This window comes from Linepithema humile, chromosome 8, assembly GCF_040581485.1.
Source record: "Linepithema humile isolate Giens D197 chromosome 8, Lhum_UNIL_v1.0, whole genome shotgun sequence".
Lineage (NCBI taxonomy): Eukaryota > Metazoa > Arthropoda > Insecta > Hymenoptera > Formicidae > Linepithema > Linepithema humile.
In genome coordinates, this window is record NC_090135.1 from 11087795 (window position 1) to 11343121 (window position 255327).

Below are 255327 nucleotides of genomic sequence, written 5' to 3' on the forward strand. Positions count from 1 at the left end.
CGCATTTTTCACACGAATAAATTTACGGTATGGCGTCTTACATATGTAAAAGTACGAAATAACAATTTGTGTCTCGTGGAAGGAAATTGTCACCATTGTGTCGACGAGTTTGTCGGATTCTATCTGCCGGTGCAAAGTTTTGTAAAATAGAAACACGTGAAAATTGAAAAAAATGTTTCGTAAGCAGCATATTTCATAAGCATCAACGTGAGCGATGTGTATCATAAGCTCTACATCTTTCTTATAAAATTCACGGCAGTGTCCCTGATATTTGTTGCTTGTGATTGTGAAATTGGCATTTATTATATGATTTTTATTTATTTTATTATTTATCAGTAAAAACATTTTAATTAAGAGAACTTTTTGAAACACGCATGAGGACGATTTTAATTTATCAAAAATCCGAAGAGAGTTTTGATTAAAAATGTAATATAAAAAAATTGAGCATTCAAACGTAATCGTAAACATGCATTATCATCGTATGAACGTGACGTCATGCGATCTATTTAGAAGATCATAGAACAATGACAAAGATATTTAACGTGAGCAAGTATCGTTCTGCGTTTCGCGCGTTTTTCTTCGCTCGAAGTGAATTCCGCACGCAACAAATCTCGGAATTATCGAATCAAGAGGAGGACAATTGGCGTGGAATATTATTTTAGTTTATATAATCGCAACTACGTCTTCCGACATTCGCGTCGATTCTTTACATCGCAGCCGTGATTCTTTATTCGAAACCGCGCGCGTCGGCTCTTTTCTCAAATTTCTTTAATCATATTTCTTATATCATATTTCGCTAGTGATCAAAGTGTTGGGAGGTATTTCGGACGATCGTCGCGCGTTATTTATTTGTTAGATATTTCATTTCATGTTTCTCACGATTTCTTCACGTAAATCGTCGGTTTCTAGGAAATTCGCCTTCCAGGAAACATCACGGTCATTGAAGCGTAAAGTAAACAAAATTCCACCGGTCTAGCGCGTTTATAAATAAGATAAACATAACAGCTAGGCCCATAATAACACAATTTGATTGGTGGATCTAAACTCTAACGTTAGGGAGTTATAGGAAATTTTTGTCCAAGAGGATATAATAATTGTATTTTGTGAACGCGGCCGTCGATCGTGACGTCACGAGAGATCTATTTCGCAGTCGCGCTTAGTTCAGTTGATAGTTCGTAGGGCGACGGTGAGAGTGTCGGACGTTAGCGAGTATCGTCCTGCGTTTCGCGCTTTTTTTTGTTCAAAGTGAGTTCCGCGTGCAATAAATACCTGTATTATCGAAATTAGACCGCGAGTGATCGTCGTGGAGTATTATTTGGTGCGCACGATCGCGATTATGTGAGTTTTTCGGCGTTTGAAAAGCCAATCGTTTTTGCTCCGTCATGTCGGACATTGTATGTTTCGTTAGCATCGGTATGAAATTGTCTACGTCTTTCAAACTTTTTAATCGCGCGAAGTTAATAGTGGCGACGAGCAATTGTCGCGGAAAGTAAGTGAGTTACTTTATATAGTCGCGGTCTGCGAATTTAACCTTACTTTTCGGTATTCGTAAAGTGAATGTGTGTTAATCGCGATTCGTGTCGTTCGAAATCGCGTTATCATTGACTCCGTCTGTCAAAGTATCGAATTGTCGGTTGACGCAATAAAGCAAAAGACGATAAATTAACTCTTTGAATAATATTTATGTTCAGTATTTTTTAATCCGGAATGCTATTCTGTCGAATATATATTGAAAGTGCGCGTTCGGGAGTGTCTAATTTTATCGCATCGTAAATAATAATAAATACAATGTAAATTTAGTGTTTGGAATAATAACAAGTGATGGATTATATCGCTGAAAAGTTGATAGGTGAGTAAGTTTTAGAGTTATATTACGGATTACATCAGTGGATATTTTTTCATATAAGCTAGGTTAGGTTAATTTGATCATAGAGAATGATCAATTTCAGAAAGTAGCCAATAGCATTTATAATTATCTATTTATTTCTATCTTTTAATATCAATTATAACATTCGCATTAATTGTGAGCACCGCTAAACAAGTTATTTTCTTTTTTATCACAATTTCGTTCAATATTCAATAACACTCAAGTGTACAAACGGCGTATCGTTAAATCAGATTTTTATAAAAATTGTTTCTTTCTAATTATACGTATAACTAAATAGATTTGGTATATAATTTTTATTCACAATTGCCGCTGTGAAATTTTTAATTGCTTTGCAAATTACTTAATTTTTTATGCACATTTAATTACAGCAATTTTTTTTTTTTTTACAGATTTCTACCAAATGGTTTCACCAGATTTCTCAGCTGCAGTGTTGACCAGATTCTTCAGCTGCGATGCTGTCCAGACTCTTCGGCTGTGCTCTACAACGGTGAGTCTTTATATGCAATACAATGATTTGTTTCGAAGAAGTGGAGAGGCAAAATTGTTGTTTAGAGGAGATTATCCCGCGGCAGACGAGTTAATCCGTTTGCAGAAGGACGAGCGAAGCACGCGATAAAGCGAATATTTGCGGCTGATTCCATCTTTCGAGGTCCGAGAAATTCCGTCGGGAAATCTTCCGTTACGCCACGGCATCGTGGGTCTCGTCGGAGGTATTATTTATGGCGTACTTCGTAATCGCATTCGGCGTGTGCACGCGGGTTTATGTAGTGGCCTCGCATGCGCTCGTAATTACTCAGTCGTATATTAATTTTGCGGAATTACATCGGCGTCGGTGAAACGAAAGTGCGCGCTCATTACAAAAACGCTGATAAAATGTAATTATTTCGAAACGATTGCGGTAATTTTGCGATATCAAATTATCTTGAGCTTTTAAAGCGTTTACGCAGAAATTACTTTAGTCAACTGTGAATAAGTAATTAACAATTCAGCATAATGCAGCATTGGCGGACAACGATGATGCTGTTAATTCCTACGGAATCGAGAAAAATATATTGCGTTCTATTTTTGAGAAATTGATTATTGGAAATGAGATCTGGAATTGTGAGGCGCGTACACACCGGAATCGATTTCCTCTTTTCCGACCGTGTACTACGCCCTGGCTATTTGTTGAAATCGATATGGCAATAATGCTTCCGATCGATCCGCACGAGGAACGTAGGGAATAATATTGTTGCAGACTCCGGTGCTTAAATTAAGGATGGCAATCGTTAGATTAATCATGAGGCAAAGTGACTACGGAGGCGGCTCGGAACGAGGATCGATATTCTCGTGTGCGATATTCTTGTTGCGTCTATTTTTTCTCACCAATAAGCTCACGCGGTGAAATCCGCGTTAATCAGGTTGATCAATCACTAGATCGGAACGCATTTCTTTCGGCGACTTTAATAACAATTGAAACCTTAATTTGCGCTGAAAGTTTTATTTTTTTTCACAAAGGACTTCTCGATGAATAATACGGTGCGATGTTTTTTAATAATAGTTTTCTTGCTTTTATTTTCCTGCGATATTTTTATAGCTTCACTTAATAACTTGTTAAACTTTGAACGGTTAGAATTATGGCTTCTTGAAAACTCGGAAAAGTGCGGTGTTTTCGATTCCGAGAGTGATGCGGAGACAGTATCGTAAATTCCAAGATACAATTATTCCGATTCATATATTCTTATCAGGCATCTATTTTTATTTCGCCTCCGCCTTGGAGCGAACCCATAGTTCGCGTAAAAATCGAATAGTGTGCACGCTAGAGAGTCAATAATCGATACATCGTGGAGCGGTGCTCCGAAAAGCCGGTGACCGCGGCGCGCGGATTGGAAATTGCAGCGCGCGCGGTGCATCAACCCCCCGCGTAAACCCCCGCGCGCCCACGCCACACGTGACCCCAATGGCGCCACAGGCGGGTGCGACGGCCCTGATACCGCACATCGCGGCGCGGAGCGTCGCGACGCGGCTCGACGGAGCGTGCCGAGGCCGGCCGACGGCGCACGAGGGCGTAGCGACGGGCAACCACGTTTCTACCCTCGTTTCCAGTCCGTCGTGGTGTGTCTCGTCGGTCGCCGGCTCGTCCGACAACCCACGCGCGCTGCTCTGTTTTCTCTCCCTCTCTCTCTATCTCTCTCTGTCTCTCCTTCTTTCTTCTCCCGCCCCGTTTTCCCCCCGACCCCCGCTCACGTACATTTCTCATTTTTTTTAACGCGAGTTACCGGCGAGTTTTGCGGCGGGTCGGTCTTGGCGCTGACCACGTCGCGCGCGTCGTGTGCATTCGCGGCCGTGGGAGTGGAGGAGTGTTTTCAACCCCCGCGTGAGAATTATGTTGCCGCGTGACTCGCCGCCTCGTGCATCGTTGTGTGCGCTTTGAAAAAAATTTGGGGCCGGGGGGGAGGGTGAGGACGGTGATACGACCGGCGGAAGAAGGGTAGGGCGGCGATGCAACGCGGCGCAGGGATGAACGTGCTGGCTGCGTGCTGCCGTTGCTTCGGCGCGAGGGGACGTTAAGGTAAGAAGGGTTCAACGAACCACGGATCCGCGCTGCCACGCGCGACTTTCATTCCTCCCCCCCCCCCCCTCCCGCCATCTCACACCCATCCTCTTGCTCTCTTCGAGTGCACTTTGAAAGAAGGAAGAACGTGCTGTTTACGAAGTTCCAGAGAACTTGCGAATTGTCTTGAACTTCAATCCTTACAGCAGCCGCTTCTGTGCGGTGATATTTCAGAACGTGTCGGAGAACTCGATGCACAATTCGTGCTTCGGTTTAAATAATCCTCTGACTTTTTCCTTGTTGTGCATGTAAAAAATTTTGTTCGTAAAGACATGAAAAAGCAATATAATGTCGATGCATTGAACTTCTCAATCTTACAGAATAGTTATTCACGCAACTTATCTTTTCAGTTCCTTTGTGATTCTCTATGTGATCAGTTTTTTTATTTATCATATTCGATCGTATATTTCGATCGTTTGTCACGATCGAAAACAATATAATTGATCTTTCTGATAAATGTTGATGCTTTTCAAAATTTCTCATTAACGTTATTTTGTCGTATCAGGAATAATAGCATTTGTTACTAAAATGAAAACTAAAGCTATTGAATAATAAATTAAATTAATTAATAACTAACGAATAATTATAACAATTAAGAGTTAAATATATAGTGCTTGAAAATTTTATTGTTCTTAGATTTATAGTTCAAAAATTTTCCAGCGATTACAATTGAAAATCATTCTGTTTTACGAATACACGTCTATTCGCTGAAAAGTTTTATTATCGGGATTTTCAACGGACACGTGACTTCCGCGAGGATGAACTCCTGCGTTGGATTCTATCTGTCCTGTCTCGTTAGCTCTCTCCCTCTCTCTTTTTTTCTGCCTTTATAGCTACCTTCAGTTAATCGCGTTTGAAAAGTTTATCCCACGTAACGATTTTTTCTGTCATTTAACGTTAGATTTACTGCTAAATGCGGCATGACTTTGAGATTTATTCGGTAATACATAACCATGTTCAACACGTGCGGTGAAAATGAGCTATATTTAGCATGAAAGGCGCGATAAGAATAAGAACTTTTCTTTTATGTGTTGATATAACTACCATCCGATGGAGCTATGAATAATTTTTAATCTATTTGGAGCATCGTAAAGAGTCATTTCCAAATGTGTGCAGATAACACAACATATCTATTTTTCTCAGTGCGATGATACGATAAGATTATCTTTATTAGGATAATGCTATGATATATTAACGTTATGTAATTTAATTTATGCGTTTCGACTAAGCACGACACACATTAGAAATTTCACACATCATGTACGATATAAATTATTTTGGAGTCAGAACTTTTATATTTCACGAAACCGCTTTTTCATAAATTTCCGCGAATTTCACCGCAATGTTGTCGGGAAACATATAAACTTTTAAATACGCAGCTATGCTGAGAAGAAACGCGGAAACCGAGCGTCCTGTTTCTTTTTTTTTTTTCGTAAACTTAGAGTTAAGTGTTTTCAACGCGTTAAACTACGACGACTCGGCCATGTGCACGTTTTATTGATATCATAGCTATATTTAGCCACTCTCTAGTTATTATTTGCTGGGGCAATTCGGCGGCGGACCAGGGTTGATTAATGGCATCGATGACTGTCGGGAATCGATTACGTGATCAACGAAAGTCCAAGTCACGTAATACGCTGGCGAGGAAAAATAAACGCATGCGGATTGTAGGTTAGTGTCTAACCAGGGAATGCTCTGGCAATGATTTCGAGGTCGATTACCCTAGAGACTTGCTTCGGCGGCGCGCTATCGCGGGTAGCTTGTTCGGCTCCGCGCTAAATGCAGTTTATCGATCTCTCCTGAAATGTATTTTATTTCACCTCGAATGAAGACACGTACATCAGACACCTCGAAATCATTTTACCTCTCGTCGGCTAGTATTTTTTTTTCGTTAGAGGGATGTTTGACTTTTATTTAAGATCCAAAATTGTTGTTTAAATTGCCATTTCTTTTTTTAACTATAAATTTAACTAAAAATATCTAAAGCTACGATGAGAATTTGAAGATTTCAGAAATTTGAAAGTGGAAAATTCCGTATTATCGATTCGTATTTGCGGCTAGATGCACAGAACGTAGTCTCGTCCGGGGTTTTTCGGGAGCAGCTTCGCGGGTCGATACCCTCTCGCGGAGCAACCGCGTAAAATTGGCGTTGCATAATTCTCGCGGCTGCCGAATATACGGAGCGGATTATTGAATCGGAGAAAGAATTACGGGACGCGTTTGTCCGTCGTGCCGGCGACCCTTCAAAGTCAAATATAGCGACGTAAAGCGGCTGGAGTTATCCGACGATGCATTATGTCTGGGGTCATTGCACTTATGACACTATTGCAGAAGCTATATCGACAAGACAGCTCCAGATTATTGGCATTTGCTTCAATTAGCCATCTCTTCGATCAATTTCTTTTTTAAATTCTTTTTACGTTTAATTTTTAAACAATTTAGATATTTTACGTGATTAATTTTATTCGTCAAGCTTTCAAGCTGTTGGAAACTTAATTCGCGTCAAACATATAATATATATAACACTTTTCTCAAATGTGCCTCTTTGATACATTCGCCTTCTGTTTTTATTACAAGTCACGTTCTGCTGAAAAAAATAGATGCTATTTGTTTTAGCGGTATCGAGCAACATTCTTTCTCTAGAAAAGAATCGAAATTTTTTAGAAGGAAGAACAGAAGCGGGCCGGCAAAAACTCCATTCATTCCATTTATCGATATATCTTTCTCTCTGCTCCCTCTCGAGCGCGAATTATCACGATATACGGATATATCTTACCTAAAATCTTACCCTTAACAATTCTACTCTTCTTTTATTCATTCGTTCCTTTTTCGATTAAGATTTCTTGCACTGAAATTATATCTTAAAAGTGAAATAAATTATTTCACTTTTATTTCACAAATAAACAATCGTTAGATATAATAGAAATCTCTATAATAAAAATATAGTGAAAGTATCAAAATTGATAAAATTAATAAAAAAAATTGATCTTGATTTTTTACAGTAATTAATATATAAAATATTTTAGAACTATCGTTATTTGTTCCATTAAATTATTTTTTGTCTAAATAAATACAAATATTTAAGAAATGATGATTTCTTTTGTAGTTTAAAGTGAGATGCAAATGTTTCAGCTACTTTACTATAAATAAACTGTTGACAGAAAATAATCTGAAATAAAAATAATAACAGAAGATAATAATTTTAGATATTTTTAAATATAAGAGATAATTTTATTAATAAATGTATTTTATTTTTAAAGTCTTGTTTCGAAAAAACAAATCATCTAAATAATGGACAAAAATTGTTTAAATTATGAACAAAGATTCATTAATAAGAACAGAAATAATAACTTGCGTAACTCTATTTAGTAGAGTAGTTCATACATCCTGACGATTATTTCATTCTCATTTGTATATCTTCCATCTATTTTCCGCTTTTCTCGGTCTCAGTTCTGCATATCATTTCTAACTACGCTCGCAATTGCAAGAAAGCATCACGCCGGCGCTTTTCCGCCATTCATTGTGAATTCTATTATATCGCGGCGGTTGTTAGACTTTTATCAAGCTTTGTTATAACACGAGCACCTTAAGAAAACATAGACGCACTTTTTATGATCTTACTTTATTTTAATTTAATTTTTCTTTTTTTTCCAAAGAGTATTCTTATAATACACCAATTCTGAAATTATTTACGCAGATAATATAAGCGACAAATTAAATTTTTTATTATATTTTTATATTTTGATTTAAACTTTCTCTTTGCTATTGATTAATTTCTTTTATCTCAACCAAGTCAATCAAGTTGCGTGTAAAGTTTTCATAAACAAAAATCGTGGGTGAATTTCGCAGTCTTTTCACGAGACATCTTCGATAATTTATGAACAATGAAAACTTGGTTTCGCGTTATTTCAGCGTGTCGATTTATTTTCACCGCGGTTCTCGCATCCGGAAAGTAGATTTTTTTTTCAGCTCGACGTGAAAAGCCCGCCGGATGCTCGAGTGTACGCGAGAGGGATAAAAGGGAGCATGAGGAAGTGCATTGAAAGACTGAGATGCGAGAAAATCTGGCGCAGAGTTGTTGTTTCTTCCTGCTTGGCAGCATTATCTAATTTACAGTTGCATGATGCACATCATAGTGCTCCGCTGAAAGCTTCATAATGATTTCTCATGCGTCAACGTATTTTAACTAGTGCATCGTAGTTTGTTATTATTTATTGCGATATGCATTAATTATTATGATAACCATAATAATACTAATTGTGACAATTATATATTATGTAATTTATATTAAATTACACATTTACGAATTATACTAGCGATTAAAAAATTCCAAGAAATCCGAATGTTTAAAATTCGATTGGTTAGTTAAAAAGTTGATTAATAAAACCGAATCAAAATGCAAAATCATAGAAATCATGGTTAAAAAAATCATAAACAGAAATGACAGAAAATGATCGATATCTTATACGTATATGCCTGTACTTATGTATATGTATAGATCTGATAATTGAGTTCGCTTATTTTTTTCTTCTTCGTGCATTATTGATGATTGACAGCGCATCGACCACTTTTATCTTCGAAGGATCCCCTTTTATGATGCAATACACAAACCCTAGTTTTTTTTTACGTCTGATAGTATTCCTAGAACTCATCTTTTGGGATTGCTTTTATGACCACCATCTTCGACGTCATCAAAACATTTCCCCCGTAGCTTTATCTTTGTGGACTCTACATATTGTTTCATGGATTTCGGATCCAGTTTTCCTTTCGCTAAGAAGCTTCTCTGAAAATTTCACATTTGCCCTTTGTTCTAACAATGTGTCGGCCACATCCGCCGTCGCTTTCCGTCAAAACAAGGACACGTTATTACAGTAATTAGTTCTCTGAATTGGCCAAAGTCAACTGTGCTACTGGTGATTATTCTATGAGGTTATTGTTATAACATACGTATTTTCTCTGTAAAGTTATCACATATTCATAGAAAAAAAATTAGTTTGCGAACTTTATCATATCTCGTACACATATATTGTATATGTAATTTTCCTCTCTTGTAAAAAGAAATTCTTTAACTGATGTTGAAGTTTGTTGAATAGTTTGAACAATTTAGATCACAAGTCATCTTAGTATTTTATATAATGTATCCGGGAACCCCTTTTCAAATATCGCATATGTACCTTGACATTTATTTTCTTTTTGCAAATGAAATATTACGGCAAATTGATAATTTACGAGTTGCGAGGTAGTCGCGTATATCAAACTTCGAGTTCGCGGGAAACGGAACTACAGCGTTTTACTACTTGGAAACTTTGGGTATCTAGCGCCGCGATGTTTGATCTTTCTGAATTTGTGATATCTAGAAGCGCTTGTAAAAACCGAACGAAAGCCAATTTCTCGTATCTTCAGCTACGAGCTACGCTCGCGTAACGACGATCGTGACAAACATGCAATCGCGTTTTCATCGTTAACGATGTGTACCGAAGATCTGTCCGCGATGGCACGTCTCGAGTCACGTATCGATCTCAGGTTGTCCGTGCATTTGCGCTTCAAGCTACATATTCCGCGTTTTTCTATTACGCTACGTTTTATAGTAGGAGCAGCAAGCTAGCTCCGTGACTTTGATAAAGAAAAAAGAACATCAAAATATCCGGATAGCTAATGCGATTATAATGAAACAATACACGCGGAAAAATATTCCAAAGAAAACAACTTGGAAAAATCTAAAACATGAAAAAAATATCAAGAAGAATTTAAGAGACTTTATTATCAGTTGTGCCGATTTTTTCCAATTTAAAATTAAACATAGCAATCACGGCGGTTTACCTTTTAATAAATTTACAACACACAAATATCACTTGTTATCTTCCCGGGAAAAGTGTACGACGCGCAAGTAAATTAAAGTATAAAATATTCATTTGGAAGGAAATTATAAATTTATAGTATCTTTCAGAAGCAGTGCGAAGTTTTTTTTTTTTATAATTACCGGATTACACGCCAATCACAATACGAAGAGTTACTGTCTTCCGCGGTGAAAGCTACGCGATAGTAAAAACTGAGTCTGTTGGATTTGTTTTATCGTCCGTTCGGATTCGGGTTTCGCATCGATTTCGCTGTCTCGTACGTTATAATTCAAGAGGAATACCCCTTCCCTCTAGTTCATCTCTCTAGCTCAAAATCCTGTCTCGTGCCATTATACGACAACGGCGGAGATCATTGGATACGTCGGCGGGACCCTCTCTTTAAGCTCTTTAAGTCGTTAAGCTCGCGTCACAAATGGAAGTTTCGCGTGTACATGTTGCAAATAGAGACCGCGGTATACGTGTTGCGCTGTCTCCGCTTCGGAAACCAGTAATATTCTTATCATTAACAGTGTAATCCGGTAATTATAAAAGAAAAATCTCCACCATCTCTGAGGGTGTGGATTTATAATTTTTCTCTAGATAAATTGTTCACATTTCAATTTTGCGACTTATTATCGATACTTTTAATTAAATATTGTGATACAAACATACAATGACGCAAAAAGTTTACTTCTATAAAGAAATTGCTTCATTAAAAAAAAAAAAAAAAATACAATTGGCATATCGCATCTGCGAAAAGAAGCAAGTTATTAAGTCATTTATGTAACTTTTTTTTCTTTCGTGATAAAATATCATTAATATAACTGTTCAAACAATTTTATTTATTATATCTATCAATATATTTGTTCGTAATTTTATTTTATTACGATGTTTATGTGCGTTAAGCAATTTGTCATATCCATTTCACGAGAATTTGAATTATTTAAATTATCAGAAGGTTACGCTGCGCCGTGCGCGTGATGTTATCTCTTCGTTCGATACTAACGCGACATACGAATCCTTCGGTGACAGATATCTGTTACTTTACCCCACAGCGGAATAAAGTGGCATCCCGCAGGACGGGACCAATTCTCCCGTGGCGTGTCCCAGACACGCATGTGAACGTATTATCAGCGAAAGGTCGCGTGGCAGCGGCTAGTTAAATTATTACGACAGGTCGGGACAATCCGGGCGTGCCGCTCGGGTTCGGGCTCCGATTACGGGTTCCATTCGCGATTAATCTTTAAGCGTCACCTGGTTTTTTAAACAGATTATAGCTGCGTATCGACCGTCCCGGCGAGTGACGTTGCTCGTTTGAAGACCGGCCGGCATTTATGTCAAGTCGCCGTCGTCCGCGGTGGCTTTCGTTGCCGTGTGACGTCATAATAAATCGTTTATCAGTCGTCGTCCCGATATATATATATACACGCACGACCGAAGTACGCGCATACAGTCGCCGAACTGCATCATTTGCTCGCCGACTGCCAAGAGCAACAAGCAAGCGGTGATTCACGACGTGATATAATTGTAACAAGTGTACTGGGTGTCTTCGGGCGATTCGCCACATTTTCGCTCGTTTACTTCGATATCGTTCCGCGACGGATTTTTTTCAGACGAACGATACGCGCGAATTCCGCGGTTTCTATCAGTTTTCGCGACGTAAACAAACAATCACGCGAGTCCGGCTTCGGGAGAATGCAAATATGTGGACTGCGTAAGAATAAATAACGACTCTATAGCCTCTTGTTGTTCTGCTTAAGTGAGAACTGCTGTTGGTCGAAGTTTGTTATGCGACTTGACAATCGCTGATCTCGAAATACGTGTCATGTGAATTTTGCATGGCGCGCTGCGTCGAAGGAGCAGTTTGTACGTTCGTTAGGGAGACCTTCGTATTCGAGAAGTACGATAATTGCGAGTACTGCAATGTATGTAATAATTCGTGCGTGGGAGACGTTGACCTTTTGGCGCTTTGAATCTTTCACAAACTTTGATGCCCGCAAACTCCCGGCATTATCATAGAGATTGCCGTGTCGGTGTTACGACAATAAAGAGTTTCAAAGGGATTCTTTCGACCTGCCGCTCAAAAGGAGTTGCTTAGCGGATTACTTTAAGACCCGCACAATTCTCGCCGGGAGGATTTATGCAGCGTGTAATTAATTGCGGCGGTCGAAAAAAAAAATGGTTTTTCCGCTAATTACCGGGATAATTTTGCGGCATTAATCACCGTTTGCCCCGCGGGCGACAGCGTGAGTATCGCGCTCAACATCATGAACACAATCAGTGATCGGTTTCCACGCAAACTTTGAAACATTTTCAACAAGATTATTTGTGAAGAATATTAAGATAAACGTTTCAGTAGCTGGGCATTTAAAAGTTCATCATTATTAAAGATATAATTTTTTATCCTTTCGTATATTACATAATAAAGATTAAAATTTACGTAACAGAAATTAAAGTAAAATTACATTATTAATTGATGATTAATTAAATATTTGCAAAAAGATCGAACATGCTCGACTGTGCCAACGTTCGAGTATAATGTAGGATATGCGCAGAAAATACTTTGCAAAGGAGAAGTTTAGAAATTTGTTTCTAAAACTCATTAAAAGTTCTTCTTTTCAATGCTAGAAAGAAATATTTGCTTTTAATAAAATTGTTAAGAGTCGATTTTAAATTATCTTACACAACAAATCTCAGCTCATTGTATTAATTATTATGTAATTAAATACTGCAAACGATCACTATAGAGTTTTATGTAAAAGCATAAAATTTCTGCAGGTTCATTTAGAGTTGTAATTACTTGATGCAACGATATGTCGTTCCGTCACACAAACGTAACGGCCGCCCTAAAAAAAAGAGTTGACAATACTCGCCATAATATTTTCCGATGCGACTTTCAAGATAAACGTTTTGCGAAAGCGAGGGGCTGCCGCTGCAATATACATGCAAAGTGTGCAGCGGCACGCGGCATATTTTGTAACACGAGCAACTGAAAATACCCTTAAATTTTCGTCTCTCGCCACAGATGCATTAGGATGCAAATGTCAAGAGATAATTTTAGAAGCGAGAAAACGCCCGGCGTCGTGAACAATTTGTCGCCTTTATAAGAAGAAATAAATAGCAGCGCGCGCCGGCAGGGATGAAATTTAATTTTATCCGACATTTATATCGCGCGGTTGAACGTAATTTGACTTAATTCGCAATCGCCGGAAAGCCATGCTCGTATTACGTACAACTTCGTGTAATTCGCTGCGAATATCCGAGCGCAAGAAGAGGACTCTCGTATGATTTCCTTTAATGTAGCATGCTCCGTGCTGATTGCAAGGTTTGCGCACGAAATTGAATACGGCGCATTTCTACGCGTATCCAATTTGCATAATTACAGTTCGGCTGCAGCGGTGACCAAGTGTAATGTCCTGCCTTAATGAATTCTCGATAATCGATCCGCCCTGTCGAAATAGCGTCGCGTTGCAATGAGTTTTTGCATTTGACGCGACGCATTTTACGCCGTGAGTCCGCGACTGGATTTTTCACGTCTCGCATTTTGCGCACGCGGATAACGGAGCTGTGAATCGGTTGCAAATTTCCGATGGTTGATTTCAACAATTCACGCTGCGCGTTTTTGTACCTCGATTTATTCAAATGCAGTTTATTTGCATTTATATGGACTGAACATTGAAATCGGTTTGCTCGCAATTTTATAGCAATGTCATATACAAAATGGACGTCTCTTTTTAATGACAGTTTCTTTGAAAGTGGTTTTTCCTTGGCAAAAAGGGTTTTTCGCGAATCAGATTTCGCTGAATGGACAACAAAACTGTGTTACTCAATTAATATTAGATTAAAAGAATTTTAGTTTGATACAATCAGCTATAATAGAAAGATGTTCTGTATCACAACTATATACTGTTTCTACTTTTTTTTATTTAGGGAAATTATTTTATCTCTGTGATCTATCATCTTCCGCGAATCCTCGATTACCCATGTGACGCATGTTTTCCCTGGTTTGCGATATCAAAACGTATTCCACGGTAATGTTTCTTGGTTATTCTGTACGTCTCGCGCTTTCTAGTTTTACTATCGACATTCTGTCAGGACTCTTCAGCGCGGCAAAGCATGCCGCCGGGAAAAAGAATACGACGAAAACAGAATAGTTGAAACACTACTACAATCAATCCTTCCATTAGGAAGTTTATTATTGCAGAAATTAAATCGTAAGAGTCAAAATTGTGTGTGTGTGAGAGAGAGAAAGAGAAATTTTCAATCTTTACGCTTAAAAAATATATACAGGGTCAATCGGAGTACAGATTTAGCGGGAACAGATAAAATAAATGTGGCAGAAACGCAGCGTCTTTTCTTAAACTTTTCGTCTGCATTGTTAACATTACTGGAAAGTAATCACATTCTTTTTGCGCACGATTCAACTGTTATTGAGTCTTCGTGCCGCCGTTCTTGTATCATTTCTCCGAACGAACCCTTGAAATAATAATGATCGTCCAGAGAGGACGCAGCGAGAGTTTATTACCAGTCTTAATAAGCCAAGCCCAGCTCGCTCGCGAACGAGGTCACATGTATCACACGTTAGGTATACGCTTGCGGAGCGCATACACCTCATGTGTGTACAGTAAACTACGCCGACGACGTATGCCGAAACTCCAATGCGGTTCAGGGCGCGAACGAAATAAATGGCGCCGAAACACATATGGAGCAGCGTTTGAAGGTAATGCAACGGCTCACGTCGTATCTTAACCAAAATAAACTGCCCCTAAATTTTGCGGTATCGAGAGTATTCAAGATTTCAATCAGACGAGGCAGTAAATTACGAAGCTTGCGGATATGGAACATCGAGACGAATAAATTTTATATCAAAAGGAATTAGAGCGGGATCGAGATTTTAATCCTAATATAGTCGCATAGATTTTTTTTTTCGTACAAAGTTGCATGTAAAATATTTTTAGATTAAATTTTAAAATCAAGTTATTTGCAAATATTGCATATTATAGATTGCTGTGTTTGTTAGCATTTGAGGATGACTGTAGATTTTTTATTGTTCTTTTTGTAAAAAAAAAAGAAATTAAAGATCAAAAGACGGAAACTGCACTAAGCGGCTTACTATTAAAAATCCAGATATATGAGTTTGCTTACATTTACATTTTACACTTTAAAGTTCAGATTTGCAATTGTCTAAAATTACAAGATTCTTTCAAGGAAAAAATATTTAAGAAATAAGAATGACTGATTTTCGTACAGATGTTAGTTTCGGCCGATTCGTTATACATTATAGATTGATATGTATTTTATTATGTTCGATAACTTGTTATTGTAAGATAACTCTATAAAATTCTTTATTATTTTCTGTAAAAAATACATTACAATCGAAATAAGCTACATTAAACGATTTATTATGATCATGATTCTTGGAATCTAAGAAACTCCCACGCAACTATTTCCGGGTTGAAGGTCTAGAAATATGAGATTGCAAACATTCTATGTTTTACAGTTTAAAGTTTCAACCGTCTAAAATTGCAAAATTCTTAGAACGCAAAAATGCCTAAAAGATGAGAAATTTTTAACTTTCATAAACGTTAGTTTCGCTAAACTTATCACATATTATAGATTGTTAGTATTCCAAGACTACTTTAGATTTCTAAATAAAAATAAGAAATACACTAAAAAGTCAGACTACGTTCAACTGCATTCAACTTATTAGTATAATAATTCTCGGAGTTTAAGAAACTTTCACACACAACCATTACAAACATTTTACGCGCTTCAAAGTTCAAGGTTTTAATCGTCTAAAATTATGAAGTTAGTTTAACAATCCCTAAAAGGTAAGGAACTCTCGGCTTTCGCAGACATTGGCTTCGATCGATTCGATTGTTTCGAACTTGTGTGACCTCGGAACAGTTGTAGTTTGCTGCGGCGAGTCAATTTCCATTTCAGCGCGTCATGATAAATCTCGTCAATGAATTAAACGGTCTCGAAAGACTAATGACGAAAATGTAGGCCGCGACTGTATAATGCTTCGCGAAAACGGGAATCACCGGAAGGGGTTGATTATTAATCGCTTCTAATTGCGCTCAAATATTTCGACACGATAAGCTGCGCGCCGGCAAATTAAGCCAGCTGCTTTCCTCGCGTGACGAAATTTCGGCGATATCCCTCGTGCCAAATGCCGCGATTTGTTCTCCTTGAATATATTTCCTTGCGGCATATCGACAAGAGTGTGTTTCACGGGAGAATGCTAACACGACAGTGACATATTACTTCTAACTTCAGTCGATATTTTTATTGAATATTTCATTCATTAGTTTATTGATCAGGCTTGCTCAAATTGCATCAATGATTGGATATTATTTATTGAGAAAGCAGGTACATAGTATTAATGGAAAAAATGATTGAGCAGTTGGGGAAGACGTCGAATTCATAATTAATGAAAGGACAAAAAAATACGTCATCTACGAAACTTCAATATTTGCCGCTTAAATTGTTCGTTATTTAATTCAATAATCTTCGCAAAATGAGACGTCGCGTTGAAGGAGTCTAGTGATTTAAGAGATATTTAACACTTTTCATATTTAAAAGTTGAAGATAAGCTTTTGCGACGAACGCGCCGGTTTCGTTATCCATCTGTCACCCTCTTTTACGATTTATCATCGTTATCCCTTGCTCATTATAATTCACGTTTCGAACTGGAATTCTGGATTTTCGCTCATACCTTTTGACCCTCTTCTCTGTTTTCTTTAATAAAAAAATATTCGAAAAAATCTATCAAAGTGTGTTCGAGATACGGACACACAGTTCAAGATACGTCACACTTGGGGTCAAGTAGATGGCCTCGGTCGAATAACCCTCGGCTTTAGCCCGAAGTGGCATCGTGGGGCAGGAGAAGAGAGGGAGGGGTATCCGGTGTGATTTCATTAGTCGGCGATTTAATGAAGCACGTCCGCGTGTCTTGGGGCACAAAAATTCGCATAATCCGATCATTCATTAGGAGTGTTACGTTACTCGCAAATTGCTCCATCGGAGAATTACGTTGTATAAGCCGCACATTAAAGTTTGCTGCTATTAGTAAATTACTAGATTAAACTTATAAATATATAAATGATAAAGAAAGTTACGCGCAATTGTTATTGTTGCTTGTTGAATATTTTAAGATAATAAATTTAGGCTTTAAGAGAGAAGGATTAGTCTCGAAATTTTTACAATAAAACTGCTAACATTGTTACAAATTTATCATGTTAAAGATCACGTTAAATTCTTTATTTGAAGTTTAAGAAAGAAAAATTAACTTGAAAATGTATGCCATAAAATTGTTAACATTGTCAAAAATTTTATTTTATTCTAAATCAAAAGAGGAAGAATATATATATATTGACTGAAATTTTTATAATGAAACCATAATAAAAAAGACATCTTGTAAAAATAATTTAACTAAATACATTTTGCTCGAAATTGTGCGACACGTTCGTGTGTTCGAAAGTAAATAAAAGTGATACTATTTCCAAACATAAACTGAACATTGATGGAAACGTTTGATAACAATTGCAAGAACAACAAACAGGATTGATCGCAAAGTAATGGTTTTTGAAATGTAAAAGGGAGGCTGATCGCACGGTGTCCATGCAGTTCCGAGGATCGTGACTCTGTTTTTTTTTTCCAGTTTATTCGTTGTCCAAAGATGACATAACCATTGCCGGGGAAAAATCTCCAGTGCGCAAAACAAATTTTTTAGCAGCACGAAAAAAAAAAGTAAATAGTATTTGCAATCCCCAAAATTTTCTCCTCTTTTTTACGAGTGGAAAATTTCATTTTGCTCGACGCAAAAAATGTTATGTGCGCATTCAACTCTGTCCAGCGCATGTGAAACGCCATTCTGAACACATTTCCGAACGTACATTCTCGCCGACGATATTTCTTCCATTTAACGCCCCGCTTTAAGCGACTCATTATTGTATCTCGTATAATCGGCTTTTCGATGCGGGTGCGATATAATGTATGATTTTACGATTGATTTGATTTATGCCATGCAGAGATAAATAAATATGATTAAAGGCTTTGAATTGATATGTATCACTGTATCCGCAGTATTGATCTCGCCGTATTGGTTTAAGAGTTAAGAATCAAGGGAAAGCGGATCGTTTCTGACATTTGTCGCCTGTTGATTTGTTCGCGGTATTTCACATTATCCAAACAAAATTACATTCTAATTGTTGAAATAAGTTGTGCTTCAAGCTTACAAACTCCCAGCCGCTGCTCGCTATCTGCCTTTGTTAATCTGGTTTCCCCGGGCGGCTCGTCAACCCGGTCTCGCGGTGTAACTTCGGATTGTCGATAGATTTATCGTAATGGCGATCGCGTCCCGCAGGCACAACCGCGCGTCATTACGTCACCTTTACGTGTCGTCACGTGTAACCATCCTGCGACTCCATCGCGATAGTAACTAGTGAAACTCAGCTGTGACAATGTAGCTGCGTTAGTGTCGGTCTTGATATTCTATAAGTCAAACCGCGAGTTTGATTTACGGCAAAATGAGGCTGGCAGATACAAATTCGAGTTTCGCTTGCGAGTTGAAATCCGGCGTTTAATTTTACTGCCTGCCTTATCGGATTTAATAATGTTAACAATTTCATCGCGAACACTAATTCTTCCTTTTTAACTGTAAAATAAAGTGCTTGATATGATTTTTAATGTAGTGAATTTAAAAGAAGGTATTCAGCACAAAATGGATATTTTTTATACATGAAACATATAATAAATATTCATAAAAGCACGATTAACAGCTTTGGCTCTACTTGTCTAAAACCTTTTATATGTTTATAATTTTTAAATTACAGTTTAGTGATTTACATTTATTCTTTTAAAATATTTTTATATTTTTTTGCATGTTCAATTTATTATATACTTTTATCTGCATTTGAATAATATGACTCAAGGTGCAGCTATTCTTACACGAATACTATATTTTATATTCTCGTTTCTCACTTGCCTCTCGCATTTTGCAAAACACTTTGTGAAGTTATCTTATAACAATATCTTAAGGGCATACAATCTTTTTTTACCCATCTGTTTTTTACTCCATTACTCCATGTGGCCATAAGAGTCACGCTGAAAGAAGAAGCTTTCTTCCTTCTTCTGTCTCTCTCTCTCTTTCTCTCTCTCTCTCTCTCTCTCTCTCTCTCTCTCCTTTACTCGCTCTTTTGCTCCTCTTCCGCTTTAAACTTTATTACTCCCTTAATCAGCTCGTCCGATATATTTATCGGTGCTTTCGTTCAGGAAGCTTTTTATCATCATATGCCAATATTATTATCTTGCACACGAGAACAGGCCGCATGTTCGAATATCCAGGAAATTTACTCCATACGCTGTCTCCAACGTGAATTTCCTGTTTTTATGTATCAGTTATTAGAGACAAACGACAAATTGTATTTGATAAGTGATTCTCGCGAAATGAAGGTCTCCTTTTTAATTGCTCATCGATGCAAGCGGAGCGCTGTTTGGTTGAAATTTATTTTGTTTTCACGGACGAGTTTGTTTTAATTGGCTTGTTCGTTCGCTGCGCTTTCAAACGCGATTCCTCTTTTACCGTCGATCACGCCACTTATCGGAATCGAAAATTCGTCGTTCACGCAACTTTCTCATTCTCCGTTTTTTCGTCTGCAAAGCAATAATTGACAGGACGTTATTGACGCAACCGTGACAAATTGTTTTATTTATATGATCCTATAAATATATGATGTATAAAAATGTATAGAATCACAAATTTGGAAGATCTCTGCATTATTCAAACGAGAATTTTTTTAGATTCTAAGGAATAAAGATTTGTTGCAAACACTTTCCTTCTCGTTTGTGTTTTTAGATATTTTTTTACATTGTTTTTATAACAAATAAAAAAAGTTATTAATGTTTTATAAAAAAAAAAACATTAAAAAATTATCTGAAAAATACATAAAAGATCTGAGAAACCACTTAGAATTACAATTAAATATCTCACTACATATTAATGAAAAATAACGCTGGAAAAATGTTGTTTCAACAAATATTTAATCTAGAGCAAGCGCGTGGAACATGTACCATCTAATCTTTCATTTTGAAATGTATTTTAACAAACAAAAATGTATAAATTACGCGTCTCGTATATTTTTTTAAACATGGTTATTAATATTATACTATTAAAAAAATATAAAAATTTACATACGTTGAAAGTAGCAAAAAACACCAAGTTACTCGGTTGATGCATGCCTGCGTTACGTTCCTAAAATAGAAATTATTTTGACATCGACAAGCACCAGTTACTCATTGATTTGCGCTTAAAATACGGTCCAACATTTCAAAACGCTTTCAGTTGTTTATTTTGGTCTCTGCTTCTTCCTTGATTTTTTTTGTTTGCTTAGGTAACAGCTATTATAAGTACAACTATTATATAACATAATATTGGTGTGGTGTGAAAAATTGGATAATTTCGAGCGTCAAACATTTTGCAATTACGTTTGGTCTCGTCGGGTTTTCCAGGAGAGGGGTGCGCAATAAAGGAGGAGTAACAATGACTTTCTCTCCGTTGATTGTGTGCGTCGGCAGTTCATTCGTTTCGCGTAAACCTCTGCCGCTCTCTGATGAGCCAATCAGCGTTCTTCACGCCTAAATAAACAAGCAGACGGCGGTCGGGTCTCGGAAAACGCCGGTCGCTCCTCGCGGGAGTCCGCTTATGCGTTTCCATCCGTCCGCAATTTCCGACAGGGAAGGGAGCGATTCGTTCCCGAATACATATGTATCTCCGTGTCCTCTCTTCTCGCTCACTCTCGTCGCCTCTCATTTCCGCGATCTCTCGCGCAGAAATTCGACACTCGATTTTCGCTGTATTTTGATTCTCGTGTCGCGGTGTTCAGTCCGTTTCCGCCGCACTCCCCGCGCCTAGAAGACATTTTTCTATTATTTTTCTATTATTTCACCTTCTTTCTTTCTCTCTCTCTCTTACTCTCTTACTCTTTCTCTCTTTCACCTCTCTCGCCGCTGCCAGCGGCGTGTTGTTTTCGCCTCTCGCCGTCCCCCCCGGGATGGTTAAAAAAAAAGGGAAAAAATAGCCTGGCTAGCTCGTCGATCGGCGTTTACTCTATCGATCGAGCTTTTATCTGATCTGCCGTATATTAGCGAGCTTTTACGTGCGTGGGGACGTTAAAGCAAATGAAGTGCATCGTTACGTCGTCGACGTTAACCCTTTGCCGTATGTTTGCGTTGGGTTAAGCCACCCAACGTTGCTGCGAGTTAACGTCGCTCAGCCCGCTGATACTCTCTCGTTATCGCGATATTAATATTTCTCCGGCGTTTTCCACCTCCTCCCTTCCTCCCCTCGTTTGTACATTACGCGACCATTAAGCCTTTTTATTGCAGCGTTAATATTTCCGTCACTTTCGTAATTTTCTCCAATATTCTTATCGCGTGAACACAAGTGCCGCTCATAAGAACATTACCTGCCGTCTCTTTAAATCGCGAACAGCGCAAACGACAAAAATGACTGCGGCTCGAGCGAATTTACGAGTGTCACACGTTCAGCGGGCTTGGTTAATTTGGCGTTTTTCGCTGAAAAATTCGTCGAGAAATCCGCCGGTGAACGACGAGCGAATAAATTTGAATTGCATAATTTGCATGATTTGCGTTTTGCATAATTAACACTTATCTTATCACGTGCGTGAATTGAAATATTCAACGTGCATTTTGGTGACCGTCGGTGAACGACGACGGCGATCGGTAATGAAAAGCGGAATTGTCCGACCGCCGGCCGGCCGGGGAAATTGGAAAGGAGATCTTCCTTGCGCGCACACAATGTGGCATGAATAAATAAAATTCAACGCTCGCGCGCCCCACAGGGAAAACAGTTGCTCGCGAATAAGGGGCAGTTAGATACGGGGAAAAACTCGAGGAGTGCACACCACCGACGGCTCCCTTGCATGTCAATAATTTTATCGATCCCCGGGGGGAGACGGTCTGCGGAGAGAAGGGTGGTGGCCGCGACCGGAAAAAAGTGCCTCCGCGGGAGATTCGATTAGATCTCCAGGAAATTCTTCCCGTCTAACTAACGCGATCGGGTTTTACACTCGCCGCGCGATCGACACGGGACTTTCTTGCGAAGTTGTTTCGCTCTTTTCTGGTCTCCGAGGCATCTATCTTGATTATATACTTTAATTAAATTGTTGATTGAGGAAATGCAATTTCGGCTGGATGTAGCAGAGTAAACAGACTAGTTCTGGAATACACACACAACGTTAGGATAAAAATATATACTTTTGCTCGAAACAAATACTAAAATTGTGATAAAATGTTTAATAGATATAAATCAATTGTAAAGTACATTTTTATGGAAAATTTTTTTAATTTTTGAAGTAAATGCGGTGAATCAAATCGGTGGACAGCGCAGATTGTGTTTTTGGATATTTAAAAAAATTGAAAACATAATCTTGTCTCTTTCAAAATATTATAAATTACTTAAAAACAATCCATTTTGCTCGTCGACATGATTTATCCACATTTATCTTAATAACTATTTTGTATTTTTTAATATCAATTATGTGAATAATATAAATAACAGAAGTAGTTATTAATTGGTTTTCAAAACGCTTTTTAAAAACTGCGACGTTACATGTCATGGAGCGAGCAAAATTAACTAACGCTTGTAAAAAAGTTGCAACTCTCTAAATCTCTCAACTAAAAGCTCCACATTAAATATTGTACTAAGATCTCCATTAAATCAACAAGAAAAAAAAGAAAAAAAAAATTAAACCGGCAATAATATCAATATCGAACTTGTGACCGATTTTATGTAAATTTAATTTTTCAACTGACAATCGAACACTGTCGAATTTTAGACATTAAACACGATGAACCGAAAAATACATAATAGGGCCTGCGCAAATATGAAATTCCAAATACACACCGGGACCACTATAATTTCCGTGAGCACAAAATTTATTGTTCCTTAGCGGCAAGCTTGCGTGAAATTCCGACAGACTGGCGTTGTAAAATTATACGCGGGACGTTTTTGGGCCAGACGGAGAGAGCGCTTGATTTTTATTATTTATGCAGCGACTCTGTCTCCAGCGACCTACATAAAATGCTATTATGCGCAAGAGTTGTATGCAGAGAAAACGTTCAGCTTGGGACAAATTAAAAAAGGAGAGAGGGAGAGAGAGAGAGAGAGAGAGAGAGAGAGAGAGAGAATAGAAAGAGAATAGAAAGAGAGAGTTATGCAAGATGTTTTTCCGGGATGAGTCCTGCGCGCGCGATGTTCGCCGACGAAAATTCCATAATGCTCTCGCTCGAGCGCACTTAATCCGCCGGATAGAAACATTAATCTCGACTTATGCTTGAATCCGACAATACGATCGTATCCGCCAGCAGCCGCAATTTCCTTCTCTTTTCTTTAATTTTTTTTACAATTTAGATAATTGTGATAAACTAAGATCAAGCTTTTTATTATTGAATTTGTGTCGTAAACTCGTGAGCAAGCATTACCAACAAAGCTTTCAGAGATGAAAGTCTCGCAACAATAATCTACGAATATACGAAGTCAGCGAATATACAAACTGCGAATACGCGAATCAATCTAAACGTAATAGCAGGCCAAAGTATTTCAGTCGTATCGATCGGTTGGGAACTAGTTTTCTGATTTTTTGTCGTTTCCAATGCGAAACTGACGGACTTCGCGGCAGAAGTCGCGAATCGGGTCGATGATTGATCGGCCGTTCGGTAATGAAGTAATTTTTTTTCAACACTTAGTACTTTCTGATCGGCCAATTCCGCCGTTCGATATAAATGATTCAGATACCACTTTTCTCCCCTCTTCTTCCCCTCAGTGTATCCTAATTATAGATGCCCGCATACGGCTTATAAATCATGCAGATGAGAGAAAATGAGCGAATTACGTCGGGAACAGCAAATATCGATATTTTCGGGCCAATGACGAAGATCGGCATTCGGAGCGAATAACAAAAATCGGCGATATGTAAAACAATTGAAATAATAAAGGATTGACTGTTGTACTAGAAAAGTATGAAATTCAATATCAAAACTTTTCATCTTTTATTTTTTTATTTTCAAATAGGCTTCACTTCAATTTTTGAACAATGATGTGATTTTTCACAAACTTTTCCAAAATATTTTACAATATCGGTGAAAATGAAAAAGAAAGATTGCAGATTAAACAATGACGAAATATTGAGCTCGATCGTCGAAAGTAGTCTAGCGCAGAAACAAAGCCTCCTCGCTAAAAGCCTTCGCGCATTTTTTGTGCTGGTGTCCGCGCGCAATTCCGAGCATTTCAGTTCTCGGCGGCTTAATTGCTCGCCGAAAACTAAATGAATGCGCGCGCTGCGAATGTACGGACTCCATATTGATTTATCCTCGTTTATTAATCGGGCCCCTATTTCGAAGCCGGACATTCAAATTGCCCGTTACGCGATGCTTATTTCGTTACCTTCTGTCGAGGTTGATACGCGGCATACGCGGCTATTTGTGGCGTCAGCATTATATTTCATATCAACTAATTGTGAATCGATCTCGGCAAAACAAACGTGCTCGATTAAATTGTCGGCGAGTTCTTTTCTAAAGCACCAAACAAAAAATGTTAATGATGTGTACACGTTCGTGTAACGACATTACGCCATTGTAAAATATTACATTTTATCGTTACAGTTCCGTCGCTTTAATCAGATTTTTTTTTCGCGAAATAAATATTTCAATCGACGGAATATTTGCGCATAATTAATAAGTGTAATTTTCTTCTTTTTCGACGTGAGAGCTGCGAAAAATTTGATTTGGCGCAGCGCCCGAGTCTTATGAATCTTTTACAACCGACAGAGAACCGTCTCACGAGATGCGACTGTGTTACGAGAATATGACGATGTCTTGTTAGCGAGATCTTCAGATTCTTCAGGTACAAGGCTCTTCGGGGCATCGTATCGCTAAATAAGACTTGAAAGTTTAAAGGTCGCAACAAATTAGGTAATCTCGAAACGTGTAACGCCGCATTACATTCATCGATTTTTAATATAAATTCAGAGAGAGATATGCATTTGTTTTCCCAAAATAACAGTGAAATCGTTCCAATAAAATTCTAATTGTCATTCTGCATACTTGTAGACGGAAGCTTGAATTTTTTAATCCTTTAATCTGTTAAAAGATTTTCTCCGTTCTATCTCTCAACGCTGACCGATGCGCGAGAGCTGGATTCCCGGATCCTTGCATTTTTAAATCTTTAATTCCTAGATCCTTGGATGTTTTCCAAATGGATTGTCGGATGTCCGTTATCCATTTCACGGTATAATACCGCATGAGTGATATTATGATTTCACGTAACACTTTGCGCAACAACTTCTTGCCCCTCACATTTCCCGGGCGACTGCCTTAAATAGTTGAACCGGGCTCGTAAAATTGCAAATCGATATCGATTCGGCCGTAAATAAAGCGGTAGCGGTAGAGATTGAATTTTAGTCGTCCGCGGGTCATTAAATATTTCGCGTCGGTCGATGATATTAATAAACAAAAACTAGAGAATTAAGTACGACATGTTAATTAACGGTCAGCGTCTATCAATATGCACAGCTATTCTGAAAAAATTTGACGCTACCATTAAATGATGATTCAAACGTCTAATTGCCTGTCCATGTAATTGGCGTTTGAATTCCAATTTATCGTCAAATATTTTTGTTGGAAAATTTTATATGAAAAGAATACATTATAGAGATAAGTTATTGATATAAATGAAAAAAAATATACGCAAGTTAAAATATTAATAAAATAATGTACTTTGATAATTATTTAAAGAAATATAGAATTTACGTAAATTCTACTTTTCTGAAAAAAGCATAATTTGTAGATTACATTGTAAATTTAAAAGAAATTTTCCATCAAAAAGCACAAAATGGAAACGCGAAGAAAATGAAGTAATCTGTGTTGAATAATTATTTAGAAAAATATTAATTTCGCGTATGTCATGTTTTCACAGAAATTTATTCTTCTGGCTATATCGTAGATATAAAAGGAAAAGACGGTTCAGAAGGAATCACAAAATAGCAACTATGGGAAGACAAATTGTCAGCAAGATAAAAGTGCAATAATTCCGGAAGAGAGAAAGAGTTGAACGACACCTTAGCACGTAGTTCCCGCCCTGTTGTGAATCGGCTTTTACATCTGTTCGATTTATGTTATGGCTCATTGAACGTCGACTGTAGTTTTCTTTTTACTCTTTTCCGCCTGTCCTCCGAGCGACGAGGAATGAAGATCGATATATCGAACCCTCCGGGGGACACCAGCGCAGACAGACTTTAATTCTTATTGATCATTGGTACGTTCGCGCGGCTTTGAGTTCCTTTCTCCTTTCTCTTTGTATCCTTTATCCTTATTCGAGGGTTATCGGAGCGCGATCTTCCGCGCAGCTCGAACAAATTCTCAAATTTTACAAATAACATAATAATCAAGCTTTTTCTTAGCAATCAAATTTTATTTATAAATACTTAATTTTAACAAATGAATTATAAATATAAAAAAGTTCAGAATCAGAAAGATTGTTAACGATATTGCAGGATTCGATAATGATAATGATAAAAGAAAATGATAATGTGTGTGGAAGTGCGTAAAGAATATTAACTTTCACAAAGCGGCGACAAACTTTTTCGATTAAAGTTGTACAATACATCATCGTGTTATTAATAATATTCGAGGTAATTTGCGCAACATCTTTGTCAAACAATCGAATAAGCTTGAGCAAAAGAATGGGCGGAGGCATCGTAAAAAGGAGGCGATTACGAACGGAAGGTTCAGGAGTTTATTCTCGAAAGAATACGGCTTTGCGTGCACTTCCGAGATAAATCATTGGTCGCTTTCTTCATTCGCGTCCTTTTTTCACCGGCCGGCTAGTAGAAATTGACAAATAGCGTTCTAGCTCGCCGAAGAGGTTCTTACTGAAAGCTCTTTGCGCTTTATTTCTCCGTGGAATAACGATCCCACCTCTTGATATTCAATTTATTATTATTTGTCTTTTTTCAAAATGAGCATCGTAGCCATTAAACTAATTAATTGCCGCTTTCGCGATCGAGTCAAAAATTGCTGCAATAGATTTTTCTTATTTTTCATATTCAGAGCATAAAGTTTTCATAACTTTACACTCTTAGATTTCTAAACTCTATTTTTCGAAGAATCAAAAACTTAAAATTTTCAACGATTAAAATTATAAATTTATAAAACTTTGAATCTTTTTGGATTCTTTGTGTCTTATATCTTTTTGAAATTTATGCGTTCTACATTTTTCAAATTGTGTCGCGGAGTAATCTGACAAGGATTGAATAAAATGAAGATGCAAATAAACCGCAGCATCTTCAAAGTGTCGATAGGGAAATTTATTCCATGCAACATGCGGCCGTCATTACGCAGTGCCATCAGAGGGCTGAGAAAAAGTGTCGTTAGTTGTCGGAAGTGCTTCGTATAAAGCTTTGACTAGGCGTTTGCGCGCAACGAACCGACAGAATACACTCGCAATTGCCTATTCTCAATTGCAGGCTAGAGGCCGGACCTCCTTCCCCGCCTGCCGTCCTAGCAGGCCTTTTCCCTCATCGATCCGCGGAGCCTTGATTGGATTTAGCTCCGGCGATTGAGTCGGCCGCTTCATTACATTAATCCTATAGCATTCAATCCGGTACGCCTCGCGAAAGGACTTAACGTCCCCTTTCTCTGTGCACTGATTGTTATTCCTCTAATAGCACTTTCAGCGCCGCTCTCGGGAAAGTACAGCTGTCCGCTACTTTCTTTTCGCCAGAAATAATTCAGCAAATAGACTTTGTCCCTTTAATATTGCAATGAAGTCTTTATTTGATCGATTTCTAGTTGTCTAAGTAGGAAATTTGGTTGGTTAAATCTGGGAAATTAGGATAGTTTTTTAAATTACGCGAAATCGCAGTGATCGTGACGCCGTGACGATTTTCAACGTAAAAGCGGTGATAATATTTCAGTTAATGTTAAATAATAACACTGAAATACAAAATTATATATTACATTGATTTTCTGCCACAAGTGTCATTGCATATATTATCCGATAGCATTTTTCATACTGCATTTTTATGCGCTTTTAATTTATTCCTATCGCGCAAGTTTTTGAGTAGCATTATTTTATAATTTTGATAAAATATATTTTTCTGCATTTTAATACACGACTAATTTTTATTATTTAAAATGCAGCTAGGTTTCTCTTATACTTTCAGATTACCTATGTTTGAAATTAACACAAACATGTGACATGTCGAAAAATACAGAATTAAGAACTCTTTCAAAAGGTTGAAGAAAGGATGATTATTCTTCTTGTTAAAAAGTAAATTACTTATTCCGACGATCTTCTTTCGAGAAAAGCACCTGCAAATCACTTCATTTACTAGCTCCATATGCTTTTGAAGTATAATGAAATTTTTGCCGAGAAAAAATGAGCGTATATATTCATTCAGAACAACGTCTCTGTCTCGGCGAGTGCAGCTTTTCGATTTATCCGATGTGCAGAGCCGGCTGAAAGGAGAGTTATAAATTTCCTGCTCCGCCGGTCTTTGCGTTCTCCATTTCCGCGGGGCGCGTTTTCGCGCGCATTCGACGAGCCGGAAAAACGAGCGACGGTCAAAGCGCGCACAATGCGAGAGCGAATACGATTCCGGCCATCCGGAAAGGAAGAGAGATCGTGCTGCGTGATTGCGGCGGACGTTTATCGCGAATTAAAGGAATCAAAAAGAGATAGATGTCTTCCAAGTGAACAGCGAGACATCGAATCTCCGACTTGCACACTTCTCTCTCTCTCTCTATTTTCTCAACTTTTTACGATTTTTCCTTTGATTGTTGTTTCGGAAATGATTATACGGAAACGTATAATAACGGATATTTCAATACTAAAAAATAAAAATCTTTGACAAATATTTACCTTTCTTTACATATAATAGCTTTCTTTTTCCGAGAATATTCAAGATTCTGTTGAATTGCTTTTTATTTTTTATTCCATTCTATATGAAACTACATATTTTTATAGATTTCAATATAATGAATTCAAATCTGCCAATGTTTTATTTCAACATATATTTAATTAAAATTGTTCTTGTAGCAGAAAATTAGATTAATGCAAAAGGTTTTTCAAGAGATTTATTTTAAAGACTGAAGTTTATAAATTCTAAGACTTTGGAATTTTTTAAATCAAAACTTCTTTTCAAATAGAACAAATGCACTAAAGCCACGCGCAATGGCGATTATTTTGATTAATAAAAATAGTTTAATCCCAATAATTCTGTCTCCAATTTTATTCAATTTTATTTGACAAATATGGCAAATCCTTTGCAATAATTTTATATTAATCTGATATTTAAAAGCAATATAACTGATACAATTTATGAATTTTAAGCATTTCTAAAAAATTGTGAGTTGACATAATTTAAAAGCAAGTTTAGATATAGTTTTATCATTTGATTATAGTTTATCAATCCTAATCTTGTTAAAAAACATGGGGAAATTTCTATTCTATAACATAATGAAATATCAAAAATATTGGAGCCAATTGAATAGTTTTTGTTTTTATGTCACTAACACCAATACGCGTTTAATAAATATGTCGAGAAGTATGCTTTTAAAGCACCTCTCAAACTTTTTATTCGTGGAATTTATGTTTGAAATTGTCGGTTGGATACGAGTGTAGGATTTTACCTCTTAATTCCGCGCCGTCATTTTTGTCGAAAACTTTCCTTGGCGAAGGGAAGAAACGGTAAATGACAAATCGGAGGAAAGCTACTATTCGCGACGCGGAAGTTTCATCGGTGGAACGAACCGTGGAGAGAAACAACTAGGAAACAGAAATGCATCTTACATTTACGTCTGGCGGTACCCATCCGCGCTCGCGCAGGCGGAAAATGGCGTTCCGGCGCGATGCGTTTAGCGATCCGATGATGGAAGCGCTGTTATAGCGCATAAAAGCGCCGCCACCGCCGTCGAGAGATCATCTATTTTTATACGCCGGTCCAGAATCCGGATGATAAAGCACTCGTGGAACTTTGCACCCCTTCCCTTCCCCCACCCCCTATTTATAAACTTGGATCTGTGCGAACGATGGATGTTTGCTGTTCGCGGCAAACCTAATTTCGACGATCAGATTCCGTTGCGCGTCGACCCGTTTTACGGCGTCAATCGCGAAATCGCTACTTGAATGGAGCATTGCGGGAAAGGACGCGTCGACAGACGCGAATAAGTGAGGAAAATTGATTGCTATTTTCCCATAAAATCACTACATTAAATTTCAAGTTAATTTCAAGCCCACCGGACTTATATCCTTCATAAAATTGGCGGGGTTGTGGCGTTTCGCTGTTTGGTATGATTTATTTTATTATTACTGAAATTTTTTATTTTGTTGCTTGACACATATTTCAGTTTATATTAATTTTATGTGGTATATGTCAGTTTTTATTTATTGGCAAATATATTTCTCGCGAAAGAAATAATATATTGTAATAATATTAAAAATTGCAGTATGGAACTTTTATCGCGAAAAATTAATACACGTTTAAAATTTAATTGTTTCGTTTTACCGTATTTCATATTATATCAAATAGAACGAATAAAATATATTATTTAATTAAATGTTTTATCGGGGCTAATGTTTATTTGTGCCTTCAGGTGCTAGTTTATTATTGGAGCAACGTCGCGTGCTTTTGTTACTCGTTTCTGGCGTCTCGTCGCTGAGACGCCACGAAGATAAAGAGGCAGGCAATAAATATCTATTTTGAAAATCAGTCAAAAGTCGCAGCTAAATTTCATCGTATAAATTATATAATATAATTGTGTATGTGTGTGATAGTAAAACGTACATCCATTTTCACGTTTTCGCCTCCCCCGAGAGAAAAGCTCGCTTTTACGGAAAATGTACCGCTATAATACGAGTGGCGTAAGATGACCTGATTTGTCGGCTCGACGATCCAGCAAAATCCTCGGTATTAATTAGTCAGCAAAGGTTGATGTATATACTGTGTACACTACATTACGACTGCCGCCGCCGCCGCCGCGCGATCGATCGCTCCGCATCGCGAGCGGAGCGCGCGTTGCGATAACGTACACTTTGTGTCACTGTATTATGTTCACCGATAGAACGCAATTACGTTATCGTGGTACCCGAGACCTATGGCCCTCCATTGAGTAGGCTTAATCGAACGGCAATGCAGCCGGAAGACAGATTTTTTTCGATATATATTATATATACGACGAGGGACTCGCGAAATTGATTTTGACAAACTGATGCATTAACGATTAAACGATCGCGAACAGAGTCAGTTGTCTTTCGATTCTCTTTTACTCCTGGATTATTTCCAAAACATCTCGCGACTGTTAGAATGATTATACGCAAAGATTTCGAAGAGAGATAAATTGGATTGGAGATTTTAAAAGTCTGAGAATTGGTAAATTTGAGCTAAAATTTGAAGACTTGGTAAATTTGTAAATCCAAAATTATGAAAATTAACGAATCTAACGATGCATCGCGACGATTTAAAAATACGCATATAAAGTTTGAGCGATGTAAAGACCTGAGACTATTTACGGAAATCAACATGGCGCGATAAACTAAGATCTATCTACGTTAAATGTTTATACATTCAAATCGGATATTTCTGTCACCTCTGATAAATTTAAGGATTTGAACGATTGCGCTTAAATCTTTAACGCGAATTACGGACGGACCGTTGTGTCGCTTATCGTTAAGCAGTGTCAGTTCCTGCGTCAGTTGGCGTCCATAGTTATTTAAAGGCATCGCGTCTGAGTGCTCCCGAAATAGTGTGACGTGGCTGACGTGGTTTGCGAGGCATCGGTACGAGCGGTTGCTCCGTGCAAAGAGAGCGCAATATTCAATTTTACATAACGATGATTTACAATTATACATTACGATGAAAATGTCTGAAATTTAAGGCATTAATAACTTAACGCCGGATGTGATGGATTAAATAGTAACGCGTTCAGCGGAATTTTAAACTTACGATCAGAATACTGCATTTTACGTGATTAATTAATTTCAATTGTCATTTAATGGAAAATTACTAATTGTATAATATAATTTGGAATATATAAATTCTAACGATGCATAGAATAAAGCAACAAATAAGATAATTGTAAAAATTATACAGTTTATAACGGAAATTTAAAAAATTATATAATTTTATCTTTTATTATATAATATCTTTATTTTATATAAAGAATTATATAAATAATAGAATATTTCACATATGTTATGTATTATATATGTATATACTTTTGAAATATTATGCAGTATAATAATAATATTCCACAAATTGCATTTACAATCCGTTTGGCTCATTTGCAGTACGCCATAAATTCGAAACTAAGAACTGTTCTTTGAACAGCTCGAATTATTAATGAAATGTCTTATGTTATATTTGTCATCATTATCTGCTTACAAATAATTTTAAATGGATCAAAATATGTCGATTTCATTATTCTTCACGATTATCATATTTGTCAAATATTTTTTATACATTTTGTATCTTATCAGACTAAAGTATGAATTTCTATTTTAATATGAAGATCCTTTTACTCTAATTCAAACGTATCAATTTTGCTGTACTTCATTCTTCATTTGCGTAATCAAGTTCCGAAATAACGGAAATTGGTTGACGCGGTTGTATGACATGATATTCAATTTCTACGGCATTTGGTCGCGATTTTGGATTTCACTCGCGAACTAATGAGACCGACTTCCTTCTCACAAAAGCGTGCACCATTGATACTTATTAGAGCCGAATATTCCGGGCTAAAATGAGAATCGACCCGGACATTAATCCGCTCGTTCATTTCGCCTGGAAACTCTGCTGTGAACCGCGACGCATTCAAATTGCGTTAGTCGGCAAGTCGAAGATTAACCTCCATAGCTTTGAGAAACTCGGATCGAACGAAAGAACGATTACCGACGCCATTTCTAGCTATTCAGCGAGGCAGATATCGATTCGTCTCACGTTTTGCGCGATTTCGCTAGGCTGGATTACTCGGCCATGTTTGCACGAGCACTTCATTCCGGCTTATTGGTTGCAGCGGATCGTTCTTTGAGCAATTTATAAGTCATCAATAAGAAAACTTCGTTCTTAAAAGGATTTTTATACGTTGAATTTGCAAACTTTGTCGTAACTCCGCGTACTTTAACTTCGCAATCGTGCCGAACTAAGGACACTACTTTTACAGAGAACTAACTAAACACAGGGAAATGTCTAGAGAAACGTTTCGCTCTAATCTAGTTTCACGCAATGTAAGATAATCGAATATAGAAAATTTTATTTAACGAAACAATGTGTAGGTAATAAATAAATGAAATAATTACATACGCAAGTAAATGCATTATTTGTTGCAGTTTTTTATTTGTTTATTTATTGAACAAGTATTTCAAAATAAAATTGTTAAGTAATTTATATATGCTTTTATAATGTGTCGCGGTATATACGTTTCTCTCTGTGCGTATGACGAGTGAAGAAACATTTGACGTTTGCAATAGTAGAATTCATTTACGGTCCAATGCAGTGCGCTGAAATTTCAGGTTGTCGAGCAATTCTAACAGTTCGGATCTCGAGCTTGAATGTCAAATAGTTTGGACTTGTGCTTGGAAATTTCAGCTGGTCGAACAGTTCGGACATTTCGGATTTTAAGATCGAACATCAAATAAATCGCATTATTCGAGCTAAAAATGCGTTTGAACATTTCGTGCTAAAATTAATTTTGCATCAAAGATTTCTGAAATGAATATCCACGTGAAGGCCTAAACAAGCAGCGTTCATTTTTTATTTGCAATGCATACTATTTTTGCTTCCAATTTTTTTAAACTGTTCAAATCTTCAAACATCACAAACTGACATTACAGACATTGTTTCCGTTTCAACTAGAGCCTTTTTTGTTTTAAAACATGCAGTATGTTTGAATCTTTCGTTTGAGCTCAAGTCCAAAGTGTGCGAGTTTATTGCTTTTCGAAAGAGACAATCTTGCATGGGAACTCGCGCGGAACGAGGTTCTGGTGATTTTTAAAAACAGCTTGCATATACAAAACGCGCAAATAATTCCGTCGTCGTGCGACACCGGCTGTCTTTGTCAAGATCGGGAATTTTTACTTCTTTGCGCGCTCAGAAGGAGTACTCAGGTTGCCCTCCACTCTACATTCTCCCCCCTTTCCTCCTCACTTTATTCCCTTCCGCTGTTGAGTGCTCCACCCCTCGCGAACTCTTGATTCATCCCTTTCACACTTTCGCCTTCGCCAAGTGTCGCGCCGTAACAAGATGAGACACGGAGTGCATGCGACTGAATCTCGAGAGGAGCGGCTTGAAAAATTAGGCCGACCAATAACGGTGCAGTCCCTTGCGCGATCCTGCGGTCAATATTGACAAACCCCGGAATATTGGTCCTCGCGGCGGGACGTATCGATGCGGGAGTCCTTGCGACCGCGACGGCGCGTGATACATTAGCGAGCAAATTGGTTGTAACAGGCTGGCCGAGAGCGTACCGAGCGAGGCTTCGATTTTGTATGGTGGCATTTTGCGGAGAATTTGCGACGTTTAATTAAGACATCAATGAGAATTGAATGCCAATCCAAAATTGGCACGTGCAAATACAGAGTATTTATTAATCGTTACGTTATTGAAGAAAAAAGCGGAAATGCGGAAACGCAGGCAATTTAAGAACGTAAAATGTACGGAATATGGAATGTACCTCAAATATGAATATTTGAATAATTGAAAGGTTAATAAGTAATGAATCAAAATAACGAACGAGAATACACGGGGAATGATAATTGGGACGTAGCTGAAATTATTTATTTAGGGGAATTTTAGTAATATTTTAATTGTTATTTCGCAAAAGTTTCGAATACGCATATTTTGACTACTCGAAAGGTAAAAACACATTGTTCCCTCCGTTATCTTCCTGAATAAAGTTCATCATGTTCGTTATTTTATTATGTCCTTTCCATCGATAAGAACCCCTACTTATGAAGCGTGAAGTGAATCTTTGTGATGTCACGCTTCGTAAAGTGATACTTTCTCTGAAGCCGCTCTGGAACTTTAACAGGATGTTATATGATCTACATTTAATTAAAGTAACGCGTTTCTAGAAGACCATTTATTTCTAGCTGCAACTTGTGCAAGTTATTAAAAAATAGCAATTCAATTTTTAAATTGTGTACACGATAGCTCAAAGATTAATGATGAATTCTCCAAGGTTTAATTAGATTTCCGCACATACAAACTTTGTAAATTTGTTATTTTTATATTTTTAACAAGACACGTAATTTTGAAACAGCTTAAAACGATTAATCCATTCTTTAAAAAAACATAAATTTTTATTGTTCACTTTTGCACAAGTCTGATCGACTACCCCGATGCGCGCTGTGCACACACACATAGGTTTTTTTACTTAAACAGTTTCATTAATTTTTACACATCATTTATACGATTCGGTTAGTGCAGGTATTTTTTTGTGTTTTATAGAAAATTTTCAAAGTGTCTTCTTAGAATCTTGATACATTTCCTAATTCTTTGTTTAAATCCTTTTTGGACTCTGTCAGAGACGCAACTCTATTGATTTAATACAAATGCTCTCTTGAAATGCGGTATTTATTTTCGAATTATTCTATATATGTATGTAATAGCATTACAAGTTTAACTAATTTTTACACGGGAATAACAGGATTTATGCTCAATAACGCTGTGCATAGTGCTATAAATTGCGACAATATATAAAGGTGATATTATAATATTTTTATTAAACGTATAATTATAATATACATACATATATTTTTTTGTAATTAGAAGAATAAATAGCACGCGTAGCGCGCGCTTGTGTGTCTAGTTATGATAAAATATGATAAAATATGAGAAAACTTATTTTGTAATTAATAACATGCAAATTACAGCGTCTCTTCGCGTCTTTCTATTACTCGGAATACTTTTTAACAACTTGGGTAGTTTTTTCGGGCCAATTAAAAGCAGAATTTATGCAATACAAATAAGGAATAAATTTATTGAAAAAGAGAGAGAAAACGATAAACGAGAATGTCCCTAGGCGGTTATGCAGATTCACTTGAGCGATATACTCGATGGACGGATGCACTTGAGAAACTACGATCGTAATCACGTGCGACGGCTTATGAATAAAGTAAACATGCACTAATGAGTGTCGACAAGAATAAGCAAACAAGAATTTTCAAATTAGAGACCCATGAATAGTAACGATTCTTCGATTTATTATTCTTCAGGTTTAAGCACGATAAGCGCGATATATTTTTTGTATTATTTTGATTTTAAAACTCAGATATCTCGCTGTACAAATTCTCTTAAAATTATATATAACATAAATAATGATAATAATAAATCAACAAATTTGTAAAAGCTGAAAAATTAATATAATAATAGCTAATTATTATGAATATAAAACAGTATACTCGAAACGAAGAATAATGTCTTTGAGGCTCGACAATTATTAATGTTCGGCGATTTAAAACGGAATGTTTGTCTGGCAGATGTTCCCATCTGTTTCTCACGGCCACTTCCGGGTTGAAGATTTTAATAACTAGGGCGTAACATGTTCAACGAGTTGCCAAACTCTTAGAGGCGCAACACGTTCTTCAATCCTATTAGCTCTTGAATCCAAACAACTTTGAGGAAGTCCTGGTCGAATCCGAGATTGTCGAGCCAATTTAAAATTTTTATCACGCCGGAAACTTTGTCATTCGCCGAATAAATTCGAGAGTTTCTTAACTAGTCCGAATTCTTGAACCATTCATCAAAACTTACATCATGCTAATCTGTGGAAGCTGCGAATCTCCACCTAAAAAGCTATTCCTCAACATTAGAATTGAAAAGAAATATTATTCCTTCGAAGCACACAACATCTGTGTTTTGTTTCTAAATAATGATTATTATAAATGTTTTTATTACAAAGTTATTGAACTCAATTATTATCGGTTATTAATAAATATGTTTCACGCATATTAATTCAATAGCTAAAGATTTGAAAAATGCGAGTTTTTAGAATTCCAGAATGTATAATCTCAAAGCTTGACAGAATGATGAATTGACAAAGGGGAAACGGAAAAAGGAATCGGTCGCTGGCGTGGGAGGCTCTGTTATGCTCGGGTTTGCTATTGTCGAGACGGGCGATAAACTGTGCATAACTCGAAATGGCTGCGGTAAAGGACGCATAAAACGCAGCGGTTGGTCGTCGATTGTCCGTCATAACTTGGGCGAAACGCGCGGCTCTGTTTACGTTGTATTACTTGGCGCGGCCCGACGGTGGAGTCACTTTAAACCCGTAACTTCCTCCCGACCGTGCTGTGTGCCGTGTACATGTGTGTGTGTGTGTGTGTGTGTGTGCACGTACAAGAGACTGACACTTTAATTTCTGCTTAATTTCACGGAGAAATCGATGGCGGCCAACGGCTCGGATGGTTTAAGACTAGACTAATTTATTGCGAGCGCCCGCGTTGCATAACATCGCGTGCCGCGACGCCGCCAGGTACGTCTGCGACCCATAAACGCGATATGTTCGCAGTTTTTCGCGCGATGCGGTATCGACGACATTTAGAGGGTATTTGCGATAGGCGCAACTGATACGCAGAAGAGTATACTATTTGTGATACAAGCAGTTTTTTCTTAACACGAATGTTGAAACATTAAAAAGACATTTTGCTGCAAAACGTGAAAAAATAATCTGTTTTTCGATGTTAAAAAAAAAAAAAAAAACTATTGCACATATTCCAAACTTTTTTATACATACTTATTAATGTTAGAAGAATCTTGAAGAATTTTTGTGCAACAAAAATATTCTTTCTGTTTAAAATAGGTTTTTATTTCTCGATTTAGAAAAAGGAAATGATGTTTTAGCATATTTCAATTGCATACGAAAATCGCGCGCTGCAAATGCGGCCTATATATGCGGCGGTGTATATTCTAAGTTTGTCTGATAGCTGAGCTCACCCAGCTATAGCTCACGGCTCATAATTTATCGCTTGCCATTGTGCTTGCGGCCTAAGAGTCTGTGCCTCCACGATATTGTAACACACGGCAGCGGTCACTGTCGACGTCGCAGACGTCGTTTCCTTCCGCTTTGCGCTATCTATGGCGGCAACGACGACTACGACGTCTAAAAGGTTTGTCCCGATTAGATAACGAAGCGTGCATCCAACGCCACCAGGTGTTCCAACTTGGGTCGAACTGCATCGTTGGAATTGATGCTCGGTGTTTAACTAGGTAGATCTCTCCATGTCAGCAGTTGCGCGGTTCAAGTTGGTCTTTTCAGGATTGCAAAAGTGAAAAGATGTAAAGATGCAAGATAAAAAGGAGTAAAAATTGAAACAAGCGAGACTAAATAGATTATTATAGATTATTGTAAGATGAATTTTAGAGCTGAATGCCAAGGTCTTAAAGGGAAATCAATCTCGCGTTACTGACGCGTGGCTGATTATTCGAAGTGGAAAGGGTCGGACCAGGGTCAGACGACCTTTGTCGAACGTGACTAAAATTAAATGATACGTCGATTTTCTAATACAAAAGAGGCTTGGCATTAGTATGCATATGTGTAAAATCTAAAATTTTATTATTCAAATTTCATACTTTCTTCTTTTCTTTAATTTTTTTGCCATAATTTGCTATAATTCATAATTTCGACTGCGCAAATAAAAATCGTTTTCAAAGATATTTTAATTTTGACGACAATGTTAAAAATTAAAAGTTGTTGCGTTGTTGCGTTTCATTCAAACCAATGCATTGCTTTGTATTGTCCATGTTTTATATAAAATATATATAATAAAATGATAAATTATAAATATTGATAGAAATATAAATAAATAAAATAATAAATATATTTATATATTTACTCATCAATTCAGTAAGGCAAAAATTTAATCGAGAGATAAAAAGAGAGTAGCTTTTGTTGAATTTTATATTTAAACAATTTTTGTGATTAAACCTTTATCACAGTTTCTGAAAATATTTATACTGATCAACAATTTATTGTGCAATTTTAATTTAACTTAAATGGTAGATATATTTTCAACTCAAAACCATTATGACACTTTTCATTGCATATATAATAGCATTTGTAGTTTTGAAAATTAAAAGTTTCCGCGGTCGTAGACTTTCTAGATTATTTTTTCGCTGCGAAAAAACCGAAGTAGTTAAAAACACTTGTTAAATCGTGTCGCCAAATTTATCTGAATCGTGTCCGCGACCGAAATGAAAGGATTAAGCTTGTGCGACGAATTTCGCCCCCGTTAACGGCGGCAGCCCATCGACTGCCGGCGTATAAATTGCAAACTGCACACCTCGCTCGCTCTTTAATTACGACCTCGGAGGCCGGCTCTAACGAGCTTGCGAGCGACGTCGTGATCGCCTCCATAAAGTCGCTCGACTTTATTCCGCGGGGAATCAAAACGCGGAGAGGAGCGCGTGCGCGTATTCGCGTGCTAGGATCGTCCATCCATCTATCCAGTGTCTCATTTCGTTCCGAGACAAGAGTAGTACGAAGGAATGTACATGCCCTTTTGCTCTCTTTTTGCGTGATGCGCGCGGACGTTTCATCATCGCATGACCTCCTTGACATAAAAACGCATAACGCGCGAGTTAGCACGTCTGTTTACACACATTTAATTATTTCCGTTTCTGAGATCTTTAGAACTATACTTTTAGTGCAGTGAGAGCGGAAGAAGCAGCAGCTAATTTTGATATAAAAGATCGAACTATTATGATGCGATTTAAATGCCTACAATAGTCGCTATAATGTTTTGTCTAATTAATTTATTAAACATTAATTTTTTTGTCACGCTTGCAACATGTAAAATCGACAAATCCAAACATGCATTCTTTCTGTATGCGCTCGCTATATTCCCATTGTTACAATCCTCAAAACTGTCGATTTATTTTCATGTCACTTTCCGCTCGATATGCAGTTTATTGCAAAAAGATGTCGTCGTATATTTTACCTGACTATTTTCCATTTTTGATAACGCGAAAATGGCGGAAGTGCATCTGGCATCGGAGAGAAATTCTATCGGCGAGCCGCGTCGACCGATATCCACCTCTCACCTTTTCTGTATAGAACGGAGATGACGAGAGCTCACCTGTATTTCGACGGCGAAAAATTATTCCTCGAGTCCCGGGGCGGAATAAGGGCTCTCAGGAATGCAAAGTAACGAGCTCCGTGGTTCGAGAAAGAAAGACAGAGTGAGAGGATGGAGGGAAGGGCGAAGGAAAGAGACTGTTGCAAAATTGAACTCCCGAAGAAGGATGCATGAGCCTTGCATGCTTACCCGATGCGTAGCTTTTTATCCTGCGTTTTATGACGGCATTGCCTGACTAAGTTCCGTGTCAGATAGCATGTCGCTCTCAGACATTATCTCGTGACACGACTTAAACTTTCTTCCGTATTAAAGTTGCGGTCTGTCTGTTTCTTCTCCTATGTTTACGTTAAATGCACGTAGACATATCACACAGAATGATATAGATGCAGAGTGAAATGTTATTACTTCTGCCTTGCGACTCTTCAATTTCTTTGCTCACTCCGTTGCTGCTGCGTATAAACATAATATGGCAAACGAGAGAGATATCAAGATTTTCTCTTTTAATACGCAACGTAGCAATTAAGTTTTATATTAAGCTTTATATTAATTTTCATGTTGAACAAATAAAAACTCATACGGTCTCGTTTAACGTTTATTTACGCATTTACGATTAATGCTGAGAAATTTTAGATAGTCAAGCAGTTTGAAGAGTTTGAACTAAAAGTATATTCGAACTAATTTAAAATCTAAAATTCGAATTTTTTTCTCTTTACAAAAGAAAAAAAAAGACTTTGTGATGTGTCGATTAGATAAATTGGAAAACGTTGTCGCCTCTTTAGATTTACGAGACGGGTGAACATACTAAAAGAATGTTATTGGCCTAATAGAGGTAGTTTACTTTTTACGATCGTCGTATTCTTGATGTCTGCCATAATCTTGCTTGTACAATCATCCGGTTTATATTTTGCGATCATTTAATTGTACTAATGTCGCTTTTACGCCGTTATATATGCTCCATCGCAAAAATTACTCTACTAACGACGTTATTCTGCGATCCGCAAGATCCAATTTCCGTGGGTGTCAAGTTGAAATTTCTTGCCGCTTCTTGTGCAAAAAGTGTTGGCGGGATTAATGATTCATTCAAATTAGCATGTTGCCGAGTGTAAAATTAAATCAACAGCGGAGCAAGTAAAGTTATTACAAACGTTGTTTCGGAAGCCGCGAATCTATTATCAACCGCAGCGCGAACTTTAAACAAGCAGCTCTACTTTGCAACTTCTTCGACAATTTGCAACAGTGATTTTTCCATAAAAATTCAACGCGGGAGCGTTAGTTGTCGGCATTCGAGTACAATGTAAATTTTTCATGAAAGCGAGATCAATTTAATATCAATCAATTTAATTAAAATTTTTGCTCTTAATTCAGACGCGACGTTGTGACCGTCGTAAATGAATAATTTGCCGTCATTTGCCGTATCTCATTCTAAGTTCTAAATGTAACATCTTTTATATATTAATATATATATATATAAATGTGTAACGAGAAGCTCCTCAGCGACGTAATCAGTCGGCGATGCTTGCTTAGTAAATCTTGCGGCGAGTTGTGTCGCCGACGTATCTCGCACCGGAAATCTCTCGCGACGCCACAAACCGGACCACGTCTGCGGTCGGCGCTCTCGAAACACTTTCGAAGGACGATACTCGAAATTCACCACGGCTACTACTCGGTAACAGCCAGGAAAACCGATACTCACGTAGATCTCTCGAACTCGTGGTCCATCGACTGACTCAGTCGAAATATGAACCTGTCTTCGGTTCTTTGAATTCCCGATTTTACAGTTCGAAAGCGTAACAGACGACATTCGTATGAGGCAGCGAACTAGACGTAGTAAAAGAAGTATTAAATATTAAACAATAGTTTATAAAATTAATTTTAAATAAATCAAGCTCAATAATTTTTTATATTTTTTTCCAGTACGAAATATTTTACATTTACAATGAATCTTGCAATATATAAATTTATTTCCTTTCTGCTTCGCATTTTTTACACCTTTAAGTTAGATTGTTAATCGAAAGATTAAAATTAGGATTTCGAAGAGCAAGATGCTGCTAATATCTTAGCAGCGATTACAAAATTACTTGCAAATTGCATTACTCGAATATCCTTCATTCCATAATACATGTATCGCAACTGTAAAACTTTTGTGTTTTCGCGATTCTAAATTTCTATTTCGCGCATTTCTCGCGTCGTCTTTTCTTTACACCGCAGTGGTCTCTCTAATCTTGATATAATGAAAACGGATTCTGTACTCGTAATTTTCCTTTCGCTAATCGTAAGTTATAAACACTAGATTACAAACACGGTGTCTTGTGTTTTCCAGTCATTTTCCCACTCTAATGTCATGTAGAGCAAATGTGAAATAATGAGAGAGTAACGTAAGAAAAATGGAAAAATTAAGATAACACAGAAACACAGAAATCTACTGTAATTTTTTTTTTTTTACCAGAATCCAGACATTTGTCGCGCGTTTTTTAACACGTTCACTGATATTTGTTTCAGGGGATGGCAACGTAACGTAGCGGCGGATTACTAGCCGGCACGAGATGAACACGAACGGCAACGCGGTCGGACAGGAAAGTGGTGCCGGTACCGATTACGGCGGCAACGAGGAGACGGCGGCCCTGCTAGGCAGGTCGCCGCCACCGCCGGTCGTGGTGGCCGCGGCGTCTCAGGGCAAGCCGGTGCTCACGCGACAGGATCGGGCGACCTTCCTGGTCGCCTCGCCGCAACTGTCCGTGTCCGGGCTCGGCGGCTCCGAGGAGAGCGGCACCAACGAGGATCCGGCGACCCGATCGGTACCGGACATCGAGCTTCACTGCCGGCTGGACGGCGAGCCGCAGTTCCAGCAGCAACAGCAGCCGCAGCTCCAGCAGCCGCAGGTGCAGCAGCTGCAAGCGCAGCCGGTGTCCTATCGCTCGTCTAGGCAGTCGCATCAGTACAGATGCAGGTGCGATCGAAGGGACTCCCTCGCGCCCACCTCGGCTCTTCATTTGGCCCGCAGCGTCTCCAGGTAAGATAAAGATAGAGATGGAAGCGCATACGATGCATATACGTAAATTTCTTTTTTTTTCAGTGGTATGATTAACTTTCGCTAATTCGAGAGAGCAATTACTATAATGATGTGTTCTTGTATTTGATGAAAAACGGTGGAGCGGTTAGCACATTAAGGCAAATGTAAAAAAAACTCAAGAAATGATAGGGATCAAGCTGTAGAGGAACAAAATGTTTAAACAACGTCAGTCGTAAAAATCCTAAATTTGAGATTCAAAAAATTGATTTTCCTACATATTGCATTATAAAGAAACTATTAGGGATATACAAAAGTTTCTTTATGCAGATATAAATTATTATTTCCCCAAAAACAGAGACTTCTTTTATCAATTTTTTTCTTGAAAATGATGGATAATGCCAAAAAATACCTATATGACTAAAAATATTGTATTATTTATAAAATATTACTAAAGAAAATTGCTTTAATACTTTGAAGCTAAAAATAATCTATGCAATAATGTACAAACACTTAATGTCAACATTCGCAAACTTTTGCCTCGTATTAGAGCGAGGAAATTCTTGAAAATGAAGTGAATCCCGTGTTGGACGGATTGCGGTTTAGCCTTTCATCATTACATGATGCTAAATGCGCGGCGCGTTTCACTGCACAAACGTTTAGGGACGTTTGATTGCGTCTCACTTTTCCTACGTAATGGAAATAGCACGGGTATATAGAGATACACGTTTTGCGATTATCAACATGACAGCAACATTTAATTTTCATGAGCCGACCGTTGTTCCGCGCGGTTTTGCACATTTGTTAATACACATGCACACAGCTGTGCGCAGAAATGGAAAATAATGAGTGTGCTGTACCTTTGCACGTATCTGTGTTAATAAAAGATTAAATATGGAAATACGGAAGTTTGTCTGGACGAATTAAATAAACGCGTAAAAGAAGAAATATTGAAATAACATTGCGAGCTTAGCTAATTGTTTTTTTAAACGTACGAACTGGTAAATTTAATATTTGGTAAATAGCAGTGTGCGGAGTGAAAATTAAGTGTTACTCGTTACGGCTTAACATTAAAAAATATCGGGTAAAAAGAGTACAAGAATCGAATAAATTTTTCTGATATTTAAAAAGAAATAGAAAATGAACGAAGAGACTAAAGCTCGAAAAAATATACATTTATCACAGAAAGCTCTATAATACGTAATTTATAAAATTTATAATACCTCGCATGTAAGCGCGGAAAAAATTGAGAAGAGTTATATGAATTTTCGGTGTTTTAGCGTTAAAATAAATGATGATCGTAGCTATTTTATGCGGATATTACGACGTTGCGCCGCATGAAAAAAAATGGGGCGTCTGACACGTAATGTTGCATACATTTGCAAGGCAGGCGCGAGGGTGTTAATCTGTGACGGCTTAGCACGCGTCGAAAGAAGGAAACGGCAGTTGTGTAGTTTTGAACGTGAGCCCAAGAAAGTTTTGACTCGTGTAATTGGGAAAGTTTAACTACTCCGCGAACATTAGTCGGCCGAGCCGCGGTAAACTTGCATTCGGGTGTAATAGAATTGGAGCGAGAAATAGTTCGGGACAATGCTCGATAGCTCGCACGAAAATTGGAATTTGTATCCCGAGTCTCAGATGCTGCTTATGATTTTGTTATGTCATCTTCGTATTATCTATTCATTTAACGGCCGCTCCTGGGATGCTGATGCCGTAGATCAGGCGTAAGAGTCCAGTATTTGTCGAGTACACCTTGTTTATATTCATATAAACCGGTTCTACAAGTCTGAATAAATAATATGAAAACTTTAGAGCCAAGAGGTAAAAAATTTAGATTGTCTTGTTATAAGAAAGCACAACTTTTGTTCGTTTCGCGGAATAACTTGTACTTTTACTTTTATTTCGCTAAACTTGGAGATTATATCTTTAATTTTTGCCGGCGGATTGGGCAGACATTTCTGGATCGAGGAATGCCGGATTTCTTTCTGTGTCGCAAAGAGAAGAGAATTTATTCGGGAAATAGCTGTGAATCGACCACTTTTATCTAAATGCGCCCGGCAACTTGCCGGGAATCGCCGTTCTCGCGGAAATGCGTCGCTTTCAGCAAAAATGCGACGCCTTTGTTTCCTCGGGCGAAGATCGGCCGAGCAGAAGAGGCTTCCTTTCCGTCGCGAGTTTCTGGGACGATCCTCCGTTCGCCGGGTCAAAAGTTGAGCCGCGGAATTTTACGTCGTAATTCCCACGGAGGCTGGAAAATATACACCAGGGATTGCCGCGGGGTATATAAAGAAATGTATATAAAAAATAGCGTCGCCGGGAATTCCCGGCAACGTCGGTCTCTCGGATTTATTCATTTCTCGTGACCTTTTCAACCGTTGTATTTTAGCTGCTCGTTAGCTGTTGGCTGGCTAATTAAATTTATTGTACGCTAAATTTATTTTACATTTCTACTTTAATTTTTATTAAATGTTAAATACGCGCAGAAGGAAAAATAAAAGTGTGTGTTATTGTGATGTTAATGATACGCGTATTACTGAGATTTAAATTAAAAATTAAATTGCGATATTATGTTCTTTAATGAGAAGTGAAGAAACGAGGTAAACTCTCGTAATGGATTACAAGGTGTCGTTGAAATGAAATTGTTTGTTGAATAATGTTGTATTTGATAGAATTGTTGCTGAATGGCGGTGTATTTATCGAGAAAGTTGCGTTTTGTGAACACATCTTTTATGCTCGTGACGTAAAATAAGTATATTGAAATATCATGAATAAAAGATCTATTGTTAACTTAAGAAACCATTGAAAAGTCAAGAGACTTCAGTTTTCATCGAAGGTCGAAGTACACAATAGTTAATGATATCTCTAGACGGCAGACCTCGCTACCTGCCTTATAAACCGAGGGTTCTTCACACAGGCCTTGCCTTTAGACAAAGAGCTCGGCCATATTCTGAATACATTTCATCGGTGAAATTGAATTATTCACATTCAACCGACAGAGGTTTGCCCGAATCTTGCAATAATTTCATCAGAAATTTGGTGTTTACAGAGTATTGCGCGGAATATTCTAGAAATGTCACATCTTATATTGGTTACGCTCTCTTCGATATCGAACTCGAAATCGATTCTATTTAAAGTTTGATGGAAAAATTGTACTTATTTGTAACTTCAAAAAAGTAATACATTAAATATTTCTCGTCATCAAATGGAACTTTTGCCAAAGTAAAATGTAGTTTAAATTAGTTGAAGACCTTTATTCGGCACAAGATTTAAATTTCGAGGAGCTCTTCATGTTACAACTTTTCTTTCTAACTTGTAAATTAGGTGTTTTCAAGTCGAAGTAATTATTATTATTAATGTCTGCGACTGTGAAAGGCATCTTTGAGATGCATGCTACTGTGTATCCATCTATCAATTTAGCGGTACGATAGTTTTTCAGTGAAATTAGTCCACGGGCGAATGGATCATGTACAATATTGGATCACGTATCTGAGACTATCAATTCAACTTTATTGTCTATGCCAGCCGTAAAACTATACCAAGCGTACAATTTTCAAACACTATAAACGAGAGAAGCCGTTATAACGGCACTATATTTTAGGATAAAGATTGCCACCTTTCGTGCCGTTCAATATTCTTTTATATCACACCAATTCCTGTTAATCGTATCAAGTTGACATGTTTTAACTCACTTACAATTGATACCAACGCGTGTCTCCAGAGTAACTTCTGAAATCAAAAAGACATTTTCAGCAAATAACAGTATTACGATAATAATTAGGCGAAATGAAGTGAAAAATTCAACATTATCAGCGTTTGAATAGAAAACAATCAACTTTTACACCTATGAAAGTTAAACACAACTTTCAGAAAAATTATCTGCAGCACATTGTTTCTAAGATATTCACGGAGAAAGCATATTTTCTTCTTAAAAGTCGCCTTTCAATTCGACTTGTTTCTTCATTTATGGAATTTTATTAGCATTTAAAATGTAGTTAGCCATAGAATGTAATTTGGCAGCGGAATTTATTCATGAAAATTGCAGTATTGTTATTTTAATCAACAAATTGTCGGAAAGTCAAACATTCTGGTAACCAAGTCGCATAATGTTCCTCCAAGTTGGCGTATTCGCTTGAGATTTCGTGCACGAGAGGTGGAGAGAAATTATATTCTGCTATGTATTCAGCGAAGGTAACAAGCTCCGCGTAACCGCTTTATGTTTTCTATTTCCGAAGAGAGAGCGTGAAGAGCGGCCACCACTGCTGTCCGTGTCAGGCGCCGCCGCCGCCGGTGTTGGTCACGACGTCGCCTAACGCGCGCATAATACGGCAAAGCTCGCAGCCGGAAGCGTCCGCGTGCTGTTGCTCCGGCTGTTGCTGCCCGCTACACACCGGCGCGGCGCCGAGCGCCGCCTCGCTGCGCCAACTCCGCGAGCCGGGCGACGGCATCGCCGGCATCGCCGCGGACTCGCTGCGGATCAATGGTGGCATACGACAGTTCCGGCAGGTAAGCCGCGACCTCTCACCTCGCCGTCTCTCGCGAGGCTAATGACAGTACACCGCCCCATGATGCAAGAATACCGGCTTGATGCGAGCTCGCGACACGCCCATGAAAATTCTGTTCATCAATTTGTACAGTAGTAGACACCCTTTTTCTTTCAGAAGATAGAAAGTAAAAGATTGAATTATTTTGGATCTTTGAGAAAATGAAAGTTTTGAATAAAGATTTGAATAAGAATTTATTAACAACGACAATTAAATTATACATTTTTTTAATTGTTGCAATGAACAAAAATTAACAGAATTTCACGATTGAGATTTAATTAACAGTGATTCTATAATATACATTGACAGGAATGGTTTTGACAACTCAAAAATAAAACAAAAATTTGAAACTTTGTAGAAATAAAGCACACATGAACTTGATTACACAGCTATTTTTTTATTTTGGCAGAAAAAAATCAATTTCTCTTTGAAAAGGTGTTTTCACTCATAAAATCATTTTTTTGCTGAAATAAACAATAGCTATGTATTAAGTTTTTGCGTACTTTATGTTCAAATTTTTAAGAATTTTTGAATTGACTAACTTTCTTTGTCTCTCCCCGCAGATATTATTCTCATAAATATTTTCTAACAAATAATGTAATAATGCAATTGTGAAATTAATTTGCAATTAACGCGAATTCCTAAAGGGAATACATCCAGAAACGTAAGCTTGTAATACAATGAGCAGATTACAGTAATGAATCCCGCGTGATTTGAAATTTGCGTTTGAATTCGGGACAGTCTAATTTATCATGTCACCATTATACGCAATGTTACAGCCGGTATTCTTACATATGTGGAGCGTTACCTGTGCGCGGCACAGCACCGTCAAACCCTCCCACTATTAACTACTCCTACACTTCGTGTCTCCATTTATCCGCCTTTCTCTTGTGTTCTGTTTGTTTTCACTTCCTGCTGAGTTTGTTAGCTTGAGGAGAAGGAGGAAGAGAAAGGATTGTATAATTGGTAAACTGCTTTCTTGGTAATCGGAGTAAACGCCGGGGAATATCTCATTATTCCCGAGGCATCTTTCTAAACAAACTAGAAATGACGTCTGAAAGACGCCCTAATAATTTCCTTACTAAATCTTTTCTGAACTTCTTTTATTTTTTTTTTCAAATAAAAAAAATCACACCATAGATTTTTTTTATGTTATTTGAATTAATTGACAAGTGTAAATTTTTATAAGAAATCGAAGATATTGATAATTCAAAGTAATATGATTTTTATATTATCGAGAAAATCGTCGCCGAGAAAAACTTTTTAAAAAGAGAAACTAACAACTCCGTTAATTAAGTGTCTATTTTAAATTCCATTAATTTTATACGCAAGCTTTTTAACAATGCAAAAGTTAATTGTGTTTTGGGAGAAAGATTATATCTACTTATAAAAAGCAACTTTATCTCGTGATTTTAAAAGATCTCATCAAATTTATACGTAGAAGATTTTTTTCCGGCAAAAACGATATATATATACGTCGATTCGAAAATAGCTCAATTTTATAGATTTGAGTGATGAAAGATGCGGCATAAATTAATGTTAAAATTATATCTATAATAATAATAATAATTATAATATATGTAATCTTATTTTCTCTCTTTCTCTTCCTTATTTCCTTAGCTTATCCTCTGTCGTTCTTCTAATTATCTTCACGCATGTATTTCTGCGTGTCTCGTCTCTTCTAATGTTTCATTATCAAGTTGCTCATTTCTTTTTTATTGGTGTTTTCACTCGTAACATTCTTACTCGAACGTCATAGCTGTGTATTCGTGGTGTTCGTCGTTTTTGTGTCGAATATGTGTCTTGTAACGTTTCGTTCTCTCTTACTGTTCGTTCGATTCATCCCGTCTCTGCAAACAAACTTGTCCTCTCGTTTTTCCAGTGTGTCTGTTTTTTCCGTTTTTCCGCACTTGTTTCTCTTTTCACCCTCTTGTTGGGGGTTTACCGGCGTAGGCCCGGCGGAATCGTAAAAATGCGACGCGCGAGGAAAAATGTACTCAACGCAGGCTTTATGGGATCGAAACTTACTGCGCGTACTTTACGAGACAGCTAACAGCGTTGCTTCTATCATGAAGATCCGTGGGAGCTCTTCTTATTCTAATCTCTGTTGTTAGCCGTTGAAAGGTTGATAGTTTATCATAGCGTGTGACAGAGTTTGTTCAGGTTTCACATACGTCTTTCGTTTTCATTTCTTGGGCTACTTTTTATGAGTTTCAGCGCGAATTCAATCGCGATTATTGTTTCATGGACTTGAGTTTTTGTAAAAAATCTGCATGAATACAAAAGGTTGATTTGTAAACTTTTGGATTTGAAAATTCGAGAATTTTGTTCGATAATCTTGTAAAGCTAAGGATCCATAGATTTAGTAATCTACAGAATGGACAGAGCAAAGTATTCGAGGATTTTTCAAACGGCGATTTTTTAGTTTTGAAATTCATTCATTTATATACTAAAATTTCCAAATTTGTGGATCTAAAGATCTATCTAGTTCTAGGATGGATTCAAAATTTGTCGATTTAGATATCCAATGCGCAGCTAACGCGATAAATGAGTCCGTTGATACGCGCAGCGAGTACGATAAGTGAATCGTTTGCTACGGAAGATACAAGTTTGCAAAGCAACCCTTATCGATGGAGCTAGCCTATTGCCACCTGGCGGAGGGTGGAAAGAACTGCAGGAAACCGCCCTCGAGCTCTAGAATCGTACCGGCGGAGAGAACACGGATATTGTTTCGCTCGACATCTGATACCTGCATTCGCTCAGATTTTTTGCCGCGCTGGTCGTAGAATCTTGACATGATACAGATGGCGGTCGTTGTAAAAACTGCTCTTTTAAAGGGATTACCGAGTCGGCGGTATAGCCGCCTTAATCCTTTTCGAATTAAATACGGAGTAAAAAAAATATATCACATGCTATTTTAGAAAATATGTCCTTAACGCCTTCACACAGAAAACGTCCTTACATTTTGATGTTCCCTTCGAATGCTTTTAACCTTCTGAAGCAGTTCAATTCAATATTATTTGCAAAAGGCATTTATATGTTAAAGTAGATCATTGTGTATTTTTTGTGAAGTTTTTTCCAAATATTTGGAATCGCATAGTGAATTTTTCCGAGAAAGAAAAATGAGTTTACAATTAAACAAGATACAATTAACATTCGTCGTCAGCAATTCTTGTTTCTTAATAAAGATATTTAGCAAAATGGACTTTGGAAAAAAAAGCAAACTAAGTTTTCAAAAACCATCCATGTCTGTTGCCACATTCTCTTCGGTGAAAATATTCAGCTTTAAATAAATATTGCTAAATACATTTTCAAAAACTAAAAATTTAATATATAAAATGTCCACATAATATCAAATAACGTGATTTTAATATCTTTTCGCTATACCATACGTTTTTCTTCTTTTGTCAAATAAGTCTCCACAGCATTCGAATGATGTCTGTTTAATATATTATTCCGTACCGCGTCGATTTTACGTGACTTTCTTTTCACACTGCATGAATCACCGATGCCACAAACAAGCAAAAATGCTACCATGAGTCATGACGATTTATTCGGGAAAGAGTAAAAAACTTGAACGCCATTATTTACACCCCTTCCATTTATACCGGTCGTTACACATTTTTTAAAATTTTTACTTTTATATTTGAATTCACATGAATTTAAAAAGATAAAATTTAGTGAGATTTGCTTAAATTTCTTATTTAAATCCGTTAATTTTATTAATTTATTAATTTAGAGAAACAAAAAATTTATATGTTGAAATTTATTCAAATCAAGCCTTGTTCAGAATCTGTTGCTGGATTTAATAAGTTAGAAACGCTATGTAATTTAGAAACCAAATCGTTTAGATTCGTGGATTTAGGAAGGCTAAAATCTACACAATCATTGAAATTCAAGCCTTGCTCAAAACCCTTCGCTACTTCTCGCGGAATCTTGACTTTTAAATGAAAAAGAATCTCTTTCTTTCTCTGAATGATATTTACTGTTTCTATGTTTTATTTAAAGTAGCTTTATTTATATGCTCAAACATGCTGACACAAATAAATTGGCGCAAACATGTTGGCGCTAAGTATTTATATTATTGATTTTACGTTTGTATGCTCCAACAATCGTGCAACAGGCTCGTTAAAACAATTTTGCGCCACACGTTTGAGTGCATAAATACCGTTTAACATCTGCATTGTTATTTACTTTATATGAGTTTGTTGATTGTTAATAAACTTTAAAATTTAAAAAAAAATTTTTTTTTAATATTACATGTTTTTTAATTTTTTCATCGGTACAAAATTTTTGAAAGAATTTTATTTGAGACCATTTCGAGTATTTTCATCGATATATCAATAGCATGGTTTTTGAAAATATATAAATAAGTTTCTGAAAAAAGAAAAAGAATTTTGGGAAAATTATTGTATATAAATTTCTTTACATTATCGAACTATGTAAATATGTAATAAGAATTGTGTATTATTTTAGTATTCTTTTTCGTAGCTCAAATAGTTGTAATGTCAAAATCGAATTTTTATTTTTAACATTAAATACCCTTCTAATCAACCTTTGTACATTAAACTTCTTTCAACAATTACTCGAGCACAATTTGCACGACTGAACGAGTTCTCGTCTTTTCTGGGACGCCACGTGTGCGTCAGCCTCGCTCTATTTTTTCCTAGCTATATAATTTGCTTAATTCTGAGTGGAAGTCCCCTCTCGGTTGGCGAAAGCGCAAACCGAAATTTTGTGTCATCATTAAACGAGATTCACGTCGTAAAATGAGGATGAAAAGGTCGTAGTGGGGAGTAGCGGCAGCGGCTCTCGCGACATTGTTAGTTTAATTATGTCTCCTTGGCGCATGGAAACGCCGAGGGGTGAGGATCCTTCCGGCGGTGTGAGGCTCCCGTTGGTGTTTTTGGCCGATGGCCAACCAGGGTACGTCCTCATGCATGCCACGGAGATTCGCTACGACGAGAACCCCTTGACATTTTCCACGAGTTGGGTAATCGCTGAGAAATGCAGAGTTGACTAATCAAAATAAATTTCTCAGCATGTGATGTAGGTATAAATGACATTGCTGTATCTGCATTCTTGACCGATCGATCGTTGTTTCAATTTATTTGCATCGATAATATTATTTTAAACTAAATTGATAAATAAATTTAATAATTTAATAAATTTTATAGTGTAAATTTCATTTTGCTGGTATTTACAAATTATCGTAATAGCTCTTCTAATTTATTTGCCCAAAATTTATTATTGAGTTGTAGGATTGTGTAAAATAATGATTTAAAACATTATTAATTTATTGCGTCGGCATTAAGGACGGCATTAAACGGTTTATTATTAGAAAAGAATGGAAATGTCAGGGAATTTTCGAAAGAGCATGTTCGTATAGCGATGCTTTGCTTTGCATTTTGATCACGTACGGACGATAGCTGTCGCACATGTCTCTTTTCCGCTGGTTTCATGTTTCTAATTATTATAAATTTGAATGCGCGACCAGCGCATTTTTTTTTGCGGCTGCGAAAATCGAATTTCACAGTTCGGAATTGTATTTCTCTTTGAAAACTACGTCTCCGGGATTTTTCACGCGGTTTTCACGTTTCAAATTCTCGTTTCTCTTATCGCTACTTCGATCTGAAATAGTTTATGTTAGATGCAGCCGTTTTAAATTCTGCTTACAATTAGTTAGTTGTAAAAATACACCAATCTGTTATTTTTCCACCTGACAATTACAAATATACCGATTGTTTCCTGAAAAATGGGATTACGAAATTTTTATTGTAGCAGGATTTTTATTTCGATATGACATACAACAGTGAAAAAAATTGCATATAGAAATATTATTAATAAAACTTTCAGTGCAATGATGAAAATGTGTGTAATATACATATATTTTTTTTATTGCACACACACATACATATTTTTGTTATTCACGCAAATTTGTCAATGCGATTTTTTCTATTCAAATTCATAAAATGATAAATTATGCATGTCATTGTAATATTATCAAAAAATTTCTTTCAATTTTTTCTTCCGCTACATTAATATCACAGATTCGTATCATAGATTATCATAGATTCGTATCAAAAATCTGTTCATCTATTTTCATTTCTAATCGACTGAAAGAGAACAATAAATGCGCGTATAGCAGCCGAGGCATGATTCACGAACAATGTGGTGAGTCCACAACTGGCAAACGACGAATTTCCGCGAATTACTACGCATCGCGAATCACGAATCGCGAATTTTGAACACGCGCACGGTCTGACGCCAGCTTTCGACAAACTAGTTTATGCCTTAGAGCGTTCCATCTGCGAGAGGAATCTGCGACGTGTATCCATTACGATCTTCATTGCTTAATACCTTGCGGCATTTAGCAACACGTGCAACATTAAATTACAATAAAATCGCGAATTAAATTATAGAGAAAATTCTCCAAGATAAACAATAACTCTCCAGAACAAATCTACACGAAATTGCTAGTCCAAAATGCAAAGATGACAGCAAACAGCCGCAGGCGTGCATGCGCGAGATACATATCTGCATTTCGCAGTGCATATCATGGTCGGCTCTTACATGTCGGATGTACATCATCATTTTCAGAAATTCTATCTCTTGCCTAACGACCGGACGAAAGTGTTTTCGAGATACGCGAGATTTTCGCTGCCCTGCGCTTATGCGATCACACGTAATTACTATTGGTTGCGTCTGTATCTCCTTTTCGCAAATTACTTTAATCGTCTGAGCATCAGACATTTGGATCATTTCTTGATTCGCAAGCGAGCTTCCGCCGGTGCGAGTTTGTAAATGGGCGAAATTGTTTGGACAAGGGAAGTTACTTTTTCAAATTGGACGCTAAGTTGTAATTTTTTAAGCAGCTCTTTTTAGCTGCAAGAAATTGCACGCGATAATATTTTAAGTGAATCTTTGTTTTCTACTAGATTTTATAAAATTCAGAGTTCTTCTATACAATGCAATTACAAAAAAAGAAAAAAATGTTGAAAATCTGTCTTCTTTAAATCAATAGAGTAATAATAAAAAGTAGATCGTTAATGCCGAATCACATTAATCTTCATTAGTTCATTAATCATTAAGCAGCTGTGCGAAACGGGGTGCACATAAGCGCGATGAGACGCTCGACTTGTTCGGCGAGTTTCCCGGGGAAACTTCCGCATCGGTTTTCTATTTGTCTCGGGGACGCTCCTCTCATTATGCGAGATTAAACACAAAGGATCTGCCCGCGAGCCGGCCTCTGCGGGCCCTGAATCTGAATCTTTCATTGCGCGTTCCGCATACATTAGCCCGTGAAACTTTTAATTTCGCACCCGTCCCGCAAGGATAATAGTCGAGCATTTGCATAAGGATAACTTTCAGCCGCTTCGCACACCAAACTATATTTCCGCGAGATCGCCGATGCGAATAGCCGCGCGTCCGTAATCGATCGGAAAAATAGAGATGATAAAATCTACATCTAACTGTCGAGAGTTTCGCGATTCGAAAACGTGTGTGGGTTTAAGTTATTAATCATTTATTACTAATTGACGGCAATACTGCGATTTAACAATCGTCAATCTAAAAGCGCTAATTGAAAGTTGATCGGCCAATTTATGTATAATTGTTTCGTTATGTATAATTGTTTCGTTTGTTACGTCACTCTTACGCGCGTTAATGGAAAGCCAGTCGAGCGATTCGAAACAAATGATTTAATAGCACTTGTATATTACATGTTCCGTGAAAATTCGAAAGAACGATAAAAAATGGCTTAATTTGATTCGCGTGCGTAATAATATATGTACAGGAAACGAGTCTTCTCTCTTGGGGCACGTTACGTTCTACAAAAAGACGAACGAGGAAATTTCACGATTAGAATATCCTTCGATAAAATTTGCAGCCTTCCACTTGTTCGCTCTCGAATCGCCGCGACTGGTTCTCCCTTCTTCGACGGATTGCTTTCGAATTGCAGCATCCATCGCGCGGAGAGCGAATAGCGTAGCAGTTTACTTTACGCCTTCGTAGTCGCGCTCGTCCAGAACTTGGTCGATCACTCTCTCCGGTCGATTGGTCGTCAGAGCCGCGTCTCAGTCAGCCCGCATGACTTCGCGCTCGTGGAAAACTTGCGCGCGACGGATTACCTGGTCCCGTGGAACGAGTGGATGGCCGGTAATTAGCGGGACGCGGCTAATTAAGCGAGAGAAAACTTAATCAATGTCTCGGTTTCTTCGTCCCGGACGCGGTTATTACGCGCATTAATTTTGCGCTGCGCGGATAAAACGAGCGGGCAAATGGAGAGAGACGTTAGCTGTAATTTTTCATCGCACTGAGCATATTGCAAATATTAATTATGACGAAGATGAAACGCCCGCGAAGTCATTTACACACATTTACACAATGCGAGAATCAAGATCGATTATACCAAGTCTTCCCTTATCTCACATTTTATTTTATGAGCTTTTGTTAGATTGCCGCGGGCAGAAAATTCATAATTTATGTTTTAATTCAAAATATATTCTCTAACATTGTTATGAAGTGCTGATATTCTTACGTCAGTTGAATAACGAGATTAAAACATTCGAGCGCTCTCAGATTGAATTACGTTCGATTCTACGAAGATAAGAATAATCTTTATTCCGGAGTCGACTTCGATCGTCCACAAAAACGTACATAATCGCGTGTCGAGTTCCATTACGTTCGCAATCGACTGGCCAGCCTCTCATCTTGCAAAAAAAAAGGTTCTGAAATTGTGGCGAAAGGTGATTTCATCCCCTTCGATGAGGATATTAGTCTCTGTGAGAAAAACTCATCCCTCGTGATGATTCCGCGCGAACGTGACTCTTCACATTAATGTTTCCGAATCGAGGAGATGGGGTTGTTTCTTGTCTTATATGTTATTCCGTTGCTTCAATATGCGTTAGGCCTCTTCGAGAATCTCAATACTCTCAGCTTGACGCAATGTATATTAACGATCCGTCTCATTGCACGCGATTTAGCGCGCGAGACAATACTATCCTTCGTATCCGTGTAATTGAATTAAATTCAGAACTGCAAATAGCAGTCGAACCTTGTTTTCCATTTAAACAGAATCTTAATAACTTAAATTACTAGCGCTTTAATAGGATTAAACGCGATAGGATTTAGTAGGATTTAATAGGATTAGACCGGTTTTTGCGGCATGTATGTTCCTTAAAATGTGTGACGCTGAAATCTGGAAGTTAGCAAAATGTAGAGGAATTTTTTTCTCGTTTCTGAAAAAGAGGATTTCATGACACCCGTCACATGACTGGGGCTCACGCTTCTCAGCCCGTTAGAGTCGACGGGTTTAACTCGAAACCAAATTTGCTCTTCCGGCGTCCGAAGAGTTAATCGCCGGTCCTTCGTCTCACGCACGGGCGACAGCTCCCCGGTGCGGAAGTGGCGTGCCGCCGATAAGATTAGAAACGCCAATCAATTGGTGTCCTTCGTCCAGTGCGCCTCTCCTTCTTTCTCTCTCTTGCCTCCACTTACCGCGGCATCAACGTCGTAAATCCATATGACGCAACGGAATTTCACATTTCCGTAAAAGTATTTCTCGCTCTCGACTTCTTCGCGCGGATCAACCGCCACTTCGAACTTGCCACTTCCGGCGAACAATCTCTTCGACATTACATCCACACTTTATCCTCTTTCCCTTTCAAACCTCATCGAGCACCTCCGAGTGCTCTCCTCGGCGTTCGTTTCCCCGATTCGTCCATACTTTTTATTCCGTAGCAATCCTCTAAGTCGGTTTATCGCTGACGAAGTCAGCGGAGAGGCAATTCGGTGGGAGGATTATATATTTGCTTCTTGAAGCGGATAACGAGTTTGGATTAATGCATAAGAGCATTGATGTACGAGTATATCTGGAGAGTTGTAGCGCCCGAGGGCTAAAAACGAAGCCAAATAATCGATTTCAGAATGTGTAGATTATTAAAGAGAACAAATGTTGGTTTAAAATACTTTACCTTTCTAAATCACAAAATGTCAATCATAAAGTATAATAATTAACAGTCTAAGTAGTTTTTCTTGGTAAGATAAAAATCGTAACACAATTGATAATTAATAATTTGTTAACTTTAAATTGGACAGAATTAAGAGCACGATAAGAAATTTTTGACAATACATTAGCCGGAAGTGAACAAGTATTAATGACGTTAGGAGAAACTTTTCGAGCAAATTGAGATTCTAGTTTACTCACATGTTGCTTGTTTGAACGAATCAAATAGGATGGCTATTGTAAGATGCTTGAACTCGAGATGTCGGGCGTAACAAGCGAATAGCCAAGCATAACCAATGATACAAGGGCTTTCTATGCGCCCGCTTGCTTAGCAACTTGCCTTCTACTTGAGTTGTCGTTGACTACGAACAAGTGGGTACTCGCGTGCAGCATCTAGCCTGCGGCAAAGGCACAAAGCATGTTTGGAATATATAGAAAGATTACATGGGTATATCAGTTTGCGTAAACCGATATATTTTTCAAATATATTTCACCATGCTGACCATATTGCTGTACTGGGACAGATGATCCTCTCTGACGCAATATATCATAGTAATACGCAGAAATAGAGTAACCGTTGTTCAATGAAATCAGAGATTGCTGAAATATTATACACCCTATTGTATTTCAAATCAATAATAAAAATACTGTCGATTTTTCAGTAGAAAAAACTATCAAAAGTCAGAATTTCTATAAAAATTTGATTTATTTTATTTCTTAGTCTTAAACAATTTTTTTCTGAACGTTTTCTTATTTTTTGAATGTTAATGAAACCCAGACTTTTGTCGCGAGAAACTTATTAAACATAAAGTTAATAATAAAATAAAAATACCGTTGAATCAGTGAAAAAAAGCATCAAAGGTCAGACTAAAAAATATTTCTATTTTTAACTTATTTTTTAAATTAAAACAATTTTTTCTCTGCATGCACTTATCTTTCAAATGCTAATTAAAGCCTAAATTTTTACCGTAGAAAACATATATTACATTTACAATTAATAATAAATTAAAAAATATTGCCGAGTGGAAAAAGTCATCATAGACTAAAAAAATGTTAAATTTTTCTCAGTTTTTAGATTTAAAAAATTTTTTCTGTGCATGCACTTATCCTTTAAATGTTAATTAAAGCCTACATTTTTGTCGTAGAAGGTATATATTGTATTAATAATTAATAATAAATTAAAAAATATTGCCGAGTAGAAAAAGTTATCACAGTCAGACTAAAAAATGTTAAATTTTTCTCAGTTTTTAGATTAAAAAAAATTTTTTCTGAACACGTGCTTATTGTTTAAATGTCGGTTAAAATCGAAATTTGCCGTGTAAATAAACGAAATGAGCTACTTTAAGAGCTTTACATATAAATCTCCGTATAATTTATCTCTGTATTTTCATTGAATTTACTATTTCTTCCTTTGCGCTGCTTCTCCGCTAGTTTATATTTGTTTGACCGCGAAGTGTGGAATGCGGAGAGAAGCTTGATTTATTTAAATAATTTTATCATTTGATATGAAAAGAAGAAGAATGTTAACTTATACTTTGAATATTATTAATTCAATGGGATGTAATAATAACATTCTTTAATCGAGCTTGTCGAATACAGAAATCGTAGATCTAAAATCCACAAGATTCGAACGTAGATTTCTCCCTAGTGCTTTGATTCCGGTTGAATGGCGGTGTATTTGTGTTGCACGCGAATACAACATTTGGGGAACACACGGCAATACTAGTGTAGCGCCAGAAAGCGTCGTTTGTGAGAATGCAATTACAGTACTTCCATCGTGTTACGAGCTCGTTACGACGGTTAGTGTTTGTCACTTCGCAACAAGTAACGCGCGTACTCAACTTGCCTCTCTGCTGATTTCGTGTAGATCAACAACCATTAGTCTAGTCAGTAGCGTCGGAGCCAGTAGTCGGCGTAGATGACGAGCGCTTGTTTAGGAACAACGAAGGTAGAAAGCCCCGCGCGAGCGCGTCAGGACGAGCCGAGATGAAGAGGAAGATAAAGAGAGACGTCTCTCTCGCACGCCGTGAGCCGCGCGGGAGAGAAATCGTCGCCTATCCGTCATATTTCTGGGCTGGTTGCACCAACGTCGGTTACCACTTACCGCGGTTAACTAAATCCTGTTTATCTTTGTTATAGCGAAGACAATGATCCTTGTAAGGAGTAGAGAGTCGGCGACAAGAAATAATAGTCGGACCAACTTATCACCGTTGGTTAATAGCGCTTAAATGAATTCTCCTTCTCCGCGTTTGTGAAACAGCTACGTTTATTTAGCAGGAATTTAGAGTTCATTATCCGCCAGTTAAGTAAGGTTATCTTTTTGTCGGAAAAAAGCCTCCTGTGTGATAAATTTAATAAGTGAAAATTAGGTTGTGATAGATTTCACCCCGTTGTACAAACACAACTTTTTGGTGTCAAAAAATCACATTATTCATTAAAAAAATATTATCTCTTATATACGAGATTAATGGAGTTTGAGAGAGTTTTGTTTCTCTTAAAAAAGTTGGTTTATGTGAAAAGTTTTTTACGGACGATATTAATCAGTTAATCAGTTATTTAGCGTTACTGTAATTTAATTCAATTTTTCTTCTCGATATTATAATTATTTTTCTAATCTTTTATTAGTTCAAACGTAAACTTTTATATTGCAAAGTCCTATTATATTTAGAATTAAGAATAAGATAAAATAAAATCAATACTATTGAATTAGTGAAAAAAGACATCAAAGGTCAGACTGAAAATATTTTTATATTTTGGACTTATTTTCTAAATTAAAATAATATTTTTCTCAGCATATATTTATTCTTTGAATGTTAATTAAAATCTAAATGTTTATCATAGAAGACATAGAAAAAAGACTAGCAATTTGTTAATTTACACTGTCAATGCAACTGACCTTCAAGCTCAGTTGCATCATCATGAGAAACTAAGGTCAACTAAATTTTCTTTGTTTCCGTCGTAATTAGGGCTGAATTAGCGTTAGTCAATCAGAGTTAGTCATGGAGGAAAGAAATAATAAGAAGTACTCAAGTACGTCAAATGGATCTGCGTTTACTGTACTTTGATATCGCTCTTTATTCGACTCCTTTAGGGTTCCAAAATGTGGCTAATCAAGTTTATTGTCTCACCCTCACACTTTGTGATACCCTCGCCCTAACACTGTGTCCCTTATTATTTTTTTCCTCCGTAAACTTACAGCCATCCAAGGGTATTCACGGAAGTGTGTAAAGATTGAATAGCATCGTCACACAAATCAAGGTTGCCACAGCTGACGAGTATAATAAATCTTCTCTACTCGTGTGTCGCCGCCATTAAGGGCTCCAACAGCAGAGACCCGAGCGGAATTAATTGGCCGCGATAATCGTTGGTGCAACCGATCCCGTGTCCGTCCAACGTGTCTGTCTTTAAACTTGCCTTGCACTTGTGCTGTCTGTCTCGTCGTCCACCGTGCACCGCGCGACCGTCGCGACAGGAAGGAGAGGTGTATTAACCACGTGTTGTCGGTATAACGCGTCCAGTTTCCATGGTGGTGCAAGTCGTCCTCGGCGACGATGGCGGCGACGGCGCCCACCTCCACGGCCATGGCGCCCGGCCCAGCTGGCGCCGCTTCCGGCACACAGGGCGGCCAGGGCGTCGTACTCTGCCCACGTACGCTGTCGCAGGTGCGACGATCACGACTACGCCGGGCCCTCACCGAGGCGACCGCCGAGACCGTCAACTACGTCAAGACGGTGGGATGACGATTTTTCGCTAACAAGCCCTATTTTGCGCGTATACCGGCTGCTCCAGAGCGCCGCGCCTTTCCTCGACCGCAATTCTGTCGCGCTTCGATTTTTCATATTAAACGTCTCGGATAAAAAAAATATATATTTAACTACTATTTCAATGTAATAAATTATTTTTTTTTCCTCATCCATTTACATTTTTAAAACACAGAGCCGGCCGTAATTCTCGGTATTGTATCAATTTGAATATCTGCGGTCGAGGGAAGCACGCGATTTCTGGAATACCCCGTATACGAAGATGCCTTGCATAGCGTATGCACATGCACGCATAACGCGATTGGCGATGATATTAGCGGGACGTTCGACGGGGAATATCTGATGCGCACAGATGCATCGAAATGACGTCTGGTAGAAGTGGTCACGTTATGCTTCCGCGCGAGCTTTCCTTTTATGGTCCTTCACACCAGACGCCATAATTTCATTTATATGGGCGTAAAACGCGCCACAGAAACCGCTACATACGTAATGAAATTTGCAACATGTAAAAGCGTCTGAATAAGAATACGAATACCGTAAAGAAAATTTATGAAAGATATTTGCGTTTCTAACGCTTTGACGGCCGCGCACCTTGCGCGTAAATTTTCATCCATTATCGGTAAGTACTTTTTCGCAACATCGCTCAAGTCGTCTTTAACATATTTTTTGCTTAGATTAAAGTTGGTTATATTACAAAAATGAAGTGTCACAAACGTGACAACGGCCGTCAAGGTATTGACATCCCGAATTATAATATATCATATAGTGATCGAGTATGTTAGCTTTTTATTTTTTTCCAAATATATCCCATTATTAAAATTTTTCTTTTCTTTAAAGTTTTGTTCTAAAAATTTGTCAATTTGGCGCCAATCTTTATCTAAAAATATCAACTGTATTATTGTACACGAATAACAGAGATAGATTCTAATTTTAACATGATTCTTGGTGGTATACAGATGTATAAAAATATAAACGACATGAAAACAAGAGCAGCCGCAATAAAACGCCGAGGGTTTCCGCGAGGTCGGTTCGCGTTAAGGAAAGTGCATCTGGCAAATATTGATCGTAACAATCTGCGCTTTACGCCAAGCTGCATTCCTCGCGAGAGACGCGTTTCCGTAGTAAACGACGAAATACGACGCCCGAGAAATAATAAAATCCACCCTCCGGGCGATCGACGCCTCCGTATCGTACGGTCGAGCACGGAAATTTCGTCGTGTGGGTTTGGCTGTTGGCATCGCCAAGAATGCGAAGTCGTCGGAAAAGATTGCTCGTCCAAGCGTTGCGCAAAACTTTCGCGAGTTTTATCCTGCGCGACGCATACAATTTGCAAACCTTCATCACCCCGCGTTTTTCCCACGGGCGTCAACAAAATTTTTCTCAGGATACCTCGATGATGAAAAAGTTTTATATTTCTTAAAAGTAAAATTTGCACGAGCAAAAAATATTTGATACATATCTCGTTTTAAGGGAACAAATTAATAATCTCTCAAGACCAAAAAAACTACGTTACATTATAAAATAATAATACATTTATATGTAAGTGATAAATTTTTTTACGCAAAACAAAATACAGACATTATTTTCGCATTAACGTAAACATAAATCGTATAAACATTATCGCGTGAGAATTAAATTCTGTGTAATGACGTAGATTTTTGTATTTTAAAAGAACGAGAGTTTTTATGAATAGCGGAACAAGAAAATGGCGCCAATACTAAATTTGGAATTGATCCAAAAATGTCAAATTCTTGAATGTTGTGCGCGTCAATCGTTATACGTAATTCTTGATATTTCGAACTTTTCGATTTTTATCCACGGAATGTAAAAACACTCTTCGATATCCGCCCTCGTGTAGCCACCATATAAATTTCAAAGCCAGCTTTCCGTGCGCGTAGCGTTTCGCGCGATTGCTTCCGGTATTTCGACAAAAATATACTGGATTTATTACGCTATATTTTTAGTCCTTTATGTGTAAAGTTTCCGCGGCAGAATTTTCCCAGTATAATTCTTTTTAATTTCCTCCTCTAGTGGAGATATAATTTTAACATTTATTGTTTTAATGTTTTATTATTTTATCATGCTTCCGGATTAACATTCTCGACCACTAACTTGTTTTGGTGAACAAAGCAAAAGCAGAAAAACTCGATCAAAAAATTAAAAAAAAAAAAAAAAAATACATACGCAAAATTGCGAAATTATTTATTCGTTACTTTAGACGTTTATTGCTTGTCAAATTATGCTGCATAATTGAATTACATATTTATACACTATTAAATTACAGTCATTGTATAAAAGCAAGGTAAATATGTTTCTCAATTGCAGTATACACAAATGTCTTTTACTGAAAGTAGATTCAGCAAGCATGAGCGAGCTTGCGAGAAGTTTCGTGTTTCGCGAACATCTCGGCGAACTTTCAGGAGAATGGTCGCCGAATGAAAATGGCGTGCGCTTCCGTTCTGGACGTGGAATGCACGATTTCCTCCGGAGGATTCGCAGACATCTGTGGCTCCCCGATTTTCCCCGAACGATCCCCGTTCATATGCCGCTCGATGCGCGTTTCACTGTGTGTACATGCAAATGTGCCTTTCACCCACGTAGTTAATATTGGCAGCCTGTACAGGGTGATCCAGAAGCACCCACGAAGAACTTCGGCGTGTATTGTGAAGTCCAAGAATAAATTAGTGTTGTGTCACACAGACACGACTTTTACGAGGATTCTTACGTTTAAGAATCCCAAGATTTCAAGGATTTTCAAATACAAGGATCTGGAAAACTAAAAGTCCTCTAAATAAAGAATTTTAAACAAAGCAACGTTCACATGATCTAATTTAATTTTTAACATTTTTATCATAGAATTCTTAAACTCTCGAATCTTTCAAAGAATTTGCATTTTCCGAACTCTCAACTATTTTAATATTTGAATACGCCGTAGTATCTGTGAAATTTAAAGAACCAGAATATGACATCTAAAAATCTAGACATCCGAAAATCCAAAGACTCGAGGATATTGCGCTTTTGATACTCAAATCGTCGGATTTTCAACCATCAATTTTTGATCCATCGAGCTATTGTTAAAACACTATTGTTGCTCGAGCTTTCTAACACGTGTGCAGATTTCAGGACTGAGATTTTCAAGATCCTCGTGCGAGTATCTCTTGCATCAGCCACCTGACGGGCCGGCGTTCCCGGTAAGGCGGCATTACCCTGCATCACCTTGTACAGCATGCTCTCGCACTCCCCCGCCGTTCGGGCACTATCGGCGGAGAAGTTAGTTCAGTACCTCCTCTCCGTACCACCAACTCTGACCTGCATTCTCAAACGCGCCCGGGTATATCAAAGGAGAGCGCCGACCGGCGGAATTCAGCCGGCCCGGCCGCTCCATTCGCTCTTTATTCCGTTCCTTTCGTTTGCTCGTAAAGCCTGCGATCAGTGGCGTTAAAAGCCTTTACGCGTGTCAACCGGTCGACAGGCAAAGAGCACTGCGAGACGACTTAATCCGGACTTGATCAACGCAAACGAGACCGAAAGCGCGTTAGAATTACTGTTCACTCGCTCGAAACCACCGGCGGCGACGGTCTCTTTAGCTCTTTATTCGTGTACTTCTTCAATCATCCGGCTGCATTGAATTTCTCTGAATCAAAGATCTTGCTGTTTTTGAATTCTTTTTTTCAATACTTGAAGAATAAATAAGTTTTTATATATTTTTGTCCGAGATATATTAATTCATTTAAATTTGAGCTAAAACGCTTCCGATAAATTTAGATTAACTGTTTTATTTATTTTAAAATTAAAATATAATTTTATTGTGATTATTTGTATCTCAGCGAATTTGTAATTACTTTTAGAGAACTTAGATTTCAAGAATCTTAAATCCTCGAACTGTTTGAAACTATGCACTATTAATCAAGAGCCGGAACAACGCGAAATAGCAGGTAAACGGATGTTCACGGAGAACGTTGAATAAATAAAAACAAAACATAGATCCCGTCACCGTGTCGAGCGGCCATGTCGGGATTGCAAAAAAAGAGCCAGGCAGATCAGAAAAAAGCCGATCGATCTCCCGATGATCGACGGCCGCGAGCAAATATAGAACAAATCTGAAAAACGTGTTGTTCCATGTTTAAGAGTGCAGGTGAGTGTTGTATAGCCGAGCCAGCTTCGAGGCAGCTTCTACGGTTATTGAATTTCCCTTAGATCTCCCCTTCGATCATTTAAAATCGTAGCACCCGTAGTTGCACAGAATGCACAAATTTGATGCAAAATTTTGCAGCACAACTCTCTGTATTATACACTTTATATTGTATATAGCAGCGAGGGAAGTTAACAACGTGCAAGCGACGCACGTTCTTCAGCGAGAAGAGAGTTATAAAACAACGCCGGCAAATTGTTGACATTTAACTAACCTTTAAATGTTAGGGTGGGCAGAAAAACGCGTTAAAGAGAAAATTTTTATAAAAGATACTTTTTTATTTTCCATCCCCATATATACTGACAAATTTGATTTAACTGATTTTGAAATTTAACTTTAATAGACAACTCGCTTTTAAATATTTTTCCCAAAAATTCTATAATACGATAGATAGTATACGAATAAGATAAAAAATATTTTTAATTTTAATTTGTATAGTTGCGCTTTTTTTTTTGTTGATTTTTACACCTACGTTAGAATTGCAATTGGCGGTTAAAATCAGGCTATTAGAATCAATCTTTAATCAAATTAACATATATAGTATAATCTTTAATTAAATATCTGCGCTGTTATCTTTATTATACATAAAAACGTGAATTTAATTATATTCAAACGCGTAATTTTTAATTATACTAATTTCTAACTAATTGTAAACGTTAATATTGTTTCTTACTTATGCGTTATTATTAAGCTAAAATCAAATTAATATTAATCAAGTTAATTAAATTATTCGCTTTAAATCTATAGTACGATTATAAATTAAATTTCTTTCGTAATTTACTATCAAATGATACAAATTTTCAATCTCGCTCTCTTATTTCGCAAAATAGTTATCAAATACTACATGAAACCACTACGCATTGGGAAACAAAAATTAATCGGCGAAAAGCGAGGAGCTGAACAGACTCCGAGGGCGAAAATTTAATATTTAGTCCGCTCTTGTCACTCTTCTTGCGCCGCATTTTCCAACGTTTCAACGATAGTCACGGCAATCTCTCCTTCATAAATCTAAAAAAAAAAAATAAATGCGGGGAATCGCGGGCGGTTACATCGCGTAACCGACCCGCCGCGAGTGGCGCGCGGTAATGCATATTTCGCAAAAAACGCGGAAGGCGATCCTGCAGCAATGACGCCTCCGGGATTTCCGTCAGTCCGATGTCGGCGCGATGCGCCGATTATTCCGAATGACAAGCGATCGCGGCTACGACGTCGTCGCCTGGTGACGTGTTTCTGATTGAAATCTACCGATTGACATTTTATTAAAATGTCGAATTTTTACTTTAGAGCGGGATGAAAGCGGGATGAGAGTGGAAATACGGATATTGGTTTCGGAAAAAAGAACACGCTCAATTGACTTTCCTTTTTTGACTTTTTGTTCGACATGTCTTTTCTTCCGCTTCCACTCCCCTCTTTCTGCCACCGTCACATTATTTTTCTCTCGCACAAGCGACAGCGACCCAGAAATCCGTCAGTCAATGCATAATCGCGTGGCGTGGGGCGAACACGGCTCTTCCGGCGCCGCGACGTCTAATTTTACGCCGGACAGATTCGGGAATGAACTCCATGTACGTCGAGAAAGCGGGAGGGGAGAGAGTGGGAAAATTCGTCAACGGGCATATTCTTGCGGGATGCGCGATGCATGCAACGGCCGAAGAACTAGGCTAATGAGGACGAAATGCAGATTTCTCGCGAGCGGACGGGAGCGATGCCTGCAGACGGGAAATATCCTGCGCGAGACACGCGAGGATACACAATGCGAGATACATTAATGCGAGAGGAAAGTTTCCACCGCGGGGAGCTGCATTTCTCTGCGAAAATTCCGTTTCCATTTTCCCTTCGCGACTCGCAGCGTTGCACGCAGCGCTGAGATTTATAAAGACCGTAAATTCCAGCGGGAAGCGATGAGAGATTGCGATAGTACGTTGTTTTATAAGCGAAGTATGACGAAGCGAACGGAAGGAACGCGTATACGTGGTATGACAAGTAAGTTTGCGAACTCATTCTTTTTCTGAGCATGTGGTACCTCTATGAAGAAAGTATGTACGTTTCGTTGTAACATCAACTCTTAAGAGCGAGTACTATGGCTGACGCCGGCTAATTCAGCAGAGCAATTATTGCGGTGACATGTTCTTGTATTTTGTTGGAAAGCGACGGCGAACACATTTTGCTAAGAGCAACTGTGAAATTTTTAGTAAGGCTTAAATTTTCAGTGAAGAAGAAATTCAATTCGAAATCTATGAAATGATACGCAGCGTTCGATAAGGATTAGGCTGTGAAAAAAAAGAGAGATATTTCGACGTCGAAGATGATAGTCATAAAAGCGATCCCGAAAGATAAGTTTCAGAAATGCTATCATGCGCGAAAAAATTAGTTTTTATATATTGCGTCGGAAAGAGACTACTTTAAAGGTGAAAAAAGTCGGTAATGGGCAAAAAGTTTACAAACTTTCTTGTCAGACCTCGTATATTTCTAATAACAAGATATATCTATTCTGACAATCTCAATTATCATTATCGGGACAACTATTAAACAATTATCCTCGCAATGCCTACGTCTGAACGAGCGTAGTTCATCAACGACGTAAATGGCGGTCATTAAACTGCGCTCTCTTCTATAATTGTCGCCAAGCTAATTTCTATTAGTGCCGTCTGAAATATAGAACGCGGGTCTTGGCGGAGCCGAGCGAACGAGTCGCTCTTAATTCTCAACCTCGGTATTATATAAGCGATCTTCAAGGATAATTATTGCTAGAGCGAAAAGCATATGTCTTTCTTGTAGGATAATTCATCTTTAATGAGGATAAGTTTAATAACGCTCCGCGATAAGCCGAATTATCTTTGCAAACAAGCTATCAAATAAGTTTATAATAAGAAGAGACATTTTACATTGAAGGTGAATAGAAATATTAAAACTTGTTTGAATTTTTTTTTGTTTTTATTTAAATTTAAATTTCCACGATTTTTTTCGAAATTTTTATAAATCTTTAATTTTTTTTTTTTTTTTTTTTAAATATTAAATAGGAAATACTAAAAGGTTATTAAATAATTAAGTAATTTATCATTAACAATTTTAAAAATATATTTCAAGCGAAGATTTACTTGAGTATAAAGCTAATTAATGGCGCAAATTTCGCTTGAGGTGTGCTGAATATAGAATCTCATTAGGATGCTAAGTCGTTGCAACAAAAAGCCAGACGTTGGACTGAACAGTGTTTCTTGCGAGGCGAGTTCTCTTAGATAGTGCGACATGAATCTTATTCTGTAACTTCAGTTGATTAGCACAAAGTTGATCTTGATAATTTCTATGATAAACATATTTTCAGGAGAAAGAAGTCATTAATATAATACGGACAGAATAAAATATTTTCAGAATTTAGGAAACGCAAAGTTTTATACATCATCGATCGTACGAGAAAAATTTCATTTAAATAATAAAGAATTATTTATTCGCGAAAAATTTTTATTTAAATATAAACGTACCTATAGGTACGTTTATATTTAAATAAAAATTTTTTCAACTAGTTACATATTTTATGTTGTAAAAAGAACGATTAGTAGAAATCAATACGCATAGAAAATAAGCACAAAAGAGAATTTTACTTGATTAACGAATTAACAATAAAATAAAAATTTGTTGAAATAATTTTTACATTAATTACAATTTTCCATTATTATGAGACAGTTGTTATTTCAAGACACATGACAAAATTTTGCACAAAAGAATCCAAATTATAAAAAGCATTTCTCCCTTTAAAATTTTTATAGTGCCAATTAGTGACTTTTTGCTTGGCCGACGATACTCTATATTTGTTTTACATTATTCTAAAATAAAATATAACCACTCCGACAATTTTCGATAAAAAATTGTGCGCCGAGTATTGCAATGTAATTTGTCTTAAGCCATTTTAGACAGCAAACCCGATTAAAGTCCTACTTTGCGTTTATTTCTGAATTATCACCTATCTGATGAACAGAAAACAGGAGGCGAGTATATTCCCCACAAATAAGGTTGCGGATCGGCGTAACAGTCCGGTGAAAAACGAAGCTGGCTACTGCGAACACGCTCATGCCATGCCGTTGAACGTGCCGTCGTGTTTTACTACTAGCAGCCAGTCGTGTAGCGCGCCGGAATGCGGCGATGGCGGTGAACAACGTGTTTCCCTGGTCGAGCCAGTAGTACATCACGTGCCATGTCAGCCGCAGCGACTCGGATGCTGTCGTCGCAGTAGTAATGAAACGAGCGGGTTCATGGCGACGATCGAGGGGACGATTACTTTGAACGGAGCACATTTTATGACCCGGTTCTCTTTAAAGAGCGACCACTACAGATTGTTCAATGAATCTGCGGCCGGTTATATAAATTCCTAGTCCTCCGAAGGACTTAACAAATCGAGAAACGTCTCTCGGTGAAACGACAACTGCGCATTACTAACGCGACTTTTTGTTAAACACAAACTTGTTTAGCGACTGACAAAAAAAAAAAAAAAAAAATTGCATTCAGAGAGAGTTAAGAGTTGCCTCTTCTAGAATAATTGCGGAAATCATATTGGGAAAACATGAAGTTTGACATAAAAGTCGTGAAACACGAAACTATGCGAACACTTGTTCGTTAATTAATGCATGATTCAATCTAAGGAATTATAACACAGTAGACCACAATTTTTTTTTCCTTTTTTCTCTTCCTCTCTTTTTCGTTGACGAGAGAATTATAAAAAAAAATTTTCAGATAAAGCCGTAATGGCGTTCGCGCAGCGCTTAATTAATTAAATGACACGCAGTATTATAAACAACCATTAGCTTGAATTTTCGTTTATTGACATACCATGACATTTATAGACAATGAGCTTTGCTCATGGCGTGAGATCGTCATTCGTAAATGTAAATGACATATTAAATACAAAATACGTATTTTTGATTATGATTCTCAACTTTATGGCAAAATTTGCTACAGAAAGTAATTCATTAAGCTCTTTTAATTTAATTAATTGAATATATTTTTAATTTAATGTTTTTCTCAATCTAATAATATTAATGTAACTTAATTTTCAAACATTTTGGAAAATATAAACAACTGGACGTTTTGCATTTAAATTCTTTAATTGCTTTAATTAGTGAATATATTAACCATTTTATTCAATCATCGGTTTTTTGTCAACGTGAAAAAGCTCCAAGATTTCAATTTGAATTTCAGCTTCAAGATTACGTTATATTAAAAATCTTTATATTAAAAAATATAAAGATTAAAATTTTTACTATCTTTCAAGATTTAATGCAATACAAATAAGTTTATTTCCCAAATTTATAGAGCTAAGACACATTGCAAAAATTGCAAAAATATCTAAAAATAAGACATCTTAAGAATTGAAAGATCTCAGATTAAAAAATAAAATTCAATTTAGTTCACGAAATATTGTTGATTTTATATACGTAATTTTTAAAAACAACATAAGACAATTTTAAAATTTTAGATTTATCTCTCGCGCGTTTCACGATGACAAAGAGAGCGGATGAAATTTTGCAAGCGCGAACCTTGCATTCCTCGTTACGACCGTCCGAAAAAACTGCAAGGTTTTACAGCGTCGTAAGCACGGCGCGTTACATTACGGCGGGCACTTTTTCGCAGGACCTTCCGGCCTGCTCGTAAAGATGACAGTTTAAACTGCACGCTGCAAACACTGTCCGCCGGTCTTGCATTGTGACCTAAGTGCCGGGTTTAAACTCGCCGCGTTACATTACACACACGCCATATTTCTCCGAACTTTATCCCGCGCGACTAAAATGCAATTTTCAACTCGTTCTCCGAATGCCCGAGCTTTCGAGCATTACGGATAAACATGTCTCTTGGTAAAAACATTCACTTCTTATTATGCGATATTGCAAGTATCTAACGTTTTACCTTGTTAGAGCCCGTCGTGCAACGCGCTGTACTTTGCGACCTGCTCCGGGTACGGAATGCGTTACGTTAATGGAACAACAATTCGCTTCGGGCGCCTTAATGAATTGCGGTTCGGTGAGCACTGCACTTCCGATGCGCGACACACGTCGATGTCACGGGTATCTCGTTAATTATACAGCGTCCTTGTAGCGGGCTCGTTGAGTAATTAGAAGAACGCGGAAAATAGTCATCGATTGCGGACTCGCGAATCTAATCTTGCTGCGAATCAGCACGTTCGAACAAGCAAGATTGCGATGAACAAAATTCAGATAAGCAAGAAAAATACAAAGTTTCAAAGTTTTTCAATCCAAAAACAGTTCACAGAACTTGGATACAAATCAGAAATAGAAAGAAAGATGTGTTGCTTAGAGATAAAAGATTCATTTAGAATTGGAAATTTTAAATTATAAAATTGCACATTAATGCTATCGAATTTTATTTTTAGAATGTTTCAACATTTGTAAAATATTTACGGTCAAATAGTTTTTGAATTATTTAAATCACATTAAAACGCTTTGATTTATTAATAATATTTTTCTCTCCATTTTCTTCTTTTAAGATTTTAATTCGATTTTCACAAAACGTTAAGTTTAAATGAATAAAAAACTAAATATGAATCGGTCATTAGTTTCTCGCGAATAATTTATCAAATACGTAAAATTTCACCATTATAATGTAATTTTTCATATTTTTTAACTTTCAGTAATTGTTCTACAATGGATTGATTTTTATTCTAGAAAATCTCGAAAATTCGCATTTATAAATTCATCGGGAAGTAAATATTCATACGAAATTCCGCCGTCGAACAAATAAACAGAAATCGTTTTAACGACGATTGAGCGACACGGCGGTTTGATAATTCTGTCATCGCGTTTTTATATGAGTTCAGCGAACGACGAGGACGATTCGTGCCACGTGTTGCGCGCATATTGTGCACGCAGCCATGCACGGACGCCTTTCGCGAGGATTTTCGCGAGATTCGCGTGCTGAACGATGGAGCGCCGTGAATGCAAACGATAACGCGTCGCCATTGCGAATTCATAAGCTTCGCCTTCAACTAAATTTCAAATCCATGTTTCCGTCCTGGCGCTCTAGAATCTCGCTGCTCTAGAAACTGCAGGATTCATATCGGCGATATTTAGCGCTCAACATGACGGTTTATTTTTGTGTTTCACAGTATGTTTGCACACACGCGCGCGTGTACGCATACACTCGACGCGGATAACGCCGACACTTCATCGTATATTAAAAGCTTTTAATAATCTTGGTGTTTGCACATCTCGCTGTATTTAAAAAGTGTCCGCACTCCGCTGCTGCGGATTTTTTTGCAATCTCCGAACTATTGAGAGATTTTAAAACTTCAGAATTTTATCGTTCCGAAACCGTAAAATATTGAATTTTTCCACCTTAACAATTTTTCAAATGCGTTTGTTCAAACTGAGATTTTTGTTTGTTCTTTTTCAACTATTGATTTTTTAGAGTCTTAAAATATGTCGAATATTTTCCAAGTGAGCTTCACGATGACAAAATCTAGCTCGCGACGATACAGGAAAAACGAGCCTTAGGCGAGAAATTCTTCCTTCTTTATCTTCTTTTTTCTCTTCCCTCGTCAAAGAAAAAGGAAGAAAGCGGCGAAGAGAAGTCTTTTTCTTCTGTTGCTTCGATTATTCACTTTTTGTGAACGCTCACCTTGATCTAGCTTTGAACGTCTTTTTGCGCGCTGAAAGAACATGGCCGCAAGAAAGGCAACTATAAGTTTATAGACGATCTGATTTCCGCTATGATATACAGCTATTTCTCTTTCTCCAAGTTTTTTTCTCTTCCGTTCAATCCCAATCTTACAGCATATTATCATTGCCTCGGTTAAGAAAGATTTTTTTATTAAGAACTTGAGTGACAATTTATGCGTCTTTCAAATAAAATATTCTGCTTCAATTGCAAAAATAAAATTCTATTTTGATAATAATGAAATCAGAACGAAATCAATGCTTTCACTCTGCACGCGACATTTCGTTGAATATATATGCATAAATATACGCGGATTCACGGATTGGATCAACACACTCACGGATCATTGTACATCTGCGCGCGCGCGCTTATACATAATCCACCACAGAGTCTTACATAAATCATGATAATGGACACCATTAATTCCTCGTATGACGTATTGTTTCGCGCGGCGCGTCTCGCGGAATCCGCGCGGGATCTGGTTATTCGGCGTACCCTTGAATAACACGGTATTGTACCTCATGAATTATTGATACCGATATCTCGATATATCGAGTCCACGAGAAATACACCCCCGCGCAAAACAGCGGCGCGCTGCATATCGATTTCCGGCCTTCCGCGTGGAAATTAAAAAGCGATATGACGAGAGCCGCGGCAGAAGGCAATGTACATATAAAGCCGCGTACGATTAACTCCGCATAAATTCGGAATTCGGAGAGATTTGAGTTCTCGCCTTTGCGAAGACTCGAATTGTATCGACTGTGAACTTTCGAACATTTCGAACTTCGGCAACTTTGAATCATTAAACATTGGAAATTTGCAAGTGTTTGAAACTGACTTCGGCGCTTTAAACTTCGGAATTCGTATATTCTATAGTTCGGAACTTTGGGACGCGGAGGGATAAAGGCATTGCGCAACTTGGGAACTGCGAAACTTTGCACGTTTGAACTTTGTGTTCCACAAATTTTGAATCTTCGACGCATTGCCGAGACATTAGCGCTGTGAAAGTTGGAGATTTTAAAAAATGCATGAACATCAGCGGGAGCTCGTCATATCGATTGCACCTGCCACGTGGAAATTAAAAAACGATATGGCGCGCCGCAGCAGCAATATAAATCGCCTTGACATTTATGCGGAATGCGTAACAAGCTTCCACTGAAAAATTCATGAGCGAGCGTCGCGATCGAGTCGTTCGTCGATCTGCGAAATGCGAAATGTTCATTCGTTGGATTCCGCGGATCTATCACAAATCATGCGATTATAAGAACGTGTTATTAAAATACTCGAATAATCGTGCGAATGTTTATATGGTATTTTTTCTGATGCCGTTTGCATGTTGGTGCAGCAGAAGATTAATAGGATAACGTACGCTGTGAAAAAATTTGATATATTTATACATATAATAGGTGTAAAATTTACGCGATTAATACCAGAAATATACGTAAAATATACGGAAATCGTATATTTTATAAAATTATGTAATTTTATCTCTTATTGTGTACATTTTTATTTCGTAGAAAATTAAATAATAAAATATTTTAAATTTTATATAAATACACAAATTTTTGGCATTAATATTACGCACTGTGTGTAATATTTCACAAATTATAGTTATATTCTTAAAAAAGTGAATTTGTACGCGTGATGCGGTTGTACGAGTTAATTTTTTTATAATATATATGAATTTAAAAATATACAACACTTAATCGAACTAAACTAAAAATAAACATCACAGTTTTATTCCAATTTTATAAGTTGAAATAGTTTTAAATAATATTTAGTTAAAGGAAATTAAATCATTTTGATTTTCTATAACAAAGAGTTTCAATTCGAAATATCTTGAAATATCTTGTTTAAAAGACATTTAATATTTTGAATAAAAACATTACGAGAAGATACGGAACTCAAAAGTTATTCGAGGAGAGATTGGCTTTGTATCGAGGAAAGGAATCTAGGACAGCACGTGGACGCGTATATATGCAAAAAGGACACAAACCGAATATATTAGAGTACGTTTTCCTTCCTCCAATTTGCGGACGTAATCTTTTCCTTTGTGCTGCAAAAACGTTCGTCATGAAGCTCTGAAATATTTGCGCGCTGTGCATTTTACTTGTTATTGTTTTTTTTATTTTGCCTCCGCGGCATACGGGTCTCGTAAATCATAATTGGGGCGAAAGTTACATCTTCGTGTATGATATAAACGAGCTTTTGTATAAACAGGATCTCCCGTGAAATAGAGGAGAACATATATCAAGATGTACGTCATGGAATCTTTGCTTTATCCTCGAAAGAACTTATTCGGGAGTGGCGGCAAGTTGGCTTGGTTCGATATAGCATGAATTATAGCAAGATAACTGTACCCAATATAGCTTAAGAGCCAATATGATCTTATGACCACTTCTCAGTACTCGTGTTATGAATTCTGAACATGGTGATATCAGTTGATCCGATAATCTACGATAACGTGCATCTTAATACAGCTACGTCTCTAAATTTTTTAGTTTTATGGTAAATTATATATTTTTTCGACATGTATTTTTTTTTATATTCCAAATTAGAATCTTTTCTATTTTTTTTTTTTTATACAAATATTCATTTTCATGAGTTAGAGAACACTATCTTAAGTAAGGTATTATTTTACGATAAATTTATAATTCCCAACTCATCTCAATATACCGTATCGCTTTCGCGTTATTAAATCCAGCCGACGTGAATCCCGTCAAGGATTCCCGCGCTAATTTCTGACGTGCGGTGCTCGGGTTATAAAGCTCGTATATTAGTTGCCGAGAATACAGGACGAGGGCTATTGGGCAAGGGTTATTGGCAGTTTCCACGAAGGCGCCTGGACACTATCGATGGCAGTTGCTTTTATCGAAATTACAAGCTCCATATAATCGACGACGGTCACTACTTGTACTATATTTGTACGTACGTGATTCTTCACGAGAGATATCTCGATAGTGGTGAGCATTCATGACTGAAATCTCGCGTTAGATAGACAATAGTTCATTCAGAAAGAGATCTGGTCACTTTTTTCCATCTGGGTTTTTTGAACATTGTAACATTAATTTATCTTCGCGGGTTGAATAAGGCTATTAATTTTAACGTGGTCATTTTATTATGTTCCCAGATAATCAATATTAATATCAAGAAAATTATTCGAAAGTAATTGAAGAAAAAAGCAAGAGATATTTGAAATTCTTCAATAAATCGATATTATAAATAAATTTTTAATATTAATCTTTTGAATTATTTTTTTATAATTCTCGTTGTCTTATTTCTACATTTTACGTCGCTTGAAAAGCGCAGAAAATAACAGATGACTGGAATAATAACTCAGATCGTGTCTTTGATTGGAAAGCTGAGAGTGAAACGTTAATCAACTGCCGGATCACATCTCTCTCGAATTGAGACTTTTTATTCACGTCACGTGTGTCACGAACCGCGCGAGTCACAGCTTGCCTATAAAGTAATCTGCCATATAATACACACACTTTTTTATATCGATCGACAGCGAGACGCAGTTTTGTATCGCAGGTAGCTTGATGTAATACCATTGTCATAGTTAATTTTTTTTTTTATTGTTAGCATTTTACATTATGTTGATATTCCAGCTTGATATGATTAATGTTGTAAATTATTAGAGAATCTTAGAGATCCAAAAATCTAAAAATTAAATTATTATAAATTCTAAAGACAGTAGAAAATATTTAATTTCCAGAAATAAGAGTTTTTAGAGAGAACTTAAGAATATAAAAATCCAACAATTTAGGAATTTATAAATTAGATTTTATCGTAGATTTAATTCTTAACTGATGATGTGAAAAAAGTGATGCAATTAATAATGAAATACTCTTCAGATACTTTACTTTTTTTCAAATAGTTTTTCGGACGTTAATATCAATTATCTTTATTAGCTGTCTAAGAAGCACAAAAATAAGAAAAGAAAATAATGGCGTAAAATGAAGAGTTATTTATTTTATTTATTTATTTTGTGTACAAATAAGAAATAAGAGGCAAAATATAAGCTACGTTAAAGGTTAAAAAGCCGAAAGTATTAAGAACCAAAGAAAGCTTCATAATTTTTCACCGTAAATAAATGTGGAAAAGTTTCGGATAATGCTCGAACACGAGAATGGCATTTATTCTACCGTCTAATCTAATTCCGACATCCTTGTTGGGATTGCCATCGCGTCGTCGCAGGACCCTAACCGCCCAAACTTTTTATCGACGTGATTTAGGTCGCAGAATCAATGGTGTGGATTTCGCCTGCTTCGCGAAAACTTTTTTCATTTCCCTCTCGTCGCCTATCGCGTGCAGGAAAAAAACCGCAACTGCCATTTATTTCGGTATTACATTCTGCATGTCTCAAACACGAGGGATTTCTCAAGATAGCCATTTTTAAAGCCAATACTGCTGGCTTCCTAGATATTGTGTTTATCGTTAAAAGTTACGAAGTCAGTACGTCGTTAAATATTAAAAATTTAGAAGCCCTTTGAGACCAGCGAGATATTTGATATTGCAAATTTAAAAAGTTAGAACATAAAGAACTTAATTATATAGGAATCAAATCTAAAGTGAATTCAAAATATTAGTTTTACATTTAAATTTATTTCACTATGAAGAATATAATTTAAATCTGAGAAACATTTTTGATGCAACATTTAACAATGAATGTTAATAGCCTTAAAACCTTTGCGCTACCATTAAATTAAATAATTTAATGTTGAAAAAATAGCAACGGCGAACAAAAGCTGCAGTTGATATTATTTGTCGGTTTTAAAAAGTTTATCGCGCGAGTTCAATTTCCAGTTTTGTCGCTTACATTCCGATATCTTGCTCGTTTGTTTTTCGAGATATCTCTTGTTACTGCACTTGTAATTACACAAAGTATCTTAAATTTGAAATCGACGTTTTTCCAATATTAAAGATTCCAATTAAAGATATAAAAATGTACAAATATCCGATCAAGTTCCGCGAATATTAAACTCTATTTTACGTTTCTCAAATTATAATTTATAATATAATTTAATCAATATCAGAAAGCCATTATCTTATTCAGCCGAAATATCAATTTTAACGAAAGAAATTTTCTTACATTATGATCTGTAATATAATGGAATTAATTGAATATTAGAAAGCGCCGTCATCTTATTCAGCTGAAAAATATCGCTGAAATGTCAATTTGAGCGAAGGAAATTTTCGGCTGTGATGCGAAACAAATACCTCTGTGAAGTTGGCACTCCATTTTTCAAAAAATCAATTTTTTTTTAGAGTTTTGAATGCACCCCAAAGAGTTCTAGAGTTCTCCATAAAATTTATAAATAGTTCCGGCAAATTAGACAAAAAAATCCATTATTGAAAGTATGGGGTGCTAACTTCACAAAACGTTATCACAAAATTGACGATAACAGCTTAATCGTCGGAAATAATTAAAAATATCATTAGAATTATTTGTAGAACTCTTGAGGTGCTACCCAGAACTCCAACGAAAAAATTAAAATTCCAAAAAAATTTTATTCTTATTGGAACTTAGAATATTTTCTTAATCGGTGATACGAAAAATAGCGAGAACTTTTTATATATTGGTCTGAGCGCTTCGAACCTTAATAATTATCGTTAGAACTCTTGAGGTGCTACCCGGAACTCCAATAAAATAATCAAAATTCCAAAAAAATTTCTCGCTCTTCCTGACCTAGAAAATTTTCAATCGGTGATACAAAAAATTGCGAGAACTTTTTATATATTGGTCTGAGCGCTTTGAACCTTAATAATTATCGTTAGAACTCTTGAGGTGCTACCCGGAACTCCAATAAAATAATCAAAATTCCAAAAAAATTTCTCACTCTTCGAGACTTAAAAAATTTTCGATCGGTGATACAAAAAATTGCGAGAACTTTTTATATATTGGTCTGAGCGCTTCGAACCTTAATAATTATCGTTAGAACTCTTGAGGTGCTACCCGGAACTCCAATAAAATAATCAAAATTCCAAAAAAATTTCTCACTCTTCGGGACTTCAAAAATTTTCGATCGGCGATACAAAAAATAGCGAGAACTTTTTTGGAATTTTGATTATTTTATTGAAGTTCCGGGTAGCACCTCAAGAGTTCTAACGATAATTATTAAGGTTCGAAGCGCTCAGACCAATATATAAAAAGTTCTCGCAATTTTTTGTATCACCGATCGAAAATTTTTTAAGTCTCGAAGAGTGAGAAATTTTTTTGGAATTTTGATTATTTTATTGGAGTTCCGGGTAGCACCTCAAGAGTTCTAACGATAATTATTAAGGTTCAAAGCGCTCAGACCAATATATAAAAAGTTCTCGCAATTTTTTGTATCACCGATTGAAAATTTTCTAGGTCAGGAAGAGCGAGAAATTTTTTTGGAATTTTGATTATTTTATTGGAGTTCCGGGTAGTACCTCAAGAGTTCTAACGATAATTATTAAGGTTCGAAGCGCTCAGACCAATATATAAAAAGTTCTCGCTATTTTTCGTATCACCGATTAAGAAAATATTCTAAGTTCCAATAAGAATAAAATTTTTTTGGAATTTTAATTTTTTCGTTGGAGTTCTGGGTAGCACCTCAAGAGTTCTACAAATAATTCTAATGATATTTTTAATTATTTCCGACGATTAAGCTGTTATCGTCAATTTTGTGATAACGTTTTGTGAAGTTAGCACCCCATACTTTCAATAATGGATTTTTTTGTCTAATTTGCCGGAACTATTTATAAATTTTATGGAGAACTCTAGAACTCTTTGGGGTGCATTCAGAACTCTAAAAAAAAATTGATTTTTTGAAAAATGGGGTGCCAACTTCACAGAGGTGAAACAAATGACAGATTATTAGATGTCACGCTGACGATAGCAACTTTGATGCTCCCATTTATTCCTCGTTTCTCTATCAACCGCTCCCGTCTTCTACTATGTATATCAACCCTTGCATCAGTTGGGCAAAATATGTTGCTCCCTTCCTGTCGTCAACTTTTGAAGCCCGAAATTCTTGCCGGATTTCCCTGCTTAAGCGAACTCACATCCAAAGACTTTCACATCATAATTGCGTTTTGCAAAGTTAATAATTGGGTTTTGGAGACAGAGGAAAATTGACTTCGCCTCTCTCGTTTACCTCGCCGGCGGTATTTCATCATTTCACACTACGCTCCGTTCGTCTTATCGTTAATTTCGCCATTAACGCTTGATATACTAAGAAACCCATTTTCCTCAAATCCGAATTTTGATATCGGTTGTTGATTTATCTCGTGTTTGCGCGACCGAACGCCAAACTCATCGGATTCTCATTAACAGATGCTGCCAATTTACGTATATGTACACTTCGGAGTTTCGATGGAGTTAACGTTGTAGGTTAATCCTATGATGAAAGGGTCGAGCAGAGCTGAGGGTTAATGCGCAAGTAATACGAAACGCGTATATCTGCGATAGACTAATGGCGCGTCACCAACCGTAATGGACAAACGAAGGGATGCCTCGCCGAAATAGAGTAGACCGAAGGGAATGATGTTTATGCGGTGAAGTCATGGAATTCGGACAGACGAGAGAATTGTGTGACTCCGGGCCGATTAAGAACGCAATTTAGCTAGACAAAATTTATTCTTCTCATAAATATAAAAGCCTGTTGTTCCCTCTAATGTTATTACACCGAATGTCGTGCAATATATTGCAATCACACAAACTATTTGACAATAATTGACGACCAATTTTCTCTATAGAATTAGTGTTTGAACTACGTCACGAAGCAATAAAAGTAACAGCATGAAAAATGTTATTGAATATTATAAAAGTATTTTTATAATAAATTTTAAAGATTTTAATTTGTTGCTGCTTTGTGAAAATTCTAGTTAAATAATCAAATATCTACATTTTCAAGTTTGTTATATTTATTTCTGAATTGTCTGTGCAAAGTTTAGAATGGATTATAGACAGAAATAATTTTGTTCTTTGCTGCGCAAAGTCTCGAAAATTGAGAGAACGGAAAGTTGATAGAAATTTGCACTAATGAATCGAGTTGCGATAAAAAAGATATCGACAAAAGAGTAAAAGGATCCTCTGAGTAAATTTGGTCGGTTTAAGGGAAGACTTTTAGGAGGAAACTTTGCTCTTCAGATTGTCTAGCTAGACGCGATCGAAACGACGTGTTTAATCCCGCTGGCTTTCGTGGACCAAATGACCGTATATACGTTGTATACAAAGCATCCCGGAGCTATCAACTATGAGGATAGTTCCGAGACGGCCCTTCTATCTATTGATTTATGCAATTTATGCGCATTATCCGGGACGTTAATCGAACGTGATCGATGTGTGAATGCGTTAGCACGACTGTTACCTTCATAATCGCACTAATTACATGTAGCGCGCAACTGATTGCGCACATTCAGATTTGGCACCTGTCCGAAAATTCTGCAAAGCTCACCGCGAACGCAAACGCCTGCCCCAACGCGTGACACACGCCCGCGTGCCGTTGAATGTCAATTTGTACGCCGAAATTTCGCCGTATTGTTTCGCCGCGTAGCGACGACGTTTCACTGACCGAAGTACGAACATTGCTACATTATCGATTTTCTCGTTGTCGGCATCAAAGCCCAAGCCTCCGGCGGCTAATGAGCTTTCTATCATGGCGGAGGATGAGAAATTAGTTCTCACAGGCTTATAGACTCTCTCGCTTCCTTCCCCTCTTTTCTGGGCAACCGCAAGATGTATACTTTGATAAGCGAAAAAGAAAGACGCGTAACTAAATTATTGTTCATTGCGTCGTTATCGCGAGTCTCTCTAAATCAAAGTTCTGTCAAAGCGTGTTCGAAGTTAATTGCAGAGCGGACTGTAACAGTTCATTTGTTTTCCACTGCGAACTCATTTATCAGCGGAAGAATTTTAATTGTCTCGACGCGTTAACTGGCACAGTAATCAACAAGTAATCAACACAGTAGTCAAACAATAATCAAGTTATATAAATGTTATATAAATGAGAACTGGGATTTAGTTACAACTTTCAGTTGATTTTCGCAGCAAAAACATCCACTGCTTTCCCCTTGCCGATGTTTTAGTAATGAGTCAGACACAAATAACAAAAGCACGCGGTCTTCACAAAAAAACTGAGACATAAGAAGAGAGACAAACCTATCTTAAAAAAGACGTGCAAAGTCGAAAAAATTTATGAAAAATATATATAATATGAGCATTACAGTCTCAAAGACTCTAAAGCATTAAGCTTTGCTGACCAAAATCAGCATTCTTAAGTTGAAATTAAGTGCGTCTACATATGTTTAGTCACTGGCTGCGTCATGGCAACATTTTAAGCGCAAAGCACAGGCGCGCTATTATGCAACCCGATATTAAAAATGTATAGAAAGCTAAATTAAGAAATAGTTTAACTTCTAGAGCGGTATTTCTTACGGATAAGAATTTCTTATTTATACCAACAGGCGTATGTGTATAAACAAGTTGTTATTCTCAAAAAGAACGATTATATTAATATCTTTCGAAAGGAAACAATTTTTATGCTATGAAAATACTGTTATTTTTTTAGTAATTTTAATTTATAACGTTAATTTAACAAATTAAACTTCTATACAATCAATAAAAATAATAAAACTTATGCAATCAATATTTTATACGATTCTCACTTTGTTAATCACAAGAATATAAATCTTACAATTATTAAATTATTAGATTTATTGCCTTAATAATATTGAAATAAAATTGGACTTACTCATTCATATGATGTGCAGCAGTGGAGTTGTGGTTTTATCAATCTACGAAATTGATCTATAAAACACACAAAAAAAAAAAAACAACCAGATTATAGTAACTTTCAGAACAATGAGTATTTGAAAACTAATTGCACACGTTGAATTTGTTTTTTAAGTAAATAACTAGATTGAAAATGACAGGATTGTCGAAAATTTAATAGTTTCGTATAATAATAAATATGTGAAAAAATCTAATAATCATGAATTAAATGTAAATGTTTCATCGCATACTTCAAATATTTTATGTGCATTACAATAAATAATATTTTATGTGCAATATTTTGTGCGACTAACGAATTACAAATAAATGATTAATTGCTAAACGTTGCTTCGCCGGCGCCTGATGCCTCTTCTGAGTTTCTTCCTTCTCGCAGTTCTTCGAGGTACTTATATGCGTTTATGACGCAAATATGGAAAATTGCGTGATATGTTCAACGATACTCTCGGCGCGTACTTTGTCAGAGAAAGACAAAGATATAATTTGAAAATCATGATACAGAGATACAGTTGGGATACGTTCGACATTCTATAGCATCCGTAGCAGAGCAGAAAACGACGGAAAGGAAGATCGAAACGTACGTAATTAATTTTTGCACGCTAGTCGTCGATGTTATGTAACGCTCAAACTACTTGATCACGCATTTTCCATGTTCTTACGCGAAAAATACTGTACAATTTCGATTTGCAGCATAGAGCTTTCTATCTCATATTAATTATAATGTAAATATAAATTAAAAGTAAAAATTAAAATAATGAATGACAAAATAAAAAATAAAAAACACAGATTAAAAAGTTTCGAATTACCAAATGCGAAAGCTAATTGTAAAACAATCTGTCGATCAATTATTGTTTACAAATAATAATGTTCTTATCGCGATTATGATTTTGAAGGATAATTATTGTGAAAGAATATTAGTCGTATTGGAAAAAAAAACGCGCTGTTATCGAACTTCAGTCTTGTACGAGCGCCACGATGCAAAATCGCAATCGAGAATTGTGCATGTGTTGCGCCGGCGCTCTCGATTATGTATGTGTAAGCCGCCTCTGTATTCTGGCATCACTTCACACCGCAGTACAAGGCTAATCGTTCGGTAACAGCGTGTTATTCCTTCCAATACACCACTACTCTCGCATAAAAATTATCTTCCTTCAAAATCACTATTGCAGTAAGAAAACATTATTATTTGTCGGCAATAATTGATTGACAGTTTATTTTATTAATTAGCTTTCACGTTTAATAATTCGGAACTACTTGCGGTTTTTTATTCTTTATTTTGTCATTTATTATTTTAATTTTTACTATTAACATATATTTACATCACAATTAATATATGAGATAGAAAGCTCTCAATGCTGCAAATCAAAATTGTACAGTATTTTTCGCTCAAGAAGAGTATAAAAAAACGCGTGTTCAAGTAGTTTAAACGTTACATAATCTCGACGACTAGCGTGCAAAAATTAATTACGTACGTTTAGATCTTCCACCTTTTCGTCATTTCATGCTACGAACGCTACAGAGTGTCGAACGTATTCCAACTCCATGCGATGATTTTCAAGTTATATTTTTTATATTTTTGTCTTTATTGACAAAGTATGCGCGCTCGTTGGGAGTATCGTTAAAAATATCGCGCAATTTTCGTATTTGCGTGATAAACGTGTGTGAGTATCTTGAAGAACTGCGAGGACTGAGAGGAGGAGGAGGAGGCTCAGAAAGGGCATCGAACGCCGATAGAGTAACGTTTAGGTAATCATTTATTTGTTATCTGTTGGTCATACAAAATATTGCACATAAAATATTATGTATTGCAATGCACATAAAATATTTGAGTTATTTGATAAAAAGTTCACAATATTTAATGATCATGATTATTAGATTTTTTTCACATATCTATACGAAACAATTAAATTTTCAATAATTCTTTCATTTTTAATCTAGCTATTTGCTCAAAAAACAAATGAAAAGTTCAATGTGCGCAATTATTTCTGAAATACTCACTGTTTTGAAAGCTGATATACATCCTGGATTTTTTTTTTTGTGTTTTATAGATCAACTTCGCAGATCAACAGCTCCGCTACTACGCATCGTATCGGTGAGTAAGTCCCAAAATTTTATTTCAATATTGCTAGGACAATGAATTTGAAAATAATATAAGATTCTTGTAATTAACAGAGTACGAATCGTATAATATCGATTGCATAAGAATTTAATTAATTTTATTCTTATTGATTGTACAAAAGTTCAATTTCTAAAGTATATATATATATATATATATTTTGAACTGTGCACTTTCTAAACAAATAAACTATTAATATTCTAGCAATCTCTGTCGCACTCCTTATGTACATTTTTGTCTATTAACACATTCTATGCCGCGCTGACTTTTTAATATTATTACATATAAAAATATTATGAGTTTTTGAACTTTTATTGTCTTGAAAAAACTCGTGTGATGGTACGCATACACGTATGCTTTTGTCGGATAATCCAATTGATCTTACGGTCTTCGAGTATTTTATAATATCATAAAGGGACCTCTTTGAAGGTAAAAATACTTGATACGATCAGTAATATACAAGAAGAAAAGAATGAGTTTTCGCGAATTTCTCCGTCAGATATTATATAATATATCCAATTTTCTTACTCCACGTACGATACTCCAGTGCGATACTCAAAACGTTAACAGTTATTCGTCAAATTCTTTTTTGAATTGATTGAAAATCTATCGAGGGGCTTGTTATTAAAGGGACAGATGATTAACTGGAGTTTGAATACAGTGAACGCGTCACTGTCAGGATAATGGAAAGCTGTTGAGAGATGGGGAAGTTTAAGTGCGGATGGTATTTGCTAATTTCACTTTCAAATAAATGCAAAATTCTTCGCATAGTTGAGTGCCTGCATCGATACACATACGATGCGCTATTTTTATTTTTGCCGATCACGTGCTTGATTCGCAACATGATTGCGGACTCGACAAGGAAGCAACTGGCTTTGATAAACGAGAAATCGAGAGGCGCCACATGGACACTCGCTTCCTCATCCAGCTGAGCGCATTTCTGCCATTTTATATCCATTTTCAAGAATGCAATTGGCAATATCAGTCTCGGTAACAAAAATGCTTCAATCAGCATTGTTTTAGATCTCCGCTCAATGCACGAAAATTGATTTGCTTAATACAGATGTAACAATAAGCATTACTCAAATTAATTAAAATCGTTAATCGTTGTTAATAATTGAAGAAAGAGCTCTGTAATGTAAATCTGAAAAAAATTTGTTTAATGAATACTTCTGTAATTAGTACTTGTACTTGAATTACTTGTTAATTTTACGTTTAATTATTTCATATTTTAATTACGCATTTATCTTGCACACGAACAAGAACTAGAAAGCCAAACGTTATGTTCTGAGTGATTGCATGCACATTGTTAAAAGCCAAGTACAACTTGCTCACCAATAAGTGCGCGCGTATATAATACTCGGAAAGGGAATAATCCGCACGGCAAATTACAACTGCATCCGGGTATATGAATATTCATCGTGCAAAGATAATTCGGTGGATTGAGTTTCTAGTGGCGCTTCTTCGGGGCACGGATTCCTTTGATTTTCGGATTTCACGTGCTACCATTCCGTTTGCCGCAAAAGTGTCGTGTGTAACTTTCGCATGCGATTTGACAACTTCGCGGAGTAGCGTGGAGGGATTATTCATGATTCGGCGAAGCGTAGGATGCCGAAATTCGCGGTTGAAGTAGCACGCGCGCGCGCGCGCTTTCTCCTTCACGCTGAAAATCCCCTTTGCCATGCATCTTCCACCCTCGGAGCGGTGCAATACAACTGAAATTAGCCAGCACGCAAATATGTTTACACGCCTACACGCGGCGGAATTGTAGCCGTGCGCCTTCCCCGCGCCGGTCCGTCCGACCCGCGTGCAGGACGACGAGAAACGTGTGGCGCGACGCGACGCGAGGGGGTGGCGGCGGAAGAAGCGCGGGCGGGGGTGGCGGCCGCTCGCGCTTCGTTCCACTCGCGCGATGTGACGATCGGTGGTTGAAGGGAGCAAAAAGACCGGTGGGAGAAGGATGGAAAGGGGGGGGACGAGAGCGCATGGGTGGCTACGTTTGGACGAGGGGGACGGCGACGCGGAGGAGGATCGGCGGGTAGGCGCGGAAGGGAAAAGCATTAAATGGGGAGCGAGACGCAGTCCTGTCGGGAGCGTCGCAGCGGGCGGACGCTCACCACTGGCGCTTCTCTCGCACGCGTCGCCTCGCTCGCTCTTCTCTCTCCTCTCTTTCTCTCTTTCTCTCTTACTTTTCCCCTCCCCCTCTCCGCTCTTCTCTCTCATACTCTCTCTCTCTCTCTCTGACCCATCCACCCACCCACCCACCCATCCCCCCGCAACCTAATCAGCATCCTCCGGCCTAGTCTCGGCGGGTGCCTCTTTCGGATACTCGGAGCGGGCGTCGCTCGCTCGCCTGTCACAGGCAGTGTCCACAATCGTCCCCCTTCCCCTCCCCCCTTTACCCCCTGACCGTTCATCATCCAAACGTCCCCTCCAGTTCTCTTCTCACGCCCCCCTTTTCCTTCTCCCCTCCCCGCGCACCCCCGCCGATGAACGCAGCGCGCGACAACTTCCTCGCGAATCGCGGGATCCACCGTCGAAGCGGAGGCTGCGCCTTCGATCGATCTCATCTCGAGACGACGACGACGACGACGACGACGACGACGACGACGACGACGACGACGACGACGCCGTCGACGCCGACAACGACGACGACGACGACGACGACGAAACGCCGTGATCGATGAGCGCTGTCGACGGCGGGGGTGAAGGGAAGGCGGCCTCGCTGCCGCGAAGGGCGACGATTCCGTCGGAAAATTGATAGCGGGGTCCGCTTCGAATCGCGCGCGGACCGCGAGCACGGTCGCGCCCAGAAAGACGCGAGAGGACGACGAAGCGCCGCGTGACGATCACGACGGGGGAGAATGCCGCCGTCGGCGAGCGCGCCGCGGATCGGAAAGCGCGAGTAGAAAACTGATCGTGTGCACACATGCGATGTACGTACATCAGGTGTTCGCAGTCCACGACGGCTGATCAAGATCGTCGATCACTGCCTTCGTGTGTGAGGTACCTGTCGATAGAGGGATTGATAATTTAGCGTCCGCGCGCGGAAAGATCGGAAGCGATGATCGCACCGTCGGCGGTCACGTTATCTCGGCTCGCCGGGTCGAGTGAGACGATTGTTTAATTTAATGACGATTGTTTTGAAAAGTTTATCGGGGTGTTGCGAGAAGAGGAACACACGATCGTCGCCCAAGGAGTTTCCGTGTTGTTGAGAGATTGCGCTTCCGTTGGGATGAATTATTTTGCATTGTTGGGAAAACAGATGTATCGCACAGTGAATGATTATTGTTACTCGCGGGAGATGAATGGACAAAAAAATGAATCGGCGTTTTGTCCTCCAGCGAGAATTTTGGTTTTCGAAATGCTTGAACGATGGAATTGGAGTAAAAGTGGAATTTGATAATATTGAATATTGGAACGTGAATAATAAAGTCAAGGTAAAAATTGCACGGTCAGGTGCGTAAGGATAGAAAATTTTACGAAACATACCGAAATATAAATAAACAGATACGAGATAAAATTCATAATAATGTTTGTGTGAAAATAATGCAACAATAATGAAGCTAAATAAGAAAACCTGTTAATAAAAAAGTGGTATTATTTAACAGTAGTGTTTCATGTGATGCGCAAAAGTAACAGATTAGACGTTAATTGAGATAAAAGATAGCAAAAAATAGACATTAATTAATAAAATGTAAACACAAACTGATTAGGATAAAAGATATAATCGGATTAAACAATATAATATAAATCACACAATGAATGTGATAAAGAATAGTAGAGAACTAAATACTAGTGCAAGAACTGGATATTTAATCGAATCAATGAGTGGAATTAATGGAAGCTTAAATTGCAGATGTTATCCCATATTCTTGTAACGAGCTGTAAAATTATTGTAATCGAATGCAACAAAAGATACATGTTTCATTTCTTTTTCGAAATGATAGCACTAAATATGTTTGAACGTAATACGATAACAAGCAAAATTCGTAGCGTAACATAAATCGGCAACAAAACGGCAATACAACTCTGTCTGTGTAAACTGCACCGATTTGATTACCGATTTCTGTTTGTCACCGCGTCAGAGTATTTGATATTGTTTTGTCACCATAAAGGGTTTGAAACGGGAACTGAAATGTATGAATTCTAACATGCCCGCCTGATTATTGACACGCATTATCGAATCATTTACGATCCTCAAATTGAAATGTTGAATTATTACGACTTTTATGACTTGTTAAAGAAATACGCAATAATCTCAATGATTTTTGAGCTCTCATTGATGCTGTTTATTTGTTCAATACTTAATTAATGATGTGCATTGTTTGTCGTTAAATAACAGAACTCGATAAAGTATCGCAAAAATGAGAAGAATTTAAAATGGAATATAATTAACAGAACCAACGTGAAAATGCGCTATGCGACAATACAATAGAAGATAAATGACTAAAATATAACATATCAGCTTGATGCATAAATTCATCGTTCGCGTGTTTGGCTAGCATTAATTAATTTTCCTTAATAATAGAAAGCACGACAATATTCCGCAATGTGTGTTATATATTATTTTTACTAATTTTCCTTCTGCAATATTAATAGGTTTAAAAATATTTCATAATCATAATTGGGAAATAAACGAGAGATGTAAAAAGTTTCCGAAAAGTTGTTATTAATAAATATATATTTTTGTTACATTTATTAAAATTCAAACAAGCCACTTATTTTTTCACATAATTGTCATTTCTCTCTACGTATTTCCAGCAGTCCGGCAGCTTTTTCTATCTGCGAGAAAAGTCTTTTCGTTAGGAAATCATCTCGTTATGCAGTGCAGTTGTAAGCTCGTCATCACTAGAAAAGCGTCTTACATTCTTTGCACAGTCCAGATCCTCTTAGGTCTTCCTTTAACTTCCTGAGTGCGTACTAATCTAACAGTGCCAAATCTAGACTGTGCGGAGAATATGATAAAACGCTTTACTAATACTAATAACGAATTTACAGTTTTGCAATACATAACTGAATAATTTTTCTAAGATTATCCTTTCGAGCTTTCGAAAAACTCAAGAAATATGATTGTATAAATTATTTTTTGAGTTTTTATATTAAATACGTATTTTTTTAATAATAACTTTCTAGAAACTTTTTGATTTATTTATATATATACATATATTTTTTTTTTTCTTTGCGGAAAAGCTACAATAAAGTTTGATTATGAGATCACAATAAGGAAGTAATATTCCGTCACAGAATAACGACGACGTAAAAACCATTTAGAACCCTCGCTAATTTTTTCAGAGGACCGCCTCTCTGAATTACTTAAATTTTTGACGTTCGAATTTGCCGAGGTTCTTTCAGTCGTCTCGTTAACTAACAAAACAAAACTTGTAAAGCAAAAATTACCCAGATTCAGCGTTATTCCGTTAAATTGCGGTTACCACAATTTTTCCGATTGCCTAGTTAGTTAATCGTGAAAAGGATGCTTGCCGAAAGTGGGAGAGAGTGGAGCTAGCTGTTACATGGTTGTCGTAAAGTTCATATTTCACGAAGCTGTGCCGGTCAGTTGTGCAAAGTTGCTTTCAGCAGAATCGTCCTGGATTCTAGAGTTGCCATGATGAACTTTTTAAAATCAGACACGGTGAATAAAACTTTCTTGTCGCTTTCCCCATTTTTTTCCTCAGTTCTCGAAACTATTCGTCGCGGGTGTCTTCCGGTCGCGGAAAATGATATAGTATTAAGTCGGTTTTTAAATTGTCATTTCAATATGCTTTATGGATACAGTTTTTTTTATCACGAATCACTTCCATTCATGCTCGTATTTTTCTATAAATTTTATTAAAATAAAATAAATATATAACGAAATGAAATTAAACATCGATGCAATTTGACAACTTCTCGTTGTTTTGCTATTTGATTTTTATGTCTAATGCAATATATTTAATGGATATTTAATTAAAAAGAACTTTAAGAGAGAATCAAGAATTTTTAAAGCGATTTCATAAAAATATCCATTTGTAGATTGTCTAAATTAAACTGGTGGACCTCCCTTATTGCATGTAGCAAACAATGCAAGCACAACTAGATACATATATTTTTATATTATGTTTTTTACTTAAAAAACAACAGATGAGAGAAAAGTCTCATCGAACACAATTCTCAGAACTATTAGTGGAGTAAAAGTACGTAATTGCACAATTCGATAGATTGTTCTTTAATACAAAGGCATACTCGCTGTTCAAAATAGCTTAATAAAAGTATATTAAGGAAACAAAGTTTTTTTATATTTTTTTATATGAAATATACAGACAATTTCGGAAATTGCTTATCATATTTTCACAATTTTGTGTTTAAAGTTAAATAACGTTTGAATGTCTAAATAATTTTTGGGGACAATAATAAATTAAATCAATTAATATCAATATTTTTGCTTAAAATTTCAAATATATGGGAATCAAAAGAGGCAGTCGTATTTTGTATTGCTTTCTCTTTAAACAGATAATTAAATTATACCATATATAAATATTATTACATAATACTATTACAAGTCAAATTCTCGTGTCCATTTTTTTAAACATATCCAAATATTTAAAGTGGCAAACCCCATCTCAGTTTTCCCTGCGAAAAGAAAAACTAAAATAAAGAGAAGGAAGAAAGCTAGCCGGGCAATATTGCTGCGGAAGTACTGCTGAATCGCCATTCTTAGGCAAGCGAATACCCCTTATTCCGCCTATCTCAAATTCATTGAATCGGGATGAATTTTTTACTTGCGACTTGAAGAAGATCTCCATGTTGTATTAAACATGCAGGATGTTTCAAAACTTGAGATGACTATTATTTACATACGTATTCTTTGATCAATTCGAAAATAACTATTCTTATTTCAACTTTATAAAGGAATTCACAAACAAAAGCAACTGTTCTCTAAAATCCATTATTGTAATAAATAAAACAGCCTTTATTGTGTTTAATTATAAATTAATTAATTTAAATTTGATAATTCTTATTTCATTAATTTAATTAATTAAAATAAATACAAAATTTTATGTAGATAATTAATAACTCGCATTTTGTTGGAATTATTTCTTTGATAAGAAATTGGCTAGAAATATGAAGATAGAAAATTGTTGAGGAAGGAAGAAATATAATTTGGAAATTACTCGTTTCATTATCTAAATGAACTAACATTAACAATATTGTGAAAATGAGTATGGAATAATTTTATTAAAATGACATCTACGTTTTGATAATAGGTAATTTTTCCGTGTGCACATTAATTCAATAATAATGAAGGAGCGCAAGAAAGAAGAGATTGATGCGATCACGCGGGTGATGGTATTTGCTTGATTAAAAATTCACCTATCGCGAATCATGTACGTGATTATTACATTGGAAGTTGATTCTTTGTTCGTCACGATGAAATTCTTGGGGGGGAACGGTTCGTCGCCGCAAGAGTTGAAAGCACGAGCACATGCGCTAAAATTACTTTCACGTTTTAATGGATCGTTCCATCTCCACATAAAAAAGATCAAAAAGAAATGTATATATTTCACATTTTTATATACATTGAGTGATGGAATATACGATTCATGAAATATACGATTTTTTATTTGGTAGAGATTTTTTTGACATATATATATATGTATATATATATATATATGGAGGATAAAACGTCAGGATATTTACGATGTACAGATGAACGTTGCTGTCGAAACGCGCACGTGGAATTATTGTTTGTGAAATAGCGGCAAACACTCGCGTAATAGCATTCTGATTGCGATTTACGTTAAGTTGCTGTAAGGAATTTATCGATTTTTACATTCCACACTTAAAATTTTGATGAGTGGAAAATTTCTATTTATTTAGATATAGAAATGTTGAACAATCAAAACTTTTGACAATTAGGTCTTTGGAATGCACTTTGAACTTCTCTAACTTAATCTTTTAAGAAGGTACGTGAGGTCTCTCAGATTTCTGAGCTTGAACTTTGCCTTCTAGCTCTCGCTTGTACGCTTCCTTGCAAAATAAATATACATAATTAAAAGTGTTACTTTTAATGCAACGGTTATTTTCTATGTAATATACTTTCTATTTTTTTATTTCTAGATGCTTGAAGCAATTGGTAAAAATAATTAATATCATATTTTAAAAAGTCATCTAAAAGATAAGAGGTCTGAGAGATTCTTCATTATTAATTGCATCGACTTTATCCTTCGAATTAATTAATAGTCAAATTAATGAAACTTAGAAATTTAAATCAGTATTAAAATTTGTTTCTTTTTTATTGCTTTTAGAATTTTTTTATTGATTTATCACTCTTTGTATTTGATTAATCTGCAAAATTGAAAATTCGAAGTCTTGAGCTGTTCAATCTCGAGCGGATTCTCAATTTCAAGTTATTAGCTTCCTGATTTGTCCGGAAGTTGATAGAACGCAGCAACCTAAGGCATATCGCACTTATCGGTATTTCGTCGTCGCAGCGAGCTTATCACACAGCGAAATAACGAAATTTGCTTAGATCTACAATACTACCATTTTACTCGAGACGCGCGACGAGACCGACGTATATCCCGGCTCTCCGTTTCTTTCCTCGCCGGAAACAAGGACAATGCTTCCTCGGCTCGGGACCGATCTCGGGATTTGCTTTTATGGAAAAAGCCGGCCGTGTTAGCCGTCGCCGTGATGGAGGAGGAAGAATGCGAGGACAGTAGCAATCGGCCGGCGAGCGGAAGGAAGCGCAGTCGCGAGGAGCCCCTAAGAGGATCACGGGGATGCACAATGTTGCCGCGATACCGCCGCGATGCTGCTGCGGCAAGGACGTCGAATCGATACGGTGTTATCGGTTGTCAAGTGTTCGCTCGCGAGGTGATGTACCTCGCTGCAACGGCAAACGGTCCCCGCCGTTAATTGCGGCGGGAAATTAAAGTTTCATTCGGCCCGAGAGAAACTCCCAGAGGCGTATTGCTCGCGGGAAACGCGCGGGGACGCGCGTGAGCGTGAGCGCGAACAGATGTGACGAGTGAACAAGCCGATATGGAGCGCGCGTCGGGGACGAGCGAGGACTACAATCAACCGCTCGTGTGATCGCGCTTTCAAACTAGAGCCGACTTCGGTGCGGCTGCGAAGAAGGTTGTGACTCAACATGAACGACTCGACGGAGCCCGAGAGACGATCCCACGCCGTGACGCGGCGGATCGAGTACGATGAAGTGCTTCTATTCGGTGACGAACAATCGGAGTTACGCGAAAGTGCCAGCGACGCTGCGAAAACGACGGATCTCACTTGAGGAGGAGAACAATTATACGTAAATGTCACTAAACAGGTTGGTAGAGCGGCGAGTTACAGTTTCTGATAGGAAGGATAAATATTAAGAATGAATGTTAGTAGAGGGATAAATTGACACAGAGGAGAGATAAAAATTATATTTTAACATGAATTCTTGAGCAATCTAGAAGATGTTCTTAAGACTTATTTTTTAACAACGAATTTCTCGAAATTAATTTTTTTTTACTGTTAACAAAAATGTCTAGAAACGTAGTATTTTATCGCAATTTTTCAATTTATGCTCAATTGAAAAATTTATCAAATTATTGAAAACAATTGATGCCTCGATATTTTCGCTGAGAAAAAAACCAACTCGGCCGAATTTTTTTAGTGGAAATTTCAAGAACAATTATCGCAAATTTCCTATCTTCCAATACTTTGAACAATTTATCGAATCATTTATCAATGAATTTCAGAAAATAATTTAAAAATAATTGATGTCTCGATATTTCCGCTAAGAAGAAAATCAACTTGGCTAAAGAATCTGTCACTTAAAGCTTGTTCGACCTTCTCGAACCACGATTTTCGGTTATTACAAGCACATTTTGAGCTTACGTACACTGCTAACCGACATTAAGCACAATTACAATGCCTGAATGGATTACAATTCGTGTGTGATGAATACGATTGTCATGCTCGATCGAACGTCCAACAATTAGTCACTCTCTTCCCTTAGAGATTACGGATCGCATACGCGCCAGTACGTTAAATCAATCGCGAAGAAATGGACAACTCACATCTTTCTCTAATCCCTTTTTCTTTCGCGAACTTCTAAGAAGTCTCCCTGCACTCTCGTTCAACATCGGGCACACGAGACCACTTAAAATCTTCTTCACGTACTCCACTTCGCGTGCGTGTATGTGCGATCTGTCGGAAGAGAGAGAGTCGCGGAAACGTGCTGAAGGATCGTGTAAAACCGCTGTATAAAGAATTGGAAATAGAATTGTAGCGATCGGGCGGGCCGAGTGTTGAGAGAAGCAGCGATTTGAAGGAGCGCGCTGAAGAAATTGAGAAAGACTTGCGGCGGAATTTCAATTAATTCACGTCGATCGGGCTCGCGGACGACGATGCGAATTTTCACCCCGAGCACGTCTAGCGCCTTCTCAACGCCGCGGAAGTCGGCCGGCAGAGGGTGGCTTTTATATACCGTGCGAATCAAACAATTGGGACACTTTATCACTTCGCTTCACCGGCTGCATTGAGGATAGCAGTCGAGTGGCATTGGGAAAGGGGGAGGGGAAGGATGATGTAGTAGCGCGAACGAGGTCGAGGAAACAATATTACACTTATTGACGGAAGGGTCGCTTTCGGGTCGCGATAGCTAGTCTGCCTGCAAAATTATCCTCCACGTTGTCCTTCCGCAGTTTCAAGGACATTATTGCGGCTCTTGAATTTTCAACGATGCAAAAATTGTCGTTCGCCAGAGCAGAATTTTATCGGGATAATTTTGACATTTTAACGCCAAGGCTGTGTGCAGCCTCAAATTTCGCGTTTCGAATGCGAATTATGTATTTGTACATAATTGTCGTGCTGTTAAATATCGCTCTTCCGATTATGCCTGCTAATTAAACTTACTTAATCATTGAATTATATTTCGATTGCACGAATGATTGCATTAATTATATAATTGTTTGAATAAATGAAATTTAACAAGTTTTACATAAATTTACATAATTTTTTGTCGAATAACAAAACGTTTAACGACACCAATGGAAAATATTGTAATTAAAAAATTGTATAATCGTTCAGAAGATTTGACAATTCGATTTTTTTCCACAAATAAAAGTAAAAGTTTAGAATTATTATATATTCAAATTAATACTTTAACACAAAGTTAGTAATTATCGAAAAGCCTCACTTTTTTGTATTTTAATAGCGCGAGAAACTATTGCAATACACTCTCGCCTAAGAAATACAATTACACTTTTCGGTGATGGCATTGAAAAAGATTATGAGATTATGTAAATAGTATCGGCCATACCAATTATTTCGTAAAAAAAGCCACTTTATTCTCGCTGTGACGTAATAATTAAATTGCGCGGAAACTATTAACTGGGCGCGCGACGAGTTGGATTAGGATAATTACGGAAATTTTTTAGGATCATCGGGTTACTTCGCTGAAAATCCCGCAAAGTAATCCCGCGCTCGATAGGTGAGAGTCCACGTTTCCGGAATACTTTTCATTCGAAGCGTATCTCTTCGCCGTTTCATCGGAACTCGGTCTCCCGATTATAAGAATCCTCGCGAAAGTTTTCCGCGTAATCGCGGGGTAATAGACATCGCGATCCGGTTTTATTATCGCGTGATCGCTTGGTGCTTTTTTATGCCAACGTCAGAACTTTTCCGTTCAGCATAAAAAGAAAAAAAAAAAAAAAATTAATAAATAAATTCACAGAATCGATTTCAATTTATGAGAATTGAAGCAAGAAAAAAATTCGGAAAAATTGGTTTCGTTAGAACTAAAGCAAGAGAAAGATTATACAAATTGGTTTTACCGAAACTGAAGCAAGAAAAAAATTGACGGCGATTGGTTTCATCAAGACTGACGTGCGAAAAAATGATTAATATTAATTCTGTGAAAATTGACATAGAAAGAAACATTGGGAAACTTTTTTACAATCAACGAATTATTATTATACAACATTGAAACAATGATTTAATAAGAGTATTAATTTAATAATAATAAATAGTATTATAATACGAAACGTTAAATCACAAATTGTTTATAGTAACTTTATGCTGTTATTTCTGTAGCTATTTGTATTTTTAATACAATTTTATATAGTTATTTGTATTTTTTTTTAAATACTTTTGCATTTAGTAATAATTATTTTTTTTAAGATTACAAATTTAAGATTTAAAGAGCCAATTTTTTATATTAGAAATAAGACAAGTTTTTTTTACTTTTATTTTATTCATTTTTTATTCTATTTTAATTATTTTAGTCCAAGAATTCTAAAATATAAAATAAGTATGAGAATTCTTGGCTATAAGAAATTAACAATTTAAAAGTAAAGGATTTTTAAATTCTTAAAAATACTAAACATTTATATTTATTTGTATTTTATAACGATGCGCAAAGATCTTTTGTCTTGCGATAAAATTCTTTTTCTACATATTCTATAACGCACATTATTACATAGAAAAAGACCCGATGCGAATATAATTAAGCTGCGACTTAATTACTATTTTATTGGACGTTATACGGGATATCCCAAAACCACCGGATGTTCTTTTGATGAAAGATTTTCTGGCCAATGTAGAGTAGAAATTTGCATAGTGGTAAAAGCGTCAAAGGAGATCATCATTTATTGCAACTTTCCGATTTTTCACGCAATATATATTTTTATTAAATTAAATCCTAGAGACTGGAATTGAAATTAATACCAATTCAAAAATTAAAATAGAAATTGATCGAAAACTAACTTAAAAAATGTAATTTTGTTATCTTGAAATTCACGAAACACCGTTCTTTTTTTTAATCGCTTATAACTCAGAAATTACTTTTGATTTTGAAACACTTTTTACATGCCTTAATTTCTTTAATCCATAAGTATTGAAAATTTTTAATCAAGTTTTGTTAGTTAATACAATATCGATTGATTTAATACAATCTGTTATTCACTTTGCAATCTAGTGTTTCACGTGTAACTAATTTAAATAATGATGCACTGATAGACGCGATGTACTCGATCGGGAAGTGCTTATAACTGCGAATCTAGTGCGCATTAAACCGCCCTGCGCTGCAACTTTAAGATTGAACACATTATTTTCTGTCGCTGATTTTTAGCTCGTATGAATCGCGAATTCGGCAGGCGTTCACAGAGGCGAGATAATACATAATTTATGTAGACAGGAAATTATATATTCTCTGAGAGAGAACCTCGTCCATCGCGAGTTAATTAAATCTCTCGTCATGGCGGTGCTCCAAAAAGCAGCGGCGTTGCGATTTCGCAAAGCGAAGTGCCCGGGGTTGACGGATGCAACTATCAACGCCGAGTGAATTACCACGAGTTCTCTATTAAAAGTGCTTACTCGCTTCCGCGGGCCCGTCTCTCGCTCCGGGCGAACGTAATTAAGAGACCGACTCGCCACTTTCTTACGGCGCTCCTCGCGAGATTTCATTCCTATCCGTGAAATTTTACGATCGATGCCGCATTCTTTCTTTTGCTGTATAGCTCCATCAAATTATCCTACATTATCGAATATTTAAATGCGGCTCTCTTTATAACCGTGGTATGTATAGCATTCTGCAAAACGGTTTTCACCTTTCATAATATCGCGTATCCAAGTACAATTATTTAAAAGAAATACGATTCCCTGAAAATTTCAATTTTATGTTTTATAAAATAAAAATTTAAAATTTTTAAATACTTTATTGAAACGGAAAAATTGCGATGTTTAATAGAATAATTTGTATTACAGGGTTAATCTCATTAAAATTTAACGTTTTTAATCACAATTTCTTCGTCTATTAAAAAAAAAAAAAAATTCGAGATTTTGCACAGCCGTACGCACTTGAGGAACTTTTGTCTTTGCCTTTCTAGCACGCCGTCTCTTTCTCTTCCTCTGTTTGCCCTTGACTCGGGATAAACGAGATTAAAAATTTAACAACGCGACCTACGGACGATTGATCGTCGGCATTACTTGCGCTCGCCGATGGACGACACGAGCACGCCGCTGAGAACGCTTTCGTCGATAGCTCGATACCGTGCACGGAGACATTTATATTCGATTGTTGCCGCTTTATTTTCTTATTCTTATGCCGCTGACAATAGCCTTCAATCTTAACCGAAAGATTCTGTGTAAAATGTGAACATATTCAGATATCAGGTCGTGAACATAAAACGGCAAAGGATATATCGTGCTCATTGCAAGTAAACGATTTTTCTCACGCGATAGCATTGAAAGGTCAAGGCTTTTTTTTCTGATAACTTTGACTTTGATCTTTAGAAATCACTGCCAATGCAAAAAATACGGATCAACGGGTTTTTACGCAACGCAATGTAAAATGCAAGTTTCCTTTTGCTACACGCCGTTGTAACTATTTCATCGTCGGTTATCACCTATCCGGGAAATCGATGTAAAAGCAAAAAAAAAAGAGAGGAGGCGAAAACGGAAGAGAACGAGTTACCAATGCAATAGCCGGCGGAGCGCGGTTGGAAATTGGCTGTGCTTTCCCTACTTTTCCCATTCGGGCGAACGAGCGGCCGAATATTTTTCCTTTAATCCTAAACTCGTTTCGGCGCAGCATGGGCGCTCGTGTAAGAAAGCGGTAGTGGCTATCGTGGTCGGAAGATTTGTCAGCATTTGCGCCTTACGAACGATCGTAATTTTATTAAATATTGGAAGGAATGGAATCTGAGTTTTAAATTTTGAATTGTGTAAACATTGTTTGTTTTCTTTTCATTTACATTTTTACGTTTTTATGTTGAACCACACAATTATTGTTGGTTTAGTTTTAAAGTAAACTCGAGAATGCGTTTTTACAAATTTTTAATCATTGTCAAAAAGAAAATTACGTATTATTTTTGTATCTTAGATGTTTCTATAAAACATTAATACTTTTCTACTAATTTAAATTTGAAAGATTCATTTCTCCTACATATTTTTTCGATAAATCTCTCAAAATGATATTTCTATCTAAAAAGTTTTTCCTTTATCTATGGGCAAGATATACTGAAAAAAGTAAAGTGGTACAAACCTTTAAAGAATGGTTTCACCTCCTCAGACTAAATTTACGCTGAGAATTACTTTTTATGTATTTCGCGTTTCCTATATATTTCTTATATACTCTATATTTTTACAAAGTTTTATTAAAGTCAAAATTTTCGGGCAGGGAAACATCTCTTGCCAAAAATATATTACATTTCTCCTCATAATTTCTACAACTGAAAATTTCATTCGCGCTAGAGATGTAATGCATTATAATCTTACCATATTCTTCCGACAATTCACGCATCAAAAACATTTTACTTTCCAGCTTCAGTCTCTAAATGAATAAATTATTTAAGATTTCAAGTTTCTTTAGATGTTCTAAATAAAAATAATTAATGCAAAAAATCCTACAAAATTTATTTAAGAAAAACTAAAAGGGAAATAAATAAAGAATGCGAAAGACGGCACGTCATATGACTTTTTTCCTTGCCCGCAGTAAGGAATTAATATTTAATATGGATTATTGTTTTTTGCAAAATATATTGACATATTTGCAAATATTCCAAAATCTGAAAATATATCGTAAGGTGCTGTGCGTTAAATTTAATTAATAATGAAGTTGCGGGAAAGAATCGTAAGAATTCTTCTTTAAGAAAGGAAAGACTTTAGAGAATCCTCGAACATCGGAGGTTGTAATTGCTTTCCGAGCTCCACGATTTCCGTTTTTAGACGTTCCGTAGTCAACAACATCTAGATCCTCTCGAGTCCGCCAGGACGCAATAATCCCAAGGACGAACAATCCAATTCAAGACAGAAGATAATCCGACGAATAAAAACAAAGAAGCGATATTGGCGATGTGAGTGGAATAACCCGGAAAATATAACCGTAGAATTATGAGATCCCCCCCTCCCGGTTGAAAATTGCGGCCCCGGCTGTCTTTACATTTTCTCAAGTATCCCGCGAGTAATCCTCCTGCGGCCGCGCCGGCTAGAAAATGACTCTCGTGCAACGAAAGACTTGCAAAAGCACGTACTTTATACCGCGTAGCATCGTCTATGTAATGTCGGCAATTTGGTGGACCACCGTCATCTTCTTGTAAACTTTTTTAAACAACGCTCGGTACGGATGAACCGCTCGCACTTGTCGATTCCGTAACTGCCGTAATTGTTTTCGCCGCGCGACACATTAAGCTCTAAAAGTCGCAAGCTTAACGGTTTAAAATCTGTATGAAATAATTCATCTCGTAAATTCCGTGAAATTTTTAATTCGCTGACTTTCTCGGCATAAAGTGTTAATGTTTTGTACATTGTTGCGCATACGCACCGACTGACTAAAAAGCTTGTTTATAAGTTAAATTTTATATGCTGTTTCAAAATTAACACATTTTCCAAATGATGATAATGTTCGTTTAAGCCCATAAACGACAATGTCAGAACCCGTCAGAATAATTATTTTGAAATTAAAATACATTTTTTTTAATTTTGATATAATTCTTTTTCTTTTAATATTAAATATTAAAACACGCTTATGCGCGTAAAGTAAAAGTAAAACAAGAAATTTGATGTCGACTGCAGTTTTGAATTTATTTCCACAGCAAAAGGCAATTAACAATAAATATTTAACTCGTTAATTTTATGAAGCAATTTGCATAAACTTTATCAGTTTTGAAAGTTTCTGCCGGTCAAATTTTCAAGCGTTTCTGGAATATAGCAAAATTAATAAGCGCAATGTGTAGCAATATCTTCGTTAAGCTCCACGTCGAGTAATCCTCGCGACTTTCCTCAGAATATCCGAAATATGAAATGCGCGGTAATTCCCGGACAATTTTCGATGCGCGCTCCCGTTCAATTAACAAAGTTGTAAAGCTTCGCGAAAATTTCCGTCAAAGTATCGAATTAATCTCGATGGTTCGAACTAGACGATTGTTTAACGAGGACTTGAGAGTGACATCGCGTGTTTTACGTCGTGTCTCGCAGTCGCGTATTGACGATCGACCCACATCGGCAGATTATGAGAAAAACATTATTCTGATTTGCCAAGCATGCGGGACAAAATCGACATTTTCGCGTCACAAAATTTCACGCGGTTTTCCGACCGTGGATATCCTTTCACGATGAAGCGAGAATTGCGAAATATATCTTGCTCGCAATTTTTGTACAAGTTTTCATGTTAGAATAATAAAATTGCACATGATTTGGACGGAAAGACAGTAAATCCCGGAAGGGAAGAAAATGGAAAGGATTTTATTGAAAAGGATAACGTTGCGCGTGTTGGTACAGGCATTAATGTGACACATTTTCTTGGCAAAGTTCCCAGCCTGCCGTAATAGCACTCCAATCTCCCGGAGAAGTGAGATACAAAAACAGAAACATGGCGAGTTTGATTTTGTCAATATTGGTGCAGAATGATGACGATGAGGAATCGGGATGAGGTCCGGCTATTTTGTGGGAAAGCGCACAGTGGCGTATGACGATCGGCCGGAGCTCTGAAAGCGCTGGAAAAACGCCGGGGAAGTAAACGGGGAAGTGCGTGTCGTCGACGATTTGATGTTATCGATTTAATGTCACATAAAACGAGCGTGAAACTTATCCGGCGGGAGCGCAGATAACATTATATCCGTGTGATATCTGCTGAATTATTGGTCACCGGTTGTACACCGGAGCGCCCCGCGAAGCAGTAATCTCTTCTGAAGCATTATCTCGCGGTTCCATTAGAGAGATTATGTTCGCGGTTGAAGCGGTAAAGGGCGGAGGGGCGGGCGGGCGCGGCATAATCGCCGAAAACTGGAGCGAGACGAAATCGCGCAGTCGAACGGCGGAAAACTGTGCTCCGGCAATTATTGTAACACATTTGCAATGGACTTTGCGGCAACGTATTCTACGAGTTGGCGCCGCATCGTACATCGCTCCGCCCGATGTACGAGCGAAAGTACGGTTAACGGCGGCCGTTTATCGTCCCGAAATTATCGCCGGGCCAAAGTGTGGCGTGCGAGCATTCGCGGTCGCGGGAATTAAAAGGCGAGCGATGACGCTGACCGATATTAATGTTTGTTTAATTCTATTCTATTCAAAAACCCAATTGCGAATTTTATTGATCCTTCAAAGTTCAAGATTAACCTTTGAGCGTAAGAAAGAATTATTTGTACGCAGTACCAACCATGGTCTCTTGTTTTCTTTTTCATCAAATTTATTATTTATCATTTAACTTATTGATTCTCCCGGTATGTTTTTATGAGAAAGAAATCCGATGTTTTCATGAATTATTTCTATATAATCTTTGACTAATCTAAAAGCTTTTAAGATTTTTAAATGTATCAGTTGTCGCATCAAAGCTGATTAAAATTGCATATTTGATATGCAAAATGTAACATACAATATTTACAACCGCAGAAATTAAAAGGCGAGGTACTAACCGATGCTAATGTGTTTTATTCCTGATTGCGAGCTTGATTAAAGCTCAAAGCTTTATATTAATTTCTAAGCGTATTCAGGAATATTATTTGTATGCATCGCTAACTACAATCTTTTATTGCCGTTTTTTTATTCTATTGATTCATTATTCGTGAATTATAATTTATGATGAATGAATTTATTATTTATCAAGTTTTTTTATCAAAAAAATCTAAATCTCTCTCTTTTTGTGAATTGTTTTTAAATAAATGTATATATATATATATATATATATAGATCAATCTTCCAAATACTTAAAGATTTCTTTGACGGAACAGTTGTTATACATCTGAACGAACTAAAATATATTCGATAGATTTAACTTACGGATGTAAAAATTAAATCCGATTCAATTATAGAATTTTTAATTAAACGAACATTCGAGCTTTTCGAAATACCTTGTATAGGGATATGCACAAAAGGTTTACCAGCATTTTCGCAGGATGCATACTTGACATTTGAGAATGTTAAATTTGATACTTGCGCGAGAAGTGCGCGTGAACCGCAAATACCAGTACTTCTCTTGCACACTTGACTTACCTCTCTTCTGGTTTTCTGGCGCAACACTGCTTTCTTACTAGTCCAAGACTAGCGACAATGTACCGAGTCGAGTGTGAAAACCGAATGCGAGTATCGAATGCTCGACAAATACCCGACGGCGGAGATCATATTCCCCTATCTTTCTTTCTTTCTTTCCATCTTTTTTTCCTTCCTTTGTTCTTTTTCTCTCTATTTCTCCACGGTGGCCGACAGTTTTATCGCTTTTCTCGCGCGCGAGAAGCTGCAAGTCGCCGGAAAGATTGCGGTTTCGCGAGAGGAAAGTTGACTTTATTAGACGCCGACGGGCGAAAGAGGAGGAAGGAGGAGGATAGATGGAAGGTTCAGCGAGGAAATTAATTCGATTCAATTCTGTAGGAAGAAACTGAATCGCTAGAGTCCTTTTCGGAATAACAAAATACACTCTCTATAAATAATAAAACACGAGATTGAGTAGATAAAAAGAAAGAGAAACGGAAAGAAATAGCCATATAAAAGAAAATTGAATCCAAGCAGACGAAAAATTGTACGAATTAATTATAATGTTATTATTAAGACTTATTAAATGTCGTTAATCTACCTGCTAATTCTTAATTGCTGTTGAACGAGTTGGCGCACAATTAATAATGATTCCTCAGTTTTTTGAACACAATATTAATTACTCTGATAATTTAAAAACACAAAAAAGTAAGAGAAAAAAATTATTGAAATCAACACTTGTGATCGTGCATTCATTTTTCAAAAGTCTCGGGATTCGAAAGACTTTTCTACAATCATCGGCAGATTGCTAAAAATCAGTAACTATGAATGAATCATTTTCCATTTAATTTAATCCTCCTTTCATTCGATGCAAATTCAAAATAAATGCCGATTTAATTGAATTATTATAATACTATCAGTTATACACAATCGTTGATTTCGAACGAAAGCATTTTCCGGTTGGATGTTCCAACTTTAAAGGTTCGTTCCGAGCGAAAGGGGTTGAAACGATTTGGAAATGTCGAACAGCGATACCATTATTGTTCGCGTACTGCGGGGGAGAGAATGAGACGGCGTAAAATCGTCGGTAGTTCGTTTCTTTGTCGCGGTCGCTAGCGATCGCGAAATCGGAGTAAGTGTCGCAAAGGCGAGAAAGAGAGAACTTTATCGGGCATATACAAGTTTAAGATTACCCGAGCCAATCAAGCTTTGAATTAAGGAAGCCTCTCGGGACGGTTTCCATGACTACCACCCCGTCTCTGTGTGTGTCTCTCTCTCTTTCTGTCCCCTTCCGATAACACGGCTCTTTCGCTCTTGCTTTCCAGCTGATGAGAAAGGTCACGGGGTCACGCGAAATCTCCCTCCCGGTGCATCGCGGTGCCGCTCGTCAACCTCCCCGTTGATCACTTGATATCCCAAGTTAACGTCGCAAGCGCTCATAAAAAAAGTCGTGAAAAGTTTCAGCGAATCCGCCGAGATAACTTTCAGTAATTATAGACCGCGATTAATTTGAACGCAAAATTACGACAATATTAATGCCTGAGAACAATTTGCGATTGAGCGTCTTTTGCGATTGCGCTTTTATTCGGAGAGAAAACCGCGAGGAGATGAGAGTGGAGCGAGAGCGAGATGCGCGCGTTCCATTTAGCGAAACTCACGCACAGAGCGTCGCTCTAGCTCGCCGGCGTGAGAAACGTATTCTCATGGAAGACGCGTTTGGAAAATATAGCGGGGGATCGATCGGCTGCGTACGTGGAGCCGCGTACGTGCGACCCCATACACTGGCAGACAGGTGCATGCGCCCCGTGCGAAGTGCTCCGTATGCGGAGTGCATCGGCAAAGCGCAGCTGGCGCGGCCGATAGATACAGCGGAATGAAATCGCATGATGCATGCAGGGGATAGATGCCGAATTCTGTGTTCGAGCAATCGTGCCATTTCTCCGTGACGAGGATACTTCCCGCGTAAGATGGTAAACAATTTTCCGCGTTTCACACTCGCTTTCTCCGAGCAAAGCGATTCGCGGAATGAAACGCATTCGTCTGTAGCGAGACACTCGGCGACGAGTGCGATTTTTTTTTTTTTTTTTTTTTTTGAGAGAGAGTAAATATCGTTGTGTAATTCTTACTTTGTAAATTCCGTGATATTTTTTTAAATCGATCGTTTAAAGCAGCGAAAATAAAGATTTTAGGATTTCTATAACTTTATTTTCCCAATAATTCTATCTATTTCCGCTTGCATTTAATTAAAACATATTTGGCATGTTTAATTTATGATATATTCGTAAGATATCTTGAAAACCTTCAACATGTATCATAATTTATCGAGAAACTTACTTAACTGAAAGTCAAGAAAGCAATCACATTAATTATATATATTTTGTTACATCGCCGTTTCGAGTAATATTTTCTAAGAGAACATCTTGAAATTTAAGAAATTCGAGAAAATCGAGAAATTGCAAGAAAATATCTTTCTATAAAATTTTTCCAATTTTGTTTAAGAAGTTTTTTCTAAAGCATCTCCAACTTAATTTAGGGAATTTTCACAAATTGCCTCGATCCGATTATTTTGTTTTACGGCAATTCCCAACGCAAAGTCTCAGGGGTTCTGTTTAAACTCGTTATTGAAAGAAAATCGACTCGAAGTGTGTAATCTATATCCGTTACAAATATTGGTACTTTTAAAGAGTATTTCTTTAGATTAATCCTAACATTTGCTTTAGATCCAATTGGAACTTACTCTCTCATGGGATATTTTAAATTACTGTTTTAAACCGGAACTCGCTGGATGCGCTGATCAAAATTAATGCATGAGAACTCATGTCTAATTTGAAAATACATAATTTACTTTTAATTGTGCCACGATGCCAATAATTCCGAATTGCGCATTAACAATGCACATATAAAACAATTTAATCATTTTAATATTATTTATCTAATAAAAAAATTAGATTACGGAATTGAAGATGAAAAAAAGAATAGAAATATATATATATATATATTCAAATTTTTTCTTTACTGTATGCTTACTACGAAGTAATCAATCAATTCGACAGCGGTACAGAGTTAAGAAACGAAAGGATAAGCTTTTCTCCGAGCTTTCAACGCGAGAAAAAAGAAAATATTGATTTTTTTGTTAACGCCGAACCGAAATCTTCGCGGTTTTCTTGCCGTCTAAAAGCTTGCCCGAGACGCGAAAGCAACTGACATTCCATTCCCGGCATAGCTGAAAAGATTAACGTGATTAAGAGAGCGCTTTGTTATAAAGCAATTCCTCGATCGAGATTCGCCGACGAGGCGTTAAATTTTTAAACAAACATCCGCACTCTTCAATTCGCACCGAGAAATTGCATACGCGCGCGCCACTAGAGACCCTGGTTAACTCGCGCTGTCGTTGGGTGGCCAGATGGAATAATTTCCATCGATCGAAAGCCGTCTCGAGCCTCTCTCGAGAGCTTTGGCTGGAAGATTTTATGCGGCCGCCCACTCCCATGTTTCGTCCGATAAATCAAGACTACCCGGCGGCTGTTAAGACGAGTCGCCTGAACTACACTTCTGCGACGGCCATTTGTTTCGAAGTTGGTATGAGTCACACTCTTGAGGAGAAAAAAAAAAAAGGAAATTACAAGAAGAGAAAAAGCCATTGTTTCGCTATTTTTTTAAATAATTCTGTAGAATTAAAGCTTCTATTTTTTTTATTTTGCATACAGAAAATATGCGCGTGATTGCTGTGTTTTTTTATATTGTATATAGCTTTGCACAATTTTTGGACATGCTAGATGTCAACAATAATACCTTCCGGTTTAGAATTATCGCTTCGAATTTATTGATCAATAAAAAAAGCGATAGTTCTTGAAAATATAATTGACGATAAAAAGGGCAAATGAGAAGTAACGCGCAGTTATTTTTATCTCAATAATAGACAATGCGTGCTTGTTTCTCATTTGTCTTTTGTGTCATTTATCAATTAACTTTTAACTGATGCTTAATCGGAAATGCTCAGTCGGAAGAGCGACTAGCTTAGTGTACATTCTCTCGCACTTTCAAGCGTGAACTGTGCCGCGTTTCCGAAATCAAGATAGAGATTAGCAATTTGTGAGGCAACTTTGAAACTGAAATTCAAAAAAAGCACATTGTCAGAGGAGAAAATATGTTTGCAAGCGCGGCTTACGCACTGTTTTTTTTTTTTTTACGCACGGTAGTATAAGTAACAAAGCGCCCGCTCGCTTGACACGTAAATAGAGAATGTAATGTTCATACAGCCGGCTTAATTGTCCTGCTCGCGCTGTTGCAGCTGCGGAAGCCAGTGTCGACTCTCTCGATCCCGGGGGCGATGAAGAACAGCGGCGGGGTGGCCGGCGGGGGCGGCGCGGGGGCGGCCGGTGCGGCTGCCGGTTGCGGCAGCGCCGGGGGCGCCGGTGCCGGCGACGACGCCGGCATCGCCCTCGTGGGTGTCCACTCCGAGTATCCCCGTTACATGGACGAGCGCATGGTGGCCGGCGGCGGCGGCTCCCTGAAGCGCGGCGGCAGCATCGGGTCCAAGCACAAGCCGAACGTCGGCTACCGGCTCGGAAGGCGGAAGGCCCTGTTCGAAAAACGCAAGCGCATCAGCGACTACGCCCTCGTGATGGGCATGTTCGGCATCATCGTCATGGTCATCGAAAATGAGCTGTCCAGCGCCGGCGTTTACACTAAGGTAAGCGAATGTCCCGAAAGTCACGCGCTTCAAGCTCGACAACGGCGCCGAGCACACGAAATATTATTACTGCAAAAACTCGTTCGCTACATAGCTATCGGGCATCCAATTAATTTGCACTTGACCCGCTAATGGGGTAGTCAAACTTTCCCCGAGGGTCTCGTAAACTTGCTTCGGTGGGAAATTCCGCATGCTCGCGTGCGGAAATAAACTCGAAAGATTATATATACGAGGTCTGACGATATAAAGCTCTCGCAAGCTCATTTTATTTTCTTCTTGTGCACTGACGATTGGCTGTTGTATCGACTGTTTTTACCTTCAAAGTAGTCCCTTTATGATGCAATGCGCGAAGATATGCAGTTTTTTACACCCGATAGCATCTCCGGAACTCCGTCTTTCGAGTTAGTTTTTATGACCACCGTCATCAGCGTCGTCAAAATGTTTTTCTACTTCCCACAGTTTAATCTTTATAAATTCTGCGTATTATTTTGTGTATTTTGAGTCCACTTTTTTTCTAATAAAAAAATTTAAGCTTTACTTTAATAAATTTACATTTGTTCTTTGCTATAATAACGTGTCCGCCGCGTTTGCCATCGCTCTCCGCCAAAGCACAAGGACACGTCATGGCAATAATAGCTCCGCCAAATTAGCTAAAGTTAGCTATATTGCTGGTGATTACTCTTAAAAGTTGGTGTCATGTCACGAGACATGCATACCTTTTATATAAAATTACGACGTGTCGACAAAAAACATGCGACCTTACTTGTCAGACTTTACGTAAATTTAATAAATATTTTTTTTTTGTCGTTGAACAATCACATTAGGAACAAAAGATTAAGTAAACAAATCGATCACAACTATATTCCTTTTTCGATACTGCTGATAAAATATTAATTATAACTGAAACTAACTTGCTTAGAGAGCGATTTAATTTCTTCTTTAAATCATAAATATAATAAAATTCTATAAATTTAATTTTAACGCAATAGATTAGTGCGACAGTTTTAAATTCCAAAGACAAACCTTCTATTTCTTTAATTCTTATCTTTAAATTCTAACTCATCCACATAAATCGCACTTTCCGGCAAGGTTTGCAGTTCCGAAGCGGAGATCTCAAAGTAACTGTTGATTCTGCATTCGGTTTTTCTACAAGTTTTCGCAACTCCCTCACACATCGTTATTGATCCGTTATTCTAACATACATCATCGGCACAATTATCGGCAGCAGCAGACTTCTTGTTTCTCGCTTAATCTTCGCGGTAACTTTCTGTGAATTGCGAATTGTAACTTTCGCTTGTGAATTGAAATCTATTGTAGGGACTGTAACGGAACGAAAACGAATGGCGTTTCGCTAACATACACCTCGATGGAAAAATACTCGTTGACCTGATCTTGTTTCCTTTGCGCATAGCACGTGTATAACGCGTGTCGTGCACACAGCGAGCCTTCGGATACAATTAACGCAAGGTCTTTCGGATGGCGCGTTCGCGATACACCTATCGGGCATTCGCAATTAATTCGCACTTGACCCGCTAATAGGGCAGTCAAACTTTGTCCCGAGGCTCCCGTAAATTCGTCTCGGTCGGATCGGCTCGCGTGCGGGAATAAACTTCTCAGCAATTCAGAAGTTAAATACCGCGAGCGCGTGTCACGGTCTTGGAAACTTTCCCCGCGCTGCTGTTCACGAAATTGCTGCAAATATAATTATCGTTCGAAACGCTTATACAAAATTAATACAAAATTAACGCTAGACGCGGCGGTAGGCCACAAATAGGTGAAACTTCTAAACTAAAACTTTCAACAACTGTGTAGACTTACTTTTTGCTCGTTAATTTTTTATCATTGGTATAAATTTAAGATAGCCCGATGTTTGCCTCAATCGATGAAGTTCCGTATTATTTATATCCCTTCTTATTCTATACTAAGTCTCCGCGGACATAATTTGTCTCTTTGCTACTTTATTATTATTTCATTAACTATTTATCACGCGTGGAATAAAAATATGACACGCATTGTGTCTTTCGCCTTTTTCTCATTAATATTTTATTCTATGCATAATATACTATGCGTGGAATATGAATAAAGATAATAAAGATATAATTAAAGAAGACGGAGAAATTAATGCATTTTTAGAATGAATTTTGTAGACTTAATGACATCTGATTGTAAAATTTGTACTGATAATAAGAACAAAAATTACAATTATATTTGATTTATAAATAGTAAGTCACTAAACAACTTATTTTACTATTTAGATATTATTTTTATAAAAATAAAGTTGAAAAAGTAAAAAAACTTAAAAAAATTTACGATTAAAATTAACGACGCTATTATAAAAGATTCATAAACAAAAAAGGTAGCGATTTTGTGCAACATCGAGTGTGTAGTTCAGTAACGTTTGACGTAATACATTTTGATAGTCATAAATATTGCTTGTACATCTTGCTTATCGTGGTCTTTCTCTGCAGAATACTGTGAATAAATTATTGCGAGAGTCACCGATAAATGATAAAGGTGCACAATCGGATCCGAGAAAAGCGGAGACCGAGACGGTTCACTGAATATTTATCGCCGGTCGAAATGCATCGCGGCGAAACGTTAATTTATTCGCCATCGATCAGAGCCCTTGAAACCGTGTGAAAAGTGCAGAACGATGTAGCCGCGTTAATATTGCACCAGCTGTAACAAAAAGGGCAAATCAGTAGCAACAGATTTTATATTTGACGGGATTCTTAGCCGATTCATTTTCACTGATTCAGCGTCTCGTAATTTATTTATTCTAGCTGTAACTTTTTTGTGTTTTAAGGACAAATGATTAAAATGTTACTAGTTAAAATATTGATAACAAAGTTGAGATACATTTTTTTGTACAAATTGTAGATCACAATATTTAAAATATTTCGATAAATTACAGAGAATGATCGAATAAGAAACAAAAAATTTTAATGGCGATTAAGTTTTTCTTAATTATATTCTTTCGTTAATTTGTCTGTTTAAAATTTGCTAACGGTGATTAAATTCCGCGAGAAAAAGAATGCGAATTCTTCGATTCCTCGTTGTGTACGAGAAGAATGACTTTTTGCGTGTACTTGGTGGATATATGTGGATTTTCTTGGAACATCTCTCAGACATATATATAGACGGATCGCGGAAACCGAGAGAAACCCGCCGACAGTCGTCCCGGCTGCTTTCAGCCCGAAGGAGCTTTGCGCTTGAATGCGCGCGACGTGAGATGAAGACCTTCCACGTCGGCAAATGTATCCACGACACCAGCATTCTCTGTAGCTCTCGAACAATCCTCGCAGGATGTAGATCGACCCTTTTCTTCCACCCTCACATCGTCGTTATCCTTTCACGTTTTACCCCGAAAGCCGACGTCTCAGCGACGGCGAAGGTGGAATCAATGCTATCGGGACGGGCTGCTCGCGCTGTCACGAATAACAACTCTTTCCTTGTATGACAAGTTCCGCCACATGGATTTGAATGATAGATCTTTGCGCTCGCGAGCCAACAGGTTCAAGGACTCGCGCGATCAATAAGAAATATCCATCGGAAGCATAAGTTGACAAGCGTTTCTCTGTTGAGAAACGAAGAATTCCAAATTGCAAATATTTAAAGATTCAACATTCTGCATTCGTACGCTTTTCCACGCGCTGAGTGCAAGCGCGTTAGTGCTCCCCGCCTGCGCTCGTATCGTAGATTTATTCCGTTCTGTTACGTCTATATTCCGTCTCTTATGGTTCTATTATGGGTCGCCATGTTTGCTATTAATTAATGCACACCCATCGGTACTTATATTGAAAATTTATACCTCTGCTTCATTATAGCTCGACACGCCCGCTATTAAATTCTTTATTTAAAACAGCGGGTCAAATTGATTTATGTTGCAATGAAATATGTAAAGATTGAAAATCGACGGTCTATGCGCTTCTCCAAACGGGGAACGTCAACGTATTAATGCACACACCCGTCTGCACTTGCATCGGAAATTTATAATTCTACTTTATGGATCACCGTGTTTGCTATTAATTAATGTACTCCATCCGTACTTATATATCGAAAATTCATAATTCCGCTTTATTATGGATCGCTACGCTGGCTATTAAATCCTCCATTTAAAACAATGAGTCAAATTGATTTATGTTGTACGTTGTCGGTATTAGTGAGCCGCAATGCTCGTTGTTCGAAGTCTAGTTATAATTATGTTCCGGTCGAAATCGGTTAGTTTATTGGTCGATGGAACGGCCGACGCGAACGGGACAAAATACGAAGTAATATCGAAGGACTCTTCGGCGAGAACGAAGTGCCGCCGGTGAGTTCGGCTTTATTAAAATTCACCCCGCGTTCATCCGCAACAATTTCAAAACTTATGGACGCTCGGCACGCGGAATTCGAAAATGCCTCGCGCTCGAACGGCGAGGAATGTTTCTCCGCGAGCATCCCAACGATTTTCCTCCGCACTGCAGAGAGTAACTCCGAGTGCAAACGAGCGTCAATGCGCAGAGAGTTAAAAGGGTCATTATTTATTAAGAAAATATATTACGCCTGCGATGCTTTGAGTTGAAGCTTGATAAAACCGACGGGTTGCTGCATGAAGAGGGAATAGCAGAGAAGTATGATAAAAGAGGGTCGAATATTTTCATCCTCTCTTTTCGCACTTTTTATATATTCCGAGTCGGGCAATGATATTAGACGATAAAGCGTTGAAAAATGCATGTCGTCGTTGATTTGCATAAAATAATTTTTGCCTTTGAATATTTTCTATTTTTATTTATTTATTTAAAAATGTTTGAGCACCATTACCTTCAACAATTATTTCATATCCTCTCAATCAAAAAAGGCGTGGAATTTTTTAATTGTTGCCTCTTTTCCGCGATGCTCATTGGTCACTTGATGCGCGTTTTGCGTTACTTTGTACAATTGAACAGTTGTCATTGCAAAAGTTGCATACTTTAACAGTTCATATCTCTATATCACATTTGAAAGAGAACTTAAATGACGCAAGATTTTTTTGCTTAGACATTAATTCTTACATATTATTTGGCTTGCAGTTATGGCGGGTATTTTTTTGTGTTTTATAGAAAATATTTAAAGTATTTTTTTTAATCTTGATATATTTTCGAATTCTTTGTTTAAATTCTTTTGTGGACTCTCAAGCATGCAACTCTATTAATATAAATGTTTGCTTGCAATAAATAAACCTAAGCGCGTAGCGCGCGCTTGTGTGTCTAGTAAACATCTAAAAAAGGAAAAAGAGTTATTTCCATTAAATGAGATATCTGCACGACCTTCGCAGACGTTATCGATCAAAAATACGCCGGATATAACGAACAGACATTCAAGGCGACAACGACAGGCGCGAGTCGTCCTGTATATCTCGTCGAGAGCTGGCTCGATAATCGGAATTGCGAAGAAGGGCCGCCTTGACCCAGCCTATCCTTTTTCCCGATGTCGGAAGCTCGTTCCCCCAGAGTGCTTTCGGCCGAAAACTCGCGAGCGCCTTTTCGCTCCTTCTCCACATCCGTATTTATGCCGCTCTCGACGGGGGTATTTCTGCCGAACGAATTTCCCTAGGCACCACGGAATCCCATTGTTGACCGAGCAATCCGCCGCTTGATCCTGCGCCAAGAGCGGAGGGATTAACAATATCGATATAGCGCGCTCGAGGACAATCGCTTTTCTCCCCCGCCGCGAGAGGATGTCCATTCCGTGGATTGGACGTAATCATGCGAGAAAGCCGATCGCAAGACATCGTCCTTCAACTGAATTTTGCGGGAAGCAGCAGTATTTAACCACGTTTCGCAGGAGAAAAGCTCCGGAAATTACTAGTCGCGTCGGATAGTCGGCCGACTTTGAAAGTTCAAACCTCTTTCGAATCGCGGCGTGACTTTGGCGTGTCGATATTCTCCAAGCTTTCGAGTCTCTTAAATCTTTGGATTCAAAAAGTTTTTAATGCGCATACATTAGAAGTTTGAGTCGTCCGAATTTGATGCCTTCGACAATGTTTATTCTAGTATTTCCGGATTTTCGAAAATTGAGAGCTTTGCTTTGAAGTTTTTAAAACAGAACTTTTATATTGTGCATTTTTACAATGTTCAATTATTTATTCAATTTCACAGTTGGGAAATCATAATTTTTGTATCTTTGAGCTTTCAGTTTTTTTCATATTTTTTCTAGTTAAATTTTTTCCAGTTTTCGTTTTTAATTCGCGAATTTTTGGATTTTTGACCGCCCGATTATTCCAATCTTGACTTTCATATTCAAGCAAATGGCACAACATGAAACTGCATACTGAATGTATGTAAGAGCGTTAGCTGCAGGATATTCGGGTGTCGGCAGTTTAAGGAGCCGAGCGATCCTGTGGCTCGCTTATGCACGCGCATCAAATTGTAAATTCGACGAACGCGCCGAGAAATACCACGGCGTCGCCAAGTCAGCAGCATCAGCGCCGTTATGTTGCGAAATTCGTATGCGCGAGACGATCGAATTATTTCATTGAAACTCACTCAACTCGGCAGCAATGATATTGAACGTAACTTTAATCCATTATTTCAGTATAATACGTTTGCTACACTTTGCCCTAACAAGCACATATAAAAACGCATAACGTTGCAAGTGAAAATGATACCGCAATAAATAACAAAAAAATTGTTCTCTTTGTCAGATTTCAAACAAGCTCTATTACAAAACTTCAACTCTAATTTAATTGAAAAGTTTTCATTTATAAAATCAGCTACAAAGTTATTTAATATCAAAAATTGCAAATTAGTAAATTTATTTGACATTCATCAAGAAAAATGTCAAAATTGTATTCGGAAAAAACACTCTCTCTCTTTATGTTTAATTATTTCTAATTATTGATGATGTGTCGATATCATAATTTTACGGCGGATATAAACATCATTATCCGTCTCTTCTTTCTTCTCTTCCTTTTCTACTTCCTCCCTTCCGACTGGAAGATCGATTATAATGACAGCAGGAATGAAAAATTGCGATGTCACGTCGTCATAGGAATCCCCGAACGACCTCGTGACGTGAAGACCTCGACAAAGTAGAGGAAGAAAACGGCAATTATGCGACCGCGAGGACTAATGTTATTATAAAGTGGAACTGTGACGGGCCGTCGGGGAAGCTCCGGCGGGGCGGAATAGAAAGTCGTGAATTAACTCGAGAATCGTTATGACGATGACGACGGCAACGAAGAAAGGAAAATACTGCGGCGTTAAACGACCGAGCTGAGGCGCACGTTGCATCGTTCATCACACCTCCAGTCCTACTTTCGTCATCTGGCACGAAATGATCAGGTTGAAATTTCCATAGCATCGTTTGTCATTCCTCATTTCCGCATGCCGCGCGATCACATATTTAGCATATCCCGTGCAGTATGGCGTAATTTCCGATTCACACGCTTTCAGATTTGGAATCTCAACTTTTTTTTTTTTCAATCTCGTGTCGTTAATCTGTGGGGAAATCTACAGTTCTCTCAATGAATAGCAGAAATAGAAATTTTAGCTAAAAATTTCATCAAATATATATCGGAAAAGAAAAGTTGTATACATTAAATATTATAATTCTGCTGATCGTGCAAAAGTGAAATGTGACCAGAGACGCGACGCAAAGCAAATTTTAACCTGGTCATTTAACGCCACGATAGGTATCCTTTTTTTCAGGAGGTGTGCTATTTAAGGGCTTACGAGCGGGTTCTAATACCTGATAGCGGCTTTTATGCACCTCCTTTTTTTCGTCGCCGACCTCCATGGCCTGGCGTACGGGCTTCGTGTTATGCAAGGATTAGAGTCCCTCCCCTTCGTATCGCTGTCACGAGATAAAAACGGGTCAGAGTGCTTTTACCGCGGTGGATTAACGAATGGATCCGCCATGTCGTTCTGCGATCCCCTTGTCTTCCAGCGATTTTATCGAGTTTACCGATACGCTTTATATACGATCTGTAAATTGCAGCATATTAATACTGCAAGCTTATTTACTTTATTTTCGAGCGTTATCCGTGCTGATTTTATATTATTCACAGCTGAATTATTTTATCTCAGACTGTGAATTATAATCTCTTTGATACATTGATTAATACCAACCACGAAATATTGGTTAATTCAGTAATTAATACCGTCGATTTATCCAAAACTTCCAAAATTGCATAAATAAAAATTTTCCAGATTCTAAAAAAGTGATGCAAAATTTGAAATTTGTAAAAATGGTAGTTTTTCCGAAAATTAAAATATCAAAGGTTAAATTTTCTAAAGTTGAAAATAAAATCAACAAATTTTATAAAGTTTAAAATATTCTGTAATGTGTTTTTCGTAGAATTTATAAAATGCAGAATAACAAAACGCTTGCTATTTTGATTTTCAGCACCGATTCGCACATTCTTCATCACAGTCGTTATACACTTCTAGTTTAAGTGCATTATTACATTAGCTAACTAAGCGTCTCTCTCACCCCCTCAAAATCGGCATTCAGTTATCGCTGCTATTACTTGGCGCGGTTCCTAAGTCGAAGAAAAGGAGCGATAATTTAGGGATGAGTGCTTTATGGTCCGGAGAAGAGATTTCCTAGTGGAAACTTGTGGAAAATTTCTAGAAGAATTCGCGACATTCCTCTTTGCGCTCCGCGACTCGTCGCAGAGATCCAGCTTCTGCAATCGAGCTTTTCTGCGACGATAACTTCCCCGAAGGCTAAATCCGGCTGGAAAGCCGACTCTTAAGTTCCCGTTAGTGGTGCATCTATTCTCTCACTCCCGTCCAAATCGGGAACAGACTTCCCTCTCGACGAGTCTAGCCGAAAGTGCACCGCTGGGAAGTGTCGCAAAATAAACGATATTTCAGGCGCGCAATGCTCGAGAAAGCAGTGGCGAAATTAATGGTGGATTCTTGCTGCAATGGCGTATCTATTCTGCACAAGAACAGATTTCTTTTATAACAAAATATATTTATTATAGCAGAAAATAATCAGTTGCTTAAAACACCGATAAAGTTTCACCACGGAGCAACTAAATGTCAGTTTCATCCTCACATAATTTTCTGTTTTATCTGTTATTACTTATCTTTTATTATTACTTTATCTTATCATCTCGTTATTTGATGTGCTTGGCCCTCCCGAGTCCTAATTTTAAAGGAACAGTCAGTTATCGGAGCCTTCTGTTCTTACACTCAATATTTTTCCTTTTATTCCATACCATTTTTTTCAATTTGTTTCGACGGGATTTATATTTGAATAATCGTACACTAAACATTGATTCATTTATCACCCGTTATTTTTATTTAAGATCCACTCTGACGTACTCTACCAAACCTCCGAAACGCGCAATCGCTTTCTCTTCATTCGTGCAAATTGTAACAAATCATGCGTCGCACAACGAATCCAAATGGAATTTCGCGCAAATGAAATTTCGCGTTGGATGAAATTTCATCCCTCGCTTGAACGTGCGAAGAGCGCGTATAATTATTTTTCACCCTTCGCAGGCTATTCGTTGGCGGTTTGTCGCTTCCAACCAGACGTGCTTTTACGTCAAAATAATACACCTCGCGTAATACACTCCGTTCCGTTCATCAAAAATCAATTCTCCGAGATTAATACTTTTTTCATTTTTGAGAATCTTAATTTTTTGTGATGCTTAGTCTGGAAAAATCTGAATAATATCACACAAAAATAAATAAAACTAAAAATTTATTTATATATCAATATAATAAATTTTTATAACAAACACCTACATAAAAATTTTCGTCCTAAAAATGGTTTGAATCCTTAAATTTGTCAAACTTTAATTGCCCTGAAACTCTCGAAGTTCTAAATCTTTAAACTAAATTGTTTTACTTTGATATAACGATGAATGAAAAATTCTCGCGGGGGGATACCTTGTTATTACACTTTTACTATTTTAGATTATGCAGTTTTTATGCATGAAATCTTTTGACAGGTCGATCTTGGTTGTTTAAGTTCTCTTGCAAGTTTCGTCAGCTTAGGACCTTTATATGCTGAAACTCTAACTCGGAGTCTTCGATCTAAATTCCTCGCGGAACTTTGTCTTGTCAGTCAAACGAGCTTGAGCCGCTGAAAAGCTTGAATAATTATTTCTCACCTCAAAAGAACAGTCGATTCCTTTACCATACTTCTCTTTGTCAGATTTCCTCTTCCCTTTTGATGTCGAAGAAACGCTCTTCCCGTCGTGGATTAATTTTTCAGGCGCGTCGGAACGCCACCGGTACGCTCAAGTCCCTCCTCCAGTCTTCTTATTTTTCCTTGTCAGACTACTTCATAAAAAGACGCTTCACATCGAACGAGCGTTGGGAGGGCGAAGCGCGCGATGATCGCTTTATAATCTACAACAGGGCTGTGGAGTGTATTTCCGTGATATATCGCCGGAAGCAACCACGAAAAAGGGTGAATCCTGTTCGCCGCTTGCTGCTTATTGCCGGCGGAATTACGTGGAAAAGAACAAAACAGCTCGAGAAAACCGTTTGTCATTTTTACTGCTGTAACAACACGAGAATTAATTCCGGTAATTAAGCTGAAATATCAGGAAACTCATCGCTTGAAACTCATAATACAGAAATTATCGGTATTCCCCTATGCTTTTATTGAAGAAATATCCTGTCGCGTCTGAACATGACACAATTCATATTTATTGATGAAACGTTGCATAAAGAATAATTTTCAACGCGAGATTGATTTTTATCGCCAAATAGTGAAGCGCACGTGCGTCGAATGTCCGACAGCTAAAGGCAACATGAATCCAAAATAACTGCCTATAAATAACTTGTTCATGTTATAAATCAACATACATTCGTTTGAGAGATCAAAACAGCGGACGAACTGAAAAGATACCGCCCTCAATAAATTTATTGCTAAAGTATAAAAAGTCACATTAACGCGGTTAATAAAAGATACGAGTTCAACGCAACGCATTTTCAAAATATACAACATTCTTCTTTCGTAACTGTATGTTTACATTATTTTTCTCTTAAAACTGGTAGCTTTTTTAAATTTTTATTGTTTATATTTAATGTTTTATATCTGTTATCTTCCAGAGGTTTGTAAATGTTTATGCTTAAGCTTCGAATTGCGTGATTCCGATTTAACGGCACAATTTAATACTTGTTTATAACCATTATATTGTTATTTAAATGTATTTTTTTAATTTACAAATAAAAATTTAAAAGATTTACAATATAAATAAGGATAAATTAATTACTCTGTTGTTATTTATATTTATTTATTCACATATTTATTTTATCATTTAATCTATTAGTTATTTTTTTAAATTAATTATTTAAATTTATTGATCAAATTTAATTCCATCCTAACGAATTCAATATGTATCGATAATCACGTTTTTCAATTCTTAGGCTTTTTATTGCAAGTTTTATTCTGTTATCTTTTTCCATTGTATTTTTCCGGAATCCAGATGCACCGGAACAATATACGCGTTTCTTGGCAGAATGTTCGCACGCCGTGACGCGTGTTACATGTTGTATATTCTATCAAGGACAAAGAGCTTCCGCTATCGAAACTCGCGGTATCCCGGAACGCAGTTGCTTTAACGCTTTCAATCGACGCTTTTTTTCAACAGATAAAAAACGCCAAAGGGGTTTTTGCTAATTTCACAGGACGTGACCACACAAACGGCGCGCTGCTTCGCTCGCTCGGAGGTGCGACGCGCGCATGATACGCACACGAATAGATCATGCCGTCGCTATAGTAACCTCGCGAATCTGAAAGCTCACATCCTGAATTCGACGAATATATTTTATTCGCGAGTCGCGATATTACGCGGTATTATCGCGCGCGTCGACACAAGGGAAAAATCTCGAGTATCGCTCTCTTTTTCTACAAAACCCAGAAATTCAACATACAAACAGAGACAAAACTAAATGGGAAAACAGTATAAAAAATAAGTTTAAAAAATACTACTTTTTATACGTTTAATTAGAGTAGAATATAATAAAAGTTTTAGATCAATAATATTGTATAGGAAATATTATTTAAAAATATTTTCCTACATAGAATGGCAAAGAACAGTATAACATTCAGTAGAAAAAGTGTATCAAAGAAAAACAGCTATTACACTATAAAAAATTCGGTAAATTTGCACAACTAGGATGTAAAAATTACATGATAAAAACGGAAATATATTAAGTAAATAGGATAAAATTTATGAAATTATGTAAATTTACATTATATATTTAGTAAATTTAGTAAATTTTCGTGTAATTTTTACATCTTAATTATGCAAAACCGAATTTTTTTATAGTGTATATAGCAAATTGCAAACGCTAATAATAATTAAGAATGTCTTTAAATTTTTGGTGATGAGAGAATTGTCTTTCCAACATTATTTCTCGAGAAAAAGAATAGGATAAAAAATATGCTTTAAAGTTGCTTTACATTTTTTATTAGAAAGGAAAAATATTGAAAAGACAAAAACCCGTACTCGCTGCCGGCCATTTCTATATGAATATCGCCTCAAGGAAGCGGAAGCTAATATAACCGGCATCACGATGAATGGCGGTTTGAATACACATCCGAGCCAGAACATCATCGGAAAGAGCTCGATGATGCGAAACAAAAGGAATCGCCAGGAGATGCAGCTTGGCATAGCTTCCTTTATATGCTGTAATCGATCTTCGAGTCTTTAAAGGATGATTACATGCTCAAGTTTTCGTAAGAACCCTCATACAGTTGCAAAAACATTTTAAATTCGATAAGAAAGAACGTGAGAAGCGATAATTGCGAAGGATAGGCAATATTTTATGTAAAAAGTACAATTTCTGTATTATTTATATTTGTATTATTCAGAACTTTTATCTTTTTGGTTTTTAATAGTTACATTTAATAGATATGTTATAATTAAACTGAACTATTTCAATTAAAATATACTATTTCGATTAAACTTGAAATTTTAACGGAAGCACAATTGACCCCTAGCACTGTTGAAATTAATTGAACGTTTTATTATATTTTGTTATATTCGCTATACACTTTTGTGAAATATGTAAGTCTAGCTGCAAATTGCATTTGCATTTTCCTGACGTTTAGCAATTTTACAGTATGAAAAATATTGTAGTACAAAATTTTGGGAATTTTATTTTATATGTATTTTTAATTCAGTTTAATTTTACTTTTATGTAATTTTTTTATATATACACGAAGTAATGATTTATGTAGATTAATTTTGAAAAATTTTGAAGAATGTGAGTTTTACATTTGGTCTTTTCATGTAATCAAAGAGTCATTCATTTTGAATTACTATGCAAAAGCTATTAAGGTATTAAGTAAATTAATTTTTATTTAGTTGAAGAATATGTAACATACATACGTATTTTAAAACAGCAAAACCTTAAATGTAAAATGTGTGCTCGGAAAATTTTTTTTAATCTAACAGATGAATTAAATTTAAAGAAATTCTTAAGTTAGATTTACGATGGCTTTTTCTACTGAAACATCAACAATATTTTTATTTTATTATTAACTTTAAGCACAATGTATTTTCTTTGATCAAAATCTGGGTTTTAACTGACACTCATAAAATAAGTATTTGCTCAGAGGAAAATTTAGTCTAAAAAGTAAAGTGATATTTAAATAAAATTTTCAGTCTGACTAGTCTGGCTTTTTCTACTAGCAAATCGATGATCTTTCGTTTTAATGTTAATTTCAATGTATTTATGCTAATTTTCATTAGTCAAATAATTTCAATACTAAATGTGCAATTGCTCATTTTTGGCAATATTTAACAGAAAGAGGCATTTAATAGAGGCATTTAATACCGTTCCGTTTTAAAGCATCGTAAAAATCCTCAATATATTTTTTCTCTGTGAATGTTTAATTTCTCAAACACCTTTTTACACGTTCAAATCTTTTTACACGTTTTAGTTTCTCACAAATGCTTTTTTTTGCATGTCTTAACTCTTTTAAACTCTTTTAAAATGTTTTAACCTTCCAGATTTCTTTACACCTTCGGGTTCTACACCTTCAGGTGTTTTTTCACGCGTTTTTTCGATTTTTGCGTCGTTGAACGTAAAACGACGCACATTGTGTTCCAGATATAAATAAATGCGAAATAAAAAGAGATGCAATAAATAAAAAAATAAATAGATAAAACAAAAAAGCCATTCTAAAGATATCTCTTATAAAGATATCCCGACAGAGATACATAAATTCTGCATCACACTTTAGACATCACCGGGAGAGCTATAATCGTTCCGCTAACGGAAACGCCGGCGCGGTTTCCCGGAACGAACTCGCGACGGGAAAATCGGCCTCGTAGATGCAATCGCATTAATTCATGGACCACGGCCGCAGCTCGTATAATCCTTCCCCATTCTCCACTCTCGCCTCTGTATCGACATGAGCCTCTGGCGCTGTCTCGTAAATTTATTATGGCAAATTCTAATACTCCGCATGCGTGATATCGGACTCATAGCTTTCATCTTTAAGAGGTGATAACCGATAATTGGATCATTTCGCTGATCCGTTTACGATGAATTTAAGCCTTCGAGACAATGGTGGTATCTCTAAATGTCAATACGCAAAATAATGATAAATATACAGAACCGTGTAATTCTCACACTTTATATTTGAATCTGCGCACGAGACGGGAAATTTTCCCATAGAAATAAAATTTTTACGATCCCGCATTATTCAAACTTGTGCAAATATCCGACTTTGATCATTCTAGATTTCAACTCCTAGCGTCACAAAAGAAAGATTCCAGGAATATAAAGAAATTTACATGCAAATCTGTATATATTTGTTTAGAATTTTTATTATTTATCTAAAATATCTTTTTATTTAAATTCGCCAAAAAGCTTTAAGTAAAACGTTTTAACATATTTATATCAGACCTGCATTTTTTAATAAATGTGCACTGGACTTTCTTCTTTCTCTTTCTCTCTCTCTTATTAAAATAAAAGAATTAGTCGAGATCTTCTATTAATTTAACTACTATAAATATAATTACATATTATCTTTATTAATAATAATTAATTATTCTTATGCTTCGTCAACCGTGTTTCCGGTTCTTATTGTTTTCCTTCTCATTAATTATTAATTCTGCAAATACTGCTGTTTGACAAGAATCTACATCACACACACATACATATAATAAAAATGATTTGGAATTAGTGTCTGATCTGTATTCAGTTCTCTATTTTCGAGCGTTGAGAGAAAAAGACTCTTCTGCAATTATGCATTATAATTAATCTAACTGAATTTAACCCGGAACACACCTCCGTATGTACGAAACGAAAGTCTGGGAAACAGTGACGCGCAACTACACGCGCAAATTTCATAACTTGTTACACGGTTACGCAGTACACGGTCTCACGGTGGTAATTTCGTGTATCCGCGAACATTGTAGCACTCGTAAAGTCAACGCAGACCGAGCGAGAATGAATTTCGCATTCATGTCTTACGACGTGCATTCTAAACTCTTAATTCATTTATATTGCAACGGGAAGTTTCGCGTGACAAATGTTCCGTTACATAGAAAAAAATTGAGGAAAAAAAAACATTGACAGTGAGTTGAAATGAAAATTTAATTAAAGCGACAGTGTGAAATTTTATAACGATATTTAATAAAATAATATTTATTTCTCTTTGTGTACTCATTTATATTTCACTCATCACAGCGCACGCATATTAACTTTTCGTCTTTATAATGAGAATTCACTTTTAGTATTTTACGTGTAATTTTACTAATAGCGATTAAATTATCATCCGACCATTAAATATGCTTTGTTAAATTATTATCGTTGAGATTCGAAAAGGAAATTTTGCGAAACCGATGTTCGGGCCGGCTCTCTTCGTTCGTACGGGTCCTTAATCCTTTTCTAGGTTAGTATGGCGGAAAGAGGCTTTGCTCAGCCAGCGAGCTTATTGTCGTCGTTCTTCCGGAAAGCAGCTCGTTATTGCGATCCACAATTCACCTGGCTAGCCGAAAATCTCTTAAACCGCTCTTACACCCACGCCAAATATAAATCGTGCATGTGTGTGTGTATGTTTGGCGCGACAGATAGCAGTGTTCTTGTCGGAACATTGAAATTAGAAATTAATAAAGTTTTCTTAATAACTTGGTATCAAAGAGTTAATAAATTATTTTATCACATATTTACATCTTTTTATCATTGAGTTCTGTGCTTCAGGCTTTGGTATGAAATAAAAGTTCTTTTGCATTTTTTATGAGCAACTAGTTGTGCAGTTGTGCTGCTCCGACTAAACTTTTTTTCCTTAGAGTTGCTCAATATTGCAGACTTCAAAATTACATCGAGCAGCATAAAGAGACAAAAACAAGAGTGCGTTCTTAGTGCTAGCAGAAAATATTTGCATAAAGTTGATAGAGAAGTTTGATTACATTTTTTAATTCAACGTGAAATATTACGCAGACGACATTAAAATTGTGATGTATGATAAAAAAATCAGATAAATCCAGTTGCTTAAGTTAAGTTACTTAGTTAGCCAAATTGATTATAATTTATGCGAAGCGCTGAATTATTTAACTTCCTATATGCATCTTACTGTAAATAACGTGACACCACAATTAGCGAAACTAAACAAGCAGAAACCGGCGGTGCTTCTCAGAAATTAGTCTTCATAAATTTTGAATGTCAAGAAGCTGCAGTAAATGCAAGAAGATAAAATCCTAAGTGGATTTATGTCGCGCGATAAAGCGTACACTGTATTTTGCGCGATTTTAATGCGATAAGAATTTTAATGCGATTCGAAAGATTAGCTTATTATTGGGCGCTTTCGATTCTCGACAAATGGTTAAATTTAGTGGAATATAGATATCTTTATTCACTAACAATACCATTCAGTATTTTGCAATCAACTTTGTAATTTTAAAATTAATACAAAAAATTAATGGAAAACAATACAAAAAATGAATACGTATTTTACAAAGAAATAAAATGCTTCGAAATTATTGTGAAAAAATTTATGAGGGCAGATTTATGTATTTGTGTACTTAATTTAATGCTTTACTTTTTTGACATTGCTAGACAGCTTTTCTAAAAAATTAAATGAATACCAATCTGTTGAGAGGCGGTAATGGTTGATAAAAATATGCATAGCAATTTCTCGAGTTTCTCTCTAAAATGCAAATATAATAGAGCAAAGGCAAAATTCTCTATTTTTGTGAAAAGCGCTTTTCGCGTCAGCGCTTTTTACGGGCGCTGAAAAACGTTAGCGCCTTTTCTGGTCGCATCGTGAATTTAAAGTTGTTGTTAAAAGTGCTACGCTCGATTTTCACCATGGCGCGACTTCGCGAAGATGCATGAATATTTCATTTGTCCCGTGTCTAAGAGGCGAGCAATTAACGCGCAATAAAATCAGAATTTGCTGTTTCTGCGCTTAATTATTGAAACTCGATATTAATTTGCTGATATTTTTACAGTATGCATAATTCATGACGTTTGATATGGAAATATATGCTGAAACCATTATTCATTTCAATTTGTCCCGCGATCAAGAGAAACGGCGATAGTTTTCCGAGATACGCTATACGCGCGCGCACTTGCACCTACATATTTTTTTTTTTATAAAAGAATGAAGGAAACTAAATTTTACATTATTAGAATCGGCGATTGTTGCAAAAATTTCACTGTTTCAATTTCATAAATATGTAACATGCGTAATGTTCTCTGTTTCAGGCCTCGTTTTACTCGACAGCACTGAAAACCCTGATCTCTGTGTCTACTGTGATACTGCTTGGCCTCATATTTGCTTACCATGCCTTAGAAGTTCAGGTATGTGTCACATCTTACAGTATAATAAATGAATATCTGAATAGAAATGCATTGAGGTATATATTCTAAATGCAAATGTCTGTTCCACAGACATTTAAGATTTTAATTGCAATGACAGATTCTGTAACCAATTTCGAGGCAATCTTTTCTTAGCAAAAACATCGAGAGAAATTATCATATTTTTCATCAATTATTTAATTCTTGATATCACATTGCAAAGACTTAAATTAAAACTTTCTATCGAAGAAAAGTCTATTCGAAATTAACTGACATTATGCTAAGGAAAAATCTATTTCAAATTCATAAATAAATTTTTTATTGAAATCAAAATCGCGAAATGTGAAACATTCTTTCATATGCATTGAATATATTATTAATTAGGTTTTATAAATACATTAATTAGGTTTTATAAATAATTGTTAAAAGTTATCACTGCAATACTTTCTTATTATCAACAAATATTTCTACAACAACCATAAACTAAATAAATAAACTCCTGAAATTGAGAAATGTAATTCGAAGTAGCGAATCGTTTTTATGTTCGTTCGTGTCGTTTCCAGCAGACCAAGCACGACATTACGCCCGACTGATCGCGGAATTTAACGGCCGTCCATTGTGCCGTCAGTCGAAATCGCGGGAAACCGACACGACGCGAAGCTAATCGAAACGGTATCGCAAAATAGCGCGAACGATTTCACCGATACCGGACGGGTATGTGTGTGCACGCGCGGGGAAGGGAGGAAGGTGTTAATGCGCCGCTAATAAAAGGCCAATGACGTCGCGCGCGATCAAATTTTATCTATATACGACACATAATACGCCGCCGACGATCGCATCGGTTATTTATACAGCGAGCTGTATTTCGAGCTTAAATCTCTAAACCGTAGATAACTAAATGAATGACGACGTATTTGTAGGAAAAATAAATATATAACAGCCTTCGGCGTTAGATCAATAAGCAACGTCGCGCAAGCTCGAGTAACTTCATACTTGTAATAAGACTTTTGCCCGTGTATGTGTTGCCGTTGTCTCAGAATTTTCATCTACTCTATTTTGTAACAAGTAAATTCTTTAATTCTTGGTTCTAAAGTAAATTCTTTATTTTAAATTCCTATAAATTTTTTTTCTTAAATTTATTTTTATGTTAAAATAAATATGGACACCTACTTTTATTTTAATAACTGGTAAATTTTTTAAATACTTATCACAAAGTTTTTGTCTCCAGCATATTGAATTAAGAGTTTATCTGATGATCTTACATGATAATGGCGCCTAAGAAAAATTACGGAATTAAGGCAACAGCAAGTTGCCAAGTATAATATCAGTGTAATATCCTTGGCGAGGGAAAGTGACTCCTAAGCTCTCGGACTCGCTTCCGGTCTGGTCGGAACTTGTCTTAATGAGATACCAATGGCCGGCAGCGAAACGAGCTCCCCAAAGCCGTGCAAAGCTTGAAGGAGCTCGAACGTTTAAGCGTCAACTCAAATATTGACGCTAGAACCGTCGTCTTTCAAGTCTCCGCGTCGAAGATTCTCGTTATGTACCGGGTGATCCCCAAAGAAATAGTATAATTTCCTTATTTGATTTCCCGGACAATTTTGAACGGATAGATATTCGTTTCTGTACATAGAAGATGTAAACTTGACGCTGGGAAGATGTTGGAATATCAGAAACACGATAATGCATCGCTAAACTGTCCAAGAAAAATGTTTTAAAAAGAGATTTGCTTGGAGATGATCGATGAATCCACATTTTTGTATTTCTCTTTAGTTTCGCAACTTCCAGCAATCGCAATCGCAATCGCAATTTCAAATTTTCTGGCGCAATTGAGTCTCAACGCAGTTTTCCTCTGTATTTCCAATGAGTTTACCGTTTCTTGCGTTACTCTCTCATCGTTAACTTTTTCCAGATCGCGCGATCACGTTCGTGAAAACAAATACCAAATAAACATAAAAGTACATTGAGTAACAAAATTGAACTTTTTTGGAATTGACTTTGCAAGTTAATCTCACGCCAAATACATATTTGTTTTTCTTCTTTTCTCTCGCGTACTGTTTTTAAAAAAAATATCACGCATTTAAATGAGAAAAATAGACACGTCGCAATGTAATTATATTATATTCTAGCAATTTTATCGATATACATGCGCTCTGTGTCAGTCTTGTTTATCGGAAAACAGTACAAGTTAATTTTAAATGGCAGATCAGATTCCCCGGGCTCAATCGCGAGTGTCTACCAGCGAAACGGCGAAATTGATCGCAAAGTGAAAAAGAAAAAGACTACTGTCAACGTCCCTTGCGTATCTCGAAACGGATAATCCCGACTCAATGTACCGAAAAACGGTCTCGTCAAGCTCGCAGTCGTCGTGCAATGCAATTTCAACGCGCAATATACATATTGAGGCTTCGATATTGCTACATCCTCTGCGATGTGACAACGAGAATTGTCGATTCAAAATGATAGTGCCGCCATTCCGCTTCTCACATAAAAAGTAAATTATTTGAAAATTGTGTTTTTAATAAAATTCTACACGTTCATTCCGTCGAGTAAATTTCTTTTAAAAAATTGAATAAAAATAGTCAGTTTTCAACATCAAAGTGCTTTTTTGTACATGCGAGCTTATTCTACAAGCCGCAAACTTTTAACAAACCCTTGGAATTTGGAGTCGACCTCCTTTTTAAAAAAAAATCTTAAAGAAAATTACTACGTCGTTAGTGACATATAAAAGTTTTTGAGTTTTAATAAATGTCGTAGCATTGTTTTACGGCAAGATTGATAATTTATTGATAATTATACTGAAAACAATATGCTTTTATTTGTTATTTATAATAGAATAGAAATTAGTTTAGCAGTGAATTGTGCTGCTTTAAAAAATAAAATTGAAAGTGAATGCATCGAAAGGTTTCATTTATGTGGTAATAATATTTTCGAAGGGAAGCAAATACCATAAAAATTCCTAATACCGTAAAAAACACTTGTGACGTATTTAGAGAGTACTGTGTCGATTTCAATTCGAATCACGCTCTGATTTCAACAACAAGCTACGCTCAATAGCACTAATGACATTGTGTGCAATTTAGTGAACATAAATTCGCAACGTTTGACAGAAGTGTTTGCTAAGAAACTAAATTAGTAAATCAATCGCATTTAAATAATACAATCTGTTTTTGATATAACAAAATCCGTCAAAACTTTTACGCTCAACATTATAGCTTGCTAAATAAAATTTATCGCTATTACATTTTGAATTAAAAGTACAAATTATTTGAATTTAAATAAATAATTAATTGCACAATATTTGTTATTTATTATATAAGTTATAATTTATTATAATTTTGAAGTTAGATTTATACTTTTATATAATAAATAATTCTTTTTTCTATGAATATGAAGAAAACAAACACTAGAAATAAGTAAAACTTTTAATGAGAAATTTTTGTTTTCGTCAAAACAAAGATAAATTGTATCTTCCAGCGCTTTTGATCTAAAAGATATAGACTTCTTTTGTTTTATTTTTAATATATCTAATAATTTTTTAATTATCAAAAAATTCTTGTTTTAAGCATATCGAATTAAGAGTTTGTTTAAAGTTTGCGAAAAATTCTTTACAATCGCTTATAACCGAAGACCTATTGGTTTCCATTATATGATCGAAGATGTGATATTAGCAGTGAAAGATTCACTGATGACCAGCCCGGCTACTCCAAGCTGGCTCATGCAATCTTGCGGCAACAACGGCTGGCTTGGAGCCTAATAGCCTGCTGACCTTTCAGCACCTGTTGATTGTCGTTTATCAACGATTTGCATGCGCAGATTTGTCGGGATTCACCTGGCACTGCAAAGTGAAGCGGATTTTCTTCGGGAGACGCCGCTCTGTTCGATATCGCTCATAGAAATTTCTGATCATCTTATTTGCATCACGTTCTATATAGCTAAGCTTCGTAAATCTGATCGTGAGCAGATTTCTTTAACATAGTTGTAACTGATGAGCCATCAAATTTTGGACAATACGCAAATTTTGAACAAATATTTTATATTTAGATAATATATTTTATCAAATTCTATATTAAATTTAATTAATAAACATTAATATTTGTCATTCCGTTTTTCAAACGTTTATAAAATAAATTTTTTTAATTGTGTTCTCTGGAAAATGCTGAGTAATATTTTTATACTACGTTGTAAGATCTTTTTTGCACAAATCAGCACAGTTTTTTGATAATTTATTGTATATTTCAAAGTTTAACATGTCAACGAAGCTTAATTTTGCGGAAAATTATAACTGTAAAGGTTAGTTACGATATTACCATAAATTTCTGGATTCATAAATCATCGATGTTAAACCGACGCTACTCTTTTTCAATCTTTTAAGTAGCGCGCATTCTATAATATTTTTACCGTTGGTTGTCAATATCACATATTCCTTCCTTCACGACTTTCCGATACAATGTATTTTTGCTTCTCTTGTTAGGAACATCTTCGTGTCTCGCGGATTATTCTTCCGAATAAATGGACTTGCACTACATTATACTAATCTATTCAGGACGCCAACGGGTCGCATCTTTCGCACAAGCTGCAAAGTATCCGCGATGTATCAGAGGTGGGATATCGCGCGAGATGTAGTAGGTTTTGCATACCGTGATGGATGTATCGCATCTCGCTTGGTACGGTACAACTCTATTGTTGAAACTGCGAAATTTAAAATTGGGAGATCCTACCAACATTTAGAACGAGAGAACTTAAGGAATGATTTATGATGTCTTAAGTTTCAATGACCGAAGGTTTCCGATGCTAAGAATCTGCGATATCATGATTATTTACAAAGAACTTATCTGCGTCACGCTGAGTCTGTGGAAATTTACGTGAATATTCAAAACTTTTAATTTATTACAAAATAATTACATTGTCTATACTTAAAGTACAGAAATTCTTATATTTTTGGAAAATAAACATACTTGTTTCATGAATAAAATTGAAAAAATTATTATTTCAGCAATTTGGAAAATAAAAATTTCGATTAATTTAGATATAATTGTGAGAGTAATAAAATGTTTATAAAAATTCTCTATTAGAAAAAATGCAGAGATATTAGAAATAGAAGCTGCATACAGAGATATTCATTTCTATTCTGACAGGTTATCAAATCAACTAATACCATTATGTTTCGAATGTATGGCGCATATTACAATTCATTGCATAATTATAATACAATTATATCATAACATAATTATGTAAGCTATGAGTCATTAAATCATATTGCATTCACATTATCAAATTTTGTAAAATGAAGAATCTAAATGAGACCAAAAATTGTTGAAACTGAGTCCGAGGAAAAAATATTTCTAAAATTAAGAATTAATGAAATCAAAGATTCGCAAAATTGGAAATGAAAAAACTCAGAATTTGCGATACCAAATAGCAGTAATTTCCACAGAATTCGTGCCTGGTGAAGTAAAGAGTCTGCAAGAATAGAGATTTATGTAATGCCGGGTATTTGCGACAATGAGAATCTGCGGTGTCAAATATCCGTAACATCCAAAATCTGTAGTGTCGGCGCGAACAAATTGCGCGACGTCTGCCTCGAATAATGTGCGGTTGTGTAGGATCCTTTAAACGCGAGCTGTTTAGATCTGGCGGGATCGTTACCGAGTTAAAGGATGATTTGTTGTCGGAATGGCGGCGGCGTACGGTTACCGCGACGTGGTCTCTCGCACGAAATGAAGGGCGATAAACAACGAATACGTGTTGCAGCGTTTTAATCAAGTTACGGAGAACCGACCGGAATTCATATTAATTTGGAATTCAAAGAGCGGGGCTTTCATATTGAGAATGCGCGAGAGAGCTTATTTGTCTCGATTGGACGATATTACTCGCAATTGATACGAGTACGTCGGCGTATCTAAAAATCGCTTTGTACGCATCGCTTGGAAACTGAATCGCCACGAATAAATTATTTGTTTAGTTTTCGCTCAGCAATCGTACGAAGTGGGATGGGAATAATAAATAAACATTTTTCAATCATTTGCGGTTTTGATGAGAATACAAACGCGATTGATAATACTCTCTAATTAATTTGTAACCTTTAATAATGTGGAAGAGAATAATAAAATTGATAATGAGTCTCTCAGGCTCTTTATTTGGTTTTATTGAATATAATATGTTAATTATCTACAATACTAATGGAAACTAATAAAATAGAAGAAAAATTGTAATATCAATATTTTCGATAACATAATTATATTTAAAAAAGTAGTTCATTATTAAAAACTTGTGAGATATAATTCAAAATGGTGAGAATTGTATTATCGCAATATTACAATCGTTATCCCAAGATAAATATTTGTGATTTTTGTGTTGGCCGACAGTTGTTCATGATCGATAACTGCGCGGACGACTGGCGGATCGCGATGACCTGGCAGCGGATCGCGCAGATCGCGCTGGAGTTGGCGATCTGCGCGATCCACCCGATCCCGGGCGAGTACTACTTCCTGTGGACGACTAAGCTGGCGAACAAGAACGGCGACATCGGCTCCAAGTGGGTGCCGTACGACGTCACCCTCTCACTGCCGATGTTCTTCAGGCTCTACCTCATCTGCCGGGTGATGCTGCTGCACTCGAAGCTCTTCACGGACGCGTCGTCGCGGAGCATAGGGGCCTTGAATCGCATCAACTTCAACACCAGGTTCGTCCTCAAGACCCTGATGACCATCTGCCCCGGCACGGTGCTGCTGGTCTTCATGGTCTCCCTGTGGATCATCGCCTCGTGGACACTGCGACAGTGCGAGAGGTGAGAATTTTTAACCCCGTTATTCTGTAGCAATAAATCTAAGAAATTATCATTTCAAATATTTATTTAACAATTAAAATCGAAATTTTTTTAGTATTTACGTGAAATAGTTATCATTCATGCCGACGATTGAAAACAATTCTCATCTTTCTTAATTTGTTTTGCGGATCTTGTGAGAATATTTGTAGTCTCTTCGTCGTAGTGGCGCTCGTTCCGTTTCACTCGCACGATCCGTTATCTGAAGAGACAGGGAAAGCAGTGACGTATTCCGTAGCACGAGCATTTCGTATTCGTATACAGTTCGATGGACACGACTCATTTGCGTGCGTTCCGCGCGATGATTGATGTACGACCTAATGGCGCGTCCATCCGTCGCGCTATCGCATCGTAATCATAAATCTCTCGTGCGCTGTTATCGGCGAGGTGGAATTCCCGATCGGTGTCGCCGGTTGAAGATCGCGGGATTTAGTGGATTTTCGGCCAGCTGATAATTAAATTCGTCTCGTAAATAAATAGTCGTGCCGTAAATTGGGATTTCGAGGAATAATCAATCTTGCCCGGGCAATATTAAAGCGCTGCTTAAAGGATTCCTCTGCCAGGTAGAGCTCGGAGGAAGCGGATTCGCTTCCTGTCCGGACACCTCGGTAAAACCTCCGATTCTCCTTAATGGACGGCATCTTCCACCCACGTCTTTAACTGAAATATTTATCACTCGGCGAACGTCGATCTCTCTCTCTCCTCGGTTGACCCCAGCATCCTGCGGAAGTCCTCCGATGAGAATACCCGCGAGCGATCGTGAACACGCGGCAATGGCATGGCCTGACTGTTTCATCGATATCTGAAGAGCGATCATTGAAAGCGGATCTCGCGTTTGATTTTGCGTTCCATCACATTTTTTCCGATAGCCGATTATGATAATATCCCCGATAATGTTACCGTTCAGCTTTGCAGTACATTTGCATTAATGAATACACGGATATCGCAAACGTCGATAGTCTGAAATGCGTTAATACAGTCTGCTTTTTAAATGTTGTTTAGCGGAAAATAAAAGACAAATGTAACGCGAATAATTAATGTTGTATATTATAATATAATGTGTATTGTGCCGTTTGGAAATGAAAAACACAAATTATATTTCTATTACAAGCAGAAATTAATAAATTAAATATTCAAATATTGCTTAGAAATCAGAAATACACACGCAATATTTATTTTACATTGGAAAATCTTGGATTTTTAATATGAAGTGTGTTAAATTAAAAATTACGTGAAAGATTATTAAAAGACAAAAATTTTTTAAATTAAACTATTAGGATAAACACATGTTGATAACAATTGTTAACAGAACAATTTATTTTTACTCTCCGTAACATTTCCTTTTCATCATATATATTGCATAAAAGTATTATTTAATTATTATTCTTCCCAAATTTATTTTATAAAATAAATTACTATATTACAATGCTTGACAGTGTCGCATTATATTTATCAGCTTGCACAATTCGAAGTTATCGAATTTGCAGTCACGTATCTGCATTCAGAATTAAAAAATCAATTCGATAATTTCGCTCTCATATCGCTGTGTAAACAACCGTGGGCCCCGCGGCCAGTTTTACGTTCGGATTACGGGACCGGAAATTGTCGCGAGATTTGAACGATATTTTATTCAGTATATGTCCGCACGTGGCCGTGCGAATTTCCACGACAATAACGCGATTTTCACGGTACACGGTCGACAATCACTCATGCAATCAACGTTGCCACGAGAATAATCCGTTTCATAGAACTTCACCAGGATAGACCGTTATATTAAGTGCAAATGTTCGATTTTATGGAATGTGTGTAAGTAAAAAGGATACTAAATTCGTTACATTGTCAATTTTAATTTTTAATCCTTGATATTTAATTTAACTGTTTTTTATTCTCTATTTTCAATTAAACTAAAAAAATTTTTTTAAATATTGAAAAAATATTTAGACTTGCGAGAATGTTGTTGTAACAATGTATAAAAGTTTCTAGAATCATTATCGCTTTTGCATAAATTTCAACGGTCGATGAATATGAAAATACAAGAACTAACTCATTTCAACTCACATAGATATAAACTTTTGCTCGCATGTAAAATAAATATTAGTTTCGAGGAAAACAAACGAGGCACCTCAAACGGTAGGAAACATAGAATCCAACGCCACTTACGATACGCATCGAGTGAATGCCGAGGTGTGTCGAGGTAGTCATTTCATCATCTTAATGTATCTTTCTTGTAAAATTTTATTTACGAGTATAAGTATCACCCACGCGATCGTCTAAAGGCAATTGCGAGAAACGCACACCAGTGATTTATTTATTTTAGATTCGTTCGCCTCTCTCGCGATCGCGCCTACAAGGCTTTGTTTATTAAGACTGCTACTTTTAAGACGTATTTATTTATTTGTTGCTTCAGCTGTTAATTTTCTTATTGAAGCAATGTTGATAGTTTTATCACACACGCCAAAAATATATCACAAAAATAATAGTCTTAGAAACTTTTACCGTAAGAAACATTATTACTTTTTAAAGAATTATTAATTATTTTAATAAAATATATGAATTCGTTATATATTTTATTAAAATCGGTGTATGTGTTTGGTGTGTGCCTTATTTGCAGCGTCGCATGTTTTGTTACGCGCGTTGCTTGTCAGCTGGTTGCTAACTGTAAGTTAAAGAAAGAAAAGAATCGATATTTGGTTCGAAAGTCGATCGGAAGACGCAACTAAATCGCAGCTCTGCTATAATATAAATTTATTCCGCTGATTGTGACGTCAATCGGTGAAAGCGCATTTGTAAGCTTTCATATTCTGCAAAATATACCGGAAATTACTGTTTCAATGATTAATGACATGCATGGTGATTGATAATATGCGTGGGCGGCTATACGATTCGTCGGCCGACAAAACGATAATGGACCAGTAGGTCGACGCGCTTATCGCCAAGAGCCCGGAACTTGTGATGGACCTTAAAAAATGGTTTCGTCCTCCATGCTTAGACGAAACCGTGTAACATCGGCTGCGTAACGAGGCTGTTAAAACTGTTTTACGACGCGGATTACAGCCAGCACGCCACCCGCATCGCCTGAACCTTCTTTACGCTCGATAATGAATCTCGCAAAAAGGGAATAGTGGGCCACAACGTTATCTTTCATCCCACAACTTGTATTCATCCCCAACGTTCACTTATCCTTCGGATAACCGATTAAATGCTATCTGTAGGAAAATGGGTTTATCGAACCGTCAATAAACCGCCAGGTGATTTGATTTTGCAGAAAGAAACGCTCTTCTGGGTTAAAATACAAATACCGAAATAGTCTTTCACCGTATTTTAATTTTAATTAAAGGACTTTTAGAATCATATAATAATTAAAGGTATCAGTATATAATAAAAAAAAAAAAAACCTGCCCCAGATAATATTTTATATAATTCTGTCACTGCTATTATTTCTACCAAAATTTTCGGAAGAATTGAAAGTTGAAAGAAATTATTTTTAAAATTTTAAACGTAATTTTTTTTCTGAATGTGTTTTATCTGATACTTTATACGTCTTCAGAGAGACCTAAATCTTTAACCGTTTGAGTATCAAGTAGCGTGAACGCGTTTCTCCTGTTTTATGTCGAAAAGTGCCAGCAAGCGCCGCGGGAGGTCCGCTGGTTCTTGGGAAGTTCAGTTAATCTTTCAGTTTCGTGAGCAATGGAGAATAGACTAAACTGTACAACCATCTTATAAAAGCTATCCTCAAATATTAACTCGAAGAGTCAAACAAAGGACAAAAAAACGTGATAGCACTTGTAGATATTTTTCGACGTGAATAAAAGAAGCGCGATCGCGCTGTTTAGCACTTTTCGCGTGCATTCTTGCGATCGCTTTTGGCAATCAAACGGTTCTGAGTGTACATTCTAGAATTAAAAAAAAATTAAAAATTAAAGCATTTTAATGTCTAAGAAAGTTTAGAAAAAATGCTCGTCTTTCCGTTGTGAAATAATCGTCGTTTTACCATGACAGATTCCACGATGAGGAACACGCAAATCTCCTCAATGCCATGTGGCTCATCGCCATTACGTTCCTGAGCGTCGGTTTCGGCGACCTTGTGCCCAACACATACTGTGGTCGAGGTATAGCCGTTTCCACTGGAATGATGGTAAGGATGAATTAGTAAAAAGTCGCGCAAATGCTTATTGTTTCGAGAATTCTTTTCAATTATCTAGCACCATTTATTATGGCTTCGATTGTCGAGAGGCGCGGTAGCGTCTTGCAGCAAGCGTATAGAATATCTGAAAATTACCGCATGTTCTTTCACGCGTGTTCTTAACGATAGATTTGCCTCAATTTGAAATTCATTTTTTCTTAGCAAAAATTTCGAAGAAAATTGTTTATTGCAATTTTTCAATATTCTGTGTCATATATTTTTGTAGGCTTCAAATTAAATTCTATTAAACTCCATCTGGAATTGAAGAACGCAATCTTATTATCCGTTTATCTCTGAAATTTAGTTTGCAAAAAGTATTTTTTATAATTTGAAAATAATTGATATGCATATTTTCTTTAAAAAAAAAAAAATTCCAAATTGAAGGAGAAATTTCTCATTAAAAGGACGTCCGGCTTAATACTCTATATAAATTAATGCGTAATCTCACGAAAGAAATGCTACAACAAACATCAAGCAATTTTTGAAAATAATAACTTACATTTCTCCAAGTGAAATCGTCTTCTCAAAATATCCTACAAATATTTCTTAGATTTTCATCGAATGTAGTGATTATCCTGGGCGAATATTATAAGCGCCGTTATATCATATCACCAGGATCGTTAATCCTTACTGAAATTACCGTAAACTACACGAGACACAATATACACCGGTGCGCCCGTCGAGACGCGAAACTTCTGCAAGCATGTAACTCCGTGTAACTCGCGTTAAGCGCCGCACCGCACCGGTCAAAGCTTCATTATCACTGGACGCGGAGCTTAATAAGCGAGCGAATGTCGCGGGGCGATCAACCAATCTGTTGCAAATCACAGCGATTTACATCACCATGTTTCGGCGCTCTCAGCTTCACAGTAGCCGTCCATAATTAACGAAGGACACAATAAACGCCACCGTCCATTCACCCCGGAAATTTCCCGACGGTCGTTCCTTACCGTTATTGCGCCTCCTTTACCCTCCCTTGCCTCCTCCCGTGCCACTCTTCATCACTCTTCATCGCCCGTTAAACCCAACGCACTCCTGTTAATCCGTTAGTTTTCGCAACTATTGCCGAGCTTTAACCCGGCGATTCCCGAACTAATTCCTCGTAAATTCTCGTTTTCCCAGCGCGATGGTGATTCCTAAAAGTACAAATCGCAATTCACAACATCGAAATTCCGCCTACTCTTTCTCGCAGATCTCTTTTCATTTATAGAATTTTGTTTCTCTCTCCCCCTTTCTCTGTTTTACGTGTATTTACGCGTTCGATGCATCCCGTAAATTGTATGAAATTGCTCGTTCTCCATATGGAATCCCGATTATTAATTTCTAACGCGACTGGAGACAGCAATCTCATATATTCGGTTTCCCGACAAAACAGATAATCCAATTGATTAAATAATGAAATTGGTTTTATTTGAAGCATATTACACTAATCAAATAATTATCATAAAATCATTATCTTTTATTCAAAATATGTGTTTCCGATAAAACGGGTTGTTATTATTATTAATTAAGAAAATAATTTCTCCTGTTTTAATGTAATTTGCAAAATTGTTACTGCTTTTTTAGATCTCACATGTTCTTGAATTATCTCTTGATATCTTTGAAAACTATCTTTTAAAGTATTTTTCTTTTTAAATTATATTTTTATTTAATTTCCTGTTTTAATTATTTATTATTTGCGAAATTAAAAGGAAGACTTATATACCGAAGAGCTTATTAGAAACCTATCAAGAGCCGACTCCTTACAAGTCGCACCGAATAGCAGAACTTTTACAAATCATTTCAATCGTTTGCTAATCGTATTATTACTATTGAATTATTAGACTGCTCGATACAAATTAGTTTAGTTTTGCCTATTTGTAGAGATTCGCAATCTTGCGTAGGAGAGATAGATCGTTTTGTGATCGCGTATAAATATTACTAATAATTTCATAGCGATTATTTAATTTAAATTTACCCTGAAGAAGTTGTTGCAGTATTAAAAGAGAATTAGAATTTAAATTCAAAGAAAGCTTGCAAGAATTTTTTTCATATTTTCAGGGCGCCGGGTGCACTGCTTTACTGGTGGCAGTTGTCTCCAGGAAGCTCGAACTTACGCGGGCGGAGAAGCACGTGCATAACTTTATGATGGACACACAATTAACAAAAAGGGTAAGACTGCTGACCCCATCTATAGTATTTCAGTGTAGCGTTAAGAGAACATAGTAACCTTTATGTAGCATTCTCTCTCTCTCTAATATGGTTTTATGCGATATTTCTACTTTAGCATGACGTCATCGTTGCAGAAAGTCTTTCGAATTTTTCACAAAAATAAAGTCTTCGTATACTCGATAGAGTTGAGCGCGTTTCGTAAATAAAGTGCAGCCTATGCTGTATTAAGACGAAATTAAATTTCCTAAAAGATTTTTATCTCTTCGGAAAAATGTTCTTGTGCGTGAAAGATTTCCCAGCAATAACGATGAATTGCTCAGCGATGGAAGTATCTTAGTTGATTCTGCTGGAATATTTTTTTTTTTAGTATTCCGATCTAATACTCAATTGCAAAACGTGCTTGATAAATTATTGTAAAAGATATTCGGAAAAGAAATCTAACGTTTATATTGACAGCACTGCTCTATACTGGTCTTGTACTAATCTATACTAATAATAGTCTGTAATATTCTGTAATATACATATATAGTCTTCGCCGCTTTTATATTGACCGACAATAAAGAGATGTATGCTTGCTCTTTGAACTATAACTTCAGTTGCGGTTGAAACTTTTTTATTGAAACATTCATTCAGCTTGTATAATCGGCTTAAATAGCGCAAATTAAGTTTTTTGTTTTAGCAGATGTTTTTTTTTTTTTTTTTTTTTTACAAAAAGTTAGAATAATTTATTATTAAAAAAAACGTAACACGCATGAAATAATAGAATAAAATTTGCTTAATATAATAATAATATAAAACAGGTATTTTTTTAATTTAAGTAAATAACTTTAATTGCATAGTGCAAATAATCAACTTGGAAATTTCACAAATATCAGAATTGCGTGTCGTCGTTGTAATAGTTAACTATGCTGTGTTCTTGTTGTCGTCTGGCTCGCGCAAATTTCTGAATTATGGAGGGCAACTTTTAATGACATGTATAGTTTTAAATAATAAGATTCTAAAACATAACGACAAGTTGTGAAAGCAGTTTTAAATGGAAACTATGTCAAATTTTGACAAACGCTGTTCTCAGATGATTACGGAATATTTTAAATATTGAGGCACACGCAATGTCGCGCATAAAAGCTCACAAGTTAAACAAGCTTAGCAAAATATAAAGTATCTCGATTTTATGTTTAAAGAGTACATTTTTAATATCGTTCTATTAACAATATCTATGGATGTGATTACGAAATCACAGAAATTCCAAACTGATTCTCGAACAATCTTAGTCTGAGTTTTAGAAGTGCAAAATTTCTTAAACAAAGAGATAGTAATTACAAGCGTAATTGTGAGGTGGGTTTGAATCACACTAGCCGGTGATATCACGCAAAAATCGGGGGAGCAAATCAAGCGCGTAATGAGAGCATGATGGATATCGCTTTCTATGTATATAGTGCAACGTAATTTTCCGGGCTGAGCCACGTAATAAGAAAGTATCCCACTGCGACTAAGGTTCCCTCGGAAATAAGCAAACTGCAAGAAGTTTCTTTGACCTTTAGGCAGAACAGACTGTTCCTTGCCAATTTGAATTTTTAACTTTGACATCGTGATACTTAAGATTGACAGATTTCGGAGTTTAAGAACGAGAAATCAAAAAATTGTAAATAATGAGGAAGGTTTTATAAACTTAGATTGTGTATTTTCTTAGAATTCAAGCACACATTCAGTGATATCTTTAAAAAATTCTAAAAATCTGATATATCTACAAATGTGCATCCAAAAAAATATAAACTTCAAAAAACGAATAATTTAGTAAGTCAAAAATGAGAAAACTTAATTAAATACTTGAAGATATCAATGCCTAGTTATTTAAATATCTAAAAATCCGGTATTAAAAAAATATAATACAAGGTATTAGGGCGTATATCAAAATATAAAAGTTTATAAATTTTTAATATTACGAACTAAATAAACTCTCGTGATAAAAATATTAAACGTAAGAATTCTTCAAGGGTTTGTTAAAATTCGAAACTTAAAGTGCAGTTTAAATATTTCTATTGTAATAGCATCTTCATACTGATTGAGAGAAAATGCCTGTCGGAATGAAGAAGAGTGTCGTATATCGTCTATCTAGAAAGTAGAGTTGAAGCACGAGGAAGTCGGCTAATGTGTCATTGTCATTTTAGTCTTTATCATCGTGACATCGATCGATTCAATCCCGACAAAGTTTCCGTGGAAAAAAGCTCTCCAAAGTAAATCATAAGGCGATAATAGAACGCCTGTTAGAAACAACTTGCGAGCACTTTTCGAGCGATATAACACGGAAAATTTTGACATTTCTAGAACACTTTGTAACAAGAATGGACGCCGCAATTCGCCGCTACATTTCATTGGTTCTAAATTTCAAGTTGAAAAGTTAAATGCATGCAATTGAAACTTTAGTGGAGCATTAAGAGCACGAAATATAAAACTTGCGTCTTAAAAGGACTCGCAAGAGCTGAAATAAAAAAGTTAAAATAATAATAATAATAATTTTATTTTCAATATAAAAATGAATAGCTCGCAAGCCTTTTTTTTTTTAAAAGCTCGAGAAATATTAAAACTAATTTCTGCACTCAGAAATAGCAGTCGCAGAAATGGACGCTTCTATCACTGTTCTTTCCACTTTTCAAAGACCCGCGTAACTCGTTGTAAAGTCCCGCAAATCATGACATAATCGATCTCTTATGTCAGAAGTAAAGAATTAATGCAGTGATTCGCAACTTCTCTTTCCGCCAAGACGGGACTTTAGTCAGAAATATCGCGGATCGTATTTACATTACGTTCTTAAAATATGCAAGATATGTTTCATAATATTTTTCTTGATATTCCAAAATATCTTCAGAGTTTACGAAGCATTCCATTCGGCGGAAATTCATCGAATGTTCCGTTAAATGAGCGTTGCATAAGTACGGTCGCTTCTCTCCACCTCCGGATCGAAGTCTTCAACTACACAGCTACTGAAATAATTATTAGCGAGCGTTATTTATAAACCTTGCAAATATCAAGGAGTGGTAACACAAAGCTATACACGTGACCGTATCGACGAGTCTTTTTACGCCGCTTTAACCCTTGGATGCATATCGTTTTTTTCACGTCATATTGCATAAGTGGAATCGATCTGATCCCATCAGCGGCAACAAAACAAATGTCAACTTCTTCGAGACATTTTTCTTGGTCATATCGACTTTCTGAGAGGCAAGATATTTTTCTTTGACGTATGATTGTGTGATTTGTACATATGGTTTAAAATTATAATCTTGTAAGTTTCTCTTTAAATGACACGTATCTATAGCGAAAATACGCGGAGCCTCGCAATGTACAATATGTAATTGTGAAATGTATACTCTAATCCCAGCGGAGCATTAATCATCCTTCGAGATAAACTATCCTCAAGATCTTAAAAGGGTTAATTGACCGTGACATTACGTATAGCTAATGTCACAGCTAACGAGTTGTGCGATTAATGCTATGATATAATATCTGCGACAAGAAGCAGAAATTTATATGTTAAAAATTTTTTTTTTCTTAATATAAAATATTTACAGTTTGTACATTTCTGATGATACAACATAACAATATTTTCGGCTTTTATTTCTCAATTAATGCAAGTAGATTAACTTTTATCAGTATGGATAAATTATTGAATATAGAATTGATAGAAGATCTAAATTTTTATGAGAAAAAAAATCGCGGAAAAATTATAAAAATTGTATAAGTGTTATTTAATTGTCTAGGACATAATATGATACTTTATAAAAACTGCAAATATATTAAGAAAGTTTTAATACTTTCGAACATCGACACGATCCTAGATTTTAGCCACTGATGATGGATTGGCGCCGATGTTGTGGTTCAACTGACAATGATGATTCGCTCTGTTACAGTTGAAGAACGCCGCGGCAAACGTGTTGCGGGAAACGTGGCTGATTTACAAGCACACACGCCTGGTTAAGCGCGTCAATCCGGGACGTGTGCGGACCCATCAGCGGAAATTCCTATTGGCTATATACGCGTAAGTCAAGAGATATCATGCGGGGCGTCGTAATGGACTAGCACGCAAATGCACTCCATCTCACAACTTCCTCCAAATTTCAGACTCAGAAAGGTGAAAATGGATCAGCGTAAATTGATGGACAACGCCAATACTATAACGGACATGGCCAAGGTGAGGATCAAGTGCTAACGAAGGAAACCGCTTGCAAAGCTCGACGGAATATTGCAGCGGCGGACGGGGTTCGAAATCGAAAATTGAACGGGGTTACAATTGAAAGCTGTTTTTGCCGTCTGGACAATAGTTATTTTGCAAATTAATATTTTCTTTTATTATTTTCTTTATCGCAAAGAATTCAATTCTGTAAGATCGATGACATTTTTATCATTGCAATTAAGTTTTTTATTGTAAAAAATTAACTATATCTTTCCAACGATATTCTTTTTTACATCATCGCGAGATTTATGATGATAAGACAATAGTGCGGTCAAAAATTCGCAAGATTTGACTTAAAAGAAAAGAAATCTTTTTTCGAGATGTACACTTTTCTTAGATTTCTTAGATCCAAGTTCATATTATCGTTAACACCGCGCTAACGTATTGTTCGATCTACTTTACAGACGCAGAACACCGTCTACGAAATCGTCTCGGACATGAACACGCGGCAGGACGCGGTGGAGGAGCGTCTAGCTAGTCTGGAGGAGCGCGTGGCCGGCCTGGGGGAGAAGATGACCTCGCTGCAGGGTCAGCTAGATCTGCTGCCCGAGGAGATAGTCCGCTGCCTGGCGCAGCAGTCGGAGCGGGCGGACCAGCGTCGTAACTTCCTCCATCCGGACACCGCGGCTCTAGTGGTGGCTTCCGGCGGCGGCGGCGGCGGCGGTGGTGCGATCGCGTCAGGCACGAGCCTGGGCGTTTCCGGCGGCGGCGCGTCCACCGCACATCATCCGCTCGCCAGCCTCTCCAACTCGCCCCTTCTGCCGCATTCGCGCAGCGTGCCCAGCGCGCCCAGCACCATGTCCTTGCACCCGTGGCCGGTCAGTCCGGTTCTACCGCCCGTCTCCAGCCGTACGCCGCACCTGGTGCCGGAGACCGGCAGGCATCACGGCCTCAGTCACTCCGCGTCGGTGACCGCGACAACCTCGCAATCGGCCACCAGGCTCACCTCGCAAGCCGGCATGGGCGGGCTGGGCAACAGCCAAGGCTCGGACACGTCGGCGCACAGCTGAGTCTCGTCTTTGCAGCCGCAGCACTCGTATTAAGGCACCATCCCGAGGCGCCGGTTTCCGCGTGATCGCCGACAGACATATTTATTAGTCGATATAGTACTGCCGAGATAATAACTGCACTATACGGTCCTCTCTGGTCGGCCGAAAGTTTGTCCCTCGCACAAACAAGTGCGAGAACTCCCGTCCGCGGCGGTTTGCTCCCTTGCGTCATTCGGCAGTAATGGCTCATACAGATCTTGCAGATAATGTTGCAAGATTTTCTGCAGTATTGGAGAACGATTTTTATCTAATTGTCACAATGCAGTAATTTGCATGGAGAATTCCTATTAAAAAAAAAAAAAATGCGATTTCAACTGCAGGATTGCTTTTGATTTGAAATTTGTCGTTTCGAAAAGTCACTAATTACGCTAAATACACACGGCGTCATTGATGCTACTTCCGATGAGGCATTTCTAGGTCGCAAACACATCGTCTGGATATTCACATATAATTATGTGTATAAAAGAATTTAGAACTCGTTAGTTGTTTTTGATGAATTGAAAGCAAAAGCTAGAAATGTAAGGCGTTACAGACGCCAAGCGCACGTCAAATTTGTAAATTATTTCGTTTGGCGTATACAAATTTTCTCACCGCCGCTGCACGCAGCTTTCTGGCGATTGGCAATCAAATCCAGAGCAAAATGGTTGAAGTCGAAATATTAATCGTCGGATGAACGCGAGGGAGGACAACGCTCTGAATGAGAGTTCTGCGGCGACAAGATTGATCAGACACGGCCGTCTGTTTATCGCGCGAAACTCGTCCGAAGATGGGTCTTCTTGCGTCCCGCGCGTACTTTCGAGTCTCTCCTTATAAAGCTAGCGAAAGCTTTCAGCAAAATCCAGTTTACTCAACTGGCAAGCGAAATGTAAAATCGAGAAATCGAACTGCCTGTCCGGACGCCACCGTATGCATGTTTCCAACATAGTTGCCGTAGGTCAGACGACGTTCCTTTCTCCGTGCGAAATTCCACAGATAGCTAATCTCGTTTTTCGCAAAAAAAAAAAAAAAAAGAAGTCACGACCGCTCGTTTCCATTCGTTTCCATCATCTACTTCTGCCGACTGCTCGATCGCTTCCAGTTCTCAACTCTTCGATCGCCAGTTTTTGAGAAAAACGTATGCTATTAAGACGTCGAAGTTTTTTCACAAGCGTACAGCAGAATTAGAATTCTGATTAATCTACCGTAAAAAAGAAAAAAAGAAAAAAAGAAAAAAAAGAAAAATCTGCACAATTAAGCACGAGCAATCGGATCGATCGATCGATCCTCAGACGAGAACGAGAAGGAGAGAAACTCTCAAGGTACGCGCGGCTTCTTCCACTAGCTGCGCGCTGCTCCCCTGCCCAACTTGCGTGCCTGAATAACTGTTTTCTTAATAATTAAATGTACATTCGACACACAGATACACACACATACAGATACACACACATACATACACACACACACAGAAACTCCACCTTGTATCTCTGTATACCTCGTGAAAAGCGCGGACGGGCATAAAGTGTGTGTACAGGAAGCGCGTGTGCGGACGAGGACTAGCCGGGAGGCGAAACAACGCTGGCTCTTAAAGCCCGCGCGTAATTACGCTAAACCGTCCCTTTCTCCCCCTCCCCCGCCCTCCCCTCCCCTGAATAGCGCAAAGGCGCTTTAAAGGGCTATTGTGCGCGCACCTCTCACAATTTCGATCCACAGACGCGGCCGATTGCCGACCTTCTCAACTCGAGATAACGCTCTGTAAAGGACGCTTCGTGTATCCGTTTTAACGAGCAGCTAAAGTGCCACGTGCGCAGCTTCACGATTTCCAATCGAGCCGGGGAATGTACCCTTGTCAAACTCACGCCTGATTCACTTTGAAACAAAAGTTACGCGACTGTCGCGGCGTCAGTCAGCCCGCGCGGACAAAAGATAACGGGAAAGATGTAAGAGGTGGGGTCAAAGTTATTCAATGTCGAAAATGCAAATGCCAATATATTCGATCCGAATTAACTCGCGTCTCGCACGTACATTCCTCTTCTCTCTATCATTTCTCCGCTGATAATATATATCCCTTCCGGCCTACACACCGGCGAACTACTCGGGGGTTGACGTACGCTAGTCACTTGTGTACTTACACGCGTTTGAACGCTGAGGGGAAGAATTGTTCCTGTTGAGACGGCGCCTGAAGACGCGCTTTAAGGGCCGGCGCGGACCCGACCGGGGGTGTCCAGGAAACGAATAGAGAGAGAATGCAAAGTGATCTTATTCGCTTTAACGTCCGTAGGTATAGGTTACATAGGATACTATATTGTTAGTGTATACTTGTACATGGCGCATGGGTACAAAAAGCTGCTACGTTTCCGCTGAGGAAAAGCGGGTGGAGTGGGAAAGTGGGGGAGGGAAGTGGAGTGAAGATTTTTTTTTTTCACATCGGAAGGCGTGACCGCGCGCGAGGATGTGGCGCGGCGCGCGCACGGGAAGAGGGGGAGGGAGCTTAATTAAATGGATCGACCAGACAATGGGAAACTAATTATTTGCTAACGACTTCCCGTTCGGAGGCGCTCACCAAGTTTTTCTGTTCACCATCGTTCACCTGATTATCGATCGCCATTTAAATGTCTTAATTACGTTCTGTATATACGGAAGTGAATACGGATTTCGTTTAGCGAGACTATAGTCGTTTCTTTTTCTTTTAACTTTCTCTTTGATCGGAAGCGATTGGTATAATTCGAAACCTCCGAGTGTTTGGCGAACGGAGAAACCTGGTTGGCGCGCCGAAGAGTGCAGGAGCGTTCCGAAAAGAATCGAACACGAATTTATGTTTACAATCGACTTTGCATCTGAGGAAATTTGCATTTGCCACACGGTGTAACTCGATTCTTTTCGGGGCGCAATGCACACTCGCTGTAATTCGCAGCCACAACGCAGCGCGCGTCTGTATTAATTTTTTTCCGACGCGAATATTTGTCCCGAAGATGTTCAGATCTCGACGCATCGGCACGATGGTGCTTGTTAGCGCAACCATAACCGCACGCGATTACCGAGACTTCTATCGAGGCTTCGCAAGGCGAGCTCGAGCGGTTCTCATCCCTTCGACATTACACAACGTGTTCGCCTTCAGTTAATTTAGAATTATTCTCTGTGAAAAAAGAATTAAACTAAAAGGAAAATGAGCACTCGTTGAATTGGCAAATTGAGGCTCATTCTACGTAAACTGGAATTAATTTCAAAATTGGATCTTCAAAGGAAAATTAAAAAATTGTTTATCTTTATTTTTCTCTTTTATGAAAAAGAACTTGATCTTATTAAAATCTGATTTTCACTTTGTCTTTGCCTTATTTAATACTATACATTTACTTTAGTGTTTTAATTTCAATTGAAAAATTTAGATGATATTTATCGATTATTCTTAATTGATTTCGCAGAAGGGAAAGATCGCTCGAGCCGTCTTCATGCTCGGGTTCACAAGAAAAAGCTCACTATAACGCGGATAAAGCTGGGACCTGGTTTGTCTTGTCCGTCATCGTTTCATTTCGAAAGCATGGTTTCGCGGCTAATCGCAATGCGAAACGGGACCAAAACAGACACAATTTTCACAACGTTCTCATTCTTACCTTTCTCGATCTTTCTCTCTCTCTCTTTCCCTTTTTCTCTTTTTTCCTTTCTTTATTTTTTCCCTCTTTTTTTTCTTACAATTGAATATATTTTTCATCTAGATAAAAAAAAAGATGAATAAGAACTAAAAAAAGTATTTCTTAATTAAGAATATTTTGCTATCTTTTAATAATGAAATTTACTAAAAAATAAAAGTAATTTCTTCGTTTGAGAATGAAAAATATTTGCGCTGACATAAAGATTTTTGCATTATTACGAAGAGGCATTGTATTCTGTATCCTCACATAGATTATTCGATAGTAATCCTTTTTAATAAAGGCAATTACGCGTTAACATAATGAAAGAATTCACATAGAAATTCTTCTTTCTTCCTGAAAAAGACTGTGCTAAACTTTTATTCATTTTACTTTTACTATGTTTCTATTTAATTATGTCTTTCGTCTACATAACACTTTTTTGTCATAAGATTATTATTCAAAGACATCGAATAATTTATTTGAAGATACAAATGAAAAGTAAAGATTCAAAAGCTCTCTCGTTTGATTGATAGATTATCGTGAAATAAAAAAAGAAAATCATTTACTATGACAAAATAAACTTCTATTCGAAGTTCAAATAAAAGGATTATCTTGCGCACGTGGAAATAACTTTTATTTATTCAACTTTTTATCTGAATAAAATTCTCAGTTGAATAATCTTCAATTCTGCTTTCTTCCTCTGTTTTCCTTCAATTTATCCGCCTAACCTATTTCTCACCGTTTCCCTTTTTCTTCATTTCTTTTCTTGTTTTCTATCCTCTATCTTTCACCCCTCTCCCCTGTTTAAGAAGCATTCCTCTTTCGCACGCGACTCAAACGCACTGGACATGACAACTCCACGATATTTTTATATAGATTTCTTAAAAGTGCATTATGGTGCCAGGAAGACCACGCCAAGTATAAAAACGTTAAAGTAAAAAACAGTCTCAATATATTGGATTCTTTTAGGTGATATAGACACCGACTTTATAATATTGTTAGTACGTAATGACGTGGATACGTAGATGATTACCGAACTCTTCGACATAGCGAAGTTACATGATATCGTGATGAAGGCAGTGAAGAAGAGAGAAAAAAACATTGCAACGGAAAGAAGTGTCGCGAACCGCACTTAGAGTGCACACAATATGATATTGACGATAGATTGATTTCTTCTCACACAATAGACAACACATATATACTCAAACACACACACACACACACATACACAAAGTACAACGCGCGCATATACATTAGATATATATTGGGTTATTACGCAAAGCCTGCATCAAACTTCAGTGTACGCGTAATAAATTTCGAATTTTCCTTCCAGATATAATTACGAAGTAATTAAATTTGAAATTGATTATATTTAGAATTCAATAAAGTGTAGTGATTACTATCGTATGCTGTGGTTGAAATAACAACTACATGTCTGTATAGAGTTGCGATCGTTGATATTTTTTATCTATTTGCAATTCGGAAGCTTCTTAATTAATTAAATTGTTAATTAAAGTGTTTTTATGTTTTTTTTTATGTGCATATAGTTTTAATGATGCGTAAGACACTTTTATATTAATAATTTATACACTGATGAAGGCCTTATCTAGGCAGAAACGTTTCTGATTACAAGCTTAAATTTCAAAATATATGTACGGACAACCAACATTGGCTCATTTGCGCTTTATTTTTTTATGTGATATTTATCGTAAGATTCTTGATATTATAATTTTGTCTTAATTAATTCTTTCAAATCTTATACAGAGTAATTTTATTTTCTAATTTTAGAAAAGATAAAGTTAACTGCAAGATTCGACGAAGCACGCTCTTGAAATTTGATGCAAATTGATGGAATACCTGATATGATATCTTCGATTCTATTAATTTCTTCTGAACATTGAAAATCTGAATGAATATTCGTCGTATTAAATTTTTCTTGAATCTCGAAAGTAAGAACCTATAAAATTTTAAATTTTACATTAGTAAAGTAACTAAAAGTGGACCTCCACAGTTTTTAACTCTTAGAACCCATCGATTCTTTGAACTCTTTGAGAAACTTGGATCATTGAAACTTCAGATTTATGAAACTTCCAATTTTCGAAATTATGTGGCTGTAAAATTTTCAGAGAAAGAAAAATCACTTGTAAAACTATACTTTCTTCAAACACGAGGTTCTCAAATACTTAAAAAATTCTGATATTTTTCTTTCAAAAATATAAATCTAAAAATATTTAATCTCAGAATCTACAAACTATCAACTTCTTGAAGATTCTTAAGACACAAAGTTTCCAAATTTTAAGTGTGCACAAAGCGTAAGACACGAAACGGTTCCTCCTTTCTTTCCACGCGTTGTGATTTAACAATTTATTAATCGGAATCGAGAACGATCGATGATTCTCGAACGCGAACGTGAACTGTATTAAAGGTTTAAGGGCCAAACGGAACGCGCGCGCGATATTTCGCGGAAGAAGAGATCGGGGCGAAATAAAACCGAAAGTGTCGAAGATCGCGGGCGGTGATCGAATTTAAACTCTTTACACGCAAGTTAACTCTAACAGTAAAAATAAATGAGACGAAAAGCAGAAAAAAAAGTTAAGCGCAGCCTTGGGCGAATTTATATGAGCATTACGGTTATTACTATCTATATTCGTTTATGATTGTTATTGTTATGATTATTACGTATTGTCGTCACGACGATGAATAACGGTAGCGTTTAAACGGTTTTAACTCTCAGACACTTTACAGAGATCTTATACCAATATTATATATAGCGGGCTGTCGCCGTCTAACTTACGTAAAATGACCAACAACTATTAAAGTAACGTATTACCTATTAATCTATAGGGTGACCTAGCGACCATGTGTTAAGGAGACGTTATTTTTAACGAGCCCTTTTTCCTCTCTCTCTCTCTCTCTCTCTCTCTCTCTCTCTCTCTCTCTCTCTCTCTCTATCTCTCTATCTCTCTATTTCTATCTCTATCTCTCTCTCTAATTTGAGAGCATTGGAAAAACTCACATAAGACGCAGCGTAACATACATTGTTCAACACTGTTGTTATACTCGTGCTGTTAATATCAAATCGTCATCTTCATCGCTTCACTTTATCCCGAAAACTTCATTCGTCGTTCATTTTATTCGCTTAATTTATCGCCTGATGATATCGCCGATTTTTAAGTATGGAAATCTAGAATTCTGGAAATGGCTTGTTAAATATATTTATATTTTTGAAACTGTTCAAACCTGTTTGCACTTTGCATCCTTGAAATCTCCATGGAATTTTGGATTTTCGAGAACTCGAGTATAATTTTTCATTTAATTTCGAAACTTTTTTTAACACTTAATTTCAGCAAAGTCTTTAGCTCTCTGCAGTTTCGAGTTCTGAAGATCTCGAAAGCTCCGCGCCCTTCGAAATTATCGGCTTATCGAAGCGTGACATTTCGGAATCGTAAGGCCTGAGAGAAATCTTGAGACCTCGGAACCGTCGTCATCCTCATCAAATATTACACGAATGTGAACACACATTTTCGAACGCGTGCAGAATGTATTACGTGATTCTCTGTAATTCTCTCCATTAAAGTTCAATATTCCCGTCACATAGGCATGTTACAGTTCGTCCGCATTATAATCTCTGCCATTAAATATTCAATATCGCTGAATGCGTTATATTCTACTACGATCTTAGTATTGTTTTTACGATATACAGCCGTACGGATAATTTCTTATTTTCATCAAGCGCACGGCGCTGTACTATTGCGTAATAGTATTCACGATCTTGGAACAAAACGGACTACTATTAACGAATAGAGAAAGTTTCCTCCCTACAGGTTTAGGGCAATAGGTCTATATATATATAACATGCATATACCCAAAACCCATATACATATATTCTAACTCAGCTATTATGATATCGTGTAAGTTGTTACTACTAATTAGTCTCGTTTACAACGGCGGACATAGGGCAAGGCACAAATTAGTATACATAATTGCGTATACATATATAAATATAAATATATATATATATATACATAAATATATACAGATCAAGTAAAGTATAAAAGATACGTATTAAGTAAACTGAAACACACATTCATTAGAAAGAATGAAGGCGCACCGTTAAAGGCATGCGAGTGCATCATCGCGGTAGAAAACTCGTAGGGCTAAAGTGGTTTTGATACTATACGAAGCACCGAGAACGAACTTTTCTTACGACGAGACTTAACGATATTTTTTTAGATTCCGCTAAATGAATCGACTATGTTAAATCACGCGCACGCCAATCGCGGCGAACATGAATCTTCGCGGCACGTTGATCGGTTAACGCGTTCCTATTAACGACTCACAAGCCGATCTCCCACCTCCCGCTGATCGATACCTGATGAACGTACGCGGACTATACGCCTGTCGAGAAACCCTGCGGATCTTTGAAACCCAATATCCTTGAAATTACAGATCCTACAAGCTACAATTATTTCGGATTTCGGAAATGTTTCATCCGTAGAATTTCGGACTTAGGAAACTTGAATCTCCAGAGAAATATTTCACGAATCTTCAATTTTTGAAACTTTAGTGAATCGAAATTTTAAAAGAATATATACGTAGAAGTAAAATAATGATCTAAAAACAACTTCGAGCGTTTCACTAAGTTTGATATATATATCTGAGATTTATTATAATGACGTTGGAAAAAATGCGAATAAAAGATACTGTCTACCGATTTTAGAGGAAATACATCGTCTGGTTTCCCTTTTCATGTAATCTTAAAAATGCGTCGTTAAAAATCTTCTTCCTCATCTAAACGAGCGAGCTTGCATTTTACGAGCAAAAGTGAAAAGGACTTTTTTTTTTTAAAAGATTTGATTTTTTAAATGTCCCTTTATTTTTTGTCCCAAGCACTTTGCTTAGTACATTTTTGCGTGCCAGCAAGAAAAATTATGAGCGACGAAAAAAGGCAAAGGATAAAAAAAAATTATCATTATTGCAATCCTCACAATTCCTTGGAGAAAATCAAGTTGCTGCCCCTATAATTGTTACTAAACGATTTTAAACGTTTTTTTATTTAATTATTTTTAACAAACGGTAATAAGAAATAATAATGGCTGAAGAGAAAAGTCTATATAGATAAATTTGTTATTTTATTTTTGTAGGAAGCTTTAAAATGGACGATTACAATTCTGTAATTGATATGGTTATAACTGAGATCGATCCTTTCTACGGTATATTTTTTGTCTAAACGCTCCTTTTTTCGATTACCGCCTCGATTGTTTTCACGGTTGTTATAATTTTCATAAACATATTTCCTAAAATGTATTCGGGGCACATTCATTTCCCGATCACATAGAGTTATTCCTGCTCACGGTTCGCTTATACGCAAATGATGTATCGCAATAAAACGATTCTCAGATTCCGATCGGATCCTTTATCAAGTTTGTAATTCGCACTGTAATCGATACTTCGAAACCCAGGCGATGTGCAAAGTGATTGCCTATAGGGACGTGGGGGATCCTTCCGAGACTCCTTCTACGCTGCATCTTCTGTGTCATCCCTTCGACATTGAGGCTAAATGCCCGCGTTCGCGAAGAAGTAACACAAAGGGTGTCGTGTTAATACTTTATATCGTTGTTCAAGAATTGTGTAAGCTTTATGCGGTTCGACGATTGTTCTCATAGTTATAATTATATAATTACATTTGTATCACGTATGCAGGATATGTTCTGTTTCGTCTACGAGTTCTTGGACCAATTTTTTTCTTATGAAATTTTTCTACGTTAAATATGCTTGTGAGTAATCTTGAAATTTTTAATTTATCTCAAAATAAAGTTCGATCAAAGCGAGATGAAATTTGAGTACTTGTGTTCGCACTTATAAAGTTTAATTTCCGAAAATCCCAAACATTTTCAATCGCTTGTGATTTAAAACCTATTTTGTTAAAGAGAAAACGATTTTAAATTGATTCAAAAATTCGTAGAAAAAAATTTCTCTGTAAATTTAGCATATTTTATCTTTATTGAGAATTTTTTAAACAAAAATATATATGATTGCAAGTATCACAGAGATAAGGTTTTTTGATTTGAAAAATTTAAAATCTTACAAATTTAACTCTGCAAGAAACTCAAGAATTTTTTGGATTCTTAAAAGACAGTTTCTTTTACAAGATATTCACGAAATCTGTTATTGTCAAAATCGTAGTATCTTATAATTTAGAATCTCGAATTGCAGTTAATTTAAATAAATATTTAGAGCTCAATTCTTTGTTGAACTATTAAAATTATGCATTCTTCTGATTTTGAGTTTTGAATAGAATATTTAGTGTGTAATTTAAGAACTTGTGAGCTTTGAATCCTTAATTTTAAAACTTTGGAATTTTTTTAATCTTTCCAATATTTAAATCTTTATAATTTAATTATATATAATTAATATGTAATAAATCAATATATAATTATAACTATGCCACTTTGTGATGAGAGATGAAACAATATCGATTTTGGAGAAAGAGTAGGGCATTTCTGTGATTCTTAAACTTGAACAATGTAATGATATCGAGGTTCTCATTTTTAACAAAAATTCACGCGGATGATAGCGCTCGTCCTGCGTCAGGATCCTGAATATTACTGAAATCCTGGCGAAAAGTTTATTTTTCATCACTAGCCATGCGAGCTTGTGCCAATCTTTTCGCGAGACTTAACTCTTTGAATACTAAACAGAAAACAATTCTTGTTTATATCAAAATATATATATTGTATAATCACGCAAATTAAAAAAAAATACTAACTGCGTTCGATCAATTCAATACTTTGCATTGACTATTGTATTTGCATTTCTTTACTTTGATAGATTGAATATCACTATTTTATCTTTTATCAATTGCGCGATCTTTTTCAAAGCTCGATTATTAACATATAAAACTAATTATGTGCATTTTCGCATATAAGTCTCTCTCGCGCGTAAATTAAATGTAAATTATACATGCATGTGGCACATTTGTAATGACAATCTGTGTTATAAAAATTTTTAAAGTATTTCAAGGGTGAAGTCGACTCACTATTAATTATTATTGGCGTCAACAGTGAGACGCGTTATTATAATCACGTTTAAGACGAAGGAGGAAAGTTGCTATCGTCCGCGTCGCTTTAATCTAAAGGAACAAATCCCACGCAACGAATCTTGAAAGTAGTCAATATCTAATCAATTCTGAGGATAGGATCAACTTAGGGGATAATAAAATGGAAGGGAAAAGAAGAAGGGATGCATAACCCCAATAAATTTGTATGCGAGAGAAACGTTTCGACGGGGAATGATAAGTATCTTCCATTATTAGACTCCAATATCAGCGGTGGAGAGCGTTGCGACAAGTTTGCCATAGTTGCGGGATATTGCGATTATTGCGAAGTGTGTATATACGTCACGTGTATTAATTATAATAGTGGCGACAGAAACGTAGCACATATTTTTAAATGGAGAAAAAAATATACGAACGCCATGGCACTAAGCGACCGATTAAATTGCGATCTTGCGTTAAAAATAGGGCCCCGGTCGATACTCTTTAAAAAAAAAAAACTAGCGTAATCACGAAGCTGATCGATCACTATTAAACGAGAGACGGAACGCGCGTATGTAATGTATTACGATGTTTATGAACCAACGCGTTTTCATGCCGAGAACAAATAAATTTGCAAGTCGGAAGGATGTGTTTTGGATCTTCTCATTCCTTATAATTAATCCTCCAAGCATTTATAATTAGTTCATTATAATGATTGCTTGTGAAATCAAGAAAATTTTTATAAATTTATCTTCTAGAAAATCGAAATATATATACATTCTGTTGCCCGCTAATTTGTTTATAAATTTTAAATGACTTAGTAATTAGTTTTATTTTATAAACTTTGTGTGTGTTCCTTGGACAATAAATTATAAAACGATTGCATGTATTCTACGATCAAATATTTATTTAATTAAATTAACTTATTAATCTCAATCAAGTATAAAGTAAAATATCTGACACGGTAGAAAATAAAGATGAAAATATTAAATCAAAAGTGGAAAAAAAAATTATGAAATACACAAGTAGAACAAAAAAAAAAAAAGGTAAAGTCGAAAAAAGACAAAGTCGAATATATTGAACTGAATAAGTTTTCTTTACAAACATGTTTTATTTTATTTCACTTTTCTCAGATTGATTTCATTGTAATCTCAATAAGAATATGAAATATAATTAGCTAGTTGAAAATATTCTAATCTATATGAGTTATTTTTTATTTGCACCACTGTATGTTAACATAGCCTTTCTTTTTCTTCGCTTAGTACAAAGTAGTATTTTCAAAAAAATTCTGCAATTTAAGAAAATAAATAATTTGGATTACTTTTCCTGGCTACTAACTTTCACAAAGTATTTTTTTTACATATTTTTATATGTCCGTAATACTTAACTAATAAGCTTATATTTATTTTACAATACAAAATATTTTCATATTAAAAAAATCGTCTAAATCACCGGTAAAATTTTTTTTTATACCTGAATGCTCAAATAAATGTCATACAAAGAAATACATAGAACAAAAACTCATCTTCAAAGTTTAATTTAAACTAAAATAAAAATCCACAAAAGCTGCATAATAATGTCATTATTTACAAGTTATGTACAAATAGAAAGCTAGATTAATATGAAATACTTTCCGAAATTTGCACTGTTTTAAATATATCAATCTCTATTGAATATCCACAGATCAGTTTTCGCTTCGATTTACTGAACTCCCTTTAATTCAAATCTTTAACTTAGCAGAACTTAAAAACTTTTTTCTTTTTAGAAAATTTTAACTTAAATTAAAAAATTTTTATTTTAATTTAAAAAATTTTAAAATCATAGACATCTCAATTCGCTTCTTTCTAAGGTTCCGCTGTTTTCGCTTCTTGTTCGATAGTATTATTCACGTTCTCATTAGTGTTAGTCGCATCTCTCGACCAAGAGCAACTTCTTTGACCTGGAGACTTTGGCATAGACCAGGATCTGCTGGGCGACCTCCGCTTGGGCGACGTCGTTCGCGATCTTGCACGCGTGACTTTAACGGAAGTAGATCTTCCGTTGCGCCTCCTTCTGTAACGGCTGCTGCGAGACTTGGAGCGACTCTTGGAGCGACTCTTGGAGCGACTCTTGGAGCGACTCTTGGAGCGCGATTTTCTTCTGGATCTGGAGCGACTCTTGGAACGACTCTTGGAGCGCGATTTTCGTCTGGATCTGGAGCGACGAGATCTGGATTTTGATCTCGATTTGCTGCGCGAGCCGCTGTGTCTTCTGCTGCGCGATCTGGTGCTGCTCTTGCGCTTGGAACTCGATCTTTTTCTTGAGACGGATCTACTCGCCGATTTGCGGCGGCTGCGCGACTTGGACCGACTTTTGGACCGCGATCTGGTGTGACGCGAACGTGATCTAGATTTCGACTTCGATCTTCTGCCGCGACTCTTGGAACGCGAACCGCTGCGTCGCCTGCTACGCGATCTGGAGATGCTCCTGGACTTGGTTCTCGACTTCGTCCTCGTTTTCGTTCTCGAGGCTGATCTACCGGTCGATCTGCGATCCGTCCTTGAGTCTCGCCGTTCCAAATCTCGATTCACCAGATGCGTGAAATACTCGTAATACTGTCCGTTGTACAAATAAGGATTGTTCAGTGCATATGAGTTCATGTCGCATCTGGGCATGTATCCTCCCCGGCGCCTGGGATAATGATGCATCGATGAATATCCCATTGGTCTGAACATTTGCACTCCCGGATACCTCATAGGCATCCTAAGCGCGTGAAACGATCCGGGCGCGATTGGCGGTAACATAGATATCCTTGATATCGAGTCCGAGTAGTCATCAGCATAAGAAAAATCAGCTGTCGGAACAAGAGCACCTACAAAATTAATCAAAGCTGTAATAAGATACCGAAAAAATCCTATTATTTTTTTAATAAACTTTAAAATTTACCTGCAGACGAAGACGCGCCGTCATTCCTTATTAAGACACTTTTAAGCTTCTTTTTATTCGTATCTTTATCCAATTCTTCCTCAGTCGTGCTATCCGAACCGGAATTATCATTTCTTTTTCGCTTTTTCTGTGTTTTCTTCCGCTTTTTCTATAAGCAATAATGTGTCATTAATTTTTAAATATTATCACGTTTAATAGAATAAAAAACAGAATATAAATTTCATAAAATATAAAAAATATAGATATAATATATGAAGTACCTTTTTCTTTTTCTCCTTCTTCAATTTTTTCTTCTTCAATTGCTTCTCCTTTTTATTTTTTTTATCATTTTCTGAATCTAATTTACTATTTTCGTTTGCTTGATCATTCTTCTTTTCGTCTTTCTTCGTATCCGTGTTTTGGTCCACTTTAATTTCTTTTTTTTCTACTTTTGTCTGCAATAATATATATATTATTAGTATGCTCATCCTTATTTCTTTTATTGAAACCGTAAAAAAATTCTTATTTTAAGTATTCTTTGTTACTTACTTTAATTCTGTCAAACAATTCATCTAACAATCGTATGCTTTCCAACTGTCGTTGAGCTTTTATTAACTTCTGCTCTTCTCTGGCAATTTTCAGTGACACCTTGTCTTCCTCTTGCTTGCGAAAAATCGTAAGAACCTTTCGTTTTCGTTTTTCTTCCCGCTTTCGTTGTCGGGTTTCTTTCGCCACCGAATCTGCCTCTTCCTTTTTTCTACAATCAAAGTAAAAATATTTGAACAATTTTATCTTATTGGTAAAAAAAAATACAGTTCTGCAGAATTTAGAATATCTTTCTTTTGTGTCAGCTCTTACTTTTGTTCCTCCCGCCGCTTTTTTTCCGCTTCCTCCTTTTTCCGAAGTTTTTCCGCTGCTAAATTATCTTGCGCTATCAAACGTTTCCTCTCGAATTCTCGATGCGACACCGAACTATCGCTCATGTGCTTGGTCTTGTCAAAGTCGACCTGCATAGAATTATTTCATTTTAGCCATAAATATTTTATTAGATGTAGAAATAAATTCTTTCTGACTGATTTTGTCCAATCAGTGCCAGTATTTAAATCGACAACATAGCACAAACTCAAAAGAAATTCACAAAGCAGCTCGTCATCTAAAAGGATAATTTGGACACGAATAACACTATGTTACAAATTTTTATTTCTTGCACTTTTGTCATGAATTACTTACATCCGATTTAATAAAGAACGACCCTTCATGACAAAAGTGCAAAATCTTGTAACATAGTGTAATTTGAGCCAGACATGTGCACCACTATTGAAAAGAAAAACCTATTAAAAAATTTATATTAGGATTGATAAAAATGTGCCAAAAAAGCAAATAGAAGTATTGTAAGAGCTATATTAGAAATTATATTTTTAAAATTAAATATGTACCTTTATTGTAGCGGTTAATGAGTTCTGGCCATCCTTTTTTAATAACTTCATACCGCGCAAAGCGTCCATCGCTCTGACAAAGTCCATATATTCGACATATTGCACATACACATCGAAAAATATGTCATCTTCATAGCTGAACTTGTGGATGTTATTTCCAAGCCGCATCCTGGACCTGTAGAGATCCGCTGCAGGCACATCAACTCTCTTTATTGCGCCCCACTTCTTAAAAATCGTAGTAACAAGCGATTCATTCGGTGTGTTCGCACCGTCCTCGGCGAACCATTTAACCGGCAGACCGGTAATGTGGATGGTGTCCGGCCTTTCGCCGGCCTTCAACTCGTTCATATGCCTCGCATCCCTGAAGTAAGAATCCCAGCTGTGTCTAGTCGGGCAGTCATCTTTCGTCTCGGCTGCGCGAACCTTAACATTAAGTCATTCAGTTAAGATACACACTTGAAAAACGAAATTTATTATTATATTCACATTTGATCTTCGCTACCTTGAGGACGTTGGAAAAGCCAGCCAGATTCAGACGCTGCATATCCAATCTGGCCAGCACTCTTTGCAACCTGCACCGGTCCCGCAGGTCGCCCTCAAGTCGGATAAATTCCAGGGTGCTTTTGGCCACTTTCAGGGACGCAAACTCGTCCGGCAGTATGAGTGTGCGTATCTTCTCCATAACCTCCCATGTTGATATTGTTTTGCCTGTTCATAGCGCAGTTAAGTTCTGTAAGAAGCTAGCTTTACTAGAGCTGTTACAAGTGCTCGTGATTTCGCACGGATCACTTGAGATTACGGTATTATCTTCCATCAGCTGAATGCTATATGTTATTCTCCTGTTGGTAGAGAGACCGTTGATGGCAACTTGCATACACAAGCATGAGTACGCAATTATGATAGTGCGATAAATTGAAGTTGAACTAATCAATTTCGAACTAATGAATTGACAGTAAGATATTTTCATCTGTTAAACTAATTAATTATCGCTAATCAAATAAACACTGATAAATGTAACAAATCTATAAACAGAAAAACGTAAAAAATATTACAAAAGCGATATTTAATTAAGCTTACACATAAAACGCGCGCGCGCGCGTAATTAAGAACTTTGTAATAATAAAGTGTAATCTTTTACAATTTCAATGAGAAACTAATTGTTAAACATAAATTTCTTTTGACTGATATTATCTGATTAATGCAAATACATTGTAATGAGTTTGCTGTATAAAGGCCAAATTGTATTGTAGAACAGAGAAAAAAAGATAAAGAAAAAAAAGCAGAATTTATCAGTCCAACCTCTGGTGAAGAGGCATCTGGTACAGACGCCGTAATGCTTTACCTGGAGTCTTCAGTTGGGGCAGACTGACTGACACATTAACTTTGGCAAGCGGTTTCAGGTAAAGTGCACGCGGCGGATATAACGGCACGATGTCGCTCAGATCCCTACAGCTTCGAAATCGGTTAGCAACCTCACTACTGGGAGTTTCACCTACCTGCTTATTGTCGCTCATTTTCGACTAAAGCTACTATAAAAAAAAAGGACACGCTAAGATTTGGGATTAATCGGCCGAACAATTCTCACTATTTTTTTCTCTCGCGACAAACTGGCGAGATGAAAACGCCACAGTAGGGAGGTTACGTCTGACGATGCTGCTGCACTACACAACCTCGCTGTTTGACGAACAGTGCGAGATACGAATAAATAAACGTGGTAGCGATCTTCCTAGATGATCCTTGACGCGAATACGAAAGCGTTACTTTTCTTTTCCTTCCATGTCCCTGCAAAAAGCGTATTTCACGCGAAATGCTATATAAACACGACGCATTCCAAAGACACGCGACTCGCTTGCACTAAAGTAGATAGACAACGGACTCTGACTCGATGCAATGTGGCCAGACTTGAGACGCAAGAAGCAAGCATGAATGGGTGGGGGGGTTTGAGTATTGGCTAAAATTTTAACCAAGACTCGAACCATTTTAGACAAGACTCAAACCATTTGGTAGAGGTTGTTTCTACCCCTAAGCATGCAATTGCATGTGTATAAAAACTATGTATCTCTTATTTTTAGTTATTCTATAACATATTTAAAGCCTATAAAAATCGGGACGGTTGCGTCACTGTCAGAATTTATATTATAATATTCTTAAAATATATGATTTAAAACCAGAATTCTTGTTTTGTGTGAGTAGCTTCTTGAACAACAAGGTAATCCTCCTTTACATACTGAACGATTTAGTAGATTTGTGATCTCTTCAGCTTATCGTAGGATGTTGAAGTGACAAATCTGTGAACCAATTTACAATGATTAATTGATCATAAATACCAAAATATTAGCTTAATATTATATGATGCATTTGTGCTTTCATAATCATTTCAAAATTATCTCAGATTTGCCTTTCTAAAGTAATTTTAGAGTTTAGAGCTCCTGTGACAATGTACTTTCTTAAGTTAAAATATAGAGTTAAACACAGAATTTTCTCTTAATATAGTATACTCACACATTTATCAAATGCATTTTTAAAAACAGATATCTACAAATATGTATATACGTCAATAATAAATATCTCTTAAAAAAATACATAGAATACAAAATATTTTTTAGAAAAATGCAATTGCATTACAAACAATTGGCAACAATTTTATTAATACTTTCGGTACAAAGGAAGGAATTGATATTTAGAACAAAAAATATTCACATAGAGCATTGTGCATACATATCTGAAAAAAACATTAATTGCAATCACAAAATGTATATGTACACTGCCGTCTTGACCTATAAATTTGGCAAAATGAGCCGATAGCATCTATTTCGCGTTGTTATGTTAAGTATCGAAAGGATTAGTTTTGTTTCCGTAATTAATTGATAATATCTTTCAAATTAATTACCCGAAATAAATGATTCTGACCTTATCAAACGTGATAAACCCTTTCTTTTCACATGACTCTTGTTCACTGTACTTTTCTATGAGAAATTGACAATCTCGATAATCGATTCATGCGCACATAATCTCCCGAAGGATTCCGATCAACTTCCGACATAGGCCGACCGGTGCGATTGCCACGCAATCTATACAGCTGTTTCAGGTCATTGCCTTTTCCACGTGATTGATCAATCTAGGTCAAATATTAATAGCATCTCCGCATTCCACGCATTTCACGCGGCGCATCTTCAGTCTATTTATAGACGGCACACGTGCTGAATTTTCAAAACGCATAACTCAGCGAAAAATTGACGTAGCGACATAGTGGGATAAAAACGGATCTTTTCAGTTTTTTATGCTGCACATGTTTATGTACACTACATATGCTCTTATCATGACACGCATATACACACACACACATATTTGTATTAGACTCAGATAAAATTAGGATATTTTATGTATCCGAATTATTTGAATAGTTCAAAGTAAAAAAATATAATATTATCACTATTTTAGGAGTATTTCACCTTGCGAATGCACTAACAAGTGTTTTTCTACCTTCATTTCGACTCGGGTTTGCAATACCAGTTATCAACAATAAATATACAACAGAAATCTGCCGTGAATATAATATATACATGATAATATATAATATAATATTATATAACTTAATAATAATATATAAAATTATAATATGCTAGAACTCAGGTGTAAAAACAATTAAAATGCATTTTTAATTTAAAAATATTTTTTATTGTTTATTTAATTTCCTTAATTTGGGAAAATTTGTTTCGCTATTTTTCTAAATGGTTCTTTGACGCTGTAAAAAATAACAAAATTACAAAAGCATATATATATATATATGAATAGCATCTGGAACAATTTCCCATTTCTGGATAAAGAAAATTATTTACTAATTCAATTAAACAATGCATAGTTTCTTGAATAAATCAAAATTATAATAAAATAAGCCGACGCTAATTATTTGTGCTATAATGCTTATATTCCTCAGTGTTTACAAAAGAATAACGTTTTGCTCATTTATAACTTGTGTGATTATATATATATTCTGTATATACTATACAGAATTTTGAATTTCCAGACTTTAAGATTGATAATTACTACTAAACTTTAATATATATTAGAATGCGCTCTTTCATATATGTGTATCTATTATATTACATTACATATTACATTACATACACATTGCTGACTACAAGAAAGATTTATTACCTTTTCTTTAGCGCTGTCTGTAATTTGTTAATTTTAAATTACAGATGTATCGATTATTGCAATTAATGTCTCTGCTGATTTTTCAATTCACCTAGTTTTACTAAACCAAAGAAACTTTTGTCACGTTGGAAAAGAGTGTATCTCGCTGATGCAACGTCTTTCAGGACTAAATGATCGTCTGCGTGAAGAAGAGTTACTTGGGCTGAAAAACAGGAGCGACTCTTGTGTCCCACACCAGGACTATAAACCTAAAATTTGCATTTATTATTTCATGCTATATACTTATATTTATTATTTTATATTTTTATATAATTATTTAAGCTAACAAATCTATTTCGTTATCAATACTTTGTCAATTGTACAGTATCAAAATGTATATTTTTCTTTAGCTTCTCAATCCTTACCATACACTGTAGAATAGGACTGCCGTTCACCAAAATATGGAAACCGTTCTCGTCGTGCTGGTCCAAGTAATGAATCTGCGCGTATACCAGATACAATCCCGGCTCGCGCACAGTGAGTTTACCGTCGGCGGCAAGTGTAAAATGGTTGTTCATGCCTAAATCAGCCACCCAGTTGCTCGGCTGCCAGGCCTTGAAGATGCCGTTGTTATGTCGTGCTCTGCCGTTGCCAGTATGCTCATCCTCCGCCGAAAAAAGCGCGCTGTTCGCTCCGTAGTGAATCGCGTAAACCTGCCGTGGTGCACGTAAATGTCTTCAGGTTAATCTTCGACGAAACTTTTTCCCGCCCACTTGAAAATTCTAATTCACGATTATAATTCTTTGCATTGTCATTTGAGTATCGCAGAATTTTTTATAAACTTTTAAATTTTTCTATAAATTTTTTTTTTTTTGAATTTGTTTGTACGTTATAACTTTGTTTATAAATTAAATATTAAACGTTCATACATGAATGGGTCTACGTATTCCAGTTCTATTTCCTGCGGTGTCGTGACGTGCATTTCGCCAATTGACTCTTTCGCTTAGAATCTCCGTGCTTTTGCTCGTGTCGTGCCTGTCAGGTTGATTAATTTCTCCGCTTAATTGATCATCATGTACTGAAAGAGCTGTCTCCGGATGAGCGTGGGCATGATACTTCTTTGGTGGATGTCTGTCTCGAAAAATAGTTGCTTTAATCTATATAGTGTAATTTATAAAGATCACACCACAAAAATGTGTTTTTCTTTCTTTTAACTACACGTCGAAAAAACGAGAAATTATATATGAATCTTTACATTATACATCGCAAAATACACATAATTTCTTCATTTTTGTCGCATTTGTCATAATCTAATATGCGATAAGAAGCTTTTCGATGGAAGATTGTTTATTTTACATGCTGGATACTTACGGTGTTGAATTTCTTCTAGAATTGTCATTTCTGTAGCTCTCACCACTTGCTCTGGACCTATATCCAGGTATCTTATGACGTCGCCTACCGTTTTGATAATTAGATGTATCCGTCGAAAGGTCGTCGGCCATTGTACGATCGCTCACAGATCTCTTCGATTTAATATTTTCCTTAATATTATTTGTACTTGCAGCATCTTCTACGATATCACGTTTATATTTTTTGCTGTTAGCACCACTGATCTCATGACTTGATTGTGTTTTGTGTTCTTTCTTAAGATGTTCTCGTTCATTATTTCTATATACAATAAATAAAATGCAATATTAGTATGCCAGGCTTATAATAATATATACATTATATGTCGTTAATAATATAATTTTTATACTTATTATTTTATGTAAATTTACCAAATTTTTTTTACAATATCGAAAACTACAAATGTGTTATATTTTTGTTCTTTTTACTTTCAATTTAACTTATAAGAAAAAATATCTTTAGTCCCTTACTTGTGATTTTCTCGTACGTTTTTCTCAAACTCGTCTCCGCGCTTTGCTTCGACTTTGCGTAAAGTCGATAATAATTCGCTGATAGTTTTATTGGAATCGAAATGCGTAGATATCGGCATCGGCGATGTAATTTCAGTTAGTTCTGAACTGGAATTATAAGTCAAAGGCGGGTGGTAGTCACCGGAATAGTCATGCGTTGCTGAACCATCGTCATCGTAATTGGAGTCATAATCGGCATTATCAATGTCTGCCTCATCTGGATCATTATCTTCGGATGACTCTTCGGCGTATAGCTGTAATATGCATATTCATAGAACAAATTCACAAAATATATATACTTCTATGCATAAAATTTTTTGTAAGTGATTAAATTACGCAGATCAATCCATATATAGTAGAAGTTAATCAATAGTCAATAGTCAATGACTAATCAATAAGTTTTAATTAGACAACATTACATCGCACGAGTTAAATAGGAATTATTTATTAATAGCAAATATTCAGTATAAAGCAAGGCATTTATAATCAGCAATTGTGGTTTGATTTCCTTTCGAACGACAATTAAAGTAATTATTGTCTAAAAGCAGCGTGAACAATATTCTGTGTAATGGGAAATTCCGCCGGAAATGGACCTATGTACTATTGGCTTCAACAATTTTAATTACAAATTTTTCCAAAACTTTAACAATTTAACTGTAATTTTTTTATCAGTAGCATAAAAAAGCAAGTTAAACATTTAATTGTTAAATTTTATAATTAACACTAAGCAGAAATTATAAGATATACTGTATTTATATTTTATTTGTACATACAATTCACACATATTTTGAACTAACAAAATGCAAATCCAGTGGTTTGTCTAACTTTATTTATTCTCACTAAAGAATAAGGTTATCAAAGCGGATGGATCGCACTAAAGGTCCAAGATAAGTAAGTATACATTAAAGATATATGAAGATCTATACGAAGAGAGTGCAATGACCTTGTTTCTTTAGGAAGTTTAAACTTCCTCAAGACGGAAAGTTTCATACATCTAATTACTAAATTAAAATTGCAACCGCAGAACAAAAAAAATATAATTTGCCTTTTTAATTGAATAAAATCCAGCAATGAAATCGAATAAAATCCAATAATAAGCACTTACTTGTTCCTCGAAAGCCTTCAATTCGTCCATAAGATCCCGCTGCAACAACTGATGCTTCAAGCTCTCAAAGTTCCTCTTCAGCTGCTCGATTTCGCGCTTGTTCAACAGCGAACAGCTCAGGTACCAACTTGTAACGCCGAGGCAGAGTACAGAAATTATAAGAACGGCCACGCACATAATTCTGTTCAGTCGCAGTCGCGATCTCTTGAATCCTTGCTCCAGATCGGAGTGCGAAATGTTTAAGTTCTCCCGCGAAAAATTCAGCAAGGTTCTTGTCTCTTCTTTCGCTGGAACGTTGCTTATCAATCGTTGCTTCATTTTTACCGCACTGCTTTCCTCTTCTGGCAACACAGGTGTCATCGCAGAAAAATCGAACAATTCAGCGGAATTACTTGGCCTGTGTAAGTTTGGCGGAACAGTTTATACGCTCGTACACATCGTGGTCAGCAATACGTTGAATGTACAACTCACCTTGCATTGATTTTGCGAGATAAGTCAAAAAAATTTCTTTTCACGCGTAAAAGGTCTGCTGCGCTGTGTTAAATCCTTTGTTTTTCTTAAACTTTAACCGACTGACACGTATGGCCTGCATAGAATATTGGTTTTTTTACTATAAATGTTTTTTCAAAAATTATTTTAAACGTTTAAAATTGAGTTCAAGGTTGTATTTAATTATAAACGTACCGAGTACTAGAAGATTTTGCATATTTTGGTTTTCAATCAGCTACAAATTCTACAATTTTTTTAAAAGAACAACCTAGCATTAAAAGAACAGAAAATTGTTTTTTAAATAATATTATTTTTCTTATATTTCTCTTAATGAATATAAGATGGAAAATTATACTGTGCCGAGATGATTATCATTGCCGTGAAAAATATACCAGAAAGAAAAAAGTATTGAAGAAATTTATGAAAAATTTATCACGTTTACGAAACATATACGGTCTATTTGATTGCACATTTTTAAAGATTTATGATATAAAAGGATGTTAAATTATCTCGCACTGATCCTGTTTCGCTTTAAAACCTGTCCGGCGAGTTTTTTCCCCTCTAAAGACAGAGAGCTATAAGAGGACCTCTTTCTAGCCTTTCTCTCTCTTTTGTCTCCAGCTCCTTCATTTTTCTGCACTCTCATTCTACGATAGAAGTGGAGTACAACTTATTTTTAAAAAATAAATAAAAATATTGATTTAAGAAAGTTTTTTTTTCTAGATATATAAAACCTTGCAAATGCAAACATTTAAACAACAGATAATGGTAAAAGATAAATTTAATAATCTCGCAATTTTGATACAAGGTCCAATCTGACCTTTATTTTCCACTGTAGATTTATGTGTGACTCAACGAGTATCGCTTCTAATTATTTCACGATTTATATTGTATTTGCATCATTTTTATCGAAGAAATATAAAAACAAAAATTTATTTTATTATTCAATCTATAAATAAAATTTTCAGACTATCTCTGTTATATATTATGTTCAACAATGTTGACACTTTTATTAATTTATACTTATTGAACATACAAATTAATTACTCTATTCTTTAAATTGATTTAACACTCAACGAAAAATAAAATTTTTTAATATTTAAAAAATATATACTTTTGCAAAAAGTTTTACCTTAATTTCTCTCTTTGCTTTATAATTCAAGATATACTTCCAGACTTGCACAGTTTTTATGTTATTGTGTTTATAATTTATTAATTTTAATTACACTTCCATTCACATTTACTAAAATAATTTAGCATTTCTCGTTTCACAAATGCATAATTCTGTATTTATAAAATTCACTTTTTATAAATTTCTGTAATTATCACACACATATATGCATATATATATGTATGTACACACATTTACTTGTTAGAAAACATAGAATATATTATATAATTTACATCAATAAAAATAATCTCTTATAAATATATATCTAAAAATGATTAATATGTGTGTTTTATTATTAATTCTCAAAGCACTCACAAAGCTCGAAAATGCATACTGCTGACAATGCACATCCGTCGCCTACGATCGGCGTAAGCATACTGAAGAACAGGATGAGACACATCCGTGTTTATCATCGCAGCGCCTTCACTCTTATTAAACAGTATAATATAATGCTGTATCGTAATATTAGATTTAAATAAATGTATGCGTTAAACGTGAAAGCATTCAATTATAATAATTACAGCGGTATTACTATTTATATTAATTCTAAAAAAATTTTCTAAAAATTCAATACAATTAATTAAAAACTCACCACCAAATATGCTACAAATGTAATAATACAAATTAAAATTTGAAAATTAAGAAAAGGTAGAAATAAAAAAATAAATAGGAAAATTGTGATTATAAATAAATATTGCAAAAAAACGCAGAACTTTACGCTGTTTACACACCTGCAATCTTTTAATTACATTTACTCTGCTTTTTGAGTTAGCAACAAATGTGAAAAGTACACGACGCAACTAATTGTAAGTCGTAAATTATATTTATTTCTAATATTTTCTACTTGGAAATATCTTCTCTTTAATACATTTTTACATTTAAATTAAAAGCACTAACTAGATCTTAAGTACTTTAAATGCTACGTGAGTCAATGCTTGTTCTACACATACTTTTCACTCCCGTAGTTGCCTAAGAATTTGTTCATGATGTTACAATACTAAACCGATAAATAATTTTGAAAACATTTTCAAAATAATGATAAGAATTTAAAATAACATTGATTTAGCATTGATTTAGAAATGCATTGATTTAGAAATAAGAAGTAATAATGTTGCTTAATGTTTAATCTTCTTTGAACAATCTCTTGAAAAATCTATAAAGAATTCTCTTTATCTCTTGGGTAGACATTTTTAATTGTCTTAGTTATATGTATATAAGAAACATTTTTTATGCACAATAAAATAAGTTTCAAAAATATTTTAATTATTTGTAATAAAATAAACTTGAGCAACAAGTATTTGTTAATTATAATTTCATTATTATTAATTGTATCACATTGTAACAACAAAAATAAGAAATTTACTAGTTATAATTTTTTTATCTTTTTTTCTCTCTTTTCTGTCTTCATTCTCCTCTGTTTTTTCTCTCTTTTTCTCTTCTTTCTTCCTCTCTCTCTCTCTTTCTCTTTCTTTCTCTGTATTTCTCAATGTTTAGTGATATCATAGTAAACCAGCGATAAAATTCCTTCCGATGAAGGATCTTTTCCTGGAACGTGCACAGCTGTTTGATTCGCATGAAGTGTACACGCTGTTGAGAAATTAAATAATTCCAACATGACATCACACACGGCCGTCTGCGCTTAAAACTTGGTCGTGAGACAAATTAAAGTAATAAAATAACCGTTTTCTAGAATTAATCTAATGCTCTATTACTGTTAATTTTATTACAATCTCATATATCGCAGCATTTATTTATTTGTTAATATTATGTCTTAAAAGCATTACACTCGTAATAATTCACGGATAATCGAATATTTGTATAAATAATATTTTATGATTGAACATTGATTAATAAATAGTAATTCGCTCGACATTATCTGCAAAAGATAGATAAATGCACTGCAATTGAAGTACTTTAACTTTATATCGCGTTGGAAATCCCATGACTAACCGGTAGTCATCTAATGCGCGGGTGAACGCAAATAATTACAGCTGATTTACGCTTACCATCATTGCGGGCATTTCTCTAAAAAACAAAAGTTTTTAAAAGAAAGAAAGAAACAAATATGGTCTACCAGTTGATCGGAAGTCTTTTTTATCTCTTTCTCTATCTCTTTGTTCCACATTTTACGCGTTTGATTGACGCATGAGATATCCAATTACATGCATTTAATACATTTTCAGGGCATCGCATGATGACTAATTAGTATCACAGTTACAGAATTTTTCTTAACGTGGCATTAATAACGAGGTCTTACGTGAGCTCTTGTGACGTTAAAGTACAAAATCGTGATAAAATAACATTTTGCAAAAATTGCGATGAACTTGCTATGTATAAGCTGTATAAAGTGTACTGATTTTGACGCAATAAACAAATATCTAAAAAATAAATGAATTTATAGAAAAACATTTGTACAAAAATAATGTCACTTTAATTTCTATGCGGGGCAACCTGTAACAGATAAAAATTGAAATTGAAAATCTCCTTTACATAAATTAAAAAAAAAAAAAAAACAATTTTATTTCTCAAAAATAAAATACTATACATATATCGATAAATCGAGATATATGAATTTTTGGACCCACTTTCTAAGAAATAAATTTTTGTGTATCTTAGATAAAAATTATTTTATCTAACGAGAAATTATTATATCTGTTTTTGTCTGCTTAAAAGATAGGAACAATGTTACAAAAACTATGATAACATTTTGTAACAGAATGTTGTACATTTTTCTGTAAGTAAATATAAATTTTTAATTCATACATTTATCTAACAGAGATAAAGTTTAAAAGTAAAATAACATATCGGACAGTGATACCTTTCCTTTAGAGAATAGATAAAGAATTTGTCTGATTGTCTTGCCGATACGCGTGCCGATACGTGCCGATGTGTTAGCAAGCACTGGTAACAGTCTAAAATACGTCACTAACTATAGTGTGGCGTTGCTGTCGCTTCAACAAGCCGCAGAAGTAAACAAAAGATCTGTAGCGTCTCATTCGGGCGGGTCTGCTTCGTGAGTGTGGTGAATAAATAACTGTGGTCGATGAATCGCGTGGATTCACTTCATTAACTCGTGAAGAACGGCGACAACATCGTTCAAGTAAGTACACACGTCTCTTAAATTTATTTAAGAATTATTTAAGAATTTATTTTTATTAAATATTGCTGAATCACATGATATTTTGTCAAACTTTTAATTTTTTAAATCGTCAAAGCTTAAACATAGATATTTCCGTTGAAAGTAACGGATTAGACTTATTCAAGAATTTCGTTTTATAAAAGAAAAATTTTTAAATATGATAAAATCGTTTTCCTCAAAATTTTTTTAATTTGAATAAATTAAAAAAAATATCTCTTGTGTACTTTTAGTTAAAACAATACATTTCTTAAATAATTTGACAATTTACAAAATTATAAATTATTTATAATTAAATAATTGTTTACAAAAGAACATACAAACTGAAAATTAGATTACAAAAATTAATTTTTATTTTAAACTTTAATTAATTTTAACCTGCAATACTTAATAATATTAAAATGTAATTCAAACACGTGGTTTCAAAATATTTTAGAATTTGCAAAAATTATTTTAACATATAAAAAAATGTATCAGAATATTTTATAAAATAAATTATCCGTTACGAACACATAAGCAACATGCAAAATTAGTATTATTTAATTTCTAAAATTACGAGAAACAAAGAAAAGAAAGAAAAACGAAAGAAAAAGAAAAAAAAATCCAGAAAAGAAAGAATGTCCAGGTGGAACACAGCGGGAAAAGTTATATTGTGAACAATACTCACGAACAATACACGTTCCGAACACACTCAGGCACAAGCGTTTATATTCTATTTAAAAAAACAGTCTCTTGAATATCCTAATCGCCTACCTACCAATATATAGGGTGTCTACGAGGTGTTTTACGAAACATATTTTTTTCAAACTAAATATGTTTTAATGTTAAATGTTTATGTTTATTTTTTTCTTCTTTGAAAAATATTTTAGGATTTATAAAAAGTATTTAAACATATAAATTTATCAAAACGTGTCTTAAGATAAATTATATATTACAAACACATAAACGACGTATAACTACTGCTAATTTTTAAAAATATTAAGAAATATTTTTACATTGTAAAATTTGGCGGAAAAAGTGTTATGTCGTAAATAATGCGTTTTGAATACTCAATTAGGCACAAGTGTGCAAATTTTATTGAAAAAAAGAATCATTTACGCTTTTACATATTTCAGCTACCTGTTGACAACCAATATACATGATGCTTTTAGGAAACATTTCTTTGAAACAAGCTGTAAGCTATATAATAATGCCTTTATTTTTAATTATTTTTAATTATTTTAATTATTTAATAATTTAATTTAAATAAATTTATGGTCATTTAAAACTATGAAAAAAATTAGAAAAAGTTTATCGGCTTAAAGCAAGAAAAATCAACCGAAGACTGAATGCAAATAAGGCAGTTATTTAAATATATTTAGTCACACTGTATATGAATATTTCTGTCCATTCTTTTCTTTCCATTTCCTCCGATAACTTTTAGGTAAAAAAAGGACAAGGTCATTAAATATAGATTTAGATTTTTGCGCACTTCTAAGACCTGAACCTCTCTTAGAAATTGATATTAGAATGGTGACTTTTCTTTGACGCAGCCTCTAGGCTTCTTTTTAGGCACAATATTTTTCCGAATACCGTAATGCATAAATTTAGTAAAAGTTGGCGAAAAAATGTCTAACAAAATATTAATTATTAAATAATAATATAACAATTAATATTACACATCTAAATATCTAATTGTTTATGTATTTAAATATCTATATATATACTATCCTTTAATTTACGTTAAATATATTAAATCAAATAAATTATTATCAGTATTTGTTTTACATTCCATTCACTGGAGCTGATATTTATTATTTGCTTGTGGGCGTACCTTAGATATCAGATGTGTTGTATTTGAGGTCAATAACGTGCGCGTTTGTTACACATGTACCAAACTCGTAGATAAACGTAGTGATAAGAAAGAAAGCAGACTGGATTTACTTTGAAAATTGACCGAAAGATGTAAATCCTAGCTTTGCTGTAATGTAAATCAATTTTATATATCGTAACAATGAAAAATCACGTTTGCAGAAATCTGTATGTATAATAGAAAACTCGCTCGAATCCGAAAGTTGAGATTAGAAAGGCCACCTGTGATAATTAATTGCAGATGTAACAATTCATGCCGAAAATATGTTTCATAATCAATTAAAGGTAAAATTTCATAATTGATAACATGATCTCTTTATCAATTAACTTAGTAGCAAGCTATGGAAAATAGAAATAAAAATTTAATACTTAGCGTAATGTTCCCACTGTTTCCATATTTCAGGCAAATTGCGTTGAATCAAAAGATGATAAATATTTAGAAGAGAAATATTTAGAACAGAAAATTAATTGTGAAATGTCAAAAGAAGATGTTGAAAACAAGCAGAACCTGTATAAGAATTGCAATTGCAAAATCAATACAAATTTGCAAATGCAAATAAATTTTCATAGCGCAATTTCAAAAATCTTAATAGCACTTATCTTTGTCTCACAAATTGTCATATGTTTGATCGGAGTGATATATGTCGTGGAAACAATGTTGAGCAGGCAAGAACATGCAGTGCAAATAGCACAAGAAGAGCTACAAGTTTTAAAAATGCAGGTAAGATCATTTTCAAAACTATTCATATTTCCCGCGTTAAAAATTTTAATCTTTTATCTCTTTGTCTTTTGATCTCATCAAATATGTTTACTGTGTAATTGGAACGCGATTAAAAATGCATATGACTCAGAATAAGCGTGGTATCGTAATAAATATTTTAAGCTTAGCGAATTCATCGCTTCCTTTATCGCATGAAATATGCACGTATGAATGTATCATGAATATCATAAACATTACGTGCTCGATTTTCTGTTTTTTAGTTAATTTCGAAACTTCGAAGTTTGACAAGTCTTCGAAGCCTTAAAACTTGGAAATTTTAAAATTAAATTCCAAGTTCTGAAGTTGACTTCGAAGATGTCAAAAGTAACAATCCTAATAAATAATCTATAACAGTCCTTTAATAATTTATTTAATTTCATAGAAATTGAATGCTTTTCCAACGTCAGTCGCATCCAAATAACAATATTATTCTTCATAAATTAACATTAAATCAACTTATTTTTATTAGAGTAATGTTTCCATCTTTCAGAAAGGATAAAAATTCATCTGTTTAGCGCACTATTCTTCTTCCGTTTTTAGATGCAGTTTGTGCTACAGTCTACACATTACACAAAATCTGCACAACATCCAATCTCAAATAGCTTCAAACAGCGATCAATGCGCACATATTCTAACAATTATAGTAACTCAATCAAACCTTTCACTCACAAATTCTCTAATTCATCGCCAAATAGGTATAAACGTGATGCTGACATCTCCACATCAAAGCCTCATTATGATAAAGCGATTGTTCCATTTGCACCGAATCAAACAATAAATTATCAAAAAAATATCAGCACTACTTTAAATAACACGAAATCATCGGAAAAATTTAGAAACAAATTGATTGCCAATTTGACCAAAAAGAAACAAAACTTACGGCATAATTGTAACACGACATTATTGAACGCTAAAATGCAAAATCGCAAGACGGCGAAAGATGATATGAGCGGTAGTGACGCGTTACATTTACGGAGAAACCAAAGAAAGAGAAAAGACGGGGAAGAGAAAAAAAATAAAAAACAGAGACAGAAGAAAAAAAGGTGCAATCAACGCACGCAATTAGGTATATTTTTTCTTATAAGTTTTAATATTTGTAAAAATTCTTTATTTTTACACACTTTTATCATAATTATTTTTTATTTATTTTAAGAACATTTTTAGAAATTCAAGAAATATTATTCCGTTTTACAGGTCCACTGATAGCTACGTTTATCGGTGAAGTGCCAGAACAACAGAGTACACCCTCAGGTATTTAATAGTAAAGATGAGATAAATTATTCTAATACTTCTTATTGCATGTGTATGAAACTTACACAAGGAAATAAAAACTTTAATAAAACAAATAAGAATCAAAAAGCGCAATCCTCGATGCGCACATTCAATTCATTAAAAAAACATTGAATTATATCAAATTGATTGAAACTTTTTTATCACAATTTATCAAAAAGCTTCTATCAAAGAACTCGTCTTTATGCTTAAATATTTTTACTTAGTATCAATGATAAAACTTATGTAGCATTTTATATTACATAAACGATGATTAGCATCTATTGGACCATGGATAAAAAGCAATCAAAGTTATAACTTCGATTTTGATTTCGATAAGTTCTATTTGGTGGAAAACAATAGGGCAATAGAAGTGAGCTTAAATGGGTTATATATGATTCTTACACAGGTAAATTTTCCTGTCGCAATAATATTTAATTGTTTACTGTTTCTTTTTCATTTATCATGCATAAAAAATACCTGTTGCAGATTTTTTATGATGGAAACGCAATAAATCACGCCTATTCGATATTGGTAAAGTCTGAGGGTGCATCCACGCCACAAAAGCTCAGTGAATGCGCTGTTGCTTCTAGTCTTGATGGAGTAACATGTCATACAAGTGTTATAACACATTTACGGAAAGGCGACAGACTGCTCATACAGCAACAGCAGGGCAACAGGTGATTACAAATATATAAATCAAACATATTTATTATATATTTGTTATATTTTATGCTTTTGTCTAGCTTCGTTTTCCCAACAATATATCAGAAATTTAAATAGTTTAAGACATTTTTTAAATGTTTTTATTCTATTATAGTTACATGTTTTTTTTCTACAAAATGTCTTGTTAAAAAAAGATTTTTTATTATTTCTACGCATCTAGACATTTCGGGAAATTATAAATTTTCTCTTTATCAATTGCGAGATCTGGACTATTATTGATTCAAAATGCGCGACCTTTTATGTGAAATATTAAACATATTTGACATCAAGTTTTGTACTTTTAGATATATTAACTTACGACAGGGATTGAGTCGAGTACAACTCGTACTGCTTAGAGAAGATAAAGCACTCAACGTCCATGGTTGTGATTAAGTCCATGGTTGTGATTAATGTAATTAAAATCAAAGAACTTAAATAAGGAAACGATTAAGTTTAGCGATTTGATTTACAGATATCCTATGTAAGCATTTGACGAAGCGTATATGACTTTAGTGATAAGAGTTGCGCCGATAACGTACATTATCGTTATTCATGTCACAATATCTGAAAACTGTAGATGTAAAAATATAATATGAACAAAATTAGATACGAGCCGCTCAAAAACCAAACTGACCAGCTCCATCAATTTATTTCATTTATAAAAAATTAAGCATCAACCATGTCCTTTGGTAATAAAATTGGAAGAATTGCAAAAAGTGGAGCTAATCAGTTTGGCTTCTAAGCGGCTCATATGTCATTTCTTTAGAAAAGTAAAATTTTGAGGCTGAGACAAAAGAAAAGAAAATAATAATTAATTATATAATTACAAAAACGTAAAAAATGCAATGTATAATTGCAGTCTGATTGTTTTCATTAATTTGTTTGTCTATAGATTTTTCTATAGATTTTCTATACCCTTTTTTTACTTAATAGAACACGTATGTTTCAATACATTTTTACTCAAAGAATATTTTCTTGCGAATAAAATGTAGATTCATTTCAGAAATAAAATAGATTACACATGTGATGTTATAACAGTATTATGCATAATTAGTGAGATATGCAAGTATGATTATTGCTCATGCGTTTTAAAATAAAAATTAAATATTTTTTACACTTTTGTAAAAATAGAAAGATCGAAAATAGCTATAAAAACGAAGTTTTATTATTTTTATACGCACATTATGCACAGTTAGCTATTAAAATAACATGACATACCAATATAATAAGAATATAAAACATTGTAAAAAATATATAAATAATTGTAATAAAAGATTACTAAGATTTATACATGTACTATTATTTGTAATAATGCATTTTAAGATGTGTGCATAGAGAGATTTTAAGATTTGATAAATATATTAAATTTTTCACTTTTATCTTATTAAAAAATTTTTTTTAATTTTGAATTTTATTCCTGTGTTTGTACGTTTTTATTCGTTCTCGTTGTACAACGATCAAGATTATTCATCGAATATTTCGAAATTAATGGAAAAACTTTATCTGACAGTAAATATTTCCAATTTATTTGTATTCATGCATAAAATATGTAGTAGAAAGTATATACAAAGTTATATTTACAATGACGATATAAAACTTACGAATTAACATAAACGCATAATATTGTTCGCTTCTATACATGTATTATGTGACTAATGTATGCTAACAAGAATTTAATTATTAATCATTTATGCCTCTGTTTACACACTCACTCTATGCACTCAGTTTACGCTACAAATACGATAACTATTTGGTAATTGTTGATACAGTCGAGAACGTACTGATGCTTTACGAATTAAGTCGATTTGTAAAACAAGCTTTTTTGCAAAAAAAAAAAAAAAAAAAAAAAACCGTTACTTTTTTCTTATTCGCAAAAATTGTTAAATTTGTTAAAATCTAAAGTTTATAAATTCATAATTATGTTCAATGAAGAAAACTGCAAAACAGCGCGCTATCAGCGATACAATATAACTGAATTTTAACTCTGATATGATATTCATGATTACGTATTCTCTATAATGCATCTCGAAGAAAAGGGAATAGGGAATTATTAGTTTGAAAGCACGCTAAAGATTTTATTGCTTGAGTCACTATTTGATCTGTCTTAATTTTTCAAAAGTTCGTCCAACTAATTCAATTAATCTACGCATCAACCCTTAAATGTATAATACTTTACGCTATCGAAATAAAATTACACATACATAATGATTAAATAACAAGTGGTTGAGGCGAATCTATAAGAAAATAATAAAGTTCATTTTTCACGTCATATAACAAAATAATATTGTTCAGTAAAATTCGTTAATTTTTTATAGTTATATATTATGTAGAGGATAGGCGATAACATGATTCCTTTAATATCTTTTTTTTCGTTACAATTACGTTTTTCATGTAACTAGATTACATTTTGCATAACAAAATTTGCTAGATTATTAATTTTAGATTCCGAAAAGTTTGTAATTCAAAAATCCAGCTCCAATAAGGAAAGAAATGCAGAAACGTTATTTGTTTCATTGTTAATTATTGTCTGAATTGGCTGGCGATCGACGAGTGTCATTGCCCGATTGAACGGAAAGAACGATTTAATGGCAACCGCAGCTCTTGACAACCATATTCTTGTATTTTTTGAGAATGACATTGCTCTCGTCTAGGAAATACAGCACGGAAATGGGCGACAACTTGGTGGGCGCGCAACAGGGCTTGGGCACCTTGCCCGGACTCAACAAGTGCACTAGTGTCTGGACTATTGCGTGGTTCGTCGCATTCATGTGAGCGTTCAGCGGGAAATTACATTCTCCGCTGCAGTAATACGCATCGTATCCGTCTGGCGCGATAATCCAATCCTGCGGAACGAATATTGAGAATAAATATTTTAAAAAATATCAATATTAAAATATACAAACTAAATATAAAATATAAGAAATATAAAACTTCCGTTTTTTTTTTCTCCCCCGTTGCAGCTATATTGGATTATGCGGAAATTTGCACAATCTCTGACATCATAATCCAATATGGTTGCAGCGAGGAACCAGAAGCCTTTAAGATGTGCTGATTAATGGCTCACCTGCCACTTTAAATCACGGAAGCTGACGTACAGCGTTTGGATCTTGCAAGTTCGCGAGTGATACTGATACGGCGCAGCTGCGTCTGCAAAAATATCCTTCCGTCAGTACAAATATACTCTTTCTTCTCATTATCTTTTAGCTTAGATTAATTCAAATTATATATTTATAATTATAATTATAATTATATATTTTACAAAATAAATATAAATTGAATTATGTTTGCAATATAATTCACACGCAGACTCACCAATATAAGGATTGTTCTGGTAATTCCAATTGATGGATTCGCTTTTTTTCTTTCTCCTGGCGTCGCGTTTCTGTCGCACTTTGGATTCCCTTATACCTGAGCTTTTGAAAAAACCTACCATGAACGGTTGTTTATCGAGATCACCTCGAAATCCCACGATCCCAACGTCCTCCGGCTTCATTTCGTGCACTATGCATATAATATATTAATTCAAAAAGTGCGCAACTAAAGGTATACTTAGAAATAAGAATATTGTTAAATGATGCAGAAGAGAAAAAACAGTGATGTGTAAAAGAGTTATAAACAAAAAGAGGAAAATATACAAAAAGGAAAGAAAAAGTATTTTAAAAGATCGAAATATCAATACTTTCATCATACTGAAACGTTATTATTTTCTTAATACACGTATGACGTAATTTTATGATGCAAAAACAGATAATTTTTGTTATTTTGAATCTTCTCCGTAAGTAGAATGTATTGGATTTGCGTGTTTATTAGAATGGCCTACGTCTCGGGATTATTAATAGTCAGCCTTCATGAATATTGAACACTAAAGAATCAAGAATCGCGGCGCAAAGTTAGCTGGCTTATCTTATGTTAGACGTTCACTTCCAACACATGTTTCGATCGCCTCATTTTAATTATTCTGCATAATTCCAGAATTGCAAACATCTAGAAATTTTTCGAATTTCCATTGATCGAAAATAGGTTGCGCATTAAATAAAAGGTTAATCATTTTTTCTATAATTTTACAATAAATTAAGTCTATCATTCAAAAATTATTATCCTATTTATTTGGCAGTCCTAATTATTTCACGGCACCTTATTTCTTTGCGAATCCAAAATCTTGAAAAAAAAGAGCTACAATTTTCAAAAAAAAAACTTTTTCGATAAATTGAAAAATTTTAAATGGACAAAATTGAGAATGCGCATGATTTTAATGCAAAGAGATTCTTTGGAGCAAATAATCGGATGCAAATGAACGGGCACTCGCACGGGTATCCGCCACCGTTGGTGCACCGTGCACTCCATGCGAGTCCGAGAAAGCTAGTAAATTGGCCGGCAGGAATGCGCATTTGCCGTGATTGCAGCGGACACCTGCCGGCGCAGTTGTTGCACTTTGCGCTGTTAAAGAATGCATCGGCGCACACGGCGGAATTCTCAAAGCAGACGGAGAGACATGATCGCTCGTATCGAGCGTATTCAAGTTCTGTGTCAAGTAATTTTGTCGTCTTCCCTATTCATTCAGCTGACATGCATTCCGATTAAAAAGATAGTTGTATCAACAACCAGTCAGCAATAAATTATGCATTAATTCTCCTGCTACATTGTAGAATGTAATTAATTATAGTTTCGAAAGTGCATGTGTACGATGCTACCAATTTGTTTGCAAATGTAAATTTAAACATTTATTTAGTGAACTTTGCACTTTGAACACAAAGTTTTGTTTCATTATTAATTAAAATTTCCCGCGTAGAAAGAAAATTACGTTTAAAACTTAAGATTTTGTTTAAATATTAAATATTGAAATATTGTTCATTAATTTTTATTCAAGACGGATTCACGGTGTGCATAATTTTGTTGAAAGCCTTATAATTATCGATAGATTTTCTTACTAGTTCTTCGCACAACGCGAAGAAGCAGCTATTGATATAATGTCAACAAGTGTGTAAATGTTTAATTATTATTAGATTAGCTTATATATAGAGTAGGCGGTGTATATCCTTGAGGTTCCTCGTAGAAGAAACGCACGACGGAAGAGGGAGAGGGAGAGACAGGAATCACGCGTAAAGATTCGTGAAAGGCATGTGACTCTCTGATCTTACGTTTTATATTGAACGATCAAAGGTAAACCGGTTGCGTGTTCTGAAGAGCGAGGCAAGAGGAAAGAAGCCAGATGAGAAAGAGAGACAGAGAGACGTGGAGAGGACAAGTAATGAAATAATCTAGGCGCGGCAAACAACAAATCATACACATTTACAAAATGTTGTCAATACTCGGATACTTCAAATGCTCGGATACTTTGAGTATTACACATACAAATATTTAGTTATTTCAAGTACATTGCAATTATTATTTAAAAAAAAAAAAATAGAAAAAAATTCTGCGTTCACAACAAGAGACATTTCTCGACTTAAAAGTACAGATTTTAATGAAATTCTGTGAGAATGCGAAATTTTGCAAGACACAATATTTTTTGACAAAATGTCGATTAAAAACGAAAAAATACTCTCCAAAGATCTGTACCATTTTTTGTACACTTTTTTCATTACACACTCACACACATCTCGTCAGTAAGAGATTGAAAAAAAATGTCAGATGATAAACTGCTGCCTCAAATATTTCTGATAAAATGTAAGATAGCTGTAGAGCAAGCGTCAGCGATCTTGTGAATAATAAACGAAAGAAGACCTAGGAAGAAATTTAAGATTCAAGAGATGCGCTATCAAGTTGCTGCTAATCTTTCGTGTCACGTATATCCCAAGACAAAGGCAGCTGAACAGGTGTAATACGGCGGAGACACGAATATACGTAATTGCCAAGGCGAGGATACGCTTCTTTAATCTAGATAAACTAAATTAAATATTGTATATTTTTTTACGTTTCATCTTTAATGATTAAAATATGAATTGAATACTTAATTTTATCATTCATATAGTGTATCTGAGAATAATTATAAAAAATATACTTCCAAGGCGCTAAGGATTGAAATTTTAATTCTCTCATGCTGTGCTCGTGACCAAATCTCGATAAACATCGTATGCGTTTATATTAAGCCGGAAGTCGCTCTATATTTAGCACACTATTGCTAAGAAGTCGGGTTGAGAAGTTTAAACGGAAACACGGCTAATAGGACTTAGACTTTGAGTTTAATCCATAAATATATAAGCACTTCTTTAGAATTCTCGATATAGAAACATTCTCTCTTTCCTTATTTAAGCATATCATCATTATTTAATTATACAATTAGCTTCAGCACGAATTTGTGGAAACGTGCGGTTAAAATAACATTCGTTATTATGACTTTAAATCGGATAAATACTTTGTAATTCTCGAGTGAAAATAGTAAATTAGAAAAAAATGAGTCTCTTACCCGAACGATCAGCGGGATGTACAGAGAGATACAATCCTCGATTTCCATCGGGATTATTCACCCAGTGATGAAGGGCCTCGCTGACGTTTAATGTTAGCCAGCCCTCCTTGCTGGTTGTGACATTTATGGCATCAACGTACTGCAATTCTCGAATGCTGAAGTTGAAACAGAGGATAATTGTATTTCTAATAATAATAATATTAGTCTAGTAAAAATAATTATTTATAGTAATACATATTGCGTTAAATATCACATCACTTACTAACATAACGATCTATATAAGTTTACTAAATGTAATCAGTAATAATAAAGAATAGCCTGTCTTAAACTTATGTTTTCTATTGTAGATTTTTATTTTCGTTTCTTGAATGTATCTAAACGTTCGATTGAATGGTATTCCAGTAATAAGGATTTTACTGTAATTATATGTAACATAATTATATACTTTTAAATAAGTTTGCGATAAACATTTGTGGTATCAAAATCGATAGGTGCTGAAAGCTAACATTATATCTTGTTGCACCAGTCGTCACACACAGTGACGTATCTCGGCATGAATGCTTTGTAATTCTTCGGATTGTAATTTCCAATTAATCGTGAAGCCGCACGTGCCTCGTGTCAATAAGATCTCATCGCGGAAACACGCCGATCATTGTTCATTAAGTAAATGATCTTCGTTGCATCTAGCAGACCGGCTTTTATCGTTTTTCCGCGGATCGATTATCGTAATTGAATTGGCTGTGAGAATTGCGTGTTTGTTTTTTTTTTTTTTTCTTTCCTTAAGATCAAACTCTGATGTCTTCCTTATTCGGATACGGAGATTAAATAAAGTTAGTTTGTAAATTTAAGAGAGCAATGTGTATCTTGAAAAATAAGAAATATAATTTTTTGTATTGAATTTTTTTTTAATTTTAAAGATTTAATAAATATATGATGTATAATAAAACAAAATCTTACTTTCCGATCGACAAAACTTGAGACTGGAATGCTGGTAAGTTTGCCTCAATTTTCCTTTACAAACGATCTCGCCGTTTCAATTTCAGCAGTAACTTTCCACATTTGTCCATGTTTATGATTGGAATTTCGTGTTCATGCTCATAATGATGCATCGCGAAGAACTCTTATTACGAAAGCAACGAGTCGCCAGCTTGTCTCGCGACGAAGAGGCAAGAAGGGGGGGGGGGGGAATGAAGAAGGTGGAGGATGCGTCACGCATAGTTTGACTTTGATGGAAGAGCCGAAAGATCCCGACGAAAAGGATGAGAAGAAGAGAGAGAGACGCGTATCGAGCGCAACTGCGTAGGCAGAGGAGACGGAGAAGCACGAAGAGAGCCTGTTAGCCCGTCTCCACAGCTAATTTACCTCAATTTACGGAATAGCGTTTCCTGTCGGGGCCAGTATATCGGTCAGGCTCAGGTCGCAGCGCCGAAAGTCTCGGGATATAGAGAGAAGCGCAAGGAACGAAAGAGCGCTGTGTCGGCTGTCACTCCGAGCGCAGTTGCACGCAGTAAATCAAAAGGCTGACGAGTTAAGTGTAGCCGGACAGCCGAAGTCGCGGAAGAGCGAGAGGGTTTTAAGGATCCGGATAAGTAATTTGATATAAAAATAAACAGACGCGTTCGCGTATATTATTCCGAACTTGGTGCGCATCTCCAATTATGCTACATCAAAGCGGAGCACAAGTCCCTTTGAATCGGATTTTGAACAAACTCCTCGGCGAAACTTACCGCTTGAGTTTACTGTCGACTTAATAAAATTCACTTTTCACCCAATTCTAATAGAGCCATTAATCTAAACCCCAAGAAACTCTTTGAGATTTATTACTCTAGACTTAGGCATGACGGAGCGCCTCGTGACTCACTTGCGATAGAGCGGCACGGCCATTAGAGCGCCTCTAGACAGGCTGTCGCCGTTTACCGCCGGCGTAGAGGTTTGCCCTCTCGAATTAACTCAACCACGCTTTCCTTTTTATGACTCAGTTCCTATCGGAATAGGATACCGCCCGCCGGTGGCACTGTCACTGCCAGTTCCAACAGAATCGCGATATATTTTCGATTGTCCGACGATTTTTCGCTCTGCGTGATTATTCGCATGATTTTCTTCCGCACGAAAAACGATTCGCGAAATTACAGCATACGCCCACGTAAATATAAGTGCTACACAGTCTTTGTTGGAATTATTTATCACAACGTCCAATCTACGTAATGCCATGCTCGATAAATCTTCCACATCTGTCTAAACTAACTGACATAGACATATTTTCCGCAACAAGGATTAAATAAAAATCGAAACGTTCTTTGAATCGGAAAGATGGAGAACAAAAAAGTGAGATTCCGAGATAAAAAAAAAGGATGCTCGTCGGGTACTTAAAGTATTCCTCCTGCAGGTAGAACAAATACCTGAGACTTTTTCGGCGAAGGATTAAGGACTTCCTAATTAGGGGTACGATGACGATGTCAAAAACCGCGAAGAATGCCCGAAGGAACATGAAATTGGTCCAACCTAGGCGTCCTTGGCACTAAAGCGGGCGAATCACGAGTAACCGCGTTTTACGTTTCAGTCTTATTGTTGCAACGTAAAAATATTTAACAAATTTTTTTGAGCTTCTTGAAAGCTCGTTTTCAGTCTGAATAATTTCTCGATCCGCCGCACATTTATTCTAGGATAATAAAAAAATGAATGAGTCTTCTTACCCGTCGTCAGTCTTCAACACTCGATACGCCGTGATCATGTAGGATCCGCGATTTTTTCGATTCTTCAGGTCTGTGCTGTGGTACAGCCTGAGCTCGGCGCCGATTATGTGCTCCTGAGGTGGTACTTCGGACACGTCGAACCAAAGCCTCTTCCCACGTTCATGTCTAACCCCAGGGACGTGATGATCTATTTTAAATTACAAGTCTGCGATCAGCGCTCGTGAGCCATTCAAAACGTTCGCTAACTACAGTGATCACATAACGAAAGCCATATTTCACATATCAACATTTCATTTTCAAGTTCTCAATCTCGTTCTCAATCCGAATGTTCTCAAATTTATTTTTTTTAAATACACTGTTTATAAAAAAAAATCTCAATGCATCCCAAAGCAAGCTTTCCCGACCAAGGAAATTTTACATGTTACACAAAAACAGTAGAGAAATTATTTATATAAGAAAATCCAAATGTGTCGCGGAATTATTTCGTCGGGATGCGTCGGAATTTCTTTCTTTTTTTTTTTTTATAAACAATGCATAATATATCACGTGAAATGCAGAGGACTCGAGATTATCTATGACAATGAAAATCAATTGGTTGCAACATTGCAAAGTGTCAAAATCTTAAGAAGGGCAAATTCCGTGCGTTTAACCATTTCAGGCAGCACTTTGAAGAAGATAAAATCTTTCTCGAGATTCTACTAATGCAGACCACTTTAGGAATGGTTGTATAAATGCTTACTTAGTCCAGAATTTAGCGTTGAAACTTATGACTCAGAATCCGGATATTTCTTCAGAAATGTCCAGATTTACAGATGTGAAAAGGTTTTTTTTTTCTTCGAACGAGATAATGTTCCTGTTGTTTCGTTATCGCGAGGCAAAACTTCTGTAAAAAAAAGCCCCCTCCCTCCACATCGTCGATAATGGGATCCTTAGCAAGGGATCCACTTGAACTCTCCGAGGAGGCCCTTGGAAATGAACCGTGGACAATTCACAGCGTGAAATCGACCTCTTTCTTACCGCCAAAGCGGTCGCCGCCCTGCGAGTGAGGGAGCAGAGGGAAGAGGTACTCTCTTCCCTCGCGGTAGACCCGGGGGAGGGGGCTCTAAGTAATGCCTAATGCCTCCGCTGAAGTGGGCGGCGTGGATCCGTAGAGAGACGCGGCTAAGGGCGGCTAAGGGGAGAGGGGGAGGACATAAAAATTTGTTTTGTTTTTCGTTTTCGACGGTCGCATTCCAACGGTACCAGATTGCCGGGGCCTCCTCGACTCTCGGGGTGGTCCCAAATAGCTTTTGGGACCGTCCTGGAACGCTCTGTGGCCAGCCGCGTTTTTGTTTTTTACGCTGCTGCCGCTTCGCTCTCTCCCTTTTCCCATATCCTTAGATACGCGCATGTTCGTATCGTGTGTATACGTGTGTGAAAGCAGAGTGCCGTAAGCTTACGTGAATTTCCTTCATTCTCCAAGTGGCGAATTACGATTTTCAAAATTTCGCGGAGTCCGTGAATTTCTTTCGACGGCAGCCAAAAAAAAGGCTTGTCTTTCTACAAAAATAATCTTTTAACGACACAAATCTAGATCCAAGATTCATTGATCGAACGCACTCTATTCGAATAACTTGTACGTTTCGGAACGTTCGTTTTTTTTACGATATCTTTGCAAGAAAAAAAAAAAAAATTCCAAGAGTATCAACGTTACACTGAATAAATGTTAGGGGAACGAACCTCGATACCGTTCAGCTCCGTTACATTTAATTCCGCTGCGAATCTATCCGTCTCCAAAATTCGGCGTCCTAATCTTCATAATGTCCGTGGCCGTGCGTCTCTCTCCGGGCAGCCGGCTCGTCCTCCGCGCGCGAGGGAGGAAGATCGGTACAAGAAGGAGCGGGAAAAAGGAGCAAAGAGGCGCGGAACGAAACCGGGTCCCTAAGTTGAGACATTTTAACCTGCCCGTGGCGCGAGGAAAGAGAGATACTTATTGACTCGTCTTTCCCAGGGGGGTATTGCCGTAGAGAACACGACGGTGGAGGCTGCGAGAGACTTTGTATATAAGATATACGGCCGAGATGGCGAGTGTGCGCGATCTAACAATTGATGCAGTCAACCCTTTCTCTGTTTTTTTCAACCTCCATTCTGCTGCTTCTGTCTCCCTGCACCTGTATCCCTTGTCCCTATTATTATTCTATATTTGTCTCTCCACTTTTATCACGCGTAATAAAAATGCAATTTATAGTTGTACTAAATTTATATATTTTGCATCAGTCTAGAACGTTCCTCACCATTCTCGGCGAGAGAACAGCGAAATAGAAAACCGGACATACAAAGCAGAGAGAAAGAGAGAGAGAGAGAAAGAGGAGGGAGGAGGCGGTAACGAGTTTCTGAGAAATCTGATGTTTTCTCTTCCTCCTTCGTCTTGTCTTACCTCACCCTCGCGCGGAATATATCTCGTTCGATGTTTCAAATCAATTTCTTAACATCTCAATATCTCCGCGCAATAATGCTCATTCGCAATTCGCTTACGAGTAAGAAGAAAACACGAAGGAACAATTGAAATTCTTTATCAGGCGTACTTTGATTCAACTGCAAAATCGCAAGATAAATAAGGATAATACGTGTGTATCAACGTCACATCGATCCCGGGATTGTTGAGAATTCGCTACGTCGCATTTTTCTTCGTGATTTCACACTTCAGGAACGTACGCGAGAAGGAAAAGTATTCTTGTCTTTAATCTCTTATCGAACTTTCGAAAGAACTAGAAAATTCCGTAATATATTACTTGACACAAAAAATTCAGAAAGCAATACTAACGTTTATGTAAAAAAAAAAAAAATAATTTTGGAACCTCTTTTGTTACATTTTTGTTAAGGACCCGTACAGCACTAGGAATTTATATTTTCTAAGCGAAAATGTACCACTTGATTGCTCCTTTTTCGAAATAGCATGGAATTGTTATGTTACATTCTGAACAAATCACTTCGCATTTAGCCTTCGTGATGAGAATGACGAATAGCAGCGGGTGAATGAACGCGAGGAAGTATTACTTTATTCGAGGCAAATGCGCATTCTGCTTGAAGGATGTTTCAAATTTTTTAATTAAATTTTTAAACAAATAAAATTTGAAAATCTAAGATTTTTAGATACACAAATGTGTATCTAATAAAATCTATGATATTTCGATGGTTTGTCTACAATAAAATAAATTTCGAAATAAATACGAATCGAAAGTAAAGCAAAATTAATTAATTCGCTTTAACAGCGATAATTTTGCTCTAATTGGCTTGTATCTTAGAATTTAGTTAAAGATCAGATTTAATCTTCTTTCACGTTTCGAGATTTATCGAAAAATCTTTATTCTATAATTATTCAAGGTTATCGGCGTCTTGCAATTTCTGTTGTAGAAAAATCAAATCTTTGTGAACTTTGACTTTTTCAAATCGATGTTATATAATCTATCAATTTATAGTCAAAGATTTCTGGAAAAAAAATAATTTCGGATTTTTTTTCAGAAAAAAACTTGATTAATGCTTACTTTCCAACAAGCTTCCTGAATAATTTATTTCAAAATTACTTACTGTGTGCTGCAAAGGTCATGATGGCATCGCTCTGATCGATCGCTCTTAGATCCTGCCTGCTAAGATCGAATTCGCCAGTCTGGCGATGATGCTTGGCGGATTTCTCCTCCTCGTTCTCGCCGAGGGCATTCTTGTAAATGTCCAGTAGGAACTTGGGCGCCGACCTCTTCACCTGCGATGGCCTGTTGATGCTATTTCGCGGCCGATCCGGAAGTCCCAGCAGGTTCAGGATCTCGTGCTCCACCTCGCGCTTCTCATACTGGCTGATCACGCGGTGGACCACTGTCTGGTCGAAGCCGTTGTCCACATAGAGTCCGCTCAATCTTTCGGCGCTACTCGTGAGTTCGCCGATGATTTCCAGGAAGATCAAGAGGATGGAAAGAGTCATTTTGAACGCGACCATTTGAACACGATATCGGAGGAAAGCCAACGTTTCTTAATCGCTTTTCCTTTTTGTTTATTCGCTGTCTTATCAGTCTTTCTCCTTTTCTTTTTACGAGCTATCTCGTTCTAATCATCGACTTCTTTGACTTCTCTCCGTTTCCTCTTGTAAATTTGTCTTGTAATTTTTTTTTCTTCCTCTCTTCACTTCACTTTCTCCCACTCATTTATTTGCAACAGAAGAGAAACTCTACGCCTTTCCCTTTTTTCACAATCTTACAATTATTTTCTCGCATTAAGATGCGTATGTCTATAATTTTTAACGACAGCGTACGAGTTCTAAAACTTTCAAAATATCACCGAGTGACTGGAGCAAACGATTGCAAGATCACCGAATTTAAAGCGCTCGAGTTCAACGGCTGGGCGTCCAAGAATCTCGCAGTCTAAAATCTAGGAACTTAACGATCCGATTAACAGATCACAGTCGAGACAAGTCGAGATTCTTGAATAACGGTGGATCTCGATCGATGTGGATTCTGGTGAACGGTGATCTGGATCGACGACGGCCGGCACGGCGATTGCGCGTGTTGCGGTTTCGCTGTAAGGAATAAGCATCGCGTGCGCGCGCGCGCGCAACTACGATCAGCGCTCTTCGTCCTCGGGTGTCCTCAGCGGCTTGGTGACCTCGTGTTGCGATTCGTTCCGCAGTTTTGTCCGTAGGTACCATGAAAATCTCGGAAGGGACAACGGTCTAATGCGTCGGGATCGGGCGATTTCGGTCGAGGGATTCGAAAATTTGCAGTGCATCGCGTCTTTCTTCTTGTTGACGCGCTGCGCGTTTTTGCCGTTCGTACAGCACCTTAACGCTTTTCCGAAAGTGTTTCTTACTTTAATCACAAATCATCAATTTTACTCAATTTTATTGACTACTCTTTGCTGTTTAACGTTCTTCTAATTGTTTCGCACATCTTTATTTATCCACAATAGAAGCGCAACGCAATCTTCTCGCGTCGCTGTGTCATTTCATTAAATTTTTCGAAAAAAATAAAATTGCAATGACTGTTAATTGAAATTTTCACTCTGATCGAAATTATTTCGCAAAACTGTCCCTGTACACTTCAGCTCCTTGTTGGATATCCCGTCGACGCGCCACTTTTGCAATTACACCACTTTGACACTCCGACGCACTCCAACACTTCTCCTGCACCTGCGATATCGCAGAATTGGCGAGCGGTGATTATTAATCGATAAAGCAAAACAATCGTGTTCCCCGATGTCGGAAGTACGGCTACGGAATCACTCGGAAGAATCTTGCGAGGTGCGACCGAGCGGTCTGTCAACGAGTTGCGCTAGGGAACCAACGCGAACGCTCGCCGTCGATGGACTGTGAATGATCATGGGTCACCGTGGGTGACTCCTGGCGACTCTCGCGATGCCAGTGCCAGTCTGTTTGTCTGGTCCATGCCAGTCGTCGTCCCGAGTCGTCTCTCTAGCAAGCTCACCGCCTCCCAGGCCTGTATTGAGGCTTGCCTGGTCCCACTCTCGGGACTCGACTGCCAATCATCGACCTTTCCTCTTTCTAATTTCGTCTACCTGTTATTTGTTTTTATCTATAACGCGCAAATCTGTGACTTTATTCTTCACTCAATATATTATGACAATTCGTATCCCGAGTTATAGCTTCAATTATTTCAAAGGTACGTGGCATTTTTAGTATAGAATGAAAAATACAAAACGCATACAAATTATATCTTGTAGCATAAAAAATTGCTAGTTTTTTTTATTATGAATTTAATTTTATGTTATCTAAAGATCATATGTTTTTTTTCTTCGACTGTAAATTGTAGTTAAAACATTGAAATAATGACCGACATTTTATTGTGTTATTTGAAATAATCTATTAAATCATCAAATAAGACAAGAAATTTTTAAGAAAATATTTTTTTATATATAGTGTTAAAATATTTAATATTTTTTTTATGAATTGCGTTGAAATTATGCCAGATGTACAGAGCTATTTTAATTGCTGAGCGTAGTAAAAAAGCAAATTTTTGTCTCATTATTTGCACGTTCCTGGATCATAGAGGTGGGACCGCCTCTGACAAAGGAGTAGGCGGTTAATATTGGCAACCAGGACTGGTCGCCGATAACTCGACTCTTTAACAAGGTGGTGTCGTGAATCAGGACTAGAGGACGCGATGGCGGTTTGCAAAGTTGTAAAAGATTCTTCTATATAGGTAACTTAATATCAACAGTTTTAATCACATTGTTATTCAATGAAAAGATACATTAATAAGATATGTAAAGACAATCAATCTTGAGACATCGAATAATCAAAGGAAAATTTGCCTATGAAACACTTATTTCATGGAGTGTCTTCGAAAATGTTACATCTATTATTCTGCATTTCTCAGTTACTATTGAATCGGTGACACTCATTATTATTAATATTTTAGTTGTCTATACTGTAATTATCAGTATCTTGATACTGCTAATTATCATCGATGTATTTAGAGATAGAAGCAATTTTTATAATCCAATAAATTGTATAGTATTCATATATGTATAGCCAGAATATTTTATAAAATGTCTTTGAAAGGAATACAGTGCGGCTATGTAATTAATCACTGATGTGGTGAAAGCGAATCTAAGTTGTAAATATTAAATAAAGACGATAAGCGAGGTGAGTAAAAACAACCGTCACAACTCGCGTTCAAGAAACATCTAGAGATTTTTACTAGATCTCTCGCATTTATTTTTCGATTCAAACTGATTAAATAATATTACTTCTTAAAAATAAATTTGATATATTTATATTATTTTTAGAGTTTTGCACCGTTTTACAAACCTCAAGATTTTTATGAATTAAATATTGATTAAAATATGTCAAAAACTTTCTTCGTTGTGATACAAAATGCAATTCTATTTCATTATAATATTATAGTTGCGGAGAAATTAATATAATAATTAATTTTCCAAATCAATAAAATTATCTTTGACAAGCTAAATTGTGTAATTATTTGTAATTTTCCATTTTGCAGTTTTTAGCTCTCAATCTTGTATGAATCTTGTTTAATCAAATGTTGCTGTAAAAATATACATATTATTTTGTAGCAAACTAAGTATAGAAATATTTATATTTTATCTTTCTGTAACTGACAGTTATTTAATCTTTCTTATCTAAAACAGTTATTTAATCTTTCCCGTTCAAAAAACGGCTGTTTCGTGTTGATTACTTAAGTATGTAAAAAGCAGATAAATAAGATATATGTAGATATAAATAAAAAATGTAGCTATAGAGAAAGAATGTGACCAGCACGAACCTTTTTAATTTGATTATTTCTTCTTTATTAGATTCTTCAAATAAATGCTTTAACATATAGTTTAAGGGAAAAAAATGTAAAAATTAAATAAATAACTTTTGAATTGATTAAAGAATTGTACTAGATTTTACAGAAACACTTAGAATAAATATCTACTAAAACAATTATGAAATTTTTATGGTTTTGCATTCTTAGCCTTTTGCGAAATTGCATCTGATAAAAAAAATCTCCACTAATTTCTGTAGTTTCAAAAGTTCTTAAATTTGCATTTTTGAATATTCTAGATTTCTCTAATAAAATACATATATGCTCTAGCGATGCTCTATGCTCATCGCTAAATATAGAAATCCAATTTAAAATATCTCTATTCGGAAAAAGAATTTAAATTTTCTAATGGTTGATCGGAAAAATTGAAAGAACTTGAAAATTGCTGATAATTTAACTAAAAAATTTCCGATTACTTCTGATAATTAAAATGTAATTTTTGATTGATTATAACTTAAATTCAATTTCCAAAATCTTCAGAATGAAAAATTTATAGTTGAAGCAAATCGAGATTCTTCGATCTCGCGTTAATTTGAACTACGTCTCCGTATCACGGTTTCCGTCATCTCTATGTGGGACGACTGGGTGCTTTAAGTTGGCTGGCCACGTCGGTGCCAAGAAGTCTACCAGCGATAACCAGCTGCACCGGTAGACTGCCTGCTGCCTACACGCGGGCCCCGTAGGGCTCCTGGGACCGGTTATACTTGACCCAGCGCGCGATTCGCTGCGCGCTGTACGAGACCGGATCGGGCGTCCGCTACCGAAACACATACAACGCGCAGCACGAACGCGTACGGATCACAGATACGGATCGCAGGAACGGGGTGTCGAAGTAGCGCGGAGAAAGGAGGAGTGGATTGGCAGGAATTCAAGACCGGGGACATAAGACTCCCCGCGGGAGGAGAGATGGCTTTTATGCAGATGAGCCACCAAGGATACTGTTTATTACTCAACCATATGTGCTGCAGACAGTTTCAACAGTTACGGAACCAAAGAGATCTGCGGAAGCGAAAGTCCTAGTCCAAAGTCTTTTTTAGGCGTGGAACGAATAATCTATGACCTTATAATCTGCTATAGTTCGAGAGATTTGATGTGATGAAGTGGAACGGATTTATAACAAAGTACAAATAATAATGTGAATAATAGAGTATTTTGCTAGACTTTGCACTTTGTAGGCCTGTCTAACTTTTCGGGATACTGCTTTAAGAATCAAATTCTAAGATTAATTTTTCAGAAAACTATCTACTCTTGAATCAGTCTTGAATTATGATGCGAACAGCGAAAACTGTACTTTTATTTAATAATACTTTTAATAGTACTTTTACTTATTTAATAATATGCATTAAAAAATTATTTACAGCAGTAATACTTAGTTGGTAAATTATTTTACGTATTTTTCCATAAATTTGCGATGGAATTCGCTTCGTAGAGAGTCATTGATAAAAACATCATGTTTCTTCTTCGGTTCGGAACGCGCACAATTTTTAAAGACGACATCGTCGTCCCATCGTCTCCGTACTTTCATATCCACTCTTCCACTTTGCGAGGAATAGTTCAACAAAGGATTCCCTGAAAGAATGTTTTCCATGCGTATTCTCTCCTCTTCCTGGCGCTTCTCCATATTCTGTAAAATTTAAAACAATGTCCGCGATGTTTCTTTCCTTAGACTCAAAGAACTAAAGCAAGTAAAGTGTTGCAATTGCCAGCGTTATAATATTTATCGTATTTATATATATTATATAATTATATTTTTTTTAAATGGACTGTCAGTGCCAGGTGTCGTGCAAATCTGTTTGTATTTTCATGTGCTGATAAAACGTTTCAGTCACTGATGTGATTGTCTTCGATATGTGTAATCTTATTTATCTAAATTTGAAATTTTTCTCTGTTCATATTTTAAATGATACTCTTTAACAATTATATTCTAAAAACGAAATTATGAATGCATATTTTAAATTGCTCTTATTGCAGGATATGGAGAAGTGTCAGGAAGAGGAGAGATGGAAAATATTCTTTCAGTGTTGTTTTATGATCACAATATGAAAAATATTACAATAAATAAAATTTGCTTTTAAATCGATCACAAAAAATTCAACGTTGTTCATTCGTCAATTATTACTTTTTTCAACAAACTGTAGTATGAATTTTCACGTAACGTTACTTTCAAATCAATGTTCTGATTATCTTATATCTATCGTATATTTGTTGTTGTTTCGTGGTTGAGGAACAAGAAGAGGGTGGAATTGGTTTGATGTAGAGAGGAAGGTTAAAATATTAGTGTACTAAAAACTTGGTAACAAAGTGAGAACAAGAGATATGATTTCGAGAACAGTTCAGCATTGCTTTGTAGAGAAGAGATAATCATTTTTTAAAATGATGTTTATCATAAATTCCAAATCTTTTTGTCAAAACCTTGGGTGAGATAATAACATGGTTCTGTCGACTAGAGTCAATTTCTTTTGCATAATGTGAAATGGTGAAAATACAAATTTAGCATTTACCTTTTTGGCTTGTTCTGCCGCTCGTTCCTTCTTAATTTTGTCAAGCTCAGCTAAGAGAGCAGCGGTGTCATCTTCATCACTTTCAGAATCTGATTCATCTTCATCAAGTGGATCATCTGCATCTAAGCTGGCTGCTGGAACTTGATCTAGTTTCTGTCTTTTTGCACTGGATGTAGCCGATTCTCTGGAAGGTTCAATAGCACGACGACCTGATCCTTTATCCTTTTCCACCCGTTCTCTTTCCTCCAATTCCTTTCTAAAGTCACGATTTCGCAACTCTTCGACTGTTCCTTGGCCATGCTCTCTGCAAAAAAAAGCAATATTACAATTATTATAAAATGTTTTTAATAAAATAATAAAATAAATCACGCTTGATTTATGTACATTTATAAATATATAATAAGCAAAATTTAGATAATAACATAATCCTTGCCAACATAACCTCAAAACTATTAACAAGAATATTTCAGTGCACTATATAGCATGGATTCTGTTTTCTCATGCATTAATACGTAATTTAACATTATGCAATTGTTATGAATTATAAAGAATCAATAGCAATATCCAGATTTATGGTAAATTTGTGACTTTACCTGTACTTGAGCTTCGTATGTGATGGCAAATCTCTACTGCTGTATTGTTTCGAAATTGCACTCAAATCTTTCTCGCCTCGTCCTTGTCCACCTCTGGCAGGCTCAAAAGTCGGTCTTGCTGCTGTTGTCATATTTTTGCACTATATACTCTAATAAATTGCGATTTTGACACAATCCAACACGGACTAAGCAATATGGAGCAATCTAACGCGGCTACAACAACACAACATATGATGCTAGAAATGAAACGCAAGCACTGGACGCGAGCCAGTGGAGGGGATAACGGCGGCAACACCGAAAACCTCGTACACGTGCTTCACGAAACGCTCCGTGATACCTATCGATGTGGTTATCGATACAATTATCAATAAAATATAATTTATATGCCGAATACGATCGTTTATGATCATTTATGAATGACAAAAGACTTACTTATTACTAGACTTTCGCTTATTGAAATTTTCCTGGAAAGATATTTAACATATTATCAAGCTTGTTAAGGATTTTTAATCTTATTAATATTTCTATGAAGTTTATAATAATTGAATAAATTGTGGCGTTGTTTCCTGCGGTGAGAAAGAGCAGAGTTTCCTCATTTAGATTATAATTTTAGCATTAGTAATGTATAAACGATATGTTGGTATTTTATAATTCATTAATGACTGCAAAATAAAATAATATGAACAAATATAAATCTTCAAACTGAAAACTTATTAATTTCCAAATTTTTTTAGCAAAATTGAAGTTCTCGATTAAAATTTTCTGTTAAGAGTTCATCGTCTGAGCAACACAGTAATTCATAATGTTTTCAGAAGTAAAAACAAATCTGTACATGCGCACTGGTGTAAGTCTCAGCAGACGTTTTAGTTTTCAGTAACGTTTACATTTTACCAGACTAAATGGTATCACTAGACCCCTCACTCGGAAAGGGAAGAGAAAATGTCAGTGAATTTATTCGTTCAAGTTTCTACAAAACTAATAAGCCTATTATTTTATACTTAATATCGATATACGTGCATAATATAGCATTTAATAAATTTTGCACGCTATTAACATAAATAGTGAAAATAATAGTTCAATCATTAGAGAATCGCAAAGCTTCTTTTAAAATTATAGAGATTTTGCTAGAAAATAATGTTTATATTTAATGTATAATTGGCCGCGAGATGTAGTATCAATTTTCAGACATATTATAACATCTCACGGGTCATTTAAAAATAAAAATTTATTAAACCTGCACGATGTAGCGAGAAACACTTTGCGTTGCATCTGAGCATGAACCTGTTCAAGGCGATCACGTGACCTGCTGCGCGTGTAAAGATAACCGAGTGGTGGGAAAAGTCTCTTCGCCTGGGATTGCTGAATGGGACGCGATTAGTGATGGTGATGGCTGACGGGAGTTGGCCGTGATCTTATCCGTCTGTGACAAGAATCGTTCGATAAGCGTGATGTGTTTGATTATTTCCCGGTGGAGCCGGATACGGTGACCAATGCGGCGGGACGCCGATTTGACCCGGGATCGATCGGTATCGATCAGCATCGACGAGGATGAGCGAAAGAAAGTTTACGCGCGGTCTGGGGAAACCCGGTATGGCGGCGCAGCTACGGGAGACCGTGTCGCAGGTCGTCCGCGAGAGTACCGTGCAGGTACGATCACTGTCAACTCGTCACTGTGAAACTATCTCTCACTGCTCCAAAAGTTATGATTATCGTATTATTAATTAGCGAAAGTTTGAGGAGCACTAAGAGCATTCTATCATTAATGAGTGTAAATTGTAAACAAGCATATTAAAGGTCTCTCATGTTTCCAATTTTTATGTTACATTACGTAGGAAAAAGAATTTCATCACATTTGATAAAGTATAAGCTAAAATTTTAGAATAAAATAAAAAATTCTATACGCTTGGTAATTATATTTATCATTTAAGACTCATATCTTTTGCAGAATAAACCACACTTAGTTGAACCCATTGACTTTGAAAATTTCGTCCTAAAGAATAAGACGCTTATGCAAAACGATCCCCAGCGAGAACTATTGTTGTACCCTCAGGATGACGTTTCTGTGAGTTATCGTATTGCTTATCATTTCAGTATAATGTCGACATCCGTTCCATTTATAGATAAGCCGTCAAGGCTGAAATAACAATAGAATATAAGATAAAAGTATCAAAGGAATGCAAGATATATAATTATCTTTTTATTTAATTTTCTAAATAAGAATGAAATTAAAACATTATTTTCTGGATAGTAGATTTTCTCTAGCTAGTAAATTGTGTGCTATCATATTTATATCATTAAATATATCATTTTCGGCAGCAAGTGGTTTTGCCAAGAAGATATCGTACTTTGGTGCCAACAATACAATGTATTACAAACTGTGAGGAAGAAGCGGAGAATCTTTTAACAAAAGAATGCTTACGTAGTTACACATCCAATTGGAATCTTGTGCATTACAAATATGCGGCATATAGCGGAACTTATCTTGAGCTGCCAAGGTATATACATTTTTCTATAAAAATTATTCCATTATTTTGTGGAGGCTCTTATTTGATAAATTTTCAGAATATCGAAGGCAGACGATCTGAAAGATGAAGTATATGAGATCGACACCGAAGTAGATCAAGTGGATGAGGTAATATTTGTTTCATTCTAAAATATTATAATATAATTTGCATTATATATGTTTAATTAATATTTAATTTTAAGATATAAATATTGTCTTTGAGTTTTCTGTAAAAATTGTTACAAACTTTTCGAATAGTTTAATATGTATTATCTTGCAAGCTATATTTTTATCATATTTAAAACTAAATACGTCAAACGTACATATTTTCCAGGATTTAACGAAGAACGATGGTATAACAAAGGAAGGTTATTTGATGAAAGGTCCTGAGATCGGTAGTACAGACAGGATGTTTGCTCATATTGGCTCGAAATCATTCAAGAGACGCTTTTGCCATCTCAGGCAGGAAGTTGACGGCACTTATATATTGGAATTTTTCAAAGACGAAAGGAAAGGCGAGGCAAAATTGACAATAGTGATGGACTTTTGCACGGAAGTCGTCAGAAATCCAAAGCGTGGAAGGTATTGCTTCGAATTACGAATGAGTGACACCCATAAATCTTACACTTTGGCCGCTGACAATGAGGCCGACATGCAGGATTGGTTGTTAAAACTCAGTTCTGTGTTACAACATTATAAACAACAGGAAGAAAAACGTGCCGCTTCCTTAGAGAGAACTTGCAATACACCTCCACCTTCGCCGCAACCCATGCAGGTGATCATTGTTATTAAGCTATTATAAATTATTAGCGTTTGAAATTTTGACATCTCTACCAAAAGGATGGCTTTCATTCCAGGTTTATGGCACGCTGAAAGGCCTTGAACAGAGTATGAATCCACAACTGATAAAATATTCCAGAGAGACTGACACTAGCATCGCTCTAGCAAGGAGAGAGAACAGAAAGAGACTATTCAGTGTGTATCCTCACATACCTCATATTAAGGCGCACGCAGGACAATCTGTAGATCACAATGTGGATCCCTATAAAGAACAGTTTGGTCATAGAATTTTTATCAAGTGCGAGAGTCTGAAGTTTCGCTTGCAAGCACCTATCGACGAAAAAGAAACTCTCTGCCAAGTGGAGCCTTATCACACGACATTGAGTCTTTTCGACGCGAGAAATGGCAGAAAGCTCACAGAGAATTTTTACTTCGACGTTAATCATGAAATAGTGCGAGATATGGCGAAGGAACTGAGCCCCGTGGGAATCACGACAGAGACTGAGAGTACTACTCTTCCCGGAGAATTGAAAAACGTTCCTTCAGATTGGATCAAGTGTCCAAAACAGGTGTGACAATTTAATCAGCCGATCGTCGATAATGTAAAAGAAGAAAAAAAAATGAGATTTCATAAAAGAAATAAGAATTTATAAAAGTCCAAAGATTAAACCGAATTAAGAACACAAATTACTTTTGCAGGCAATATTCAACATCAGTAATCCTCATCCGGACATATTCCTTGTTGTGAGGATAGACAAATTGCTCCAAGGAAACATATACCAGACTTCAGAGCCATATTTGAAAGCCACCAAAGATCCAAGATTAGGCTTGAAAGTGCACAAACAAGTCCGAGCGTGTTGCCAAAGGTAAGATTGTAAGTTCAAATAATTTTTATATTTTAGCATTGAACTGATGATTTAATATCGAAGGATCCCAAAAATGCCCCCGCGTTTTGGTTTTTATAGCTTTTTTCAGTTGATTTTTTATTATTATAAAATCAATATGTCACACTTTTAATATTGAATATGAAGTTTATGTTTTTATTAAGCTCACAACAATAAAACAGGTGATTATGTAGAAAATTTTGTGATTGTCTTTTTCCAGGTTGGGAAACTATAGAATGCCTTTTGCGTGGGCTGCAAGGCCACTGTTTAGATTGTATAGCAACGACCTGGATACATCCTCCGATTTCCCAGCTATATATAGGCAAGACGGGAATAAAATAAAGGACGAGGAATTATTAAAACTCCTTTCGGAATATAGAAAGTATGTGCTAATAATTAATTAATGATTTAAAGTATTGCATTGATGCAAAAGTTTTTATCAAATAACATGAAAAATAGAATTACAGAATTTTTAACTAATTTTTATCTAATCAATTTCTATTTAATAAATTTTTATTTAATCAAAATTGTTACTATTGATTTTAATATATTTTTTATCTGGAAACAAATTTTTGTATATCTGATTTAAAAAACTGTGAGTTCTTGGAATGGAAATCAATAACTTTATCTAAAATAGATTTAAAATCTAATACTTATGTGATATCGAGCTTTTAACGCGCGTATAACATTAAACATTATTATTGAAATTTCGTTCGCAGGCCTGAAAAGCTTAGTAAATTGACTGTGATACCTGGCTGGCTGAAGATTAAAATAGAACCCATCACAGATATTCCTGAGAGTACGTAATCGAAAAATGTTTTTATGAAAATCTTTTTTATTTATGCACAATTGATATTTCTAAAATAGGAGGAAAAATCCGTAAATTTTGGAAATTTAAGAATTAAAAATTTAAAAGTTAAAAGATTGGAAGAAACAATAATGATTGCGATAATAATATACAAAGGTGAAACAATTTTTGTAACTTTTCCAAATAATGGTTAACAATCCTGACGATAAGGTCGCTCATAACTCTCATTAGTATGGAAAGAGAAATTGTAGTGAATAGTTCTGAACGATTCCAGGTGTACGATACATAAAATACGATTTCTAGATACGTTGTCGACCAGTCTAACACCGCTGAAACCATTTCCGATACCACCAACGGCGGAGCCGACGGTCGAAGTCGCCGAATTCGAGGGCACTTCCGAGAGAGATGTGCATCCGTACACGACATATGTCAATCATCTCTACGTGTATCCGCAGGCGCTCTGCTTCGACTCTCAGAAAATATTCACCCGTGCTAGGAATATAGCGTGCATCGTGGAGCTTCGCGACGACGACGACGAAAACGTCAAGCCTTTACGAGTACATAACAAAAACTTTTCCCGCAAAGTCGCTCAAGATAATTCAAGACTTTATTATCTGTTTACTGTTACTAGGCGATATATGGCAGACCGGGTTCACCATTATTATGCCTACGCGCATCGTGCGCAATCTTGCATCACAACGCAGTGCCTTCTTGGTACGAAGAGATTAAGATGAAGCTGCCTACAAAGCTGCACGTAAAACATCATATACTCTTCTCCTTTTATCACATAAGTTGTGACATGAACAAAAAGAAGGAAAATGGCGTTGAAAATTGCGTCGGCTACGCCTGGGCACCTTTGCTGCATAAAGGAAGGTAGATAAAATGTTTAAGTTACATTAGTGATAGATCAGATAATCGTTAATATATTTTGCTGCGCTTCATCATAATTTATAATAAAAAATAAAAGATAAACATTTTTATTATTCTATATGTAAAAATATCTGTATACGAAATAAACATTTTATATATTTTTTATGCAGACTGAATGTGGATATCGAGTCGAGTATCCAGATATTGCCCGTAGCGACGCATTTGCCATCAGGATATCTTTCCATACAACCCCTCGGGCTGGGAAAAGGGGTAAGAGTAAGATCGATATTATTAACAATATTTTTTACTCTCAAATCGAGAAAAATAAAATTTTTATCTGGAAACTGCTACGTGTACAGTTAAATTCTGAAGTACAGTAGTTTTGCTTTGTATTTTTCATCAAACTTATTATTTTTCTTCTTGGCTTACTTTTCCACTTTTTTTTTTAATATTCGCTATGTTAAAAAAAGTAAAGCATGATATTCATAAAATAATATTTCATTAAGAATAGAGTGATTTAGAATAGTTGGATTAAATTTAGATGGTGATTTAATAATATCATTAAAATAATGTGATTGACACACAGAACGCAGGACCGGATATCACCTGGATCGATTCTCAACGGCCGATTTTCACGGTATCTTTCCAATTGATCTCAACGGTATTCACGCGAGATCTGCATCTACACAATCTGTTCGTTCACGCCGAACGCATCTTGGACACGAAACCTTCAACGACGCCTTCGGATTCCGAAACTTGCAAAATCCTGAAGGCGGCACACGCAGTTCAACTAGTCACCGTTATCACGTTTCTGCCTACTATACTGAATCAGCTGTTTGCATTGTTGACGTGTAACACCAGCGAAGAAGTCGGACTGTATGTGATCAGGGTGTTAATACATTTCATAAACATGGTGCACGAAGCCGGGCGTAAGGAAGTTTTACAAGCGTACATCAAGGTAAAATTTCTCCTCGAAATATAAATTATTTAATTTTGCTGAATCTTTTAAATAATTTAAAATTTTTGAATTTGTCGTCATATTCTGATGTCTTATTCTACTTGTAGTTCGTGTTCGTCTTGCCTCCTTTGCGAAATGGCAACGTCACGGTTCACGAACAACTGGCTCGGCACTTGCCAACTTTGTTGCAACCGAGCAACACTGATTTTTTGGTGGTGAACAAATTCATGCATCATTCAAGCTTCTTTTTCGAAGTAATGATCAAAAGCATGGCGCAATATTTATTAAATACTGGTAGGATAAAGGTGAGTTGCCTTGAAATTACGATCTCGGTGGCTGTTGCCGTTGATAAACTGATTAAATAATTAATACACCGTTTTTCAGATGCACAGAAACGAGCGATTCTCGAAAGACTATCAGGAAAAGATCAAGGCGTTATTGGAAGTGATCATGCCATATTTAATGACTAAGTATAGAGAGATGCCAGTGGAGACGCACGAATTGAACAAAAGTCTCGCGCAATTCTTAAAAGTACGTGACGTCATATGATTATCACACACATGCATCATGTATATTTTTATCATTATATTGATTTTCATTATCGCAGCGATGTCTCACGTTCATGGATCGCGGTTTTGTGTTTTCTCTCATCAATTCCTACGTGGACAATTTTTCGCCCGGTGATCAACGCACGCTGCATGACTTCAAGTTCACCTTCCTGCAAATTATCTGCTCTCACGAGCACTACGTGTCTTTCAACTTGCCAATAATGCAGTCACGTGTCGCTTCCAAAGGTAAATCCTCAAGTATTATCGATGCGTGTGAGAAAACATTGCGGTAAAATCTATTAACTTATCATGTATGTAACTTAATCGTTTCGCGTGTTGTTTGGAAGACAATGACACTGACAATGACACTGAGAGAGAACCAGAATGTGAGGGTACGTTTATAATCATATTCATACACGGATATATGTGTTGCATATTTTCTTTATAATAGTAGTCGACACGCAAGTTCATTATAATTTGTCATCAGGCAATTTATAGAAGCACCATTGAATGAAAATTGAAATTTCTCAGGCTACCGAATTTATATGTTACTTATGTTTTCACAGGATTTATGCACCAAGAATTCTTTTCCATTTGTCTTACACAAATTTTATATATGTTTATAATGCCTTGTGCAATTTTTATTGTATTAGACATTTAGACAAGAAAATGAATGAATTAATCGAAAATAAATAAAAATGAAAAGTTTATTTAACGACAGATTTGATGAATGAATATTGCCTAACGGAGGAATTCTGCAAACACCATTTCCTGGCTGGCCTTTTGATACAAGAAGTTAAGATTTCGCTTAATGAAATTCTGCAAACTCGTAAAGTGGCTATTAATACTTTACGAGATCAAATGGCAAAGCACGAATTGGACGATAGATATCAGAATAAGGTGTGGCTTTCAATATTTTATTAATTAATACGTTTATAAGCATAATTTTTAAAAAATTGCGCCATTTACAAAATAACTAGGAAAATTTGTTTTGGTAATTTATACGATTAAGTATGTTTCAAATTTTAATTAATTATTACAGGGTCAATTGAGTAGAATAGCATCAATTTACATACCATGGCTTGGCATTGTATTGGAGAATCTGCACCGACTTCAATCAGTACAGGAAAGCGAGATTAAGACGGAAATTAAGCAAAACGGCGCGAACAGAGTGTCGACCAGCAGCTCGTTTTTGTCAGCCAAAGATAGCAATATCAGCACTACAACTGCAGGCACACCCAAGTCAATTCATAGGTAAACGTTGATATAATTGATTATTAATTATAATTACTAATTAATTAGGAAAAATCAAAGAAAAGCTTTAATGTTATGCAGACTGACTCTTCATCTGGACACTCAATCACCCGCAAGAACATCCATGCACCTACGAGATTCTACTTACTTCGCCGCGATTGCGGGTCAAGGATTAGTAAACGGATATTCCTGCACCAGTGTCGAATCCGATACATCGACAGTGTCTGGTGCGTCTCAATCGAATGTTTCCCAAGAAACTGCCATTGTGAGGGAACTCGTGGAAAATGGAACGGGCGAGAAAAAGAGACACTCGCGTTCTTTGAGCGTGACGCAGTCGTCGCCCAGGTGCGATAAATTGCAGCCTTCGGAAGTGAAGGACATATTGCTCTGTTTCCTATTTATTGTCAAATATCTGGGCGACCATCAAGTGATTGCTTGGTGGCAACAATGCAGTGACACAGAAATATTGAACTTCTTCACGGTGATCGAGTGAGTAAAGAAGGCTAATGATATATAAAATAGCAATAAAAAAACGTACTTTGAAAATATCTAATCGGAAGTTCAAGGTGCAAATAATGCCTAGTGTATTAATATATGTTTAGTACGCTTATTTTTAAATTTTATGCGAATAACATTGTTTTTTTTTTATTTTTAGGATGAGCTTGTATCATTTCAAATATATTGGTAAGAGACAAATAGCTTCCAACGCTGCGAATAATGTTGGAAAGCCTCGTACTGTGAAAGCAATGACTTTACCCGCCAGAATGGCGCCGCCAGATTTTACCGCTGAAAATCCTGCTACCAGCACTCTACAACCTCATAATACAATTACTAGAGACAATCTAGTTGAGAATGATAGCAGCAAAGTATATCAAGCTCTACTAGAGGCAAACATGGCCACGGAAGTCGGACTCATCGCACTGGATTGCTTAGGACTCTTCTGTATCCATTTTAAAGTAATTGCTATTGTAAATTTTCTATCTAATGATTTTATTATGTATATAATATGCCATCGTAACAAATGTTTTAATTAATTCGTAATTTTCGTACAAGACTATTACATACATCAAAAAATTGATAATTAACTTATGCTACAGGATTTCGTTAAATAAAAATTTATTTAAAATAAGTAAAACTGAGGAATAAAATATTTAAATTACAAAATAATAAAAAAATTAAGAAATTAATGTAAGAATGTTTGTATATGAAATATTAACGCATTTTCCTTTTTGCAGGATATTCTTTTGGCGAACGAAGGTGACAATCCAGTTATGCAAAAGTTCTTCAACATTTATTTGTCGTTTCTTCAAGTCGGACAATCGGAAACTTTATTACGTCACGTTTTCGCCGGGCTTAGAGCTTTTTTGAACAATTATTCCATCGCGCTTTTTCAAGGTAATTATTCCTTTTTTATATTTAAAACATTGGTCTTCAGTCTTAAATTGCGCATATAACGAACTCACGTAAAATATGCACAAAGCTTGAACAAAATCCTTACTTTATAGGGAACGCTATACTTTGCGGGCGCTTGTGTTACGAGCTACTGCGTTGTTGCAACAGCAAGTTGAGTTCCATACGGCAGGAGTCCTGCGCTTTGCTATATTTACTCATGCGAAGCAATTTCGAATTCACTAGTCGGAAAGGATTGACGAGAGTGCATTTGCAGGTATAGTATTTACATTTAAAATATCTATTAAAAATACCTTTAACAAAAAAATAAAAAAAAAAGCCGCCAAATATATGCGATATCGTCGAAATATGATTATACTAATAGTCATTTCCTCATGAAATAAAACTGATTTACTCAATCAATCGCCAAGAGATTAAAAGTGACGGGAGACTTCAAATTAACGCAGATTGTCCGAGTAGACTGTTATTTTTCCAAATTGTCAACCTCCAAATTGCTAACAATTTGGTGGAGATACATGGACAGTTATTAATGTGTATGAAGTTAGCCCCACACTTTAATAAAATTAAAATAATCGAAATTGTACTGCATTGTACTAGTTTTGTACCAAATTGTACCGTAGTTAATTGTTTGAAATCACGCGCGGATTTCCAAAAAATCGAAATTTTTGAATTTTTTGAATAGCCCCACACTTTTCGAAAAATGATTTTTTCTCGACTGTACTACATTGTACTAGTTGTACCGAACATTGTACCGTTTGAAAAAAATTCCTAACAAATTTGGATTTTGAGAAAAACGAGAAAATCGAAAAATTTTGGACATTACGTAATTACGACAAATCGGCTATTTTTTAAGATATCGAAACGCGGCCAACGGGGTTCGAAAGAGAATCGTTTGTACCGGTTTGTACCGCTTTGAATTTCGTTTGCACCTCAACCGGACCGGAAGTACCGAATTTTTAACAATACGTAAATACGGTAACTTAAAAATAGCCGATTTACCGTAATTACGTAATGTCCAAAATTTTTCGATTTTCTCGTTTTTCCCAAAATCCAAACTTGTTAGGAATTTTTTTCAAACGGTACAATGTTCGGTACAACTAGTACAATGTAGTACAGTCGAGAAAAAATCATTTTTCGAAAAGTGTGGGGCTACTCAAAGAATTCAAAAATTTCAATTTTTTGGAAATCCGCGCGTGATTTCAAAAAATTAACTACGGTACAATTTGGTACAAAACTAGTACAATGCAGTACAATTTCGATTATTTTAATTTTATTAAAGTGTGGGGCTAACTTCATACACATCAGTTATTAAGGATATTTTATTATATGAAATTTAATTTAAGTACACGTGAGAAAAATTACTTTGGATCTTTTTACTGTTCAAAGCAGTTTTTCGTATACATGTAAGTTAAATTTTATATCATAAGATAAGTATCATAAGAGCTGAATCAAGTCAATTATCATTAAATCAATAATTGGCGCCGATAATCTCGTGATGGAAATTGTAAAGTTATATTGGAAACGGCGAGAGAGTTTTAATTCTTCAAAATTCTTTCCGATTTTGTATCGTGATATTTTCTTTTATAGGGCATTTGGAGAAAAAATAAATATATTTTTATTATATACTTATTATAATAATGTGTATCTTGATCGATTAAGTCTATTAAAAACTTGATCAATCTTTGCACCACAAAGATATGAAAAATTCGTAAACTATTAAATGGTCGGCTTGCGTATAGATATGCGATCGGCCTTGTTGCGCGTATACTTAGCGCGAGACATGACCGTGTCTTTTGATAATCGTTAAATTGCTTTATACAATGCCACATATCTTTATATCTTCATATCTATTTAATGTTATTGTGCTGTTTAGCAATAATTGCATATTAAACGCGTTTATTTCTTTCCTACTTTAATTAACGTGAGATTTATCGCGAGTTTCTTCTTCGCAGGTGATTATTTCGGTTTCTCAAATGTTGGGCAACGTAATCGGCTTGAACAATTCGCGATTTCAAGAATCGCTATCGTTAATCAACAGTTATGCCTCCTCTGATAAAGTCATGAAGGGCACAGGCTTCCCAGTCGAAGTAAAAGATCTCAATAAACGAATACGGACGGTATTAATGGCTACCGCGCAAATGCGGGAGCACAATAACGACCCGGAGATGCTGGTCGACTTGCAACATAGTTTGGCCAACTCTTACGCCAGTACACCCGAATTGAGACATACATGGTTGGAGACGATGGCCAGGAATCATGCCAGGGATGGCAATTTCTCGGAGGTATAATAATTTGTAATTTATTGTGAGAATTGATCGATAAAAAAGATTCTTTGTTTTTTTATACACTTTTGACAAGTTTTATTTTAGTGTTTTATTAAGTGTGTATATAATAGATCTTATTCGTCGATCAAACTTTATTTTTAAACTATAATCTTGCAAATTTCAAAACTTGTTTTACGAGATTCTCGTACATTTTAATAACATGTACACTTTTTTTTTCTTTTCAAGGCTGCTTGTTGCCAATTGCATATCGCAGCGCTAATGGCTGAATATCTGAAATTGCGGAAGGTTCATTCATGGGGCGCAGAGGCTTTCGATCAAATTTCTGTGAACATTTCGAAAGACGAACGTAATCTTAAGCTCGATGCTGGTGAGATTTGTATGTTTGCTTTATTGTATTGTATCTATTTTGTCCATGTGTTACGCTTTCATCGTATCATATGCGCATATAAGTAAAATACAGATGTGTATGAGAAATATCAATCCTGTTTCAGGCGTCCAAGACATTCACTATAATGAAAGTTTACTTCTCGAGCAGTTGGAAGTTTGCGCTGACACATTGGAAAAGGCCGAGCGTTTCGAATTGCTTGGACATTTATATCGCTTAATAGTTCCTATGTACGAAGAGAAGAGAAATTACGAAGCTCTGGCAAATTGCTACTCGCATTTGGCGCAAGCCTGTAATAAAATCGTGGAAGTTACGCGAACGGGAAAGAGATTGCTCGGCAGGTTTTATAGAATCGCATTCTTCGGCACGGTGAGATATACAATACAACAAATTAAATAACAGTAAATTTTAGAAAACGTTTTTGCGTATTCGCATGTACTAACAAGTAATAAAACTTATTGTTTAGGCGTACTTTGAGGAGGAAACCGGCCAAGAATATATCTATAAAGAACCAAAGGTGACATCGCTGTCCGAGATATCAGAACGTTTGTTACGTCTGTACAGTGAAAAGTTCGGATCTGAAAACGTTAAGATGATAATGGACTCCGTGCCGGTCGACGTCAGCGAATTGGACCCCAAGATAGCGTACATTCAAGTGACGCATGTAACGCCGTACTTTGAGAAGTCTGAATTGGAAATGCGACAGACAGAATTTGAGCAGAACAACAATGTGTCCTGCTTCATGTTTGAGACGCCGTTTACTAAGGATGGCAAAGTGAGGGGCAATCCGGAAGATCAATGGAAACGCAGAACTATTCTCACAAGTATGTTTGTTCATATCGAATCCCAAATATATGTACATAATTACTTATCAATATATCTCGTCTTTTAATTGAAAATTAATTTTTCTTGCTTATCTTGTTGATAAAAAAATTGAAATATTCTGCGTTCACTTTTACAGCGCAATATGCATTTCCATATGTAAAGAAGCGCATTGGAATTGCCGAGAAACGAATAGTAGAGCTCAGTCCTATCGAGGTGGCGTTAGATGAGATGAGGCAGCGCGTTCAAGAATTAGAAGACGTAACTTTGATCGGACCGACGGATGTGAAGAAGCTGCAGTTACGTCTTCAGGGTAGTATTTGTGTAACCGTAAACGCCGGTCCTCTAGCTTACGCCTCCGCATTCTTGGATCCCGCGCTATCACCGCAATATCCCGACGACAAAGTGGACGAGTTGAAAGATGTTTTCAGGTACAATTTTTGTATCTCGATTTTTCGTACGAGTGATGTTAAAGTACGATTTTACGATTTATGTTTGTGATTTCAGGGAGTTTGTCAAGATATGCTATACAGCGTTGCAAATTAATAGCAAACTGATCACGCCCGATCAATATGAGTACCAAGAAGTGCTGCGCGAGAATTATCAGAAATTGTGCCAGAATTTATCGTCCTTGTTCGGGGAATCGATATGGCCTGACGAGCAAGTGGGAAATTTTAAACGCAACAGCGCCGCTCTCTTCAGTGTCATCAGCGGCGCTAATAATCACAGCAGTACAGCCTAAGTCAATAATCCTAAAATATTTATCCAACAGACCTCACACACACAGAGTTTTATTCCTTTTTATCGTAATATATAAATAGACTTTCCGCGTATTAAGCTCGACATAGTCACACATTTTGTGTTTATCTTTCTACGAGTCGTCATGTCATGCACGAATTTATAATTAAATGCACATATCGATTTTGTAACTTTTGACCTAACAAAAGACTTTTTGATCACTGCCAAGTTTTCAGACGAGGAGTTTACGCTTCTTCAAAAAAGATTCTACTTATGGAATTCGTAAATATTTACATTATAGTCGTTTGCAATAGTTGAATTAAATATTCAACAAAGTCAATAAATTCTACTTATTAAGCCAATAGCGTTGATGTACAGTTCAGGATTGTCGTGAAACTGCGAATGCTATATTCAGGCGCTATTGTAATTTAATAAGTTTGCGATTTGACTAGTAGAATAAGTTGGGTATAGAACCCACTTGGGCATTTATATGATATATAATGGCGAGTAACACGTACACCTCAGTTTTTTCACTACAAACAATCGATGTCTATGTATAATCGATTTACTCTACGAATGTTTATCCTTATCTCTTTTTTTCACCAATTAAAGAATCTGTAATCTAGCGGCCAAAATAATTTAACAAAGAGGAAATTATCCATTTTTTATTAATTGAAAAATTAACCTTGTATATGGTGTCTCAATTCAAATTCATTCTTTTTAATATCTATGTATTATAAAAAATTTATCTTTTGTTTGTCCTTAAACATTATTTTATCATTAACGCGTTAGATTTATACCCCTCTCTATAAGCTGACTTTTCTACTTAGTGTGTGCATTGTAATATGTATGGAATTAATGATTTATCGTAAATGCGTTAAAATATTTTATGTAAAAATTGATTTGTATATATCTGTTTAATTTCTTGCGTGAGTGCTGTATAGTTGACTATTTTAGAAATACTGAAAAGAAAGTATAGATTGTTTAATACTACAAATATATTTTACACTACATTATGAATTTGTGTACGCGCTTAAGCTATTAGTACAAAAACGAATTTGTACGGATTGATGAACTTTATACCAATTATTGAGATTCATAGAAAATTAAATAAAAGCTCGTTTGTACTAGGGAGAAAAGGCCTGTAGCAATGAATGACTACTTTCTCGATGGAATCCGACCATTTTGATACCTTGCGAATACGCACAAAGGTATTGTTACATATTGATAATTATCTGTGAAAGCATGACATATAAAATTTTACAAGAATATGAGAGATATGTATGTATGTGTAAAAATTCTTATTACTATATATAAAAAAATTATTATCCGTAAAATTGTACTGAAGCGATATATTTAGATGTGCATAGATTAATAATAAATAGCTTTAAGAACAAATGTTGAAATATACATAGTGATGAATATACGGAATGTCTTTCGAATATATTTTCAAAATTGTATTTAAGTATTTTTTTTCTTTTAGATTAATGCGAGCATAAAACAATCTAAAAAAGATTGTTTAAATGTCTAATGCTGTGTTTTGGGAACTAGTGTTGCGCGAACATTTTTTCCTCTGTGCGATTTGAACCGGAATTATGTAAAATTTATAACAATTTTGTTTTAAATAGATATGTGAAATAAAATAGAAAAATACATATGTATACATTTACATGTATAGGTATGTTTCTCCAATCTTATCACTACAAAAATACAATAATTCATCACTTAAGAAAGAAGAATAAGACATAAAAAATACCTAAAATTATGTATATTAAAAAATTTTTTAAATATCTGCCAACGCTGTTAGAGAGAAAATGTAAAATTTTTAGTAAAGAAATGAGAGCCAAAGGCTATGAAATGTATAAAGGAATTTATATAACAATAAAGCTACAAAAAGAAAATTAATGTCTAAGGTGACATCTAAGATGACGTCTAAGATAGTCATAGAAACGATTATAACAATTAGTTCTGGAAATTTTCTTAAACATGAAGAAATTTGTTGTTGTGATTATGAACAAATTACTTTAAAGACTACTTTAAAACAAAGCCAATAATATATTATAATTATTAAGTGATATAAGAAGCAAACAAGTTTGAATTTGTGACTTTTATTGCCAGACTTTATACATATATACGTTAAGATCTTTTTATATAAAAATTAATTTCATTATATTATATAAATATATTTCACTAATCTTATTACTGTATTAATATTCTATTATTTAAAAATTAAAAACCAAGTACACACATTAAAAAATATTTAAATCTACAAGAAAAAATTTTAAAAATATATATTTGTTAATTAAAATGCATATATTTAAAAAAATTTTTTTAAATTAATTGTTAAAAAAATATATGTATCCATATATATACTTTTTATAAAATATTTTACTACTATTTTCATTATTACTATAATTAAAACGTTTTAGTTGTGTATTGATACAATCCAATTGTTCAAAATCTTCCAGCGTTATACAGGGTGGGCCATTTTAATCCATCCACGCAAATAACTCCGTAAGTAAACCAAATACAGAAAAATGGTTCAGACAAAAGTTGTTCAGGACAATGGGGGTCACCTATTTATGCTAGTAACTGTGACCTTGAAGTCAATTTTTATGGTTATTTGAAGGTCAGAGTTATTTTTTAAAATGGAAACCCCTATTTTTGATTTCAAAATCTAATAGCTGGTGTCAAGAGCTTTTCAAAACACTATAATGAAGTTATTTTTCATTAAGTACTTTTTGAGTTATGAGGCTTGTAAATTACAGTATTTTGACATAAAATACAAAATATCTTGTAAAACATTCAATTTTTGGGAATCTTACCTTAATACTTTTATGCATAAAATAATGAGACGAATCAATTGGTATAAAGAAAACACATTGGTTTTAAAAAAAAGTATGCAGTTGCATGTTGCAAATTACATATTTTTTCTTGAAAGCAACTATGTGTTTTCTTTATACCAATTGATTTGTCTCATTATTTTATGCATAAAAGTATTAAGGTAAGATTCCCAAAATTTTTACAAGATATTTTACAAGATATTTTGTATTTTATGTCAAAATACTGTAATTTACAAGCCTCATAACTCGAAAAGTACTTAATGAAAAATAACTTCATTATAGTGTTTTGAAAAGCTCTTGACACCAGCTATTAGATTTTGGAATCAAAAATAGGGGTTTCCATTTAAAAAAATAACTCTGACCTTCAAATAACCTTGAAAATTGACTTCAAGGTCAAAGTCACTAGCATAAATAAGTGACCCCCATTGTCCTGAACAACTTTTGTCTGAACCATTTTTCTGTATTTGGCTTACTTACGGAGTTATTTGCGTGGATGGATTAAAATGGCCCATTCTGTATAACACTTATCGGTATATCAATTATTGATCGTGACGCGTTAAAAAAACAAATATAAAAAAATGTGTGCGTAGCAAATTACTTTTAAATGATTAACGCATAAACGATGTCATTTACGACATTGCGGCATTCTAATTAATAAAAACAAGAAATATTCCACTTATAACTATCATTTCAGTATAATTCACTTTTACGTGTTCCAGGTTTTATAGTGCAATTTTTATAGGTAATCGAATTGGTGATTGATTATTTGAGATAAAAGGAAAACGTCGATATTGATGTAAGTTTCCTTATTTTTGAAGAATTAAATGTTGTACTTTATTAAAATTAACATGAACGTGATGTGTGGTCAGTCAATTTATTAAAAACCTAATCCAATTTATATTCTTTACTTATTTATATGTTAAATTAGTTTGTATCAAATATTTAAAGTATGACAATTTTTAGTTTTATAATTTTCTTTAACATATAAAATAAAATCGCATTTTAGACGCAGTGCAATCAGTCTAAAGAATGATAAAAAGGAACACGCACAACTAAATAATACTAATAAAGTATATGGTAAGTCGCAGTTAATACGAAGATGGCTATATAGAATTATCATATATACTAAAAAAATAGTAATGAGTAAGTGCAAATTCGTTTCATACGCAAATTTTTGCCGAAAACATTTTCTTAAAATTTTGTTTGTAAATAGAATCGCTTCAAGCTTCTCTGCCACTTTTGTGCAAAGAAAAAAAACTTTCTAATTGAAACCTAATTAATCTCTTCAAGGACGAATGTATTAAAACCGTAAAAAATTTTATTTTTTTATTATATCCATTCAAAATTTATTTATAATTATTTAACAATTTATTAAGTATTTTGTTAGCAATTTTGTTCTATGAGAATATCGTAATGAGTATTTATTCGTAATTTTTATATACTTTTGTCAATTATCCATCAAAATAAAATGTACGCATATTTCACACCCGCAAGAAAAGTGACACAAATTAAAAATATCAAATTGTTCAAAAGAGTGGAAAGAAGGAATTGCGTTAATAATAACGTTTCATGTTAACAATATTATGAATTGGTTTTTATTTCAAATTCTGTCGCAAATTATAAATCGTCTGAAGCAAGCTTGATTTTACGAAAAATAATTTCTGTAACACGTCTATATTTGATTGAACAATTATTTTACAATTAATTATTTACGGCAGTATTAAACATAGCGGACTCACGTGGAAAGTATTTGAATTATACTTCTATTACCTTTTCTGATTGAAGGCCGATGTATTTAAAACACCTTGATTGTCTTTAAGAAAAAATATGTAGCTAAGATGATATCATATTATATTTTTTCTTAAAGACAATTATGTGTTTCGTTTTACACCAATTAATTCCTCTCATTATTTTGTGCATGAAAGTGTTGAGATAAGATAATTGAAAAACAAATATTTAACGAGATATTTCATAGTTTATGTAAAATTATGTCAAATTAAAGTATAAAATACCTCGTAAACTATTCAATTTTTGGCCATTTTATTCCTATAACTTTTTACACCGAATATTGCGAGGAATTGATTTATATAAAAAAATCAGGATAGTTTCATTTTTAAAAAATAAAGATGACTTTCAAATTTCCGAAGCGCCTCCACTCAAGATCAAACTAATATCCCTATCTTTTTTCCCCCTCCAAACCCTACAACTTTTGTTACAAATCTTCTCCTGGAACTTATAGATTCAAAGATATTTAAGATAACAGTTATTGCTCACCCTGTATGTGACACATACCATATATGTTAATTATATTGACCGCAATCACATGTTAAGAAAAACCGGTTGTAGTAAGTTTTTAATTGGAAGTCCAATGACGTTGACTGTTATATATTGTGTTACTTGAACTTTAAACTAATGACGCAAATAAAGGTAAAATCTTTGTCTCTTTTTATAAAATAAATCTTGATCAAATATTACATGTGAATGTATATGATTCATGTGATGACTTTTTTGTCTGAAGTTACACATATATAATAATATAATAGCCTCTTTTTTTGTCACTGCTTTTTTTGTCATTATAAATGCAAATATAAACACATACAATCATGTACAGAATTGCTGGACTTGCGCATATCGTATCGAATTAAACATGCATTACATTACCGATTTATATACCAGCATCCACATAAATACTTCCTGTACTGCATGCGAAGTATTCAAAAGTCAATCGTCCTTTCAACATGTCGGACAGAGTATTTCTAAGTAGAATCATTACAGTATTTGCTGTAATCGTACTGTTAAACGGGCAAGAATTGCTGCAGAATTCCGCAGAAAGATGGAACTTAAGAGATTTAATACAACTAGGAATCGACTCGTTCGATTTCCTGCAGCAAAATCAACATTTTTTAAATCAACAAATACAAGATACGACGCCACAATCCGGAACCATGTACGACTTCGTAATAGTAGGTGGTGGCACAGCCGGTGCCACGATAGCCGCGAGATTGAGTGAAGTTTCTGAGGCAAAAGTGTTGTTAATAGAAACTGGATATCACGAGAACCTTTTGATGGACATTCCATTACCCGTTTACTTTTTGCAATTGGACGACAACATCAACTGGAAGTTTCGAACTAAACCGTCAAAAAAATACTGTCTTGGCATGATCGATAACAGCTGCAACTGGCCCAGAGGCAAGGTACTTGGCGGCAGCAGCGTGTTAAACTACATGATCGCCACTAGAGGCGGCGCCGAGGATTACGATCGCTGGGCTAAAATGGGGAACGAAGGCTGGGCTTACAAGGATGTTCTCAAATACTTCAAAAAACTCGAAACGATCGATATTCCAAAGCAGGAGTCGGATATTGCGTACCGCGGAACTAAAGGACCAGTGCACGTCTCTTCTTCGACATACCGCACGCCGTTGGCGGGAGCATTCTTACGTGCCGGCCAGGAGCTGGAATATCCGATAGTGGATTACAATGGGAAGAACCTGATCGGATTCTCGCACCTACAAAGCACGATCATGAACGGCACTCGCATGAGCAGCAATAGAGCGTATTTGCAACCAGTTCGCCATCGCAAGAATCTACATGTGAGCCTTGAGAGTACGGCGAGTAAAGTGCTAATCGACCGTCGCGCGAATCGAGCGATTGGCGTGGAATTCACGAAACACGGTCAGCTTATTTCCGTCTTTGCAAGCAAGGAAGTGATTTTGTGCGCGGGTACCATCATGTCGCCTAAGCTGTTGATGCTATCCGGCATCGGACCTTCCAAACATCTCACTGATCTCGGGATCGATGTTATTTACGATGCACCGTCTGTTGGTGAAAACTTAATGGATCATGTAGCTTACGGCGGTCTGACGTGGTTGGTGAAGAAAGAATTAACGGGTATACGATTTCAAGATATGATAAATCCCGCTAATCGATATATTTCAGATTTTTTTATGAAACGATCGGGGCCACTTACAATTCCGGGTGCGTGCGAAGCACTCGCGTTCATCGACACGAAGCAGCCAAAAGAACGCAGTGGCTTACCGGATATTGAATTCATGTTTTTTAGCGGTATATTTAAAGGTGATTTTGTTGTGCCTGTTGTAATGGGTTTGAATAATAAAGTGTACGATATATGGCGTAAATACATTGGTAAACATGGTTGGTCCATATTACCGATGTTGTTGAAACCGAAAAGTCGTGGACGGATAAGATTGCTAGCTAATGACATCAATGTTAAGCCGGAGATCACGCCAAATTACTTCGACGATCCCGAGGACGTCGAAACGATGATTGCCGGTATTAGGAATGCGATAAGCGTCGGTCAGACAGAGGCGATGCAGGCGTTCGGTTCGGAATTATTAAACGACACTCTTCCGGGATGCGAGAAGTACGAATACGATTCTTACGCTTACTGGGAGTGTGCGGTGAGAACATTGTCGTGCACAATCTATCACTACTCCGGGACTTGTAAAATGGGGCCACGAGGAGACGCCACTGCTGTTGTCGATCCGAAATTAAAGGTAGCGTTTGTTGAAAATTAAAATTAAAATTATTATAAGAAATTCGATACTGTGCTGTAATTTATATCGAAATAATTTATGAATTTTTAAATGTGCAATTTTTTGCAGGTGATCGGTGTTCAAGGACTGAGGATAGCAGACGCATCTATCATACCCGAGATTATATCGGGGCACCCAAATTTACCCGTTTTTATGATCGCCGAGAAAGCGGCAGATATGATCAAGGAAGAATGGGGATATTTAAAGAAATGACAATCTTGATGTTTCACAAAATAAAATTCACCTGTTTTTTTCATTAATTTTTGAAGTTAGATATAAATATTATTATATAAGTGCGATTTAGTTGCAAACCTTGAAATACAATGCAGAAATATTGTTAAACTGAGAAATTTACAGCTGAAACTTGAACGTTTAGAAATAAAATTTTTTAAACATAAGAAATCAAATTTTTAATAATCATTTTTAGTTTAGTTTTTTATATTTCTTTCTATTAATGATTCGGAGACGTTTTTTATTTTACTAATTAAAAACGTGTTACACTTTTGACGACAAAAATTTAGGTCTTTACATTGAAAAAAAAAAAAAACATATGTGATCAAAAGACAATTCTTTTAATTGTACTGCAAATTGTAATTTAATGTTTCTTTCTATGTGTGTGCAGATATATGTTCATGTATACAATGCATCCTTATTTCGGTATCAACGTGCGTAAATGGCAGATGGCGCCGCAAATACCACCCGATGTTCAATCTTACCTAGCCCTATCCATTCCCGGCCGCGCCGCGCTGTCGGCCAACGAGGATGCTCAGTATAAAACTACCCCCGGAACTGGCGTTATCGCAGCACGCGGCAGTATGCGGGTACTTCTCGCGATTCGGCCAGTTGCCGCTAGTAACTTTATCAACAAAGTTTTCTGAAAGTGCGACTTCCAACAGCAAGAGCTAAATTTTCACCAAATTAATTAATTGCAAATTGGCAAACAAAATTTTTTAATTTCGATCCGCCGTGATCATTTTCACGTGTTGTATGTGTGCGACGGTAAAGTTACATTTCAGCGATTGATGACGCGAAACAAAGCACATGGAATTGTCTTCTATAAAAAATTATATTGCAATCAAACGACAATAGTTTCATTTAAGAAAACGACTTGTTATTTCGGCAAAAAAGATAGACGAAATATTCGTATAAAACTTTAAATTTAATTGTTTGGCGGTAAGCGGCTGAATATATGAAACGTGAAGCATGACATTACTTATTAAAAATAGTTGCAATTTCACGTCATTTAAATATTCGATTAATGTGTTCAATGTCTTTCAATTTAATTTAATTATCGTATTTTTTTAAATTTAGCATAAAATCGTGGAATTTCTGTGGTTTGCTACCATATGGAACTGAAAAAGTAGACTAAAAATAAAAAGATAAGAAGATTATAATAATTATTAGATCAAGTAGAATAATAATATTTTAACAAAGCAAAATGATACTCTATTTAAATATAAAAGCATACTCGGCACAATTCAGATGTGCTTGCTGTAATTATTCCGTGAAAGCTACTATTTGAATGACGGAGAGATCAACGGTAATTCGTGTGAATTTCAGTTTGCCAAGCTTAAGCGTGTAAAAATGAACCAGTATTAACATGCTTACGTTAAATTATATATTTTAAAATTAATTATTAAATTTTTACATTTTTTTTATATATGTCGAAATACGCTCGATCAAAATTCTTAGCGAAACGTAAAGTTAATTTGATCTGATTATTTGATAAAAAATTAGGAAGTGTCCAATTTAGCGCGTTTTAATATGCAAACAAATGAATAAATGATTAGAGAGTTGTAATTTTATTTGCAGTTTTAACGTAAACAAAAAATCAAACTCAGAAAGTGAAGCATTATGTTAGCATTCCTCACGGAAAAATGCGATTAATTTTTGTAATTTATATCTTGAAATTTCATTGATTCTTAAAGTTTCTCAGAATTCAAACAAAAACTTGTGAAATATGATGCCATGAAAAAAGAACGAGTGATGAATCGACCATGAATACTCGACCATGAACGAGCAAATCGTCGACCATGGATACTCCACGTTCGACGTGAGAATGAATTTCGCGAGAAGAAAGGACCTCGGCGTCCTCAGTATAAACAAAGGTTGCACAATTCTAATCGAAATAAAACTAAAGTCTTATTAAGACTTCCACGTTAAATTAACGTTTGTCATAATATATCAGAAGCAGTTTTCCTGTTTCTACCTTAAATAGATCGGCTTTAATAATATCGCCGCTACTAACGCTGATCGAAGAGATTGTACATCGATTCGCAAAGTTGATCACCTCGCTAAAAATGGAATCAGGAATCGCGAATGCAAGCAATGCGCTCACCAACTGCAGCAAGCAATTTCCTACGCTTGCATCTGGATTCGAGGCCTGTGAGAGATTCGAATATAGCTATGATCGCGAATTGGTAGAAAAGATCGTGATGGTGGTGGTGCCATTGTTCTTTGGTATGATCGGCATCCTCGGTCTAGCCGGGAATTCACTCGTGGTCGTGGTGGTAGCGGCGAATGCCGGAATGAGGTCGACCACGAATATCCTCATTATCAACCTCGCTGTGGCAGATCTGCTGTTCGTCATATTTTGTATACCCTTCACGGCCACCGATTTCGTACTACCGTACTGGCCTTTTGGCAACGTCTGGTGCAAGATTGTTCAATATCTGATCATTGTTACTGCTTACGCGAGCGTTTACACTCTGGTCCTAATGAGCCTCGACAGGTTGGTATGTCAAATTATTTCTCGCTTAACACTAAACTTAATTGTAAGATAATTTATATGCAAAAAGTAATTGACATAAAATTTCATATACTTCTAGATAATAGACAGTAAATGTTAATAAAACTTGAAACAAATTATTTATGATGAAACGTACAAATAAGTATGAAATGCTTCTAGCAAAGAATAAAAAGCATTTGTTTTTTAGAATACAAAATGTTTTCGTATTTTAAATAATTTTTTTCGTTCGATTTTTGCTTGCAAATATTATTCGTCATCACTGTTCTGGCAAGAATTAATGATGCAAAATTAATGATGCAATGTTCTTATACACACACATACACAGAGAGATAATTATAATATATGATTTGTAATAAACATATTTACAATTCTGAATATTAAAAGCATGAGAGAAAATTACCAATAGAAGAGATGTTGTTAATGCGGTATAATTGCTTTGATAAAAAAATTTCTAAGAACACAAATGTTTTTGTCGTTAATAAAAAATAATTATGATAAATTATTTATTATAAATTTCCATAATAATACAAATTTTTTAGTAGAAAATACTTTAGATGCGAATAATTAGGCAAAAAGCTAAAGTATCCATTCTCATTCTTCTCCGATCAATTTTTCGATAAATAAAAGAAAATATTTACTTTGTTTTATTTATATGATTTATATAATTAATAAAATTAATATAATTTATTTTAATACAAATGTAAACGGTTTATAAAAATACTTTGCTTGTTAATAAAAACTAGACAGAAATACATATATTAAATAAATATGACTCGATATACAGATATTTTTTCTGAATTCAACATATAACAAATTCTTCGAAATAATTTCTAAAATTTTGGAAATAATGGAAGTAAAATTGATTGGAGAAATTTATACAAAGTTTCTCGTTATAATCTCAAAATGTAGAATCTCAGAATTAGATCTTTTTAAAGACTTCTTATATTTAATGCTAAATGTATTCATAATTAACTTTCACTATATTTTCTTCATTATAATTTCTTTATATTGAAACTGTATTTAAAAAATATTTTTTATAATTAATCAAAAGATCGATGTTTGGACTCATAATAACGTTGAACAATATAAATACTCAATTTACTCAGAACGTCTTAACAGATGCTTCCTTTGAATTAAACAACGATATCTTCGAAATAGTTTCCAAAGTTTTCGAACATTATATATTTAGCATCAGAAACTTTGAAAACCATTATCTATATATATTGATATATAACTATATATACGAGGAAGATTCAAATTTGTTAGTTTGTAATGCAACAAATGCATTGTCAAAGTTAGTTGCTTAATCACAACTATAACTAGCATACTAACTGATAAAGCTATACATAATTATAAGATAGCACAACTACAAATTAAGCTTTATAATATTGAAACCAAAGTTAAAACCAATGATTCGCAATAAGCAGAGAGACGCGCTCATTAAGGGGCTCTTCTGCTATGCGATAACGTGTGTTCGTATTCCGCAGCAACCACTGTTGACACAATCAAACAGCTGAAATTTGAACTTCGCTTACATCTCGCTCTCTGTAGCCCAAACCCTGCTCTATCAGACTATCACATGTTTGTGCTATTAAAAGAAGTTATGCGAGAATCAAATTCTGTTTGTACAGACGGGGTCATTAATGTACGTTACGTATACTATAAAAATGAGCAGGCATTAATGACCCCGTCTGTACATCTGCGAGATCTGCTTAATTATTCGAGCAAAGCATACCAACGATTAAGAAAACAGAATATAATTTTATAATAAGAGAAAAAAAGGAGAAATTCTAATAATAATAAAATTAAAGATTTTGTAAAAACAAATATTATTTAGAATTAATTTATCGTGATTCGTCAGTTGTTTCGATAAACATTACATACATTTATTTTCAACTATATGTCACGTTGAAACTAAAAATCAATTTACAAGTTTATCTAAAAGTGGTCCTTAACAAGACATTTATTTTACAAATTACATCGATGTTAAGTCTTGTACGTATATTTATATATATAAACTAGTATGTTTAGTAAGATTTAACTTTAGTTACAAATTTGTTTATAAACAATTAATCGATTTTTGCGTTCTCTTTTCAGTCTTGTTAGGACAAGACTGAAGTGGAATTAAACTACTTTGAAAGCTTTTACTTGGTTTCTGCCCTCTTTTACAAACTTTTTTTCTTAAGACAGATATAGCATTTAAGAGATCATTTTCAAACTGATTTTTAAACTGATCCTTAAAACAAGACTTAACATCGATATAATTCGTAAATTGAATGTTTCGTTAGAAGCTACTATTTCAGATGCATTTGTAAACTGATCTTTAATTTGTAAGCTGATAGTCTAACGTAAAGTAAGAAGTAAAACTTGAGCTAGATTTTAAAGATAGAAGCAGGAGGATGTTTACGATCTAGCTTCATGCAATTATAATCTACTATAAAACTTTGCTGAAACAATAGTTTGACTTCCGGTTTTCGCTGCTCAGCGATTAGCAATTAAAATTGTGTTAATGATAAAATTCGATAAAAGTAAGCGGTGGAGTTGACTTGACAAGATGAAAAATTGCTTGCAGGTACTTGGCGGTGGTCCATCCGATCGCGTCAATGTCCTGGAGAACGGAGCATCATGCGATATTGGCGATCTGTGTCGCGTGGGTGTTAATCCTGGCGCTATCGACGCCCGCACTCGTGATTCACGGCGAAGTAAGTACGTCGCGAACAATACTCCACGTATCTCTCGGCTCTGACCCACAAGCTCTTATGTATCGCGTGTACGTAGATCCACTACTTGTTCCAGGAGATAGAGGATGTCACGTTAACAAAAAACCTGACGGCCTGTCGGATCATAGCGCAGTACGACTGGACCACCTTCCAGGTGTCCTTTTTTCTGACGAGCTATGTTTTGCCTCTGGTGCTGATATGTATTTTTTACATGTGCATGCTGGTCAGGCTATGGCGCGGCACGCGCGTTAGTGCCGAGAGCCGACGCGGAAGAAAACGAGTCACGAGACTCGTCTTCGTCGTTGTCGGTGTGTTTGCCGCCTGTTGGTGTCCTTTGCAGGTAAAGGCTTGTCTGAAGGTAACGAATTTTCGGTACTCCGTCATCCGATATCATCCGCAACGTCACGTTGCAGGTGATACTGGTGATCAAATCCTTGGACATATATCCGCTCACAACGGCTACGATAATGGTGCAGATAGCCAGTCATATCCTCGCCTATATGAACAGCTGCGTTAACCCCTTCCTGTACGCTTTTCTAAGCGATAACTTTCGCAAAGCCTTTTGGAAGCTCATTTATTGCAGGCCGCGAGCGGAGCCGAACAATCGGCTGGAACCAGCGACGAGGACCACGAGAGCTGCTAGTAGCGGCGATATTCTTTAGGTGAGGAACGATTCTCTTTTTATTCGCAATAATCGATATATTATAATTTTCCCAAGTATCGACCTTTCCGTTATTCGGATAACCTATATTGCAATCAAGATCTTTCAACGTAAATATAGCTGCTCCTTATAATAGACCTTGCTTTTGGCCTCCAACTTTAACTCTCGAGATTTAATATCGGTCCCCTATTCACGTAAAAAATCACCAAAAATATACCTCTGAAAATTTATTTTTGATAAATAACGTTCTTCCTAAACGATACTTTTTTCCTTATTTTGCTTATTAAATTGGTTCATCAAATTATAATCTTGCGGTCTTTAATAATAATTTAAGGAGAATTAAGAAAAATTTAATTAAATCTTGAGTGTTAATGAAACCTGTGACGAGAAATTCAAGATTTCAGGCGAGATCCTTAGGTGCAACATTACGGTCTCTCGTCGCTCGTCCTTTTCCCAAAGCGATATAAATTTCTTCGGAAGATGACGAGCGGGAAATCGCGTCGGCACTTAACGACATTACTCGATTTACTTGGCTCCAGATTCGGCTCAGCTCGGCTCAGCTTGGCTCGGTATGCGAGCGCGTAACAAAATTTTCCTCTTTTCCTCCTGTTCGCTTTTCTCCCCTGGGCGCAGCGTGGCGTATTGCCATTAACACGGTGACGTTTTCACAGCTAGTTTACTCTCGCTGCCATTTTCGTCTGTCCCTTCTACACACGAACATCATGAAAAGAGGGGAGAGAGAGAGAAAGAGAGAGCTCAAGCGAGGAGAGGAGTGAGTGAGTAAAGCGGACGAACACAATCTTGTACCGCAAGACATTGCCATTAATGTTAAGTAAAGAAGCTGAGAGCGGATATGGAGTGGAAGGAAAATTTTCATTTAAAACATGTTCCTTCCGTTGTCGAAGTGCCTTGCGCGTTGGAGAAAACGATAGCGAAATGCTCCGTTCAAACATAATAATAATTGAAATTTTTTTATATAATGCATGCGGAAAACCTGAGATCAACCGTACACGCGAACTCTGCTGTGGAAAAGTATATAAATATATATGCTTCTTGAGAGAGACTTTTATGTAGCGAAAGCAGATTCTACATATTTCACTATTTCGATATTGCTACCTCGAAATTCGCTATTGGTTTATTTATGAGAGCATTGATGGAGATCTAAACTTTATATTTAATTACGTATCTACTTTTCCAGATAAAAATATTACAAAAAAAAATTATTTTATTTTTTAAATTTATATTATATACATTTTTTGTGATTTTGATATTTTTTAAATGTATATTATGCTTGCTTATATATATTATACTTTTTTCTAACTTATATTATTAAAATAAAATAATAGATTTGTTTTTTTTTTTTTTTAATCTTAATCAATTCCATTCTAGACTGCTATTTCATCCGTGAGAAATTATAAATAAACGTTCCGCAAAAATATGGCACATGGAAAATCTCTTCCTGCCTACCGTATCAGATTAATTAGTGAGTACGATCTATCGGCACAACAAATTCCACTTTTACTTCGAATTAATTTTCTCTCTCTATCGTTTACATAGGATCGAAAGTTTCCCGGGAAACCTCATCGCGACACATCACAGGCAACAAGCAAACCTTAATCAAGTTGATACGTTTCGCGGAGATCGACGGCTGGAGGGAAATTTAATTAAGCATTCTTTGATACCGGTGCTGCATGTTGTTTTTTCATTCTGTAACGAACAACTCTTTGATCGCTCATCCCATAAGCTACTTTTTCACCTTTTCTTCGCGTTTCCTTCTTCCACCTTGCATGATAAACGAATAAAAAACAAATGCGAGAGATATTAAATGTTCGGCGCATTGCATTTCGATTATAATCACAATAAAATCTCCTTTTGGGATTTGCCTGCGAAAAAATTAATCCGACAATTGACGTATTTACACCACAATCGAGAGAATTAAAACTAAATTCGCCTTTTCTATGTTTCATTTCCAAACAATCGGAATTATTGTTTCGCTTTTCAGTTCATTGAACAAAACAGTCAAAACCAATAAGTTATAAAATTTAATCCAAAACAAATCCATATGAGCATATTTATTCTTTTGTATAAATAAAAGTGCACAATACAAACTTTTAATACGTGCCATTAATTTTGTCGAAACTTAATCGTTCTTAATTAACGATTCTATAATCAGATAAACATTCAACGTTATTAAGGGAAATTTAAACGCAATAAATCAAATATATACTCTGGCATGACATTGTTATCCAAGTCGTCCGACGGGAGAGACTTGCAATGGCAGTCGTGCCGACACGTGGACATACGTAAATACCGAACTGTTTGGCTGCTCCGCCGGACGGAAACGTATTTTACGGACGAGGCGAATTTAGAAAAAGATAAGTGATCCGGTAATTGCCGGCGCCACGAGAATGGCGGCTCGTAAAAATGACGCTGACTAGTGCAAACAAATCTTAATCAAGTAGACGTATTCCATGAGCAACGAGATGCGGTAATCCGATATTCTCGTCGTTCCAATGCGATCTCGACTAAAGCGTTTGCAAAATTAGCCTAGCGTGATATTGGCGGAACTATTTGCGCGTCAATATTAGCGATTTGCTATTTATTATACAAAGTCATTTGGACAGAGAGAATTGAGTCGAATCATATTGCTTCCTGCACGATTATGAATGCCGTATAAAACGTCTATTTTCTATTTAACTAATATACATTAATGCAAATATTTTAAATCCATTGACATATTTTATTCAAAGATTCTAAGCCTTTAATAATTAATAATTTTTCAAGAAATTGTTAAATGTAATTAAACAAATTTTTAATCAGATTCAGAGTAATAAATTTTACTCTTTGTATTTGTGAGATATTTTTACTTTCCATTTAAATAATTTTAGTTATTCGTTAAAACGTTTATTACCATAATTATATCTTTTCGAAACGAAGCGGAAAAGCATAAAATATGCTGATATTCTTGTTTTGCACCGTAAAATTCTGGTCGCGTTAATTAGGAACGAGTGAACCAGATTTAGCAACAAGCTATGGCACAATGACTTCCCTCGTTCCTCGTTTTGATTGCTACGTTATATTCGTTGTCCTGCATTCGTACTGTGTAATTAGCGTTTGAAAGGCAGCCAAGCAAATATCGATTTTCACACCGATTCAATATACGCGAAAAGAATGCCATAATTTTCAGAATGTCCGGAAAGAGTAATAGCTATTGCCGCATGATAAATGCGAATTGCTTGGCAAGGATTTAGAAAAGTATATCATAGGGCTGACGTTTTCATAAATTGGCACGCGAGACGTCCACGAAGAGACGTGTTTCATGATTTTTATTCGCGCGAATATAGCAAGATGTAAAAATAAACAATAATTTTAATACACATTTGCGAAAAATATATTTACTCATAAATAATCAAAATAATTTATACTAGGTTGTAATTCGCACAATGTTTGGCATCACGTCAGCAATATTCAAATAATATCCGAGATATTCAACCGAAATAATTTCAACCACATTCCGTCCATAACTCCCAGCTTATTTTATAATCGCGTCTCTGAATCCAGGGATTTCGAGGATCAAAATGGTTGAAAATTAACAAGCCTATTGTGCTGACATATTTTCGACGTTAAATATTGTGTATCAATATTTTCATATTGATATAATTCTTTCATAATTTTATTCTTTCAAAATTTATTTTAAATTATTTGTAATTTTATGTTTTAATTTACATTTATATAAAAAAAATGTTAATTAGATTTTTCAGTTATTTACATTTTATCATATCTGTTATTACTTGAAACGTAGGAAATCTGTTGATAAAATTAATAAATACTAATTACTATATTATTAATAAATATTAATAAAGTAATAATTAATGGACAAAAAATCAAAACTAATAATAAAGATGTTGTTTTAATGCAATATATAAAAAGCTGATTAAAAAAAAATTTTCTTTTGTAAAAATATATCCATTGGAATATTAAAAATTTCAAAATACGGCGTTTTATATGCAACGATCTTAAAAGACGAGGGCAGCGATATGCAGATTTGACGATGGGTACACAGATCGATGATGAGAGGGTCGATCAACGACATTGGGAGGAAGCCAAAAACCAAAGGAAAGATGAAAGGAGAAACGAGAGAAATAGCCCAGAAGTGAAAGTAAAGAAGAGATGAGAAAAGGGTTGAAGTGTACTATCCGGCTTCTTCTGCTTTTAAGACGAGAAAAGTCTTCCGCTTATTTCACGATGCGGCCTACTTCCGAACCTCGGCCCCTCCCAACCCTTACAGAAATTATGCCGTCGAGATCAGAGAACAGTGAACCGAATCGGAATCAAAGCCTTGAACCCCAAGTTCCCTAAAACTTCATAATCGAAAAAAATATTTTAATCATTATTTAAATGTGGTTGAGCTTGGAACTGATGGCAGTAAAAAAAGTTTGGTTTTTAACAACTTTAGCGAAATGAAGAAAAGAAAATATCTTGAAGACTTTTGATCTCTTCTGACCTGTTTTACGCGTGACGAGAAACTATATTTAAGAAAAATCTAGATTTGAGTGAAAAATAAATGTGAAATACGAAAGAAAAAGTCGATGAAAATTCGATTAATCGAAACATATTTGTTTTATATTGAAATGTTGTTTATTGTTGCAGACATAAATTCATCGATGTCGATGCGGGTTGGTACATCTTAGCTCGCTCCTGTTTAAAACGGCAAGTGTGTCTACGGTTCGTAGGATATTCGATGTTTGATGTTGGCGAGTTTTTAGTGAAAGCGTCAGACGCATATTCTCTCAATTCTTTAATCCTCCGCCAAATGTATACATTAAACTTTTATATTCTCTTTGTTTCTTCATTGATGGAGTAAATATCCGTTAGCAGGTGTTTAAGAATAATTGTTCAGAAAATACAATCAGATGCATAATGATGTCCGGTGAATCCGTTTTCACGAGAATATTTAATTTTGGAGCCAAACGCGCAGCGGACATATGTTATCTAATTGTGAAAACTAAGCTGCTATATTAAATCATGAAATATTAATATATAAATAACTTCATTACAGAGTTATTTAAACGTTTTCACTTTTTTATTATTCAGAGAATAGCAATATCGATCTCTTTGCGTTTTAATCAATTTCTATGGAAATATGCGTAAAAAGTCATTTCCTTTTGTATTCTTCCAATATTCTTTGCCTTAAAATGCATAAAGCATTGATTGTATGTACATTGAGAAGTTATAAAAATGTAACCATAAAAAAATGGTGAAATAAAGATAGTGAATCAGGCTTTTTTCTTTTAAATTTATTATCTCTATTTCTGGTTCATGTGATCAGCTTTCAGAGGTCATTAATTTTTGCATTTTAAGTTATTTTTTTGTCATAAATCTTGACATAAAAGTTAACGTAATAAAAATAAATATAATTTTGCTTTTTACGTACGCGCTTGCTCCAGAATTAATAACACATAATGCACCGACTCTTTTTATTCTTTTCAAGCAGAAATTAATTAGATATTATTAATTATGTAAACGGGAAAGAATGCTTCTATACTGCAGAAAAATTTAATTGCTGAATATATATATGAGCACCTGAGAGATGTACTATATTAAGTCACATTTTTTCAAAAATTGAGTTATTGTTATCACAAGACTTTATACTTCAATTTTTACTTCAATGGCAAATGTTTTCAATGAAAATGATGAGATGTTGACTGTGTAAAGTTAAGTCACAATGTGATAACACAGTCACCAGGTAAACATAATTAAGTCACATTAAAATCATATTCCATAATCATACAACTTTCTTTTCTAAAACATATCAAAATTTGATATTATATCTACGAATACAAAAAGTCTGCACAACATTATAAGTATTTTACTGAAAGTATATATAAAAAATGTTAAATCTCTTTAGATCTTTCTTCCAAAAAGTTATGTTCATGTTACTTAACATAGTATATCTCTGAGGTGTTGATATATATATATATACATATATGCAGCTGAATGCGTTGTACATATATCCGAATAGACAGCTTGTCGAAATGCGGTTAATTATTCCGGACACACAAGAAAAACTTTACGTATATGTATTTTCGATTATTTTAATCATTAAGACTCCCCAAGTAGCACAGGACGCCTTTATGTCGTCATTATGTCGTCATGGACGTCATTATGTCGTCACTATGCTATTTGAGTTTCCTCTTTCACAAGTTCGATTTGAATTCGCGGAATGTTTCTTCCAATTTCGCGAGAACGATATTATGAGATGTTTAAATGTGAAACAATTACAAGATGTTTAAATGTACATGCGGGCTCATTTCCCGTCGCTCGCCTATCCAAGGCTGTTAATTCGAGAAAGATGTTAAAGGAATCGTTAGGAAATCACTCCCCCGAGCATTGTAAAGTGTATCAATAAAGACATTGAAATAATCCATGTTATTTGTTCACATTATTCGAGTGTCCATAAAAGAAACTCCAATGTAACATTTTTTTTTAAATAAAAAGTAGATATCTACATAATTAAGAGTTATCTAAATGTATTTAAATAATAAATAATTAAAATGTATTTTTAAAAAACACAATAAAAACTTATATCAATGTTCAATTAATTTATTTATATAATAAAAATCCACAAACAAATATTACATTGGAGGTAAATAAAAATAGACGTCACAATGGAATTAACCATAGTAAACATAAGACGCAAATTATCATTCAAAGTTTTCAATTACCACATTTCATGAAAACCAAACAGCATTCTTTGATTGTTGAAACAGTAACATGATTTATACCTCGCGAAACGTTAAACAAACGAAGCGGAATGATATTTCCACCAGATTGCACGCGAGAACCAGATTTACAGGTGACGGTTAAGAGAGAGAATAATATTCGAGTGCTCTTCTTTATACCGAAAAGGTAATGGAATTATTTAATCAACAAATAATTCATTCAAAATGTATATTCCGTACGCTTCCCACATCTGACTCTTTTTATGACTCTTGATTATAAATTCTTTCAATTTTTAATTAGATAAAAAAAGTCAATTTACTTTAGCGTATCATAAAAAAAGGCGATAAGTCCCTGTCTTATTAGTCAATAATTGCAATTTTTGTTATGATATCTGATATCGCTGATATAATTCAATATTTGCAGTATCTGAGTCAAAGTCTCATTATTTCACAACGTCACGAATAATGATGTAATAAATTCCTGTATTCGAAAATCTAATCTTTCAAAACAACTTGATGATATAAGAGAAAACTATTTGCTTTGACACAACATGAAATAAGAGATAAGTCGCTGTTTCACCAGTTCGATAAATGTGATTTTTAATGAGATCGCATGTGTCACGATCCAATATTTGCTATGTCCGATTCAGAGCCTTTATTCGAATTATGACGTGATGAATTTCCGTGCTGGAAAATCTAATCTATAAATCGATCTGATAATACGACAGAACTCTCATTTAGTTCGATACAACTCGAAGTAAAAGATAAATCACTGTTTCATTAATTCGATAAAAATTATTCTTTTTTTCTTCGCTCGTGTCATAATCCAATATTTGCAGTGCCTGATACAGAGTTTTAACACTTCACAACGTCATGAATAGTGGCGTATAATGAATTACCGCGCTCAATGCAAGCGCGAGAACGTCACCTTTAGTAATAACCCGGACAAGCAGTTTAACGAGACGATGGGATGACTTTAAGTAGCTGGAGTTGAAGAGGCTAATGATCGACGAACAAAAGGAAATCGAATCACTTCGCAACGGATCTTTTTTCCGGAGGCTAATGCTCTGGAAAAGAATCTCACTCTCTCCCGCTGAGTTCTCTCTGCTTATCGTTTCGATAGAATTCGAATTTCCGATAATTATATTAATAAAATTGATTGATTCGCGAATGGAACTGCGTCTGTAAGAATCTTAATCTTATCTGTATGGAAGTTTGAAAAAAATTTTTACTCAAGTGTTGACAATTATTCTCGACGAGTAACTCTAAAAGAAAAAGATGAATCAGAAAAAATGATTAAAAATAACTATCGCGTGCGCTATAATGCGTAAATATAATGCGAGAGCCATTTGCCAAATAGCAGCGCGCCAGTGAAAGATTGCTTTTACGTGTAAAATTAAATGAATTTCACGGATCATAAGCGAAACACGAAGCACGAAAATATCGACTCGTCTTAGTACGAAGAGAACTGAAAGCAATGTATATATTGTTAAAGGCGATCGGAAGAGAATTACATAGCTTTACGAGCTTTGTTCGTTGTAAAGTAAAAGCTAGTCTACGCTATGGTCGAAAATTTTCCCTGCAAATTACGAAGAGATGAGAAGCAGACAGCATACAAAGCTTGACATACGTTTCAAACATTCAAAGACTAGATAGTAGAACAAGTTGGATTTAAATAAGATGTACATGACAAACAAATACACAATCAACGCTGAAACTTTACAATTTCGCTGAACAGTTAAAATTTATAATTTTCTTGAGCATCTGATAGTTTCACAAAGTCGCGAAAGTTATATTTATCAGTATAATCTTATAAAACTCTACATTTTATGTACAAAATTTACAATTGCATTTTACGAATTTTCCAAAATTTGGCGCTATAAGAAATAAGCGTGATATAACAACATTGCAGAAAGGATTTTTGTAATAAAATATATATATTTGTTTAATGTATCGCGATATAAAATAAAAAATTTCTTATTTTCAAATATTTTAACGACTTTAGCTAATATTATAATTAATAAATTCTTAACAAATATACCTCTCACATGCAAGCTCTGTAAAATATTAATGAACAGCGGAAAATACGTATGGGCAAAAATATGTTTGCACACGAGCACCTCGGCAATAGTAGAAAAGAAAATAGTAAGCAGAGATCGCAGCGAGAGAGAGAAAGAGAAAGAATTATATAGAAAGGAATGAGTACCTCAAATGGTCGGGAACATTTTCTCTTTGGTGAAAAGCAAGAACACCTACCATTCCGCTTGTCGCTCACTCACTCGCATTCCTTTTTGTCAGAGGATCGATGAACTCTGTCCTCGTATAGGAACAATGGGAGGTGGGCGGATTCGTGCTCTCAGCGAAACCGAGAAGCGAAACGAGCCCATTCCTGAGAAGGCAAAAAGCAACGAGACTTCCGTCCTGAGACGATTCTTGTTTTAAACGTATCTTTTATCTGTTTCTTTATTCATATCTGCTTCTTCACTTGAAAGTTGTCAAGAGACATTTATAATTTCCACGTCGGATTATTTTGTTTCTGCAGAAGTAAGATGTGAAAATAATAATTTTGCTTCTCTCTCCGGTATATTTTTTATATCTAATTTAAAACAATTAGATTCTAGATATCTATTATTCGAAAATGCATACGTATACTTTTTTAATTTAAGTTTTAAAGTTATTTACTTGAGAAATATTTATTATGACTCAAATATTTAGTAAGAGTAGATAAAAAGATTCTTGTCTTCTTGCAATCTGAGACTTTTTGTTGGGGATTAACTAAAAGGCTTTCTGAGGCTTATCGGTATTTTCTCTTTTCTAATTTTCTCAAGCTGATAAACAGAAATGACAGAAGATAATCAGTATATTATATTGTATATATTAACTTGACTATATTTGGTTTCTGTTAAACTGGACAAAAATTTTGCAATAATAAAATGTATTTATATACAATTTATTGAAAAAAAAAAAAACAAAAATAAAAGTCAATTATCATTAATTGAATTTATTTTATTTTTGCCAAAGTAATTTTATATCAAAAACTTCATTTCTAGAATTGTTTAAAGTCTTAAGAGAAAAGTTGATAAGCAACGAACGCTTTGTGAAAATATCTAAATTAAACTTTTATAAACTAATTTCTCAGACATCAAAGTGCTTCTACAATTAATACATCTCGGACTTGACAGTCTTATTTCTTACCAGGTTTTCTACATCGCAATTAATATTTAATTGTTCAATTTTCTCTTCACTCTTTTCATATAAGTAAAGCACATTTGTAATGCTCTCTGTCTCTTTTAACAACTTACAAAATAAATAAGATTTGTCGCTCATAAATTTGTGCTTTATTCAATTTGCTTTAGCAGAAATTCCAAATTTATATTTAATTGTTTCTCGATCGGTCGTCGAAGACGACAATGGTAAAGAATCAATTTCTCATAGCTCTGCCACGATAGCGATTGCGGGTTAAGTACTTAAGGATACATTCAGTTATCGGATTATTCCGGTTAACAGGATTCCACTCCAACACGTTTCAATGCGGCTAGGAATGCTCACAGAATCATCAGCATTCATCTAACGATAGATTCATTGTAGAAATTTGCGACTAATTCAGCGTCTGAAGCGAAATAACAATCAGGAAATCTTCCTTCTTCATTTGTAACAAAATTACCAGAATCGTGAAAATAAAAATAACACGTTGCTGTTGAATGCATAAAATTGTGCCATTATTTTAATAGCGAACAGCTTACACAGTCACCGCTCGCGACTGCTGATTAATAATCGCATGATTTGAATAAAAAATAACTGGAACATCGCAATATGACTTGGAAATGCTTCAGGATTTCAGGATTCACACACCACTACCTACGAACTTATCACCCACCCGCTCGATCTATCCGCCCATCTATTCGGTGCGGCGCGTCGTCACGCGGTGCTGTAACAATGACCTCGTTTTATAACCCCCGAGCGCATAAGAATGCCGGCCATTTATAACGAGACACGTACAGAAAGCGGCTTTTCATCGGTTGTGCGTTATTCAGGCAGCCAACCCTCTTCCAAGTCATAAACCAACCCCCCATCAACCACTCACGTCGGTTTCCAGAGAGTGTTTCGGGAATGAAAACTTTTATTATCTTTTGATGTTACGAGTGTCTCAAAATTGTAGATAAAGGCTAATACTTAAAGGCTTAACTGACTAATAAAATGAAAAAAAAAGAAAAAAGAAATAAGCGGACAATAAAGTCTTAATAAGTCTTTAAATTAATCGTTTCAAAGATATTCAGCTTTTACATCGGCATTTAAAATTACTTAGCGCAAGATATTAAAAGACGCAGATTAAAATGTGAAAAAAAATTGCAGATAAGTTAAATGAGCCAATAACCTATTTACTCATTATTAAAAATATAATTTTTCAACAATCTTTGATACATCTTTGATGTAACAATCTTTATACATTCACAGAACTATCATAATGATTCGCTGTCCGTCAATGTATGCAGAATTTTCCGCGTTTATAACACAGACAAGTAATGATTTAAAATTATTTCATGTTGCATGTCACCGTGTTCTCAACAGTGCCATCATTCAGAAATAATTTCTCTACTGTTTCATATAATTTAAGAAACCTTCTTAAAATATTTATACACTGGTATAGTTGACCTTTTTTACGAGAAGGTAAGCTCGAGTCAAGTACATTGTTCGATTGTACCGTAATTAATTATAAATTGCTAAAGCAACATTTCGTTACAGAGCTCTACGAATTAGCTCTTTTTTTTGATGAATGAAATCAATTGCACGCAAATATCTTTCAAGCGAATTATATTTATTTCGTAACGATTCAATCGATTATTCGCCGTAATCCGCGGGAATTCATAGCTCGCGAGTGCAGGTTCAATAAACGCAAAAGGATGATTGAATTATTTCACGCCGTCATAAATCGATCGGTATTTCGTAAATGTAATGTTCGTGAACCTAGCATATCATTTTCCAGCAGATCAAAAATAAAAGAGAGTTCTTGTCGCATGCAGTCAAGTTCTATAGTTCCTTATAGTTTTTAGTAATAGTTCTGGTGATTTTATCCAAAAAAAACACCAATCGAAAAAATGATCTGCTAACTTCCCGTAGCAGATCATTTTCTAGCAGATCAAAAATAAAAGAGAGTTCTTGTCGCATGCAGTCGAGTTCTATAGTTCCTGATAGTTTTTAATGATAGTTCTGGTGATTTTATAAAAAAAAACACCGATCGAAAAAAATGATCTGCTACGGAAAGTTAGCAGATAAAAAATAGAGGACACTGAACATATATGTGATATGCTGGCCGTATATTGATAGTTCTGTTGATAATTAAAGAGTTTTCGTGCAGTTCTGGGCAAGTACATTGCTTTTCCAAAGAGTTCTGACGACTAAAATAATTAGAAAATTTTTTAAACAATTAATTTACCCGAAAAACGCGCATTTTTGAGCATATGTGTGATATGCTGGCCGCATATTGATAGTTCTGCTAAAAATTAGACAGTTCTCTTCTAGTTCTGGGCGAGTACATTGCTTTTCCAAAGAGTTCTAACGACTAAAATAATTAGAAAATTTTTTAAACAATTAATTTACCCGAAAAACGCGCATTTTTGAGCATATGTGTGATATGCTGGCCGCATATTGATAGTTCTGCTAAAAATTAGACAGTTCTCTTCTAGTTCTGGGCGAGTACATTGCTTTTCCAAAGAGTTCTAACGACTAAAATAATTAGAAAATTTTTTAAACAATTAATTTACCCGAAAAACGCGCATTTTTGAGCATATGTGTGATATGCTGGCCGCATATTGATAGTTCTGCTAAAAATTAGACAGTTCTCTTCTAGTTCTGGGCGAGTACATTGCTTTTCCAAAGAGTTCTAACGACTAAAATAATTAGAAAATTTTTTAAACAATTAATTTACCCGAAAAACGCGCATTTTTGAGCATATGTGTGATATGCTGGCCGCATATTGATAGTTCTGCTAAAAATTAGACAGTTCTCTTCTAGTTCTGGGCGAGTACATTGCTTTTCAAAAGAGTTCTGACGACTAAAATAATTAGAAAATTTTTTAAACAATTAATTTACCCGAAAAACACGCATTTTTGAGCATATGTGTGATATGCTGGCCGTATATTGATAGTTCTGTTAATAATTAAAGAGTTTTCGTGTAGTTCTAAGAACTAGAAGAGAACTGTCTAATTTTTAGCAGAACTATCAATATGCGGCCAGCATATCACACATATGCTCAAAAATGCGTGTTTTTCGGGTAAAATAATTGTTTAAAAAATTTTCTAATTATTTTAGTCGTCAGAACTCTTTGGAAAAGCAATGTACTCGCCCAGAACTAGAAGAGAACTGTCTAATTTTTAGCAGAACTATCAATATGCGGCCAGCATATCACACATATGCTCAAAAATGCGCGTTTTTCGGGTAAATTAATTGTTTAAAAAATTTTCTAATTATTTTAGTCGTCAGAACTCTTTGGAAAAGCAATGTACTTGCCCAGAACTACACGAAAACTCTTTAATTATTAACAGAACTATTAATATACGGCCAGCATATCACACATATACTCAAAAATGCGTGTTTTTCGGGTAAAATAATTGTTAAAAAATTTTCTAATTATTTTAGTCGTCAGAACTCTTTGGAAAAGCAATGTACTGGCTCAGAACTACACGAAAACTCTTTAATTATTAAGAGAACTATTAATATACGGCCAGCATATCACACATATACTCAAAAATGCGTGTTTTTCGGGTAAAATAATTGTTAAAAAATTTTCTAATTATTTTAGTCGTCAGAACTCTTTGGAAAAGCAATGTACTGGCTCAGAACTACACGAAAACTCTTTAATTATTAACAGAACTATTAATATACGGCCAGCATATCACACATATACTCAAAAATGCGTGTTTTTCGGGTAAAATAATTGTTAAAAAATTTTCTAATTATTTTAGTCGTCAGAACTCTTTGGAAAAGCAATGTACTTGCCCAGAACTACACAAAAACTCTTTAATTATTAACAGAACTATCAATATACGGCCAGCATATCACACATATACTCAAAAATGCGTGTTTTTCGGGTAAAATAATTGTTTAAAAAATTTTCTAATTATTTTAGTCGTCAGAACTTTTTGGAAAAGCAATGTACTCGCCCAGAACTAGAAGAGAACTGTCTAATTTTTAGCAGAACTATCAATATACGGCCAGCATATCACACATATGTACAAAAATGCGTGTTTTTCGGGTAAAATAATTGTTAAAAAATTTTCTAATTATTTTAGTCGTCAGAACTCTTTGGAAAAGCAATGTACTGGCTCAGAACTACACGAAAACTCTTTAATTATCAACAGAACTATCAATATACGGCCAGCATATCACATATATGTTCAGTGTCCTCTATTTTTTATCTGCTATCTTTCCGTAGCAGATCATTTTTTTCGATCGGTGTTTTTTTTTATAAAATCACCAGAACTATCATTAAAAACTATCAGGAACTATAGAACTCGACTGCATGCGACAAGAACTCTCTTTTATTTTTGATCTGCTAGAAAATGATCTGCTACGGGAAGTTAGCAGATCATTTTTTCGATTGGTGTTTTTTTGGATAAAATCACCAGAACTATTACTAAAAACTATAAGGAACTATAGAACTCGACTGCATGCGACAAGAACTCTCTTTTATTTTTGATCTGCTGGAAAATGATATGCTAGGTTCACGAACATGTAAATGTATTTCTAGAAGACAAATATATGTATTTGTGCAAAAGTTAAGTATATCGAGCTGTTTATGTGTTATCATAGATTTGGCCATGTATTTTTTTGTACGGCGTGTAGCATAGTAATAACTGATTGTGAGAAAAGAAATTGCCATCGAAATCTACTGACAGTGGCAAAGAAAAAGCATGGAGAAATAATGACGTTTCTCATCACACGTGATAAACTAAGAAATTGTTATAATAATATGTATTCTATTTTATATACTGATCTTAGTATTTATTATATTTTACATTGTACTGTATCAATATAAAATGAGTTGGAAACTGAATAATGTTTTCTCTTCCTCTCATTGTCAGTATTTTATAATAATATATTCGCAAAAATTCGATTAATTATTATCAAACGATAAAGAAACAACTCGAAAATACGATTACACGTTCGATATTCACGACAACAATCAATGATATCAAAGAGAAATAAAAAGTCATGCAGTTGACTTTGTACGTCACCTGTGTCGCGTTTATGCTACGTCCAAACTACTTGAATACACTTTCTACGTTTTATGCATATAAAGAGTGTATTAATTAATGTGTTCGCGTTTCACCGCATGACAGCATTTCTTTATCTCATATCATAACATATAAAATTTATACATATTTAAATAAAGTTTTTGCGATTATTTTGCAATTAGAATTCGTACGCGACGACGAGCTCTCTCAAAGCGACCAAGGGTTCAAAATTTAACAATCTACCTTTGTGTTATACATATTCTCGCATATGCGCAAATTATCTCTCTCATCCGATTGTGAGAGAAATCCGAAAAAGACTTGCGTTTTCGCGAATTTACTATCATTATTTTAATAATGTTAAAGTAAAAACTCACTCACCGGTACGATGCGTAGCAGCGGAGTTGTTGTTCTGTTCATCTGCAAAGCTGATCTGTAAAACATAAAAGAACATTCTGATTATAGCAGAGTTTAAATTAATTAATATTAAAAAATAATTGCTTTTAAATAATTATGTTACGTTTAATATTTTATAATTAATAAATAATAAATGAACGACGAATACCTCAAAGTTGCTCCGCCGATGCCCGATGCCCGTCCTGAGTCTGCTCCTCCTCTCAGTAAGGCAACACAATTCACTCACAATTCACTCGCGAAAATCTGATTAATTATTATCGCGCGACATTTTATACGACACTCCCGACGCGTACTTCATCATATAAGAACAAAAATAATACTCTAACATATCATCGCACGAATATGTTCGACTTTTTATAGAAAATAACAAAAGAATATTTGTAAAAAGAATAATTACAAAAAGATATTTATAATATTATCTCACCGAGAGTGATTTTGGAGGTTAATTGTAATAAGAGAGTAGTGAAGGTGTAGTACGAAAGTTGTACGGAAGGTTAAAATAGTGAAAATAATGCACCGATACACGATTCGATCCGTACGATTATCGCCGTGCGAAAAACAACAGACTAATAGCAAAAATAAGACCTCGCACACACAAATTTCGATTTTGAAGAATGCGTGGAATGTAAGTCAACAACATACCGCAAGAGAGAAAGAGCGAGAAAGAATGAGAGAGAATATAAGGCCCCTAGATCATGCGCGACGACGACAACTCCATCATACGGCTTGGTCCCGAAATTAATTTCCTTCTCTCTCTCTCTCTCTTTCATTTTCATACGTTATGTATCAACGCGTATACTTCGCACATCCTTCCAAATTAAAATTTGCGCGATCTCGTTTTCGCTATTATCCTGTTGTCTTTCGCACAGCGACATATGTACACGGCGGATCGTGTATTGGAGCAGATCGGTACGTTATTTTACCATTTCAATCATCCTAACAAGTTCCATACAACACCTTTATTACTCACTCGTTACAACTAACCTCCGAAATCACTTTCTCTACCCCGATAAGATGAGAAAAATATTTCTTACAAATATCCTTCGTTGTTTCTACAGAATGCCGAACGTATCCATGTGATATCCGATATTATCTTTGTTCTTATGTAAGTTGGAACGCATCGGGAATGTAGATCGATTAAATCGCGTAGTTCGAAAGATTCATTTTATCGAAATTTATTACCCGGGCAGCAATGTTCACACGAAAAGCGCCATGTTCCGTGACATTTACATATTTTACGTCTATTTTACGAGTATTTATTTTTAATTTTTATTCGTACATTTATTCATTTGTGCTATGATACGAAAAAGAAAAACGTTCAAAAAGCTTTAAACAGCGGCATTTTAATCAAATAAAATTAATTTTTACATTAAATTATATATATATATATACGCGAATCTACAGGTGAAAATTTTAAAAATATATACGTACAAAATACGATAGAAAGCGAAAAATAAAATAGTGAATTATCGAAATAAAAATTCTAAATGCAAAAAAAATATTTTGTAATGTGTAAAATATTATCAAGCGACGCGGTACGTCGCGACGCGAAGTATTTCATATTAGGAATTTCGCTGGCTCACGACATTCAGTGAGGGATTCAGTGGGGGGTTGTTTACGTACGCTGTAGCGTATATCCTCTTTCCCACGCTTTCTCTCTCGCACGTATATCGGCACGCACATTCCTTTCCTCTACTCCTTCTAAATCATATTTTGATCTCTTGGCGTGACCTTAAATAAATGAATCCTTGCTCCCTGGCTATTATTATTCGCACGGCGGCACTTAAGCGAGGCAGACCGTTTCACGTATCGGCGCATTATCTCCCCCTATTACAATTCTCATTGCTTTTCATCGTTTTCCACCTTCCTTCTCTTTCCTTTTTCGTTACCTGTTGCGTACATGACAATGTCGAACGCGTATTCCGTGCGATAAGCGATATTCGAATTTTACGTTTTGTCCTAATATGGCAAAATACGTGTCGGGAGTGTCGGCTAAAATATCGTGTGATCATTATAATATCGTTTCGTCGTAATTTCGCAGAAACATAAACCGCGTGTCGGGAGTGCCGTTTGAAGTGCGATTTTCGTATTCGCGAACGTGTGTGAATACTTTGAAGATCATTGAGAGGAGGAGGAGGCTCAGGAGGAGCATCAGGCGCCGACGGAGCAACGCTTAGGTAATTATTCATTTATTTGTTATTCGCAAAATATTGCATATAAAATATTATATAATGTAGCGCATATAAAATATTTAAAGTACTTTAAATATTTAGTAAAATATTTATAATAGTAAATTAATATATATATATATTCACTATTCTTAGAAATTTTTTACATATTATTACTTCAACTAATTAAACTTTTTTTTATATTCAAAAAATATATTTAAAAAAATTTTAATTCTTTGTTTAGACGCGTGCATAAATAAATATAAAGTTTAATGTGCGCAATTTTATAAATATTCATTATTTTAAACACTAATCTGGATTTATTTTTTTATTTTACAGATCAACTTTATAATCGGTGCTACAAAATATATTCGTTCCATCGTATAGTATAACAAAATGCGCGTCGGGAGTGCCGTTAATGCCGAGAGTTATAGCGAATCTATAGATGAACGCATTTTTGCTGTATGACAAATATTGGGACACGATTTTTTTTGACTTTAGGCTTGGCTCGGGGGAGGGAAAGGTCGGTTTCAATCATAAAATCTCGACTACGGCAGGGCAATCTTCGGTTCTACGTGCAGCGCGCTAGTTGTACAGATAGCCGGACTGTCGAAGGTAGTCGAGGACGGCTACCGGAGTTAGTCAAACGCTACCGATTGCTTTTCAGATGCCTTGTATCTAGTCGGTTGATTGGATGACTAATCGCACCTCATCTTCTTCGAGCTTATCTTTGCCCTCTGTTTTGAGAGAATCGTGCCCCAATTGGTAAATGCGGTCGTCTGAAACGCGGACGGAATTCGCGCGTAACGTCACAGCTTGGACAATTCGGTTCGATTCGCCTGTGACATCGGAAGTGCCGTTTTAAGTATCGCGCGATTTTCGTATTCAGGTACGCATGCGAGCAATGCATGCGCCGCGAACGCGTGTGATTCAATGTGAGTACTTCGAAGGACCACTGAGAGGAGGAGGAGGCTCAGGAGGAGCATCCGGCGCCGGTGGAGCAACTTTAAAGTAATTATTTGTTATTTATTACTTGCAAAATGCGCACAAAATATTAGAAATATTTAATGAAATATTTGTAATATTTAATATTCATATTTAATTATTAGAAGTTTTTGATATAATTAACCTTTTTTTCAATAAATTTTTTGTTAAATATTTGCTTAAATAAATAAGTTAAAAAGTTGAATGTGCGCAATTATTATTTTACAAATATTAATCATTTTGAATGCAGCTTTAATCGATTTACTTTTCTGTGTTACAGATCAGCTTTGCAGATCAACAGAACAACAACTCCGCTGCTGCGCATCGACCGGTGAGTCAGTTCAATTTGTCTTATTAAAATAATGGATCGAACAATGGTACAATAAATATACTTTTAAGACATTTTGCAGACTTTGCAGTATAATTTTTCATATTATTCATATTATTCAACATATAAATTTGAACACGGACAACTTGTATCGGCCTAATAGTCTTTTGAATTAATATTGTTAGTGTGTTAAAATTCAGAGGCTTATTATAAATAGGTCTATAATAAGTAGAACGATAGCAGAATATTAAAAATATAATCATATATAAGAATTTTACATAAAATTATAAGAAATAAAACTATTTCTTTGATCCATTATTTTAAAATGGAGAGGCTAGGACTTAGATTAGTTGCTCGTAATTTAACTCTGGAATATGTGCACGTTATGATGCACATACAAAATTATAAATTAAAGCGTACATTGCACGCCAAGAAGGCTGTACGTACGCCAAATTTTAATATGAAGACCATGAAAGAATATTAATTTTAATATGATACATATATTTTTATTTATTTGTATAGTAGATTAAACATTTATCTTTAATTCATGAAATTTTCTAGTTTATTGCATATTTAAATTCTTTTATAATAATGTACAATAAAGTACTAATTTCACACAAGATTTTATTTAAGTTTCTATTTATAATTTTTCATGGTATTCATATTACATGTATGTACTTTTTTTATTTATTTATTTATTTATAAATCAGACCCGAATATATTGGGTTAGTAAGTCGTAAAGTTTGTAGATCTTTTTTAGGACAAAATTAAAAACAATCGTTATATGTTTATATGTCAATTTTTATTCACTAATGAATGCTCTGTTGTTAGAGATGACTCAAAGTTGTCGAAAACAACGATACATACATTGTTGAATAAAAATGGACCTAAACATATAAAAATTGCTTTTAATTTTGTCATAAAAATTGCTACGAACTCTTCGAATATCCCAATATATTTTGATTATCTTGAATCATATTTAATTTTTATATACTATTTAATTTTTTTTATATAATTTTTTTATATAATATTTATTTTTATAATATTGAATTTTATTCGTGTATTTATATAAATTTTTTTCATATTTTTTTACGTATGAGGAAATAACAAAAAGAGAGAAAAATAATATAATAATAATCTTAAATAAAATTTTATTTTAATTTTTTTATTTATATATTTTGATATATATATTTTTATATGAGAAAATGAATGACAACAAATTTGTTCCCTTCTTCCTTTTCTTTTAACACGGTAAGTGATTTGCATTTTTATATCCAGAGTTAAATTTTGTTCAAATTGGCGTAGAAAAGCAAGTCAAAGAAATTCAAAATTTATATACATTTATTGCAAATGAGTATAAATTAAAAATAAAGCATATGTTTTGCAAAAACATATAATTTAAGAATTGACATCATATTTGAAATGATTTATTTAATAAATAACGCAATTACAGTTAACCATTACTAAATATATATGTATGATTTTTTGCTATACGTTAATTTCCTCGCAATCTTTCCTAGCTTATCCATGCATCCGTGGTCCTATGGCTTAATTGATTCCATGGTTGAGCACGGAAATTCGATATTCCTGGTCCCATCGATGATGGTCGAGCACGAATCTCGAAATAACATTGATACGATCAACCATTGATTAATGGTTGACTATCAACATAAATTTCAGACGCGCCTAGCGGAAACTGAGCTGAGCTCTGCGCTAGCATCCTGAATAATTCCCAAACGGTTCCGCGAGAAACTTTCAAACGATTCCGCGAAAAACTCGTTCAGTCTTATTAAACCTTATCAATTTAAGGTTTTTTACGAACTCCTCGGTATAGAATTTTTTATTAGGTAGGTTTTTCTGTTAGGTAGAATTTCTCTTAAGTAGGATTTTCTATTAGAGTTTTCGGATAGGTAGGGTTTTTAAATATTTTATTACTTCTTTTTTTTTTAATTCTTTGCTGTCAATAAATTTTGGAACTTCTGCTTTGGCAGTTAATTTGCAGTTTATTGATGACAAAGATAATGACAAAACTTCGGGTGGGCAAAAGCAAGATTCTCTTTTGCGAGAGTAAAAGAAGTTTCTTGCATATAAGAAACATCATATTAAAAACTTTTTTCAAATTTTAATTGTAAAAATTTTTGTTAAGCAAAATTGTATTAAGATAAATGTCTCAATAGCTAGAAATACATATTTCAATTTCTCCAATATATATAAAAAACAATTTTTTAAATAGTTATAAATCTAATGGCTAGAAATTGATACATATAAATATTCTATATTTTTTTGCAAATATTTAATTTTAGTAATTGTTGTTTATTAGTTAATTTTATTATTTATTAGTTAATTTTTATAATTTTAGTTTTATTTTTGTTTGATAAACTGCATTTTTTGTTATGTATTCAAAAAAAGAAAAATATTATCTTGACAGAAAAAAAATTATATATTTAGTAATGATTAGGGCGCGGATGTTCGTGCACGATCCCGTATCGCGCGCAGAGAACCGCTGCGTGCGAGTGAGTCGAGTACTCGCTGAGGTAGCATTTCTCGAGAAAACCCGATTGTCAATTCATCTGAATTCAATATATCTATCGTGTATAATGTGTATACTCGACTCACTCGCACGCAGCGGTTCTCTGCGCGCGACACGGGATCGTGCACGAACATCCGCGCCCTAGTAATGATTAATTCTTAATTGTCCGGAGACATTTATCTTACGTGCACTAAATTTGTCAAAATATTGTATAATATTGTATATTTTTGTGTGCATCTATTGTATAATACATTGTATATTGTATATAGGGGAAGGTGGGGTAAGACGGACCGCGGGGTAAAATGGTCCATTTGCTAGATCTTATTAGTAAGTACCTCTATCTGCTGGATAAACATAAAATTAATTTTCTTTTTGATGCTTTTTAACTGTTTAAAAATTACGTCATTATATCATAAGACTATCGTAAGTTATTTATAAAAAAACGTCAAATTCTTGCAAATAGATCTCGTGATCTAATTTCTTAGTATTACATTTTAAGTGACTAAGATTGCAAAACTTAATATTTTTAAATTTTTCTACAAGTTCCATATTTCTGGTTATTGAGAAGTAATATTTCATCAGTTACATTTAAAAAATAATTTTGATACAGGTAAATAAAAATAAGATAATATTAATGTTGTCATGTGGGGTAAAATGGACCAATTTAAATGGGGTAAAACGGACCAATTTATATATTTGTTCTACTTATATTTTCTACTTATACTTTCTACTTATAGTTTTCTGCTTATATATTTGCTCTGATTTGAGAAATATTTTACATCTCATTTTTTTTACTGAAAAAAGCTATGAAAAATAAAAAACGCACTGTTAAAAGTAGAAGAAACTTGAAATTTATTGAAAATAATGTCTCCAAATAAAAACAGATTTTATAATAATTATTTATTTTATTTACATGCTTTATTTTAAAATGTTATATTTAATGTTATATTTAATATAAACGTTAAAAATTATAAAGATTATAATTATTTTAAAGATTTGTGTGTATAATAAAATAATTAATGTTAAATTAATTTCTATTCTTATTCAAAAATATTTAATAAATACTATATAGTTTTGATTTTGAGTTGATCAGTTAAATTATTTCTTGATCCATATTATCTCGGCTTGGTCCATTTTACCCCATGGGATGGTCCATTTTACCCCACCTATGAGGTAAAACGGACCAAAATTAAGTTTTTAAAAATCTTAATAATAATTCAAACTTTTGCAAATTTTGAAAATTTAACATTATAATCTTATAATAAACATTCTACAGTTTCTTCATGCTAAATTTCAGTTACTTTTTGTCATTAATATAAAAAATATAGCCATTTTTGCTTAGGGGGTCCGTCTTACCCCACCTTCCCCTATTATATTATTTATTGTATAATGTATTGTATTATGTAAATAAAATTTATTTTGTATTTTTACTATTTTGCATTTGATTTTATTAAAACACCTTTTCGACAAATAATGCGTTTTACTTGGCAATTTTTGGAAAATATGTTTTTGTATAAAAATTGAAGTTTTTTTATTTAATATATCATTTAATAAGAATAAAATAAAATTACGATTATTAATTATTTAACGCAATAATTAACAGATTAAGAAATGGTGAGAAATTTCTTCATGGTTAAACGGATAATCTGTTCATGAATAAGAAAACGTTGTAGAAATTCTCAATTTCTTGTACCTTGAAAAGATCTTGATGAGAAATGCTTAGTCGAGAGCAAGCCGACAAAAGAATCCCGAGATTGTTTTCACGAAGAAGCGTTTTACTCAAATGTTCTGTTAGCCAGAAAAATTTCCGGCGATTGCAGTCGAAAAAGGGATTCCGAGAAATTGAGAGGCATTCTCGAGTGCGATGCTCGAATACCTCAGAATCGAGGAAATAAAGAGAGCATCGATACTTTATTAGAATCGACAATTCTCTCAATATTTTCTTATACATTGTATATATCTAAACTTTTATATTTTATCATACTTTATAATTGTTAAAGTTTATTGTACATAAATTATACTGTACATTTTAAATAAAAATAAATTATAATAAGTTGTAATAAAAAAATATACCTTTATACAGAATGCAACTATTATTACTTTAATAATGCATTTTAGAGCTTAATTGAAATATAATACACATTTGAACGTTATAAAGCATCAAATATAATTGTCTTTTTAATTTAATATATATTATTCTTTTGGTTTTTATTAAAATTGATTTTTTACGTCATGTGTCTTCTTGATGCATTTATGCATATTGATGCACATGACGTGACGGGCAAGTGAATGTGAACCATGATACGCATACACCTGGGACGTTCCGTGATTATTTTGCCGCCGCGCACTAAGATCCATAAGAAGAGGCTGCGTAATGAGGGTAATAAGCATACACGCCTTGCGAATTATTCTCTCGGCGAGGAGCGTAAACGACTTGGCGGTTAACTAATGAAAACGAGGCTAACGGGGCGAAGCTAATATCGCGCCCAGCCGCTGCCGTTATACAGCGTTAATGAAATTTTATTTCTCTTTCGTACATCGCTTCAATATAGCACACAACAAATACATGGTGAAGCCGAGCCGAGCATATCATTCGAGAGTAAAAGTTCTGAGATTAAAGAAAAAATCCAATTGTCTGTGGAGAAGACGAGACAAGTGACGATAACTAGTAAAGTGAAAATTATTATTAACGATGATAACAAGCGTGTCGAAAGATCGATGATAACAAGCGTATCGAAAGAAGTATTGGAAAGTTATAATTAAATTAATCAGTTAAACGCAAAAGTGATGAATCACGCTCTAAACCATCGTAGTTTGAAACAACTAAAATAATCTTCTCCAGTGAAATATGGACTAGAATGCTTTATGCTTCGCAGATCGTTAAACAGACAAATGCATAGCAAAATGCCTACATTCTCCGGATGCAATGCGCAGATAGAATCCAAATAGCGGGGCATCGTATTAAGTAAGTGCATACTTATGTGCAGTTTGCTCTACTATTCCCTTATTGGCTTTAAAAACTTGAAATAAAATTTTATTCTATACTTTAATACACTTAGTTTCTTGTCTTCAACTTTTTAGATGTTTTATACAACAGTTCGCAATATATTATGCAGTGTATAATTGTTTTTACAACGATGTACATATTATATTACAAAATATTTTATATTTTTAAAATAAAATAATTTTGCACCCAAAAGTTTATATTAAAGTCTCTTTTCCTTCATACATTTTCTTAAGTCATCGTTTAGATTTTCTTAGAAAAATAAATTTATCTAAAATATTTGTTTGAAACACTTCTTCTTATAAATTATTTTGTTTTATCTTCTCGATAATTAACTCTCTCAACAAGCTATATTGAATCTCTGAGATCTCTTAGAACTTCTACTTTCTCGAATTTTTCATATCATATTATTTAAGAATCATTGCTTCAATAGTAAGCCCTTTTTATATTTTTTGACAACTTGGATACATTTTGTATTGAATAATAAAATGAGCTTAATGTTTGTTTATTACTAAGCCAAAAACTTTTTTCCGCTTTAAACATTCAAATATAAAAAATTTTCTTTTAGACAGATTTAGAACAGTTAAAGTAATATATTTTCTTTTGAAATGGAATCACTATATCAAATTAATCAGCGCATTAATAATGTTGTAATAGGTATCATTTGAAACAAGATATTATCTGTAAGCGTAATACGGATAAAATGTAATTAACTTTAGTTAATCCAGACTATTAGAGATTGTAGCGGAGGCTAACTTGAACTGCAGATACTTCCCTCAATTATGAGCTTAATCTTGTTGAATATATTAGTGTATCGATAAATGTATCGTTATAAAGAACGATAAATAATTTACGATTTTATTCATGCAAACCACTGATGTTTTTACGAACACATGGTGCGATATAAATTTTCCTCTGTTTGCGAAACAATCTTCGAACTATTTGATCTGAAACAGCTAAATCTGATAGAAATGTCGTGCAAAATGCTTTGCTTTTCCTAGTCGAGGCTCGGCGAGTAGATTTTCAAAAAAATTTCCATGTGTCGCCCTCAGGTAAACTTTAGTTTGAGATGGCACAACACAACGCACGGATAAAAGCTGGAGGCGACCGTATGATCCAAATAATCTCGTCGACTCACGTACGAAAAATAAACCCGACGACGAGGACGAGGTTTTCCGAGAATACGTGCACCGCTTCAACAACATCACCCAAGTAGTCGGCTGCTACAGGTGTTGACGTCGTTTATATCTTACTGCTTCCTCTAACCAACACCCACAGACCGAAATGCGTTACGACAGCGTGAAGGGAAGCAAATGGAACACCGTCCACGATAATGCTTACCACTCCTTGATCGAGTAAAGCAATCAGAATTTGATAAGCGCTACGAATCGAGATTCGAAAGTTCAGAGTTGAGAATCAAGGATTTAGAATTCAAGATTAAAGACGTTAAGAGATCAAAGTTTAAAATTGAAAGTTTGTATAAAACTCACACACATAGAATTCTTTCTTCAATCACAAATGCCACAGATGAAATGAAGAGAAACTGTATCTGCTTTAGTGTCAAAATATCAATTATCAACGACAAGACAAAAAACGACAAACAAAATCTTATTGTTCGGATAATTTCAATTAGATCTTTCTTTCATAATAACTTTAATTAAATATTGAAATTTCAGAATTTACTGCGTAAAAATGATGAAATGTACACAAATTTATATTTTAAAAATAACATGGCGATTTAAGAGATTTTTATGCGGCGAGAATTTCGCTTAGAGCAACCCTTTTAGATTTCAAGAAAATAAGAACGAACACAAAAGTGTTGTCTGGAATTGTCAAAGTAATTGAAGTTCAGTGGCGCGAAAAATAAAGTAGAGAAAATGAGTTGTGTAATTTCTACCTGCGCGATCATCCCCGAAGGCTCTTCTGAATCGAACATGTAATAAAAGTTGGAAATTAACGTGAGACGTGAAAATGGTCAACGCTTTTTGTTTTAATTTTCAATGGCTGTCTATCGATTTACTGCTTTATCATCCGGACGTATGATTGTCCGCCTTTTATTGCTTTGACAAAAAAGAAACAAGAAGCCCTGTGTCTGTTCACGGTAGGATTAAAAGATATAAAAGAAGAGCGGAAGTAGATTGCTGTGGAGATGCTGACGTAAAGGAAGGTCTCTACGAGTGAAGTAAAATCTAAATCGCCGATTGACGGAAACCAGTATATCGCGCTCGTAAAAAAAATCACGATGAAATGTCACCGCCTACTATGTAGGGTGGAAGTTATAAGGGCGAAGCAGTCATGTCTTTCACTTCGTTCATTTCGACACACACCTATCCAAAGAAGAGGGAGAGTGAGGAAAAGATTGACTGTATTGTAAAAGAGATATCTCTGCTAGAAAAAATAAAAATCGGAGGAGAGAAGAATCAATAAAAGACGTGTAAATAAAATTACGTCAGAGAGCTAAGACTCTTTTTCTGTTTATTTATTTTGTCTAGCAATTGCAATCCATAAAACAATAAATTAAGATCGCACAGCTGTCAGGCATTGACAACAAGATCCATCAATTAACTTAATCAATATGAGCATATGAAAAAAATGAGAAAAAAGGCAAATGAAGAGAACATTAATTTAAAAATGATACGTCAAATCGCAATTAAATAGGAACTTAAATATGCTTTTAATATAATTTTAATTTTAACTATAAAAAACACTTGATTACAAAAAAGAATTCTTATTTTTTATTGTTATATCTAATATATATTATCTAAAGATTGTGTATATATATTCGTATTTTTTATTGATTTACTTAAAATAAAAGTTACATATACGAGCGACTCGGAAAGTTAGGCACTACATTTTGCAAAAGTTCTGCAAATAAAAAATTCTTTTTTTTTCAATAACACACATATGCATAGTTAACAGTGACGGTCAGTTTTTGAATAACGCATGCATTATTAGTGGTTGAAAAACGTTACCAAATATTGAAATATGTAGAAAGCCATTTCTCCGGATTAGATTCGCTTCTGCTCTCGCACATCCACAGAGAACAATAGTAGCGTTATTGCTTTATCGCAGCATGTGTTAACGCATTTTCGGAGAGTTTGGAAGCTGCCAATGCCTTTCCCCTATTGCTAACGCTTCGCACGCTTAGGCTTGCTTTCTGCAACTCTCAATACTATCAATACTTCTCCACTGAGCAACCCTATGCCGAATGGTATCGATATCCTGTTAAATTTCAGCTCACACGGCTCGAAAGAGCGTGCGGCAAGCATCAACCTTGATTCAATTTACCGTCGATCTATCGAATACTGCTTCGATGCACTTCGAGCATATTGCATGCAAAATAGGAGACGACCAGACTGCAATTCCGTGCTGACTCTCTGAACTGATTTTTGTCTGTAGAAAGATAATGAAGGAAGTGGAAGAGAGAGAGAGAGAGAGAGAGAGAGAGGTAGGGAGGGAGGGAGGGAGAGAGAGAGAGAAGACGGAACTTCTCGTTCGATTAACTAAATTCCCCGAGCGATGATCGATTACTAACCACGTAGAACAAGTATCGAAAGTGACATCGCTGCTGTCGTCAGCGGAACGCGAATGTAGACGTGACATAGGACACTCTTTTAGTCCCCTGAGTTTTCTTTGCTGCCGATGCCAGCTGCTTTTGTCATTTTCCAGCCTCGATTCATCTGTGTCACAGACAAAATGACAATATTCCGGAAAACCTGAAAACCGAAAGTCACATCGCAGAATAGGAAAAGTTTTCTTTTCTGAGAGTGACAAGACATTTTTTTATATGTAATTTTACAAACATAAATTTACAAAAATTTTCTATGTAAACACATCTTTATCTTGTATGAAAAAAACTCTACATTACGAAGTAATAGAATATTTGATAAATCTTATGTAAATGTACAAATTTTTTAAATATTAGACAGCATAATAATTATAAAATTATATTAAAATAAACAAACATTTCAGCCTGTCATCAGGCCTTTTTTGATTTCAGTAATAATAATAATAATAATATTTGAACGCAATTTTGACAATAAATTAATTTCACCTGCGAGCCGTAACTTTACATGTAAAAATAATAGTTGCAAAATTATTTATTATCCACTTTAATAATTATAATTTTTTTTTTGACAGTGTAGTGAATTGAAAGTGTCAGTAGAGAATCTTGCGCAGCTTGAATATCTCATGCTTTATGACGCCACACATATAGAATTACTGATGCCACGACGGCTTACAATGAACGCTTTCAACAGAGACAGCAGGTGAACAGTAATTGGATGTGATTAGTGCATATTCCGGGATCTAACAAATCTTCTATTCCTATTCAACTGTCACCATTGTCTGCATACGCAATTACTTCTGCGATACGATTGTGGAATGTATTTTCACTAATTAGTCAACACGTATCCTTATTATACATATTATAATAAGTAAGCGTCTCCAATAAACCGAATAAAGCGCTGATTCCTTATTCTCTCTTTATTCATACCGAACAATACGGATGTAACAAATGAAGCTAAAATTGAGAAATCAATAATATTCGATACGTAAGATTTTCTACATGAGCAATTAGTTATAAAATTTTTACAAATGTGTTATAGAATTCTTACAAAAGAATATTGGGAGTCTCGCTTTTCTACTTCTGCGTCGGACATTAAAAGTAAAGTAAAGTAAAGTAAGTGGCGGCGCGTGACATTTCTCGAGTGTAAAAAGACGTCGGCTGGTGTCATTTGGTTGAGTTTATCTCGAGAGTTTGAGGGTTCTTGGGGAATATTCCATTAGACTTGAATAAATCAATTCGACGATGACTCATCCATGATGATGTAAATGCTTTCGTAAATATTCATACAGTTTTGAACGCTTGCCGTCTTTAAATATGCTGCTTGATAAATTACAGTGATTTATTTCGAAATTTGCTCTCATGGGCGTCATTCCCCGAGGAAGATTCATTTCTTTTTTTTGCAGTTCTGCGCGGTAATATAATTCTGCGGGTATATAGTTCTGCGGGTATTTCATGCTCGCGGAGACTTAGTACTCCCTTGAGTTTTTTACGAGGACCAAAGTTACGTAAAGCTTCCGCCGCGTCGTTGAAAGCACATGGGACACGCATAGCGTAAGGCAGTCTTTCGCTTCTCAAAAACGAGATTACTGCGAGCTTCGTATACAGTAAAGAGATTATGATCAAATTATAACTGTTTCAGTGAATAATTTTGAAAGCAATTATTATTGGTGTAAATTTCTGCACATGTGCAAATTTACAAGTAACATTAATTGTTAGTGTTGTAATAAAGCAGGAGTAAATATACAGTTATATATGCTTTATATAAATATTCAAATTGTTCGAAGAACAGTTTCTAGTTTCAAATTTGCATGGCGTACCGCAAACAATCCAAACGGATCGCACACAGTAAATTTACTTATGTTAAGCTGCAATTGTATGTGGTTCGACATTTTAGATATCTTTCCGGAAAACAAAAGACGATACTTGTATCTTCGGCATTAATTTGCTATTAATATATGTAAAATATGTACAAAGTATTTTAAAATGATGGCCAATCTAAATTTATTAATGACTTTTCGTAAATCTTTGCCGTCAACGTTGAGTCTCACTTTTTCGCTTTGGAAGCGACTTCTTCGATATCGAGAGCTTATCTGTCTTCTCGCTCTCGGTTTTCGACGATAAATCCTTGCAAGTGCTTGTAACTTTCCCTTCGCCTAAGGTGTTTGTGTGTGGTGAAAACCACCGCTGGAAATTCGCTGTGTTACGTTCTCCACTGATCTCTATGATCCTAACGATCCAAGAAGCGTCCCTTCTCATTTCGATGGTAAAGTTTTGATGGAAGCAGTCATAAAATCTGATAATACTTCCAGCTTGTTCAGAATTTACCATAAGTATTTTATAGAATAATATACAAGTTAGTATGAATTTAGCATTGATAAGATTTAAGCTTATAAAAATTGCCTATAAAGCTAAACGTTTAAAATAAAACTTTTTTTTGTTTTGCAGATGTATGTATACATCTTTCACGGTGTCAGGCTTAATAAATACTTGAAAGATGAATATGTATTTAGAAATAAATTTTTTTATAGAAATGCATTTAATTTAAGAATTTTTATCGGACTTTGATATCTTTCTGTACTAATAACTCTTTATTTTATTATTAATTTTAATAATTATATATAATTTTAATAATTATATTTCTTTTATGGCAAAAATTTGGGTTTTGATTAACACTTGAAGCATAAATATGTGCTCAAAACAAAATGTATTTAATATAAGAAATTAGTGGAATTTAAGGATATTTTTAATCTGATCATTAATACTTTTTTCTACTGATATGGCAGTATTTTTGTTATTAATTTTAAATGCAATACCCTTCTTTTACAGCAGAAATTTGCAATCAGTTTTAATTAACACTCAAAAGATAAATACGTGTCCAGAAAAGATTCTATTAATTTAAGAAATAAATTAAATTTAGAAATTTTTTGTCTGACATTGATGTCTTTTTCCACTACTTTAGCGGTATTCTTTATTTTATTATTAGTTTTAAACATTATAATCTTTTTATGGCAAAAATTTAGGTTTTGTCTAACTCTCAAAATGCTGTCTTTAAGTTTGATAGAAAATATAGATTGCAATATTGTTTAAAGGATGAATTTCAAACAATGATTATTGTTCAGTGAAATTAATATTTGCTCGAATGCACTTTCTGAATAATGAGAAGCTATAGGCATTCAAATCTAATTATAGATTCGCAGCATGCATCACAATGTAGAACTAGTGGA

At 35.5% G+C, this 255327-nt stretch overlaps 9 protein-coding genes and 1 long non-coding RNA gene across 44 annotated transcripts; 6 read left to right on the plus strand and 4 right to left on the minus strand.

The window, feature by feature from the left end:
• Nucleotides 1–354: 354 nt before the first annotated feature.
• On the plus strand, nucleotides 355–156639 carry SK (small conductance calcium-activated potassium channel). 6 transcript variants are annotated; one of them, XM_012369729.2, is made up of 13 exons: nucleotides 355–1849; nucleotides 2278–2375; nucleotides 42972–43482; nucleotides 47712–47982; nucleotides 61545–61757; nucleotides 108757–109158; nucleotides 126819–126914; nucleotides 133280–133701; nucleotides 137737–137872; nucleotides 139961–140071; nucleotides 143980–144107; nucleotides 144191–144260; nucleotides 144707–156639. In XM_012369729.2, exons 3-13 carry the CDS (start codon nucleotides 43016–43018, stop codon nucleotides 145310–145312), a joined length of 2922 nt encoding a protein of 973 aa, XP_012225152.1. In that variant the 5' UTR covers nucleotides 355–1849; nucleotides 2278–2375; nucleotides 42972–43015; the 3' UTR covers nucleotides 145313–156639. The 6 variants fall into 6 exon arrangements, with proteins under 6 accessions (XP_012225152.1, XP_067216575.1, XP_067216574.1 ...); XM_067360474.1 differs by lacking the exon at nucleotides 61545–61757 and having other exon boundaries at nucleotides 358–1849; XM_067360473.1 differs by lacking the exons at nucleotides 355–1849; nucleotides 2278–2375 and adding an exon at nucleotides 3967–4439.
• Nucleotides 156640–157083: 444 nt separating this feature from the next.
• On the minus strand, nucleotides 157084–162251 carry Xe7 (A-kinase anchor protein 17A). Of its 6 annotated transcripts, none has more exons than XM_067360480.1 (9): nucleotides 161918–162251; nucleotides 161675–161778; nucleotides 160835–161040; nucleotides 160333–160755; nucleotides 159755–159903; nucleotides 159446–159653; nucleotides 159178–159351; nucleotides 158918–159065; nucleotides 157084–158843 (listed from the first exon to the last, which is right to left on the minus strand). In XM_067360480.1, exons 3-9 carry the CDS (start codon nucleotides 161012–161014, stop codon nucleotides 157837–157839), a joined length of 2289 nt encoding a protein of 762 aa, XP_067216581.1. In that variant the 5' UTR covers nucleotides 161015–161040; nucleotides 161675–161778; nucleotides 161918–162251; the 3' UTR covers nucleotides 157084–157836. The 6 variants fall into 6 exon arrangements, with proteins under 6 accessions (XP_067216581.1, XP_012225166.2, XP_012225165.2 ...); XM_012369743.2 differs by having other exon boundaries at nucleotides 160835–161062; XM_012369742.2 differs by having other exon boundaries at nucleotides 160835–161171.
• Nucleotides 162252–164541: 2290 nt separating this feature from the next.
• Nucleotides 164542–169759, minus strand: LOC105673825 (TNF superfamily member 12 eiger). Of its 11 annotated transcripts, none has more exons than XM_067360484.1 (9): nucleotides 169466–169759; nucleotides 169112–169263; nucleotides 168175–168626; nucleotides 167491–168076; nucleotides 166347–166639; nucleotides 165841–166137; nucleotides 165399–165600; nucleotides 164895–165182; nucleotides 164542–164738 (listed from the first exon to the last, which is right to left on the minus strand). In XM_067360484.1, the coding sequence occupies exons 4-9, from the start codon at nucleotides 167848–167850 to the stop codon at nucleotides 164553–164555; spliced, it is 1626 nt and encodes a 541-aa protein (XP_067216585.1). In that variant the 5' UTR covers nucleotides 167851–168076; nucleotides 168175–168626; nucleotides 169112–169263; nucleotides 169466–169759; the 3' UTR covers nucleotides 164542–164552. The 11 variants fall into 11 exon arrangements, with proteins under 11 accessions (XP_067216585.1, XP_067216589.1, XP_067216591.1 ...); XM_067360488.1 differs by lacking the exon at nucleotides 169466–169759 and having other exon boundaries at nucleotides 167491–167887; nucleotides 167962–168076; nucleotides 169112–169443; XM_067360490.1 differs by lacking the exons at nucleotides 168175–168626; nucleotides 169112–169263 and having other exon boundaries at nucleotides 167491–167887; nucleotides 167962–168076.
• Nucleotides 169760–172094: 2335 nt separating this feature from the next.
• LOC105673806 (uncharacterized) lies at nucleotides 172095–178159 on the plus strand. 2 transcript variants are annotated; one of them, XM_012369714.2, is made up of 9 exons: nucleotides 172119–172250; nucleotides 173402–173460; nucleotides 174300–174422; nucleotides 174541–174858; nucleotides 175438–175963; nucleotides 176092–176148; nucleotides 176445–176575; nucleotides 176656–176846; nucleotides 177177–178159. In XM_012369714.2, exons 3-9 carry the CDS (start codon nucleotides 174402–174404, stop codon nucleotides 177262–177264), a joined length of 1332 nt encoding a protein of 443 aa, XP_012225137.1. In that variant the 5' UTR covers nucleotides 172119–172250; nucleotides 173402–173460; nucleotides 174300–174401; the 3' UTR covers nucleotides 177265–178159. The 2 variants fall into 2 exon arrangements, with proteins under 2 accessions (XP_012225138.1, XP_012225137.1); XM_012369715.2 differs by lacking the exon at nucleotides 173402–173460 and having other exon boundaries at nucleotides 172095–172250.
• A 210-nt stretch (nucleotides 178160–178369) lies between these two features.
• gbb (glass bottom boat) lies at nucleotides 178370–191424 on the minus strand. Its single transcript, XM_012369716.2, has 6 exons — nucleotides 189538–191424; nucleotides 185971–186157; nucleotides 183278–183432; nucleotides 180184–180372; nucleotides 179936–180018; nucleotides 178370–179714 (listed from the first exon to the last, which is right to left on the minus strand). The coding sequence occupies exons 1-6, from the start codon at nucleotides 189938–189940 to the stop codon at nucleotides 179454–179456; spliced, it is 1278 nt and encodes a 425-aa protein (XP_012225139.1). The 5' UTR covers nucleotides 189941–191424; the 3' UTR covers nucleotides 178370–179453.
• A 3126-nt stretch (nucleotides 191425–194550) lies between these two features.
• On the minus strand, nucleotides 194551–196640 carry c12.1 (spliceosome-associated protein CWC15). The gene is made up of 3 exons (XM_012369704.2): nucleotides 196381–196640; nucleotides 195788–196091; nucleotides 194551–194910 (listed from the first exon to the last, which is right to left on the minus strand). The coding sequence occupies exons 1-3, from the start codon at nucleotides 196509–196511 to the stop codon at nucleotides 194668–194670; spliced, it is 678 nt and encodes a 225-aa protein (XP_012225127.1). The 5' UTR covers nucleotides 196512–196640; the 3' UTR covers nucleotides 194551–194667.
• Nucleotides 196641–197502: 862 nt separating this feature from the next.
• Nucleotides 197503–212286, plus strand: Ziz (dedicator of cytokinesis protein Ziz). Of its 5 annotated transcripts, none has more exons than XM_067360468.1 (29): nucleotides 197503–198027; nucleotides 198326–198442; nucleotides 198697–198875; nucleotides 198943–199012; nucleotides 199218–199658; nucleotides 199741–200232; nucleotides 200363–200529; nucleotides 200768–200929; nucleotides 201267–201346; nucleotides 201659–201912; nucleotides 201987–202228; nucleotides 202396–202501; nucleotides 202812–203183; nucleotides 203291–203488; nucleotides 203568–203714; nucleotides 203791–203977; nucleotides 204079–204123; nucleotides 204453–204631; nucleotides 204774–204985; nucleotides 205067–205474; nucleotides 205641–205941; nucleotides 206221–206380; nucleotides 206491–206651; nucleotides 208348–208677; nucleotides 208906–209056; nucleotides 209172–209434; nucleotides 209532–209889; nucleotides 210027–210318; nucleotides 210395–212286. In XM_067360468.1, the coding sequence occupies exons 1-29, from the start codon at nucleotides 197929–197931 to the stop codon at nucleotides 210627–210629; spliced, it is 6408 nt and encodes a 2135-aa protein (XP_067216569.1). In that variant the 5' UTR covers nucleotides 197503–197928; the 3' UTR covers nucleotides 210630–212286. The 5 variants fall into 5 exon arrangements, with proteins under 5 accessions (XP_067216569.1, XP_067216570.1, XP_067216571.1 ...); XM_067360469.1 differs by having other exon boundaries at nucleotides 197508–198027; nucleotides 202396–202495; XM_067360470.1 differs by having other exon boundaries at nucleotides 197510–198027; nucleotides 208906–209047.
• A 3866-nt stretch (nucleotides 212287–216152) lies between these two features.
• LOC137001499 (glucose dehydrogenase [FAD, quinone]-like) lies at nucleotides 216153–219101 on the plus strand. 2 transcript variants are annotated; one of them, XM_067360483.1, is made up of 2 exons: nucleotides 216153–217982; nucleotides 218644–219101. In XM_067360483.1, the coding sequence occupies exons 1-2, from the start codon at nucleotides 216207–216209 to the stop codon at nucleotides 218692–218694; spliced, it is 1827 nt and encodes a 608-aa protein (XP_067216584.1). In that variant the 5' UTR covers nucleotides 216153–216206; the 3' UTR covers nucleotides 218695–219101. The 2 variants fall into 2 exon arrangements, with proteins under 2 accessions (XP_067216584.1, XP_067216583.1); XM_067360482.1 differs by lacking the exon at nucleotides 218644–219101 and adding an exon at nucleotides 218091–218281 and having other exon boundaries at nucleotides 216159–217982.
• Nucleotides 219102–220321: 1220 nt separating this feature from the next.
• Nucleotides 220322–230578, plus strand: LOC105673824 (allatostatin-A receptor-like). Of its 9 annotated transcripts, none has more exons than XR_010891503.1 (7): nucleotides 220322–220752; nucleotides 223343–223472; nucleotides 223549–223830; nucleotides 223904–224152; nucleotides 224556–224720; nucleotides 224823–224927; nucleotides 225541–227000. XR_010891503.1 is itself a non-coding variant. In XM_067360491.1 (6 exons), the coding sequence occupies exons 1-5, from the start codon at nucleotides 220322–220324 to the stop codon at nucleotides 224150–224152; spliced, it is 996 nt and encodes a 331-aa protein (XP_067216592.1). In that variant the 3' UTR covers nucleotides 228802–230578. The 9 variants fall into 9 exon arrangements, 4 of the variants coding, with proteins under 4 accessions (XP_067216592.1, XP_012225180.1, XP_012225177.1 ...); XR_001101021.2 differs by lacking the exon at nucleotides 224556–224720 and having other exon boundaries at nucleotides 225541–225634; nucleotides 225709–227000; XR_010891505.1 differs by having other exon boundaries at nucleotides 224074–224152.
• A 10121-nt stretch (nucleotides 230579–240699) lies between these two features.
• On the plus strand, nucleotides 240700–245415 carry LOC137001422 (uncharacterized). The gene is made up of 2 exons (XR_010891440.1): nucleotides 240700–241698; nucleotides 242029–245415. It is a non-coding gene; the product is annotated as an uncharacterized lncRNA (long non-coding RNA).
• Nucleotides 245416–255327: the final 9912 nt, after the last annotated feature.

Bases quoted from the DNA above. Each gene is read 5' to 3' on its own strand.
- SK (XM_012369729.2), top strand. From the start codon at position 43,016: ATGAACACGAACGGCAACGCGGTCGGACAGGAAAGTGGTGCCGGTACC. The intron at 109,159-126,818 runs GTAAGCGAATGT...TCTCTGTTTCAG, and splicing joins GCGCCGGCGTTTACACTAAG to GCCTCGTTTTACTCGACAGC. The intron at 140,072-143,979 runs GTAAGACTGCTG...GCTCTGTTACAG, and splicing joins ACACACAATTAACAAAAAGG to TTGAAGAACGCCGCGGCAAA.
- Xe7 (XM_012369741.2), bottom strand. From the start codon at position 161,846: ATGAGCGACAATAAGCAGGTAGGTGAAACTCCCAGTAGTGAGGTTGCT. The intron at 159,654-159,754 runs GTAAGAGCTGAC...CTTTGATTGTAG, and splicing joins AAGCGGCGGGAGGAACAAAA to AAAAAAGGAAGAGGCAGATT. The intron at 159,352-159,445 runs GTAAGTAACAAA...ATATTATTGCAG, and splicing joins AATTGTTTGACAGAATTAAA to ACAAAAGTAGAAAAAAAAGA.
- c12.1 (XM_012369704.2), bottom strand. From the start codon at position 196,511: ATGACAACAGCAGCAAGACCGACTTTTGAGCCTGCCAGAGGTGGACAA. The intron at 196,092-196,380 runs GTAAAGTCACAA...TTTTTTTTGCAG, and splicing joins CATACGAAGCTCAAGTACAG to AGAGCATGGCCAAGGAACAG. The intron at 194,911-195,787 runs GTAAATGCTAAA...TAAATTTTACAG, and splicing joins CGGCAGAACAAGCCAAAAAG to AATATGGAGAAGCGCCAGGA.
- LOC105673825 (XM_012369763.2), bottom strand. From the start codon at position 167,850: ATGACACCTGTGTTGCCAGAAGAGGAAAGCAGTGCGGTAAAAATGAAG. The intron at 166,138-166,346 runs GTAAGGGACTAA...TATTGTATATAG, and splicing joins AACGTACGAGAAAATCACAA to AAATAATGAACGAGAACATC. The intron at 165,601-165,840 runs GTAAGTATCCAG...TTTTCGAGACAG, and splicing joins TCTAGAAGAAATTCAACACC to ACATCCACCAAAGAAGTATC.
- LOC137001499 (XM_067360482.1), top strand. From the start codon at position 216,207: ATGTCGGACAGAGTATTTCTAAGTAGAATCATTACAGTATTTGCTGTA. The intron at 217,983-218,090 runs GTAGCGTTTGTT...AATTTTTTGCAG, and splicing joins TTGTCGATCCGAAATTAAAG to GTGATCGGTGTTCAAGGACT.
- Ziz (XM_067360468.1), top strand. From the start codon at position 197,929: ATGAGCGAAAGAAAGTTTACGCGCGGTCTGGGGAAACCCGGTATGGCG. The intron at 202,502-202,811 runs GTAAGATCGATA...ATTGACACACAG, and splicing joins GGCTGGGAAAAGGGGTAAGA to AACGCAGGACCGGATATCAC. The intron at 206,381-206,490 runs GTAATTATTCCT...CTTACTTTATAG, and splicing joins TTCCATCGCGCTTTTTCAAG to GGAACGCTATACTTTGCGGG.
- LOC105673824 (XM_012369757.2), top strand. From the start codon at position 220,322: ATGGAATCAGGAATCGCGAATGCAAGCAATGCGCTCACCAACTGCAGC. The intron at 220,753-223,342 runs GTTGGTATGTCA...AATTGCTTGCAG, and splicing joins GTCCTAATGAGCCTCGACAG to GTACTTGGCGGTGGTCCATC. The intron at 223,831-223,903 runs GTAAAGGCTTGT...GTCACGTTGCAG, and splicing joins CCTGTTGGTGTCCTTTGCAG to GTGATACTGGTGATCAAATC.
- LOC105673806 (XM_012369715.2), top strand. From the start codon at position 174,402: ATGTTTCATAATCAATTAAAG. The intron at 174,423-174,540 runs GTAAAATTTCAT...TCCATATTTCAG, and splicing joins TGTTTCATAATCAATTAAAG to GCAAATTGCGTTGAATCAAA. The intron at 176,576-176,655 runs GTAAATTTTCCT...TACCTGTTGCAG, and splicing joins TATATATGATTCTTACACAG to ATTTTTTATGATGGAAACGC.
- gbb (XM_012369716.2), bottom strand. From the start codon at position 189,940: ATGGTCGCGTTCAAAATGACTCTTTCCATCCTCTTGATCTTCCTGGAA. The intron at 186,158-189,537 runs GTAAGTAATTTT...AATTTAAAATAG, and splicing joins CATGACCTTTGCAGCACACA to ATCATCACGTCCCTGGGGTT. The intron at 179,715-179,935 runs GTGAGCCATTAA...TTCGTTCCGCAG, and splicing joins TCCGTGATTTAAAGTGGCAG to GATTGGATTATCGCGCCAGA.